Source organism: Apteryx mantelli, chromosome 6 (genome assembly GCF_036417845.1).
Source record: "Apteryx mantelli isolate bAptMan1 chromosome 6, bAptMan1.hap1, whole genome shotgun sequence".
In the NCBI taxonomy this organism is placed as follows: Eukaryota; Metazoa; Chordata; class Aves; order Apterygiformes; family Apterygidae; genus Apteryx; species Apteryx mantelli.
This window is the reverse complement of record NC_089983.1, coordinates 15,159,876-15,448,233: the sequence shown is the minus strand read 5'-3', so window position 1 is coordinate 15,448,233 and position 288,358 is coordinate 15,159,876. Positions and strand designations below refer to the sequence as shown.

Genomic DNA, 288,358 nt, shown 5'->3' with positions numbered 1-288,358 from the left:
GGTAGTTTTAATACCCTCATTTAATAAATACTCACTGTGGTGGGCAAGGAGGGGGCATGGATCATACATTTCATTTGGGAGGTGTGTAAAATAGTTCAGGATATGCTGGTTTAAGGAAAATATAACCTTAAAGTAATTATTTGAAGTGGTGTGCTCAAAAATGAGTAGTTTGGAACCCCCCAGCTTCATTTGTTTAAAAGTTTGGATAAGAAATTTCCAGTGATCAAGGCCTGATCCTGAAATGAATCTTTTCTTAGGGGAGAGAATATAAAATATGGGTGACCTGAAGCTACTGTGACGATTTTGAAACAGAGGCATTCTCTGAGAAAAGGAAGAATGAAAGCTCTTTCAAGAAAGCTTCAAACAAGGTTGAAAATGACAGAAAAGAGGCTGTTTTGATTGGGCTCTGGAGATTTAACGTATCTTTTGTAAAAATCCGATCTGCTATTACTGTCCTCTGAGCAAGAGAGTTTATTATACTTTCATAAGGACACAAATAGCTTATTTGAATATTGTGTGTTTCTATAATTGATTGCTGACAACATATTACTGAATTCTGTAGCTGCAAAGGATTGCTCTGCATTATTGTTTGTAAAAATGGTACAGTATGTGAAGCACTTCTAACAAAGACGGAATGACAACATTGCAGCCGCAAGGAGATCACATGTTGAAGGCCAAATCCCACAGATGTTCACTACTGTGAAGATATCCATCACCACAGTAAGGACAATGCCCAGTTACAAGCAGTCACAGGATTAAGTTATGCAGAGTCAGCAGAATGACTGAGAATGAAGTGCAATAAAAAGGAGTGAAGATGGTATGTCATTCATGAAGTCCCACTCAATGGATCTGTTTGGGATGCTCCACACATGCTGAGCAGTGAGGCAGCACTTGGACTTCCACTGGTCATAAAAAGTACTACATTTCTATAAGCACAAAAGTATTTAGTATCCTTTTCCTTAAAAAAAAAAAAAGAGCAACAACAAAATTCATTTATTACTCATTCTTGCAAAAATCTGTGCTGGTTCCTGAGTCAGGTGAGTAAAAGCTCTACTGATAAATCAACTCGCAACATCTTCAGAGCAGATTCAGCAAGTCAATAGGAGTTTTGCCTGAGTAAGGAGCACAAGAGCAAGTTCTTCTTTATCATTTCTATGTTAACATCCCACATATTCAGAGATCCAAACCAATATGTGGTTCTACCACAACAGATAAATCCCAGTTATAATCGGAAACTAAACAAAGCTGTACTCAAAGTAAGAGCTGCAATCACATGTTGACATAATGCACAGTGGGTCATTGTATCCCACAATGACAGAGAACAACCATTGTCAAAATTCCCACTTGCTGTATCTGACAAACAAATTAAATGATCTCAAAATATTGTCTGCACCAAGAAATCCATTCAGGCTTTATCACAACAGAGCTGAATTTAAGAAAGAGTTCAGTATCTCCTTGTTTATAAAGCTTTAATTTTAATACTCTTGGGTTACGCTGATGGAATAAACAAGAAATGTTGCTATTCTGTCCACCGTGGTTACGAATTAAAGCCCTCTTAAACACTGATGGGATTCACTGGGTTCCTATTACAGGCTCCACAAGACAAACAGACCAAAGATCTCAGTCAGGAAGCACCATCCAGTACTGTCAACCTCTTCAGCACATTTGGTTGGCAGTTTGCCTTTTAGTCACATAGTTAGGACTCAAGTTCTGCAGTAAATTCACACTCACCTTTACATACAGACAAGGCTTTAAAGACTTTCCTTGTTGAGGAAACTAATAGCTAGAATGCACTAAACTGAACATCCTAAGAAACAAGACACTTCTTGACAGATTCTTCAAGGGCCATGCTGTGTCTTTGTGCAGTGGGTGTGATATATGTTGTCTGTGCACTGCCCAGAAGATGCTACTGTTATATCATTTATTCTCCCTTTAGTTCAAACAGACTAAAGCTTCTGGCTCTATCAGTCCATATCTGAGTCCTCCATGGCTTTGGTCTGGGGCTGGGAGACTGGCTATGATGTAATGCATGACAGTTTTCTGCATTAAAGGTGAGGTTTTGAAAGGAATCCTCAGGTAGTCATATTTTCCAGTAAGGTTGGCAGGTCTTTCAATTAGCAGTAGGAAGTGTTGTGCTTCACTGTTCCATATCACAGTGTATCTATAACGCAAATCTGTTGGGGCCTCAAATGCTTCTTGGAGATTCCTGAGCTTCCAGAGTGAAAAGGTGTTTATTGACATCCGCCCCAGTTTAGAGTTCTCCTCTTGGTGAGTTAATGTCACACATGACTGATCATCTCTGCAAACATATCTTTGCTCAAACATTTATTTTAATCTTTTTTCTAATGAAATCTAGAACTTAATTTAAAACATGCATTGTACTGTTTCCATTGTAACGATAACACCCTTCAGGTCTACCCATCCATCCTCTAACCTATTGCCCTACTCTTGAAGAAACTTTTCTTGGCCTAAGTAATGGGCTTTTTAGGACATTTCTGAGCTGCACAGAGAAGGAAAAATACCGTAAGACCACAAGGAAACACCAGCTGTTTCAGAATAAGAAGTGAGCTAGGCAAGTAAACATTAACCCACCATTTGGTACATGTGTACGGGACGGGTAAAAATTGTATAATATCTTGCCAGGTCTTACAGAATCAAGGTAAGGTAAATAAGCCAAATGGCTATCACCAGAAGATATAATCAGAGCTTTTCATAGATTATCACTTGTAGAAATGTAATAGTTTAGGCCCAGTAGCACTGCAAGTGTCATGCTAGAAACTGAGAGATGTTTTTCACCCAAACAGTATCTATTTCATTTCTTTCATATAGCTTATCAGGAACATTTCCTGTTTTTCTGTATTTTTCTGTTAGAATGAATAGAACTTTTTCATATTCAGGCTCTGTTGACTCACTTGTTCTTTTTGATTAACAAAGACACCATCATGGCTGTGTGAGACTATTTCTACTTTTGGAGGGCATGTGGCGCTAATGGTGGCATGAAATTCAGGGCTTTGTGAAAATCCATCTACCTATGTAGCTACAGTTATTTTTCCATGAGGCTACCTACAGTGCTGAAATCTTGATGATTAGGCTAAGAAGCATTTTAGCATCATTTCTGGCCTGATTTGGGAAACAGTTATTTCAACAGATATTTCAAATATCTGCCTATGACCTTCTAAGTAAACAGACTGTATCTGCCTACTGAAGGCACTGTGTACTTTGTTGTGTATTGGATCTCTTCTTGCTTCTAGGAATCATCTAAAGATCATTCAATCTCATCTCATTATGCATTTTCTAAGAAGGTCTTTTGGTTTTACAATTTTCAGTTACTGAACTTTTCACTCCAGTTCACCACCCAATTTCAGATGAAGCATTCATTGCCTAAATCACAGTATTTCTGAGATTAATTCTAAAATATCTCATTTAAAAGTTAATAATTTCACCATAATGGTAGCCCGTGGCACCCTGACACCATTTTATAAAATATGATTATGACAAGATGACTCTTATATCTGCAATGAAGCACCACAGTTTTGGTAGGAGATCAAAAAAAGTAGCAGAATATCTTGAAGCCATACAGGCTTACAATATCACTCAGTTAATCACACTGACTACTCAAGATACTTCCTGCTGTATTTCTTGTGTTTGTCATCCTCCCTACTTTACTTATATGATGAAATTATTTACTGGGAAGTACCCAAAGCAATGGTTGCTGCATATCAATTTAAAAAAGAAAAACAGTTTGAGAAAAAAAAAGAAAGAGAAATGGACTTTGCACCTTGTCACAGCCTTAAAAATGCCAGGAACTAGTGGGCTAACCTGAGGCAGTAAACTCTGAATCAGGAAATACCTTGAGTAGCCTACCTCATCAAAAATTTCTGTTAACTACTTTTTGTTTACAGCAGGAAGCTCCAGCTCACATGTTTCAGGAGATTTCAGTTACAGCACACGAAAAGCCTCACACAGTGGGGTTATAGGTCCTTCCATTAAGAGTCGACTGCACAGTCTCTTACTGCTCGCTTTCAGGAGGGTGCTCCCAAAAGGGCAAAACAAAGGCTGATTTTTTAAATTTACTTCTAACTATACCCCTTTCTGATACTAATTTCTTTGCCTCCTTTCTGATTGCACCTTTAAAAGATTTGTAGACTTGTCTCCTCAACACACTTAATTGTTGCTTAGAAAGTTTATTACATAGTTGTTAACTTTCAATATGTTCCTAGTAGTCAGTTGGAATTTAATTATAGTAACTATCCAAATAAATTTAACTCTGTAGTTTAAGTAACAGCCTCTCTTAAGTAAATAACATTTGAATATTATCTCCTTTACTCTCTCATATACAGATATTATACTAACAACCTTGCGAAACATGCTATTTCCTAGATGTTTGGTCTTATTTTATATTGTTCTAGCAGACATTTAATTTGTTAGAATCCTAGGATCATTCAGGTTGGAAGGGACCTCAGGAGGTCTCCGGTCTAAGCTCCTGCTCAAAGCAGACCCAGCTATAAAATCAGACCCAGTTGGGAGAGATGTACAATCATTCCCATATTAAATCATCAGGCTCGGAGCCTTGGTACAGGACCGGAATCAGGTGATGAGCTGCTGACTGTAGAGAGCATTGTGCCTTTAAGCAGAGTGGGTGTTCTAACTCCGAGTACCACGGACTAAGGAAACTGGTGTTACAGAATGATCATTTGGGGTTAACGTATGATATTTGGAACATCTGAAACCTGTTATTTTTCCTAGCTGAGGTTTATCCTCAAGCTTCATAAACTTTCCATTTTAAATTATAGAGCTTCCTTTTTTAAATATAATAAACTTTTATCTTAAAATGGTGTGTGCCTTTTAATCATTCCAAAGTATTTGCTTTAATTAGGTTTTAAAAACCCTACAGAAGACAGCATTGTTCTTAATTTTGGCTGTGAGAGTTTGTTCTGCATTCAGCTAGCAGCAGCTCCTAATACCCCCGCTGAACTTCAGCCAAATAGAGCATTTGAGGCAAAGCAAGATGGCATGAATTCAAAAAAGACGACTTGTTTTCATGAAAACATTGGTCCAGTTTCATGGCATTATCTATAATCCTTTGCTTTAGTAGAAGAAAAGAGTTTTCATCTTCCTTTCTCTACAGACATGCAGCATGTGGCATTCTTGGATTGTCAATATTATCTTGGTTTTCCCAAGCAGCATTAAAGATTTGAAGTTGCAGAGTACTGAGCACCTCCAACTCAATTAAAACCCTTGGGAGCCGCAAACACCTACCAGGTTCAAAGGATATATCTCACAAGAAAAAAAAAGAAAAAAAGAAAAGTGTTCTTAACTTGGGTTGCTGGAACCCTCAGATTATAATAACCTGAGATTATAATAGCAGTAAAGACAAGACAATTACGACTAACTCAGCTAAAGTAACAGACTATTGGAGAACCTGGAGGCCAAGCCAAGCATTATCCCAGGTTAAAACCTAAGATGCCTTTTTTTCTCTGGCATTTAATTCAAGGTAGCTAACTTGGCTTGGCCAGTCTGAGTTAACACACTACAGAAGTTTTGTCAGAGCAGGAATAAGACTTTTCCATTTGAGTAATTCAAATAGTTCTGGCCCTTTTCTGGTGGGATCATGCAAACAAAAACTGAGATGGGAGAAAGACTCTGGGCTGAGCAATTTTCTGTATCACTCCTTTATTTACTGCACCTGTATGTCAGGACCACATAGCTATGCTCCAGCAAGATGGTTAGTCCATACTGGACTAACTGCTGGTCAGAGGCTGAGGTTTTGAGCTTGACATGGAGAAGTGTGGGACTAATAGTCCCTCTTATTTTTTCTGAAGAAGCATTCTAGCCAGGAAAGACTAATACTGCTTTTTTATATAGTACTCTTCTTGGTGGGGCATGGCCACTGGAAAGCATAACTCCCGCACAGCCATTTTGTAAGGGTTTCCTATTACTCCAGCTGTACATGCAGAAATAACTAGAGATGCTCCATCATGAAAAAAAAAGGAAAGCTATTTCCTCTAGTTCCTTCTGGGAATATTGTAGAAAAAGAAGAGGACATAGCGAGGCATGTTGGCCCTTACCCTTCTCCCACTCAATGCAGCTGAAACTTCATAGGTTTCAAAAACAGATTTCTCAAATTGGATCGAAGCATAGGGTTATCCATGCTCACATACACAGAGGAGTGAGTGGTTGCTTTGCCTGTGTTATAGTCTTTGGCCCTCAAAAAGAAAGAATGGGAACCAAAACATCTTCATTTAAGGATCAGCTTAACGTAAGGGTCAGAGTAATTGCATTTCCCTTGTAATGAGAGTGCTGGACCTTGAAAAATAAAGTTGCTTATAACACAGATTCTTGGTTTTAGATTGCCCTATATTCCAGAGTACATAGGTTTTCTGCATTAGCATTAGGTTCTTCTTCAGTTAGTCTTTGTTCCTGTTTGTGCTCTTAGATGTCAGTTCTGCACAGGAATAATGAGGCTAATAAACCTCACAGATGTATACTTGCCTAGTGACATTTAAGAATTCTGAAGAGTGAATTGTATTATTTATTAATCTGGCCTCTAGTTCAAATTTAGTTACAGAACGATAGCCTCTGGTGTCCTACCTAAAAAGAGCTAATGTAGCCCTTAGATGATCTGACTTAAAGTAGACTTATAACTGAAGAGTAAGAAACATCCAAGCAAAACATGCTTTCTGAAAGTGCCCACCTGACCTTTTTTTTCTTATTTTGGTGAGCTGGTGACATTGAGGCTGAATATGCTCCCACTTTCACTACTGCAAAGACTCAGTTTGCACTAGCATAAGCAACGTAAGGATATGCTGAATTTTAAACACACAACTCTCCTTAGTATGTCAGTGTGAAACTACTGACATACTTAACACTTGGTATATACTTAAGTATCTTGCCACTGTGAGACCTAAAATACAATTGTATCCCACTGAGATTGCTGTAGTGTTTAAAAGAGAAGAGATTCAAACTGGTAAATTGTAAAATCAAGCCATGGGATCAGATTACCTTTTATATTATGTGAATGTGTTTCTCTGGCAGTGGGCAGAGACCTGAAACTAAATGTCGCTGTGATACTACTATCTGTAATGATTCCCTTATAAATTGGTGCAGTATATCGCTTGTTGACAAGGAGAGTACAGATTAGAAAGATTTTTTTTTGCCAACAAGCAGTATTTTCTAACTACAGTAACTGATGTCAATCATGCAAAGGTTGAAACAAACTTCCCTTATTCACGTTTGAAGAATACTGCCTTCATGGTTTCTTTTGCAGCCTTTAAAAGCCTTTTTTTTTCCCCAAAAAAACCCTTAGGGCAGCCCTGAGTTACTCAGCAGAAGGAAAACAAAGAGGAAACACAGACAATATGATAGAAAATGTCTAAGGAGAGTACTTGGGTTTTCTTCTACATCTCCTGAGCCTACATTTCCAACAGAAGATTCTCAGCTGTAAAACTTTCTTTCTTTTTCCTATTTATTGTCTAAATAAGCTTGGAAAATACTCTCTCATGTCCTTCTTGTCTACTTTTCTACTTTTTCCTGAAGGAGGCAACTGAAACCAGAACTGGGTGCTTACTGCAAAAACAATTCACACATCTTTGCATAGAAAAAAAGTGATGTTTTACTGGCTTTGCAACCTCTTTCACTTTCTCCATGCAAACATTTATAAGAGTAAAACTGCGTTCATAAGAAAGTTTACAGAAAGGGGCAGGACTGAGAATACTCAAGCAGACTTTTTGGAAATGCCATGGTTTAGCAAGTACACAGTCAGTAAGGGGGAACCATGCCACATGACTTAAGTGATGAGGTACAGCATGAACATCAACTATTTTTAGCAGTATCATCACAAAGAATTCACAAGCAATTCACAGGCTGAAACAATTGCAAAAATTCAATTGTCAGAGAATTTTAAGCAATTAACTTAGTAAAACCTGTTCATGGAAACTTCATGGATGAAGCCACTGAATTCACTGACTGCGCAGCTCCAGCTGAAACTGGAAACTAAAGGGGTGAAATGTTATTTGCGGAGTCCTTTGGCTGGATCATTAACAACTGGAAATTATCATAGCCTCAGTGACTTTAGGGAACTCATAAATCCTTCCTGGCTTTCATCGAACTATGTCAATGCAGACCAGCTAATCACCTGGCCTTACGCAGCTGTTGATTCACTGCCAATTTTTGTTGTGCTTTTATGAATAATATATAAGCACCTTGAGTTGCAAGTAGGCACTATTTGTTACACTGAAATAAATAGAAATAATAAGAGCAATTTGGCACTTGTTCTTTTAGTACCATGTACTATATAATTATAAGTCATTGGGAAATTCTAAAAGAAGCAATTTGGAACAAATGTTACTTATACTAATGTTTAATATTTAGACTGCTGGGTCAACAGAAAGAGTTACAAGAGTCATTTACGGTGGCCTAATTGAAGCCTATGAAAAATATATTTATAGTCAGTGGTGCTCCTCTTTTTCATCTAATGGGCTTACTGATCTATAGAGTCGCTATTTGATCAGCGCATCTGGCCCCACAGGCTTCATGGTTTGCAAACCACAACCTACTAATAAGCACCCTGCTGCCTGTTTGTTAAACAGATCAGTGCTGGCAGGCACCCAAAAACTCTAGCCTTTGAAACTTGGAGCTTTCAAACTTGCCCAGCCTATTGTGTGGCAAGAAAGACAATAAACTATGAACCTCATAAATGCTGAGCAATTAAACCTAAGTTAGAAATATAGCTGCGGTAATACAGACTGCTTACCTCAACCCAGTAGATGTCTCATTTCTTCCTTGTGCCATCCCTGCTAAAAGCCAACCAACCAACCATAAGCAGTTTGTATACACACTAATAGTTGAGATTTCACTGCAAACAAGATGGTGACTGCCTACTAAGGGAAATCCATCATCCAAGTTCAGCAACACAAGCGTCCTCACAAGCCTACAGCTCCTACTTTTTAGCACATCAAGACAATTTCTGTTCTAGACTGAAGTTCACCTTTGAGATCTGAACGCCTCCCTTTACTCCAATAAAGAAAAGGTGATTTACTTTTGATAACACATGTTCAGAAGGAGAAGTTTTCCTTTAAAATGGAGGGGCATAAAATCAGCTTGGCTAAACACCATTCTGAGTTTGTATTTTGAAAAAAAAAAAGTGTTCTGCCTATGCCTGTAGCATGCCCCTAGGTGCTTTAAACTATGTTGCTGTGGTATATGTGGAATACATTAGGAGTCCATTAGGACTCTGGTAGTTTGGTCCCATTGCCTGGGGAAGAACTTGAAGAAGGCTATGCACCTGTGAGATTAAGGGGTCAGGAACAGCAGTAGGAGTTTGGGAAGGAAAAGATTATTCCTATAACCTTGGAGTGCATCTAGAAGTATTCCTCTGAGTGCCTCTAAAAGTGTGAATGATCAGAAGAAGATTGTTTCAAAGGAGGAGAAACTGATACAGAAAGGAAAGGATATGAGGGGCATGACATCTGTGCGTAACATTTTGGCACAACATTTTGCCCTTCATTTGTACAATGCTGTAAACCCATCCACCATGTAGGGCCCTTTCGGTAATGTTCACAGCATCTGGATTTACCTGTTACCTCTCAGAGGAACTGATCAGCCAAGAATCTGCTCTAAACTGAAAAAATAAATCTGGCTTCATGATTAAGCAGTATCCTAGCACATAGGAGTAAATTATTTAATTCTACATGAGTCAGCTCTGCCTTAGACGGGCTATAGCATAGCCTAGTTAAGTAATACAAAGAAAAGTCTCCACAGATGCTCCAGAGAGAACTGCAAAGCTGCTTAGGCAAAAGCACCAATGGAAAAAGTTAACCCATCCTTCATACTTCCCAGGACTCCCATCTCAGCAACCATCATTGCCCATAAAGTTAATTCAATTTATGTATTTTGGAGAAACTGCTATAGGAGAGAAAAAAGGTAGGAAAAGTTTCCTAAACTGGTGTCCTGCTAAACATACTTCATACCTGGTAAAAAGGGAAATGAAAGAATGGAATATACAGGACAGATGGGAGTCTCCCATATCTAACAGCTCCATTTCCAAGTGTTGAGGTGATTAGTTCTCAGCTGATTATGGTTTCACATGTTTTCCATGCATCTAAGACTTCTGTTTGGTGCTCAGGAAACATCCTTGGAGGGACTGGGGAGATACACTATGTGCTGCCCTTACTATTTTAAATAAAGCCATATTCATAACAAGTTGAACATTCTGCTTTTTTTCAGACAACACCAGTATGATAAACTCTTTGCAAAAAAGCAATTGTTCTGCACCCAGTACAAAGCCCCTTATTCATAGCCACAGGAACTACCAGGTTAATTTTTCTAACTGGATCATTAAATTATTTGCAGCATCTCTTTATAGAGTATGGCTACAGAAGAGACAGCTATCACAAGACACATTTATTTAATATATTTCTTCTCTCTGATAAAAGTTTGTAGGTTTTGGTACATGATACACATGCTTCTTACTGTACATTGTAAACCTGTCTGTCTAGGATGAGGGGCCAATTTATTTCAATGTCACTCTCTGGGGAAGTAAGGGGTACAAACATTAGGTCACTGGTATTTTCTGGTGATATAAACTGCAATTCCTATTAGCTGAGAAGATAAAATGAGTTAATCCTTTATATACATCCCCAAAATACACACAATTTTGAGAGCTCTTGGACTGGAATAGCAAAGATGATCATGTCTGTGTGCCTTGGCAGAACACTGGCTTATCACATAAGTTTACAGCTCCATAGAGATCATTTATTTCACCATTTTGTTTCAAATGCTAACCCAGAGGGGCCTCTGCAGGGATGGAGAGGGTGGTGCATGTCCAGGATCACTCCGTTCCCAGTGCCTCAGTTAATAAGGCCAACAGTGACATTCGTGGGGGAGGTTTTAGAGGTACGTGCATTATTCACTAAAAACTGGACAAAAGCTGTCTAACAGCAAGCAGCTACAACCAGTTCTAGTTATTACTAATCTTGGTTGAATCCAAACCTGCAGCTCAGAGGGGAAAGTCATACTATTCAGTACCGATCCCCAGGGACCTCCCACCAGTATCTAAGATTGGTTATTGCTGATCTAAGTTTTCTTTACAGTACTAGTGTCCTTGTTGGAGTCTTACTATTTTTATAAAAAAGAAAATTATCTGTATGGTTTTCATATCTCAGATGAAATGATCTATCCATAACGCTCATTGCTTGAATTTTACAATGCCAGCAGTCCAGACACAAGAGAAAAACAAGTAATCCATTTCCTTATTTGAAAGCCAGAAGCACATAATGTTTATTAATAAAGAGCATGGTTTACATATATTTTACTATTATTGACCATAAAATGGTGTATACTATAAGCAAGGGTGAAATTTCTAACAAATTAGCCTGTGAATATCGTGTTTAGTGGAATATATGAACTTTGGTTCTTTAAAAAGCTTTAGGGCCTTATTCATTAAACATGTACGTATGCAGCCTTTCTGCTGAAACAGGATTTTGACACATAACGCAAGGTTAAATAACCTTGAGATACACAAAATACAACAGCTTAAATGCTCCAGTTCTTTTAGCTTTTAAGAAAGGAATCAAATGAAATATGAGGCACCTTCCTCAACCAGAGAACTCTAAATACATCCAGGAAAAAAGTTGTAATTACCCAAACACTTCAAAAATATAGTCAGCAGGAGAACAATAGTGTTTGCAGCATACATTTTTATCTCCCTGTGTCCTGATTTAGAGCACAGTTAGTCAACTCTTAAGAGAAAAGCCTCTACACTTGCTTTGCCTGGACAGCCTATTGCCACTGTGCAGGCTGGCAGTCTTACTGTACTGATGACCTGAGGATTTGGACCTCACTTTACAGTCCAGCTCTCAGCAAAACACTTCAGCATGTTTGCAAGCCTCACTGACACCAATGGGACTTGTACACAATTGTAAGTGCTTCCAAGTAAAACCCTGTTACACTCATATGACTCCATTCACTGGGAACAGAATTTAACCCATTGCATGGAATACTACTAGTCATGGGAAGCTGGATGGGGAATGGCTCAGTCCAGTCCTTGTTCAGTCAAAATATTTAGCGAGTTCCCTTAAGCTTAAGCCCATCGTGTAATTATATGAGTGCCTACTTTAATCTAAATCTTGCATCTGACTCAACGCCTGATCCAAAGCCAAAATTAAGCCTTTGAGACTTTTCCTGTCAGCTGAGATCTTCAGGGTCAGTATAACTGTTGCTACTTGCATTGATACCTAGCTTGCATTAGCTATTTGGGACTAGTCAGAATAGTGGCTATGACTTCAGTAGCATTTCAGTCATGGAGTTTGCAGAATTTGGTCCTTTTTATTTTGTTTCAATTTTTAAGTTTCAAAAGACCTGAATTCTTCAATCTAGATGGCTACAGGTGTCATAACCATAGTTAAGGTGCTGCAACCACTACTCTGTAGAAAGTGTTACTGTTGTAAGATAACAAGGCAAATATTATAATGTCACACCAGACATGCACTACAATACTCCTGTAATTCTGGACTGTGGATTTGCTTTGTTTTAATGTCAGAATGCATTCTCGTTTTAACAAACCTAAGAGTAGGATTTGCGTTAAGGAAATTTGTGTTCAACAAATCTTTTGGAGTCTCTCCCATGTAGACTGAAAACCTTAAAATTGATTTTCCCGTTTGTTGTTTAGGTTGATGCTGCCCTCTTCTGAATACATTGGTTCATGACATCCACTTCCCAGGAATTTCAGAACACTCAGAAATCAGGCAATTAATTACAGAGCAGTCACAGAATAAGAAAAAAGAATCCTATCTTTTTAATCTCACTCAGCTCTTTTCAATTTGAACAGCTTCTTTCAGAGAGAACTTGGTAAGGTGTTATCTTTATTTCAAGGCCTTCAGGAACTAGTCTTACTCTACTTTTATCATCTCATGCTGTCATGATGCAGCTTTCTCTCCCCATTCTGCAAGTAATACCAGCCTTCAACACCCACTTGTTACGCTTGCAGAGCAGCCACCTCGCGCTTTGTCCCACCTGGCCTTCCACATATGAGAGGAGGTAACTGTAAAAAACTGTTTCACTGTGCTCTTCCACATCACCTCATATATTCCGCCATAATGCCTATGAGATATCTGTCATGGTGTTCCACACAGTCTCTACTGTGCTCTCCTGCCCACGCACTGCCATTTACACAGTGACTGTAAGTCCTCCGGGGCAGGGACTACCCTTTTTTCTGGTGATGGTCAGCACTTAGTACTGTGTAATCTTTGCTAGGGCTCTTTGCTGTTGCCACAATGTAAATATTACTTTTGGCTGTCACAGAAAGAAATTAAGACAGTCATTGGTTAATAATATTTTTCACAATCAAATTTCTATGGGTATATTAGTGAATCTTGTGCTGTGGATGATGAACTCACATGGGGGAGCCTGTTGATTGCTGATGTGACTAATTTATGTCCACCTCTACTGGAGTTTGAAATCTGGTCCTAAATATGTTTGAACATTTGATAAATGCAAATTACTAGTGAGTATGAGGGAAGGGAAGGGGGATTAGAACATTCCTTTCTTTAAAAAAATTAAGTGAGGCAGCTTGATGGAAAATGACTCATATTTTGCTAACTGATAGACATACATCAGAAGATTAAAACCAGTTTTCCCAACTGGAATTTTAATCTTTGGAACATCTAGAATTTGAGTTTCTAGTTCAGTCCTGACTAGGACTGAAATCCTAGAAATCAAGAAATCAAGCTGTAATGATCTAGCAAGAGTCTGAATCAAGATTTGAGTCTGTTACTCTCAAAAAAAGTGGAGACTCCCTCCCTGAGCCCAGGATTGACCTCTATTCCTTCTTTAGTTATGTCTGTTGACTACTCAAATCAAATTGTTAAATTTTTAGAAGTACAACATGTGTGTATCTTTCTTCACTAAGCCAGTACTATGAAGGTTTTGTATCTTGATGCATTTCAGACTAGAATAGTACAAAAGACAGTTTCAGTTCTCAAGGGGGTTGTACAAACTTTTCTTCTGGTTTCAGTGGGTTTGGTTCACATCTGTGTTCACACCCTCCAACGTTTGAGTTTCACATTCAAACAAACCGATAATCTGCCAAAACTACAAAGTTTGTTATGCCCTGGGCCATATTAGCATGGGAGCTATTCATAAAGCACACAAAGGTTTTCTTTTTGGTGGGCTCAGCCTCACCAATGCCACACGAGCCCAATGCTTTACTAATCTCCTTGGAGCAAAGAGTCCCTTCAGGGAGCACTTGAAGGAGCAGGCCTCTAGACTACCAGGCATTAGGATACTGTTATTTTAGAGCAGTAAAATACAGCTAACTGCAGTTCACATGACCAAATGCCTGCCCTAACCAGTCAGAGCTTGTACTTGCAGCAACAGCAGTTAGTCCGAAGGAAGTTACTGGTAACCAAAGTAAAAAGGCAATGTAAAGCTATGGCACATGTTGTTTAAATAAATTACTACTTATGATTGTCTGGAAATAGGCTACTGTGCTGACACAATACCTTTTACTACTCAGCCCAGAACATCTCTGAAGTTGGGCATCATCTGCAGTACTGAACTCAAAGTGGGTTAGATCAATACAGAGGCCCAAACTTCACCACAGTCCCCCAAAGGGCACTTCTGTGTGTGCATCTGAAGTTGCGCTTGAAGAGTTGGGCAAGCAAACACTCCAGATGGGGTTTCTTTGTAAAGGAGTGTAACAGCAAAGCAAGCAGGGCAGTTACAGAGGCACAGCCGGCCCTGGACATCCTGCCACCTTCTGGCACAGCCACTCAGAGCTGGAGTGGTGACAGGGAGTCAGTTAAAGTAGCACAGAGGAAAAGAGGAGATTAAAATTACCCCAGAACTTGCCCTACCCATTGAAGAAGAAATAGCTACAGTGGATAGCCACTAACACTCCAGGGATCACTAAAGGTGCTTCTGAATGTTAATATTCTTTTTTCATCTAAACAACTAAAGTCAACATTTTCAAGGGTTAGGTCAATTAGGTTACTAGGCACCTATTTAAGTACGCAAAGAAATCAGCCTGGATTTTGAGAGTTGCTGTAACACCAATTCACACCAAAGCCAGTTGAAGTCACCAGAAACTCAGCACTTCTGGCAACCAGGTTTCAAAGAGGTTTAAGATTTTTTTTTTTTACATTTTTGAGACCTGTAAATACCTTCCTGTTTTTAAAAAGTGTTGGGATTCTTTTAAGGCTAAGGGACATTTCAAAGGACTTTCTTACATGAAGTAAAAGGAATGAGCCTAGAGAGCAGGAAAACAAACCTACCTGAAACAAATGTGAGATGAGGGACAGGAGGGAAAAGTTATCCTAGTGCTAAGAAACAAGAACCTTGGGCCTGGGAGAGCAGAAACTCTGAGCATGGCACAAACTCCTGCTCCCCTCCCCTGGGCCAACACTTGGGCAAATCATCTAATCTCTCCGCCTCAGTTTTCTATCTACAAATGAGCTAATCTTACCAGGGTCTGGTGGGAATTAACAGTGCATGCAGAGCTCAAGAAAGATATAAAGCACCAGGGAGTACTGCACTGCCTACACCAAAAATTAAAAGATCATGAGCCATGCCACTCAAATCAAGAGATTTATAAAAAAATAAATTTGGGTTTCCTTTTATTGGTCCTGTTTTGAGCCTTCTGTGCACATTTTCATCATTAAGTCAGTTTACCTTGAGAACTTCTCTTTTAAAGAAGGCTGAGATTCTGATGTCAATCTATGGCTCCAAAGGAAAAAAAGGAAAATAGTCTCATTGAAAAAAAAAAAGTGTTCCTAATTTACTTGTAATAAACTAAGTATCATCATGTTAATGCTTTAATCTCTGGTTTGCCCCACACCACACAATTGGTTCTTGAGCAATGTAGTCAAACAGGCCAAGGCACACACTTCTGTTCTGCATTATTTTAAAAATGAAACATCACTTCTAATTTTGTTTTCTGTTTTTTCTAATTAAATATTACTTTAAGATGAGGCATTATCTGCTTCCTTCAGGATATAAATTCATCATGATATATACAGTGCTAATTGATGTAATACTTGAAATCTGTTCCAGTGCTAACAGGCACTAAAATCAAGCAGTGCAGAGTTGCTTGCAGGGGGTTTATTACACTGAGTAAAAAAATGAAAATAAAAAAGGAAGGAGCAGTGTCTCTTTGATGCTAACAACAGGCATCAAACATGCAAATAGTTAATCTCAGGCCAGAAATCTCTTTTAAGATCCCATCCACTGAAATAATGTAAGAGAACTGCTTAGCAAAAAGGATGGGATGGAGATCTGAAAGATAAGGTGCATGTTCAACTATAATATCAGAAATAAATGAAGGTGACTGATTTCTCTGCTGATATATCTATGGGGTTAAACATGGGACCACACAGATTACCATAAAAAAAGCCACCTGATACCTGTCCTAAGGCACTGATACTAATATATTAAAGCTCCTCACCCAGTCAGTAGTTCTGCTGCACTGACAGTACATCACTGGAAGTCACACAGGCTGATCCGTTAGGCAGAATATGTGGATGTGCCTGCAATTTTGCACGTGTTCTGGCATAGCCTGTCTTTACAAAGAAGGCAGACTCAGGTCAGAGCCGCCGTTTATTCCTTTCATACCTCCTATTAAAAGTCTCAGTACGACTGAAGAGACCATTGTTAGAAAAGGCTGTCATTTGCAAGCCACCTACAGTGTTTGGATGCCCAGTTTCTATTAATTTCAGTGGGATTTGAATTCCCAAATACTTTAAGTAGCACTAGAAATCTCAGCACAAACCTCTAGCCTCATTTTTGGCTCATTTGAAACTTCCATTGCCTCCAAAAGGAACTTGATTGGGTTTTATAATTAATCCTAGTATATGGGTAGAATTATATTGGCAATATCTCAGCCCTATAGCTGCTCCAGTCTGCCAAATCAACTCTTTAATCTGATAGTGAATTATTTAACCACCTCACCAGAGCCAGCATATCACAGGAACTTCAATAATTTCTATTTATGTTCTGAATATGCCCATGGCAGCTGTTAGAGCATGAATAATGATTTCCATAGAGATCATCTTTGCATTCCTGTACTAAGCAAAGACTGGAAGAACTCAAACAGACTGGGTGATTTACAGATCTCTCAACCTTAAGAGCTATCACAATCATCATCAGATTAATTTCTTCATTGGGGAAAGCCATGATCTTAAAAGTCCCACTGAGCAACTACACTGACCATCTGAAAACAAGTCAGGGCCAAGTAACTACTTTGGCACACAACAGTGAACAGAATTTTCCATTAAAAAGAGCAATGTGGGTCAGCATTTTCAAAATATATTTTTGTCCAAAAAATTTTCGGTATCAAAATTGCTTTACAAAAAAGTGTTATTTTTCATTTATTACATGAAATATGAATAAATTTTCTCCAAAAATACTCATCCACTGCTTAAAAGAACTCAAAAGAACTGATTTTTTTAAAATAAGCTTGAAATACACTTTAAAATCCTGTAATTAAGTAATATATAAAAGTAATAAACTTTGAAAAAATTTTGAAACACAACATGAAAAATGAAAAAATGAAAAATTTTAGCAAACATTTAGAAGGTGTTAAGTCTACTTTGAAGTACTTCAAAAAATATGTACATGTTGACAACTTTTTGTTTGGCAATATGCTCTAATGAATAGAGAGACTGAGGAAAAGAGTGGCTAATCTTGAGCTGCTTTAGCATTCACTCATTCCATTAGTGGTCCACTTTGAAGGTTGACAGAAGCTCCCCAGTGGAAACAATAATGTGTCTTCAACACTACGTAACATCTATTGATGGCAGAGGAGTTTGCAGCAACTGCTACCTAGCTCTGGGGAACTACACAAATCTTGTTCCATTTTGCAGCTGATGCAGGTAGAGAGCAAACAAGCTGACAAAAGGTACAAACACTGAGTTTGCAGGGACAAGGCGTGAAGCCTTAGACCTACAGGTATGAAAAGCCAGTTTCACAACTGGCTGCACTGGAGCCAAGATTTCCTGAAACTTGTGTATTAATTCCATGGTTGGCTTTGCTCTCAGGGCCATATAGACCTAGATCCAAAAATCAACAGTGGAAAATAATACGTCTCCTATTCTTCATTAAAAGGAAGGCTCATGCGGCCATAAAAGTTATTCCCGACTCCACCAGTGTCTCTCTGTTCTTCTCTACACCTCCTTGTTTTAAGAAAGCTCACTGGTAATGGGAATCAAGGGGAATTTACCATTTCTTTCACGGAAGCAAAGTTCTGTCTCCAGTCTCCTTATTGCCTGTCAGCTTTTGAAAGAAACATTGCTAGAGGCAGAAATACTTATTAAAAAAAAAAAGGCCAGCAGACTTCTAAACTCAGCTTTAAAAGTGTCCTTTGTTTAAGAGTTCTCCTGAAGTGTTTATGGTTTATATTGCTGAATTAGCAATTAGAATTTTATACTGCAGTATTTTCCTCAAAAGCAACCTTTGAGTAATTGCAAATTCTTAGAAACGTTTCATGTTTTAAAAGTCATATTCTACAGCTGCAATAATGTTCTCCAGGGCATGTATTAGAGACCATAATAGCACATTTTGGCAGTAAACAGCACATTAGCCATCAAAATCCATTATTAGACTACAGCACCCACCCTGTCATCAGGATGGGTGTCTCCAGTTCACTAGCTTTACCTAGTAGCAAGCCGATGTTATCACCTGTTCTCACAGAATGGATTTTAACAGAAATGGAGCCAAGCTGAATACAGCTGGGGTAGCTGAGCTCTGAGGGCTAGTGTGTCCATCATAAACGTGTGGGGGATTTATAAAATCTCAGTGTGCAGATACTGGGGTTTAGTAGTTTTGACAATAGACTTCAGCAAGCAATCTATTAGCGTGAATAGCCCAAAGCACACTTCATTTTCATAAACACTGGACAGTTAAACATGAAAGCCATAAAACTGGGGGTAGCTGAAGTTTTGAGTCTGTAGAAACAGCCAAATCTAGCATACATGACTTGGGATAAATGCTTCCAGTTGAGCTCAGTTCTGAAAGGATTCTGCTAATTTTCTATATGGTGTTTTTATTCAACTCCAAACAATTATAGTAAAAGCACTTAAATTCTCTGATGTCTTAATTAAAATAACAGACCCCCTACAGAGTTACTTACGTTACAATGGTGGGTAAATATAATAGTGGTAAAGTACTGCAGGAAGAGTTATATTCATCTGAAACTGAATATATAACTTTTTAGTATTAAAAAAACCCTTCCTCTTGCACCTTTATTTTCTTCTACTAATGTAAAGAAAAACTGCACCTAGGCTTAGAGCAGGTTAATGAAAAATTTGCTTTCATTGAAATGATTTAAATGCCTGGGACATCACTGTGAGTTTTAAGGGTTTGAGCCGATTCATTAACTGGTAAAATTCCTTTGCCTGCAGGAACATTTGTAAAAGAGCAACTTGAAACCACAATTCATATACAAGAAAAAAGATGAATGGTGCTAAATAACTCAATATTTTGCAGTTTGTCTTGGCCTTGTTCCTAAAGCAATGACAATCCAGCTCTGAAAAAAAAACTTCACTTGAGGGGGAAAAAAAAAAAACTCTCAGTGAGCACCCAGATGAGGAACACAAGCAGAGGTTGACAACTTCCAAAAAACAAGGTAATCTTCGACTTTGATAGCTTTTTTCTGTCAGACTGAAGGATACAGAATCTGCTATCACAGCAATTTCAGAGTATATCTGACATAAGCTCGGGAGAAGACCATCCTTTCACAGGCTGCCCCTCATTGAGGCAACCTTGAGTGCATTTGCACCTCGGAAGAAGAACACAGGACTAGCAAAGAATCTTTGGACATGCCGATGCCTCAAAATCTGCTAAGCCTTTGCGCTGGCTTCCACCTCTAAATGCCTCACAGCTCTTCTATCTCTAACCCTCCCACCATGTCCTCCTCAGAGCAGGACACCCCAAGCATGGTGGAGTAATACCAGAGATACTAATTTAGGGGCCGGGGAGAGATGGAAGGCAAGCTTCACTGATGTGCTGGCTCTCTTAAATGCCTAGGGGGCTACACTATCCTGCTTTTTAATCCCTCTCTTCATTAGGAGAGGTCATAATTTTAGGAGAACATTAGCAAGTAACTTGGCATTTATTTGTTCTGTTTCAAGATGAAATAACATACAAAGATAACATTAACTTCAAAGATTCTTCAAGAAGAATCGATTCCTACAACCCGAACCCTAGCGGGGAAGGTTCTGTGCATGACAATGAGAGCTTTCCAAACTCTGATATGGTACAGCTATCCCTTTCAGCCTACATCCAATTCCTGTTTATTACCTGTAAGTATTTATTACTGTAACCTGTGAGGAGATTGTCTATGTAGAGGTAACCAGGACTAGAAACCTAATAGGGTCACATTTCTCAGTACATTCTGCTCAATACATTTACAATCAAAAGAAAAATAAAGTCTAATTTCAGATTCCTGTACAGGAGAGAATCCAATGGGTATCTTTGTGCTAGCCCAGCATAAAGGTTGTAGCATCTCCATCCATGGAGATATTCAGACCTTGACCCTGAGCAGTCTGGCATAACTTTGAAGCTGAGTCTAACTTTGAAGTTGGCCCTACTTCAAGCAGGCTTCAGACCAGGACCTTCAGAGGTCCTTCCAACAAAAATTATTCTATGATTCAATGCCCCTTTACCCCTTTGCTTTAAATATCTAGAGATCACTTCTGCTTATGCCTATTGGTATCCATTTTGATAATCTGTGTGTTTTATATTTTCCAGATTATGCCTTATGGGTCCTGTCACTTGAAGGGTCTGGTATTTCCCCTCTTAGGATAATCTTAGCTTCATTAAAAATTTCCTTTCCAAACCAGGTCATAGAAGAATACAGAAATATGCTCAATTGTCAGAAGACTTTAGAAAGAAAGAGAGTCAGGATCAGAGAAAAGGTCAGGATCAGAGAAAGCCAGAGGTCAGGTATACCCTTTCCTCACTACTAAGCTTACATAAACGGACAGCCAACATTACAATCAGGGCTGCACGGTGGAACTGGAGCTCTCATTCAGTACAGCAGGCAAGCACATCCTGAACTATAAACCTAAGGGTTGTCACATTGACACAGCGGAACTATTCCCATAGTAAATTTAAGTATTTGGACTAAACAGAAGCCAAGAATAAGGAAACCTGAGGGTTTTCTGCTTGCTCTGCCCAGGCTTTGTGTAGTGGTCAAGTCATATTTATGCTATATCTCCACTTTTCGACTTACAATTCATAATACTTGAGCTCCCCAGGTGAAATCTGCTGTCAAAGCAAAAGGGAGTATTTTTCTAATTCAATAAACAAATGTTCAGCATTCAACTTGTTATAAGAGTTCTACTGAAATTAATAAAACCAGTTGTGTTATATAGAAAATATCCTGTACACAGTTTAAAACCATGGGCTTAATCAAAAGTACTGTGGAACACTAAAAATTTAAATGATGAAATATTAACAACCTTCCAAAGCAAAGCGAAAATGAGACAAACCATAAACATGAGGTAAGGATCTGTATTTTTCCAAAGTCTAGGATTCAGGGCAGCCCCCCATATACACTGTATGAAAAGCCAGGCCCCTGCAACCAAGAGCTGAACATACAGCCTGAGATGTCCAGAGTTGGATGTTAGGCCTGGCTCTCTAATACGGTCCACAGAAGTGTAATGGACTACACGCAGATAAATCAAAGTGGGATCAGGATCTTCTCCTGGATATGTCGTGAGCCTCTAGAAATGTCATCAAAGGAAAGAGGAAAAAAAAAGACTGGAGGAGGGAGAATTTATTTTGCTCTTTGATTACACAGAAAGTGAAACCCCATTTTATGAAGTGTAATGCAAGTGATCTTAAAGAAAACTTTGAATCACTCTCACCAGTGATGCACCAATCTGTCTGAATCAGGACTTTTTGAATGTTTATTGCCTGAGAGGCTAGTTAGGCATTTCAGAGCTGTTGAATATATATGTTCATGCATGCTAAGTATGCATAGCACCCCACTAAGGTGCTATGATGCTGCTCTCTGTAGCAGAGAAGAGTAATTCCTGCCAGACCACACCCTGTGATCTGGAAGACAGGAACAGATAACCAAGATAGTCCTCCTGCTCTTGAAACCACTCAAGTCCACTGCTAGGGCTGGCGAACAACAGGAGCAGAGCAGCATAATCAGCCCTGACATACACACATGCCAACATACCATGGTAATATCTGGCTTCATAGCTCATGTTAACCTGCATAGTTCCAGTGCAGTCAAAAAGCTGATATTGATTTTTGCCAGCTGAAAGTCTGTCCTGAGCCTTAAAGCAGCTGGAGGACATGTTTGAATATCAAATATTTTCAATTTAAGATAGCTACATTTATCCAGCTGAACTTCTTGTTAGAAAGCAGTATTTCTTTATACCTGAGCATTGCTTTATGTAGCCACTGTATACAGTGGGTGCCCAAAGCACAGGCTTTGTGCTTAGAAGGATCTAAATATATTAACTAATTTAATAAATATCAATGGTGAAAGAGCATGGATCTCTCCCTGAAGGTAAAGAACACCTTCTTAATGAAAAAAACTTGCAATAATCTTGGATCCATCTCCAATTTAGACCTTGTATTTTTCCCATCATCAGAGTTTCAATTACCTTAGCTATGAGCTCTTGGTTTCAATTTACAGAGCGTTAGCCCTAGGCTCCTCAACAGCATCTTCAGATCCACTGAGACGCACATTCTGAAACACTGAGAAGCTGGATGAGCATCAACAAAATCCCCAGTGACAAACAAAGACAACTGGTTGCCTAAATAAAAGGAGGAGATCCCCAATATTTAAGTGGATCCAAAACCATAGGGGCCAAAATAGTCCGAAAATGCTGACAGAGAGCTCCCCTAAGGAAGGATGTCTACTGTTTTGTTCACATAAGCATCCTACAAGCCAGAGAAGACTAAGTGGTACCAAAAACACAAAAGCATTCAGAGGCAGACATCAAAATCATAGATGTATATAGATGTATATAGATGTTATGTGTTTGTGTAGCTTTTATTACTACAACATACCACATTACAAAGGGCAGAGAATATGTAGACAACATGCATTACAGTAGAAAACCATATGAACCAACAAGTTAACAAGACTGAAGAGTCATGAGGGCCACTGCAAATGCAAACAAAGGTGATGACCTCAGCTGGCTTCTCTCTCCAAGTAATCTTCTTAAACAAACATCCGCACACATGCACACACGGCCCCTGACCTTCCCTGCTTGAAGTCTCTGTCCTTGCTAATCTCCCTTCCAGCGCTGCGTCCCTGTGCTGACGGCATACCAGCCCAAGCACTTGAAGGAGTGTTAGCAGTATGCTCCTTTTTGGCACTGACTGCATGTGGCAGCTGCCTAGCTTGTAGTCAGTGAATTTTGCAGCTGGTCTGGTAGCAGTTGGCAAAAACCTACTGTCCAGATGGACATTAAATTTGCATTGATGTTTATAATATACCAAAAGTGAATAATCCTATATCAAAGTGACTTATAAGGACATTTATTTAGGGTCTTGTTTCTGACAGTTCTGAAGCCACTTTCATCCAAGTAATACTTATATATTGGCATTCAAGTAGCATTCAATAGATAGTTATTTTGCCATGTCTCTATTAATGTCTCTTTTAATCCGCATAAGGGTGAGTTCTCATCAGGTATAACTCCACTAACACTAAATATCTGGATAGCAGTTTTGTCCCATAGATCCATAACCTCAACTACAGTGCAGCAAGGTAGCTCTGTAGAAGTACACGTAGCTGTGTCTGACTTCTACCGGCTGATTTACATCACTGCAAGGTATAAAAGTGCCAGAAGTATTGTGAACTCACACAGCACAGTTGCAATAGGATACAGTGGGATACTAAGGCCACATTCTTAAAGATGATGAATTTTCATGGCGTTCTGCAAAGAAAAGCTATGAAAAATGACACCTTTGCACTCAGCAAATCTGGTTCCCATGTGTTTCCAAAGTGCTGAATGCTTTATTCACCCACAGGAAAAAAGTTCCACTGCTCTTGATTTCTGTTAACCCTTATATAACCCATAAATGAGGAAAGAACTGGAAAGTCCACTCCTCCTTCTGGATTATTAATAAGACTGCTTATTAAACTTCACCAATATCCATGCCTGCATAAACCCATTTAGGATCATAGGGTTGTGTTTGTGTTTGAGAGTGTACATCGTGCAAGGATCTGGCCTGCTGATGTTTCACTGCTTGCAGTGATGTGAAAGAATGGAATAGACTCAGGTCACAGACTGAATTTGCATGTGAAAAAACAAACAAATAGTCAGGGGGGATGTAAGCGAAGAGGAAAGGCCAGTGCCTGTCTGACTGCATGGCCTGAGCAGTGGACCACACCAGACAACGTAAATGCGTTCGCTACAGTGTTCTTCCTCCCACCCCCAGCCAACTTTGAAAATTCCCCTTATCACATGAAGATAGTAAACCCTACATGTCGATCACTTTTCAGAATTCACAGAAAACAAAATCATTCTTTCTACTGAAAGTTCTTCAGGTTTGCAAAACTGACACAAAATGCTGTAATGGAGAATGATGTGTCTTTTCTGAATAACCACCTGAACTGAGAAATAATCTTTTCCTTTGAAAATTATGATCTTTAAGGAAGGTCACCTTCATTTATATCTTCATTTGTTAGCACTTAGAGATTATCAGTACACAATCCATTTTTTCTAACAAGGCTTTAAAAATCTTAAATAGAACCCTCTGAAGAGAAACACAGGGCCCTGGAAGATTATTTTTGCTCTTGCAGAACAAGAGAAATTGGGACATTTTTAGGCCCCAAGCAGTAAAACTTCTGACCACTTTCTCCTTTTTTGAAACCAGGGTCAGATCAGCTGTTTGATGCTGCTTCAGCCCCTTCTCAAAACCGACTTAAACTGTGACCAAGTGCATCACAACTGGTGTAATTTTCATTCTTTATTCATCCTGCTCGTGAGATTAAGTGGACTAATAAAATTTTTCAAGCCTGTGAACCGATCACATGGTGAACAATACTGCTAAAAGAAGCCCTAATATTTCTATAGGGTAAGCAAACTGTATAGCCCATTGTGTTTCAGCAATCCAACGTCACTTGACTTACACATTCATCACTCATTCCTAGATTCCTCATCATTAAACACCCGATTCCATTCACTGAAAGCAGCACAAGTTTCACTGGGAGAAAAGTTACTGAATCAGGCATGACGGCTTTGCTATAGATTTGCCAGTCCAGTATAAATAGAATGCCTGTCACATACAAGTCTAATCGGATACAGTTAAAGAATGTATCTTAAACAGTGTCTGTTAATCACAACTAAACAGCTATTTGATGGAGATGAAAGTTACAGTGTAACAAGCAGGCACTTCAGAGGCCCATGGTACTGAAGGCAGCACTGCCTGCACTGTGATCCCCACTGATCCTACGGCTGCCCCAGTGCTGGGAGCAGCCGTGGGGACATGCCCTGCAAGGCAGCACAGCATTCAGAGGTGGCATGAAAGGAGCAAACCAGCAACCAGGAGCAGGAACATAGGTCTCACGTTTTCATTTCTTTCTTTAGATATCCCAGGTAATGAGAGAAAACAATCATGAAGAATGGAATTTAAGTCATCATGGAACAGAGAAACAGATCAACTTCACTATTAAATCTCCACAGTATCCAGTTCAGCAAGATTACTGCCTGCATTCAGCAACGTCAGTTGCCATCAACATGTCATTTAGATTCATTTCTTAAAAGAAAATTATTCTGTCAAGACACCAATTATAAATGTTTAAAACTTGAGCTGAGTCTGGTGCAAAACTGCAGTCTACATGAAACATACATCTTACAAAAGGCAGAACTTCTGATCAATTAACTAGAGCAAATATCTGCAAGAGAGGGCATTCTCCAAAGCGGTTTAGCATCAGCTTGCCTTCTGCTGGTATATTTAGAGCATGTACTGGCCTGTGCTTGGCAAACAGCTGTGCCAGTAGAACAGTGCTCTGGTCCTCTCTACTTGTTCTTACTCTCTCTTATTTCCCTCTCCCCTCTACAAGAAGAGCTACTGTGAAAGTGTCTCTTATCTGTTACAAAGAAGGTCAGCTGGGTTAGCTTAGTTTGAAGAGCAAGTCTTTCTGAGCAAGTCTGTTTGGGGTGACATATTGGGAAGTGGTCTCTTCAGCAGCTTTGTGGGAGAGGTTTGCCACAACCAGTGGGATGGCAGGGCTAGTGGCAGTGACCTCTTTAGCCTGCATGTTGAGTTCTAGAAGAGGACATCAAACTAAACAGATGTAAGAGTAGTCACACTGAGGTTTGCAAAGAGCTAACTAAATTAATCACACCAATGACACAATCAATTAAACATCTATGTTTAAATGGCTTTGGGCTTATCTAGTCTACTACACAGACATGAAAACTTACTTATTAACTAATGCATCAAATGTCCAAAAGGATGGCCTCTAGCCTGCAAACAGAAGTGATATATTTGATCTTCTGCATCCAAGTAGCCCCACTGAAATGAAAGACTATTTGGTGCAAACACTGCGCGCTTAACATTAGGTCCTATTTTCAGCTAAATGCAGCATTAGAATGCTTGGGGGAGGGTGCTCCCAAAAAGTATGAAAGAAATGTCTCAAAGACAGAAAGCTTCTCTTCCAGCAAACATAATACTCAGGGTTATTTTTGTTGTAATTAATGATATCATATTATACATATAGATTTAAAAAACAGAGCTTTCTGTTGCTCAGTATTTCATTCCATTTAATTATTCTGATATTGAATAAAAACCCCAGAGCACATTTAGCTTGTAACAGTTATTTCAGTCGTCTTTGTTACTGAACTGTGTGGTAACACAAAAAAAGCCCTTAAAACACTTAATATTTGTGGTTATTGTGCATGGAAGAAGAATGCAACACTGTGGCTTGATGTTAAGTTTCCAGTCGGAAAGATTATGCTATAAATAGGAAATGTGTATCAAAAGCCCAGCCTAAATTAGTTACGGTAGCACAAAGGAAGGGGGAGATTTTAAAAGGTTAATATCAGATCTCCCAAACCATGAATTCACATCAGTTCTTAACCCTTTCAAGACACTAAAGGGCCTCTGCCAAAGCCTATTACAGACAACGGGAATGTTACCTCTCCAGCCTCAACGGGCTTTGGATCAGGCCTCAAATCTCAAAAAGTCTGAGTAGACTTGCTCTTAAAGCAAACCTTCCTTTAATGTAAAAATGTACATTACAGATTAACATGAGTCAAGATCCATCCCACAAAAAAGACCTTCTCTCTCATTCCACTATCGCACCATTACTGAGAAACTCCAACAAAAATACATTGCTGTGGGTGATGTGCAACAGTGCTGAAGTTAAAAGATAGAATTACTGCCCCTTACTTAAAAGGGCTGTAAAACTCTCATGTTTCTTCATGTAATTAAAATAGTTTTCAAACTTTAGTGTATGACACTATACTGAGCAAAGGCAATTGAGAAATTGGTCAGAAATTTTAACTGTGTGTATGGAGCTCTGAATAAAATATGGGATAGGTAAAGCACTAAAGGAGAAAAATAAAACTATAGTCAAGTGTAGTCTCAAAAAGCACTAGTTTCATGATCCTGAAAAAAGATGAAAAAGAGCTTTCTTCAAGTGGTAGCTGAAGGAGGCTTTAAGCTTTATGCAAAGAAACTGTTTTCTGTTTGCCGACTCCTTTGTTCTGGAAAGCAGGACTTGCACATACTTTGGAAAGGAACAATATTATATCAGTTTTTTTTTTTTCATTTTCCAGAGTGTTTTTGATCTCTGCCCCATCAGTGGGAGTTTTATGGAAGCGATTAAATGTTTATTGTCACTTCCAAGGCACTGACTATTCAAGTTCTCTATACAGCGGTGAGAAGGGGGAGAGAGAAGCATATTATATTCATCTCCTCCTATAAGCTCTCTAGAATTTGGATACAAATAAAAGAATGTAAGCTCTTAAGTAGTTTTGGATGCTTCTCAGTCATTTAAATGTTATTACCTCAAAACAGAAAAGTATTACATTTGAGACACATTTTTTGGAGCTTGAATGTATGCACAACAATTTTGTGAGCAAACAACCCAAACATCTGGCATAACATCGAGCAGTTCTGAGGTTATGAGACCAGATCCTCAGCCAGTACAAAATGCCTTAACATCACCAGCTTTGTACTATAGTATCAGCTGAACTTTCATGGTTCATATAAACGGAGGAGTACATGGCTTCTCATTTGGATTGTTTAACAAAAGGATACTGGTTGGCCACAGGTACATTGTCTTTTACTTGAAAATTAAACAGCAAGCAGCATTTATGCATAAGAATGCACTTACTGTAAATTCATTGATTGTCACTTTGTTAACACATTTTACATTTTGCACAGCAACAATACAAAAGCATTTACAAACTGGATTAGTGCCAGCAGACAACTCCTTCAAGTCAGTAGTCTCAGAACCCTACCCAGTTCCCTCTCCTTCCCAGAAAAAGCCTGGGAAAACAGATTGGGAAGATTCATAAATACACACACACACACACACTTTATATGTGTGTCTGTGTGTGTATGCGTATGTATATATACAGACTCACATGTAAGTGTATTTATTTGTATAGTCACATATATTGTATGCTCTGTATATACAGCACAAAGTGCTCAGATGCAAAATATTATCTAGGCTCTTCCCCTATTAAGAACCTCCCAAAAACAGGGCTTATACAGAAGAACCTTTTCTCTCTTCAGTGGAGATATTTCATTAAAATACAACACTATTTTGGGAATGGATGGAACTAAGACATCTGTAACTAGATATTTTGGTTTCTTGCAAAAGGGTGTTCCCTATTTGGAGACCAATTTCTCTGTTCCACACCTTGGCTGAAGGCCTGCCCCAGCAGGGTCTGCAATACCGGCTATGCCTAGATAGAGCTGGGGGCAGCTGTTCAGCCTCTCTTTGGAGGAGGGCTTTGGAACAGGCTTTCCAGAGAGGGATGGCAGCAGGGGAGGCTGTGTGCAGTGAGCACTGTTTTGGAGCTGGTGACTGCTGTTTCCCACATTTGGGATGAGAATTCCCTCTGACAGGCATTGTCATGGGGAGATTTCCTCATTCTGATAGGAGAGAGGAGCTTATTATTCTTCAAAAATTGTAGTACCTGAACTGTCCCTTGTTTGTGCTGATCTACTCATGCTAGAAAAGTAGGAATAAAGAAAAGTGGGTGGCTGTAGGTGGAAAAAGACTATCTAAGATGACATGACTTGAGATGGCCAGTCACATGTTCCCGATGGGAGCCCAATTCTCTTCTAAATGTCATCGATAAAGACAGGATCTGTTCTATACGTCTGATTGCTGCTAGAGGAATGTACACATGGTTCTTCTGAAATTCTTTCTCTACTAACTCTTTCATGTTGGGTTGATATTTACAACACTCCACATCTGTACTGTGAGCCTCTCGAAAAACACTGTACAAGTATTTGCACTACAGGTTACCTTTTACAGGCAAAAATCACATGTTAACTCCAGAAAAGCAACAATATACAAGTAAGCTTAGAAACAGCAGAATACTAAAGTCGTGCATTCAGGATCAGAAATATCCAATCTTACAAAGGCCCACCAGACCTCACAAACAACCCTTTGCCTCTACTTAGCCTCCAAGAGTCCCAGTTTGAACTGAAGGCTTTGCAATAAGGCCTTCCCAAAATAACAACCATATGCCTTTCCCCAGCTGTTTTCTCAGGCAGGGAAAGGCATATGATGCTGTCTCACTTTGGATTTGAGGTTTGTAGGAAGTACCCTTCCTCCTGAGGATATCATTCAGGAAACAGAACCACTAGCTAGGACCACAGCTTTTCCCAGAGAGGCTCTAGGGCATTGCCCTATTGACACAACTCATCAGCAGAGCCCATACTATAACTAAACACACCTGGAAGTGCTTGTGCCAGAAACCATACAATTTGAGCTCTTAAGATTCATGAAAAAAAAAAATACATTATTTCTGACTGGCTCACGAGCGCAGCACAAAATGCAGCCATTCCTCCACAGCCAACAAGAGGTCCACAGACATGCCAGAATCCACAGGGTGATATCATCCAGTAAGGAAACCAGAGGAAATGCCACCTGACCCATTCCAGCTAGAGACATGGAGCTTCAAGTACACTGCAAGGAAGTCACCTCATCAGACAGGTTCTCACTTCAATGGGAGGAAACAGCCCTGCATCAAAATTCAGATTATGTCAAATATTTTTATTTCACAGGAGACATCTGGTTAGGGCTAATATACATTAGCTTATTAGAAAACAAGATGAGATCTCTGCTGTCATCTAAAAGCTATCATCTTTCCACAGAAAATATATGGAATAAGAAATTGAGCAACCCATTCAGGTTTTGAGAACCGAGAACACAATACAAGGTAAACTACTGGGGAAAAAAAAGTTTTACTACCCCCATGAGATTGAGAAGGCTTTTTATTAAACAAACACTTTCTAGTAGAATTCACCGCTAATCACTTTACTCATATAAAAGGAAGCAGCCATTTACCTATCTCCAGTGGTTTGGAATTAGTCTTGCCAATACAGCAAGGACCCAGAGAAGGTTTCTTTTCAGCTCTCAGCTTTAACACAGATTTCTTAGATGGCCTTTGGGAAATATTCTAATTACTTCTGCAAATTATAGATGGAAATTTTCTGACTGAGCGGATTTTCAGTGGAAAATATTGATTCATAAAAACCAAAATGTTTCATGGAAATTGTATGTTCAACGAAGTTCAGCAGTAACACAGGCCACTCTCTCAGAGCTCACTTGGCAAGGTTGAGCTTTCCAGACTCATGAATTTGCTGTTCTGTAGTGGGGACCTGCTGATGCAGTGAGATTCCACAGGGTGTCTCCCAGGAGTTGAGAGCAGCTGTGCATGCTATTTCAGTAACAACAGAAAAATAAATGATACAGATATTTTCAGAGCTTTCAAGAATGTTAATTTTCTGGAATTCCCTTTCTGTGGGAAGTTTCAAAATTTCTAGGTTTTTCTCCCAACTGGAATAACTTTCTGAAGGTTTCAGAATTTTGTGAATTTTTCCATAGAACAAAGATTCTGAGTTCTGAGTTCCTACCAGCTCCCCCTTTAATCTCTTTGGGCCATATTCAGCTGGCATAGGTTGTGTCCCCCATTCGGATACCACAACGATTTTCTCCATGTAGACACAGGACTCCATGTCTCTGGGGGCTAGGGTGCAGTGGCCCTGGAGAGAAGGTAGTTTGAAATGTTCACTGCTTTCCTGAGGTTAAGCACCTGAGAAAGAGCCCATCTCCACCACAGTCACTACAGCAGAAGTCTCAAATATGATCCTTGGTGTTTTAGCTCCCCCTCTGTCACATGGCAGTAATCATTTTCTCTTCTCTGTCCCTGTGTGTTTGATTTGAAAACACTCCAGGAGAAGGGCTATCTTTTATTGTGTGCTAATTTGTGGCCTCTGGAAAGCACTACAATAATATAAGTAATAAGGAATCTCTGCTTAGACTCTAAGTTGTGCCTGAGTTCACAGCTGTAAGGACTAATAGCAAAACAGATGGAGAAAAGAGATTTGCCTGATTTTTCTCTTTTTTAAAGCAGAAATACAGCTTAGAAGTATTGTCAAATGGAGCCATGCAGAGGGACAATACTTACAAGACAAGAACAGATCCCCAGGTTGTCAGAGATCTTTTGAAATCATTAGCTGTGCCCTGTGTTGTCTGCAGTTTGCATGTGCAATCGAGGCAGACAGAAAGAATCCAAATTATGGGAAAATTAAAATAGCTGACATACTTTAGCAAAGTTAATACATGGAAAACACACATCAAAATTCAAAGATTTGGATCTGTTCTCTAAATAGAGAAATGTGGATAAAACGTGAAATATTGGGCTTGTGACTGAAAATCATACAACAGAATTAGGACCCAAGAAAGGAAATGCAGCACTGGAACCCTACAATTTAATTGCTATGGCAACTTGCAAAGCAATTTTACAGAGTGGTTCTCTAGCTCCCTCATGCACTATCAAAACAAATATGCTGAACACTAAAATTTAAAGAGAAATGGTTATTTAATGTGTTGTATTAACACATTTAAGAGAGTTATTGTATGAAATGCTAAGTTTATATTACATCCATACCATATTCTAGCACTTGAACCATTAACTTAGTGATATAGGACTGGGGACAGGACCTCCTAGGTTATAGAACCAATCTCCTGATGATTTAATTTATCCCACTCGAATGTATCAAGTTCTGAATTAAAACTAGTGGTGTTATCTTGCTCCCATTAATCTAATATAACATCATTCTGTAACCTCACTCTAATGATGGTTAAGAGCCTTCTAATTTTCTGTCAGAACTTATTTATAACCATATTTATACCTCTTTGCCAATATCGTCCTTTAGTTAAATAACTTTTCCTGACTTGATATTTATTCCATCTCTAGTTCTCCCATATAGAAAACCACCACCTCCCCTCTCAGTTTTCACTTTGCTAGGCTAAACAAGCCATAAATAATGTTTAAATATACATATATATATATATACATATATATATATATATAATTTTGAAGGAATGTGATTATGTCAGACCAAATTATGTAACTGTAAAGAAAAAGATGGAAACTGACAAACAAGAAAAGATAAGTATAGTTTCATATCCTATTTTCATTGCTTGTGTTGAGATAAATAAAGTTCAAGTAATTGTGTTGAAATAGAATATGGATACTCATTAAGATGAGAAATGCTTATATGTATATATTTAACATAGGATTAATTAAAACAAATTTGCAGTTAATATCTTGTAGTGGCTGAAATTCAAAGTATTCCAGGAAAAGGTGACTGCAATGGAAGTTTTTAAGACCTGCAAATTATGCTTATGCCCTGAAAACTGAGGGTCTTTCCTTTGTTTGTTTTTTTTTCCCTCCATTGAAATGGAACAGTAATTCTCATTATCCACCAAATAACCTCAAATTCTTCTGACACATGTTTTACAAGATCTTGTAGCAGAGTTCCATGGGTTAATTAAGAATTTGCTCTTATGTATTTTAAATGCCTCATTAGTTTAACTGGATTCCTTTTGATATAATGAGAATTGGGAAATGAGCTTCTATTCCACCTTTTTAACCCATACTAGCCATTGTTTCCATGTACTTTCTTATTCATCTGCCTTTGAAACTAAATAGTTCCAACATTTTCAACCTCTTCTCCCATGAAATATTTCTAAATATTTCATCACCACAACCACCTTTGTTTCTGCAATAGCTTGTCTTGAAAAATGGTAACCAGATCATAGCTTTGCAAGTAAAGGCTAGTCTTTGTTTTCCACAAGGGCATCTTAACATTCCCATACTATTTTCCATCTCTGTGCAACTTAACATCACCTTTTCCCTTGGGACACAACTGAACAACAAGCAAGCTTTCATCTGGGCTCACTATCGAAATTTGTCCCAGGAAGCAAATTGCACTGACCTGCAGGAAGTGCAACCTTTTTTTCACACCTTTTCAAAGATGGTTTGCAGCATTGCCACCATAAAAAAAAAAAAAAAAAAAATGTAGCTAGTGTCTGCAATTGGCATCAAAAAAGTCACAGTATTCTCCAGCCAGCCACAGTGAAAATTGAAACAGCAGAACTATTCCCTTAACAGATACTCATTTCAGTGTGTTCCACTGAACTAGCCAGTTTTGTCACTTGATCTTTGATATGTAAGGTATTACAACAGTTCCTTCCTTACTCAGAAGGATACTGGAAAAATAGCGCCAATGAAATTCCAACATGCAATGGCTGTAGTGTAGCATATACTTTATCTTCAGCCACAAACAGAGAGTAAATAAGACAAAAACCAGAAATCAGATTTTTGTATATTGGAGAGGTCAAAGAGAAATGAATTTTGCTAGGAAGGAGAAATTAGATGATTAAGGTGACAGAGCGTAATGCACGCCTTCCACAGGCACTAAACTTACCATAAGGATGGCATTAAGAAGTTGCAATTTAAACTGAATTGCCAGCTATAGTATGTACTTACTGATAACTCATTTTGCTGAGATGATTTACCTAATGAATCACTCCTTAAGAACAGCATTAGTACTGTTTTATCATCATACTGGTTTTTTTTAGGAGGTTGGTGATTACACAAATGAATGGCTCAAAAATTGGCCATATCATTGTCTTCACATCATGATGAAATCAACTCATCATTCATGTTACAAGCTCTCTCTTTCTAATTCATCTACCTTCTTTTATAGTGGGATTAGCCAGTTCACTGTTTTTCTTTGACAATAGCCCAGACTCTGAACTGATTTACCATGTGCAAAAACAGCAGAGCTGGAATAGAGCAAGAAAGAGTGAAACAGTTGGAATGACCACTGGAGGAGAGGAGAGTATGATTACTTCTTTATCAGCAGCATTGGCTCCTGTCAGCTTAGGCAGTTTGTGGAATAACAAGGTTAGTTTGTAAGCTGAAGATGCTTTAATGAAATTTATAAGTATTTTAAGAAGTGACTGTAGCCTTGCTTACACAAATCTGCCAGATTAACAGCCTGACACTGCTTTGGAGGAATGAATGCCCTTCTGGTAGTCATTGCTGGTAAACAGAAAAGTTTTTTTTTTTTTTTAATCAGATAACTGTTATCCAGGTATTTGATAGCTCTCTGACACAATAATTATCCAAAGCCAATGTTCAGGTTTCAGTGCACAACTGGGGATTCTGAGTCAAATACTCAGACTGATTAACTGGCATCAATCCCACCAATCCCACTGCCAAGGTTACCTCAGTGAACCCCCCCTTCATCATGAACACACTCCTTATGTGCGTTCCATTCAACGGCTTATCTTATACTACACTAGCATCTTTTAATACAGACAGCAAACATTAAAAATTGAAAAGCTCTCAGTTCTACAATTCAAATGGCCACCTTATTTAAACTGTCATGGGCTTTGAACCCTCACTGACTGCAAAATGTGCATGATCTGAAAAATAACACTAATGCAAACCTACTGTTGCCCTTGCACAGTTCCATGAGGAATTGAATGTGAAATAGTCCAGGAATAAAGAAAGAGCTACATTTTAATTTCATTAAAAATTAAGCATCATAATAGAATAAACAGCAAAAAAGCATTAACTGAAGGCAGCATTTCTGAGTATTAGGTGAAGTAATTATTTTCACTGGAGGATGTACAATTGAATATTTGTGTATATATAACCCCAGGCTTTATATTTATACATACACATAAAAATTCAACTTACATTGCACCACATATTTCAACATACCACATATTTCAAAAACTACAACCTTACTTATAAAAATATGGAAAATAGAGTAAATCTATGTCATGCTGTATTTTGTATTCCATCAGATGATCATATATTACCAGTAATCATTGAAATATATTTCAAGTGCCTCAGTAATGGCATCCTTAGGGAAGGGATAAGGCTTGTATTTGTTAAAAAGTAGTGTACCAAAAAACTATTTAAAAACTGAGGAAATAAATCTTATTTCCCTGGTTAAATAGCAGTTGAAAAATTATGTAAAATTAGGAACTTGTTATAAGGAAACTCAGAAAAAAAAGCAAAGAATGAAATATTTCAAATATTAAGTTCACATTAAGCCTAAACTTTTAAGAAATGTCACAGGGGTCCCTAGAATAGTTATTCTGGACTTAGAGAATTCCTGTTATCAACCATGCATTAACTTTTATTTATTAACTTCGAGGATACTGATTCAGTAGTGTATTCTAAAGAACCGAGTTGCGTTTTAGAAGTAATTTAGAAACAGTTATGAGGATATTAAAATAATTACAGTGGCTGCCATCAAAAAACAAGAACTTTGCAAACTCACTATGCACTACCAACGTATGAGAGCTGTTATCAGTTTAAATTTGGGGAAACCATGCAGTGTGTTTCAGATGCTACTGTGTGGTAATTGTTTAAAAAAATAAACAGAAAAGATTTTATGTGACCACTTTATAACATAGCACTGAAGTTGCTAAATAGAGGTAAACAATTTATGTTTACTTCTAATATGCACAACATTCACAAAAGCACAAGTCAACATGAGTTTTACTGTTTACTTCAGCAAAAGCAGGTAGGCTCAGCCCTCTGAGATACTTGATTTGGTGCTCTGTATTTTAAGCTCATATTGACAAACGGAGTTAAGAATGCCAGCTTTTTCTTTCAAGCTGAACACCTGACACCTTTGGGCTCCTCTGAAAATCCTTGCAGTATTTTAAAGTGATTAACTTGGAGACTTAGGCTAGATTTGTTGGGAAACAGACAGGTCTTGGTCCACTGTGCTCAGTTTGAAGGAGAGGCTTTCTCTAAAAGCAGGAAATCTTTGCTTTTCCAATGCTGCAGCCTTCCTCCTTCAGCCACTGGGTGGCAAGATGACAGCAAAAGGGATAATGCTAACTGAGAGATTCACACATTAGTAGCCAGTTGCTGCCCTCTAACGTAACAGTGAAAAATAAACAACTCTGCAAATGCTGAGACCCCAGGGTAATGTCACAACGTGCATCTTCCAGATTTGCAAAACGTTGAGAGACTGAAGATAAGCAGGGTTCCATATAGCTCTATAAGCCAATTTGTAAAATGATTGAGGAAGCAGGGAAGGGTTTTGTACTGCAGTCTGTGGTGCAATTGATATTATATACCATTTCATCTTCCTACACACTAATGAGTTCTCAGCACTACTTAGTTCTTGAAAAAAACACAAGGCATGAGCAAAAGGAAAAGGAGGAGACCCCAATTTTCATGTTAGTTCAGTCTGACATATTTAAAAATAACCAAAAGTCTGATCCAGTACACATTTGCACAGACAGAAATCAGGAGAAATTGAAGCCAATTCAATGACATGAATGAAACATAAGGACACATAAATGGAAACACTATTGACAAAAAAGGAGCCAAAGTTCAAGTTAAAAATCAGTGGGTCCTTAACGAGCTTCTCTAAAGCTAAGTGCTAATGTCTGAATGTGGAACTTGACCTGAACCCCACATCTATGCAAAGATAGGCTCCAGTTTTAAGTAAAACAGAGGAAAAGATTCATTGTAATTGCAGGGGAGAGGTTTGGGTTTGTTTGGGTTTTTTTTTCCTTTTTAAGAAAAAACAACTTTCGTCATTGGAAATATTTTAGATATTTTCCATTAAGAATAATTGGAAAAAATGATTTCAACAGAAAATAGTACTGTACAAAGCCTCTGGTCTAGATAGAGGGCTGTCTCCCCACCTATTCCTCTGCTACTCAGAACCATGAAACGTATTGTTCCAAAAGACTAACTTGGCAGAAACACCTGCTACTAGTATTTTCTGTAAGATAAGGCTAACTGAGGACAAAAAGCCAGAAAAGCCTTTACAAGTAAGCTGTATCTGATTTCTCTGATGCTTTTATCAAAAAATTTATCAAATCTGCAAACAGGATGGAAGAACAGAGGATGGTGGATGGAACCACCTCCCTCCAAATAGATGTTGGAGGACTAGTTGCAATAGTGTGTTCTTCACTGAAATGAAATACCATAATGAGGAAAAAAAACACTTGAAGTGACCTTGTTCTGATATCACTTTACAAACCTGTAAATCAGAAGTCAAGTTTCACTACTGTAACCACAACTGAATCAGGTCTACAATGACAATTTACATCACAGTGCATTCTGCATGTGTGGATGGGGTTCAAGAAACTACAAAAGAAAAGGGATTCAGCAGAAAAAAATCTGAAGAACCACTGAACTAGATGAATAAAAGTAGTGCCTAAATGCATGATCTGTTATAACCAAGTCCTCTCACTACAGTCCAGAGTTAAAATAAGATGTTTAAACTTGAGACACATTTTTCTGCTCCCACTGCTGCCTGTTTAGATAAATTTTTCTGTCTCTGCGGTTCAGGCCAGTCCTGATACCCTCTCACAGGGCATAAGATTAAGGTAACTACACAGAGAATATGAATGCAACTATTGTATCTTGCTCCTTCAAAACCACTCTTTCTTCCACTGCTGCTAAAGCATTGCTCAAAGTACAATGTGATAAAGCTACTGTGACAACAGCAAATAACGGTTTATGTTTAATTTAGACAGTCTTTACATTAGTTCCTTTGACTTCTTGCTGCTCCCTGTGAATCCGCTCCAGCTCCTTCTACCCAGTACCAAATATTCTAATGATTTCAGAAAGGATGGGGCTGTGCCCCGTGGTTTTCAGCTATTTCTTCCTCACTCCACAACAAATCCCAAATTAGCAATCATGGTAATAGGGTTGCAAAGCTGGGGGCATCTCATCCAGTGCTGACGGGATACAAATGAGAAACAAATACATCTTTGCTGAACAAAAAGGAGCGATACTGCACTGTGTGGAATAAACAGGCTCTTCCACCAGAAGTTTTTCTGTGTTAGGTTACCTTAGCCCAGGGAGTGCTACCACAAAGACAGAGGTTTCAGAATCAAAATATAGTAAAATTCCAAGCAAAATCAAGCACCATATCAAAATGTGAGTGTTTACTCTGGTACACTTATGGTAGGAAATAAAAATCTCCTGCACCTTGCCTTGTTCTCAAGCAACCTATCATGCAATGGAGCCACACTCCTGAAATTGCTTCTCATGCCCAGATTTCATTGCAAAGGTCAACATGAGATGAGGCCCTTCCCTCCTCTCTTGCCCAGATGTAAGAGTGTCCACCTCAGAGCAGTGTTTGTTTTCTGAGATGCAAAAAATACCCATCTCTGCTTGAATAAAATTAAAGCTACATTTAATCTAACTTGGTTTTCTAAACATGCACAAAATTAAGTGCAAAGCATTTCTTTCTGTAAGACAGCTATAAATTAAGGCTTGCTGTTATGGCTCCCCAGAATACCATAAATATGTATTTTGGCACTTGTTCCTATTTAGAACATTATTATTTATTGCACTGACCTAGAATGTAAAGCTGTATACAAGTCAAGATTTTTTTTTTTTTTTTTTTTAAGACAATACATCATCATACACCTTATAGAAATCTTCTAGAGTTCAAAGCCCATAAAACTCAGGGAAATAATGAAGGCTATCAACCAGCCACAGAATCAATAGTATCTGCATGGCACTTTTCATCCTGCAGTGCTCTACAAAAGCACATGAATGCTCTTAGCTCCTGCTGTAATGAAGAGGAAGTGGAGAAATTGGTTGCCTTTCACATCTGAGCTTGGTTTTTGCAAAGAACTTTGCAGTGACAGATGTGAGGAAAGCTGACAACAGGCCCATAACAGGTTGAGTAACAGCAACATTTGAACAACATGCTACAATAGTGACATTTTAGTCTCAAGTCAATATTTAGCTCAGAGATTCTGACTAAATTGTTCCAATCTACAAGTGTTCTATGGACAAGAAAAAGAAATGGTTTAGGACAGAAAGACAGACTGCTTGCATAAAAGCGTGTTGCAGGACCAGAACACTCTCCAAAGGGAGAAAAAAATCCTACTTTCCTTTCAAAATATTTAAACTAAACAGAACAATTATCCTTCTCTAAATAGAAATGGTCAATTATTTCATTATAAAGAGAAATGATATTCTAAAATTGCACAAATAAGATGTCCTGCTCCAGTCTCACTCCTATGCTGTTTCAAATTCTGATGGAGACAGAACTGAAAAACTGTTCCATTTTTCGCCCACAAACATCCATTTGAATTTTTGTCTCAATTTCTTAGGTCAAGCCCATTGCTTACAGATACTCTAGCATTCCAGCTGATCAGCAGTAATGATGAAAATAGGGAATTTTATGAGTACAAATAATTATTTGCAGATAATTTAAGAATGGAATGTGTGTGGGAAATGTTAATCTAAAGAAACAAAGGTGATCAAGTCAGAGAAAGAAAATACATCATGTGACCTAAGCATCCAATCAAAAATATCAGCTTAAAATCTGAGTTGTTAAATACATGCACTCAGTTGCTTATGTCTAAACTACAGACCAGGAACAAATGCCCACAGCTATTTGATGAATAATTCTGAATAATGAATAAGCTGGAGAAAATCATAGACTGCTCACAATGTGGGAACAGAAGGAAAAGCTAAATTGCTTGCTCTAAATTGTGTCTTTGCCATCTGTGTATCTTGCATACTGTTCTTTTTACTTTTCATTCAGCAGAATGAGAAGTCCTAATGGCTCACTACGAATTTATTTAAGAGACAGTCCTTTTCAGAGAAAATTAAAGATGCTGTTATACATGCTTTAAAGTTTGATCCATACCATGCTGCAACAGACAGGGAACAGTTTCTCCCATGGTTTTGTGTTTGGCACATTTATGCAGGGAGAGGTCTCACAGCAGCTCAGTTTCATCTGAACTTTAGCTGCTGCTGCCCCCCACATTTCTCCATCCTTACTGACATATTCACACTCATCTCCAGTTATGACATCGGTGTGTTTATGATCCTGTGGAAAAGTAGTTTAGAGAAAATTAGCCAGCAGAGGAGTGACTAGTCATAAAGCTGAATCAGCTCAGGCCCTGATCACACAAAGGCCAGAAACACTGTCAGGAAAGGGTAAAACCATGGAAATAGGAACACAGGACTATGCCAACTTTCACTGTAGTATATTGCTATGGAACCACATCCTGCAGTATAAACTGCAAAAGCAGAACCAATTTTGGGGGGCCATGAACTCTGACAAAGCAGCCTGAGAGAAAACCACACAGACAAGAGTACTGGGAAAAGTACTGGAGTGGTCAACAGCATACACTCGAGGAGGGTAGAACAGTTTACTTTGTATTTTTCTTTGTGTATTGGGGTAAACTAGGGAACAAGCGAGTGAAAGCTAGGCTCTGCTTCTCATATCGACAAGGTAGAAAAGCTTGACTATTCAGGAGGTCACAGGAATGAATTATGCTTTTGACCAAGGTAACTTATTTAGAAGAATATGTTAATAGTAAAGACAGATATCCATGCTGCAAGTATTAAACTGAAAGACTACTGAAACTAACAAGAGCTGTAAATGAGACGATTTTTATCCATGAAACAAAGCTTCCGAAAATTCAGCACTGTCAGAAAGGACTGAAATCCAGGACCGTCAGAAAACTTTCTTAACAAACAAATTGTATTAGATCACAAATTTAAGAGCCATATATCAGAAGTGTAATACACAGAAAGAAAAAGCTCACCCACTTGTTTTTTTATTTCATGCCTTCTGAGAAGAACTCAACTATTGTCTATATATTACTTCTATAAGGTCTGACACAAAATGCATCCAGCCCTTGAATTTAGGCTGATGAAACTATTGAGATCGGCTGAATGGTAACAGCTATGACAACACTGAAAGTCTCCCCATAAGCTGTTCTTACGAATTATGTTGCTTTTCATTCACTTCAGCCAAAGCTGTCAAACACGTATCAGCCTTTGTTCATCCATGTTAGTTTGTCTGGCAGTTGACTATTAAACGCATGGAGATGAAAACCAATAAGCACATGAGGTGGAATAACACTGTTAAAGGTAATGCTTTGATAACAAGCATGATTTAACTATAGAGGTTTATGAGATTATTTGTTCTCAGAAAAGTGTATTTGCCTCAATGAATTTTGGATTCTGCAGTTTTGCTAAAATGATTTATGTCCTTCTTTACAGCCCTATCTTTCAGAAGTTATCAATGCTTTTTGATGGCTTAATTTTAGAGTAATCATATCATGCTATATGAAAAGTACCTGAGCTACCAGACACTTGAGCAATGTTAGGAAATCAAACTTTTTAATTAATGCTAGTTGAGCACTTAAAATCACTCTTGAGCTTTAAGATTCTTGGTCTATATATTTGTCATGAAGACCTTCTTCTGTGGCTTGTTCCACAGTGGCTGTCCAAGTTTCCTCTGGAAAATACCAGAGTAATGCCTAAGCTTAAACACAGTGTAAACCTTCAGGAAAAGTCCTTGTATCAGATCTGACAAAGCAGCAGGGAATTCTAAGCTAAAAATAGGTTAGAAAACATCTTTTTTTATTTTGGCCTATTTTAAACAGTCAGACAACTTTGCAGAAAAAAAGGAGCAGAAATAATATCAGTAGTAAAGCAGGTAAGATCAGTCTTTGTGAAATAGTAAGGAATTAGTGAGAGCGCACTGGATGAGGTATCATCACATTGGATCAACATGTGTAGGATCAATAAATTTTGATGTTCTGTTGTGGGGTGCACTAACCATTCTGGGTACTGAGATACATTGGGAGGTTTTGTTACGTGGCTGTGACAAGGACTGGCTCCATTTGGTGTTCATTTGGTCTGCTGAACATTTGCTAAGAAAGTAGTTTGAAAAATGTTCCAAGAAAATCCACTTCAAGGTAAGAACTTCCTCCAGTCAAGGCAATAATTGTTTAATGTAATATGAGACAACTTTTTTAGTGTTGCTCTCTTTTGAAATAAGTAAAATAATTTTTTTTTCAATTTTTCTAATGCTCTTCTCCCTGCTTGTGCACTTAAAATTACATTTACATTACATTTTTGGCCTGAACATGACCGAAAATATCCAAGAGCTCTCTTCCTAAAATATGAACTTAGGAGTAGGAGAACAGTTTTCACAAAGCAACTGCTCTCTTGCCTTGTAACCCTATCGTACTGAAGACCTGCAAATTATCCCCAAAAGGTAAGCCTGGAAACCAAAATTCATAACTCTATGGGATACTAAAGATCATAGGCTCAGCAGAAACACTGGTTTATCATCTATTTATACCTCTCCTTCACAGATGTTAACTATAATTTTCCTATCTTTTCCATCATTTCTCACCCCACTAGTATTTCTTTCTATTTCAGAGATATTACTTTTTTATTTTTCTAATATTATCTCATTGGTTAACCTAATAAAGTTAAGAGCCATCACTAATGACCTAGTTTTACTTTGGCATTCCTTTTTTCTTTACATCAGGCCTGAGAATGGAACCGTGTGCCTGAAAATTTATCTATTTCCAATTGTATCATTTGGTTAAAAAAAAAAACACTATTTCTTTACACTACCATCGCTAAACACCACTACTACTGTACAAATATGACACTATTCTTCAATTACATATATCTACTTTTCTAGAAAACTTTAGTGGTTTCATTATTGTAAAATTACACAGGACTCTTACTATTAGGATCTTATCCTTGAAATCACCTAACTGATATCAATTCTTAAACCCTCTACCTGTATGAAAGACAGGCTACCTTGTTCTTATAATGAGTTCTATCGTCTGTGAAATTACATAACCTATATTTCAAATAAAAGTACAGTAAAGATTTTACTAGGCACTAGTAACAGTAATTGGGGGTAACTAGGTAAAAGTTCTTTAAAGCATTCATGTTCCTACTGTAAAGCAATTTCCACTTGTAATTACAGAACAGGTTGACTGACCACTGTACTTCAGTAGGATAACTCATATACTTAGAATTGACTGCAAAATAATTGCTAGATCTAGGACAGAGCCTTTCATACCCTTCAGAGGCAAAATCTCATTAGCACAAGCTAATAGCATGGATCATCAAAAATTCATCAAAAAGAATTGTATTCACTGAGATTTTAAACTGTACTAATTTTGTCACTGATAAATGAGGAAGAACTTCTTTGTCTTTAAGTACATGCTCACCCTATACCATACAGACATTGCATCATTCTGTATTCTATAAAACTTCCCACATCTTACCTGTCTACTTTTACAGCCATACCTTTCCAGACCCTTCAAATTCTGTAACTCAATCCTATACACCCACCTAAAATTTAGTCAGGGCATCAAATCAGGCTTTAAACACTTCCACAGCTAAGTTTTTAAACATAAAAACAGATGTATCAAGTAAAACAATAAATAAACAATACACACGCAAAAAAGGACCAAAACTATCTACAGCACTAATACTAAAAAGCATAAGAGCATTAGGTATTCAAAGGGAAAAGTCAGTAGAAATTCTTAGCAGTGAATATTGTAGCCAAAATTCTGGTTCTGCTGAAATCAGTGGCAAAATCCCTGCAAATTTAATGAGTCTAAGAGCTTACCCTACAGATCTAAACAGGGCAACCTTTAGTGGTATTACAAAAGAAAACACAATTTGGGTCAATGTATCCCTTGCTAACACTGCATCCCAGCCTGCCTGATTTATTGTAATCTCTCTTTAGTTCAGAGGACTACTAAACAGATTTATAATGAAATTTTTGTTCATCAGTATCTTTCATAACATCACCTACAACAGCTAAATGACAACAACACAGCCTAAATTCTCCAAAACAAAAACATATTCTTGCAAGTAATTCTGTGCAAATAAAGTTGTTGAAAGAACTTCAGGTCAGGGCCTACTTCACTACAGGATCTTAAACTTATTTTTTAGACAGCAGCTTGGCTTTGCTGTGCATGCTTAGAAGTCAAAAATGTTACATAAATTGTAAATAAAGAATAGCCAAAAATGTCTCTGAAAAGCATGGACTTAGTGCACTGACTGCCAGTGTACTATAAAAATCTTATACCCCACAAAGTAAATAGTCAAATGAGCATATTTGTACTAAACATAACATATAAACTGTTGTTTTAGACAGCCAGAGGGAATGATACATTCTTTACAGATCTTTGCTATATGGATTTGTGCTGGCCACTGACCCTACTTCCAAGGCAGTGAAACCAATTAGTTGGTTAAGGCTTTCTTATTTATGGCAGGAATAACATAAATCTCTTTAATATACATACATTTTCATTTTATTAACTCAACTGCTGCTGATGTCCATTTCCTTCTGAAGCATAAGTATCACCAAGAGACTTTTTTTAAGTTTCCTTTCAGGTTTAATTTGCCTCCCCATTTCTTTCCTTCACTTCCTTCCTCTCCTCTCAAAAAAACCCCAAAACAAACAAAACAAACTAAATGGGTATATTACTTACAAGAAGAAAGATCATTGTAGGAAAAATATATCCACAATATTTCAGCTGTGTTTGCTATCTCAGTCATTGGTAAGTGAGATCACCATTCTGGAGACTGATCTGGAAAAATGAGGTAAAAGAGATGAGAGACTGGGACTTAGGAAACTTAAATGCTATTATTATCTTGACTACTGACTTGCTGGGACATCTTGGGCAGGTCAGTTAGCTGTATTATGCTCATTTCTAAAAGAACATCTTAATTTTATCCACCTTTGAATAATGTTTTCATCTCATGGCCTCAAAGGACATTCCAAAGAGGACTGTGCTTTTATTTGTCACTAAAACTAGAAGAACATCAGGTAGGGGCAGATAAATCCTGATTTTCTATGACAACACTTGACACCATTCCCTAATCAGATCATCAAAACAATCCACAGACAGTCATTAACATGGAATGACTGCAGATTCACACTGTTCATTTGTGTTTCCCCAGACATAACAAGTTGGGATTGTTTCTTAAATTCATACACTCTATAATTCAAGACAGCAAAGTTTTTCAATGTTGAGATTTAAAATACATATATTTAAGACATATGTATATATATAATATGTGTGCGTGTGCGCACAAAAATCATATGAAATTACCTCCCCTCTTCCAAAATGCTCTAGTGCCTTTTGTTAATGCTTATGATGTACAATGCTTACATTCCTCTGGGGTGATTCCAACTAGTGCCATTCCAGAAGTTTTTATTCCATGGTCACTGGCCAGTTTTTTAAAGTGAGCCTTCACTGACTGAGGAAAGACATACAAAAGAATCTTCCCAACAAGACAGTATGAAATATATGCAGAGTCTTCAGGCAAAGTCAGTGCATCATCTTGATCTTCAAAGCTTTCCACGTTACAAGCTAGTTCAGTTTTCACATTGCAGAGGAAAGCAAACATCTGCAGGTCTTTCAAACCACTTGTACTGCTACCTTGGACAACCCTTGCTATTTCTCTTTGTGTAGCAGTCTTGAGTGTCCGTGGTCACACTGCAGCTCATTACATATGGGCTGGCTCCAATATCTACAATCATTATAAAAACAGATTTGTCAGAAAAAAAAATTCCCTACTTTTGAGGCACTGTAAATTTGCTTCTACATCTTCTTTCCTATTTATAAAAAGTTAAGATCATGTTCTAGCCTTTCCAAATCTATCTTGCTGGGACCCCAGCTGACTTAAATAAGAGCTCCTGGACATATGATGCCTCCACTTGTTCCCTTAGTATTTATTTTAAGTTCAGTTTGTTTTCCTTTGTTCATTGTCTCCAAACCACTTTCTCATAATTAGAAATATCCAACATGTAAACACTCATCATCATTGCCTTTTATTCTCTTTGACTAATATTTCTTTTGTTCCTTTATTTTGATGCCCTAAAAATAAAGGCCCTTTGCGTGTAGAGAGAAATGGGTTTATTGAAACCAGACACGGTGCATTTAATTCTTCCCCTTTTATCCACTCATATGAGCTTTATTGCCATACTATAAAGTAACATCTAAATAATAATTAAATTTCCAAAGATAGGCCTCTTGGTCTTGCTGTTGGGTGTCCTGCATGAGTTAAAGAGCTGATTTCATAAATACTAAATTTCTTTCCACTACTCAAAAGTGCAACATAACAAATATCTACCTAAATTTATTTCAGAGTTGAGTCAGTTCAAATAATAACTGGGATATACTTTTCTTTCCTCCATTCAAGATCAACAATAAATTGATTGTTGTTACAGAGAAAATGACAAATATGGACTCAGTTTCAGTCAGTCTCTAAATCTTGAAAATGCAATTTATTAACAAGCTTTTATCTCTCCAAGTCACCAATCAATGTTGTTATTCTAGAAAGATCTTAAAGTTGAGTGTGCCAGACTCAACTTCTCACTGGAGAAACAAGCAGCTATTTCTATGGCTTCAGCACAAGAGCACATTTGACAACTTCCCTAGCTGCAAGGAACATGAAAACATCTTACTTGTAATGCTCTTTGCAGCCAACATTTTAACAAAAATCTCTAGATGATAACCAAACCTCTAACAAACTAAAAGAATAAATGCTAACTCCCATTTATATGAAAAAGGAGACAAATCAACCAAATCTACATCTTTATAAACTGCCCTCCCATTTAAACTCTTTGTACTTCCATAAATCCAAAAATTAAGGAAGCAAGAGTTCACTGCCAGCTAGATCAGATTCCTATTGTTGGTTGAATTTATTCCAAACACTTAAACACCATTTCAGCTGTTTGCAATACCAATCTAAAGCAAAATGCTGGTATGCTAGAAGACTGGATTTTGACATCAGAAACAAGTGAATTAATACAAACCTAAAAAAAATAGTATGCTAAAGATTTACTTTGTTCAGTGCTGCAATTGGCAAATATTTAGAATCTCCAGTAATAATATTCCTGGTTTACTTGGTACAATTCTACTGATAAGGGCCTGCGGCTCTGCATGGAACACACAACACTTCTTATATTTCTATTGTTCCAAAAGGTGATTTGATCATACAGAGTCCTTTTGGATGTTCTCTGAGCACTCCTGGCACTTAGCTCATAACAGACCCAATTTCTAGTCTTGTTTCCACAAACAAGATCTAACCAAGCGCCAGAACAAATAACAGAATTCTCTTTGTGACCTTTCTCATCTTCCTCAACATATAAAGAATTTTTGTTTACAGTTCTTTGCAAAGAGTAAATATATTTATGTGAATATTTACTCATGCTAAGTTCAGTGCCTCCTGTATATGTATCTAACAGACTGAAAGAAGGAATAATTGCAGTGTGATTCTAGTGATCCATCAGAGAATGATGAATCACAGTAATGGCTTTCAACAACTGATCAGCAATCCAAAGCCTGAATGACCTATACAAGTTTTTCAAGTTTTAAAGCTTATCATCATTAGAGGAGTGCCGAGAAACACCAAGAGGACTGTCCTATTGTGGCAGACACAAACTGAAACTCAATCTATACCCCGAAGAGCTGACAATCCACTCGCATCATTTGTCTATTCAGAAACATGAACACAAGCTGCTGAAGGTTACAGTACAGGTCACAGTAATGAAGTCAGGACTCCATAATTTTGATTGCTGCTCTAGTGCTCAACCTGCTGCATTGTACTGAATCCCATAAAAAGATGCCTGTTTGCAAACAGTCTGCAGATAAATAGACTAATTTTAGATGTTCCTACTATTCTCCTTACAGATCAAGGAGGCATACAAAGCTTCATGTCTCCCTGACAATTCTGCCATTTAAAAACACTCAAAAATGAACAAAAACCCCAACAATGCAAAACGTACAGCTGGTGATCCTGATAGTCAAAGACCTCTACAGTTAGAGCTGATAGTGATGCAAACTCCTTATGCCAGATTGTTTAAGCACAGAAGAAAACACAAATGCACATAATTAAGATCTGATGTTTGCTTTTTTCCTGCAAACATGAATGCAGTATTTGTGTTTGAGCACTGGCAGTAACAACTGTGAACTATGCTATTAACGTCTGGTTTAAAAATGCTTGTGGCAGGATCGTGTCTGGAGGAACAAAAATAACAATGTATTCAGACAAAACAATGGTGAAAAGCCCATTAAGAAAATTAAAAGCAGTGATTATAGTAGAAAAACATGTATTCTTCTCTCAGAATATTATTTACATATAACTTTTCTTAAACTGGATCCAAACACTGCCACTCTCAATAAAATCAAAGTTGCTGAGAGGATATATTTTTAAAGTATACAAGAGCTTATTTTATTTCAAGGGAGAAAGATAGCTCAGTACCACTTTTGCTTGTTTTCCCCAGACATTTTTAAATTAAATAGATTAGTACTAAATAGGCTAAAGAGTTAAGCTGTTTTAATGGCTTCATATACTAACCTGGGTTTAAGAAATGTATATATATTTTTAAATAGATCATCATACAGTTGGAGATTTTTCCATTTCAGTGACAGATGCAATGCAAGTGACTGGCAGTACAGAGCAGTCACATTTAACTGACACCAAGCACCCACTTGCTAGAGTCTCCTAAATTGGTCTCTGGCTCTAAATCAACATCTGGAGGTGCACCCTTTCAATGACTATCCAGGGAATTTAGCTGACTATTATTAGTGGCTAAAGGAGAACAATATGAATTCCTTTCCTTGCCCATTCCAGCTGAGACATTCTGGAGTGTTTGCTAATGCTGTGTAAAGCCAGTCCTAACAATTAGTCTTCTTTTATGCGAAGTATGCACATAGAAACAGAAACATTTGAGTGATTATGGCTCTGAATTTTTAAGGACATACCAGACAAAACACAGCCAAAACAGAACATTATGTTGAATACTGTTATCCTGGAATCCCATCACTGACTTCCTGGTAAGACAGCGACTGGCTGCAAGAATAAATTTAGACTGAGGGAGGGCAGGGGAGAGAAGGGGTGATAGCTAGTGAAAAATTCTAGTCTGTAACTGGTCTTATACTACAAACTAAAAAAAGCAATATCTTACAGCCCACTTCCCGTCCCTTGTACTGATCTAGGAATAACTGCTCGGGGCTTTGGGAAACCCATGATCCAGCTAAGTATAAAATATCCATCCTGTCATCATCTTGCTATGTGGGGGTTTCTAGCAGTCCCTTCTGGCTAAGTATCCTGCCAAAAGAGGATGGGGCCAGACTCTTCAGTGGGGCCCAGCGATAGGATGAGAGGCAACGGGCACAAATTGAAGCACAAGAAGTTCTGTCTGAACATAAGGAAAAGCTTTTTTACTGTGAGGGTGACAGAGCACTGGAACAGGTTGCCCAGAGAGGTTGTGGAGTCTCCATCCTTGGAGATATTCAAAAGCCATCTGGACAAGGTCCTGGGCAACGTGCTCTAGGTTACCTTGCTTGAGCAGGGGGGTTGGACTAGACGATCTTCAGAGGTCCCTCAACTGTTCAACTGTTCTGTAATAAATTTCCTCATGATTTTATTAGTTATTCAATTTCATGAGAACTTACCTATTTCTGTCTGTTATGGAATGAAAGAAACTTATCTTCCCCAGGTTCCTTTGTAAACACTAGACCTGATGTGTTAAAACACATCAGTTTAATGGGCATTCCTTGAAGATTTCAGACCTCGGAAGAGGAACACTCTTGATTTTGTTTGCCTTCTGTCTAAAGTTCTAATCACAGTTAATTAAAGTTGATATGGACAAATGTTGGCTTATGGTTAATTTTAATATGAAAAAAGAACCTTCTGTACAATTTCTAAATGGTCTTCCTTGTAGCACAGTCTTTTACTCTTTGAGGGACAACATATCTGTCTTTTCTACAAAGTATTAAATAAAAAATGTTCAATTAGCAAACTACCACAGAAATTTAAATAAAAACAAAAATGACACTGATGGTTTAGCCAAAATTCTCTGCATATTTGAAAATGATCATGGGGAAAATAAATTTAAATGGTTAGAGAACCTTCTCTCTGTATGTTTTCTTCTCCAGATTTGCTGGCTGAGAAAATAATGATAAATGCCAGTCTTGAGCATGAATTTTCAATTCTGAGCAGATGCACTTGTAAAGCAAGGAGTGATGCCTGCCTGCTCTCATGTGCAACATAAGGAAGATTCTGTTCCTTTTCCATAACAGCTCAACAGATATTCAATAAGTTATTTCTCATGATTCAGACCATGTACTCACCTGGCCTGAGGTGAGTACACCTCAGACTGAGGTTTTTATAACACTGAGAAGATTTCTTTTCTGTATTTTTTAAATGACTGTTAGCACAGTCTGCTTAAATTTTGCTACAAGGTCAAACCCTAAGTAGTTTTATTTAATTATGAAGGCCAGTGGAACTCATCTCTTCCCCTCACTCTCTGAAAAACAAACTTACGAAAGGAATTACAAGTCTTCTAGCATGCATGCTGAAAAAGCCCAATGAACTCAGCTGGAGTCACTTTGTAGACTAATTGACTTTAGTTTGACAGTGAGCATTTCTGACTACACTAAAACTGTACATTTTTATCATGGAATAAAAGGTTGCACTTCCTACTGTCACCAAAATCGCCCACAACCCCCCCCCCCCCCTTGAGACTTTCTTGTCTGGGGCCTTTGGTAACACTACCTCTTGGACCTTATTATTGGGAAGGTAGAATTCCCAGATGAAGTTAAAGGGCCGGTAAACTGAAATCCTTCCAAAGGACTGAAGCCTTCTTTGAATACAGCTTCATTTCCCAGCCTGCCCAAAAAGAAACACACTAGCACTAGTTCCTAAGACACAAAGTCAGATGCTCATCTACATAAGAAAAAAGCGAAAAAGGGGAAGGGGAAAAAAGAGAGGAAAATGGGGGTAAGAAGGGGAAAGGAGAGGTGAAGGAGAAGGAAAAAAGACCTAGTTCAATTGCTTTATCTTACAGAAAACAACTTTTAGATTTGATATAACTGTATGAGCCAATTAAGCAAAATATAACAGACCAGTAAAAAGGTCAGAACCTCAATGCCAAAATGGCACATCATTCCACTGGTGCTTCAGCACTGCAGCAAGGGACCCAGGCTTAGTATTCCATTCTATTCACAGCCAAAAGCAGAGTATCTGATCTCAGAGAGTTTTCTTGACTCAAGATTAAAGATTCCCAGCAGACAATGGGACTACAAATAATATTTGATTTTTGCTAAGGTGACTTTAACTCACTTAAAACTAGTACTTTGGAAAATGGTTCTCTTTTAGCTTTGGATATTTGGGTAATGACTTCAGTGACTTTTTGTTTGAAGCATAACCTAAACCAAAATGAAAAGCACGTCTATAGTAGTTTAAACAATGTTTATATTGTTATCACAAAAGTTCTCCTATAAGGGTGCAACAGACATCACAGTCATTACCATGGGAAGTTTCACTAGGATTTTAGAGTAATAAAAGCAGCATATAAATCTGCAGTTTGGAATCTCTTAATTGATTTTATTGCTTGACTTACATTAATGCATATCTTGTGTCTGCAAAGTCATTTGACTTTCCTTTCAATTGCTTGTTTCAGTTTGGGTATTTAAGGCAGCTACTAAGAAGGTACTTTAAACATTTAATTCTAAAGGCCTCTATCACATTTTACTTTTGCTGATAGTCAAAAATGAGTGCCACTCAGTATCTAGTCCAGCCATTATTTTGCCATACGAACTAGGAGTTCTAATTCCAACACAAGATGTAGATAATGCAGAGGCTGTGAAATACTCAGAAAGGGGAAAGAAGCAGTGTCAACACAATGGCTTCCAAATGACAAACAACATGTGCTAAAAGCTAGACATAATGCTCAGGATATTTTGGCATGTTACTGCAATCAGGGCAGTATCTATGTGATGAGTGGGAAGGGACAAAGCTGTACAGTTGCACAAACAAATACATATCACAGGACCAGAGCTGTTCTCAAACTGGTTGCTGCTAGTGGGGGTCTACAGCTTCTTAGCCTTCCACTGAATCCAGACCTGCATAAAACCTTGAAAAATAAAGGAAATATCCCCCAGAAAAGTTTTTAAAAATGCTGTGAAAACATAACATTATCAAAACTGTGCCACTGGCACCCAAGCTGAAGTTGCACAGCTGTTAGCTCAATATAACCAAATTCTCTTAGATCCAGCTCCAATTTAGGAAAGTGCTTAGTCACATGCTTACATCCCTTTCTAGGATGAAGCTTCGTGCCCTTTGTCTGGAGGAGAATTTAATGCTGTAGTAGGTTGAGTAACCAATACATATTTCTGAAGCCTAATATATTGCCTTTTAATTATTTCTGAACTAGATGCATACCAGCCAGGGACAGAAATAAAATGTCTAATTTTCTGAACCCTACTCTAAACAATGCTGGAGACGGATTTAGGGAAAAACATCATCCACACAATTTATCAATGTTTTTAATTAAATAGTGATTCAAGATCTCTATTTACCTACTTCAAGTCACTCTTCCACATTCCTCCAGGCTTATAGCCAAGAGCAGAAAAACAGGAATTAAATCTATTGCAATAGCACAAGGAGGGATTCCTTCCTGTGTAGTCACATCAGTGGATTTGAAAGTCTCAATACAGGCAGAAGTGTCACAGTCACCTTACATACAAATGGACAATTTTGGTTTAAGAGAATTTAAACAAATAACTAAGACTTAGCAGAAATATTATTTTGTCTTCAAAAGCCACATAAACAGTAAGTCAATTTGAAACAAGTCATTTTAAAATAAACTACCTATAAAGGTTACAAAACGAATTCAGAAGGAGGTTTTTGCTACAGAACTTAAGTACTGTAGTTAATCTCTGTGTAATTCACTCTAAATACATTCATAGCTTGATTTTTTTCCTCCAAGCCTATCTCAGGTAAGAGGCTTTAAAGAAATTCAAAAGATCTTGTAACTCTTCGAAATGTACTTTAAGAAAGCTCCATAATATACTAAGAAATGTACTCAAAAACATTTGGAGTGAAATAAAATCTTATCAGAACACAATTAACATTTTATGCTGCTGGTTTTGGTATTAAATGAAAATCAGTGAGAATTTATTTTATTGGGGCACTGAATGTTAGGATGTTAATATCTGATGGTTCTTGACATTCTTATATTGCTTTATTAGCAATACCCCATGGCAGTACACAGTGCCTTGTAAAGGAAAATAAATGGGAAGTCTTGTTTTACTACTTCATCAATCAAAAAGATGCAAGAAGCAAGTTAGAGTTGCTATGTGACAAAAAAGCACTTATGTGAGCTGCAAAATTCAAGTACTTCAACAAGAAGACATGAACAATGAAGGCATAAGTTTTATACAGCCTCCATAATAAAAACATTCTCCACAAGTTAGAGAAATGTATATCTTATCACCGTAATTCAACTTAATGACTTTGTACTGTTTTGATATTTGACCTTATTAATAAAAGAACTGTATGTATCTGAGATCAGAATTATGCTACTGTCTTACATATGCCTAATTATTTTGATATAAGTAAAAAAAAAAGTCTGGTTCTTGTTGAATAGATGTTTGCATGTTGATAATGTAAAGACTGTGGTAAAATACCAGTCTTTATTGAATGTTTAAATAAATAATGGCTATATAACATTAAACAAATCAATAGAAAATTGATTTTTTTTAATTTCTAGCTTTATGAAAGTATCAGTCTCAGTCAATCCTACAAAGATGCAAGCATTCTTACACTTTCAGTTATTTCAATTATTTAAGTAAAAGTTACGTGCCTTTTTACAGTGCCTTTTTAGTGAGATGACTGTCTTGACGACACCTTACTGGTGCTATTCAAATTCTACGTATGAATTAAATACCTACTTCCTGCTGGTAGATGTGCAAATCTCACCATTAATGCAAACATTTCTCATTAACTTTCATGATATCGTTAAGTAGCATTCCATTCAATTAAAAACTGTGTTTAACACTTATTACTTAAAAAATTATCATAGCAGGAACTCCTAACTCCTGATTTATTCAGGAAAACTAGTCAGGTCTGCAGATCTATGGACACTCTCAAAGGTGCCCAAGAAAGATAAGAAAGAAAATCAAGCCTATCATCAGTAGGCTTGAACTTGCTATAGAAAGGCTGGTGCTTCCAGTAGCAAAGCTCCGTAAATGGAAGAAGGTTGAAAACCACTAGTAGATATAGCAGACAAGAAGTGGGAAATAAGCCTTATCTTTCCTCCAGTCAAGCAGAAGATTCTCTTTTGGGACAAAGGTTAAAAGGGTTTTAGGAATACAAAAACAAAATAAGAGATCTTCTTAGCTAACATATCAACAGGAGCTGCTTTCATTAAAATAGACTGTCATAGTCATAATCTGGAAATATATTTAGCACTGTTGCTTGACTGCACTTCTGCCCTAGGGGAAGATAAAAATGTAAGATTTCAAATATTCAGCAAACGGCAAAAACCCCAATTCATCAAATCACATGAGAGTGTGTACAACTTTCTGCCTGCACTTACATAAAGATAAGTGCTTTGATAAATATAGCTGAACAGAAAGATGAGCTTTAATAGAATCTAAGTTATTACTGGTGTCTATTTACAGTATCTGTAGTACATATGCCAAAATCTTCTGAGTCTGTTTGCAAGTCAAAAGGATATTCCTCATCCAAATTGTGCACTGACTTCAACAGGATTAGTTGCATTAATAGGAACGAAGAATTGCCTTTAGAGCTCTAAAACGTCGCGAGTTCACAAATGTTGCCTGTTACATACTTTCCCTTGCTATTAACTATCGTAGAATATCACTGGAAACTGAAGAATCAGCATCCACTGAAAGTCACACAGCTGAATCTTGCTCTCAGTTTATCTAACTGCATTCCACCTTAATATAATACCATTTTAGATCAGCATCTCATGAACAAATGGACTAGCACAGAGTCTCGAGCTTTTGCAGTGCTCCACCTAAGCAAATACTGTCCTTTGACAGATAACTAATTTCAAGATCAGGACCTGTTTCCTTCTTATTTGTACAATGTGTCATGCAAACAGTGTCCCAAACCACTTTTGGAAAGGCAAGCTAGAGCAGAGGATGTGGTATAAATTCCAGAAACCCATGGTGCAAAGATACTTTCTGAGGCCAAACTCTGACCGAATTTTTGTGCATGCAGCAATCATCAAAGTTAATAAATGGGAAGGCAGAATTTGGTTCCAAGGTGAATACATAGCAGCACACATCCAGAAAGCCGGAATATTAAGGAAAAGAATGAAAGAGAAGGGAAATTGAGATGCAAGCACATGTCAGAGCCAAAAATTCGTAATGTCACTGCCAAACCGCAGAAATGGTTAAATGGTTAGGGGCTGAGCTTTAGTCACCACTATTTTTTTTTTTTTTTTTTTAAACAAAGCATGAAAAGCACCTTCCATTCCACTTCCTGGGCTACAGTGTCTTCTTTAAAAATATCAACCGGATTTTGCAAATTATATTAGCTTATATCAAACAACTTAAAACTTCCTTAAGCCAAAAATTTTTTCTTGTACAATTAGATAAACTACAGAGCACAGAAACTCTTTGCTTGTCATTTAACTAGTTATTCCATGAATAGCAGAACTAACAAAAAATTTTTTTATGGATTCATATCCTTCACTCTTTACTACCCCATTACAGTAATTCCAGACCTTCCTACCCACTATGTCCTCTATGAACCAGACCAGGCAAGAGACAGCACAAATTATGGCTGGTCTAGAGCCAACACATATTGAGTTTCCAGCCAATTGCTTCCAAACATGATGTACAAAGGCTGAATTCTTCCTGATTTTCCTTCTGTGAGGGCATTAGCTTGGGTCATTCACAGCTATTCATTCATCAGTTTTCACAAGACTCATAGGTCATTCTCTCAACAACTCCTACTCCTCATTTAAAATCTAAAATGGCCAATGGGAAAGAAGTGACAGATAGTTGGGCTGAACAGTTAAATAAAACCCATTTCCATAGAGAAATACATTAAGTGAAAGACATGTATTAAACAGAAACAGCAGTTCGTAATTTTTTTATTACTCCCTATTTTTTTCAGCAGTGAAAAAAAACAGAAATGAGATCACATATCTGCTATTTTAGTAGCTTCTCCACACAGCTCTGACAGAAAAAGAACACGGATTCATTTTTAAAGCTGAAAAGCTTTTATTCCCACTCTCATGCAATTCAACTCAGTAAATTGCTAAAAGAATAATTTATTCTCCCCTATGTTCTCCTGAATATCCACACACACACAAAAAATGGCTGCTGGCAGACAGAGCTGTCAGTAGGAATTTCAGCATAAGCAAATTGTTTAGTACCTGTAATGGAGTATAATAGCTATAATTTCATTTGAACTGTTGCCACTAATAAGCTAATAAAATTGTGAGTCAAGACCTAGCCATTCATCACTACATGTAGCCACTGGGAACTCTTCTGTGCACACTTCACCACAGAACAGGTAACTCAGTCCTTTAAGTGTTACTGTATCTGAAAAAATGATGAGCCAGGCCTGGCACATTCTCTCTTTTAATGGTGAAAGGCACAGCTGCATATAAACTACAAAGGAGTTTCCCATCAGTATTTAACAGGTGTTTTCACAGCTACTCCCAATCCTCTGCCAGAATGCAAACTAGCAATTTAAATGCATATGCAGCTGAAAAATGTTTGAAAGGAAATTTAAATACAAAATGTAATACATACATTGAGATACACATAAGTATATATGCCCATTGCACATTAACTGGGCAGGAAGCATGTTTTTCTGAAGATCTCTGCAAAGGACCATAAAATATTACAGTTGCAACATACAAACTAATAGAAATTCATATATATCAGTTATTTGGCTAAAGATACTATGTAATGTCACCAGACAATTTTTATTCACCAAGAATTATGGTGAAGCAACTATAAAACTTCTTTAATTTAAATGGTATGATTAAAGCAAAAAATACAAGATATGTATTTTCTCAGATCAAGAAAATAAAACAATTATCATATTCTGTGGTGTTTGCACATGCTCTGAATGAAAGCACAGGATTAGTAAATGAGCTATAAGACAATAAAACATAACTGATTCCAGAGAAAAAGCACTTTGACTGTAATAAAGCTTACATTTGCAACAGTACCCATTCTACCTAGAAACCGCAGATATAGTTGCCTCTGGTGGGTGAAACTAACTCACCATTCTGCAGGCAGTCACAAAGATCTATATGAGAGCTCAGGGGGGCTGAAATGGTGAGTAAGCTGTGTTGGTTCTCTCCAGATGAATTAATTTTATCTGATGTGCATGTCTCATCAATGCTAATCAACCAAGATACAGATCCTTTCTGCCAAACCCCCCTGAGATAAAGGAGCAGACTTCTGCAGGGTCATGAAGAAACCCTATGCTCTTCACCTCCCCATGTCAACTTCTTATCATAATAGGCAGCACAACTGCACAGTGCAGACAAGCAGGACTGGCTAGGAACTCAGCAGCTGGCTCATGAGTGTCTCTGATTCAGCATGTGAAGATAATGAGGGCCATTGTAGGGAAAGAAGAGCAGGTGTGGAGCTAGAAGAGGATGTAAAAAGGAAAGACCTTTCCTTTTGCAAGGGAGGATATAAAGGGTAGCAAACAAAAATTTGAAAAGATAAGGAACAAAAAATAGAAGAACGTGGAACAAAAAATAGAAGAACGTGGAACAAAAAATAGAAGAACGTGGAACAAAAAATAGAAGAACGTGGAACAAAAAATAGAAGAACGTGGAACAAAAAATAGAAGAACGTGGAACAAAAAATAGAAGAACGTGGAACAAAAAATAGAAGAACGTGGAACAAAAAATAGAAGAACGTGGAACAAAAAATAGAAGAACGTGGAACAAAAAATAGAAGAACGTGGAACAAAAAATAGAAGAACGTGGAACAAAAAATAGAAGAACGTGGAACAAGACATCACAGAGAACAAGACAAATATGAAGGCAGACAAAGCTCCCTCACAGGGTGGTATTTCCTGCCTACATCAGGTGGTGTTTGTAGGAATTGGCTCACTCAGGTTAGTGTACCACTTTGAGACCTAATATGACAACTGTTACAAACCACTGGAGCTTATGTGCCAACAGGCCATAAAAACATACTTCATGCCATCACATCTTGAACGTGATGCATTTCCTCATGTTGTGACTACCACCTTCACTTTTTACTGATTATCCTTCATTTCAGTTGTAGATAAAATTAAGAACATAGTAAAGACTTAAAGACTGTACTTAGTTCTCTTGCAGAAATACAGTGTACTGGAAGGGACTGGAAAGAAAGGGAGAGAGAAAGAGGCAAAGCAGACAAAATCAGAATATCTACAAAAAATATATAAATGATTATGCTAACTTATCTATAAAACATAAGAGCCTATACTCTAGTAAACACCTTACTGATGTGCTTTCACTCATATTTAACAGTTTAGCATTCTTACTGTTAGCATATTTTCTCAACATCTTTTTTCTGGCTTCTGAAATACTTAGTAAACACACAGCCAAAAGTCCACTCTTGAGGAAGATGTTTGCACATTCTAAAACAAACAGAACACAGTTTCATCCTCTAGCCTCACATTTGTTCCCATTTTCACTTTTTAACCCATATACATTTAACAAATTATTTAGTAACTAAGCAACCAATGCTATATAAATTACAACTCCATGCTTTGGACAGACCCAAGGAATGAAATCCTGAGATTTATTGTGAAGCTGTTTACATATTGCCATAGCCACATCAATGTTAGAAGCAAACTCAGAGCAATCCCTTTAGCGTTAAAATTTATAGTATGCCACGAAAGGGAAATTTTTGTCTCCTTTTAAAGGTAGGAATGGGTTGATGCTTTCCATTTTAGGTGTGAACTGTTATGTATACCATCACTTTCCATAGAGAGCACATTTCACTGTTGTGATTTTATGTATCTGTAAATTCTGTTTCAGATACGGACTAGTTTTCATGCTCTTCCATAAGGCTCATGGCACTAAGACGAAAAACTGTATACCATCTTATACATTAGCTTTAATTATTATTGCCAACAGTTGCATCATGAACATATGTCTGCATATGGATTTCTGGGCAGAAGTACCACCATCACCTTTGGTTAGCATAAGTAACTGTCACTAGAATGTTAATAATTATGTTTGTAAACACTTTTAGACAAGCTAATCACTCATCTGGAGAAATATCAGTGTGTAGGAGGAAATACAGGCAACAGGAGGACAAGATCACAGATTTTTCACACTACTGATAGTATTTTTTCACTTACTAAAAAAATATTTATTAAAATGGAAATTTTCATTCTCCTAACCAATTCACTTAGGTGGATCCTTACAGCTTCATAGAATTTCATTAATCATAACAGAGCTCTGCCTGTGTATGCAAACCTTAGAGATCAAGGTACCAGTAACTAGATTTTTAAAGCACAGGCATAATAATATGGCTTCTATACTTTTGTGGGCAATTTTATTAAAAGGTCTACTTCCTATGAAAAAAGCAGACAACTTGTGCTTTTTCTTGTGCTTATACATTTAGCAGCTCTTACCCAGTATTTTCTTAACGCTTTTCAATAGGGAACAGGAGCAACAATGTTTCATTAGCCCTTTCTATTAAAAGTTTTAATATCTGCATTAACCAGAATTTCTCAAAATTGGTATAAGAAAACCTATCTGCAAGCAAGAACTGAAACAAGCAGTTGTATGGAGGGAGCTGGAGATTCGTTCCTTAATACCTCTGCTAATGAAGCAAAACGATCATCAAAGTTTCCACTTTCTTTTTAAGATTCTAGCTCAAGGGTATGCTCACAAAGAAAACCTAGAAAATGTGCTACAACTATACACCAAAAAACTCAGAAACCAGAAGGAAAATTAGTATTTGCCTGAGGAAATTTCAGAGTGACCACCCGAATATTTCTTATTGTGCCAGGGTCCCACACTTGCAAGCACTTACTTAATGACTATTATCTAACTTTACTACTGCTGCTCAAGAGAGTCTAGTTAAGCATCTTTCTGAGTATTTGACAGATTGGGACCTTCATAGTTTGATTCCTAATGCACATGGGTGGCATATTAAATAACTCCCAATTAAATCATTTCTAAAAACTAAACTACTGTCTTGTAAGTCTAACTTTAGAAGCTAATTTAGGCACCTCCTTTTACCTTTTTTAAACGTAGGCTGGAATACTGTCAAAAAATGTTGCAAATTCTCATACCTGATTTACTCTGTGGCTCTTCTAAAATGGTATTTGGAGTCTATTATCCTGATGGCTGTGTGAACAGATTAAACACAGACTTCCTAGATGATGTACGCTATGGGAAAGTGATAAATAACCAACATGTATATTTATGTGATAAATGTGCAATATAAGTTATAAATATGAAACACGCAGTGTGCCCTTGTGGCAAAGGAGGCCAGCAGCACCCTGGGCTGTGTTAGGCAGAGTGTTGCCAGCAGGGCGAGGGAGGTTATCCTTCTGCTCTGCTCAGCACTGGTGAGACACACCTGGAATTCTGTGTCCAGCTCTGGGCTCCCCAGCACAAGAGCGACATAGATGTACTGCAGTGAGACCAGCAAAGGGCCACAAAGATGGTTAAGGGATAGGTGCATTTCTCTCATGAGGAGAACCTGAGAGAGGACTCTTCAGCCTGGAGAGGAAAAGACTGGGGGGGATTTTATCCATGTTTATAAATACCTGATGGGGAAAAACAAAGACGACAGAGCCAGACTCTTCTCAGGGGTGCCCAGTGACAGGACAAAAGGCAATGGGCACAAATTGAAGCATAGGAAATTCTGTCTAAACATAAGAAAAAACTGTTTTTACTGGAGGAGTGATGGAACATTGGAACAGGTCACCCAGAGATGTTGTGAAGTCTCTATCCTTGGAGGTATTCAAAACCTGACGACACAGGCCAGAGCAACCTGCTCAAGATGACCCTGCTTTGAGTAGGGGGGTTGGACTAGACAGTCTCCAGAGGTCCTGTCCAACCTCTGCCATTGTGTATTTCTGAACTGCTCAGAGCTTTAAACTCTTGGGAGCACAGACAGGAATTTTGTTACATGAATTGCCAAAGGAACTTCAGTACCAAAGGTAGACTTCTTGACCATCATATATTTGTTCCTCTCTCTTGGCTTTAAATGCCAACCAACCAGCCAGCCCTCAATAAGATACCAGTGTCATTGAAACTTCTACTGTGAACAATGAAACTTCCTCAGTAATCTAGTTGGTAACATTTTAATACCATATATCTAGGTAAAAGGATATGGCAATTAAAATGCCACGTGCCTTGGTACTTTGTCTATACAAGCACTATCAGTACTGCTAAAAGCTGTACCTGTGCTTGAAGAATAATGTGAGCTTTTCGGACACTCCAGTGTAGACATGTTCAAAGAAAAAGTGAGAAACCTCTGTTGGGTAGATTTGACACTGGGGTCTGCCAAAGTTTTATTAAGTGCAGGATTTTGAGGGGAAAGAAAATATGTCAATGTCACCTTTTTGGGGATAAGGTAGGGCTGCCAAGTTGCCTAAAGCCTGCTCTAATTTGCGTCTATCAACCCAGGACATAAAAGATGAGTTTTATCTTCTTTTTCTACCTGCTATTGACCTACATTAGGACCTGTGTATTTAGCCTGCTAATGACCATTAGCCCTATTGTAAAGCCGTTAGAAGTAATACCTAAATTAATCAGCTGCTAAACAAAAGAAAACATATTGCTGAAATACACCATTATCAGCCTCCCAAGATGTGAAAGGGATTCTAATCAGATGGCTGTTCAGCAAAGAGTGATTCAAACCACACTGCATAGCACCACCTTCTGGTAAGCAAAAAGGTCAAATTTTTTCATTGAAGCTTTGAGTAAAAGCTTTAATGATATCAAAGAAAATTTTCATATAAGAAATAATAACGTTATTAAGTTTTAAGAATAACCAATTTAAAATATGCAACATCTATAAATCAAAGGAGAAAAAAACACCAAAAATTTTTTATAAGCCCATTATTTCTAGAAGTGCAGATCAAAATGAAAAAAGTGTATTTCCCATTCTTTGCTGCTTATTTACTTAGTTCACTTAAATCATTATAACCCTTGTCAACGTTTTCTTTCTTTCTGATCATATTTCTCGCTCAGAGTGAGTGAAATACATATGGCTCTGCTTTTTGTACTGAATAGAGCTGTACATTTTCAATAACATCTGAAATGCGCATGACTGCCCATGGGAGTTAACCAGTGAAGCTGTTAAAAGCAGCAGCTTGAAGCCCAAAAGTCCTAGATTCCGTTCCAGATTTTGCCCCTGGTTTGCTAGGTGGCCTTCAGAAGGTCACTTTGCCTCTTCAGCTTATGTTAAAGGCAGATATTGACAATGACCTTTGACTAGTGGTCTGAAACTTCCCATGGATATTTTCATTGAAGTGAGAAACTTGCATTCACTTGCAAACAATGAGAAACTGTTCAAAAACATTTTTTTTTGCTTTCTAGGTGGCAGGAGAATTACCTGAACTCTGGAATCTTGTCTCATGTAGTTTATCTGCACAGAGGAAGTGGTATTCCTAGGTAGTACTTAACCTGAGAATTTTATAGCAGTGGCTATTGTTTCCTCTGTAACGCATTATCTTTCCTGCCCTGTGAGTAGTTTGTAGCAAATGTATTTTTAAAGCCTTTCTCCAAGCTTAAGTGCAGCAATTAAGTTATCTTTAATGTTCCTATCAAGTATCTGGGGAATGCATATAGGTAAAGCAGTATGTAAAGTACATAGGTAAATTACACCTGTCAATCAGTACAGGTTTTTCAATAAGAATAATTATACAGATACAAATTATGTGACACAGGATTTGCAGCAGAACGTCATACTCACCTAAATAGGAAAGGCAAAATATGGCACATTAGGGATCAGATTGCTTTGCACTGCTAGCATGGCAACGCTTTCGCAGGCTGTCTGTGCCTAGCACACCTTTCTTAAGTGACTAAAACTTTTCTTTTTTTTTTTAATCTAAAGCTGATCCATCTCTTATTTGCTTCATGCAGTAGCATCTATTTCAGAAGTGCACACTCCCATCATTAAATATGCATACTTTACCACATTTACAAATAGATGCACATTACATTCACATATACACAAACACATCTATACCAGAATGAGTTATTTTTTAAAAAATAAAAACAGTAGAGATGCTTTGCAAAAGTCAATCAGGACATTACTCAATGGTTAGGTTCCCTTTAACTATCAAGGTGGGAAAGACATTATGTCATTTTATAAATAATCTTTCAGTATTCTTGAGACTCTTGAAAGGCATGGCAAGTAATGGAATTCTTTATATCTGAAAACATATAGGAGATCTTATTTTATAAGCAATACATAACAGACTATGGAATACACCGACCTCCCTATTTCATATCATCTTCTAGAAAGGAGGGGTTCACACAGCCCTGACACATTCCATATAAAAAACATGCATATACTGCGAAACAGGATTTTTGCTAAATTTAGAAATGTTTTTCATAGGAAAGGATTGTAGTGAACAACACTGAACAACAAAAATAAAAAAAATAAAGCTCAGTTCCTCATTCACCATACACCAGCCAATCTCACAATAAATGAGGCTGAAGACAAATAGAATAAAACTGCTAAGTAAAGATCATATTAGCATATACAAGCACAGGTAATCAATGCAAAGCTGGCAAGGCATTCTTAATTTGGCATTTCTTGACCTTTGAGTACTCCACTTAATTTTTAAACTCCACTCTGTATCATGATTTTAAGGAAGCTGTTTAAGTACCACTTCTTAAAATGTTCAAAATTCTCTCTCTGTCTCTCTTCTCCATTCTAAGCACAGGTATTTTGTAAAGTTTCCCACAAAAGGCAGCCTGACCATCAAAATCTGTCAAAGTCAGTCCTAGTGCCTTGGGTTTATTTTTAATGTTATTTACTGTGATCAATTATTTTCTTTGGTTTCTACCTGCAAGGCAAAGACTTTGTTGAGTGGCCTCAGCACCATGTAAGTTACTTTTGTTCCCACAGGCAAACATTTTGCAGGTACCCTTGACAAGCTCTCTTTTTCTGCAACATACCCAAGCAGCCTACTTCCTATTACTAATGCCCTCACAATTAACTATTTTCATCCCAATTTTTGCTACAAATTTCATAAGCATTAGGAACTGACTTTGAAAAACGACTGTCATGTGAACATTGCCACAAGTTTCAACCAGACTTAGATCTATCCAGAGGTGACTGCTTGCAGGACTGGAACCAAATTCACTTCCTCTCTGAAAAACTGCAGTCCATTTATTATTTCACAATTCTTCCTTTACGAATTTTCAGCAGGTCAAAATAAGAACTAGGCTACCATACATTCAAGAAATAAATTTCTATCAATCTCTTATCCAAGCAGTCACTCTCAGAGTCATCAAACAAAAATATTTAGGAAGAAAAGGCTTCTTTTCCTGTTGATTTGTTTGCCAAGTAAAACACTCACTTTTTCATCATGTGGTACACAAGAAATCTTTTTTTCTGATACATTTTTTCTTTTATAATAGCAGTAATACAACAGAAGTAAGTACACCTAAGTTGCCTTAATAAACATAACCAGCCTCTTTAGAAAAGAACTGAATCCACATACCTCTCTCTGATTTGAAATGAACTGTTCTGTGTAGGGAGAAGGACACCCCATAGTACTTTATCTGCGCTACCGCAACATGCTCTGGGGTTTCGCCGCACAGCCGGAGGCTTCCTTAGGCCAGAGTACGAAGCTCTGTGGCATTTACTGGCCTGTATTTCCTCAGGATTGTAACCCATCAGCACCGTTTTCAAGCAAAGGCTGTGCAGACATTAACTGGGCACTGCTACCGCAACTACCCCTAGCAAGGGCTGGGGGAGGCCGAGGGGCCGGTGGCTGCGCAGCTTCACTCCAGCACCACCACAGGGCCAAAGGCGGGAAGAGCACAGCAAGCTGCCTGAGGGGATGCTGGCGCCCAGAGCCACAGTGAGGGAAAGCAAAGGGAGGCTTTAGAAGGCGCAGCCTCGCCTACAACGCGGCCCTGGCAGAACCGCGGGGGAAGAAGTGCGTCGAGCCCCAAGCCCCACGCACGAGCCTAACAGCTCACTGCTTCCCGCCGCGCTCCTTTTAAAGGCGTTCGGTGACGTCACGGCTGAAGCGGGCAGCCGTTAGGCGCGCGCTGCCCCGCCCCCGGGCGGTTGGCGGCCGCGCGGCGAGCACGCGCCCCGCCCCCTGACACCCCCCCTCGCGGGGGCCGGGGCGAGGGCGCCGATAGGCGGAGGCGGCGCGGGGGCTGCGGGGGCGGCTGGCGCGCAGGCGCGGCGGGGCGCGGCGCGGGCCCGGCTGGGGCGCGGCGCGGCGCGGCGCGGAGCGGCGCGGCGTGGGGCCGGCGGCTCCCATGAGCAGGCACTGCCCGCCGGGCGCCGCCTGGCTGCTGCGGGGGCTCACCGGCCCCGCCGCCCGCTGCCTGGGCAGGAGCAGCGGCAGCAGGAGCAGCAGCATGAGCCTCTGCGGGGCCCCGGCCGCCTGCGCCGCGGGGCCTGCGGGCGGCGGCAGCGGCGGCGCGGGCTTCTCCTCGGCGCGGCGGAGCCCGCCGTGGCTGCGGCTGCCCGAGGTGCCGGGCGCCGAGGCGCACCGGGCCAACGAGCTGCTGCTGCTGCTGCCGCCGGCGCGGCGCGGCCCGGAGCCGCCGCAGCACCACGTCGTCTACTTCCCGGGGGACGTGCAGGTACGCGGCGGCCCGGGGCCGCGCCCAGAGCAGCTCGGCGGCGGGGGAGGCATCTCTTGCGCCCGCTGTGGCCGCCGTGACGGGGGGGCCCGGGGGCTCGGCCGCTCCTGGCGGCTGAAACGGGCGGCGTGCGCTTGCGGCGGAGCCGTGCTTTGGAGCAGTAGCGCGCATCGTCGCTCCCGGTGGGGGCGGCAGAACTTAGAGCGTGTCGAAGACAGTCCAGGGCGAGAAGGTGATAAAATGGCAAGGCTTCCGCGGAGGGCTTGGCGCTGGCTGCCGCGCGGGGGAGCGGATGGGCGCAGCCCCGCGGCCGCTGCGCTCCCGAGGCTCTGAGCGCGGCTCGGGGCGCTGCGCGGGACGGGCGCTGCGCTGCGCCGCGCTGCGCCGCCCCCCCCCCCCCCCCCCCCGGCACCGCGCCAGCCGCTAGCCTTACTGCTCTGAGCAGGCAGGCAGGGTCAAAGCCGGCGCCCCTCAGAAGCAGGGGCAGTGTGCTTTTTGTTCGAAGGAAAAGGCTTCCCTTTTCGGTAACCTAAAAATGCAGAACTTGGTGGATTTTTGTTTTAAGGATTATGATGGTCTAAAAAAACCTTTTAATTACTATTCCTGGGTATGGTTATCAAGAGCCTACATTGTCCTTAGTAAAAGACATTAACTAATATTCTGTGCCTTAATGAATTCAGAGGTGAGGATCATTAATGATTCGGAGATTAATTTTTTTCTGCCTATGTCCAATATGGATGTGAGCAAGAGGAGTACAGACTCCTTACAGCTGAATGAGAGGGAAATATTTTTCTGTACATAAAAGAAAACTAATTACTGAAGTCTTAAGTCTGTTGTTTGTAATAAAACAATCGGTATTTCTGCAGATGGAGAAAATGCAGTAAAATGATGTATTTATGTTGTATTAAGCTGAATAATACTTTCCTCTTCCCTTGGAGTGAAGTCAACAAGAAATGACAAGCACCTCCATGTGCTTATTTTTATTGTGGTGCTTTTATGTGATAAAATTATTAAGGCAGAATAAGTAGTCTAAATATGCCAGTAAATTAAAGAAATTGTTTCCTGTTCTGGGAGCCTAGCAAGCAAGCACCTCTGTAATGTGGAATGTTTCTCTGTTAGTCAGCCACAGCCCGCCCTTATGAATATACATGTGTATGGTGTGTGTATGTATCTACACATATATATATACACACACACACACGCTAGACAGAGTTTAAGTATTTTCACAATGTTCTAATGCATCTTTTCTATTTTTTAATTTTTCAGAACTATCATGACATCATGTCATGCCACCCAGAAAACTTTCAGTGGGAGCAATGGAGTTTTGAAAATGTTGCTACCATACTTGCTCACCGATTTCCTAATAGCTTTATTTGGGTTGTAAAGTGTTCTCGAATGCACCTGCACAAATTCAGTTGTTATGACAACTTTGTGGCAAGCAACATGTTTGGAGCACCAGAGCACAGCACCGACTTTGGAGCTTTCAAGCATCTTCATGCGTTGCTAGTTAATGCATTCAGACTCACTCAGAACATGCTGTTGTCTCAGAAGAGCACGTATGGTTTCAACAAGGATGCAAAGATAGCTGCTTGTAAATCACAGCCGCAGTCTGGTCCTACAACAAACGGCTGTTCATCCACTGAAGGAGAGAGAGACTGTGAATATTCTAATAACTCTGCTATGAACTTCATTATACCGTCTGCTGTAGGTGCAGTGTCATTTACTTTGATTGGCTTCAGTAAAGGTTGTGTGGTTTTGAACCAGCTGCTCTATGAGCTGAAGGAAGCTAAAAAAGACAAGAATACAGATGCCTTCTTAAAAAACATAAAAGCAATTTACTGGTTGGATGGTGGTCACTCTGGAGGAAGCAATACTTGGGTTACTTACCCTGAAGTGCTGAAAGAACTTGCACAGACAGGGATTGAAGTTCATGCTCATGTTACACCGTACCAAGTGTTTGATACAATGAGATCATGGATTGGGAGAGAGCATGAGAAATTTGTACAGATACTTGAAGAACTGGGTGTAGAAATAGATGATCAACTACATTTTGCAGATGAAGTTCCCTCCTTAGATAACCATTTCAGAGTTCATGAAGTATTTTGAGACTGTATATATCTCTGTATTCATTGCAAAAGCACTTTTGACACTGTAAATCTTGATTTACAACTTTGAGCAGACACTCTCTGAAGAGTAATATTAAATCAGTCGTGTGTTCCTAGTAGATACTGTATATAAATTTCAGTGGCTTAAAAAGGGGGTGGGGGAAATCCCATATCTAGAGCAGATTATGTCATTTGATTCCTGGCAAATTTGTTATGAAGAACTGTGTGAACATTTAATCTCAAACTGTTGGCAAAATTTTTAGCCCTGGATGTCCAAAGTAATATACTGCCTTTAATGGGAGTTTAAAAGTACTGAAGATCTTCAAGTGTCTGGATACTTCTATTTACAAGTTTCCAGGGCTCAAAAATTTGGTCTTTGACAGTAACAGTTACAACATTATTTTTTTGGCTTAGAGAAAATGATGATTTTTGGAGCAATCTTAGTTATACGTTGTTGAAAAGTGCTTTAATTAGATAACTTAATCTTCCAGTTTTGTAACATTTCTTCTGTTGAAAGAAAGTCACAAATACTTTTGGAATAATAGTGCCAATTTGTTTTTCTTCCCTATGAAAACTTTGCTTTTTCTGTGGCTATAAAATTTCATCAACTCATTGCTTAGTATCTGATAGTGACTAGCCTTTTTATCTGGGACTTGAAAATTTTGACATAGCTATGTGAAGTGACCAAGAATATTCATAAGGGTGTAGTTTATTGCTGTTTCAACGTACCCTGCTCTTGCTTTGACTAACTTCTATAAGGACTGGAAGTAATACATGTATTTGCAATTTGAGGTGTGTTTATCCCTTCTGTTCTGAAACTGGTGAGGGTTTTTTTCGTAAACTGCAGCATTGGTGTTCATCTAAATCAAGCCATAAGTACATGACATATTACAAGCTACATAAAATGTTTTAGAATATGTTGACTGTAGCTGTTTCAAAATGCTTCAGTTTGTAGAACTCTGATCGCCTTTAAATGTATTGTAGTAGTTGCTTCTAGAGCCACCCAAAAATCTGTTTTCAGAGCATAATATTTTATACAGAAAAAAAAAAACTCTAATGAAGTACAAAGCCAGACAAATCAGATACAGATGATGTCATCTAGTTCAGGCCCAAATCCTGAATGTACTTCAAAAATAAAATTACTGCAAGGTGAACACAAAAGGGAAATACTGGAACTTTTCTACTGTTGTTTTTCCTTTTATCTACAAACAAATCTTAGAGAATCACTCTTAAAGACAACTGCAGCTATTAATGATAAACCAGTAGCTTAATGGTTTTGGATTTCCTGAAAGAATAGAAAAACAGAGGTTAGCAAAGCAGTGTGACAAATATAGCTCTAGTCTGGAAAAAAAAGCATTTTATTCAGCTTTGTTCCGATGTTTGATTGCTTAGCAACACCTTTTCCCTGCTTCTAGCTTCCTGTTACTTTTATACTGTGAAAGGATGGATCTGGGTCATCTTTCCTCTGTTGGCATCATTAAAACTTCCAAGGTTCACTGGAGACAGTATTTTCACAACTCTTGCAGAGGATGTGCGCATGTTAGTGATCACTGAAGAATGAGAAAAGCCCACTGAACTCTTAAAATCCTTTTTTTTATGCTCAACATAAAAGTATGAAGGGTGATAGAAAGAAATGAGCATGCAAAAAATAGCTTTTACAATGTGAAAGTGAATTTTGTAGCTAATAATAATTAGATTAATGTAACTATCTGTTCAAAAGTAGAGATTATTTTAAATGATGGAGAAAAGTGCAACATGCAAACTAACTGCAATTTTATGAAAGAATCTGAAATATAGTTCTAGCTGCTTTTACTAAACTCTTGGAGACTGTTCAACCCTATTTATTGATTGCCTTCTTAATGGACTTAAAACAGCTTATGTGTTTCAAGGAGGGGTATTTCCCTTCTTTGGTCCTTTTGATAACACATGCAATGGATGCCAAGACTCCTTTCTGTAAAGGAAATGTGGGTCACCTAACACAGTGTTTTTAATAGAGAGTCTATAAATTGCTTGAAATATCTTTAATTATCCACTGTTAAACTTAAAAAAAAACAAACAAACAAACAAAAAAAAAACCTCTGATCTTGCTCCCTGTCAGTTCAGTTTCAGTATTCTCAAAATTAACCAGAGCAACACTAAAATTTGCCCTATCCAATAATAATGCACCTCATAGACCAATATCAAAACAACTCAGTGCCAGCCAAAACAGTAGGAGTAGGTTGTTGCAAGCTTTTGAAAATAGCTATTAAAATATTGACATTGTCTTCAAAGGTTTCTGGATGGCTCTTCTATGAAAACATTAATAACCTATTTGATGAAGGTGGTTTACAATAGATGTTAAATAAAATCAGCTCAAGTTTTGCTGCATTACTTTGAAGAATAAGCACTTTCTTGTAAAACTAATCTTGTTGTAAGACTTGATGTTTCAGAGGGAAAACTGGTTGGTTTTTTATTCTCTAAACAGTTGTAGTACTGTGTTGGAATGTGCCTCTGTCATTCACTACAATGCATGCTAAAAATAAAATATGCAGACAATGTAGAAAATACTATTTCAAATGGGTGAAAACACTCCAACATGAATGTAAAATTGTTAAACTAGGAATGTGCAGTTAAGGTTTGTGAATTATGCTTTAGTGGGTGTTTGTGGAGACCTAGGTTTAAAAAAAAAATCAAACACCTATTTCATAGCAGCTTTTTTTCAAGGCAGGCTTTGTATTTATGTACCATCATAAAACAGCTTACTGGGATCTTGCCTGTGAGGGAAAGCTGGCATGAAGTAAGCAAAGGTGTGAACATTTCTGTAAGGGTGAAAGGGATCATAGTTTGTAGATGCCTGTTTCTTTCCCTTATCTATAAAGGCAGTTTTATAATAAACTTAGATGTTAGTGCCTACAGTTAGGTGAGGTGAATTCCTGTTCTCATGCCATTACAGCAGTTTAGTGCAAGACACTATTCTGTTTTGGAACGGAGTAAGCAACATTACACTTTGTGTCCTTAGTACAAGCTGGTATGTATTAGCTGGTATACTTTATTTTTTACTTACATGCTTGTTTCTTGTATGTTAGACGAGTCATTCTTCATACAAAAAATGTCAACTTCTCTGTCTTGATAAATGCTAAAATGTTTTAAGCTGCATCTATTAAAAATCCCTTTAAAACAAGGCTTTCTGTGAAATTGTCCAGTCCATATAACTTAAATGATACTACTTTGTGTTTATCTTAAATACTAGTAACTTAGTTAACCTTCTTCCTGTCTATGTCTAACATAATCACATCTTTGTAACTGCTGCTGCATAAATCAGTATCAGACACTAATTTTGAAAGGTGATTACGGATACAAGCCTTAACATGTTGCTGAAAAGAACAATCTTTTTTGTCCTCACCCTGATAATGTCCTGTTGCCTCCATTACATTAGCGCTAGCACTTTATGGTGAGCTGTTCTAGATTGCTCAATTAGCATTATTGCTGATAAAGATAAGAGTGCTGTGTATTTAAATGTTCATAGATCTTATTTTAAATACGACTGCTCAGTCAGTCAGGAGTTAGGATGTTACAATTGTGGATATTCACAGATAAAAGCAATACATGATCATGTTCTTAAGTTTTCCCAACAGATCCTTTTTGAGTTGCAGAAAGAAAATGTCACCTTTTTTCTTCCCTCGTCCAGTGCTTCTCATAGTGTTGTCTTTTCTAATCTAACAGTTACTTTGACATCTCTGCAGATAAATATTTGTTCTCCTATACAGGTGGGAAGTTGAAGTACTGAGATCAAAGTAAAACCATTCATTTACTCTGCTTATTTTAAATTATACAAGGCCTTATTCCATATGCTCAGTGCACAGATGGAACAGTGTATATTCACTATTTCTTGAGATCTGGTTCTAGGGTCTCAAAGTGGGCACCCATGAAATAAGCAAAATAACTGAAAGCTCTCTGTTAAAAAGATGATTGGACATATCTGACATCATGTAGGAACACAGCACGAAAGACCTGGGTAAAGTTAAATTCTCCAACTTGGTGAGAAGATAATTACTTTTCTCCTTCTCATCTGTGTTAGTGTCTATGTCTCTCATCCCTATCAAGTAGCCTTGACTTCTTTTATTTCATACTTTTGATGGTAATCCTCTTCTATATGGTCACTTTGAAAAGACTTCATAAAGTTATAAAACTAATTTGGACTTACATAGCATTTTATATCCAGGTAATTTAAACTGCTTTGCAAATGTAATTCTGCAATAACAGTGATGAAAAACACTGGAAAGGTAAGAGGCACATGTTTCATGGTATTGGAAAAGTCATGAGACAAGTCAACAGGGTTTGTATTTTTTTAATCAGTTTACATATTGTGCTGGCATAACTAATATATCATTCTGTAGTACTGACTATGGTTTTTGTGACACTGTGTCTTGATAATACTGAAATAAGTTATAGTGCTATATTTGTTCTAATACAGTATAACATTACTCACTGTGTAGCACATTGACTTAATGCTAAGTTAGAAACCAACATAGTTGCATCAGCATAAAACCTGTGTAGACCAGTTCTTTGATTCCCCTTACTATAGCAGCCAAGAGCCTTACAATCCTTAACATTAACATACCCACTTGTGCCAGTCTCTAGGTAATGTAAGAAATACTATCCTTATTTTCTGATGAGCTGAGACAGAGAAGTTAAAGGATAGTACAAAAGAATTTTGGCATTTGTATGTGCTGTTGTGTACCAGCCTTTTAGCTACATCGCTGCCTCACAGAACCCACAGCAGACACCTGAATTGTCTGGTGCCCCTGTACAGTACAAAAGCAGAGGTGGGTGCCTCAGACTGCAATCCACAAGAGAGCTTCTTCAAATCACCTTTGGAGTTGACTTCTTCAGAATCCTTTTAATTTTACAATGATATTTCATTTTTATAAGGATGGCAGATTGAAAGAAAAAGTTACTTCCGATGGCTTTGTTTGTCTTACTGATCTCTTAACTTTGTTAATTGATTTAAGATGCGAGGTGAGTGTCTTTAACTTGAGTAAAATAATACAAAGTCATTAAGCAAAATGTCAAAGATCATCTAATACCTATGTGGCAGAGCCAGGCACTGTGCTTCTCCCAGTGCTAGACATACAGCTAGAATTCATCTGGTCAGAAACAGTATTAGAATAGCATAATTCACTCTTCCCGCTGATAAAAACTTACTCAGTATTAGCAATATAATAGCTATGTTACCTATACATAATACTTACCCAGTAGTGGCTATTCCACATCACTAAGAGTCACGATGAGAAACTAATTGAGGCAGTCATTATGCACATAGCCAAGCCTGGGTTATAAAGCAGTGATGACTTTGTAGTCATTTCCTGTTATTAGGGCTTAATTAAGTTTGTTTCTAAGAAAACCCAGGAAGTGTCAAATTCTATTTAAGCAAGTGACCTGAAAAGCATCCATTAAAACAAAAGGGAAAAATATATTCTCATCTGCTTTTTCTTCATGTGAATAGACATCTCATGTATTTGAAAAGCCAAATGCATCACTTCAAGGTTTAGAATAGATTTTGCTTCTTTCAGCAGGCCTTTTGCTGACACTCCATCAAGACTGTTAGCTTCCCTTCCCTTCCCTCCTTTCCTTGGCACTTCAGAGCTGAGTTGTTTCTAATGAAAGTGTTACTGCAAGATACAGAAAACAGTCAAGAGACATACCAATGTTGGAGAAGAGCAAAACAAGGTTCTTCACATCCCTCGCACCAGTTTACCCTCCGAGGAATTCAATGCATGGGCGTCAGATCAAACTATTGCATCCCTTACAGACTACCTGCATAGTTCTTTTTTCCCATTTGTCATCATGAGAAATGCACTGAGTTTGTATGATGGAAGTTTTAAGCAATTCATATATTGCTTGACATTTGAAGTAAAAATGCTTTCACAGCAAAAAATGTCCATTACTATGATCTGCCTTAGTACTGCAAGCAATAGCCTCTGAACATTTTTGTCCAAACACGCAGAGCAGCACATTTTATATGGTTGAGCAGTTCTTTTAATGTTTTTAATCTGCTCTTAGAAATGTTGACTAGGACCATATCCGAATGATTAAAAAGGAAGTAAGCTGGTCTCATTGCTCTCAGGAATCACCACATATGGAGATCAGAATCTATCCCCAGTCCTAGAGTCTGACCCAAACAAAATAGGAAAACTTAACATGCAACTTGTACTGCAAACTTACACAAGTGTTTAAAAGAATTAAGATTTCATCTCTTCTTTTACTAATACTGGAATTTTGGTTCCTAAGTCTGATAGTAGTTTCCACAGATTGTCTTGTAAAAGTTGCTATCTCTGAACATACATCTTTCAACACTTGCGTTTTCTGCATGGAAACATCTAAAAATCTCAGATTTGGGTAAACACATTTTGGCCAGAGGAAAAAAGAATCAAGTCTACATAGGTTTCAGAAACTGTAAAGTATATTGGGATCATGCCATATGTAATATAACCTCTACTCTCAGTAAAATCATCCTTGTCTTAGTAGAATTAGTAGTCTCATTGTGGGACTATCAGCATGAACAAACCAAGTATTTTCATCCTGCATATTTAAAAGGTATTGCAGATATATTCTGATGCTTCATGACCAACTCAAATCCCTTCGCATTAGTCATTTAACTTGATGCCTATATTAAGAATTTAAGCTAAGGAGTTCCTGGAGAGAAACACATCAGGGTGCATCAATCTTCAGCACTCACATTAATGTGTATTCAACAATGTGAATATTCTCTGAATGTTGAACTGCACTTGTGTTTCTTGGCATTCTCTCTCTATTTGGTCAACAAGCCATTAAAATACACTAAAAAGAGATACACATATGGGATTAATATTTTTATATCTTTTAGATACTCAATTGCCAGAGATATTTACTTCATTTTTTTCATACCATTTGGCCAGCTCAGTACTCTTTGATGGACAGATTTTTGATGGCCTGTTTAAGAGTTTGACAGGAGAATATTTTGACATCAGTGTTTTCCTTTGATTTCTTTCCACAGCAACCATGCTAAGAAAAATATAAAACATACATCTTCTGAAATCAGCTTGTCCTTTGTATTTCACTCGACCAAGAATAAATGCTGAATTCTTTCCAGATGTTGGTTTGCAATGAACTTGATTACATTTTAAAAGCATCAGTCACCAGTAATAAAAAGCTGGGGGCTAGCCAAGTTTAAACTACTGATTTCAGATACTGTCGATATTTAATGATATCTTAACTCAGCTTTCTGTCCTGGACAGTCTACATCACCTAACTGCTCTATTGAATATACTGTTTGAAGCAAGACTGTCAGCATTTATTTTTTTTATACCTGTTCCCACAACTTCATCTGTTTTCTCCTGTTGTGATCGCGTTTTGCTTTACATCTCTAAAGGACAAACTCCCACAGAACATCAGTGTCTCTAACCTTGTGTTATTCTAGTAATGGATTAAATGTGGCTACTATTCTCTCACTGTGTTAGCTCAAAGTCAATCTTTTAATGATTTCACCATTCATTCATTACTGTGCTACTCCAGTTCCACACCATGTTGCACAGCGGTATGAAAGGGCCAATTAATTTTTTACATAGTAACTTCAAGATTTTTATAGCTAATAACGTTATGCTCAAGTTAAGAAAATACAGTTTAAAACTTGTTTGTTTGCTTGCTTGCTTCTTTAATAGCATTTCAGAACGTGTTTTATAAAAGTTATTAAATGAAAAATTGAAGAGACTGGTTCAAAGTGAAACCAGAGTGGCACTGACAAAAAAAACCAAAAAAACTATGCTGTTCTTCTCACTGACCTTCATGGAATACTTTTTATTGCTCTTTCTAAAAGATGCATTTACATCACCTCTAGTAGGCTTGCTGACAGTCTTCTCAGAGAATTTGAAAACCAAAAGGGCCATGGAGAGGGAACAAGTATTATTGCAGAGTTTTCCCATAGGACACTAGAAGGGGAGCATGAAAAGGGTTGGGTTATCACCAACTACAGTGAGATGCCCTAATTTGCTGTCATATAAAAATGAAATAAAGGCCTTATTTTAAAGCTGGTGATGTGAAAAGCAAATAGGTGCATTCCTACAACACTTGGCTTACAGATTAATTCATTCAGTGTGACCTTCTTCCTCCCACCCAGATACACTTTCCAACCCAAACTTCACACTAGTCTTTCCTACTGGCAGCTTTCCTACTGGGCTACCTCAACACTTGAAGCCCTTGCATTGCTCAGTTGCAGTTATTTGGTCTAAGGTGTTTAATACTCTCTCTTTCAAAAAAGGAGATTGAAAAATATTCAGAACAACATTCTGAATACTTGTGGGTTGGCAGGTGCAACCTGGGATCTTATTTATGCTTTTTATATACATGCTATGGAACAAGTAATATTGAAAAATCTTAATGTCACCAACAGGTCGCACAGCACCGAAATGCATTTGTTCCACAGGATTTTCCTTCTTCTACTTTCTCCTGTCCCCAAGTATCCCAAATGGCTTCCACTTTCCTCTCCCTCTGGAGCACAGCAGGCACTTCTCACAAGCAGAGACACAGGCAGATCACTCATACACTGATTGCTGCTCCATAAAGCTTTTCCTTATTTATAGCTAAGTGTTGGGGGAGGGTGGTGGTGACGGTGGGGGAATGACACTTGAGAACACTAAGCTAGTGCCTCCTCCTTTGGGAATGAAGGATCAAGAAATGGCAGAATGAGGGATCAGCACAGTACTTCCTCTGTGCTAGCATAATGAGAAGCTGCCAGTGGTCAGAGTTAACAGAGAAAGCCACGCAGGCACAATGCTCGAATGCAGTTCTGTGCAGCCCTGCAGGCTCCCTGAGCCTCCCCATTTACTCTTAGCACCGAAAGAACATGCTCTGTACACCTCTGCAAAACAATTCATAGGAGGCCCTCTACATTACCTATCTGACAAAGCCAGGATGCTTCCCCAGCCTAACACTCAGGCTCACAGATCCTGTCTCTGCAGTACGCACAAGCAATCCTTTAACCACAGAAGAAATTTCGAGAGACCTATTTGTGTTCCCAGATTTAAATTCTGCCCTCGGAACGTACAATGATGCCCATCAGGATCGCTTGGCTGGTTACATTCATGCCTATTCATTAAGGTGGCGTGATGCCCACTCACATGGCAGCAGACTATTTTCACTGTGTTAAACTGCCAAGAATAGGTTTAGAAGAATAATTTGCACAGTGTTGCAAGCCCCTGCTCCTCTGGAGAACGACATTTTTCAGCGCTTTATTAACACAACATAGCTATTCAGTCTAACAGCTTTCGACAAGTTACAGTTCTCCAAAAACACTGCTGGAAGCAGCAGACTGACCTAAATGACAGGTAAATACTGCTGAGATTGTGTGTTCTCCAAGCAGCACAAATCATAACAACACAGAGATTTCAAATGGACTATGACAACCTTATTTGTGAGATGCCCATCTTTACTCTTACAAGACTTCTGTAAGCACCACAATCTGTCAAAAAGCAACCATCGGCAATGGGCTCCACCTTGAAAGACCCCCTTTCATATGGCAACATAATGCATCTCAAATACTGCTCCCAACAGATTCTACATCTACTCCAACATTACGAAGAACTTCCATTCAGATTCTACAACTGTAGCCTGTTGGATTTGTGGGTACATCAGTTGCAAATACTGCACAGCTGCAGTAATAGCAATGCTCCCTGACCGTATTGGGGCAGCCGCAGTGGTTGTGACAAGCAAGGTTTCCTGCTCAACACCTTAACCAACGAGGAAAATGGTAGATCATTTACCTTGTGACCAAGCGGCTGCACAACTCTAAACTTAATCTTGAATGATTAACCTTTGCTTTTCTTCATGTCTGCCTCTGCTCTGCAGTTTCACCACAAGAGGGAGCTTACCCCCCCCTTCTTTACCACCAGGCTATTACTCAGAAAACAAAGAATGACCGTTAGTACCATCACCAACCCTCCCTTGGACCTCCACAGAGACCACTATGGCTTTGTTAAGCTTTAGTAAACTAGGTGGCATTCAGGAAGATGTGCAGTTACTTCTAAGCATACATTCTGTCAGACCAGCCCACATGTCAAAATTCTCATTCAGAAATAATTAAGCAAAACACTCCAAGAAAAGTTAAGAGTTAAGAGTGCAGATACTGCAAACATAGGACTGCAAACATACACTGTAAGAAAGAGATCTCTGGATCAAGCAGATTACACATTGCATGTGGAAAAAAAACAAGAAGAAACATGTACAAGATAAACTTTGTTGTAGGTGAATGTTTATCAACAATGTTTCTATTAGTCTTATAGAAAGTGTACTTATGTACATGTGGGTAGTATCCATATAACATATGCTTCTCTAATTTCAGCAGATTTTGGTGACTTGCAAAGTGTTATTTTACTTATAATCAGTCCTATAGGCTTTTTCTTGGATGCGTAACACCATTCTCCGAGCATAAAAATCCCTGTATTCCTCAGGCAGTTCTTCAAGTGTTTTCAAGGCCCTGTCCAAGATTTGCATAGCTCTAGAGGCGGCTGTGGGATCTTTATTTCCATAAGTGTCACTTTTATCATAGCACTCAGAGGGAAGGTGCTTCCAAAAGACATTCAGTCCCACTCCAAATTCCTCAGAAATTACATTATGGAACCACAAGGCTGTAGAAAGAAAAATGTCTAAAGTGAAAATTTATATATAAAACTTCCATGTGATTCATAACAAGCATCAGAATCAGCCAAACTATATCTAGTTGAAGAAAAGCCTCAACCACCTTCTTTTTTGTTAATTTATAGAAAATCATTTCCCCTAAAAGATCACATTGTACCAAACTTAAAAAGTTCTTGAAGATGTTTACATCCATCCATAACTTTATGCAAAAATAACAATCACTGAAGTCTAAAGTGATACTCAAACATAAGCAAACTGATAAGTGTGTGTAAGATCAAAGTGAGACATGTTCCTTGTTCACCTCATTCATCTCCTACTCTAAATCCATGTATGTATTTTTATAGAATTAGTCCCTTACCTTGCACAGATTGTCCAAACCTTAATGAAAACCACCAGTATCAGTCAGGTCACCCATGCAAAGTTGCTAACCATTTGATGGTAAAGTCATGAAGCTTTCATCTGAATCATTGCCATTGTGGTAAGAATGCAAAGACATCTTTGCCTCACCTAGTACATTTTCATAATAAATTTATTACGAAAATATTTACCCTATTTCAATTTTAAGCTGAAAGACAGAACACTGCTTGTGGCAGCTTAGTTACTTGTATATACTGATGACATCAGGCCTATTCTGAAAAATGAACAAGCAGTTTCTTTCAGATAGGAAGAGGATCTGCTTCTACCTTCTCAATAATAATCACATTCAATTCTCAAAGAACATCTCCTTTTCCAGTGATAAATATCCTAGAACACTGTCAAAGCTAACACCATTCTCTGGACTAATATCTCTATACCACTCAGTAGTTCTTAGTGTATTAAGTGTTTCAAACTTTGGACCAGCACACCTACGGACAAAGTCAAATGAGTATCTGTAGTACATAAAAGAAAATTATGTATGCTGACATTAACGTTACGTACACAAACTTTAACAAAAAGTTTCTTGAAAACCAATGACAAGCTCAAAATTAAGCAACAAGTTTGAGCCTAAGAATCTATTTATTTTAAATCATCCTAAAAAGCTACTGCCTTCTTGTTTACTGGCCTGTTTATAATGCCCAAATAATACGCAAATGAACAGAGTAAGTACCTGTCATGAGCTCATGTTGAATGAAAAAAAAAAAAAGAACTAGTAATGACAAGTAGGAGTAATTTAAACACCTTTCCCTGATCACACAAATTGTTATCTTAACACAGGAAGCAGCTTAATATTGCTGCTTGTGCAGAAAGATGATTAGGACCTGTCTTTCCATTCCCCAGAGGTGATTACAAACTTCTAAAAGGTCCGGTTACTCTTCCATCCATAATTCTCATCAAGTCATTTGCCTCACAGTTCTGTAACACTAAGTGCCAGAGCTACAGAAGAACAGAAATGCTACTTCACTCAAATTCTGTCATTAATTCTGTGACCTGACTTTTCTAATTTCAGATTTCACAAGTTGATTTTTATATTCCTAGTCTCTTAAGATAAAAATTTAGAAGCATACAGTGTAATTCTGAGAAAGGTAACATCTACAGGTAGATGTAATAGTACCTTTTATTAGGCCAGTTAGTACAGCTTGAAAAAGCAGACAAATTTTGCCAGCATTCTTAGATCCTCCTCCTTAAAACGCAAAAATGCTTTAGTGATCTATTATTGTCCCTAGAAATGAGAAATTGCAAATCAAACTCTTCAAAAACTGAAACACGGGTGAGAGCTATTGGTTACTTACCTGGAATAAATAATACATCTCCCGCTTCCAGGTAACATTCATAGCGCTTGGCTTTTACAAAAAGGGGATATTTCTCAAAGTCTGGATTATCCACATCCAGCACCTCTGATTTAGTACCTTAGGAAAGTTTTCAAAAACAATTAATAAACATTCTTACTCTCCCAAACAGTAATAAAGCATTAACAAATTATTAGAAATGACAGTTCTTGAATCACATATAATACTGGTTTAATGCTCTATAACTCTTCTAAAAACCAGGCAAATCTGATGGCACTCCTCAGTTACTGAGGAGACATATTCTTTTGTTGTCTACTTTTCTGCTGTAGCTGCAATCCTATTAACACTAAAGAAAACTTCCTCTGACATTTAAAATGCCATTTTAAATCCAGGCAGAGCACTGTACTCCTCCACAGCTAGGTGGTGGAACCACAACCAGACAGAGAACGTGGGCTGCAGTGCTCCGTTGCAAATTTCCTAACCTGCCCCACTACAATTCCTTAGCTTTGACTGACAGCAAACAGCACCAGAGTAAAGACAGCAAGTGACTTCTTTTACACCAAACTGTCAGTCAGTGATTTTTTTCCTACAGTGCAGCACTAGTCAGCTGGAAAGGCAACTATGGTCACCAAATTCAGAACTAGATGTATGTAATATACATACCTGATAAATATAAATACGGTGCATCTTTAGGACTATACAAAACAACTCGTTTTTTCCCTGTTATCTGGATTAAGAAATTATCCATTACCTGGAATGAGCATAGTTAGAGAGATGTCAGCCAAGAGTTAAGAATGAATATATAGTCTGCAAATAATCTAAAATATCATCAGCACAAAAAATGAAGTATTAAAACCTTCATGTGTTAAAAATTAACTGAAAGAGCGTCCACATATAGAATTAACCCATCCAAAAAATTAAGAATTTCTGCCTTTATGGAAAAAAATTGCTTTCAAAAAATCTTGTTTTCTTTAAAGAGGAATCACATTCTCGATCTTAAAACACAAAGACACACCATGCTTTAAACACATAAAACAGAAAAACATAATGCAGAATACATTTGGAATTCCTTTTCTTTTTCAGTTTTAATCCTACTCCATTTTGCTGACTTTTTACCAATAAAGATTTATTTTTCCCCAACTATAATACAAAAAGTACTTTTCTTACAACCAAATTTATTCAAAAGTACATTGTGTGATCTTAGAAAGCAATCTTATCTGGAATCTATTGCGCTGCAGCAACAGACTGTCCAAATCACTGTAAAATTATCAACAGTTTCATCTTCAGAATGAAAAATGAAGGTAATCTTGAAGACAAAAATGTTAAAAGTTACTTTATTTTGGATTTTTAACTGAAATTCAAAATAAAAGAGTAAAGAATTAATCAAACAACTTTTAATCTTGTAAGTGTGGAATTTCAGGATTAGACATAACATCAGTAAGATATTATGCCCACAAAATACCTCTATTTAAAATCCACTACATGGAAGTTATGCAATTTAAGTGTTTCAAAATATGCAAAGTGTCTCATAACAGATCTTTGTCAACAGAGATTTGCTACTTAGTACTTCAATCTTGCAATGTTATCTGCAACATTTAACGATAAACACATGCGTTACCTACATCATAGTGTGTCCATAGCTGCAATCCTGCTGAACTGATGCGGAAGACACTAGAGAAAAACTGTTCCTTTTCAAAATACTCTGGAATCTGAATATCTTCTGCCAAAATAGGAAACTGCTTTCTGATATCTGCAATATCCTGAATCAAAAAGGATATAACCATTAGAGGACCATATACACAAACTAAAATAAGGAAGCAGCTGATAATCATTTCTCATCATAGGGAACGCAGGGCAGGAACTTCAGGCACAGCCACAGAACATTCAGCACCATCAAACAGCTGGAAATAGTAATGCTTTTAGATGGTCATCCTCCTTTCAGCGTTGACTCAGTCACCAGCAATAAGAACAGCCAGAAAGCTGCTTTGAACTATGACTACCACAAAATGCACTGAAGCAGCAACAGATCATCAGAAAACTCTTTATATTACCTTACAACAATGGCTAGAGAATGGCAGGTGAAGGCTTCAGTAACTGGCTAAGTTCTTGTATAACAACACCTTGTTTTAGACACTTAGGTTTAAATATTCTGACCTAAATCTGGTCACATTCATAGGCCAACTGACCATAAACAAGTTGTATGCCTGTACTACGCAGTCAGCAGATGATAACAGGCTTCTTAAAATATTCCTAAACTGCTACTTTACAATATTAGAACGGCAATCTGAGGTAACTCACCTTTCTAGGATCTTCACCCAGGGATCGCAAATAGTACTTTTCGTCCTGAACATAATACAAAAAGAAATACAAAATATAAGTTACAAGCACACTTAAAGAAAGAGCCTGTGATTTCTCATTAATCTAATGTAGGGCTTTGTTAAAATATGGTGCAAATAAGTGGCACTCACAACTTCAGCTACTTTGCTATCCTGCCTTTCCACTATTGCTCATTGCTTGAGATAAGCAGCAGAGAAAAAAAAAAAAAGTTGATTAACTGAGAGTGAAGAAGAGTGAAGTGGGAGAGACTTAAAATCACAACCTGACAGCTGCTTCCATATTGCTCTTTCCTGGATGGATTCAAAGCAAGCATGGTTTTTAACTTAAGCTCTTCAGAGCACTGAGGCAGGAAGCCATTTCAATTGGCTTCAAAATTTACTGCTTGCTATGTACATAAAGCATGAAATGCATGTTTGCATTCGGAACTGTTCACTTCCTTAGTCACGGTTATCTGAAAAATCAGTATTTTGAACATTGTTTTGTAAAGGTAGCCCCACATATGCTCCTCAACAATTATGTTAAAATATTTCTGTATTTGTATTTTGATAGCAGATACAGTCAAACTCTAAAATATCTTCATGACACTTTCTTGCAAAACACCTAAATTATACACTTATTTTAAAGCAAGGTTTGATTTCTGAATTTGGTGCTGGAACTTTTGCTCACATAAACTATCTTTGGTAACAGAAACAGGACCACTGAAGTTAACCACACTGTATACACATAAAACAATTTCCAAGGAAAGATTATTTTTCTCTGACTCCAAGCCACACAAAACAGTTAAATTTAAGGGCTTTATTGGAGTGAGACCTTAAATTACAAGTCATCTTTTTCCCTCCAAATACTGGCAGAATAACTGATGGAAGAAACTGTGGCACTAAAGAAATTACCTCAGAGAGAAAGTACTCTGTGTGTTTGACTTCAGCTGCTCTCTGTACAAATATATCAAAAGGCAGAGTTCTGAAATAGAAACATCAAAATTCATATAATAATCAATGTAACAAGACATGATCTAAATACAGAGTTTAAAATCATAAGCTCTCTTACTATAACTAGTATAGCAAAAAAGGCAACTTGCCTTTTTTTTTTTTTTTTTTTTTTAAACACGGTGACTAACAAGTGTTCACAGTGAATGTTTGAAGAGTTCTACAAGATAAAAATCCTACACTTACAAACCTCTCTAGTTTATAGTCCCACTATAGATCCAAACAGAGTCACAGAATCGTGTAACTGTTGAGGTTGAAAGGGACCTCTGGAGATCATCTAGCCCAACCCACCTGCTCAAAGCAGAGTCAACTAGAGCAGATCACCCAGTCAGGTTTTGAATATCTCCAAGGATGGAGACTCCACAACCTCTCTGGGCAACCTGTTCCAGTGTTCAACAACCCTTGCAGTAAAAAGGGTTTTTTGTAATGCTTAATTTCCTGTATTTCAATTTGTGCCCATTGCCTCTTGTCCTGTCACTACGCACCCCTGAGAAGAGTCTGGCTCCATTTTCTTTGTACCACCCCATCAGGTATTTATATACATCGATAAGATCCCCCTGAGCTTACAGGGTCTCAATGGTCTAAGTCATAGAGTAAGAAAGATCTTTAGAGTAAATTAAACTCAAACTCTGACCTACACCTGACAGTACTTGACTAGACAGATTGTTTTTCTAAAAGGATGTGATTTTTAGGCTTGTTTTTTGCCTATTTCTGTAAAATTGCAGGAAAGCTCAGCACCAGGAAAACTGTTGCTGGGTTAAAGGGAAGCCACGGGATCCAAAATGCTTTTAGGTATATAAATGGAAGTTGAACCTTAAGAGGAAAAAGACAAAAGAAAAACTAAATCACTATAAATAGAGTATGACAATAATTATGGGTTGAACTGTTATATCCTGCCCATTTATACTTCCTGCTGAAGGCAACAGAAATTGTTTGTTCCTTACACCTCTCCAAATCACATCATCAGCTGAGAGTATACTTCCACTACAGCTTAAACTTATGCAAGCTGGTACTGCCAGTCTGCCCTTGCTGTCCTCCCTAGTCATCTCATCTCCCTTGCACTAGCACTGGCGCTCATCTGACCATATGTTCAACCTGCTCACGAAGCTAAATCAGCAGAAAAAAACCACTCAGATTTCTGCACCAGCTCACAGAGTGGTTGGATGAGTGCAAAAACCAACACAAAGAAGGGAATAGAATCATGCAACTTACAATGGGACTGCCGTGGTACTCACATCAGTCTAAAATCATGGAGCTGCACGTTAAGTCTTCAGTGTCCCTACTCTTCTAGATCTACTTACTCTCCCTTCAGATTAGAACAGGAGACTTGCTATGGAAAGTCTCTAAACTTTCTAAATTTTTGTTAAGTAGATGAAAGTGTTCAATTCTTAACACCTGCCAGAATCAAGCTCCACCACAGCACCTCTATATACCTAACACACCTGATCAACTGTATGTCTGTGAATGTCACAGTAAGAGATTTTATAATAAGAAAAAAAATGGGTGAGGGAATGAAATATGGAGGTAAGACAAAATCATTCAAGTATGATCTGATTTCAAAGGTTCAAAGGTTCAGTGTTCATGCGAGCAGAATATAAAATGAGCATGATTATATGGTGTTTTTTTCCCCCCCACTTGCAAAGAGTTGTAGTTTGTTTACGCTTACAGCACATGCTTCTGCTTTCTTAAAGTTTTAACAGACTGAACACATCTTGTTCCCACTTAGGGAAAACAAATGACAATTAAAATAAAGGCATTTACCCTTGAAGAACAATAACACAATGACTGAGATGAGAGGAACTCTAAAGAAATGTTTTGGCAAGCTACACGAGAGGAACTTCGAAGGAGACCAAGAGTCTGTAAGACTCATATCAAGATTAAAGGGTTGGTGAAACGTGTGGTGTCCAGTAGTTTGAACATATTGAGGACTGCACATGCTAACTTTGAAAAGAGTTTGTTTTTTAATTAGTAACATCCCTCTAGAGTAAACACACTGGAATAGCACGCCTGCCACATGCCAGCATTCAAAGACATTCAGGCACATTATTTGTCAGAAACTAGCACCATTCAATAACATTGAAAAGACACTACATAATTAGAGCAAAATAGCATACTATCTAGTATCAAGTTTCTTATTTATACCAGCAAATGCCAGGCTCAACTTTCCTCCAAGATTGCTCTGTCAAAATCTCTTTATATCATTTCTCCATGACATCATTTTTAAGGCCCTTTTTGGCCTCTCCTTTCACCCTGTAGCATTTATTTATGGTATTAAGATATTTGTGAAATGAAGGGAAGAGGAGGAAATCAAGGACAGCAATCTGATACTTAGTTTCAATTTTTCACAATCAAGTATCTTCACCCTCCTGCCCTCAAACAGATTTACTATATTTTTAAAGGCACATGCCTTTAAATACAAGAGGCCTTGGAATGAAGTACCTATACACAAAGTTCTTACTGAGGAAATCCATCTGCGGCACTGTAGAAACATGAATCTTTACTTCTTTAGATCCTTCTGCTTGGCTCAGGTAATCTACTGTCCATTTGGTTGTGCAAGTACCCAGTTCCATTCCTTTCAGCACTACTGGCTTTCGCTAAGGAAGCAAACAAACGAAAAATTGTGAAATGATTTTAGCATCCAGTGAAAAAATCCAGAATTATTTTTTCAGACTAAGTACACACAAACAACTCAACTGAATAACAGGACCTGCAGCACAAAGTTACAACTAAACAACTGCATGAATCAGAATGCAGAATGTTGAAACAAAATGCAGGAAATCACGAGACTGTTTCTTTATTTACTGCATGCTCTTCCATAGTGGGAAAGGCAATGATACGGAAAGGTAAAGACAGCTTTAATACTCAGTATATTCTGGAGCCACTGAAGCACCCAGCTAGGCTAAGGAATAGTTTAGTCCTTCTAGCCAGAGCCTAGCAGAAAACAGAAAAAAGACCATACATTTAAGTGTAGACTGTAGGCTGCAGTGGTGCTGTATCTTCTCAAGAAAGAAGCTCTTTCCAATCATTTTTAAGGCTCAGTAATGCTGACAACCATGAATAGGTTTGATTCAGTGTACACAAAAAAAATGTAGAAAGACTCTTTTAATTTGAATCAGGACCTTGGAGAAAAAGGAAGCAGTAATAACAAAAAGAAATGGCAGTCACACATGTTTTTGAACAAGCGTTAAAGAAAATTAAGTTACAGACAGATCAACTGCTTGAGTTATTCAGCAGATCAGAAGGTGTTAGCCACCAGAAGTTCCTTCCTCCTAAACCAACAGTTATTTTAATGAATCATGGTGCCCCCTATAAAAGATATCAAAACCAAAACTGACTATCTTTAGTACCAGGCTGCTAACCCAAATTATTTCCTTTCATTTGTTGAATCCTTCTCTGATTAACTGCTTTATTTTCTGTAAGTAACCTTGACTACTCATTGTCAGAAAAACATATTTTCATAAAAGATAGTAGATTTATCTCAGGTTTTAAGTAAGATATCTAAAAATACATTTTTTTTGCTAGCAACTCCCTGTGGGGAATAAAATAAAAAAATAGATGGGTATATAAAAAAAAAATCCTTGGAAGGGGCAGAACCCTAATTTCATTGTCCTTCTCCATGAGAGTAGCAGAGGTCTCTGCAGAGATCTCTGGGGTTTGCCTGCACTAGATTTTACTGCTGGATAAGGACCTTTGACTCCCCATGTCTGCAGGAAGAGTCTCTCTGCTCTTCTTTTCTCCGCCAACACATGTTGTTCTAGTTCCTCAAGGGCTGAATGACTCTCACACCTTTCCACAGCTGCACTAGTGCACAGCAATATTAACTGTTGTGCTTGCCCCTGTGCCCCGCTACAGCCCCCACCCTAGTGCACAGAGTGCCCGCTACCGCCCCGCGCGCCCACAGCGGCCGTTACACCCTTCCCGCCGCTGGCGCGCGCCCGCAGCGGCCGTTACCGCCTCCCCGCCGCGGGCGCCCAGAGCGGTCGCGGGCAGGGGGAGCGACTTCAAGTCGCTCAGGTATCTCCCCGGGCCCGAGACCAGAGAAGCTCTGCGCTTCGCCCGGCAGCACCCCGCAGGTCCGGAGTCGCTACCGGCGGGGTAGGAAGGGGCGGACAGAGCCGTACCCGAGGGTAGATGTCTCGCAAGAACCGCTCCCGCGTGACCCCGGCCAGGCTCGCCACCAGCTCCACCGACTGCGCCCGCTGCTCCATGGCCGCTTCCGCGTCGGTGAAGTGTGTCCGTCTGCCGCCACCCCCCGGAAAGAGGGACCGGCGCACAATCGTTCCCCTCCTCCCGTTCAGTAAGGGCTAGGGAGATGGTGAATTCAACCTTTCTGCGGGAGGGAGTCCTGCGGAAGGCGTCGCGAGGGAGGAGACGCGGGCAGCTGTGCGAGACTGTGCGCTCCGCTGAGCGAGCATGATCAGGTCCCGCCGGTTACCCCGCACCCCCCTCCCGGACGACGCGCCGCAAAGGGGGAACTAGCGGACGCGGCTCTGTTTCCTCCCGAGCGCGCTAGGCAGGGCCCGGCCGGGACGGCTAGCGGTGCGGACGGCTGCGGCCATGGCGCTGTGCGCGGCCTCCTGGCGCGGCCGTTGGCTCGTGCGCGCGCTCGCCGCGCCGCTGGCGCCGGGGTGGCCCCAGGCCCCGCAGCCGCTGCCCGCCGCGGCCCTGCTGCCGGCGGGGGGGCGCCGCCTGCCGCCGCCCGCCGTGCGGTTCGCCAGCAGCGAGGGTCGCGGGCCGGGGGCCGACGGGCCGCAGCGGAAGGTCGTGGTCGTGAGGATCACCAGCCCCGTCATGTGGCTCCGCACCCGCTTCTATTATCTCCTCATCCGCCTCTACTTCGACCAGGACTTCAGCATCGAGGAGTTCACGCGGGGGGCCAAGCAGGTGAGGCCGAGGCCCACCCTCCCCTCGCCCCTCCTTCCCTGCTGCCCCTCGGCGGGCCCGGGCCGGCGACAGAGCCGGCCGGGGCTGCCTGTGCGAGGGCTCAGCTCGTGTGTGGGACCGGGGCACCCTCGTGTGCGGGGGCGCAGCCCCGGGTGTCATTTGGCAGCCAGGAAGGCTGGCGGGCAGCTGAGGCTGGCGGTGCCCCATCACCCTGCGGGAAGGCTCTGCTCATCTGCTGGACTTCTCGCCTGGGAGACTTCATCCAGGTTTCCAACACGATTCTGAAAACGTGCTGCTAAAATGGAACAACCTCCTGGCAACAAAAGATACTGGTTTATGCCGGGTGTCTGACAGGATAGAGATACATGGCACTGTTGGATGCTCTCTTAAACTTTGTACTGCTGGTCAGCAGAGACAGGTGTGTGTGCCTCCTTTTTCAGCTTCTGGAGTCATAGCACAAGAGAATCTCTTCTCTTCTATTTTATATACAGTGAGATGTTTTGAGACCATATTATTATGACAGAGCTGTAAATGTGTTTGTAGTGAGCTTCCTGAAGTAGTCCTACAGTGACATGACAAGTGTCTGCCTTTGCTTGAGGAAAAATTTATACTGAATTCTGTTCTCTGGGCTCCACCTCATAGACAGCACCCCAGCCTTGGCTTGGTTGGTCTTTGGTGCTAACATTTTCTGAAGTCTGTTATATTCACTGTAGATACCAGCTTTAATTTTATGTTAAAATGTCTGGGTGCCTGCATTCTGTAGGTACTCTGAAACTTGAGTGTAAAATAGTGAGATCAAGTTCTCAGCTTCTGGCTTGAAGTACCTCGCTTTTGGGAGAATTGAGAATAATCAGAGGCATGCTTTTTTGTTTTTGAGGTTGAGTTTGGGATTTTGTTTGTACTATTTTCCCAGATCCCCAAACTAAAATGAACTGTTTTAGCCATCCCCATTATAGTATGAAGAAAGGCATTTCCAGATGCTTTAAAGGAAAATATATCTTTTTAACTGGTTTTCCTGAAATGACAAAGCTTAGACAGTCATATAATCGGCACACATGCTTGTTCCTTCAAGTTTATGAACCCTATGAGCATTCTCCACAAAGTATGTTAGAGAGCTAGAGGTTTCAAAGCTAATTTTGTAAAAATTAGTGAGTTAACTGCTGTGAAACTTCAGTTGCTGAATTTATTTTTTTAGAAAAAGGTGATGGGAACAGAATATTAAAATGCTTGAGAGCTTCAGATCCCTAATTGAGAGAGACAAAGAAAACCGCACTGAAGTAGCTGCAGTGCATGCAGAACTGCATGTTCTTCCTTGCCCCATTCTTTTTTCTTTTTTTTGTAAAGCTAAACATGCTGTCAATATTTCACAAGTACATTAACTGAATATATAGGGGCATCATCATATGTAGCTGTATCTACGAAATGGGGGGGAAAAGGGGGATTGAGTTTCCTGAGGTTTAGAAACTAACCCAGACTCATAAAGAAATTTGTTATTAGCCTGAACTTCTGTTTTGACTGAAATTGGGAGATGGGCTGGGAAAAAGGGAAGGGGAACAGACTATTTACAGGGAAAGATGTAGATTGTTTGAATTAATCAAGAGAGAGTAAAAACAAGTTGTATGTACTGTAATGCTTTTTTAGTAAGTTGTGCATTTACTTCCCCCTTTTCAAAAGGTTTGATTCTTTGAATGAGACTAAATTTATTAAACCTTTCAACTTACTTTCTTTAATAGAAAAGAAACCATATATTTTGATCAGTTTTTTTTTTTAATGCTGGGGGTGGCATTTCAGTGATGATAAACATTGAAATCTTCAGTCATGGAATATTTGGGTTACTTGTCTCATAATGATGGATTTTGCTGAAGAATAAGCCAACCTAGAATTATCTGTTCACGTGTTCTTTGCAGGCCTTCTCTCTTGTTTCAAAGCTGCTGTCTCAGCGTAAACTTGATCTGTTGGAAGAACTTGTATCAGAGGAGGTAAATACTTCCCATCTCTTACTCTGCCAATAGATTTTCAGTCATGAAATAACACACATTCCTGCCTGTTGATATCTACAAACACTGCTGTTTTGGTATCATTTGAGAAAAAAGATTCTAACACTGAACAGGGCAATTGTCTGTTTGTTTTTTTATGTTTAATTTCAAGGCATGAAAGTTAATTTAAAGTTATTATGTAGGAAAAAAAAAATAATGGCTCTTGACATTGAACGTAGGGACCAAATGCCAAAAAGATAGGTGTACCGGAAGGGGTTGAAAGTTGGTGGGTTCTGAAGGGAGGGCAGAGTTGCATACCTCTGTTGGTAGAAGCAGATAGTGTAGCTGAATATCTCAGTGGGTGCACCAGAATTTAGATGGTGGTTTTTTGTTCATCCCTGCTGTCCTAATAGGTATCCAGCCCTAAGCAGATCATGCAGGCAATTATCGGTCTCATCTGGGAGGCCTCAGTCTTGTGTCATGATCTCAGGGATGCAACTGACCTGGCTGGTTAAACATCAGTGCTGTGTGTTCTGTCTTTTTATGAGTTTTTAATTGTTGAAGTTGTCTTGGCCTTCCCAGGGGACGGAGGTAGCAGATGCAGCAGAGCCAAGTGGAGGAACTACTTCAGCTCTGTGTCTGCCCTGTTACTGGATGTCAGCTTGACCTGCCCTGTTGCCACCCATGCCTTTGCAGCAAAAATTTTGGTGCTATTCTAGTGCATCCCCCCTGGACAATCTTGTCTCCTCTCTCTGAGCAGAGATAGCAATAAAATGTGAGTGTTTCCTATAGTTATTTTGAGAGAGCACCTCCTCTTTCTCTGCTCATCTTAAATTACTCTGGGTGATCAAGGCTAATATACACCCAGAGACCCCCTGTAACCAGAACATGTGCTGACTGAGGTTGTGATACCAGGCCATGTTTTTGCAAATTTTATACCTCTTTCTTGTAGATACAATGGCTTCTAGTGAAGATTGCCTCTTTTGCTTCCGTATGACCTCTGGCTTTGTTTTTTATTAAAAAATGGCAACTTAAGTTAGGCTAAAAGCTAAATCTGAGTTAAAAATAAACTTGAACAGCTTCATCATTCCTTCCTTGTGACCTTTCTTTGTCACGTGGTGTTTGAGGTGATGCTTATGTTCAATTCATACACTGTACCCATTTTACTTAACAGTTGCATAGGTCCTTAGGCAATCATATGCTATGGCTATGAATGTCATAGGAAACTTCACTCTAAAAGTAATGATTTTTCAGTCTTTTCTGGCTTGCAAGTTTCTAAACATTTTCTAATGGGGATGTGGCTCCCTGAATGACAAATATAAACGTAGGGGTAATAGAATTGCTTTTCAAAGAAATTTATGAAAGATAACTAAGGAATAATTGAATCAAAAGCTAAAGAATATATGTATGGAGAGAAGGCAGCAGTGAGAAGGCAGAGTGTAAGTATGATTGTAGAAGCAAGCTTAACTGGTATTTTTTAGGCTTACGTGCCTTGCTTTGCAGTTTACATTTTGACAGTAACTTTTTTTAAAGATTTTTTAAATATTTGGGTTTCACTGGGTTTCATTCTGTTCATTAAATAGGTCTTGTTTAATAGGGCTGAATTTGGGATTGGGAGTGCCCAAGTGCTTTTTCACATCCTCTATGTTGTATATTTAAATGTTATGGTGATATAGCTCTTTTTATTAACTGCAGTAGAAAAGATTGTTACTTCAATTTCCTAATGAAAAACTGAGCTACATTTTTTCTAAATTTAGGCACTTAAGGTTTTGAAGGAAAAGATTTCATTGCTTCCTGACAACCACAGGGTTGCTTTAGCAGCTGACGTAGATGCAATCATGTACACAACAGAAGGAGATGTTCGCATTTACTATGATGATGATGGTATGTTTAGACTTTTAAAACGTTTCATTGGTGGGCAATCTGTTTTCCTGGTTTTGCTCCTAGCAGGCATTCTCCTTACAGATGTCTTTTTGAATTCTGTTTCTCATTCCTTGTTCTTCTGTTTATAGTTCCCTCTGTGTGTAGTTCCCTGATTTCCTTTTAAACCAGAGCCTGAGACATTACTGTTAATGAGTCATGATACTATTTTGACTTCTGTTTAAGTTTTGCTCATTCCTATTCTTTTCTAATTTCATATTTTTACATTATTTGTCTTTATTCATCTCAAACCACTCAAAAAATTATACTTTGTTTATTATTTTAATGTACTTATATTTAATTTTAAAAATTATGTTAATTTTACAAAAACAATTATGCTCTATACAAAAAACTGTTTACTTGAACCATGAAAATACATCTTGCAAGAAGAATAATGAAGACTGGATAATGAAATGAATTCTGTTGTTTTCACTTCTACTCTGCTTTCGTGGAAAATATTCTGTTCTAGGACATCTTGATTTTTAAACTAACGATGAGCTCAAAAAAGTTTTTCTTTTGTTTAAATGCCAACATTATGTACTTGTTTCTCTATCAGACACAGTTGAGGTGGTTCATAGTCTAAGCATGGGTCTCCCAGTGAGCATTTCAGGTTCTCAAACCCAGTGAGTTTTTTTTTTCCTGTTTTGGGGTTAGGGGGTTGGGATTTTTTTTCTCTCTGTATGTTAGTCCCTGAGTTTCACCTCCTCTGCTCTATGTACTTTTGTAGTATCAACAGTTGTCTTTGCAACCTGTAGCAACCTGCTTTTCATGCAGTTTGACTTTATACCATGTCAGGCAAAACTCATAATGAATTACATACCTTTCTGCTGAATGTAATTTTATTGTTGCTAAACAGCATGAATATGGTTTTAAATAGCTTTATTGTTTATTATTCTATCATGCATTTTTTTTGGCTAAAGTCAATTGCTCTTTCTGGATCTCAGTAGAACATATGCTAGACTGCAAATAGGAATATTTGACCGACGACAAACATGTATGTTCAAGAGATCTAACTTATGCTTTGGTTTTATTTCCAACAGGAAGAAAATTTGTTAGTATACTGATGCGTTTTTGGTATCTGAATGGTGCTAACTTACCTGATGATGTACCAGGTGAAACCAAAGTATTCCAGATTATGTTTGGAGATGAAAGTACAAAAGAAAAAAAACATCTTTTAACAGCAAACTATGAGTAAGTTTCCTTGTCCTCTTCATCACTATAAACATATATAGGCATATAGATGGGCTAGCTGTGTGGAAACTAGTTTGGGAAGTGGAAGCATTCTCAGCAGGGCAGTGCAGAATGTGGTATGTTTTGATTTACCTTGCTTCCAATCTAAGTGAGCGCTCATCCAGCTTTCCAGTTTTTATTTTAGGGGCAAATTTTTTAAATATCCATTAAAGTCATCATGCTGTTACCTTGTTTCTGAGTTTGAGATTAATGAGAACTCTTTCTCCATCAGGAAGGGCAATACTTGGAGCATTGAATAGAGTTTCTGATTCTTTCCTATGCTGCTCCTGCAGCTTTTGGGAAAGAGGCCAGTATCAGTCCTTGGTTCCTGTTTCTTGCAGTACAGCTAACAGCAATACAGTCAAGCCAGGCCATCAAGTGTGGTGCTGTTGACTTGTCACTTCCTGCACAAAAGTCAGTACTGCAATTAGCTCAAGAAAGTAGCCCATAAAAGAGGAAAATATGTAGCCGAATGCTTTCAGCAGAAAGATAGAAAAAGACAAATGTCATTTGATGTTCAGATAATTCATGCCACTATGATCTAAGCCCTTGAAGCACACGCTAGTCAGGTAGATGGATTTTCATTGGAATGTTTATAAATAATGTCTGTGTTAGTTTACTACGTCAGAGCAATGCAAAAATACCTGCACAGTTGGCAAAATGTATTGAAAATAACGTTCTCAGAAGTTGGAAAAAGTGAGGGGTTTTGTCTGAGAAACACAGTATAATTAGTGACTTCTAAACCCATATTTGAACTGGAGAAACTGTGGAGTCTGTATGACATGGAGCCCCAGAATAAAAGAGGCAGTCTGAGGACACAAATGTTTTTCTCACGGATGGATCTTTCTGGATCCATCTCTTAACCATATTCAGCATCTTCCTTAGAGTTGGAGGCTTCTCACGCCCCATTAGCCTCAAGAGCCTCCACTTAAGGCATTAAGTATGAATTTCTAATTCCTAGCAGAGAGTTATCTTTGCAAGTAAGTGTTCCTTCTGCTATTTACAGTACTGACATAAACTCAATGGGCAAGGATACTAGAGACTTGGAAAGCTGAATGTTACTGTAGTATTTGGATGTCTGGAGAAGGCAGTTTCCAGAAGCGGTCTGGTGTGTAATAGCAAAACAGTGAGGTTACGCTGCTCTTGTCCACAATGTATAGGTGGCTTGGGAACATGGATATTGAGCTTGAATTCAGACTTGCCCTTAAGTGACAACCAGCCAGAACTGACAAGGTCAGGGAGGAAGGTATTGATGACTACAAAAGGAAGGGGGAAGACTCTTTGAAAATAGACAGTTCATGTTTTCACTTTCCTATCAGCAACTGTGGAATTTACATTTAGAGAGATTTAGTACTACTTGTACTACTTTACTATTAGCTTGATTTTTGTTATATTTCTGAAAATGCATTACTTCTAAGTATTTAAAATATAGTTCAGTGAAAATGCAGTTTTTCAGTTGGAGTTCCTAGCATGTAGCATGTTTGTTTTGCAACGCAGTTACACAGTTACCATCTCATTAGAATGAAACCCTTTATTTAGGATGAAGATTTGCCACAAAGCTATATTCATGGTTATTGCTATGAAAAGTTGGTACTCTGTTGATATCAGGATCTTTACTCTTGCTGCTTGATCCCTTCTGTGGGATCTGAGCCAAAACACTTTGAAGTCAGTGGAAAGACTCCTGATAAATTCAGTGAGCTTTGTTTCTTGCAGTAGGAGTAATTTTGATTTTTCCATTTTGGCCAAAGCATCAGAGCTTAATGAGCTGTTACAGGAATAATGACAAAGTAAAATGTTTCTTCATGTTTTCTTGTTGGTGTTAGTAGTTCTTTAAGGATCAAGTGGATTTTAATAACTCTTCACTTATTGTGCTGCCTTTTCCAGGTTTCAAAGAGAATTTACAGAAGGAGCAAAACCAGACTGGACTATTACACGGATTGAACATCCAAGGCTATTAGAATAAATGTCTTCTGCAATGTCTTTATGTACCATTATAAATGTTCTGACATAACACATCAGGCATTTTTTGGTCTCTTTCCTCTTCCTTCTATCTCACCCAAAAGAGGGATGGATTTTGTATATTTGTTTCCCAAAATTGTTTCTGAAATTTACACTATGCTGAAGCATTACAATAAAGCCTTTTCCCTGGAACAGGCTAATACAAATTTAATTGGTACTAGCACTCATCCAAGGCGTTTGCACGGCACAGTTCTGCACAGGCCAGTATTATGAGTACACCAACTTCTTGCATTGTCAGAAGAAATGATGCTACTTGGAGATAAACAGCATTTTCATGGCTGGTGGCCCTCCTGAGTTATTTTCATGTTTCTTTTTTCCCTAGGGACTGTACAATATTTAACTGAATAATATTTGAGATGAAATAGAGGTAGATGGACTTCTTAGATTGTCTGGCATCAACTGTACATTTTGAGGTAATCTTGCTTTTGAATGTATTTGAGATCAAGAAAGTTAGAGCCATTATCAGTGTTTTTTCTCATTCCAATCTCTCCTGTACCAAACTTCTAGCATTGCACTGGGAAAATGTATCCAAGGTTTTTTTTGACACTCTTGATAAGTAATATGAGCAACATTCCTTTTAATTCAGTAATATGCAGGCAATTCCAAATTTAGAGGCTTAAGGAGAAAAATTTAGATAAAGCATGGATTAAAAAGGGGGCCTGACCATCTTACAGTAAAGCTAAATGAAGTCCTCTCTGTTTGTTGGAGAAGTAAGCAAATCATTAAAATCGGATGCTGCAGTCTCTGGAGCAGCTAAGTCCGTGGTCTAAGTAGCTTGAAATTATTATGTGCAGTTCAACAGGAGTTCATGATAACAGTTTTGTGTCCCCATCTCTGTTTTAAAGATAAAGCAAAACTTCTTACCCCGGCATGTTGAAAGGATTTGTATAGTGTTTTGAAAATGTAAAATAAGTATAATTAATGTGATTTACAGGAGCTGTGATTGGAGAGTATAAATTAAATTTCCTATAGTTCAGCTCCTTTGATGATGAAATAATTTAATGACAAGACTACTTAAACCTCATCAACAAGGTTTTTCTGTCAAATGTTGGCGAAATAGTGAAGGTGTTTTGCTTGCAAGGTTATGCTTGCTCTTAAGGTTAGCAGCAGCATGACTTTATAATAGAGAATTTGTGATTTAGCCTCTGGACAAAGTTCATTGATGACAAAGAATCTTGTCCTGAGGGGAGAAAACACAAAAATCTGTATTTAAAATTACATATTGTCACTTTTTATGTGATCAGTCTGGAAAAGTTTGAGGCAAACTAAAAAACATTTGTCGTTCTGTGGGCCGTTTGCTAGTGCATTTCTAAATGACAGCATGTCCAGCTTGCCACTGAATGAGGTGCTCCAACAAGCTGCTATCATCAGCCTTATTTAGTGTAGTCACAGGAGGAATAAGCAGAATGCTAGTGACGTATGCAGATGAACTTCTGAAAGGAGTCATTTTTATACAGGAAAAGAAGACTAAACTATTTTGAATGTGTGTTATCAAAAAGAGCCATCTTTATTTTCAAGAGTGTCTGCTTTCACATTAAATCAACAGTTACCGATCTAGAAATGCTGGTATATCTTAAAATTTTTAGTTCAGTAGTTTAGTTACTTTACTTGTATTTGACTGGATATGTCAAAAAGGACAGTCATGCCATAATATAAGAGTTTGCCCTGCTAGTAATGAGTGCTCCATTTTTCAAAGTGAAGGTGGGGCAGACACTTCGGTAAACAGTGAAAAGCTAACAGTGAAGGGCTAACAGTGGTTGTAATTGATATTATTGATATCAATATCAGTTGATAATAAATAAATAATTTGATTATTAATCAAGTTATTGATTAGTAAATTGATAATAATAAATTGATATTATTTTTAATAACAGCCTGGTTTTGTTCACTATAAAATGGTGACTTGATATGAACATGCTCTAAGTTGATAATAACACAGTTTTGTTGAAGAATAAGATATCATTCAGAAATTTAAATGTTCTATCCTATGTACTTATATACATAAATATTTATATATACTATCTTATCTCTCAAAGTTGAGTTTTGTTTTGTTTTGTTTTTCCTCTAAGCTTCCTTTAAAAAAAATCTATCCTGGAGATTACAAATCTCCATCAGGTGCAAAACTACCCATAGTCTTAATGTATCATAAATATATCTGAAAGGCAGCTGGATTACTAAGCATACTGTACTGGAAAGAACGGTTTGTTTCTACAGTGAATAAAGCTGGTGTAATTAAAATAGATTTACATTCTAATGTTGGTTTCCAAAAAAGATCTTCTGGAGGAATGGACAAATATACTTAGAGAAGAGAGTATTTAAATTTACAGGAAATTTTGTTGGTTTCTTTTTCACCTGCCATCCATAAATTCTCAGTCTTATAGCAGATGATCTTAGGAATTACTAAGACTGAAGTGAATGTCAGTGAAGAGCATTTGGCATCTTGCAGGATCAGAGCCTTATTTGCAATTAAAGAGATAGTTGTCTTCATTTACCTTTTTTTTCTAATATTTTTTCCTTAAGAGTTAGTGTTTTCAGCCACCATGCCACACTCATCATTTTATATATGGCTCTGTAAACTGATTTTAAGAAAAAGTGTATATAAACACCTTTTCTTCTTCTTCAGTGGATAGGGTTAACTCATGGAAACAGACTTTTTTCTTCCATGTCATTTGTTCATGTAGAACAGAAACTGTTTTCTACATAGCCAGCCTAAAATAGCTACCCCAACTTACATTATCTATAATAAATGATTTGGTGTCTTCAACCTAGCTCATAGTGAATGAATTTCTGTAGGTTGTAAAGACTGTTCCAAATTCTCATGGCAAAAAGGAGAAGGACAAAACAGTTAAGTTGGTTTAATCTTGATTTTAGCAGACTTCCTAAGACTCACAGACTAAGATGGAGGAGAGTGTTGTGCTGTAATTAGGAGAAGCAATTTCCAGTGCCATCATTTTAACACCTTTCATTAAAAATCATAATATTAAGTGTTACAGTATTTTAAAAAAGAGCTAAAGGAAGTGTTTTATTAGATACCTCTTCCATGATTTAGGAATAAGCAGTAGGTACTCTGAGAAGTATGCAAACCATACTATGTGGGATTTTGCTGTGCTTCCTGCCAGAGTAAGGCCAGCAAAACTCTAATCCAGGGTTATATATTAAGAGTTTTACATAATATTAAAGAATGGATTTACTGCCCCTGAAGATGCTGAACAGGGAACACTAGAATGACGTGAGGGTCTCTGTGTCACTGCACATTAGCGCTCTTGCTGATTTGTCTCAGGCCTCATCTTAGAAATCACAGTGTGTAAGGATTTGGGGTTGCTTTATTTCCCTTCCGTCTCCTTGTCTGGCTTCCATTTCTGTTGCTGTAAATCAGGGAGGACAAGTAAGATCTAGTTATGCTTTACAGCCTGTAAATGTCTGCACATACCAATCTAAAATATTTGCTGCTTTAGCCTGCAAACTTCATCGTTCAAGCCCCAATAGCTCTTGAAAACAGGGTTGCTAGGTTTGGTAGTGATTTTTAAGATAAAATCCTTATCTTTAATAGCAAGGCTGACACCACTGATTCATTTTACACAGAGCAATCAGGTGTCAAGATGAATAGGCCTGAACTGGGGATGCAGGGATTAAAGATACCATATTCTTCTCTGGATGAAATCACATTTCTTTAGGTTCTTGTGGAATTCAGAAATGCTTTAGTTATTTACTTGTTCATCCCAAACTGTGATCGTGCTTACTAACTAGACATTGCTTAAGAGTAAACAGCTGCTTGGCACAGTTTCGCTGCATGTGTCTATAAATCCTGACAAGCACTAGCTAAATCTGGCCAACCAAAACCCTGTTGATTTGCACATCCCATTCACCAGTAGATGGCCTTGGTCACAAAGCTATTGTGGATGTGAAGTGACTAGCATTAATGAGAAGTGGAAGAGGAATTTGATAAAATGGTAGGGGCATTGATTCCCATTTAAGCACTATTTAAATCATTTAGATTTGTCGTATTAAGAAGTCTTTGTATTCTTACTGGCTTGGATCCTGAGTCAGCTGTGGTGTCTGTGTTCTCTCTGTGCGGTGCATACTCGTTTTAAAGTGACAGGGTAACAGCATTCCTAATATGAAAGCTCAGTTGTATGTGTGAATTTACCCAGGCACCTTAGTGTCTGACAGATAGTAGCAAATCTTAGTTTTGTATTCACTTTTCAAAGTATGTTTATCATGTTGATTGTGATTCCTTTCCCTTCTGTCCCAATATTGTTCTGATTAATTTGAGGGCCCCATTCAGCTTTCTACATCCAGTCTTTAAGGCATATTCTAGCTTAACCTTACCCTTGCTTCAGGTTATATTTAGTTAATTATTTTCTGGTCTCCTCTTATAGCTGGAAAGCTGCTTGGTACTAGAAGTCACATTGTTTGTCACAATAGTAATGATATTCCTTCAAATCTTAGCAAGTCTTGTGTTTCTCCTTAGTTGTGTAGCTTGGTTAAACTTGGTTTCTATCCCATGTGCTTCAGCCTCATCAGCTGCAGGTGAAGGTCTTTAAGATTCTTTATAGGCTGTACTGACATGATGGCTCCCATGTTTATGTGCTGGGATACAAGCTTGAGCAGGAGGAAGTGCTTCTAGCTTCATCCCCTCCTCTCACATGGATGTGACAGCTTGATCTCTAAGCTCTGGACCACGCATATGCACAGGAAGAGGTACATGGCTGTCAGGAAAGCAAGCAGCACCTACACAGCTGTTCTTTCATTCCTCCAAGGGAAAAGCAGCTGCGCCAAGTGGAGTTGTACAGTGAGTGATGACCCAGTTTGCAATAAGTCATAGGTATTTACCTCCTTGTCTTTCACCTTTCTTTTCCACTGTTGGTCTGCTGTCTTTTCATTTTTCTTACAACCCTGCCAAATAGGGTAGAGGTTGAGTAAGTTGCTATGTACATCTACAGCTCTGTTTAGAACACCCACTTTGCTACAACTCTGTCTCATAAGTACATTATCTGAATCCAATGACGTATATTTTTCCTAATATATGGCCTTACTCCTACTGAAGTCGATGGGAAAGCTCTCACTGGCTTTAATGGGAGTAGATTGAGTCTGTAGTTTTTCTGCTGCCTTTGAAGTCGTTCCACTAGAAATAGAGGAGAGCTAAAATTAGACACACTGTATTTTCTCTTGTGTGCCATTTCCTCCCTCCTCCGCAGTCACAGGACAGGGCTCTTGATAGTGAGCTTGGTACTGTAATGTGCAGAAAATGAGAGGGAAAGAGACAGGACAAGCATAGCAAAGTGTATGTGTAAACAAGGTCAGATCACAGTGATGTCAGGCTGTCAGGACAAGATTGTCCACATGGACAAATCTGCCCTTTTGGCAACAGAAGCCTTCCATCCTTGATTTGCTGCTGTTGCAGGGTCACCTGGTAGAGGAGGTGGCATTTCAACAAGGATGCAGCTCTCTGCCTACAGGACATGAGAGATTCAGCATGCGTAAGGAGTCAAGTGGTGACTTTAATGAAGTTTTTCCATTAGATTATATTTTGCACTTGACAGTAGCCTTTTAAATAGCAAGTTGTACTTGTACTCTAATTTGTGTATGAGGGAAGAATCTTGAGTTTCCAAGATCAGAACGGTAGTCAAAAATTCTTAAGCTTGCAGAGATTTCACAATCTGACTGGTGAAACATAGGGGAGGCTGCCCAGGTAAAGCTGTGGTAAATCAGATCAGCTGCAGGCTGCCTCTGCCTTACACTAATTACCAGCTGACACATGCTTAGAAAATGCTGTGACAGACCCTCTTTTCTGAATTTTCTTGAACCACATGACAAGTGCAGCATCTGTAACTGTTAAGTACTAGCTGTCAGGTCTGGAGACTGAAGCCTCTGTGGTGCAATGTATGTGGATAGCCTTGTTAAAGCCCATGGGTCTGTCAGAATAGAAATTTCTGCATTCAGTGATGTTGTTATTACTGATTCAGGACCTTCAAGCTTCTTATATGCAGTACAGCCAAATAAGATCATTACTGGAGATGTTAGTTTTTATAATGTGTGGATGGTTTTATAAACTGAGAACTGATGAATATGAGTAGTGAGTTGTTTTGTTTTTTGCTGTTGTTGTTTTACTTTTGAAGGAAACAGGGCATGAGGGACTGCAATATAAAGCAAAGAACAAGCTGATGAGAAAATGGGTTTGTGTAGTTCTATAATTCATGTCATGCAAGGCATTGACCGTTAAACAGGTGATCGTCTAATTGCTGCTGAATTGAGCTGGGTGGAAATTAAATCATGAAGAGGTCTGCCTTGGATTGCCAGTGACCTGAAATCTCTCATTTCTTGTGTGGTCAAAGTACACATATTATTATAATCTGTAATGAGCTCTGTTAGGCACTTTGTGCTTTTTAATTACCAGTGGAGTGACTGTCTTTTAGCTCTGTCTCAAGCCCACGCTCCCCCATAGCAGGACCTCCTTAGCTGTTAGCCTGTTCCCTTCTTTTTTGCTCATTATTGCTCATTGACAGTCCTTTTCTCTGAGGTAGCAGGTACTTTTCCATAAATGCCATATTTTTTTAAACCCCTTTTCTTTTGTTCCCGGGACTGCTTTAACTAAAAATCCAAAGGATTAGCACTTTCCCAGGTATTTACAGCCACCACAGCTTCTACCCCTAAGAGTCACAGGAAATCACTGATCCTCTGGGTGCAATGTGCACTGCTCATTGGTATAAGTTAGGATTTCCATTATCAGTGCACAGAATTCTGTATGGCCTTCTGCTGAGAAGCTCTTTCAGAAGGCACCATTCCTGCTGCTGAAGTTTAATCTCTGCCCCTGAGAGCATGGTGCAGCCTGGTGGTGAGAGAATTAAGCTACATGATTACACTCTTGCTGTAAGGTTGCAGTCCTCTGTCTGAGAGGATAGTGAAACATTTGTATAACTGCTTGGAAGAATGGTAGGCTTACCATGGCTTGAATTCTAAAATATTAGATTAGGTATCTATTTAAAATTTATTCTGCAATGCAGTTTCAGAAGCAAATGGACAAGTCACATTTTGAGTCTGAATTTAGAGCTCCATTCTAATCATCCCCTTTTCTCATCAGCCTTTAGCTTTCTCCTACCGTATAGGGCTCTGCATTGAAACAGTAATTATAATAAAATCTTAGGTTTTATGATTCTGCTGTGAGTCAGGGAGGGTTTTTCTGTTGTCATTCATATTGTGGTGTGGGTTTCTTGTTGTTTTGGGTTTTCTTTCCCCCTCTCCTAAATACCATCAATTAGCCAGGGCTGGAAAAGGTATTCCATTGCTCAGAGTTGGTAAAGATATTTAAGGGGGGAAAAAAAGATTATCTGATAAGTCATTCTCACATATTTAGGATTGTACTTTCAGATTCTGGATTGGAAAGGAGTTTTTCTGAATGTTGGATTGGCAAGGTTCGCTATCTTTCTTTGCAGTGAAGGCTCTTGATTCCTGATAGAATTACCTGTGTGTAGCTCACCAATAAGTTTCCTGCCAGTATGGCATCCTTGGGTACGGCTGGTACCTCAGGGTCTCTTGCAGTGCACAATTCAACCTCTTGCTTTCATTTCATGAAAGTGTATGGGTTGCAGGCAGGTGTAGCTGGGTAAAATTTGTGCTTGCATTATACTGGCAATGTGCTTAAGTGATCTAATGTTTTCTTCTAGCAAGAACTATGAAATTGTAATAGATAACAGAAGAAGGAGACGGAGGAAGGGGATCAAAGGTGGATGGTAACATGAGAGTCATATAGTGAGGAAGCTCTACCTATTTTGACACTAAGAGTCTGAAAGAGACTGAAAGCAGAGGCTTTGACAGCTCTGAAATGGAAGTAAGTTTAGAAGAACTGAGCACAATAAAAGCTTTGGGAGAGGGATTGTGTTCTGACTGGATGTTGTTCTCTAGCTGCTGATCTCTGCTTAAGGCATTTGAATGAAATTTTAGAGAAAAATTTATACCATTTTAATTCCTTTTGTCTGGACACCACCTCAGAATCCTGTGAGAAGTTTTCTTTCCACTAGTAAGGTTTGCAATCTAAATAGACAGTAGAATCAGTTTTATTGTATAATATAAGGTAGTTTAATCATTGTGTTATGAGGAAGAAACTAGGCCTGGAGGATTTACAGTGACTTTTCCATGCTGTGAGGGATGTCTTTAGAAAACTTAAAAATGTGAAACTTTTTAGCCCACTACCTTCATTTGCAAAACCCTGATTCTTTCTCTTAAGCAGTAGTCAGTACCTTCTCATGAAGCTGATGCATTCAATACACAATAAAATGAACTTCTTGCTTTTCTACTTATGTGCTTTCACACAACCCTCTTTACTCAACTTGCAGATCCAGCATTTGTACAGTAGCTAATCTGAAACATTAGCTGGTGATACTTGTTCACGCTTGCATTAATCTCATTGGAATCTCAGAATCATTTGGTTGTCTTGGCTCAAACATCTCAGAATCTCTAATAGCCTAACCAGAGCTGAGTTCACTGCTTCAGATGAGTCTGCAGTATTTATTTGGTGTTAGAATACTTTCCTCTAATTTACATGTTACTTGTATTTGTGTATTCCCAAGCTTGGTTTGCAGGATCTCATTTCTTCTTGCATCTTAGCAAAGAACATTTGAGAATTCTCCTTAGCATTATTTCTGACCCTGTGTGTGAGCATTAATGATTTCTTTCTTTCTTTTTTTTTTGTTTTTTTGTGCAGTGCCACATTAACACTGTAATCTCTCTCCGCTTTGTTTTTAAGCCTCTGTGTCCCTAGTCTCTCCAGTATATTCAGCATGCTCTTCCCTTCTTAACTGTTCCTTTTGCTTTCTTTACAGCACATTAAGAAATTAGATAATTCTGGGCATAGGATGAATTAAGTTTTGACAGATTATGCCCAAAGCTACTTAAAATATTGCAGATTCAGGCATTCAAAAAATGCCAGAGAAATGCCAGCATTAAGTTTCCTGTTTTCAGATTTTCACAAGCTCTTATCTTGCTACTTGTCTATATGTCTTTGCTAGGACAGGCCTAGCTATCACTGGAAGCTGAGCTCTGTCTGGATGCAAGCTGTTCTGAAAATTCATCGGAGTACCATGTCAAAGTGCATGCCCCCTGTTGCACATGTCTCTAGTCATGCTCTTCCTCTGTAAATGGATGTTCTTCTAGCTTTCATTAGTTTAATTGATATGTAAAATTTCTGTATTCACTCAAGCATTAATCTAGCCAATTGTGTAAGCACAAAAGACCTAATTGTTTTCATGTTAACTTCTGTGCTGCTTTACTAAGACAGTGCCTCTCTAAGTTACATTCCTGTTGCATGATCTTCCCTTACTGCTAAAATTTTTCTTGAGCTTTCACTAGACCTCTATTTAATAAAGAACCCTCCCTATACCATTTGGGTACAGCATGAGCTATAGAGCAAAGAGGATTTAATTAGCTCTGTAGTGTTGCTTGGTTTCTCCTTAGCTGATATGCTGGACTTTGTGGTTTGCAAGAGCTTTTGTGGGGGAGTTTGGAATCCCTTTCTCATCTCCTTTAAATTCTTGTTTGCATTCACAATAGGCTGCCTGTTTTAATAGGCTTCTATATTTCTCCCTAGTGCACTATATTTCCTGTTTTCTTTGTGAGCAGCACCATATGTAATTGTTTTACCATTCTTGCCTTCTTCGTGAATGATTTGGGGGACTATTTTGGAGCTTTTATTCAGATATGCTTCCCTCTCCCAAGCACAGTAGCTCTCTGTGTTCCCCAGTTAGAGTCCTGAACGGGGCTGGTTTGAAATCTGCATATGCGCTTTCACATTTGTTGCCAGTCTTCTTGCCCACATTTCTGTTGTGTTTCTTTGTGAAGTGTTGACAGTGCTATTGCAGTGTGCCTTGATTGAGTCCGTGGTAATTTGGAGCATAAAGTAATCCAAGGGAACTGGCTTGCTGCTGTCACTTCAGCTGTTTTTAAACTGCTAGTCCTGATTTTTAAGACCACATCTAGATATTTACTTTTTTCCAAGTGCTGGGTCCAACACAGTGTTTCACAAAGCAAAGCACTGACCAGATTTGTAATTTCTGTCATCGGGGCCCCAAGTGCCCAAGGTGCTTCCTGCTTAATATTCACGGGGCTGAAGTCACACACAGTTAATATCCTGTCATTTTAACATGAATTATTGAGTCATATTTTATTCATGTGCCTCTTCTCGTTTGGGGTTCTCTGGTGTGCTTCAAACACTTGCATGATAGTGCTACAGTCTACTGTAGTAGCTTGACATTAATTTTTTATGCTTCTTAGTTGTGAAACATCTATGCTTCTGTGTTTTAGCTACTATATTTTCCACATTTCCCCTCTTCTGTTTTTTATTCCCCCTAGAAATTGTCCAGAAGTATTGTATTTTTAGTGGGCATTTGAAAGTCTGGTCCTTAATGCAGGTCAATGATCTTAAATGGGAAACCCTCTTTTTAGGGGATTTAAATGTAGTAGGGTTATTGTCATTTGTTTAAATAGTTTTTTGTAATTTCCATCCCATTGTTCTTAATGCCTAATTCCATTCCAGTATTCTTAGTGATAATTTCCACCAATACGAGCAAGAGTGACACCAAGTAAATGTGGACAAAAAGTCACTTTGGAAAAACAGCAATGCTGTCCCTGGGTGTGCACCAAGTGTGTTGAGTTTGGCTCTCAAACCAGTATTATTTTCTATGAAAAAAATGGAAGCAGTGAAGAGAAAACTGTTTATCATTGTGAATAACATTGAAAATTAATTCTTGCTAATGTTTTTGCAGAGTGCAAGTTCTGTTATGTATTGGAACAAAACAGCTAAATAGTTCTTCATAGCTGTAGCAGGTAACAGACATTGCTGTTGCAGGATGGGAATAAATTAAAATGTGATATTTTTCTGGAGAGCATTCTGCTATGTGCTGCAGGCAGAGGAAGTATAATCCTGCTGAATCATGTCTTTTCATGACTTTTCACTTGTCTATTGTAAGATTTTCTGTGTATAACAAGACAAAAAATGGCCTAATAATTTAAAAAAAAAAACTTTAGTCTGTAGGACATACGTTAAAGTTTTCAAAATAGGCACTGTAATATAGGAACTCAAACCCCAGTTTCCGAAAGAAAGTATATAGGAATCAGACTCTTAAAAACAAGGGACTTAGAATTTCTCAGTTGCTTATATGCTTTTCAAAAATGTTACATTTGGACTTTTTAGGGAAAGAAGAAAAAGCCACCTGATTTTCCCAAAGGCCTGAGTACCTAGAGTTTTTCACTGACTTAGTGAATGGTATTAAGCACTTGCACTGCTGAAGTCAGCTCACATAGGGCATGACTCAAAACCCTTTCAGAATCTTATAAATGACTCCCTTTGATTTCAGCCTGCTTTAGAGTACGCTGCAGTTCACTGAGGAGCCTGGGCACTCAACAGTGTAAGGTGCTGCTGAGCATGCTGTCCCCAGTCCTACAGAGTACTTCAGTAGAAGTGCCATGGACTCGCATAGCCTTACTCTTGCTCTTTAAGTTTCGCATGTGTCTAGGAATTCTGTTGATTTTTTTTCAGTTATAACCAGAGTGCCTGCCAGACTACAAGTATTGTAATTCCAGTTTTAGATTCCTTTAAAAAAATCTGAGTCTTAATTCCCAGTTTGACAAGATTTCTTAAGAACAGTTTGGAACATGTTCTTGAGTCTTACCCTGCATGTTACTGTCACATAATGGGAGCAATGACTTTCTTCTCTTCCTCCTAGTGCAGTTCAAAGCCCAGCTTTGCCTGACACCAGACCTGTTCTACCCTAGCATGCCCTTAGAGCTGCAGAATAGCCTGTATTGCATTACATGGGGTACAGCCTGGCTACCCGGAGCAGCTCTATCCTGGTTTCCTCCGAGCAGCAGAGCTCTCCAACTCCCCTCAAGAATCAAACTGCCCAGTGTTTGTGCTTCACATACTTCTCTGACCTATATACTAGACTAAAGCTTCCTGTTCTAATATTGATTTAAGACTTAAGTATTGGTGGCTTATTTTTCTACATTGTAATGCTCTTTCCTATTTAACAGTCTTCGGGGATATGCAGACAGCCAAATTCAGACTTTCTGGCAGTCAAGATAAGGGGGAAAAAAAGGCATGTGTGGAACACTGATGTAAAGGGGCAGAGCTTGAACTGCAGTCCAACACATAGAGTATTTTGCTTCAGCAATCTAATTACATGGTATACTGCACGACTAGCCAAAATAGAAGAAATGCAGCACTCATTTGCTTGCAAGCTCTCTCCTTTCGTTAGCTTACCCCAAAGCTTCATCTTTTTTATAAGCTCTGACCCAAACTTCTCATTAATTGTTCCTGAAACATTACAAAGACAAAGCAGAAGGATCATATAGCTGTCTGATCAACAGTTGTGCCCCTTTTAGGGAAAAGAGAAAATAGCCCATGGTGACAAAAACTCACCATGCAGTAAGCAGCCCTCTGCTGTGGAGCCTGGTCTCTGTGCTTGAACCAGTGCTTGGGCAGCCTGGTGTCTACAGATGAATTTTGTTGTGTCAGATCATCATCTTAATAATTGTTTGTGTCCTGGCATTACAGCCTGAGGTCCCAATATTACTGCCCACAAGCAATCAAAAATCTTGGAAGTGGCTTTGTAAAACTTCGTAAATTTGTAAAACTTAATTGAAAAACAAACCAAACCCTGACACCTGACTGCTTTTGGTTTGTTTTATTCAGGCTTTCTGAGCTTGTACACTCATTAAAAGCACTTTTTTTTTTTTTTTTTTTTTTTGAAGCTTTTCTCTGCAATATTGAAGGCTGGAAATGTATATCTTCCAGTGCCACTGGGGCTGTCTCCCGTGCACATACTTCTGAGAAATGGGGTTTTAGGATCTGTGTGAAGCACGATAATAATCATAGGAGTTGAGAACAGAGCTGACTCATGTTTGCAGTTGGAGAGTTTATACAAGCATGAGCTAGTTGACCAGCCCTACCTGTGGAAATGAAAGGGACTTCAGATCTTTTCATCTGTGTGTTGGTATTTGAGATTCTCTTTTCGCTCTCATGAGTGCTGTGTACCTTACTTTAATGAGGTGGTGGCAGCCTTGTCCGAACTGTAGCTGCAATCTTGTTAGCACTTTGTCAGCCAAAGCTATTTAAATGCAGTTCTGCCTTCTGCTGTCTCCTGAGGCTCCAACTTTTCCACCTTTTCTGGTTAAGGGGGATTTTAAAATACTTTGTGTACTTCCTCCAGTCCTATTTAGGAAGGGAAAAGATCTCTAATCCTGACCCAGGAGGATTTGAATACCCTGGGAGCAGAGACAGTCTCTCAGTATTCCCCTTTAGTATACTTTAAAAAAATAATTGATGATTAACAAAACTGACCACTAGTTATTAAAAACACATCTCCCAAAGGGCCAGAGTACATAATACCCTCTTGGGTATAAGCAAGATTGACACCTGACTTTTTTGGGGGGTAGGAAGCTCAGAGTGCAGAAAGATGCTTTGTTCCTGTATGGCAAACTTCCTCAAAATGTTTGATGCACAAATAAAAAAAAACCCATGACTTTGTATTTAAATTACCCAGTTTGTATTCCTCTGTCTACAGTATTCCAAACAATTTTTGTAATCGTTACATAACTTCTCACTAGACAAAAAGAACAGGCTGCACTATGGAACTGGATCACTTTTTTAATAAACAGAAAATTGTCTTGACCAGTTTAATTCCTGGCCTAGACTAAAATCTGTATGGTTCATGTATACTCATGTGTATATGTACATTTACACACAGATGTGGAAGGTTGGAGGAGTTAAGAAGGATTCTTAAGTAATTTAGGGAACTTTTAAAGAATAAATTCCTAACCCTAAGCCCTCCTGTTATGTGGAATTTGCATTACCACTTGTAGACATTTGACTGAAAGAGGCAAGTCCCAAATTGAAAAGGTCTTTTTTTGGAGAATAGCTTAAGGTAACTGGGATCAAGTTGTTAAGCATGTTATTATTGGTTAATGTGACTGTTAGAGGATCTGGAAGAAGATTTTCTTTATGACCCTAAGGCTGTGCTCCTGGCTGCCTGAGTAACTAAACATCTCTTTGTGTGGAGGTCTATGCATAGTCATTTTAGTTTCAATTGAATTTTAGGTTGGTAAATCTGTCCGATAACTCTTAAAAAGCCATTTTACTGGCTTATCTTTATTCTTTTTTAAAAAAGAATCCCCCCTTTTTACCAGTTTTTGCTGGACATTAGTTTTAGCATCATCCATTTGAGATGCTTATGTGAAGGGTGTTGCAGAGAAACGGTGGATGTCAGTGTTGTGTTGAAGCTATCAGTCAGTTAGGATCGCAGGTTTTGAGGTGCAATGTTTTAAGCTATGCAAGGCCCTAATTCTCTTCTGACCTGTACCAGCTGGCTTATCTAGTTTGTAATGGGGGGGGGTCAGAAGAAACATGGTATCTAACTCCTTCCTGAAGTGCTTGTGTTTCACATAGTGGGACAGCAGAGGCAAGGAATGAGCAACAGTATTTCAGACTAACTGGCTTTACAGATTAGGGAACTTTGCCTGGGAAAGAAATGAAGCATAGGATGTAATTAGGTTAGTTGAAAAGGAAGCTGCTCTAAAATGCTGCAAGGACGGTGCAGCTCCATTGAGGCAGACACGTTTGCATGCTTCTCCCAGATGACTTCCTATGATTAGAATGCATTGACTCAGGCTGAAAAAGAAAGGGATTCTCGAAAGACATTTTTGGAAAGTTTTTATTGGTTCTGTATGGAAAGCATATGTTTGTCCTTAGCATCACAGTTACATTCTGTTTGTCTGCATTCACTTACTTGAATTGACTGTTTATGAAGAATATGAAATGCTCCCTGGTGGTAGCATTTATCCATTCCCAGTTTCTTCCAGGGACATAAATTGCCTTCCTTGTAAACATAATTCCTGGAGCTGGAAGTATCAGGGAGAAGGGGGTTGTGGGTGGGCTCTTCAATATTCCCAGAATCTGCAGAATACCTTTGTCTGACAATTCTACCTGAATTCTTGCTCACAAGGGAAAAGGGAAGATTTACAGAGCAGCAAGGAAGAGCTCTAACACGTGCGAGGAAAATATCACAATGTAAAATATCTCTAACCTGACAAGTCCTGGCAGCTAGACACTGAGGTGTGTGTCCTTCATAATGTCATGATTAATTGCACAGGATTGCGATGTAAAACTCAAGTCTATCCTTCTAAAGGGTTCTTGCATAAACTAAAGTTTTTGATGTTCCCAGTACGAACTATTGCCATGAATGCAGTACAGTCACCCATCACTTGAAAGACTGAGGAGCATGATTTTCTCTAGTGATAGATGTGAACAATACTAATATCATGGACTGTCCAGTGCTAAATTTTTGGATTTTGTTTGCTTGCTTGCTTGTTTACATTATGGGCTCAGTGAAGTTAACTTCCTGAAGAAAACATTTCTTTGAACTGGGCAGAAGGAACTAATACTGTTTTTGACCTGAAAGTTCAAGTGTATTGAACTCTGGAAGGATGGATGTGCACAACTGTCAATGGTTAAAGAGTGTTCAAAATTACTTTTTCATTATTTTGTATTAAAATTCATGTGGTTTGAATTTAGACCAAAATAATCTTTGCTGTAACTTAGAGATAACTTTGGCTTTGTATTTATGGAATTGGCCTGTTGTTCATTCATGTAGATGCTAGGAAAGAGTATTCAAGCACTGAAGTAGTTTAACTGAAAATTGGTAATTTAAATATTTTGCTGTTTTGATAATCACCATCTTTTTCCATCAGTGAAAAATTATCTTATGAACTTCTAATGTTTGATGGTCAGGGTGTCAAAAGCCTTCTTGGGTAAGTAAAGCAGATGACTTGTAAGTGAGCAAATACTGGGCAAAAAGAATCAGCACACATTTCTATAGAGGGAAAATGTAACTCAGATAATATTTTAAAAATTACTTCTCTGTACACTTTTCTCTGTAGATCAGTATTGTGAAAATTATGAGCCTGGTTTATGGCTAAAGGAAGGTAGGTTGGGGCATTGTTTCCTCCCCTGCAGCCACTTTGAACTCCTTTATGTCACTCCTGTTATCCAAAGTTGTAGATACCTGGAAAACAGAAAGACTGTCATCTGGTTTATAGGGTGACCAGTCACACATGACAGATAATTATTAGTGATCTTTTTACTGTGAACAATTGCTTTTGTACATGAACAGTGTTGATAATACATTTATAAAAAACATGCTTAATTCAGGGGTAATTCAAAACACAAAATTCATCTTATGGATGATTTTTTGTTTTCTTGTTCTAAGTAATTTGTCTTAGCTGTAGATGCTTACGAAAGTGTTGATAAAGGACTACAAAATGATGTTTATTTTCATACAAAATTTGATAAGGATAATCTTACTGTGATCTTGGAAATTTTTGTAATTACTAGTGTTAATAAGGATTATTTCAACCTTCTGTGGGACAAATATAAGAAGTAGTTTCACAAGGCAATGCAGCTGTTTAGAAAAGGAAATTAAATAGAAATGCTGTGTAATCTAAGAAGCTGTAGGCAAAATTTAAGTTCACAGGCAGCCCTCGTGCAGGATGAAGTGTTGCAAGGTCACTGTGTCCTCCATGCCTCTTATTTGCTTAAAGAATTTTAGGAATCCTAGATTATGGCAGAAATAAGGACTTCTTATCTGAATCACAGCATGTATCAGCAGGATGCCCTTAACATTATGTTTTGGGATTAGATCTTGAAAAGTGAGAAGGACCTAAGACTCATCTTAATAAGAAGATTTCATGCTTTTTCTTTTCCCTGATATTTGATCAAATCCTTTTCAAAATGTTTCTTTAACTAAAACTCCTATTTCCTTGTAATAATGTATTATAAATAAATTTTTAAAACTCAAATATTGGGAAGGAGATTAGGTTTGAATGAGGAAAAAGTGTCTTTCCCCTTTACTGTGTTTGTGTGGAATAAATATCTCTATTGCCCTGGATCCATGTACCTGACAACAGTGTATAAATGTTTTCTCGGAATCTTCTTCAAAATAGCATGTTGCATGCCAGTGCTGCCATACCCCCAAAACCTCACAACCATAGGAGATAAAATGTACCCTCCACCGCTCTCTCAATGTTATTAAAGATTAGGTGGACCTGTATGTTTCCATAGTGAGCCTGGGAGCAAGTTCCAGAGGCAGACTCTGAGAAGAGGCTCAATATATGTTGCCAGCAAGTTTGGAACACTTGGCGCCTCTTTAAAATCCCTTCTCAGAGAAGAACAGCACTTAAAATAGACTCCTTTTCTGTAATGCCATATGTAAGTTATTATCAATCAAAACTTCTTTCCAAACTTTTTGTTCAGCATTCTATAAAGGGAACCTTCTCAACCAGCAAGGAACCCCTACTTCATAAAATACAAAGGAAATGTGCTCAAACCAAGGAAGGAATCCTTTTACAACTCAGACAAGGATTTAGATGTACAAGCAAAGAAGTTTCTTATGATTATATTTATGTATTTTATATTTCAATCAGTGTACCTCTTTATGTTTAATCTAAACAAAAAATTGTGCAATGGTATTCTGAGGAAAAGAGCTCTCTTGTTCTGCTTATATTTTTCAACATCTATGTTTAATAAGAAGTTACTGTGACTTATTATTGAAGGCATAGCTAACCCCAATAACTTAATAACAGCAACATCTTTCTGTTTCTTTAAGCCCAAAGCAAGCTCTTCCTTTGCCTGTTCAATATGAAAGCATACTGTTTATGAAGCTCTAATCGCCATGTCTTATATTGCTTGTCTGCATAGTGTAAGCAGTGCAGAAAAGCTAGGCAGTCTGTTGGCACCACCTCACGGCCACTACCATTCACAGGGTAATTCAGAAGAGTAATCGTGGCCTAATAAGCAGTTCTGGGCATGGGGCAGAGCAGGTAATGGCAGCTGTGCTGCCAGCTGCAGGATTAAGTATGTTGTTTGGGACCTTTAAAGGGATCTTCAGGCCTATATAACTACTGATGGTGCTTTATTTCTTCATGACTATGGTAAGATTGTTTGCTTCTACTTTGGAGATGTGCTGCAGAGGAAGTAATTTTAAAGGTATCGCATAGGTTACAACAGCCTTTCATACTGATTGCATAACTATCACTTACTTCTTGGTGAAACTTGCTGTGCAAGCATAATATTGTCCTCTTCAGTAGCTGAGTATGTGGTGAGGCCCTCAGACTCCACAGCGCTGAATCCACATGGGAGAATGCTGTGTGGCTCTTTGCCACTCTCTTGGGGCAGGAACATGTATAAATACCCAAGTTGGCTTTCACCTACGAGACCTGAAGTTGGACCTTACACTTGGACACTGAATGAAGCTGATAGCTGCTTAGCAAAATTTTCAGTTGTGCTCAGGCAGGGTAGGTGTCTAAAATCCATTTGTTTTCACAATTTTAAGTGCCAGACTTGGATAGGTGGTCTTGAAAATCTCAGATATCTAAATAACTTTGTCTAAACCCCTGGTCTTTGGGTAGAGGCAGTAGGGACTTGTGCTTTTGTATTCAGGGATCCTTGGCTTGGTCTTTAAATGTTGTCACCTGGGACCTCATTGTGCAGCTCCAGTTAAGTGGCTAGTGGCCTGAGACCTTTTTTCTTGAAAAGTTGATGGATTGATATTGCCAGTTTCAGCACTTTGGTACCGTGTTTGACTGATACACTGAATGAAGGTATTAGTTCAGTTTTGTAGATACGGCATTAGCTTTAAAATGTCACATGTGTAGCTTTTCAGGTTATATTTTCTATGGCTGCTTAGCAAGCAATGTCTTTGAGCCTGGTCTGATTTATGAAGTGATCTATGTTTATCAATAAGCTTAATGTTTTCATTTCTTGATAGATGGTTATTCACATTGGTTATATGTGCCTAGTGATCATCCAGGAAATGTGTTTAGTCCAGGAAGATGGACAGAGAGGCTGAGAGACTCTGTCTGAAATAGCATACCAGAAAGCTTCTGGATGAATTATCCTGTATTTCCAACGCAACATTCTGTAGTGCAGGGCTGAATCTAATGCAGCCTAGAATAGCATTTTTTAAATAAAATTCTGAGGTTTTGGTGTTCACATCAATGACTGATTCATTTAATCATTACTATGGAATAGTGAACTGAGAACTAAACAGAATTTCTTACTGTGCTTACAGAATTTGATCAGTTGCAAACAAAAAAGTAAATTCACTGTTGCAAAGAAGCATGGTTTAAACCTTCCAACTCCCTCCCCCCCCCCCCCGAATGAATAACATTTCACTAATTTTGGAAATGGTGAATGACCAAAATAACAAATTTGATCAGTGGAGAGAGTCTGCTTCCAGAAATCTGAAATGGAGAAATAACTTAAATCAAGGAAGTTCTCTAATATGTGACTTTGGACAGCAGCCCACCTAAAAATTGGATCAAATTCACAAGTTGGAGTGTTAATTTTTCCACAGAGCTGAATCTCTGCAAACAAGAGTGGTAATGGCTTGCGAGTACCTGTTTTCTCTCAGATTCTGCTAGTCTTTTGAAAACTCCAGGGAATGCTTTATTTTATTGCAGATTTTATGGAGTCTCCACAGGGTCTCTCTAAATTAGTATGCCTCTCTCAGAGATTTTTTTCCTTTCTGATCTTTGTTATAAACAGTTAAACAAAACAGAGTTTAGTAAAGGGAATGTAAGACTGATGGTGGAGAACATTATGGACGTGGGCTGGAAAGGGGAAAGTACACACATGTGCTGGACAAAGTTCTGACTCTCCTGTTTGTAGTGCATACGCGCTATAACATCAGAGCACATTAGCCATTCTGGCAGGCCTGGCTGTGGCAGCTGCTGGAAGCCCAGCTAGCTCTGGTCGTGCTATAGAGCACTGGACAGTGCTGCGTGGGCAAGTCCCAGTGTCAGGTCTGAAACTTTTCTACAGAGAGCAGCTGTGGCACTCCCTGTGCTACACGATTTGGGGGTTGTGCTCCCAAAGCCAATGTTCTTGGTCCCAGAGACATTCAGGACACTGAGGGAATGATCAGAATATGGAGCTAGAACTAGAAGTTGTCATACGAATAATCACACTTAGTCCCTGGCACTGCTTAATGGTACATCTCCTAAGCTTACAGGACTGAGTTATTAAATTGGTTGTGTGTTTTTTGTTTTTTGTTTTTTTTTATTAATACTATCAGGTTAGAGTGGGCACGTTATCAGGTGCCTACTTCCAGCCCACATGTTGCGTGGCTGACGTTTCCCTGACATCACCTTCTCTATACTGCTTGCTGTGCTTAGACAACAGTACAAGCATGAGCCTGTCTTCTTCAGATATATTTGTGTACATTAGCCCTTCATTGGAAGCACAGGTGTTTGTGGGTTGTGGTATGAATAGTTTGGGTATAGTTGGGACACTGAATCTTTCTAGAAGCTTCTTGAATGTTTATTATTAAGCTATATATTTTGGAGCCCACAAATATGCTTTTAAAAGCAGGAAATAACTTCCTTGTTAAGCGTTTTTTCAACTAAAGCCTGTATTTTCCTGCATTACTTTCTACACCAGGCACAGCTGATAATGGCAATTGATTTTTGACATTTCAATCTTTATGCCTTATTCTCAGCCAAAGCATTTAGGATTCCTACCAAACCTGCAATTGCAGAGAAGAGGAATAAACAGAATAAGAAGTATTTCTAGAGAGGAATCATGAATTTGACAGACATGAACAAAGTCCTGACTCTGCAGAAATGTCCCAGTAACTTCTATATGGTCACAGTTTCATCCTGTATGTGGTCTTTTGAAGGACACTGCACCTGAACTTGAAAACTTTTTACACATTCAGATTGCAAAGAGAAAGCAAATAAGAGGAAAAAAAGAGGCATTTTGTCTTCTATAAAGGTGGCTTCCTTAGAAGATGGCTGCAGTTTCATTATTTCATAGTAAGAAAGTTTTCCAAAACAAAGTCTAGCAAGTTAATATTATCTTCCACTTTCTTCAGGTGACCTTCTGTCTTTCAGGGTTGCAACATGGCTGCAAATATCTTTGCTGTCTTTAATTATCCCCTCAGCTTGCAGCGTTTTTGACACTGCTGGCTCTTAAGAATTTCGTACTGTTTTTGCTCTTTCTGTACAGTTAACTTTCCATCAACTTGAGATCAGGAATCAAAATTACAGTCCTCAAGAGCATACCTCAGCTTGTCAAACTGGATTTTATCAGAAGTCCTCCAAAGATATAAAAATCATAGATGATTTTTAGATGTATTTATCAGTGTTGACTAACTTATAAACCCATTGGTTGTTTAGTTCATTGAGCAACTCTAGGTTTATGATCAAGTGACTCATCCCTGTATTCAGTCACTTGGCCACATGCCCAGAAGTTTGTCATTTGGCAGAATGAGTGGTTTGACAGTACTGTTCCAGCACTGTGTGTGTGCTTGTCTGCACGCGTGCCTACAAGTATGTACAAAACTATCTGTTTGCAAACCTTATTGTGTCACACATCATATTTTAAGAATGACAGTGTCCTATTCACGTGCCGCTTCCACTCATGACTACCTCTCTTCCCAGGCTGATCACAGCTCATCCTAGTGGTGAGCTCAACCAGTATTTATGTGGAAGAATGATTATAAGTGTTTCGTGTGGCTTTAGCTGTCATTAGTACAATAAGCAATTTATCCTGCTTGAAGAAATTCCACACTTCTCTTTTTTACTCTTCCTCTCTCAGGAGTGTTACCAGGCACTTTGCACCTCTTTCTACTCCTGCTTATACCTGTACAAATCATAAGTAGCACCGCTGGAAGCAGTGAAGTCATACTAGAATAAGCTTGGAAGAGTGAGAGGAAGGTCTCTGCTGTGATGTGTCCTCCTCCTACCAAAGCAACCTGTTTGTGCATTGATTTCTCTCACCACCTTTCTCTCACTCTGATCCTATGAAGTGCTTTTACTTCACTTGATAGTAAGTAAAATTTTTTGGATGTGAACTTAGATTGTGCAAGGCCCCTGCACGTCAGAAACATAAACTGAGTTTGTGTGTGCCTAGTCCATCACAAACACAAAGTAAAATGGCTTAGGTTAATCCACCATGAAGGCATTTAAGCAGGTGATAGTACCCAGTTTTGAGGCTGTAGCTCTTTTACTGACGTGGAAGCATCCTCTTAGTTTGTACCGAGCCCGCAGATACTCCAGTCTTAGAAATATAAACCATGGGACTGTCATAGCTGGAGCTGCGTAGCTAATGTTTGCTGTTTGTTATTGATCAGCTTTCTAATATGCATGACAATGAGGAAGACATTAACTTGAATCTGCACAGATGAGTAAGGATATGTGATCCAATCTTCTTTATTGCTGTTCACATTGCTCTTCTTTTTCTTCCAGGCGTTATTTTTCCTAGCAGCGTTTTGGCAAACTGTGCCCAGATAAGCATTCAGTTTATAGTAAAACATGGCCATTAATGAGATAAGAGAGCAGATAGGACAAAAATGATGTCTTTGTTTTTTTCCAGCTTCCTCATAAAAGCATGAAGGCAGTACCTCTCATCTCTCATGGTTGTCCTGGGACTTACAAGTCAAGCCTCCAGGCTGTGATTGCTTCAGATTTTGCTGCAAGAAGTCACAGCTATTTTTGTTCCCATTATCTTCAACTCAGTTGGGTTTTAAGCAGCTTTTCCTTATCCCTTCTTCCTCTCCTGCAAATTAGAGCAGGTCTGAAGTTGCTTTCAAGTTACATTTGCTGCCCACCTATGGGCTGCCTGTCTTGCTGTGGCTTACTAGAAGGTTTCTGCTCTGGACCTGACTGGAAATGTTTTGGACTGGAGAATGTAGGCTGTGTAAATCCAGATTTGAAAATACGTTGATAACGTTTGACTAAGTAAAAACTGTATAGAGATCGCCTGACTCTTCTCACAAAAGATGTCACCAACAAGGAGTCAAGTTATGGTCTCTGTTGTTGTGAAAGTTAGGAATACCAGTAACTTGTAGCCTGCCAGATTTTAATTCCAAGTATACACATTTTTCTCTGTTTCAAGGGGGGCTGTTACTGGCCTTTTGTATGCACTGAATGTTTAGAGCAATTTTTCTGCTCATAAAAATAATATCAAGAGGCTGACAGCAATAGCCAAGATGTGCATAATACAGACAGCTCCTCCAAGCACATTCCTCCTGACTTACACCACATCCTTCTAGTCCGTTCCTAGAGCTTGTGTGAACAGATAAAGCAGGTTAAAGGTTACAGGCGCCCTAAGCTTTCTCCAAAGACCTTAAACTGCAATTCAACTGCCAGGACTATTCATTAGAATTGGCCATAGTGAGAAAGTGAATGTAGACCCAATTTTGGACATTTTCCTTGCTCCTTGGAGGAGATCTAAAGTAAGAGTAAGAGATTCCTGACTTCAAAGCAAAACAAGCAGACAAAAAGCACTCCCTTAGGGTAAGTCTGAATATCACCTACTCTGTAGTGATTTGATTTGGGGTTGTCAGTAAGGCTAATTCTTGGGATTAAAATTAACATCTGAGAGGAGGAGTGCTATCCAATGTATGAGCAGGAATAAGCCTTTTATTTAGGCTTGAGTCAGAAGTTTGGTCATGAGCAGACAAGATCTGTGCTGGGACTAATTTCTGCCCATGTTGAACTTTCTCTTGGGGAGTTATGGTGAAGGCAGGGGTGGCAGCTGTGATCAGCAAACTTGTTTCGATTTCCCATCTGTTTGAAGGCATTTCCATAGGCAAGCAGCTATGCCTGTACAATACAAATGAAATGTATCACCAGTGAGCACACTGCAGGAGTAATTTTATTTAAGTTGAGGGGAGCAAAAAATATGTTTCACTCAAGTCCTTGGAAATACGTTTTAGGCATCTTCCTCTTCTCTCCTTTCCCACCCCTCCCCAGTTTCAGTCTAAACAATTCCATGATGATTTCCTTCGTGAATAGTCCTACTTGTTTGTGGATGCTTTCTCTTCATTCATTTTCAGACATAACCCTCAGATTGTCACAGAGCCATATGTATTTATCCTTGTGGCATTTGAAAGTATGTAAATGATTTGCAGATGTTCTACCGTACTGTAACCAAACTTGGCTCTGTCAGTTTAACACATGCATGACAAAACCACATTGGCTCTGAACAGGACTCAGCACAATAAGCTCGCTAGGTTCTCCTTCTATGTAAACACTTTTATGTCCTTATTAATTAGAAACAGGAGCCTGGGGTTTTTTGGGGTTTTTTTTGGTTTTTCCAAAGTTCATATGATAGGAATCAGTTCAAATAATGAGGCACACGCAACATCTTAGTGGTCTTATGATAATACTGCCAGGGATCTGAAATTTATTTTTGGAAAATACGTGTGTGAGCGTGCGCGTGTATACATATGTGTATATATCTATGTGTATATATATGTTTATATAAAAATTAAAGAAGCATAACTAGTAAAGCTTCCTAGAATATTTTATGTGGTGCATTTACAGTTAATGCATTTCTGTATATGTTTCACATGTCATATCATTGACCTTAAACTTAAGTGAATATTTTCTTGCCCTTACAACTTGAATATCTTTCAGCATGAATAGATCTTGAAGCTGCTTTATGAATTGGCAACAGCACTGTGTTTTACTGAAATAAAAATATGAGAACAATATGTTATTAATTATATAAATCACCAGACAAAAAATCCTTCAGGTTGGCCATAAATTAAGTATGTATCAGTAACTTTTATCTTATAGCACTACTTCATAATATGGCACTATTTGAACTGGGCAGGTAGGGAATAATTTCATTATTGATAACTTACTGACAGATAAACTGGCACAAGTAAGTGAGAACATGGTTTGGCTACATCAGTTCAATTACTCAAGAGTTTCTTGATGGAAATTGCTCCTCTACTGTGCAGATCAACAAACAAATAATTGGCAAAATGTCCTTTGACAATAAATCACCACAATCTGTGGTTCCACCACATTTCTGTGCATGGACATCACACAGGTTTTGGACTGGCAGTTGGTACAGAGGCCAGGAAAGAGGATGAAGAGAAGGCAGAAGGTAATGAATAAAGCCCTCTCTTGCACAGAAGGAGGTGTTTACAAGTTGCAGTGATGATGGAGTAAAGAACAAGCAGAGATTTCATCTCCTTAGCAGACCCATCTCTCAGGGTTGTGATGTTACTGGAGAGTAGTGGGAAATTCAGAGAAATGTCAACAAAAATTCCCTAAGCTGATTGAAGAAGTCAGGAATGTTGCTGAATTGAGCACTAGTTGGTGTGGACTGCTTCATGGAGATAAGGATATGGTCTGACTTGGTACATATAGTTGAAGCTAGTTCCCCTTAATAACTCATCAGCATCTCTTTCAGAGTCCTGATCACATTCCATCTCCAATTTATACCACTTAAAACTGCCCCAAAAGACTAGACTCCTGTTTTTTGTTTAAGTTTCCTTGCCAACCAAAATCTCAGTCCAGTGGAAACAAATCCTGCTGCATTTGTCCTGCCCCATGTGAATGATGTGGTAACATTTATCCCAGATGAACTTTTCCATTTAATTCTTTTGAGTATGACTTTGTGTCTGAAAGGATTTTGCAGTTATTCTCAGAACCCCCTTACAATTCAAGCTTTTTTGTTTTTTCAAGAATATTCTGTGGTTCCTTGTACTTTGTAATTCACCTTTCTTGCATCTTCAGAAAGATGTAAAAATAGCTATTTCAAGTAGATGCTTCAATACACCCATGGGAACTTGATTTACTGCACTGAGTCCTCTACTGATGTGAAGGAGGATGTTTCTGTTGGTTATCTGCCTTCCTCTTGACTATAATTGTATAAATGTAAAAGCTAAGTATAAAGACAGCAGATTCTTACCATGTTGCTATTCTTATTTGCAGGGTCTCAGTCTTCTATCTCCCCTGACCTTTCAATTCTCTTTAGAGAGAAAATATTTCAAACATATTCTGAAAACTGGGACCTTCTTTTTCTCTCACCTTTTCATTGTGTAATTAGGATACACTAGCTGTGTTATCGCAACTCAATTTAAAGTTTCCGTAATCTGGATTGTGAGGTGTATGTAATATAAAGGCTTGAACGTTGTGAGCTGGTACTGAGGTTTCAATGCTAGATCTGAAAGTTCTCAGTTCAGTTTCTGTTTCTTCCCCTGAAATTTTATTTGACGTCCGTCAAAATTGTTTCATCTTTATGTCCCTCCTCCATCTGAACAGTAAGGACTGACAATTCTGCTTTTCCTTCTATGCTTTGTGTGTGTGTGTGTGTGTTTGTGTGTGTGTGTGTGTGTTTGTGTGCAATTGCTTAGCTCCAAGCAGCAAAGCACTTAAGCATAAACATAGCTTTACTGGTACTGAAGTGCTGAGATTATATAACTGTATGTTTGCACAACACCTAGAAGATGAAAACCAGAGCATCATTTGGAACATCTAAACAGTATGATGATACGAATAATGATAGTACCATTTACCATAACAGAAAGAGCATGTGTGTTCTGGCTGCGGTCTCTTGTTTTAGATAATTATCTGCACGGCAGATTGGGAAGAATTTTAATTAGCTCCAACATACAAATCAAAAAGCATGACACTTTGACAAGGAAACATTAATTTTCGAACTGGAGAATTAGGAGCTGAAACTGTAGGATGGATGTTGACTGTAATTTCTGGAGGAAGCAAAAAGGTCAATAGTTCTACTAGACTTTGTGCAGCATTAGGATGATTAGGTTGAGGTATCTTTTTTAAAAAGTCTTTTAATTGCAAGATAATGTTAGCTCTTCAGAACAGAATCTTGGGCTGAGGCTAAAACATGATAGTTAGTGATGTCAGTTCAAAAACTCATGCTGATTAGAAATTATTTGACAGGAAACAGATATTATACTGGTGTTGAGACACTTAAGTACAGCTGTTGTGGAATTTGTAACTTTTTTCATCTTGAAAAACATCATCCTTGTTTCCTAATCAGCTTCTGTCACTCCACTGTTGTTAAAATAAACATCCATTCTATGCAAACTACAAGAAGAACAAGCATTTCTTGGAACTTTCTGGTTAAATGGATGCATTTTTTTCTTGGGATGATTCTGCTTGCCATTTATCCCTGGCACTAATGGAGAACGGGGAGAGAGAAGCTCCTGTGTCTAATTCCAGTCAGCACAGTAAAGTCTGTTTGTCGTGAGGGATTTCTTTATTCCACCTTCCAAGAAAGGGCCAAAGAAATTGTATTGTGCAAATAGAACCTAGAATAGCATGTGTCCTTTTCTATTTATACTATTTTTTCTAAATTCAAATATTCATGGTTTTTCTAAGTGTCTGTCATTTGAGCAATGGAAAATGTACCTAGATTTTCTGAACTTAAATGAAGTGTTGTTTACCACCTCCTTGGCATTTACAGTGGGAGTAATATCATCATTGCCTCAGGGGACGAAGTTGGAATACAGTTAAAGCTCAGACACAACTGAGTTGCTCTGTACCAGCTTAGACACAGCAAATGAAATTGGCCATAGAAACAGGTAAAAAGCATGGGTCCGAGAATCAGTAAAAGCAGTTTTAATGTGTTTTTTTTTTTTTTTTTTTTTCTTGTTGACCTGCTCTAATACATTCAAGGCACCTACTGCCCTTCAGTGTGTACCCAATCATATCAGATATGGCAGTAACAGGGTTGCGCTTAGCTACCTCCTTAACATGGCTGTTTTCTGTGCTGGACCATCATTGTCCAGGCAGGTATTTCTCTAACTCTGATAGGAGTATGTTGGAATAAAAAATCTACTACAAAGTACCCTAATGCACTGCTGATAAATTGCTTGCTCTTGAGCTAGCATTGAGCTTTGCTAGTGTTAGATGTTCGTGATATGTTGCCCCTTGTTAGAACACTTTCTCACTGAAGAGAAAGCTCCTGCGTGTCGGTTTCAGTCTGGGCTTGATTGCTACTTGCTGTGAGGCTTTCCAGGAGTCTGTTCACCTTTCCCTCCTTAGTTCTTACTTTCTGTCTAGTCAGACTGAAAGTCCCACTTGGGTAGATGCTGCCTCTCATTTGTACAGGTAATACTTGGGACAGCAATGCAAATACATGGTACCATGATGACATTGATGTTTCAGGACTGATCGGTTTATCCGGAAGTATGAGCATCTATGGATAGACTCACCAAAAGGTACTCATGACACCCACCTAACCTTGTGAACTGTTTTCCCTAGATGACCACAGTTTGAATTCTGTGGAGAAGGTTTCTGCTCTGACTTCGTTCCTGAAAATGCTTCTCTTCCTTGATGCCAGACACCAGTCAGCTAAGGTAATGTAAATGCTCTTCAGTGCAGATTAATCTTTCATGTTATTTGGCCTTAATTTTGGTATCTGCTGCAAAAATCCCCGTAGCCTAACATCACCTTTCCATTCTGTATGTCCTTTCCTCCCAGTGAACAAGTGCTTTGATTGTGTTTTTGTTGGTACAAAACAATGTTTTGCCTGAAAGCCAACATCTATTACATCCCGTGATAAGGTACTAGTAACTGAAAGAGTTTTCAGAAGCATGGATGTCTGGATTTATATGTGAGGTTTTCCATTCAAGTTTGATCAGACCTGATTCTGCTTATATTGTTCTATTTGTAAGACAGAATGGTCTAACTGTAGGTGGAATAGCTGAAAAGATTACCACACCATCATTTATTTTTATAAGGATGGGTAATTTCAAAGAAAACCAGAACCAATTCCCCATGCTTCCCTCTACAGATTGTAAAAATATTCTTAAATAATAATTAGATACCCTAGCTCAGCTTTCATATGAGCAATAAAAATAACATAAAGTCATTCTGCATGTGTGTGTGTGTGTGTGTGTTTTGCTTTCTACATAACAGTGCAGATAGGCAAAAAGAATTAGCATTTTGATAAACAACAAAGATCATTAAATATTTTTAAAAGTCTCAGCTGAACCAGAAGTTGACAAGTGCATGAGCAGCTACCTACCTGTGTTCAGTCCTCTCTCTATCTTCATCAAAGCTCAGTCTGTGTTTTTTCCACAAAGCATCTGATTCATGAAACAGCCTTACAGGAATTTAATTAGCAAAGGATTGTGCAATGTGTGAGCATTTTGGGTTTCGTCAGGTGTTTGGAAGAGGAAAACTAACAGATGTTTGATTCAGAAGTGTCCAGTAGAAACACATCACAGCTCACATCATTTTTCAGGCTGGGATAAATCTTGGTATCACTCCCCCCCCTTTTTTTTTTTCTTTAGTGACCTTCATAACTGTGTGTCCAATTTAAACTCATTTGAGTAGAGAGAAAACAATGTTACATCTGGACCTCTGCACTCACTCAGGACCCACCATGGCAGACTTTTCTCACAGGAAATTCTCCAGGGTGTCTTTGCAGGCCTGGGGTTGTGCTCAACATCCTCTGTCTTACAAAGGAGACTAGAGATGTGCGAGCACCAGGGGAAGGCATTTTCACTCTTCAGCATAATCTATAGGCTTCCCCCCGTCACTATAAGAAAGACATTAAGGTGTGCGTCAAATCCAGAAACTCTAGTTTAAGATCTGAAAGCCTTTCCCCAATATCTTCTTATCACCACTGAAAACCTCAAATAAAACATGAATATTACATAAATAAGACTGTAGAATGAAAACCTCCCCCTTGTGCTTCAAGGGTCAGATTACATGTGCTACCACAACACCCTGAACCCCTCAGGCACTCAGTAGGCCTGCAGGGCTCTGACATGCTTTCAGCCAAGCCTGAAATATGGGGTGAAACCAGTGTTGTTAACTCCAATCTGAAGGGTACAAGGCACTTTGGCATTGAAAATGCAAAATAAATCCCCAGTGTTCTGTTGAAGTAACTACTTCTAGAGCCCAGCAGTTGTTTCAGGAGAGACTTCTGCTCTAAATTGTGGTCATCAGAAATAGTCATGTCTGTTTGGGGGAGAATATGTGCTCTCTGTGAAATGGAGGGAACCTTTGGACTCAGATGAACTCCCTGCCTGTGAGAGGGACCAAGCAAAAGCAGCTACTTGTGTGCTCACCATCACATGGTAGATATTAAGGATGGAAAAACCTGTTAGATCACTTAATCAATGTTTCTGTCTTTTGTCGGAGTGAAAGGTCTCTGTTCTGTGCCTAAGGGCTTTTTAGCTAGCCTAAGTCTTGGATAAATTTATGGAGAGAATTCTAGCCCCAGTGGGAAGATTCATATATAATCTGAATTGTGTCTGGAGTTGTCGTTTATTTAAACACTTTTCCTGGATGTCATTTTTCCCATTTCAGATGCAAAAAGTATCAGGTGAAAATTAGCAACATAACCTTTACCCAGACCTTCATGAAATGTTCTTGTTTTCCTCTTGCTTGCAGAACATTAATATTTCTCAAAAACACACAGCTCTCCTTTATTAGCTCTCCTATAATTAGATGCCTTTACATGATCCCAAGGTGACACATTTATGGATCATAATTCTGCTTATACCAACAATGATATCAACTGTTGGACTGGCAGCAAGCTTTTCTTAGTGACACACATCCCAAGGCAAGCAAAAGCTAAAATATTTCATTAACACAAAAAGCAAAGAAAACACTTTTTCCTTATCTTTATTAAGTCAATGAACTTCCATAAAGATGAAGGGCAAAGCTAAAGTTAAAACTGTGTTAAAGCAAACATTCAAGGAGAAAGAGATTTGGTACCTAGAGTGTTTAAATGACCGTTGTCCCACCCAGTATTTGTAACAAAGGTTCCCGTTAGCTCCTTAAGCAAAAGGCCCTTTATGCTGCTTATTGTTCAATCATCTTGTTAGGGAAGCATTAGTCCCACGTTTCACAAGTGCTGTGGTACGGTAATAACATTTGTATAATAGGAATAGTATCCCATCAAAAAAAGCTTTGAACTTCTCCATTCCTTCAGGACAAAATGAAGTAACAAATCTTGTTTCTATAGATTTGTGCCTCATGAGTTAGGCAAACTTCGACTTTTTTGCAGTTGCAAAATTTGTAAGAGGAGCCTTCCAAATATGTTCTCTTATGTCTAACAAAAGCCCTTCCCTCAGCCAGACCCTGGAGATGGTCTGTGTCCTCTACCTAGCAATCTGTTTTCACTTAACTATTTCTGAAATGTCCATTCTTCTATCAACTTTGGTTGAAGTCTGCTAACAGATTTAAAAGTTGCAAGGAACATGAACCTACATGCACAAAAAATTACCTCCTACATTGTGACTGTTACAGTCTCATTTCCTTAGGGAACCAGCTGATTAAACCAAAACAGAGAAAGCTCTTTGAGTTGTCAGGAGATACTGTGTAGCCCAGAAGACTAAACTTAGTAGCACTGCTTGGCGAATGAATGCTATCTCATACCAATTTAGTGGCTGGGTCAGGTCAATCTTTTTGTTTTGCTGAAGCATAGGCTGGGTTGTGAGATATGCTTGGTTGTGTATGGGTAAGAGTTGTATGATTATTGCGGGAATACGACCGTCTCCTGTAACACAGAGTCATGGTAAAACGAGGTTCAAAGAGACCTTTGGAATCAGGCAGGCCATCTCTCCCACCTCAAGGTGGGCTGATATATGCTTATATCATTGTTTGTAACTGTTTGCCTTTCTTATTCTCAAATGACTCCATTATCTGCCTAAGCAAGCTATTTACAGAACTACCCTACTGTTACCTGAAGGTTTTGCTAATAATTCACAGAGTTTTGAAAGTCACAAGCTTTACCATCATTTATATACAAATGAGAGTCCATCAGTTTCTGTATAATGCAGGAAGATATAAAGTATTAATCTAGCAACTGTGTTTAGTCCACTAATACACACCTTCCTGGTAAGGGACATAAAGATTCCTTTTCTATAGTGAGGCCTGTGAAATACCCAATTTCTGTTCTATCAGAAGTGGGTAAAGAACAACATCCTTTCAGTTGTGGAAGAATCTAAAATCTCTGCCTGAAGTTTGAATCTTAGTTTGCAAAGTTGAAAAGATGGTGTTCTAGTGGGAGTACCTGGAAGCTGAATACTAACTGCAGGAACAGGAATGTTATATTCACAAATATTTGCTTCTATTCCTAACTACATAGAAAGATTTGTTTTCCATCCAGTCTGACTGATTTTTTTATAACTAGAAAACTAAAATGTTGTTAATGCTTTGCAATTGATTTGCATTTCAGCATCCAGCTGAGATTCAGGATATTTTGTATGTATTATCTTAGACTTGTGGCAGTCCTATGCAATGGTAAAAGGTGTTATCCACATCTTGCAGACAGAGGTACTGAATCCAAGAGGCTGTTGTCCAAAGCCAGCTACAGAACCTAGATGTCACGATTCTCTTCTTCATTTTTATTAACCACATAAATAGCCCCCTTTCTTTTTCCATGCCTTACCATACGAATATGCCCAAGATCAGCATTGTGCAGCTTGAGACTTATTCTGGTTCAGTTCTCTGGCGTTTTTGCTGAGGATGGAAATAGCAAAAATATACTTGTGAACAACAATCATGGTTCATCATCAGACAATTAAGGTCCATAAAGATTTGAGGAAGGAGAGGTGTTCTATTTGGTCTAAAGGGTTCTTCACATAGTTTTTTTTTGTGTTATCTTATGTTCCTGGAAGACAAGCCAAGAAAGAGCCAAACTTTGAAGCAATGTCATTCTTACTTACCTAAAGTAGCATCCAGGAATGTTTAATTTCTTGCAGGAAGACTGTTGTAGCAGGTCTGCAGAGCGATGAACTGTGAAGTGGTATAGCACTTCAGTTGCCTCAGGCCAAGCAGGCAGTTGCAGAATCCAGTTAGATTTTGGCTCTTTGATTTGAAACGTCTGTGTAGGCAAAGCTGGGCTTTAGGAACTGTGTCTAAAACATGGCACTAGTTCTGGAGACTTAGTGAGGGTTGAACTTCCTAAATGGCCAGCTGTATTACCACCAAAATGCAGCCTCTCTCATTCAGCGCTATTGTGATTGGCATGTAGGGATTCATCTATTTCTAGGGCCATCCTTCTCAATCATCCTCAGTATGAAATTATTCTTAGTAGAGAAATAAATTACAGGTGAACATTTGCATGCCTACGAAGCTAAAAGAACTTAATTAGCATTTCAGATTTAAGCACCCAGGCTAGGAATTGTTATAGTTTTGAGGTAGAGTTTATTTTATGTACCTTCCTTTATTTATTCATCCCGTCCATGTGTTCTGAGGATCTCTAATTGTGCTATCATGTATTCCTTTTTTGTATTTTTCATCACCAAGTGCACAGCATGGACCACACTTTGCAAATGTTTTAATGCATTTCCTTTCCTCAGGGAATGATTTTACAGGGGGGCTATGAACTTTGATTAATGGTTAGATCCCATTTTAGCTGCCACTACTGGATCAAAAATAACCATGCCATAAAGCCCTGAATTGCTACAAATTCACTTGCCAGCTCAAATTCCTGCAAAACTTTCAAGGGGGAAAATCAGTCCCATAGATCTTTTTTATGTCGCATCACATATTATCTGTCCTTTCCATCCTACATCTGTGCCAAAAAGCTTCCTAAACACTACAGTGTGTGCTCTGGCTAGTTCAGTGGGCATGGGCTTGTGTAGTCACACCTCATCCCGGTTAAATCTGCGTTGGTAGGTGGTGTGGTATTGCACTGATCTAGCATTCAGGATCACAATACCACAGCTTGAGGTCCAAAGGCTTTAGGGTAATGCTTACTAATTTGGAGTTCCAGTTTGAAACGGCTAAGGTACAGATCAGTTTGTTTCTTTGCAGAAGACTTATTCCTCCAGAGCACCTGCATGTTTAAACACAGGCTCCACTTATCTGCAGCTCACCTTGTACATGATTCTGAAGACAGAATTTACAGTGAACACCTGAGAAAAATCAGGTTTAAATGACTTAGCATTGTGCAGGAATTCTCTGTCAGGGGCAGGGACAGGATCCATTTTTTCAGGGCCCTGTTCATTAGCCTTGTGACAATCTTTTGTTTTCCTTCAGTTCACCGCCTCCTTTGAAATATATCATCTACCTCCTGCCATAATTGTTGCAAAGGATCTGGAGATCAGTCTTTTTTCCTGCATAGCCTTGATTCATTCTAGAGCAGATCTGTTCTTTGCACTGAAAAAGGCAGGGATCTTGTGGGAAAAATAATATTCTATCATGGAAAGGCTGTGTGAAAATGTGTGGGCCTAAAAGTGCAAATGAGTCACCCTAAAATCTCTCTGATTTGAGTGCTTGGCTATGCAATCTTAATACGCTCTTAAACTCTTTTTATGTGTAATTATGATTAATATGCCTACTAAGCTTTGCAGTGGGACCTAAGAGGATAATTCAGCTGGGTGCTTCTGGAAATGGGGCATAAGTCATCTGGGAACGGATCCATGCACCTCGGCATAACCTGGGGATGCTAAATGAACAGTCCTACCAGAGCTTACGGTAGGGAAGGGCTATGTGTGTGTGCATTTGCACACCCTGTTGTTCATACTTAATTTGCCAGGTGTAAAAAAAAACAAAACGCATATTGAAAAGTGAACAATCCATTCCATGGTGTCATAGTTACTCATGGGTTGTCAGCAGAAGGGAACCTTTAGGTTCACCACACGGAGAACCTGACCTGACAGTTAAAGTAACTGACAGCACTTGTAGGTTGTTATTATTTAGTTGGTCCTGCAGGAGAGGGGGACAGACATTTTGCCCCTGTGTTTCATAGGATGGGAGAGAAATTCTGAGACTCTGCACTCCTGATTCCAGTCCAGGCTCTTGTGGGGGAATAGACTCTGGTGGACCCAGGCTTTTCTGCCCATTTCTACTCTGAGGTGAATCTTCTATTCCCTCTTTTGTGTCCTACTGTGCATTCATCCCCTTCTGTTTCTCCTGGCAGTATCAACACTTCCATTCAGCTATCCGCTCTGTTGCTCTAACAAAACAAGTGGGCTAGTCATTGAGGTGTATCTACAAACTGCTTTAAAGATACCCACAGTAAGCAGAGACAATCATTTGTTGAAAATCTGGATCTACTCATTTTTTTAAATGGCACAATAAAGATCTCAATGGTTTGTTTCATAGATGAGATTGTTTTGCTTGCTCTGCAAAAACTCTCCTCAGCTATGACCTCAGACAAGAAAGCTGAAAGAGCAGCAAAATCTGTTATAAACATCTAGTACAAACTCTGCACAAATGTCTAAACCTTCTGGGCTACTCCCCATGCTGGAGATGCAAGTTCATAATGGCTCCAGCTCTCTGAATTTCCAGACCTGTTTCATATGACAGTAACCTGATTTACAAGGACAGAAGCATATCAGAAAAATTTCCTGCTAATCCTGACAGGAATATCCATTCTTGTTTTCAGTATCAGTGATTGCCTCTCCTCAGGGTTGGCAACTTGTAATCTTCCCTAAAGCTCACCCTGTGGAGCCAAAGAGTGTTTACTGCCTGCTGATGCATCTGTGAGTGCCCAGTAACTAGCCTATGTGCAGAAACTCATGCAATTGAAGACCTTTCCAAGTTGCCTGCCTACATCATGCCCTGGGAGCCTAACTGCTTGTTATTCAATAATCTTTTCCATATCTTTTCATGTATGGGGATCATCAAAGTTCTTACACTCAGGACTTACAGCTGCTCCTCTGGTGGATCTGCTGTGTTCCTGCACCACTTGGCTGACCATTCCTTACACAGATATGGAGCCTCCTTTGTTAAGAGGCGGCTGGCTAAGAAAGGGACTCTGGCATAACAAACCATTGCTAATGTTTCCTGCCTTGCATTATTAATCATAGTAACTTAGTTCTTGCTATCTAATGTATGGCTTAAACATACCTGGGAAAGCCCTTCTAAAACTTTGGACAGATGCCTCTGGAAAATCTCCACATCCCTTCCTGTCTGTAGTGTAAAACTTCCTGTTCCAGAGGAAAGCATAAGATCATATGCTAGAAGAGGAACTGAAAGCCAAAATACCTCAGTTCTGTTGCAAACTCTGCCATGGACTTATCATGGAGAGATCACTTTGCTTCCCTGATGCTCAGTTTCCCTTTTTCTTTTGTCTGTTTGGATCACCATCTCTTTGATAGGTGTAGTCCCTTATTATACATGTTACCTAGCTTGTGCCTCTGCCACAGTGCAATTAAATAATGCTTTTTTAGCATCTTTGCAAATGAGCCTAAGCCCTTAAGTGCTTCATGGCACTCTGTTAGTGATAAATGTATACTGGTTGCAGAAAAACAAAGCTTATTTCATCAGTTCAGAGGCTAGCCAGAAGTATCGCTGCCTTCCTATTCGTCCATCATTCTTACATACATAGCTGCAAATGATGCAAAGCATTCCTGCCACTGCTGTATCCCTCTGCAGTAATAAACACGTGCCTTGGAAGAATACTTCTGGTCACTGTTTGCAATTGGAGGCCAGCTCACTGTAAGGTCATTTAATTAAAGAGAGGGGTTCTGATACTGGTTTCCTACCTTGGTGCCTCATAAAATGGGACAAGTGAGTATGGTAGCTTCTAGGCCAAATCTAGGGCTGCTGGAAATGAGTGCAATTCTGTTTAGATGAAAGGAGTCATAGTTATTGTTACCATTTCTGAAATATCATCTGAATGCTTAATTAAATAAGCAAAGTTCATTATTACAGTGCAGAAGGAAGAAATCTGGAAGTGCAATAGGCTCATAGTTATTAACCTGTTAATGGCCTTTAAAAATAAAATTACCATGTTATTAATTACATATGTTACCTCAAGGGTACTGTGTGTTTTGATGCAGGTGCACTTCAGAGCAAGAGTTGTGCCCTGTGCAATAACCTTAATAATAACGTCACTTAGCACTGGAAAATAACAAGGCGGTGGCATTTGCTAGAGTACAAGAGTGTAGAAAACTGGTACAAAGTGTGAAAATGTAAATCAGGTGTCTGCCAAGCCAGGACATGTGTGAAACAAATGTTACTGCAATGGTGCTGACAGGTGTTAGTAGCAGTATCAGCCAGCATTTGAATTTTCTGCTAATGTTTTTTAGATATATCTTTCCATTAAGTGAATCACAGCTTTTATATTTTTCCATGTGGAAAGCTTCTGACCTTTCATTTTGTTGTATAATAACAGATCAGGTACTGTAAAGTTGTGACTGGTTCTGACCCAGTCCAGACCCTGCAGACCCTGGAAAGGGGGTCCTGCCTTCCTTCCTGCCTCCAGCTCCCCATGCAAACTTTGCAGCATGGGCAGCAGTGGATCATTCCCTCCACTGCAGTGGGACCTAGCCAACTGAGAGTGACTGCATGTTTAGACAGATATGTAGGGAGTCCACCTGCCCTCACTAGGACAGACCAAAAGGGGAGATCATTGTGAAGGTGATTGAACACTGAAATGAAGTACAAGTCCTATTAGATCTACATCTCTTGTGTTGACTCTCTTGACATGCAGAGCTTCTACATGGAGAAGCAAAAAGCCATGTGGTGAGGCAGATGGAAATGTAGAAACCTCTGAAATTTTGGGGAAGGGATGGGAAAAGAAAAGGCATAGAGACATTTACAGTCTCAGTTGTGGCACAGCCCATTTGTTTAGAGCAATGCAGAAGGAGTTCTGGAAGCTAGGGTGGGAGTAGGACTTGAGGACAAGCTGATGGAGGGTTTTGAAGGTGACCTGGTGGTTTCCTTGGAGGTGAAGCACTGGCTCCCTGCTTCTTGCATGTGAGCAGGAATGTGTCCTCAAAGGACACCTGTATGCGCAAACACAAGACTTAATGTCTCTGAGCATTCTGCCGTGTCATCCGACTCAGTGTGAAAGAATGAAAAAAGCATCTACATTCTGGGATTCAACCTTCACCATGTTAAGTGTGACCAGTGCTCTCTGTCCTAGACAGCTGTCCTTACATTTGTACGTGTGTTAAAACACACACTGGCCAGACAAGTTGATTTGTTGAGGCTTACTGCATTTCCTCACAAACCTTGTCACTGTGTGTGATTAAAAACTTGTAAAGAAGAGAGCAGATACTCATCTACACATGGAGATTGCTGAAGTGTGGACAGAATGGTAAATGAGTGGCATTTTAAGCAACAGTAAATCCATATTGCTAGCCTACTGTCAAACAGACACCTATCTGAAAACTTGCATCCATTCTGGTATAAATATCCCTGGAGAGGACCCATGCTGAAGAGTGCAGCAGTGTTTCCAAGAATGGGTGAGCATCTGGAGCAAATCCTTTCTTGTCTCCTATGCAGTCTGACTATGAGTTACCCGTGTGGAAGTGAGAGCAGGGTTTAGGCTGTACAGTCCCTAGGAATGATGCATCTGCAAATGGATCTCCTAATTCACCTTTCTCTCTGTGACTCTCACTTTCTGTTCAGCAACTTGGTAGCCAGTGGTAGTAGACTGTAGGTGTGATGGGAGTCTTGCAGGAGGTACCAGATATCTGTAGTGCAAATGTTGGAGCAGCTGCCTGAAATATGTACATTTACCGTAAAAGCTGAGCTGAAAATCTGTCCCACTGGTTAAGCAAATAAGGAGATGATTAGCATTCAGTCACTGACAAGTATCTTCATAGTGACTGCAGCAGGTTAGATTGGATAATTTTAGCAGAAAGGTAACAAATCCTGCTCTTTTGCTTTGTTCCATTATGTTGGCAACTGGAGCAGGATTTTGCAACCAGTTCAATTGTATCTACACAAAACAAAGGCGTGCTATACCTGCACTACAAAATCTAGAGATTTTTCTTCCTTAATGAGCAGCTGTATGTTTCACTCCCAATGGCCTGACAAAACAGTGCTAGTTGTGGTTTGTGGTGTTCTGAATATTGGACTAGAGATTTTAGTTATAATATATTGGCACTGCAATGCAGGACTTGGAAGTCACTCCTTTGTCTCCGAACATATCTGTTGTAGTCAAGGGTGACAACACAAATTTTTGGAAAAATGCTTCTCTAGGCTTTTTTCTTTTCATGTGAAACTCTTTTTTTGCATTTGGCAGTGATCAGAATGATACTGGACAGGTGTTAACCTGTCCTGTAGGGTTTACTTGGTGAGGAAAAGATTGTACAGTAAAATGCAGGGTCAGTATGCAGTCAAAACTCCAAGACAAACAGGTTTGTACAGTGGCACTGGAAAGGACTGAGCGGCCATCTAACTGAGCAACTGCACATGCATGCACAGTGTGATTCTGCAGATCAGTAGAGTGATTGTTGTATGTGTAAGCAAGGGAACATCATAATAGTTATAAACCTCATTAGCAAAACGATTCCATGAATGATTTGTGGGGGTCTTTGGTGTCCATGCGTTCAGAAGGCTGTAGGACAATGGGAATATATTTAGAAAGAAAGTGATTTGAGAGCCAGGAAGATCTTTCTGATAATAGATTTAAGACTTATTCATTCAGTCTTGGTTAACAGATGACTTGTTCTCTACTTAAAAATATGTAATTGGGGAAAATATTTCTAGTAGCTCTCAGTTTAGCAGAAGGTGACATGTAGGTTGAAAGCTAAAGCTAGACAAATTCAAATGAGGACTGTATCACAGGATTTTAGATATGAAAGTTAGTTAGAGCAATTTCCCTTGCATATGATAGCCTTCAGGGATCTGGAATTCCAAACTAGATATCCCAAATACCTGTTCTAACTTGTGTGCAGTTAGATATTTAGATGGAGAAATGACTGGAGACTATTACTGCAGGATGCCAGACTTGATGATTGTAATAATCCTTTCTGGTCTTAAATCCAAGGGATATGTAATCTGTTTCTTTGATTTTTCCTGTGTTCTTGGGGCCTTATCCTGCACATATTGTCTTTCATTGAGGATTGTTTGTCTAGGGCATCAGATCAACTTCTTTCTGAAGCCTTTGTACAGAGGAGAACAGAAAATCATGACTTTTTTTTCTTTAAAAAAGATGTTCAACACATCTGTCTATAGTGTTTCAAGAACAGTTTGTCAGATATGGCAGCCTTCTTTTTAGTTAGTTTGTACACAGTTAAAGTTAATATTTTTCATAATTAAAGTTAATAATATTCTTCAAAGACCAATATTTATTTCAAGAAGACGCATCCTTTAGGCTGGATGTTTTCTTCGCACTGAGTATTGAGCTCTCAGCAACACTGGTAAGGATTGTGGAAAAGAAGAAAAGCTGCAGAAGACAGTTTGTTAATGTGACAATTGATAATTTGATATATGTGGGTGGGAGTTATTTTATTAGAGCAAATATTTTTTAATAATCTGCTGTCAGCTGTCCAAAGCTTTTCCTGAAGGCTGTATTAGCTATAGGAGCTCAGGGCTTGTAATATTGCTTATAATGCTGAGAAATGATCACTTCAGTTCATAACGAACAAAAAACTTTCTCCTCAGATAACCATGTAATTTAATGCCAAATCCCCTCCATATTTGCATGAAATCAATACAGTGTCATTTGCTGCATCGCATGTTGTTTGATGGAGGGGTTTTTTGGGACTTTTTTTTCCAACAAAATCCTTAAAAGGGGGTTCTGTTTGCTGAATACAGTTTTCTTATTTTCAAAAATCACTTTTATTTTATATCCTTATCCTGACAGCCCACTAATAACTAATGAAACCAGTGAAAGATATAAACTCAGTACTTCCCCAATGAAGGCAATGACAGAGCTATAAATTTCTTTCCTGGAAACCAGTTAAGTGGTTTTAGTTAAATCTCTGAAACTGTTGATAGAGCCAGTGAGAAAAATAGCATGTTTTTATGCAGTTCAGTGCCTAAAGAAAGAAAAGAAAAGAAAGAAGAAGAAAGAAAGCTGCTAAAGTCCAGGCTTCACAGGCCCTTTGTCCCCAGAAACTCAGGAACGTGCTGGACTTTAAAAAAAAAAAGAAAAAAAAAAAAGAAAAAAAAAGGCACACTCCATGGAAAATGTCCTGCTTCCATCTTTTGGTTCCAATTCAAGCATATGTATGTATTTATGTGTGTGTATATATACATAATTTCAGAAATTCAAAACTTGCTGTGGGACAGAATTCTAGTATCCCAATGTTCCCATTTCCCCAGCAAATTCTGCCTGAACTGCCAAGTCAAATTGAAACCAAAACCAATATCTAAGAAGAGAGAAAACTGTAATAAAGCGTTTCAGGTTCGTATTTATCCCTAATGAAACTTCACTAACATATATGTTCTAGAATGAAATGTGGTTTGTTGAAGAATAGAAAACACCTCAGGCATCCTTTGGTGGCACTGCTTCTTGTTTTCAGGAGATGGACTGTGCTGAATGTTCACCATCTCTGTCCAACTTACTTCTGTGTCGCTGCTTTAGTTCTGACATCTCAAGAGAAAATAAGGAGAGTATATAATATCAGGAAAGGGTGGCTGCCAAGAGTTATTTAGGCTTAAAGAATAAAAGATACTTGAAACAATTTCCAGGTGGTTCAGCCAAATATCCTCCTTACAAAGCTAGAACAGTGGCCTGCCCCCTACATACACACTCCCCATGTAGGTGATGCATTATTTTAGCCAGGTGGTATCATAAAATGCTCATGCATAGGTAATAAATTGACATCTGTGGAAGCACCAAGTGAAGCACACATGAGGGTGGGAATTTTAGTTTTGCAAATGTTCCTTTTTCTTTTCTTTCTAAAAAAAATGTAGCTGCTTTCCTAACTAGAAAAGAGGCCCTATGTGCTGACAAACATCCAGGAATCTGAGGAAAAGCTGCTTGCAGGTCAGATTATGGGTCCTGTCTAAAGTCAGGCTGAAGTGATTGGTAAAGGATTCTTCCTTAGGAGCTCTTCTATTACTTCTTCCCACCCGCCACAGTGTCAACTTGGGGCCAGTCAGAGCTTGGTGTGACCTTTGAAATGTAATTGACCTATTATTAAAAGCTCTTAAAACTGGAGATTCGATACTAAACTGGATCTTTTGTGCCACAAATGGTGACACTGAATATCAAAATAGAGTCTGGGAAACTTGTTTAGCCTTGCCAAGAACTTGTAATTCACTGAGAGGTGAACTAGCTCTGAAAATTTTCTGCTGTGATGATTAAATATAATGCTACCTAGTGCCACAAGCCAGTGGCTATTGCTAGCTGGTGTAAATGCAGAGACCTTAGACTAATCAGTATTTCTGAAAAGGAAAGGAAATTTAAAATCAAGAAGACGATATGCAGGTTTGTGGAACTAGTGCTGGTATAAAATTGGATCTATTACAGTTGCCAAATGTCTAAAACCAAGTAAATAAGCTAGAGCCAGAGGGAACAGTACTGAGGCAGAAGCTCCTGGAGTTTGTCTCAGGGTAACTACTGGCCTTCCTCTCTCATAGAAATGCTTTTCTGAAAAAGGTGTTAGCTACATGTGCCAAGTTGTCATGTTACCTGATTTCCTTAACCAAATATTGGTAGCTCATAGAAACTGGAGATCATTGGTTCTAAACTGACGCAGAACAAGATGCGTTCGTCCTCAGTACCCTCCCAGACTAAGCAGACTGTGGCTGTTGTTTGCCCAAAGCAGAGATGAGTGTATAAGGTTCATTTCCTAACACTTCCTGAATGAGCTTAGACAACTGAATCCATTAGTGCCTTTTTCATGATCTGAACACTGGAATACTTTCTGTCTTCTGTTCTTACAAAATCTCCTCTGTTTTAGGAGGGCTGGTTTCTGGAGAGGATTCCAGGCAGCTCCTAGCACACTGGATACTGAAATTGTGTGGGGTCTACAGAAGCTGATAGAGGTCAGAGAATATTAACTTTATTAACTACTATGTTCTCCACTTCTTCTCAGAGAGCCCTTTAAAGACCCATCAGGATTACACAGAATCATAGAAGAGCAGATCTGAAAGGGACCTCAGGAGACCATTTGTCCATTGGCCTTCCCTGAGGAGGGATCAGCTTTTTCTTTGGAGAACCAGACAGATATTTGTTTAACCTGTTCTGACAGCCCTCTAAGGATGGACGTTTCCAGATGATCCCTCGAAGTGTTTCCCTATCATGTAAAAGATATCTAAAGGCCTGGACCTTTCTTGGTGAGACTTAATCTTATTCCTATTTGTGCTGTGGATGTGGGGAATAGTTCACCCCCTTCCTCTTTTCAGCAGCCTTTTAGGTATTTGGAAACTGCTCTCACAACACCCTTTAAAGGTTTGATTTTAAGATACACAAATCTCTGTTTGTCAGCCCTTCCCTGTAGTGCTTTTTGCTCTCTCCAGCCATACTTGTCACCTTCCTCTGGTCTCTCCCTAGCTGGCCCGCATTTTCCTTGATGCATAGCACCCAAAACCAAGTAGGAGATTCCAGATGAGGCCCTGTCGGCATGACAGGGACAGAGGATTTATTCCACGCATCCTATACATTGTTCTCATCTGTGTGCATCCTCGTAGGGTACATCTCCTTGTCTTACCCATGCAAGTCTGAGGTACATAGCCCATCCTCTAACTGATGAGATCAAGTCCTTTATGATTCTCCTCTGGAGCAGTTGCTGACAATTAACCTCCCTTTCCTTTTAGAGTGGGACCTTTCAGTAGGGTCAGTGTCATTTTCATCTCTGGGATCTTGCTCTGTGGAAGGCAGGTTGTGCAGCTGTGTAACTCACAGCTGTTAGCTGAGCTACTGTCTTTTGGGTGTTGGGTTATTACTTACTGAGGTTGTTACCTGTCTTCCTGCTTGTTACAGCTCCCCTATTCAACTGAGCAAAAACACTCCCTCATCCCAGTAGGTGGGTATAGCTGTAATAGACAGGTCACATATTCATAACCCCAAAACTGCTACTTTACTCTATTTCATTATTTACTGCAGGAGGCTGCAGCCTCGCCATGTTCCCCTAAATCACCAAAAACATAAGTCAAAGCTGACTGACACTTCCGGTATCCTTGCAGCTCATGTTAAATGGCAGTTACATTACCTCAAATGAGAGTCCACAGAATAAAGGGAGGCTTCATGAGCTGTAGTCAGAGGAGCTGCCCCAATTTTTGCCAAGTGAGAATATAGTCCATTGTATGGGAATCTGTTGTTGATGTACATTAAGGTCTGGGTCTTGCAAACACGTACACGTGCATAATTTTATTTGCTGGTTGGTGCTATGGCTTAGTGGTTGTCTCTCCCCTTATTCTGACTGAATTCCTCCCTGTCACCACTTTGCAGAGAATGAGATGTGCTTGAGTGCAGTATGTTAAGAATTTGGATCTAGTGCTGAGGTGATGAAAGGGCCAAAAAGAGAGATAGCTCCAAACGTAATTTGAGCTGCTCTTTATTATTTTTTATTTGTATATCCTGTAGGGATTTTTTAAATCTGTTTGTTTATTATAATAAATGCAGAGCCATTCCTTCAATCTGTTTTTTAAATCCTCAATGTCTCAGGTATTCTGTTCAGCTAAATTCATCACCTTTTTACTTAATTCCAAGAAGCAGAAAAATTGTAAAAAGTATTGCTGAATAAAGAGCTGTAAAAGTCTGTTTTGGAAGGGGCATCCAAGCTCTATTTCCCCCCAAATTTTAGAACATAGCCAAGTCACCTAGAAATTCCCATGCCTGTTTTTAAGTCTCTTGATGGAGACACACACACACACAGACCTATGCGCATTTTCAGTTGTCACAACTTTTGTGCATGGGCACCAAATATTAGCATCTCGAGAGGCAGTTTGCATTGGGAGTAAGTAAAAAAAGGTTACTCATAGTGTTGAAATAGGTCTGATTATGGTGTAGCATGAACCAGATTTTTCTTCTCATGGCAAGATCTTCAAGCTTCAGATCTGAAAAGCGTTAGGGGCCTGATCCAGCCTTTCCAGTCCTTCTGAAAGCTGGAGTAGGCCTTCAGTGCACACATGTTGGCCTGCTACTTGCTAAGTCCTTGCTTCCTTGGCTCCTCCATTTTCTGGCACCTCCTGCAATAGATAGATACAAAAAAATGCCTTGGCTTCTAGTTGCAATTTCACATATGGTAAAGTGAGCTCAGCACTTAGTTATGTTTTTTTTTCCTCAGTCCTCCCTCCTGGTGACAATTCCAAGAGCACATTTGGAAAACGGAGGTAGAAAATAGGAAAAATTGCAGCAAACACTAGAGACCTGAAAGTTTGGAGGTCTTGATGCAAGCATAATATGCCAGATAGAAAAACCTCTTCAAACCATCTCTACAAACTCACAGAAGAAAATATAATGCGTGGGTTTCATGTGTAAAAGATGAAGAATCTGGAATGTTAATGCTCTAACGATTAGAGCTTTTGCTATTTTCATGTAACAGATCCAAAATGTTTGGGGAACCTTTCTAACAAGGTTAGTCCTGTCATTAAAAGTTATCATGCTTTTAGAATACATTACATAGCACTTTACTGATACTAGACTTCATTTGAACTCAGGCTCTGCCAAAACCAGCAATGATTTAGCTTTGAGAGGTTTTAGATTTCCTTTCCTTACTGCAAGCCAAAGTCTAGACCAGATCCCAATCTCCCAGAATAAATGCAAATCAAGGTCCATGCTAGGGTCAGTTTATGTCCAAAACTTTTCTCTCCAAGTCCTGTCTATCACAGCAAGAAATACTGTGCTAGAGGCTGCCACTCTAGTTTTCCACTGCAGCAGGTGAGGGTGGCGTTGCCTGAATGCCTGAGGAGGCCTGAGGCTTAGAGCAGGGCTCAGGGAAACCTGTGGAGTCTCCAGTGAAATTGTTCTTTTCCTTTTAGAGAAAAAATGTGAGCTGGGTGTTGCTCACCAGCAAATTGTTTCTAGGGTCTTGAATTTTGCTTTCTTCTTTTAGACAGGTCCCAATTCTGAAAGCAAAATTAAGGGATTTTAATTTGAAGCCCACAGAATAATGATTTTTTAGTTCTTCTAGATACCTCAGAGTTAAGTGCATGACTGCACGACTACCTACTGATGGATGGTAGGCTGTGTGAGGAAATCTGTAAGTTTAACTCCTTTTCTGTTTTAAGCAGCTATTAATAGTTTCAAAGGTGGCTTTACTTTTTTTAGGTTTTGAAAAGATTCTTCAATATGTCAATGAAAAATACCCTGAATCTAGGATCAAAGTATCTGAACATGCAAAGAGGGGATGATTTCCAAGATGGATTTATAAGTCTTTCAGGGAAGCATATCTAGTAATTCAAACTATTGAATTCTGTTGTATATATTCCTCATGATTCAATGACTGATATGTAGTGCAGCAAAAAACTTTATGCAGCAAGCTCATGCAATCAAGAGGAATGTTGTATGCTCTTAGCTTTAAGATTAGTAGAGTCCTGGGGGACCATACAGTACTATTTGTGCTGGCCTGATACAGAGACAGTAGCACTAATAAGAAGGATTAAAATCTATTAGTTAGCCAACACTTGTTGGAAACACAGAAATTGAGTGAAGGAGTAATAGAGCCAATAGGACAGGTGACATCTGTCATACTGGCACAGTCAGTGCTGTACCTGAAAAGGACATTGCCATGCAAAAGTAGGCATTGCTGAGGCAGGTTGAAGAATTTTAAGTTGAATTATACAGTGCTAACATTTTTGAGAGGGTATTCCAACTTTTTGCATCAATGGCAACTTTATGTATCACTTTAAGCTCATTTTTAATGAACTGGAACTTTTCATTTGATCCTGAATATTTGGTGTCATTTTTTTTTCTCCTCTTGATAGAGCACTGCTAAATGTCTTCACCATACAGACACACACACACACACACACACACACACACACACACATGAATTTTCAGTTCAGCCACTAAATTTAAAAAAAAAATCGTTCGTCTGTAGTCATGACCTTTATGCCTAAATGTTTATCTCTTTACAAGCACTCTTCCTAAAGTCAATAAGACTGTGTCTTTTTAAGTAACAGAAAAAATAGAACTGCTTCTGAGAGTTAGGCACTGAATTTATAAGGACACGTCAGTCTACAGTAACTGCTGTGAGCCCGAGTCCACCATCAATTCCGCTCTGAGGGCTACTAACAGAAAGGAACTTGCTTGTTATGACCGTGTGCAGGTAGGATCACCAGCTCACTTTGCAGAGGCTTAGCATAAGGTGCCTTCACTGAGTGATTATTTCAGCTTCGTATAGAAGTACCACCAACCCATAGCATCTGTCAGGACATATCTTTGACAAAGCTCTTAGCAGCCATCTCTCTGCCTTTAAAGATCTATTTCTTTTTGTGCTTGTCATATGAAACTGTTGCATGGTGGTGCAGTGCACAGAAAAGCAGGGTGTTGAAAGGATAGAAACTATTTAAAATTTTGCTGGTGAAGCTCTGTCAAAATATGTTGTTCTTGTTTGGTGGTTTTATTCCTTTCACAGCATGAGCCATATCATACCCAAAGGCTCAGTTTGCTGGGCAACGGGTATTTTTGGCTGCTATGGTCGTTGATGTTCAGCCTTTCTGAAAAACAGGTTTATATATGTGACTGTTTCTCTGAAAATTGATAAGAATTTGAGAGAATTTTCTCCTTGTAATGACAATATCAGTAGAGTAGATTATTTATGTGTTAGCCAGTACCTTTCCTTAAAGAGGGGATCAGTTACCTGTTCAGTCCCAGCCTAAAATATCTTATCATTCTAGTGGAACAGCTTTGGGGACTGTTCATCACCTCTTTCCCACAGCTTAAACCAGCTTCCACATTTACCAAAAGAACTTCTGTCTTATTCTCTAGCCCTGCTCCCCACCTTGGAAGGCTTATGCTAGTTCTTTAGTGCGGTTCCAGCCTTAAAATCTGGCATTGGTGGAACAGAAGAGACTTCGGAGAAACTGATGTATTCTTTTTTCTTTATGGTGCAAAAAAATGGCTTTTTAAGAGTGTTATAATATTGTTAGGAAAGATAGATCTGAATGGCAAAAGCCTTACCAGGTGGAAAGGATTTATTCCAGAATTGGTATATCACCTTTTTCAGATGTACTTGTTGACTACCAGGCATTTAATACTCTAATTGAAAAACTTCTTTGGGCTCACTGTTGCTTTCCTTACATAAGCACTGTTGTTGCTTTATATCACAAGATCATATTACTGCAACTGAATGTAACAAAATTAGCATCAAGATACAATTTAGAGGAATAAAAGAACTTTTCAGATGACAAACATCAAAGAGCCGACAAATACTCCCTAACAAATGTCTCTGCTGTGAAGCTTTGTTTACATGTTTCATTTAATGGGCAAATGATTAACCATGGCTCTGTATCAGAAACGTCTTTTAGTTTGGCCTGCTCCTACTGGTTTTCTAGTAATTTAGGAAAGCGCTCCCAGCCATTCTGCAAGGCTGACAGAAGAGTAGACCCACGAGATTTCAGAGATAGAAGCAAGTTCCTGTTAGCAGTAAATAAGAAATGCATTCTAATGTCTTCACATTAGGTTCTGTTTAGAGTGCAAGATATATCCCGCTGTGGGCTGCATGGGGGATGTACTCCTGCTGTGCATCTCCCCAGGGACACCAAGCTCTTCCAAGGTCAGGCAGTGCTTTCGGTCTTGTTCTATAGAGTGTTTTCCTCGCTGATGTGCAGCATCGGCTCGCTGTTCAGAGCTGGGCTTTGCATGCGCCCAAGGGAAATGCTCTGCTTCTGCCATATGGAGTGAATGGGCTCTAGCAGGATGCTGCTTTGTCACACCCTGGGTTATTAGCATACTCTAGACTCAGCTGTGAGACCATTATTGGTGGTGCCCTACTCATGAACACAAGGATCCAACAGCCATGAATACCGCCTGGACAATTAACTGGAAGAAGTGGGTGCCCAGCTCCCGGTGAGATGTGAGACAGATGATTGTTATGTGCACACACAGACACTCTCATTGGGGAGGAAAGGGACTGGACGTCTGTGTAGCCGTGACAGGCCCCTACTGCAGCACGTGCACCATAGCAGCTAGGCCTAGTGGTGGCAGGGGTCTACCTCCATCCAGCAGACTGCTTCCCCAGTAAAGCTACATTGGTTGATGCAGCTGTGGTGTGGATGGGGGCACAAAAGAGGTGTGCTGTGACACTGTAATGTATCCACCAAATGTCCTACGATATGTGCCCCACGTGAAAGGTGCTGAGAGAGAATGACAGACTTCTCAAATCTTCTCTAGTAGGTCTGCCCCTGAGATGGAACTGTAGCCAGATATCACATGAGCATATGGCATTGCTCAGTGGCAGCACTGGTTGAAGAGAACTGTATGAAATATAAGTCATAAGCAGGACAAAGCTAGAAGAACCAGAGCTTTTTGTGACATGTTTGTCAAACTACCAAACTGCACCCATCCCCTAGCTGCAGTGGATTTTTGCGTGGGATGAAATTAACCTCTAGCCTCTAACCCTAAGCTTTTTGATCCATAAAATCATTTATTCTGAAACCAATACCTACATTTCCTGGAGCCCTTTCACAGTGACAACTGGGGATTTCTTGAAACTGAATCTCATCAACCTTAGCATTTGCTTTTGCTGGAATAGTATTGCATAGATTGCATTCTGGGACCATGACATCTTCCTTGCTAATGCAAATTTTAAATCAGTTTGATTCTTTTTGAACCAATAGTTTTAGCTGCGTGTATAAATCCCAGTTCTCAGTACAACATTGGCATAAGCAGTATGGTTTGTATTAACTTTCATGAGAAGGATGGGCTAAAGTCCAATGATAATGGGACTTTAACATGACTTTTGCATGCAATTGTTTTAAAATACTGGAACTGCTGTTCTTGAAGCTTAAGATACCTGGAACTGCCTGTGATTCCTTTAATGCTAAGTTTGTCATTTACTTCTGCAGCAGCACAATGAACGCTGTTTGTTGTCTCTCCTATCTAACAAATGTTGGTTGTTTTAAACAGGCAGCATTAACATGTGAGAATTGTTAAAGTATTAGCAATTATTGTTGATTCAGTTGGAAAAACAAAATTTTGCCCTTGCAAATTGTTCTTTGAAATTAATGATATAATGGTAAATTGCTGGGATTTAATGGAGTAGGTAAAAGAAATGCTGGTACTGAAATAGCTAGTGTTGAATGCATTTTATTGTGGCCAAAGTGATTTGGTATCAAGCACTATATATTTTCCTGGTAGGAGAGCTGTTGGTATGTTCGGTGACTCAGAAACCCCTACTGAAACCAACAGGAAGTTGTTAAGGTGCAAGACATGCTGAACAGGTCACCCAATAAGTTGCTGTTCCTAACAGGAACTTGATGATGGAAGTTAATGGTTTTTTGAGTGGGCTTACACAACATATCTGAATTTCTGTAGTGTGCCATGGTAGAACTTTGAAATGAGTGCTGAGAATCTACATAATTAAACTGCTTAGAGCTGTGAAACCCCTATCTGAAAGTAGGGCATGTACTTATTGTAAAGGAGGATTTGTAAAGTGCCTGAAATAGAATCTAGCTACAAATTGTCAGTAGATTTTTTCACTCTTATGTGAAGTGGTTTTATATTTTGGAAATTTTCAAAGTTTTGGGTTGATAGTAGTTTCATTTTAAAGATTATGAGTCTGTCCTCCTTTTGATGCAGCCTCATTATTCACATTTATGCAGTGGAAGTTAAAAATACGCTTCAGCAAATAGATCTGCATTTGCTCCTCGTGCTTCTAGTATGCAGTAAATTTTTGGTACAACTACACAATAAAGTGTTAGTTAAAAATGGGATATATAAAAAAGTATATAGAGCTTGGCCATGAATAAGCTTAGCAAATAGAGGAGAGAAGGAGGATTCCCCCTCCAATACCCCCATTCATACAGAATTTATTCAGGTTTTTATACAGGGAGAGGAAAGTGAATCATCAGTACCCATACAGTTATGTTTTAATGCCTTAGGAACCTGATTTCACCGCCTTTACTTGCCACCAAATAGAGTAATACAATCTAGGCTTTCAGTAAGTCAACTCATAGACTAGGACACAATCTGAGACATTCACGCGTTATTCTGAATCTGGCCCTTAAATGTTTAATATAGGGTTTAAATAAAAGGTAACATATACGTACTGAGGCTGTTTTGTTTTTCTTGAGTCGCAAAATTGGAATAACAGGACTTTTTGTCATCATCCACTGAGCTGCTCATTTGCATTTGCGCTGTTCATATGGAATTCATTTGCATGCCATTGACATTTGGGGGAGAGTGCTGGAAAGTGTCTGGGAGTATCTGCACTCAATGCAGAACAGATCTCTGGCTGCAATCGGATGGGAACAAAATTAGCTTGGCCTGTGGGAAAAAGTGACAAATTAAACTTGGCTTGATGAAAATGTCTCTCAGTTGTAAATTTTTGTTTGGAAAGATGCAGCAGTACCTTGTAGGTAAGGCATATACGTTTGGTATTGGAAGAAAGGAGAATTTCATTGCAAATCACCTTCTGGGCTGAGTAGCTACTTGCTATCTTTGAGAAGTTCTTGGGGATTCACTTTTTCCATCATCAAGATATTTTCCTGGTTTACTGAAAGGCTCTGGAGAGGCCGGAGTTCTGTTCCCTGCTGTACTGACCTGGTTTGTGATCTTATGAGAAAGAGACCTTTTCATAGGTAGCCTGGGAAAGCTTTCTGGAGTTCTGAAACACCCCAGCTGCATACTTGTCAGCAAAATGTACCTTTTGGTTTAGTAACTACAGAAGCCAAAAAGCTTGTCCAGTGTTTACCAGGACCAAACAGTCTGGTTGAATGAGTATTCAATGTAGTGAACTGTGAGTGAAGCAAATGTGTGTGGACACTCTCAAAGCTGTTCTATTGCTTGGGGTGAATGTTAATGACACTTCTGTCATTTCTGTATTTCATGATGAATTCGTTCAGACACTAGGTCACTGGAAAAAGTACTCTCTGAAAAATATCCACATGTTGCTGCCGACTCAAAATCTGGTAATAGCAGCCTGCTTACAAAAAAAAAAAGTTCTTAGGAACTTTGTGATCTTAAAAATCAAATGTTGCCAGAAAATGCCCAGGGTTCTGACTGTAAGCATGTGGTCATTTCAGCCTTTCCGGGACACCTGGCTTCCCTATGGCTCAGTTAAAGACTGGGAGATGGGGTGTCCATGGGTAAAAGAGGAGGCCTCTGTTGCCATATAGTTTGTGCGGCTGTGATATGAGCATTCTGTGCAAGGAGTAGACTATTCTGGATTTGATGAACCCTTCTGTGTGTTTTTGGACATCTTTTACTTGCTTGCTCTGTGCCTCAGGTACGTCTGAACAGCAGGCTAATCATTTTCCTAGTGCTGTTGTTTTCATTGTTCTATCAGGATCATAAATTCTTTCAGGTAAAGCTGCCTCCTTCCTACTCAGTATAGGTATAGCAACTGGCACAGTAGGTCCCCACAGGGGCTACTGTAATGCAGCTCACACCTATTAATGTAGAATTCCCATTCAAGTGAGCAGGAATTGAGCCTAAGTAAAAACAGAGGAGAAGTAGCTTGACTGGGTGAGGTGGAGTGTATCCTGCCTCCTGCTAGTGTCGCTGAGCAGTGTGTCTGCAGCGTGAGGCATGGCTGCACATTGTGTAAGCCTTCAGGGTTTTTTCATTGTGAATAGGTTTGAGATTCAGGATGAGCTCCAAATTCCACATTTATTTCAGGTACTTGGAATGTTTTATTTATGTTGCATGTACTAGCTGTACAATGAGGCGTAAAGTAAGTTCAGTTTGGGGATGGGGGAAGAGAAAGAAATACACACACTGAAAAATTCCTCCCTGTTTCTACAAAGATGCTGGCCATACGACCAGTTGCTGGCATCTCCTATGCAGGGAATATTTGCCTGTCTGTTTATATAGGAGCAAAAGCCCCTACTGAGATGCTTTCTGATGAGAAATACTTAACAATATGCTTAAGCAAGGAACTGTTAAATCCATCACAAAGCAGTGGCTTGTCACTTTCTCCTTGCAATCTGTTTTTATGATATATATGCATGTGTTTTGTATGCAGGAGTACGTAAGTCTACCCTCTGTTTTAAGCCTGTGAGCAGTTCACACTAGCTTACAATTCAATTCAAACCCAAATGCTTAGGTAGCACCAAGCTGAGGGTTAATTTGCAGCACATGCTGCAAATAGCTGAAAATAGCATTAGTTTCCACTTTCTCCTTCAGTAGGCACTAAGAGGAACATGGATCCCTCCCATCTGACATTGTATAAAATTTTATTAGGATCCGGATACCAAATTTTTTACCTTTTGTATTTCATTCTTTTAGATTTAAGTATGTAAAGCCAGACCCTGAAAAAGTCTGATTAGTGCTGATTTACACCAGCTAAGGATCTGGCCCAGGGGACACACCAGCATCCTGACATGTACAGCTCTCACTCTGCAAAGCAGTTCTCATCTGTTCCTGATTCCTGTAGTTATTAACTACCATTTTCAAAATGCACTGTAGCTGAAATGTAGTCCCAGTTATCCCAAAGTCAGTTCCGAAAATTGTGTTCACAAGTGAGGTTACTTAAGTTTCACTTAAAAGTGGTAGGTAAATCCCTCACTGAATTTGAAAATCCCATTTGGTGCTTATTTCCTAGTACTTCCCTGGGAATTGGGCATGGTTTTGCTTTTGAAAAATTCCATGGATACTTACATGCATCTTTATGCACTTAAAGTTCTAGCTGCGGGCAGTTTTGAAAGTGTCATCTCACGGCTAGCAAACTGGAGAGTTTATTTGTTTTCCTATGTGGTTTCAATGATTTCCAGCATGCTCCTATTCATGGGATTGAACTTTCGCTTCTGTTTACCATGAAGACTACCTTCTGGCGAATGCCAAGTGATTGATTCATTATTAGTTTTGCATTTCTTCCTGTGTGCTTTAAGGTGTGTCAGCTGCATGGGATAGAAAGGATTTTTGTACTTGGACATTAAAGGCATATATTGGCAAACAGGGTTTACATATGCAGTTCCCATTGCACTGAGCAAATTTTCACAACAGCAAAATCTGACCTTTAGAGCTGACAGCACTGTATTTAATGTGCTTGTAATTTATTTGAAGGCTTCACTGATTTTTATTTTAGCTTTTAAAGTCTGTTGCATTCCTATTACTAGGGCATTTTGCCAAAGGCAATCCAAAACACAGTTGAAAAGGAAAAGATGCAGTGGGTCAAACACCTCACCCTCTAGGAATTCAGTGCTCATAGAAAATCTGTATGAATGGAGATATCAGAAATATCCCTAGGCTGAGAGATTTGTGATTCTTATAAAGAATATCAGCCAGCTTGCACATGTCAAAGTGGTATTCAGACCCCTCTTTTCTAAAGGTCAAGTAAATAACTAGAAAAACAGAGCGAATTTTGCCTTATGAAGTATTGGGAGTGAAGAAACCCACAGGTCATGAAAGTCATCCAGCAGACCTGAGCTGGATTATTTGCGTTAGTCACCCCTGATCGCAGAAGCTAGATTCCGTGATAATTTTAGGAGTGTATATGTATGTATGATAATTCCTGGTGTTTTCCTCAGCCTTGTAAACCGTTGTGCCCTTTTCTTTTTTTCTATCTGGGACATAATGAATTATAGTCACAATTGCATAAAGCTGTCTACTAATTTTTTTTCCAATGGTGACTTTTTTTTTCCAAAAGGTTGCAGACTCCACTGCTGCTGAGTGTTTATTTAAAGTCAAAGAATGTAGTCACATATGTTCACAAATATAAACCTTAACTGGTCTGATATTGTACTGTGTACAACACTTTTTAAAATAACTGAAATCAGGCTAGCACGCATAGCTTCACAAGTTGAATCTAGAAAGAAAAAGGAGGAAAAAAACTGAGATTTTTTTAAAGAAAGAAAATAAGTGGATAACTTGTCTGAGGATTCTGCCCAGTCAGAACATGGGTAACTGATAAAATTGAAACAGTGTTGTAAACATTTCAAGAGAGAATCATACTGACATAGGATCCCCTAAAACAGTGTAACTGAAACATATCTAGAGCCTGTGTTTCTGAACAGGGCAGGAATGGCTTTGTAAAATCCCACTTGGTTGGTGATTTTTGAAGAAAATGAGTCAGAGAGTCTTGATGGACTTCTTGTTAAGTAGCCTTTACTGCTGTGTGATAACTTCAGTACTCAGCTGAGTGCGCTTTGTATTTTCCTGCTGGAGAAGCATGGCTTTCAAATTAGAGTGAATCATAGCAGTAAGTGATTTCTGAGGTCCGGTTACGACAGCTCCATTCCTAAGCCCTAGGAAAATGTGACAGTTCAGCTATGCAGCCATCTCACTGGGATTGTCGAGTAATCGGGCTGGTGTGGCTCCAGGGGCCTTGCAGAAGCTCCTGTTCTGTAAATATTTGCTATTGTGATTGCTGCTGCTTTTAGTTTAAATTATAGGTGCTGAGAGGAACTGTGCAGAAAGACACTGAGCAGAGAAGATGTGGAGGAAAATAAGGCACAACACATTTTAAGCAGTATGAAACATGGGAAGAAAATAGCCCATAATGATCTTCGCCTACTTTCAAAAAAGAAATTTGGCGTTCATTTATCAGAGCCTAACCTGGAGCCTAACAGTGGTTTACTCCATGTGCTGTGTAGCACTCAGTGGACATAAACCATGCAAACCCAGGATCTATGTCGTTCTTGTGAAAGCTTCTGAAATGTCTGGTTTCCCTTATGGTAATGCACAAGTGATCTGTGCATGCAGAACTTGCTTTACTTCAGAATATTTTTCTGTGAACTCTTCTTGTTTTACTATCAGAAGTGCATGATTTCATCTGTAAGTGTAAGAAGTGAGGGCTACAGGAGAAAATAGGAGACTTAGTACAGGTCAGTAATTAATTTTCTATTTCTGGTTTTCCAAGGCTTATAAAAGATGTGTGTTCAGATATGCATGTAAGGACGTGAGTGTTGTTGCTTGTGTGTATATATAGCGTATCAATGAGCTTAGAATTATGCAGATAATTATCCATACACAACTGAGAATGCACTTCACTGGAACCATTCCCCCAGCAGTAATTTTGATGTACATTTCCTGCTAAGAATTTGTCTTATCATATCTGTATTTACTGAGATGGTTTAGTATGTGCTCTGAAGCTATGGGGCTGCATTTGCATTTTTTTTCCCTGACCAAGTATTATGTTGATAGACTTGTCTGACTGGCAGACTAACTCATTAATAAAAGGCTCTAAAGAGAAGTTAACACATCATGTCCTCTGGGTATTCATTTTCCTCTAATTGAAGGGTTGTGCTGTTGATAGTGAAATGACACATAAGCAAAGAGGATAATCAGTTAAAATTAGCTTGGAGAAGCTGGTAAGACTTAGGAATGCTGTGCTTGATTGATAATGTTATTTAATAATAAGCAGAGAGGACTCTGTTGTTGGACTGGAAGCTACGCAAAGATTGCTGGATGATGTGCACTGTCTTTCTTCTGTGAACTGTCTTTGAACAGACTAAACTAAGACCATTTCTTCTTCTACTGAAGACCTGAGAACAGGGTGTGTAACTAGGATAGAACTGTTAAAATACCAGAGAAGAATGTGGTCCTTCAGATGACCCTCAATACATACTGAAGGACTAAGGGTCTTTTAACATATTGAGGCCCAAAGTATTGAGTTCCAAGGAGAATAGCCTCTACCATAGCTGCTGCCGCAGATCTGTGCTGTAGGACTCTGTAAGATTCTTGTTTATTTTGTCCTTCTCCTTCTGATTTATATACTGTACTTTCCTCTTATGTGTTTATTTTAAGTTGTCTATCACACAGAATTCCTTGTGATTAAGTAAAATAGATTAAGGCTCCTTCAGAACCCTTGGCTGTCTCTCTGGCTGTTACAGAATTCATTGAAAAATTAGGCCCATCAAGCCTCACTCTTTCTTTTTCAAGCCCCTAGACTTTTCCTCTCCCTGGATGCTGTACTTTGGAGAAGTATTCTTTTGCTGTTTTTAAGGGATTTAAAGGAGGTTAAAAAAAACCAAACATATATAAAAAGCACTTTCCTCACTCTACTGTGAATGTTATCAGTCACTGAGAGTAGCAAGAAAAATACTTGTCCATTTAGGGAAGTGAAAAAAGGAAGGCATTTAGCAGGAATCCATTTGAGCTTATAAGAAAATAGAAGGAATTTCTGCTTTGAAACAGGAGTAATTGTGCTGACAGAGGGAGGCTGACTTATTATACCCAACTAGTTATCATGTGATTGCACTACTCCATAAAATCTCCTTCACAACTGTATGCAATATGATGCTTCAAAAGCAGTCCTTTAGTTTCTGCTTGCAATGTACTTAGTGCCACTGAAAAATACAAAAGATTTCATGTGAAATAGAGAGTAGCTATAAGTCAGCAGAAGACTAAACAAAGCTCACAGTGTGATCCAAAGTCCATTGAATTCAATAGAATGCTTTGTATTAGACCCCAAAGTAAGTAACTTAAATTTATAGATGATTAATATATTAATTTCCATACTGACTTTCCAATGAAGTAGCAGATTTTTCCAAAAAAGCTGAAAATTGACTTCATTGTTTTTCCCAGAAGGGGGAAAAAGAACCTCAGGTTACATATTGTTTTCTATATCCATAATGCTACATAGTCATTTGAAATTATTAAATGTTTTCCATAGGAAAATTGCCAGTCACATGTTTAGAAAGTAAGGCACTTACTTAAAGATAATTTAACTGCTGTCAAACTTCAAGAAGAAATCCACAAATGTTCTTTGTGAAACAGAATAAATAGTGGATGAAGAACACTTTAGAAGTGTAACATTCCTATTCCACATCATGAGCTATAGTTGGAAAAGACTGCTAAAACAAATCTATACAGATTTCTGTAAATGTAAACCAGCCGTCTCAGGACACATTTTTCAATTGCAGTTTGAAATCTAATCTTAGGCCCAGTTAAAAGCCTGATTTAGTAGTAGTGTTACCAAGGTTACACCATATGTGTGTACATAGTCACTAGATTCATAGTAATCTGTGCTATATAATATACCATGGATTACTGTGAATTTAGCAACTACAAGGAATCTAGCTTAAAATGGAAGTGCAGGCATTGTTTGATACTGTATTGGATATGTATATCTGTAAGCTTTGCAACAGTTCTTGCTGGAGGACACAGTCAATTGTTCAGTTGCTGTAAATCTAACAAGTTTCAAAAAAATCAGTGTATCTACATTTTTTTGCACAATCTGACCCTTTCTCCTACATGATACTGTATTTTCTTATCCTAATACCAATAGGAAAAGCATGTGAATAGATATATGAAGGGGAGTAGACTCATGACAAACTGCTGGATCACTTTCTGCAAAATTAACTTCAGTTTCATTGGAAAAAGTTAGATCATTGTTTGCCAGAATCGGTACCTAGCAATAGATTCTGAAATTCATATTTGGGCACCCCTACAAAGGAAGGTCTTGAGAACTGAATTCTCCTACTCAGTGGGATTTCTGCATACTGGGCATACGAAGAAATAAGACTGCTTGAAAAGTTCTCCCTTGATCTGATTTACAAGTTTTTGCCAGGCCCACGAAAAAAATGAGTGCTTAGCTTTCAAGAAAACAAGAATTGGACCCTCTTAAGACTGTAACTCCATCAGTTCAGTTTAGTTCCTCCTAGGTCACATTAGAGGAGAACTGCTTAAGATTTCCACTTGCTCACACTCAAGGCTTGTAGATAAGAGGTGACTGAAATAAAGAATTTGCATAGGATTCAGTCCTTGGAAGCAGAGGTGGATTGTCCAGAAGACACATGCCCACTAAGAGTGATACCATTTATCAGCGGTCCTTGCCTGCACTGGTAGCCATTTGTAATTAGGAGCCATTTGTAAATTATAGGTAATTCGACAAGAAATACCAAGTGTCTTAAACTGATAGGAGTTGCAGCTTGTGAAGCTGAGTCTGATATCTGAAACAAGAGTGAGGAGGAAATTTGAGAAACACTGAGCAATGGATAGTTCTGCAATCAAAGAAAAAAGGTACTCCTGAGCCTCTCATCAAAGGGAGCTTTGTCCGTATAAGCAGCTCTGAATCCTTTAGAATAGGATTCTGCGCCCTTCCCTGTAGGGGAGGGATAGCAATATGGGGCCTTCCTTGAGTTAGATCTGTGTGACATGCAGGATGTGCATACTGTAAAGTTACCCACTCGTGAGTAGTTCTGCCAAAATTTTTGCAAATATTATAATGTTCTCCCAGGTAGATAGTAAACCCATCACTAGAAGCTGGAGCATAGGGGAGAAGGGAGGGATCCTTTGTGACTGAAAGTTGCTATACCAGGAAATAGAAAAATATGCTGGTTGTGAAATAATGCAAGTTGTTTGGTTATGAGAAGAGATTTGCATAATCATTCTTGTAGTGTCATCTATTTCATCTATAATAAATTGCAATTAAGAAATATTCTCATTTTGAATTATATATATATTTTATATAAAATTCATTGGCTTCATGTCATAAGTACCTCTCCAGGCTTATCTGCATATCCCATTATAATTCATCGTTTTTTACTAAGATAGCCCCAAACTAATCAGTGCTTTACAAGCTAATCAGCTCATACTGTCACAAGTGGCATAATGCAAATAATTATCCTTTAATTCAACTTCTAAACAGGGAGGAGAAAAGATCAGATTGAATAAAAACAGGCTTAGCCTAAACTCATGAATTGATAATCATGAATAATGGAGGATCTCTGGGAGAAGATGCAGTTAATTCTCTTGCCTGTGACCCTTTCATCTGGCACAGGGGAAAAATGAGCACACTTATACTTCACAAACAAGAAGTGTCTAGACTATCTCTTGCCTGAATGTAAATCTTAAAAGAAGATGTATATGTTAAAATCTGAAATTCCTAAAAGCTCTACTGGACAGTGAAAAGACATCTAGAAGATGAGTGGGATAAATAAAGAGCCAAGAATAACAAGAGAAAAATCAGAGGAACGGGAAATAAATATTCACCCTTGAAGTGAAGAGTGGTGTTCAAAGCCAATGAGGCTATGAGGAACAAAAGTGCTTTGCAACACCCTAGAGGAACAATGGTTTGTTATCTCCACATTGAAGGTAAGTGAGGAGGCCTTTGCTTAAACTTGCTGAATGACTCTTATGCGTTTGAGGGCTGAACAGCCAGCCTGGTTAAGAGGTTTGGGATTTCATCTGCAGAGGTTTTGCTTTTGAATCACCTGTATACCAAACAACCTGAGTGTTGACTTGAGAGTCATACTGAAAAGCCTGTGGTCTAAGCAAATGGCAGTTCAGCTCCGGCAAGCCCTGTGTGCACAAGGTGCCCATTCATAGCAAGGGAGTTCTACATGCAGAAACTCAGGAGGACGGGATCCCTGAAAGCCATGGAGCTCAGATTTTCAAAATGGTGAGCCCAGAATAGAAGTCTAATTTTTATTTGCAAGCCTAAACATGTAGTCTTCTTAAAAGAAGATAAAAAGAAAAAAAAAACAGTCAACAACTAGTTATTCCTATTAGGAAGTGTGGTTCTAAGCTACTATTCCCACTCCCAGTTTCACTTGTATTTATCTTCCACTGTTTAGATGTATCTTCTCTTTATGCACCATGCTCTTAAATGTTCTCCTAGTCAAGTCTGTTCTCACTTCCTTTATTCAAAAAATTGTTTTCGGTCTTAGATCTTCTCACCATTAAATATCTATATCCTGTTTTTCTATGCATCTCATATACATTCAAATGAAAGGACAGGCAGTGTTTCTCTAGGAATGCATAATTATAGCAGTGGGCTAGGATTCACAGGTTCTGTTCTTCAGTGTGCTTACAATAAACAGAGACTATACTTCCTCTCTCTAGGATGCAGGTAATGTCTAATACTTATGCAAAGATCTGCAAGGAAAAGTGTGATATAGGCACAAAATAGTTTTGCTAGAGAAGCTAGTTTTTAATAGGTTTTTATTTTAGAAAAATGTTTCTGTAATTTGGCAGACAATTCAAAAAGACTGAAGGAGAAAATCTCTAAATACTTGCCAGTCAAGGCAGGTGAGAGAGAAACCATGGAAAGTAAAGTGAAATTGTAAATGCTCCACCACTGTGTCGTAAATGGACAATATAGTGGCTACTGTATGTCAGGAATCACAAACCAAATAAGCCTCGTTTCCCTGGCAAGTACATCAGTATCAAGGCAGAAGCTCCATTTTATTTAGCACAGGCATGAACTGCATCCATTAGGCTACTTAGAAGTCAGTCACTAATTCAGTTAGAACCTCTGCTGCATTAAAATTTGTGTTTGACAAATCCATGGTTTAAGAATTCACTTGCATATTTGCCTTTGCCATTCCTCAAAAATAATGAATGGCTCAGAAAGGGTAAATCGGGATAAGACACACACAGTCTGCTCAGCTCTGTAGTTTGACTGCCTTGGAAACTTAAAAATCCAATATCATGGAGAACTCCATGGCACTGGAAAAAATCCTGAGTATTACACAGGGCTCTGTCCACAGCAATAGGAAGGTGTTTTCATTTGCAGTCCAGCCCTGCTCCAGTCTGGCACATTGGATCTCAATTCTAAGTCTTATTGTTTTTAGACACGTACCTATTATTTAAATTAAAAAGCAGAGCTATAGATAGCTGATGAAGCTGCAATACAGACATTTTAAACCACTAGAAGGAAGTATGATTTTGTATAATATATAGTGTCTTGTGGCAGTAAGTTCCATCAATTTAAGTCCCAGAGATTAGCAGGATTTAAAAATCATTAAAATGTAGATGGCTAAATCAACTGTTACATAGGCTTTTCAAGATTAGGTTATATACTCCTGAACGCAGCAACTGGAGGATATCAGAAGAAATCTCACTTTTATCAGGTCTCCGGTGAAAGCAATTGCTTGGCTAAACAGACTAGAAAGGGGAGAACTTGATTTGTTCTTCAGGCGTTGGCAATGTGCAATGCAAATGTGAAACGTGCTCTCCAGCGCACTGCAGAATTGAACACCAGCCTCCATTTTCCGCATCCAGCAGGCAGCTGGAGGCCAGCACGGGGTGCCGGATGTCTGTGACCTACATTAGCAGCTTAAAGGCATTTGGTGAAATGAAATCTAAGATGTCGAATCTTTTCTCTTGTATTTCTTTGAGAGCATTATATACAGGATAATAGTGAAACAGATGGATTACTTCTCAGCCTCCTAACATTTAAAGGGTTTGTTAGTTTGGGATACCTTTTTTCCCTCTTTTTCTTGAAAACTTACACTATAGCTTGCTCTGTCCCCCTTTTTGTTGCCAAATAGTTATCTGTTAAAACTATGAAATACTGTATTTCTTCCCTCTCAGCAGTAAATAAAATATCCCTGATGGCTCAGGACCATGTCATTTTAAAATGGTATTCCTTCAACTGGGTCATTGTGACAAATTGTACTGCTTGCATTTCAGGGACCTGTGCTTAGCTGCTGAGGTATCTTATAGTTTTTCTGTATTTGTGGATTCTTTTAATTTCCTTCTGCATGGGTGATATGTTCATTGCTTTTACAGAGAATGTGTAGAACTAAATACATCATTGGAGAATAGATTTGTTTTGTTCATTTATATCTTATGGTTTTGTAATAGGTGAAGTGCTCCTAAAACTGCTCAGTTTTGGATGTTGAAGGCTGCTTGAACAAGGTGAACAAAAACCAGGCAGGTTCTGTTCTGCCTGTAGTAGCGGTTGCAAATCTGGGTAGTTGCAGTAAATGCAAACACTACAATTTGATTGTTTATTGCTAGGTAAGCTCTGTTGAAGCAAAATACTAAATATAGTGTTTGGTCTTCTAAGTCACCAAGCTCTTTGGCACTGTTCTTACATATGACTCACTGAAAGTTAGGCAAAGCATGTTTTAATCCTTTTATGTGGGCAACTGTCTGGGGTTACCATCTTCTGAGACCATGGGGCATCAACATGTAATTCTGTTGCTGTTTATGAACAGAGATTTCTACCATAGACACACACCATTCTGTGCTCAGGAAGTGGTAGGGACTCTCAATATCCCAAATCACACTGCCTTTTTTTAGTTTATCTTAGCTTATCTTAGTTTACAGCTTCTGATTTCCCATTTCCTCTGGTATCAATGTCTTGAGGCACAGGCATTGAATTCCTCAGGTCATAAGTATTTCTCATTGTTGCTGTGACTATTTGGCCCTATTCACTTGTCATGTTATTATTTCTATACTGTTTTCCATTAGCACATTGAGGCCTGTTTTCTTCTTATGTTGCCAGCAAAATCTCTTTTTCTCAACCTGTCTTTCTTTATGTGGTATATGTGGAAAATCTTCACAGGTTCTTCAAAACAATTAATTTAAGGGCCCATAGAAAAAGTTTCTAGTCCTCTTAGTTTTATTCAGTCTCCAGATGACTTTTAAGTCTCTTATATTTTGATTGCCTGTCCTACCAATATCTCCAAACAAGATCTCCTCTGAGACACAGATCCGCCCCTGTCTTGACACAAAATGGACTTACAGGGATAGAGAACATGCTGACTCTATGCCAGTTGTATATATTACATATATATATGTATATTATATACATTATTATGATATTCTCTGGCAATGCTATGTCCCCATTTCAGTTTATGATCAGACAAGGTGTGTTTGTTTTTTAGTCAAACTGACATGTGTAAGGTCTAGCTTGGGACTTTGTTTCATTGCATATTTTCATATCCTTTACATATTTCTTGGGGCATCTGTAAGCAACTTACTTTTGCCTTAACTGTCATATTTCCCCATGACTGGAATCCATTTAATTCCTTCAGTTTCTAAAAATCTTTATCAAAATTGACAGCCCACATTCATGGTCATCTTTGCACAGCAGTTCTTCCAGGTTACTGGTCTGAGCAGCGAGATGAGGTACTAATTTCACTCTCTAGCTCCCCATACCAAGGAGTCTTTGTAACCCTTATTTGCCTGTGGGAACAGGCCCCACCTTACACTGACCTACCCGTACTTATTGGTCTGCCAAATTCCCCTTGCCCAGCTTCAGATGTTTCTCATGGCCCTCAAATTAGGTGGCTGATTCTTAGTTCTCAGGTCAACCACAAACTCCTCTATACCTTTTCTGTCTTTCTTTTCATATCCTTAGTTTATGACCATTTATTATGTTCCATTTTTACATGGCATGGAATTAGAGTAATAAAATTTGCACCTTTCACCTGCATTAACTGAAAGATATTACAAATGCTCAGTGGATTTGTGAAAAGGCTATCTTTTGATCTGTTTTCCTTGGCATTCGTGGCTCAGGACTTCTGAGCTACTCCCCAGACTTCTCTCTGAGGAGAAAATGTTTAAGTTTGTTCCAAATCTCATCACCTTTGTGAGAAAATGAAACATTCCAGTAACTTCAAAATGTCTAAAATTCAAAACTGCTATTGATATTATGCATGATTTTTGTATAGTGACGTAAATGCAGAAGGCGCATTATAGAATAGACTTCAATAAAATTCCTACCCCAAATCTAATTTGAAAAAATACTGCAGGACAAGACAAACATTGCTGTGGAGGGAGCATAAATCTTTTGGCAGTGATGAGACTGTTGACTGGCAAGTTAATATAAATATATTAAACTGTAACATATTCTTTTTGAATTGATTTTATTTTGTGATACCATTTGTACACGTACTTTTTGGAGTATTCATAAATAAAGCTGGTCACAGGTTTTTGAGAGAATCCTATAAAGAACCTGAATGATGAAGCCTGTGGAAGCTGGGATAATAACAAAAGCTAAGAAAATACAGCTTTTGAGATAAAGTGAAGGAAAGGAGCCTTTTAGTCTAGAAAAGAAAAAGCTAAGTGGAGAAAAAAGTAAAAATACAAAAAATGTTCTAAGGAGAACGGTGATCGATTGTTCTTGCCCACTGGACATGGGGAAATTAGTGTTATTTACAGCAAGGAAAAAGTGAAGTTTGATATTAGGACAGATTTTCTAACTATACAGGCTTTGAAACGCTGGAGTGTCCAAAGAGGCTGGGGAACCTCCCTCACCTATGTTGGACAAACATCTGCCGGGATGGATTAGATGGGTTCTGGGAGTCCAGTCTGCCTCCCATCTCTCTGTTATCATTCTCCTCTCATATTAATGTGACTTTTAATGCTACATTATAGGCAAGATTATTCCAATTAGTTTTTGCTCTCACTGAACGCTGATTTTTGATATTACTGCTGTTAGAATAGTAACAAGAATTTAAAACTTTTGTTTTTCTAATTTTTCTTTTTTAAAATTTTTGTTTGCTTAGCTTAGGAGTGCTCATTATTTTGTTTTAGTTCAGTTAAGTTTTTCCTGAAATGAATGTTACTGTTCAGTCTCACAATTTGATTTTGACTTTTGCAATATATTATGTTTTTCTTCATGTTCCAGCTCCTTGGCAGATCAGGTGAAGGCGTTGCCTCTGATTTTTTTAAAGTAATATTTTAATCCATCATGATGGTGCTGTGGATCACAGTGGAGACTCAAAAAGCAAAATTAAAGGAAAAAAATTATTTTTAAAAGATACTATTGTTTGAAGGCAATCTCATGGTTTCGGTTAGGTGTACCTCATGATTTTTGAGGTAGACAGTGCTGAATCAGTGGATCTGCAATAAACCGTACTAAATTATTTTGATATATTTTCCCAGTGTTTCAGACAGGAGAGCTGAGTGACACTTGCATGATTTCTTATTGCAGTTCTTACGCAGCAAACAGGAAATGTCTTTAGTTTGTGCAAATGGCTAATCTGGCAGCTTTTGTTACAGCAAAATAAAAGATTATCAGGACAAGGATTTTGTAAATGGAAAGAACTTTATACTGATGTGGGTTGCTTTTGTTGAAAACTCTGGGTAATAGTGAGCTTGCTGGAAGCATCTCTATGTTTGATTTACATCATTTGGTTTTTAAAGTTGTGTTGTTTGTTTCTGGCATACTGCCTCTTTAAGGAGCTTTTTCCACAGATAAATAGCAGAACTGGATTAGAACCATCTCTGCCACATCAAGGCTGTATTTTAGGGTCAGGAGAGAAATGGTAAAATAATACATTGTATATGTGTATTGCAAACTGTTATGAAATACTTTCTGCTCTGCATATGAGGAAAAAACAAACCTACTATATTAGGTTCTTTCCTCGAATTTGGATACATAACAATCAATTAATTCTGTGTGTGTACAGATTTTAGGTTAACATAGAAAAGTGGCTTTTTCCCCATCATGAATCTCACACTCTGGACAATATTTTTCTGATTCATTTTACTGATGGTTTTAAAAAAATGTGTTTCCTTGCTTGCCATGGGAAGCTCTGAACCTCAAACTTGTTTGCATCCATTAAACCTGCATTCCGGGAAACAAAGCAGGGGATACTTATTCAACCTCTTGTCAATTTAGGATATTCAGGATTTGGAGATAAAATTCTCCCTTATTAAAGTTGCCTTCAAAGGGGTTAGATTCTGTCTAAGGAGCTGGGTTATTTCCTTTTCTAGGATTGGGCAGAGAGTAAGTTTTCTTTATATGTTTTATTTACCTTAGGCTGAAATATTACAGTCCCTGCATAAAACCCTGTTAAAGTTCATCTGACCTTTGCACAAGTAGAATGAATAAAATCTCCAGAGTTTGGCACAGCATTTCTCCAGAATACACCCTTGAGCAAAGATGGCTTTTGTAAACCCTGAGAACCTAAGACAGTTCGAGCTTGCTGTCTTTCAAACTCCAGTGACCCACTGTCCCAAAAGGCTCTCTCAAGCTTTAATGCTTCAGTCCTGCAAGATTCTTAGGAGTCTGGCTTTGACCCAGGCAACTATTTGTACTTTGCGAGTTGTCACCTGTATAAAGTGACACACGCAAGTGCTGTTTAGCACATCCCATGTTCAAACCCTGAAACCATGCCAAAAAAAAAGGTGCCCAAGCTGCAAATTTCTGGAAACTGGGAAGGTGTAGTGGATAAGTAGCACTGTGTGCTTGCTCTCTTGTCACACTCTTTCTTAAGCATCAGTTACTGACCATGACTCTCAGGGATCTACAGAAGTAGATGGACTTTCAGTCTGACCCTGTACAGCTGTTGTTAAGAAGTTTGGGTGCTCTTTTCTTTCTGAAATGGTCACTGCCTCAGCTGACTGGAGGTGAATCTCTTCATCTTTAAATTCTAGAAGTCAGTATGTAGCATGCTTTGCTTTACCAACCAAATAACTTCTGATAACCAGGAGGCTGACGAACATGCCTTCAGTCCTGGTGTGGCAAGCTGCTAGGTTACCAGGGCACAGGGGGTGAATCCTGATGGCACTAATGCCAGTGGTCCCGTGAATTTACCTATATAATTTTCACAGGACCAAGTAGTTTAGACAGGTTTCAAAATTTTATTGCCGTGCTTATTTCTTAACTCATTTATTCCAAATAACAATTTAGAAAACAAATACTTTAATAAAAACAAACTGTATATAAGATGTGAAATATTATTACTCTTATTAGCACAAAATCTCTCACTGCTCTGAAGCAACTTGCTTGTATATTTAACGGCAGTACCATACGTCTGATGTGATGTGAAAAGATCTCAATGATGTCTTAAATAAAAATCTTGCTGTCTTACACACAGTTAACATCCTTAGGTTATGTGTTCTTCCAGAGCTCCTTTCTGCAGTGATCATTCTAGTTATTGTTAAATCCGAACAGTCAAGAACTAGCAATAAATACAATTATAATGAAAGCTCTTTTTAAGAACCCTCATAGAAACTTCTTAGTTCATTCAACTATCAGATGAGCAGGCTGGCTGGCAATAAATCACACTTTTTAAGTTAAAGTTGAGTATCTTTTATTTGGAATGATATTTAATCAGGTAAGACTAGAAGATGTCAGAGAACATTAAATTTAATTGATACTTCAAAGGATTAATAATGGGTGATATCTGGAGGTCCTTACAGGGTTTTTAATTTGGTGCTTTACTCTAATGGAAGTTTGCCTGAATAAACATTAAATAACAACAAATTCTGAACCTCAAAATGTGACCCAGTAATACTTAGCACTTATGTTGTGCTTTAAACTTTCAGAACTCTTCTGTGGGTCAAATCTTGAGCACAAAAGGGTTATTCAAGTGAGCACAGTTTGGTCAATTAACCTGTTAAACCTTTGCATATAAGGCAGTCAGAGGCCCACTGTGGTTTTGGAGAGAGAGTGCTCAGATCTAGCAATTTACAGTATGTTGAGAATCCCATAAAGGTTGTATCTAAGTATGGGACTTGTCAGATCCCTGCTCCTGATGGAGTAATAAATCACATGGTACTTTTTCAATTGGAAAATATATTAACATGTCTCCTGCTCCAGCTGGAGAGAATAAAATCATAATGGTTTATGATAAATTGCCTAGGTTTCTTGTACCCTTACCATTTGTAAGATATTTTCCCCCTCAAGTTGAAACCGCAGTGACACATAGGAGGGTTCTTTACAATGCACCATCTCTGCAGAGGAGAATGGAGGAATATTAAAGGACTAATTAAAAGCACAAGTCACCAAAGTTGATTAGAATGCAAACTAAGCCTAATTTCATGCAGGAACCGTTAAAGGCAGTCAAGGTTGTAGTAGTAAGACAAAAAGGTTGAAGAGCTGCTATATTTAGATGAAAACAAATGCACTGAAGCCAAGAATCCCACTGAGTGGAGGTAAAGGATAGAAGTGACAAAGGGAATAGGGGGTAGAGAAGCAATGGAGAATTGCTCACATTACTTGGTGTGGACCTGGATTAATGTTGACTGAGAAAAGAACTGAGTCCTTCTGCTTATACCAGGTGAAGAGACATGTAGAGCCCTACGCACCTGTTGTTCAAATTGTGAGCAGCAGGCCTAAATATTTCTCCTTCAAAAACCAGTTTGACATTTTGGATTTGTTTTTAATATCACTTTTGATATCATTCCTGTGTTATTGTTATTAGAACTACCATGCTTTTCCCTTAGTCCAAAGCTTTCTACACACTGACAGCAGCTTTGCAGATTCATTTCCTAGCTCGTCCCTGCAGCCAGCTGTGTCATCACAATTTCTCAGCCGTTGCACTCACTGTGATTATTGGTTTGATAGATTGCAATCAGGGTTTTGATCTCAGAGCAGCTTTGCAATAGCGATGCTGAGCATGACAAATGATATCTGCCTAAACCCACACTCTGGCAAATTGTCAGCATTGCATCTTACTTGACCAGTGTGCAGCTTTCTATCTTCAATAAGGCGATTGTAGCCAATTGTTGGTATCCCTGGAACAAATACAAGGACTGCATTTTACTGTAACTTGAATTTCCACCCTAGATTTTGATTTTAGTCTAAATCTGGTGTTTTCTCCCTTTATAGAGCTGCTTTTGAAGAAATATATACAGCACTGTGTTTTCTTCAACATCTTTTCTTGTTTTGGGTCTTGCTCTTGAAAATGCAGCTGATTCCTTTACATAAGTTAGTTAAAATTAACAACTGCTTGCTAGCTGTTTCATGTCAGTTCAATATTTCTGGGACTTAAGGCTTGATACTGTACATCGTCAAGGTTGCAATCCATAATTTAGAGCCACTGCTTGCAGAAACACAAATACACAGCAGGCTTTGGTGAGGTGTCCTCTTCATCATTCATTGATGGACAGTACATACAAAGCATGCAGCACCCCTGCTGGCCTTTTATTTCTCATGGGGAGGATAAAACATTGGGAATTCTGGCACAGATTTAAGTGCTATCAAATATACAAAAAGTCCTGGAGATCTCATGCTCCCTAAGGGTGAACCTTTTAAATAATGAAGCAAGATCTGTACAGTAGAAAATAACAATAAAGTCCTCCTGAAGTTCTCTGTGGACATTACCCGTCATTTTGAGAGCTCCATTAGACATTCCTCCTCTCCTTTTTTTTTTTTTTTTTTTAATAACAGAATAATTGTCTGGATTTGATTGGCAAAGCTGCAGTCTAGGGCCAGACTTCCTCAGGTGTCCCAGGTAAAGAATTCATTCAAATTTACTCTCTGGTTAGAAAGTTATTTGCACTTCTGCTTGATGTTTATAGCCTAATTTCATGAAGTGTATGAGACAGAAGAGGGGAGAGTGCTTTGAAACCCAGCTTGGCAGCTATGGCATTGTATTCCTTTGTTTACAGTGGTATATTCCTTTCTGTGGCTCTTGAAGATCTTGTTGACAAGGAGAGTTCACAAAGATGGTACTTTTTTTTTTCCTGGAGTTAATTCAGATTCTTCAGTTGTGGAGCTGTACTGTTGGGACCATGGTTTGGAAGGATCAAGGTAAAATTACTGACCTGTGCCTGCAAAACAATGTCAGCTGTTACTGTAATGCTTACTACTACTGCAGTTATTAAGTGCTGGATATAGCATGATACCTGTGGGAATGGTGGAGGTCTGCACATAAATCTTCCTCTGTTTTTTTCAACACTGAGTATCCAGTTTAGAGTTCAAGTGGAGTCATTTTTGCAACCATAAACAATGATACGTACTGAAAAGTAGCATATTTTAGCTTAAGAAAGCTGTACCACTTCAAAGGTTATTGTTAAAGCTGGGAATAAAATTATATAAGTTTTGCAGCCGGTAGCTTCCCTCTATCTCCTTCTTGCTCTCTCTCTCTCTCTTTCTGCCTCTGTTGGGGAATTAACTCTTACTTTGCTATAGACAAAACATGGCTTATTTAGCATTTATGACATAGTGTTGAGAACTGCTAAATACTTTGTTATTAAGTGTGGTCAACTCATCAGGCTAAACTCAGATGACATGACAAGTTTTACAAGAGGGATCAGGTCATTTAGGTAGCTGTATTCTCCAAGACCTGCATGAGCAAACTCTGCTTATCCACTGCTGAGTGGATAAGACTATCTAGATCTTTCATGATGCTCTCTCTCTCTCTCTCTCGCGCGCGCTCTCTCTCTCTCTCTCTCTCTCTCACACACGCACACGCACACGCACACGCATCACGGTACCACCAAGCATAGTGATACCATTAAAATTTTGGGGGCAGAAAGCAGTTTGTAAGGAGGATTATGGTTGGAGACAGGAGTTCCTTTTCCTTCCCCTCCCAATAACTCCCTTTTCCCCACATGCTTTGATTTTTTCTGTGGGGCAGAGACTTGCTCTAGAGACTCCATCTAATGGGTGAGGTGGCACTGGGAGAGTCCTCGGGCAGGGGTGCGAGATCTCTGTGCCTCAGGGAGAAGCCTTCCTTCACCGTGTGCTTTCCTGCACTCACAGACTCCTTCTGGCCCCAAGTGAAATGTCTCTGTTTTGTTCTAGCAGACAAAAGAGCACCACCAGCAGAGAGGTGGGACAGAGAGAAAAAGAAGGGCTTGTTTCCAGCCTTCCCATTCTCCATACTTGATAAAACAGGCAGTGCAGGTTGGCCATGTGCTAGGAGGGGAAGCAGTGGAGGCATGGAGGGAGAGGAGATGGAGGCAGATGTACAGTGAGGCCAGGCCATCCAGAACAGGCCCAGTCTGGCTGTCATTATAATTCTGGCCTGTTGAGGTAACTGTGCAGGTTAGCCAGCTTCCTACAAAAGATATATTTTAAAATGTATACTGAGTTTATTTTTTCCCTAAATTCTGAACTTACCTTGGAAGGATTCTCCCATCCTATGAACTGAACCAAGCAGGTCTTCACTCAGCTGTGACCTGAGAGTTGTATCAAGTTCCCAGGTCTAGACTGTACCTTCCATTAGACTTACAGCCACGTGGTGCCCCTTGTTGGGGGCTATGACAGCATGTAAAGCTGGTGGTCAGAGCAGGCATCGTGTTTGTGGGACCTCCCCTCCCCACTAGTGCTGCTGACTGCTTCAGCCAATGCTAGTTCAGTTCCTCAGGCCATATCAGGAGCAACTGGGATCATATTATACCAAGTCCTCCGCACTGCATGACCAATGGTTTGGCACTTCCTAGAGCTGAGAACCTGCTGTCCAGGACAGTAAGAATGGATGTCGTCTTGTTCCCCTGCTTTGTCCCCTTCCTCTGTCTTCCCTTCTTTCCCTCCCAGTTGTTTTCCAGCCTGTTTGTGCCAGAATCCCATTTCACTGAGTCTTGCATTCCTTCTCTGCCTCCTCATAATTATATCTGCTCAGGACTAGCCAGAGAACTTATAGCAGTAGTTTTACTCATACAGCTTCAGATTCTGAACTTGAAACCCAACCAGCAGTTCTGTTGATGGAGTAACAAGGCAGAACAAAATGGTCTTTTTCCTCGCTGTTGTGGTAATGCCATTGAGGCGCTGATAAGTAACAACATGCATCTGTGTGACTTAACTCCTCACATATCCTTCAGGGAGAAGGGCTCTAGAGTGTAATAATGGTATCTTTCTCCTAAAACTTTGAAGCTAGCCTAAGGATTTTATTGATGAGGAATTATATTCTTAAATAATAACGTGTCACAAATAGGACATGTTCATTATGTTCTGGAAGATTTGGGGGGCACAACTATAGAACTATTGTCTGAATTCTGTTATGTGCAGTAGGACACTAGTATGAAGGATGATCTAAAGGTTATATTATTCTTTGTATAATATATATGTATCTATCTTATATATAGGAAATATATATATATTTTATATATATATACATGTATATAGATAGATAGATGGAGGGATGCCCCTTTTTCAGTTTGTCTTCAGTTCCTTTAATGTCTACTCTGTCTTCTCTTAGTACATTAGCTGTCTTTTCTGGTCTTTGAAAGTAGCCAGCTGTGTTTGTGCATTAAATCTAGTAACTGCACATAGACAAATGTTGTTCTTGTTTTAGACAGAGTGCTTTTTTAAGCTGATTTATCTTTAGGGTAACTTTCAACAGCTTCTATGAGGGGTGGAGGTAGGGCCTTGCTGGCTACACTCAGTCCTTGGTTCTCGCATAACCTTTCTGTGCAACCTTGGGTGAGGCACTTCCTGAGCTGGGGCTCCCTCCCTGTGAAATAGGGATGCTGCTTTCCTAGTGTACAGAGGCTTGGGAACGCTTTCCTTTTGCTTTTGAGGAATTTGGATTCCACTATGCTAAGCTTTCAGAGGCAGAAACCAAATCTGTGCTCAACATCATTCTGGATTAAACCTTAAGTGAACTCAGTCATTTCTGAATCACATCACTGGTCTCTTTTCTGTAAGAATCACTGTACTCCTAAAGCACATTATTTGTCAACAATACCTCTTTACCCCTTGACTTTTTGATTTTTTTAGTTTCTTCTGGCATTATTTGTATTATCTAATTTTTACCACTTTAATTCTCTGCCTGTCATGTAACAATATTGAAACTGTAATCCTTGCATTTGTCATTTTTTCTAACTTGATTATAAGTTTCTGCCTGTTGGCCAACCCTTTTTTGAAATACCATATCAGACATATCACTGTATCAACAACTGTAACCTCAAGTGCCAAACTCCTGACTCCAATAGTCAGATCATTATTCGAATGTGCCACTTACAAATGCCCTGATAAGTTTCGTCTTGAATTCCCGATTTTCAAATGAAACTCCAAAACACTGAATACCTTTGCTCTTCTCTTTTTCCTTCTGGTCAGGATTATCTTGCACTGGTGACTTTTTTTTCATGTGAAGGAGACTAGATTAGAGTCTTTATGCAAAACAAGCAGTTGAATACAGTCCCTACTTTGAATCTTTCCCTTGTATATACATTCATCTCCTACTAATGTCAGTGTCAGTTAAACTCTCATACATGTCCAAGATGGTAATGGGACACTTCACTATCAGATTCAGTGTTTAAGGAAAATTGTGATGATTTGGGTGATTAGTAAATGATATGGTACTTTTTACTTCAAGACTTTAGTTTGAATTTAATCTGGCTTACTAGTAGCAGAAAGTAAATTTTCATCTATAAACTGCTTGCCCAGCCCCTGTGGAAAAAACTTCAAATTCCTGTAAATGACATGTTTGATAGCAGAAAAGAGGACAGGGCAAAAGCTGAAGTACCATTTTGTACACCTCCTAGAACAGAACCCTTATGCAGAAATTGGAATTGCCACACACATTGTGGTGTGTGGGGTGGGGAAGAGGACTGTGAATAGTTTCTGCTATAGATCAGCGTGCATCACAAAGTTTGGAACCAGATCTGTATCTTCTAGATTTCATGTTTTTTCACTTGTGTCTGACCTTAGCTCCCACAAGAGATTAATCAGGCACCAGCACTGAATCCACTTTATTCAAGTAAAATGGGACAACATTTAATAAGTAAGTAAATTAATTAATTAAAAAGTCATGGTGCACAAATTAAAGATTCTCCCAAAGCTGCAGCATTTATGTATCAAATCATCAAAGCTGGGATAGTTTGCTCACTGGACTATGACACAGTACTGAGTTTGCATATTTTGAAGCTGTAATGATGGGAAAGAGAAGGGCTTTTTCATTGAATTTTGTTCAGTCAATGTGTTTGCTGGACCATCAACACTCAGAGTTGACTGCACATCTTGTAAAGCCAAAAGGAGAAAAGTGACATCTGTGTCAAAACAGCCAAGTCTCACAGCACCTCGCAAATTCGTGCCTGGAAAGACTGGGCTGTTATAAAACAGAGACTGCTATGTTCAAAAGCTCTCATCTAGCTTATGAACACTCAGGTCTTCTGCTCCCAGTATTGAGTCCAGACAGATTAGCAATCAGCTAGGGCTACCAGCTGATGGGCATGCCCTGTCTTTTGTTGCTGGAGTTTGAGGATAGAATGGAGCCCTGTCAGAACCCGCAGCAGTACGCTTCTGGAGTACAGCCCGGGGAAGAATGCCTCTGGGTGGCTGGGGTTGGTTTTCCCTACGGTCAAATGCTGCAGGCAAGTAACACAAGTAACACTGTGACTGTTAAGGCCTCCCTGCGTGTGGGGGTTATTCAGTCTAGCTTCAGGCACCTAACTCTGATGCTAACAGGGTCCAAGGCTCCTGTAAAGTCAGTGGGACCCCAAAGCTTCCCTGACAACCTGGGGAACCGACGTTGCTAACATACACATCTGAACTGGATGCCTAGAATTAAAGGATGAGATTATTCTCTTTAGCCCAGGGCCCAGTCCAAGCATGGGTCAAAAACCTACCACTGCTACCAACTGAAGGATGTACTCCTTCAGCTGTTCTTTAGTGCTGACCACATATTAGCACCCTAAATGGATGGTGGAAGTCACCAAAAAACAAGCATTTAAATTAACACAGAGCCAATATCCTGGGACTGCAAGTCATTGTCAGAAACTCATCCAGCCAGCCACAGCTTTTTGGGGTGTTGGCTAGTGTTACTGATAGCTGTCTTTGTATTTTTCCACTCCTGTTTGAATGCCCCTCCAAGAGCAGGAAGACTGTGGTGTCAAACAATCCCATGTATAGCTATGGAACGTTTTTTCTTCCCATGTCCTTCCAGCTATTGATGAATTAAGAGCTTGTGCCAAAAAAGAAGAAAAAAAAAAAACCACCCAGCAAGGGAGGACCAAAGATATGAAGCCTAGTCTGTTTACACACTATACTACAGCCCAGAATCTACTGCTGTACGGAATGCCCATCTCTGGTGTCCTGGGAACCGCAGTGAGGAACAGGATAAGGTTGCTTGCCCCGTACATTGCTCAAGCAAGAATAGGTGCCAAAGTCAGAGTCAGAATCCCAGGACCTGATATATCATGGTGTATTGTTAGTTGTGTTTGTTTTGGGGGGGGGGGGGGTTGGTAATTTTTCTTCTAGGTTTTTGTCTCTCTATTTAATTATCCTTTTCATGTCTGATTTCCCGACTTAATCTGAATGTGCATAAATCTCTAACATAGATTTATCATCTCTATAGAAAGTGCTTTCAGAGGGGTTGTGCAGCTTCCCAGAAAAGGGACACTGGTGGAAAATGAGGCTTTCAGATTCAACAATAAGCCTACTATTATGCTGATTTTTGTCAAGCCTTCCCTCACTTCTTTCCCATTTGCTGCAGGAGTGAGCTCAAGGCTTTTGTTTGTTTGTTTTTGAACTTCAGTTGTTCTAAGTGTTTACCTCCCTGCTCAAGTCCACTCATTCTGAAATGTTAGACACCACCAGATCCTGCTGCATTACTTCTGGAATGAGAAAATGCTGGTGTTAGGCTCTTTTTTTCAACTGCATATTTCCAGGAAGATTTTAACTGGACTGTTTCCCAATCTTTTTAAATATTTTTCTTTCTTATAAATTGTACTTTGACTGTCACAGTCATTTGAGGACATTGTATTTTCAACCAAATGTGAGATATCGGAGCAGCACTTGAAATTATGTGTGATATAAATAATCTCATTGCAAAACAGATTTTTTGTTTATATAGTATATTGTCTGCATGCTCATAACCATTTAATCAAATTCAGGCCTTGTCTGAGCTAACATAATGGCCATTAACTTATGTATGTGTTGTGAATTATCCTTTCTGAATTTGACCCATAGATTTGATAGCCAAAAAAGCTGACTTCCTTGATCTTTTGCTTGGGATCTCACATGCAAATGCATAGGCTTTTCTGTTTATGAAAATGACCTGAAAGTTGAATACAAGTTTCAGCTGATAACATGTGGAAAAACAGCCTCTCTAGGTTTTTGGTCCGTTGTGACTGACTGTTAGAACTTTTTTATAGTTATCATGAATCTCCTTTTTCTTCTTTGCAAGTTGTTATTCCATATAGTGCTCTTTATGACGCCACATTAAGTCCCTCGAAAGGACCGTCTCTCTCTTCTTTGCTTGGCAGCTTTCTCCTAAGCTGAGCATGTAAACATCTCTCTCCTGAAGACACGTCCCTGTTAATCACTTCTGGAGCCTCTCTTTGAACTTCTTTCCGTTAATGTTGCAGACACATATTTTAACTGCAGTTAACAAAAGCCAGGATAAAATGTTATTATCATCCTTCCTCCTAACTTAAAAGAGACACTTTACATTCATATCCCAGATTAACAACTGCCTTACAACATGAGCCATGTAATTTGCTCTTTTCCATATCTTCACCCTCAGATCCCTTGCCAGACCACTGTGAGTGAACCAGTTTATTCCCAAATTTCTGTGTTGAATCAGTTCCCCCCTCAGATGTTAACACATTGATTTTCATTCTGTTGATCTATGCCCCATTTTTAAGCCCTGTAAGTTCTTACCTAGGTGTAGGCATAAGCCTTCCCTTTATCATAGCATCTAGCCACTTCACTGAAGGGTTTTGCTGACCACTCCAGATAGGTTTTCATTGACCTTGATTTTTACTACTTTACATGATAAGCAAGAGTTTGAATTAACATCTTCAGAGATGATTCATTGGCAGGTCGGCACAGTAACCAGGATAAATACCATTTTGCTTTGTGTTAGATGCAGGGCAATCTTTAGTGGTTGAAGTGAACTAATTTGGAGCCTATTTCATGTGTAAGTTTTGTCTCTGTCCTTTCAAATGCCCCCTGTTGTTAGCCACCACCCAAGGAGCAGTTCTTTAAATGATTGGCTGTCTACAGCTATACAATGTTAATGGTAGTGTCAAACCCCAGATTTGTTTTTGTTAGTGATTGCCGGGCTCTTACTTTAGATGCTTTATGGGAAACAATTGTGTTCTCAACAGCTCCAATTTCCATTCCTTCCTTGAAAAAGAGAATGTGTTTATTTTTCCCCTATGTAGGCTATTTTAGGAAAAATGTGTAGAGGGAGCAGCTTTTGGCCAGATTTCTAGCAGCTGCATTCAGTGATTACCATGCTGAAAAATATTATCTGAATAACAGTTTTTTTCCAGAGGAAGATTATGCAATTTACATGGTTTTACAGTCAAATACATACCCCATGGGTGTGTAGGTGTTTGTGTGCGTGTGGCAAGCTGTGGGACAAATCATGAGAAGCCCCAAACCCACACAGTACCCATGGTCAATAGTGGGAGAATCAGATGAGGCTTAGTGGCTACTGCATCGGGCGGGACTCCGAAGTCCTGTGTCTTGTTTCTGTAGCTGAGAAGTTCTCTGCACCATTTCTTTCTGTGCTGCTGTCTCTTATCTGTAAGCCAGCAAAAATGATAGTGACCTGCTTTGTGTAGTACTATGAGGCTGATTGTTGAGGAGCACTCTAAGAGGAGACATGGTGTAACTGATGTAGCAAACTTTGGCTTCTCCAAGTCTTGCAGGAGCAACACTTGTCTGAAGAAGCAAGGAGGGAGAACAAATAGACAGGAATAGATTTTGTCACCTCTCCTTGCATTCAGTTGACTCCTATTCCATCCCCAGCCCTTACAAAAGCAGTAATACTCTTCGTTGCACAAGATATGAATCCATATCAGGGTGGTGTGTTCCTCCCCCTCAGAAACAATGAATTTACAAAGGTTGTGTTGTGACATCCCTCTGGATTACTGCAGCTTGATATCTGATATTAGCATATCACACTTGTCACTTTTCAAGGTCCTTTTCATGACAGGTCACCAGCTGTTGGAGACCAGATCCCTCGTGGACACAGATTGACAGTGCTGCACTGGAGAGTGGAAATACTATGCTTTGCACAGTCCTGCAGTTTTTTCTCAATATTTACTGTTTCTTTTTTAAAGATGTATTTTGTCTCCAGGTTTCTTTTTCTGTTTCTAGTGCTTCATTTGTAGGAAGAAGTGGGTTCATGACAAAGTGCTTTGTTTTTTCTGGTTCTTTAATCCTTATGATGTACAGCCTTGTATTGCACTTGATGGAGAGTGGGGTTGCCACTTCTTGGGGCTCCAAGGAAGTGCAGTGTCTGGAAGCTCCCTGGTAAAAATAGGAACAGCACGCTTCGTTGCACTGACCCTTCTCCAGTGCTCCACTGAGACTCTGCTGGCCAGTGAGGCAAAGTCGCACTGTGCTCATGCTGCTCCCCAGAGAAGCTACTGCGGGCTGAGGCAGAGCTTGTAGTTTAAGGGCTGCTACCACAATTGGGGCTCTGCATAGCCTCTATAACTGGAAGTGGTATCCATCTCCTCTGCATTCCAACCCCAGGAGTAAGGCACAATCCTATCCTAAAAAATTAACTTCCTATTTTTATTTAATTTTGTTTTAGTTTTTTTAGAACATCTGTCTTTTACGACAAGAGTTGCAAGATCATTTGGACTATCCATTTGAAGACTTCATAAGTTCAGAGATACTCTTTTACTATGCCACCGTTACTATAGGCTTAGTTGGTGTGGTTACATGATGTGTTTGTGGCAGACTCCTGCAACCCTTCCTGTCACCTCTCCCTCCCTCCTTGTTCTCATCTCTGCACACTTTGCTATACCTTCAATCTTAGTGTTTGTAAGCCTCAGTGTCAACTGGATCTCAGTTAAAACAACCTCTAAAAAAAAGGTGGATTTTTAGCCCAGATCATTTCAGGAGTCTGGTCTGCAAGGAAGTATCACACCTAAGTAGAGTAACAGATTACAGTGCCAAGATAGGAACAGGGAGTTTGCAAGAGAACAGGAAGTCATGAAGGTACCTATACTGCCAAAATCACTCTATTGTATAGTTACATCTGGAGTATCTCATACTCTTTGTCATATACACTGATATTTGAAAATTCCATTCCTATTTTGCAGATGGGAAACTGAGGCACAGGATATTAAATGAGTTGTCTATGGTCACATCAGGAATATGATGGTGAACTGGACTGAGGTAGACTGAACTGGTGAACTGAGGATTTAATGCAAAATCCTAAGTCAGTGCTCTGATCAGGAGGCCATCTCACTTCTAATAGAGCCCAGGTTCCAGCTGAGTTGTTTAATTGTTACTGATTATTACTTTACCTTTATCTGTGACTAAACTCTACGGAGGATCCAAACACCCCAAAACATGTGTTGACCATAAGTTTCATATTGCTATTTGGCATAAACAGAAGATGAGAACTAAACTCTGGGCAGCTGACATCCTCTTTTTGAAAATGTAGGTTCAGCATACAGCCAAATATACAGCAAGTCAATACAGATTTTCACATTTGCTGCAGAAATTAAAAAGCTGATGGAGTAGTGCTAAAACTCATAAAAACTCCTTCAATGTTGATATAGAGTCTGTGGCACCTAGTCTGGAGATCAGCCTGTAGATGTTGTCTTTTTCTTTTATTCTCTGAAAAAAAATGTTGGCAGATGTTGCATCAGTCTCTGTATGAAGGGCCCCTGTTTCCTGAAGATTCGTTTGAGGCACTCATTCACAATCTTCACTGCAGAATATTCATGATTCCTTCTATATTCCCACTCTGTCTTCTGCTTTCATTTGCTGTGGATGGCAATTTCCTTGTGCCACCCTTTGTATGCACCTGCAGGCTTCCCAATGCTTTTTTTCCCCTCTGCTCTTTTTAAAACTGAGCCTAGTATTTAATGTTTGCCTCACTTGTGTTTAGTACTCACTCTCAAAAGTGTACAAGTATACCATTTCTCACCAACATGACTGGATTACAAAAAAAAAAAAAAGAAAAAAGAAATAATTTCAATGTGCTCAGGCTACAAAACTCTCATTTTTAAACTCATATACTTCCAGGTAAGCTGTAAAACATTTTTCTTAGGGAAAATACATCAACAGTAGACCACTTAATTTTATGTACATTTTCTAAATAAATTTACAGTTCATCTTAAATAATTAACTTGAAGTCACTCCTTTTTAAAAAGTTGAAAGAAAGGATACGGAATGAAGTTGCAGCTCAGATTTTACATCCCACTACACTGTCGCAGAAAGACCTAAACTGTTTCTGGCTGTTTTTATTTTTAGGCTGTTCTTCATATACCGTCATTGAAATTAATGAGAAAATAAAAGGAGTGACCTTTGGCTGAGCACATACAGTTTATGCATGAGCTAAACAGCAGGATCCTTTTTCATTCTTCTTTTTTCCCACATTCTCTTTCTCCTCGCTCTCCCACATCCAAATATAATTTGTAAAGCCTTTAGAGCCTTTCATTCTGTGTGTTTCCACTGCGTTCCTTTAGATGAGTCTCAGGTTCATGATTCTCGTCTATTCTCTTTTGCTGAAAGGTCAACAGCATCCTTGTTTTATGAATATAGTGCACTGTTCACTTGAACTTCAGAATTATTTCCAAAATTCCCAGACAAAATTGATACAGCTCAGGATGCAGATAAATGCCAGCAATACTAAAAAGAGTACTCTTGGAACACAAATACAAGCTTGGACATTCAAAGTTATGTTTGTTAAAATAAACCAACATTTGCTGAAGATCAGAATAGCTTTGAAGACATGATTCCAAAAGAAATGTTAATTCTGAACCTGGGGCCTCACCATAATGTTGAATATTTAATTCATGCCCAGCTTTCTGAAGTAGGTGGACTAATCCATTCAACAGATACTCATTCCACAAAGTGACTGCAACTGAATAGAGTAGAAACTGCCAGATGAGGTTTACTGGGGCACCGCTAGAGACCCAGAGAGAATCGTGTGCTAACCCAGGGAGGTGGTATCTGTCAGGCCACCTACCTGCCGTGAGGGAACATGCTGCCAGCTCTGCCTGCTTGGGGAGGAGATAGGTCAGATATATATTTATTATAAATCTCACCTTGAATTATTTTCCTTGGTTGGAATCCTTGGTTGAAAATAATGACTGAGCGCTGCCTCCAAACTGTATTTGAAGCAGTTTTCTTGCTGAGGGTTAGAAAGTAAAGCAGAGGTGTGTTATGATCAAGAGAATCTTTTCTGTATCATTAGGAAAAGAGATGTATGTAAAGACTTGCAGAGGAAGGACTGGTGTTCCTTCAAGATGGTGTTTCTTATGTTCTGCATGATCTAGCATCAAAATCATGCAACCTAAAATGGAAATTAATCCACAAGCTTCACCATGTATGCCTTTAGTGCTATGATTTTCCACATTGCTCACATTGCTCTTAAAAACGGGAACTGATACGTGTTTGGGTTAAGGGAACTGCTGCTGATGGTGTAAGACACCAATACTGATAGTAAATCCAGATTAGAGTTATTTATGGAAACTTTGCTCTGATTTTCTTTACTTCTGAGCATGCAGTTGTATCTGCACATTCTAGTGTTTAAATTTAAATGGACATTTATTGCTCCTTTACAGGACAAAGGTCTTAACAACAGCTCAGACTATTAATTTTCTTTGGAGGTTTTAGATATTTTAAAACACTGATTACTGGAAAACTTGCAGTAAATTTTTATATTCTAGGAGTCTGCTGAGAGTATTCAGATAGGAAGATTCATATGCCATCAGTGATTTATGTTGCTTGTTTCATTTTGCTTAGTGAAAAGTTCTTGAACAGATCTTTACACTATGACTGCAGTGTTGTTACTGCACATTCCAGGAATTTATTTGTAGATGGCAAGAAAGGCATACATAAATTACGAAACCATTGTAAAATTAAACCACCTAAACCCACGGGGTTGCTTTCTCTCTAACATAATTCCTTCTCCTCGCCGAGGGCACCTAAGAAAAGCCCGACGCGTGCTGGGCTGTTAACGCCGGTACTGCTGCACCGGGGTGGGCTTGCGGGAGCCCGCCAGCTCCGCTCCCCAGTTTCCCGGCAGAGCCGTCCAGCTCCCGGGGGCGCAGAAATCCCTCGCTCTTAACTCGCGGCCGTTAACGGCCCGCTGACAGGCGGCCCCGCCGGCGACAGGCTTCCTCCTCCTCCGCTCGAAGGCGGCCGGGCGGCCGGGCGCGCGGCGGACGCTACGCGACCGTTGCTGGGGGGGGGGGGGGGGGGCGCGCGGCGGACCCTGCGCGACCATTGCTCGGGAGCGGCCGTGCGCGGCCCTTGGTGGGCGGGCCCGGCTGGCGCGCGGGGGGAGGGGCGCGGGGCGTGTCCTCGCGCGCGGGCGGCCGTGACAGCACCGCCGCCGCGCCCCTCGAGTCCGCAGCCGCTCCTCCGCACTCCGCCGCAGCGGCAGCGCCTCGCCTCGCCGCGACCCGGCGGCTCCGAGGTAAGGCGCTGGCCGCCGCCCTGCTCTCGCCTCGCCTCGGGCGGCACCTGCGCGGGCTGTGGCGCGGGGCAGCGGGCCCCTTGCCGGGGTGGGAGGGCGCGGGGGGACGGTTACCTCGGGGTGCGCCCGGCCCCTGCCCCCTCCTCCAACGGTTCGCGTCCCAGCGCCGAGACCCCAGTTCGGGCGGAGGCGGGCGGGCCGCTCCCGGCGGCCGGGCCCCGGCCTCCCAGCCCCCTCAGGGACTGGCTCTGCGAGCGGCTCACCGGTTGCCCCGGCCCCGCCAGCCCCTAAGTGCCGCTGGAGCTGAATTGGGCAGCGCCGGCCAAGGCTATTCAGTAACAGCCTTGATCATAAATGATTAATTGCACACCCGGAGAGTACAGAGCTGGGTCTTTCCGAGCGCAGCCTTTTATCCCTGGTTATCTTCGCAGCCAAACGCGCTGAGCCAGCGTTGCGTTTGATCATGAAATGTTGCCTTACGCTTGCGCCTGGGCTGTGAAATGCTGCTGTGTGTGCTGACATACCACAAGGTAGGGACGAAGGTTGCTGTGCCCTAGCTACTGTTTCTGCACAAACCCACCTATTTGTGGATTTATTTTATCAGCACCAAGATAAAAGACCAGTAAGGTAATAGGGCTTTTTTTTTTTTTTTTTTTACACTCGCTGCCTTTCTTACTATGCTTGAAAAATCTAATCATTAGGTGTCCAATTCTTTGATATGCAGTAGCAGCTGGCAATATTTTCTTCTTATTCTTTATCATAATGCAATGCTTCCTTTGTTGAGCTGTAAATGAGTAGTGTAAGCTTCTTCGCTAGCCTCAGCTTCATCATCCTGAGATGTGAGTCACTTGTGCTACTAGATATGTTTTCTTTAGGAGAGCTAAGAGGCATCACAGAAAATCCAGCTTTTTCATTTCAGGTCACATTCCCCTGGATGGATTTGGTTGATTCCAGCCTGAAAATGTGCGTATGCTTTATACGCTTCAAGGCAACTAATGATCTTCCCTGGGAATTCCTTTCTGTTAACTTTTTAATTTGACTTGCTAGTTATAAGTTATAAAGCACCTTTTCTCCTGTTTCTTTGAGCTCCTGCTTTAAAATATCTGATGCAGCTATAAAATATCTTCTAAGTGTGATTATTCAAGGAAGGTAAACTAAATGGAAAAGAGTGAAGCATGCAAAATGTCAAGGTTAGCCAGAAACTTATTTGCACCGGCCTTGAAAGAAATCCTTCTGGGTGGTAGCCTGTTGAATGCCACTAGCTACAGTTTTTAAGCTGCTGTGAGCAGGACACTGCGCCCTTGCCACAATTGTTTCCATGAATAGAGTCAACCCTTATAAATACAGAATGGTTCCCAGATTAGAACAAGTTGATGAATTCTGTAAGGCTGCATCACAACCTGCTGGAGCTGAATGCTGTTGCTAGGTTGTGAGTGTTCTCCCACTAATTGTGTTATAGGAGTTGAAGGAATTTGTCCCTATGCAAGAACAGCAGAATCTGTTAAATGTAACGAGACACCAATCTAGATAAGGGTTGTACTGTGTCAGGTGCTGTATAAATATATAAGGAGATAAGGTCACAACTCTGGGAAGCCTACTGTGTAAAAAAATGTTACAGGAAAGATGAAGGAAATTAAATACCCTTCAGAATGTTTTGAGTATTATCCTTAACTGAAGGGTCTGTTTCCACAGTCTTTACTCAGGCAGGTGCTTCTGGACTTAGTGGACCCTGAGCGGAAACATGTTCTGGAGGACTATTGTTTTATCTGGCATTTAGTAGTGAGTCTAAAAACTGAATACTGTATCTCCAAATACTTTTTGTTTTAGGGGAGGCTTGGTTCTGGATCTAGATCCAATTTTTCTTTTACCCAGTCTTTCTCACTCAGAGATGGAAACAAGGCTATGTCAGGATACCATCCTGCCATTTCCCAGATTTTAAGGAAATTTGTATCTGAAACTGAAACGTGGTTTAGGCCTATTTTTAAGGGAAAGCACAAGATCCCAATGGCCTGAAATGTGTTTTACATTTTCTTTGGGTTAATTCTCTTCTAGCAATGGTGGAAATGCTAAAGCTCTGCCTGTCAGTAGTTATAGCCAATTTGTTTGGTATTAATTCCCCCCAGACTCCCCCCATCACAGTTATATTTCTGTTCTGTTTCATCCACGCTTGTTGCCTCTCTTGTCATTCTAGGGGCTGTATTTCCCACTATGCTTTCAGAGTCCCAGTCTTAGTGGTCTGTGGACACTGTCGGTAATGTTATTTATGCAGAACTCAAAAAACTCAGGCATTTTCTCAAATCAGCCTGAAGTGGTGCCTTCCTCATCCAAAGGAAAGGTTGAACTCGATTCTTTACTGTGGGCTGGAGGATAAAGGCAAAGCTCCATGACTGCCTCCATAATTAAGGATTTTATTGTCTGTGTTACTATGTGGGGGAATATGCCTCTGTACCTGTTGCTGTTGTCTCCTCCATCCTCCCTGTTTTTCTGCACTGTCTCTATCCTTGTGTTTCTCCATCTTTCCCTCTGCATTTTCTTTCCTCCTCAGTTGCTTCACCAGCTTCCTCTTGCAACTTTCTCTTTCATGTGCAAAAATGATCAGTAGTGAAATAGTTAACTTTGATAACAAAGTGTCTTTATTTTAGTCTGGACTTTCGGTGTCCCAGTTTACCTCCTTCCTCTGCTAATACATCATTTGAAAGCAGCATTCTGTAGCATTATTATATCAAAGAATTTGGCCCTGAACTTCACTGAGATTGGGGGTGGGGAGGGGGCGGAGGCGACTGTGGAATTTACACCTCATTGAGCTGTTTGCTTCTGAACACCTTGAGATTCAAGAAGACAGTGCAGCATTGTTTTGCCTCTACTTTGCATATGGAAGGTTTTCTTTACAGTCCTGAGGACTATAACTCCATGTTTTACAGGGTGAATGCTCTGTGTGCAAGATGATGGGCCATGGGCTTTGGGGATATATTTGGCATGCCAAGACTTCTACTTCCAGTATGTATTTGAAAGGGACATGGTGTGTGATTCTCACAGCAAAGAATTTGGTCCTGGTATTGCCTTCTTGTAGCACGCCAAAGACCAGCTCCTTGCCTGATGTAATTTGGTAGGGCAGTCAGAAGAGCTAAATCTATTTACACCTGGAATCTTGACCCAGTGGTGTGTGCAGAATATATTGTTTGACTTCAAGAAGGGTTGTGGAGCACAAGGAATATAAACTCTGGGATGCTGCAGAGCAGCAAGAAGCTGGAGAATGAAAATTGACATTTTTTTGACCGCTTAGTTTCACAGTGCGTGGGTGGAACAGACGGGTGAAGAGGGCAAGTCTGACAGCTGTGACTTTTGTTTCTGAATGTAAGTGCGGTAATTCCCATAGTTCTGGATATGGATTAGAAGAAATCTGTTGTTGCTTACTAGTCTTCACTGTCTTTCCTGCTGAAAGTTTGTCTGTGGTAAGCTTGTTTAGAAACTCTGTAATGAAATCATATGTGCAAATCTCATTATGAGTGTGTGTGCATTTGCGTGTAAAACCTGAGAACCAAAAGTATGACTGAGGGGGGAGAAAGACAGAACATTTTCCGATTTATGAGGAAAAAGTCAGCAGGCATATTGACCCTTCTTTTTGAGAGACTTTGGAAACAAACTTCAAGATTTGTTCAGAATCAAATGCTGGTTTCTCAATGTGAAAATTGTCTTTTTGATGAAGAAGCCCCCGTACACTTTATTGGTGATGGGAAATTCTCTGAATTATGAAGAAGCAGTCACAATGCTTTCATTTATTATCCCAGTGTAATTATACTTTTGCTAGATCTTGTACTGGGAAAAAAAAAAAGCTTCTGATGATTTGCTTTTTAGACAAGGCAAATAGCGCTGCAGCCCCTAACTATAGTTCTGGAATAAAGTCAAAACTCCTGACGTGTTAAACTTCTTTTGTAAAACAACAATATAGAATGCCTTTCCATCCTTTTTTTAAATACAGAAGAGACTAATCTAAAAATATGCTCTCTGCATACATGTGTTAGGAAAGAGTTGTGGCATAACATTGACAAAACATGTTTTTTTCCTGGTTTGCTCTTAAATGAAGCTATACAGTTTCTTCAAAAAACATGAGTTACAAATGAATCTGCAATACTTTCGTGACTCCTTGTCCTTTTCCTTCAGACAAAAGGCCCTTTCAATCCATTGTGGAACGGTCACTGATTTTCATGTGGTCACTCAAGAAAAGGATAGTGATTGGCCTTTATAATAGGCCTTTCAGTACTCTCTCTAGTGGTTTGCTGACTGAAAAAAAAAAAAGCCTATGGCTGTGTACTGTATCCAATGTTTAAATTACTGATGAATCTAATCTTCCAAGTGTTGAAAAGATGAGAGTTCAAGTGGCAAAGAAGCCTTACCTGTTTACAAATACCACTGTGCTGCTGCACAAAGCTGGGGACAAATTCTTGGCCTGTGTAAACTGGTATATTTTTATTTAGGTTGATGTTTATTGGCTAAAGGTCTTACTGAACTTTTAAAAAGGAAAAGTTGTAAGTAATTTAAACCTGATGTTGCTTAAGTAACCATGAACTATTCTTCATCTTCTAAGATGGCTGATACTGTATTATAGTCTGAGTGGTGTTGAACAATGTTACCTGCTTGTGTTGTGCATGGCCAAGTGGACTGTGAGTATGATTTCTTAGGACATGTCTATTCTAGAAAGTTGTGGGCATGTTTTGGCTTAGCATCAAACAAGCTACTACCACTGTTGTTTGAGCAGTGCAGTCTCACTGAGTTGTTATCCTGCAGTTAAGGAACTGCTGTACTGGTGAGGCCAACCTGCTTGGCAGTGCTTCAAAAGTAAATGTCCCATGTTCTGGTCAGGTGGGCTGGTGTTTGTTGTCCTAGCCTTGTACAACATCCACTCAGGGAATTGTGGTGTTTGGGAGACGCACCAAAGGATAGTGTTTGTGCCATGGAAGTTTGTCAAAGGCAGGCTCTTCAGGCTCCTAGGTGATTTTATCAGAAACCTGTGCAGAGCTTGCTCTGAAGTTTCAGCACCCATGTGTCCGTGTGAGTGCTCTCCATGGCACAGAGAAGCACGTGGCTATTGCTGCTGAAGGCCCCTGCATACTGACAGCTAATGGGGTGGCAGATCAGGCTTTGAGCCTTTTGTGTTGGCTTAGTTACCACTGCCAAGAAGGAGAACTTGGGCTTCATATGAAGCACGTACTCAAATGGTCATTTCAGGCTAAATTATTTCTTTTCTTAGTAATATAAATTATAAATTTAAGTATAAATTAAATACAAAAACCTTTTCAGTATGCACTGGGCACTTCCAATTTGTGGCTTCCACTCTCGCACTACACTTAAGTTGTCTACTTTTGGTACTTGGATTACAGTGTCATGTATGAGTCTCTGTGTGTAATTAAATGCACTAAATGCCTGACACATGCAGTCTCAGTATGGTGCTCCTCAGACTGAGGGAATGTGTTCAGAGACTGTGGTTTATACTAGCCATGGAAAATCCTACAAGTCCCAAAATGTCATCTCTGTTGTGACTCCTCCTTACAGTGTTGATGTGGGGGGAATAACTATGTTATGCAGTAATACTATTCTGTGCAGCATTTAATTTAGTGACCTTTGGGACTTGGTCTGAATAAAATGTTGCCTTTTTTGTAATTCTGTTTTCCAATAATAACTTGGTGCTGGCTATAAATTGTTTTGAGCAGCCTGGTTTGTTGAGCTGTTGGCTAGAAGTGTTGTGCTTCAGTGGCAGAATCAGAGCTTGTATTCTTTGCTCTGGAGTTGAGGAGAGGATACTCTGAAGGCAGAGTGTTTGCTCAGCACTTAATTGGAGAGAAGCTTCCCCATCTTGGCCTGTGACTCCTGAGGCTTCCTGTGTGCTGCAGCCACTTCACTACTAGAGCGGAAGAGTGAAACACATTTCTGATGAGAGTCTCCCAAAAACTTGAGGGTTTCTTCCGCAACAGCTGAACTACATGTACAAACATGGTGGAGGCCACAAAAGATGAGGTGATTCATCTGGCCAACAGAGAGGCAGCCAGGTCTGAAACTTAAGGGAAGGGGAAGGGAACAGCAGAAAGGAAGAGGTGGAAGGTCAGGAGTAGTGTCAGATACACAGAGCTGTAACAAGCATAGGGCAAGAGATGCACCTGTCAAGGGTCCCCAAAAGGTCTGCCAAGTGAGGTAAATACAGATGAACCACAGCTGCTGCTGCAGCTGTGTAAGAGGAGGGTCTGGAGGCCTGAGGTAGTGCAGAGAGCAGAAGATGGTGGTTGGAAAGAGCCCTAGGGAGAGCAGGAGCTCAAGGAAGTACCCAGGTGCTAAAAGGAGCACTGGCAGTCAGCACCAAATTTTTAGCCGTAGCTATGTAGGTTCCCAAGTGGGGATGGGAGCTTATGTGGTGAGGGTGAAAGGGGGGAATTGCAGGGAAGATCTCTTCTGTGTAACACTGAAACAAGATCAAGGTTTCCATGGACCTGATGGAAGCAACAGATAAGAATTTTTCTCAGATTTGGGCATTGGATTAAGGATCTAATGGAAATGACGAGCTCTTACCAGTTCACATGTTACTGATTTAGAGCCAGATTCTCCTGGAGCTTATACTGACTGAAGTCCCAAAGGCAAGCACAGAATTTGGCCCATTATCATTGCTTCCTTGTCACTCAACAAAAACAGTTCCCTCCTTGTTGCCTGTTGCTGAGACCACACACCTGTTTCTAGTATCTGTTCTCTTGTGCCTTTTGAATCATTGACCTACACATGCTGATTCTTCATCAAATTGATGGTGGATCAGAGGTTTTTGCAGTAGTAAGGCCAGAAAACGTGGTTGGCATAGCTGCACTAACTGATTGCAATTGCTGCACTGACTGTTTTTAATGTGATAATGATTACTTTATCCTAAAAGAAGTAAAATAGCTGGCCAAACAGTGTGTTGGGGAAACCTTGAGTTGACCAGGCAGTCAGTTTTACAGCAGAAGAGTTCTTGCTCTCTAGGGTTTATCTTTCGGTATAAAAGAGTACTATGGAAAGCATTATAATTCTTCCTGGCACACACTGAAGACAGGAAATCCTCAACATCAGTGGGGTTGCACTATTGTGATACTGATGTAAAATCAGTATCTTGCCCTATGATCTATTTAATATTTGTTAACTTCTGCTTTTTTATTTGTAGCTACTTTTTACATTGTTTACTGGCTTCTTGATACAAGAGAGTTCTAAGCATTAAAAGTCTTAATGATCTAGTATTGGGCTTGCATCGCAGTATGATATGTAATCTTTCAATTTATTCCTGTTGTGAGAGACCCAAAGTCTTGCCCTGGTGCCCTGGTGACGAAGGATACAGAGAAGGCAGAGTTACTGAATGCCTTCTTTGCTTCAGTCTTTACTGCTCAGGCCAGCCCTCAGGAACCCCAGACCCTGGAGGCAAGAGAGAAAGTCTGGAGAAAGGAAGACTTTCCCTTGGTGGAGGAGGAGTGGGTTAGAGATCATTTAAGCAAACTTGACACCCACAAATCCATGGGCCCTGATGGGATGCACCCACGAGTGCTGAGGGAACTGGCGGACATTATTGCTAAGCCACTCTCCATCATCTTTGAAAGGTCATGGAGGACAGGAGAGGTGCCTGAAGACTGGAAGAAAGCCAATGTCACCCCAGTCTTCAAAAAGGGCAAGAAGGAGGACCCAGGGAACTACAGGTCAGTCAGCCTCACCTGCATCCCTGGAAAGGTGATGGAGCAGCTCATGCTGGAGGCCATCTCCAAGCACGTGGAGGACAAGAACGTGATCAGGAGTAGTCAGCATGGCTTCACCAAGGGGAAATCATGCCTAACCAATCTGATAGCCTTCTATGATGGAATGACTGGCTGGGTAGATGAGGGGAGAGCAGTGGATGTTGTCTACCTTGACTTCAGCAAGGTTTTTGACACTGTCTCCCATAACATCCTCACAGACAAGCTCAGGAAGTGTGGGCTAGATGAGTGGACAGTGAGGTGGATTGAGAACTGGCTGAATGGCAGAGCTCAGAGAGTTGTGATCAGTGGCACAGAGTCTAGTTGGAGGCCTGTAGCTAGCGGTGTCCCCCAGGGGTCAGTACTGGGTCCAGTCTTGTTCAACTTCTTCATCAATGACCTGGATGAAGGGACAGAGTGCACCCTCAGCAAGTTTGCCGACGATACAAAACTGGGAGGAGTGGCTGATACGCCAGAGGGCTGTGCTGCCATTCAAAGAGACTTGGACAGGTTGGAGAGGTGGGCAGAGAGGAACCTCATGAAGTTCAACAAAGGCAAGTGCAGGGTCCTGCACCTGGGGAGGAATAACCCCCTGCACCAGTGCAGGTTGGGGGTTGACCTGCTGGAAAGCAGCTCTGCAGAGAAGGACCTGGGAGTGCTGGTGGACACCAAGTTAAGCATGAGGCAGCAATGTGCCCTTGTGGCCAAGATGGCCAATGGTATCGTGGGGTGCATCAGGAAGAGTGTTGCCAGCAGGTCGAGGGAGGTGATTCTCCCCCTCTACTCAGTCCTGCTGAGGCCCCATCTGGAGTACTGTGTCCAGTTCTGGGCTCCCCAGTACAAGAGGGATGTGGCACTGCTGGAGCCAGTCCAGCGAAGGGCTGCAAAGATGATTAGGGGACTGGAGCATCTCTCTTATGAGGAAAGGCTGAGAGAGCTTGGCCTGTTTAGCCTGGAGAAGAGAAGGCTGAGAGGAGATCTTATCAACGTGTACAAGTATCTGAAGGGAGGGTGTCAAGAGGATGGGGCCGGAGTCTTTTCAGTGGTGCCCAGCGACAGGACGCAAGGCAACGGGCACAAACTGAAACTCAGACACTTCCATCTGAACATGAGGAAAAACTTCTTCACAGTGAGGGTGACAGAGCACTGGAAGAGGTTGCCCAGAGAGGTTGTGGAGTCTCCTTCTCTGGAGATATTCAAAACGCGCCTGGATGCAATCCTGTGCAATGTGCTCTAGGTGACCCTGCTTGAGCAGGGGGGTTGGACTAGATGATCTCCAGAGGTCCCTTCCAACCTCAGCGATTCTGTGATTCATGTATCTGGAATACGTGAAATCCAGGTCCTCTGCAGCTTAATTTCTGGGGAAGGGATTTTTCAAACTAAGATCCTGTCAATGCTTCATATATAATATATATTTTGCAGCGCTTTTTATTTGAGTAGGAGTTTGGCTCTATGACCTTAGCCAGGAATACCATATGAGAGAGACAGCTGCGGAGCAGGCTGGGTGTAGTGTGCTGCCTTTCACTGAATTAGTCCTGTGTTTATATGGTGCTCAGTCCTGAAACTTGTGGCAGTTCTGTGAGAGGGTTCACAGTCCATAGAGTGTTTTGAAGTGAAAGGTGTTCTAGAACATGAAGCATTGTATTTTGTAATAAAGAGAACAGGCCAACAAAAAAAGCAAATTCTGAACAAGGGCAGTTTGGCATTCTGGAAAGTCACTCTGCTGCTGCCTGTTCTGACAACAGATGGTCTTGTATGTAAATTCATCCACTGCACTGCCACCAATTGACGAAGAATGATGGGTTTCCTTTCTCTACACTAATGGGATGAGTTGAGGTTCCCATGTTAACATTAACATGATTCACTTCTCTTAAGTTACACTGTATCTGACCCTGAGTGCTATTTTGATTCTCTTGGCTCACTATCCTATAGGTGAGGAAAGGCAGGAAGCTTCTAATTGCCTTCTCAGTGTTGGAAGTTTTAATTGGAAGTGTGTGCAGTCAGATCCTCTGAAAATCAGGCTGTAGGTGAATGGTGGTACCTTCCAAGGCATTTTAATGAGTTGCTAAAGAGCAAAAGCGGATTTATTAAGCTGTGACAAGGGGCTTGTTAAATGGAAAAGGGATTGCCTTGGAGTTGCAAGGTCTATTAAACTGCAAAAAGGTTAGTTATTTTCAGCATTGCATCATATTAAAGAGATAAAGCAATGATTTTGCAATTATTAATTAAACTGAATAGCACACTTCTAAAATATCACTCACTGGTTTAATTGTGCTCTTTTAAAATTATCTTCATTCTTTTAGAGAGAGTTCAGCCTAATATTAAAGATTACTTCTCTGTAAATTTTCTTAAAACCAACCAAACGAAAAAACCAACTCCCCTCCACCCAAACCAACCTTCAAGATTAATTATTATTACTTAGGACAAAATATGGCCATCTTGTGTCTTGGTACAGTGCTCGTTCCAGGCTGAACTCTATGCCTACCAGCTTCTGCATCCTTACTGAGCTGCCTGGGAAGTCAGGGCCAGCCCTTCAGAAGTGATTTAATAGAAATGGTCAAACAGCATGGCAGGGAGTGCCACTTTCTGCATTGCCAAAAGACCTGGGCAAAGACAACTTATTTTGAAGCCTTGGCCTGCAAGGTAGGAACGCAGTGAAGGCTCTTCACCACACACACATGGGAATGAGTGAGGATTTTGCAGGGCTGCTTTACTCCTGCAGGCCTTATGGCAGGAATGGTGAACCACTGGAACTGATGCCAGTAGGCACCATGCTTGCGATAATGAGTGACATTGCCTATGCTGTTTTTTTTTTTTTAATTATTGTTATTAATAAATTTGTTACCAGACTCCAAAAAAGGCTTTCTTTTGCTAGTTTAGGAGCTTCAGTGATGGACTTCAGAGGGACTTGCGCGCCACATTTTCAGGCGTTTTCAGGTTGCAGTACTGGCCACAGGAAAGTGCTTTGGGAAAGAACCTGCTGTTAATTGAAATGGAAAGCATAGGGATACACAGGCTCTTGAACTGCAGATGGATGACTTTAGAGACAGACCATAAATTATTAAGCCTCCATATTAATGCAGATGTAGAAGGGTGCTTGCTCATGGCCAAAAGTTTAAAAAAAAAATAATAAAAAAAAAAAGACCAAGTATACAAACAAATTATGCTGATGAAAAGAAACAGCCAAAGCACTTGGACGACAGGGACAGTATAGAAATATATCAGCCATATGAGCACTGTCTGGACTCTCCTAGGTGAGATTTTCAGCATGTGTGGTATGAGGAAGTCTAAAAAGTGTGTGCATCGTCTGTGTTGTCATATACTGATACAGAGATAAAGATACTATGATTTACGCTGGTCTGACTCTGTATGCTCTTTTACATCACAGTTTTAAATTCTCATATAGTTTCTTCTTTGAAAGACTGTACCAAATTTACCATCCCACAGCTTGATCTTGTATCAGAATCAGTATAGGAATAAAAATGGGGCCTGATCCTTGCCAGTTTCTAGCCATCTCCCCAGATTGCTTGGAATGCTGTCTCCATATTCAGGGCAGTGCCTGAAACTTAGAGCCATCCAGGAGTCTATTTGCTTTTTATTAGAATTTAGAAATTTTTTTGTTTTGTTTCTAGAACAAAATCTGAAAAATTTAATCTTTTGCCTCAAAGTGGCTAATGAATCCAGGCTGATAATTTGTATACAAGATTTGGCCTTGGATGGCATGAAGTGAATGAATTCTCATAATTCCTTGAAAGGAGAAGCCTGCAAGAGAACTGCTGGTAGATCCTAACCATTACATGTTAGCAGCTGTGTGTTAATATTCCTGTGATTACTGACAGATGTGAACATTCCTTTGCAAGAAACATAAAGAGCTTCAGTGTATTGAACCTCTAAAGGTCTTTTCACCAAAAATGACAGGCTGTCAAGAAAAGAACTACTCATGCATACAGCACATCTTTCAGAGCTGTTACAAAAATGGCTATGCAATTCCATTTCCATTTATGCAAAATATGTGTAAACGATAAGGCCAAAGCAACACCTGTATCTCTGGAAACTTGTCTGTGTTGCTGGTAAGTGTGGTTTCTTAATGACAATTCCTCTTGTGGCATTAAATCTGTGGAATTCCAATTCTTGTTGTGCAGGAATTGATTTGCCAGTTGGTACGTGTCAATCTCATGTGTAAAACCTTAGAAGGTACTTGACTGAGCAGCTCTCTGTTCTATTGGTTTGAATAATGTTTGTTAAGCAGCTTAGATCACAGGTTCTGGCCAACCCTGGCTACATCACCTCCATTACGTAGGCACCTGATCTGGGGCTTTACTTTGCTTTCCAGTTTCTGAATTATTATTTGATTCTTTGTTTTTTAACAGCTCTATCCCTTGCCTTTCCATGATATCATAGCAGCCAGATTTAGGTCAAATAAGTATCCTAAGGGAGAGGCTGTTTTCAGAAGTCTTCTCTCACTTAAGTGCCAGGCATGTGAGATGGACAAGCTAGTGGTATCTCTGGTAATCCATTGGACTTTTCATTGGGGTAGAATGCTATGTTTTGTCTTGCGACTTTTAAAATGGCCAGTTATACCTAAAGTTTGAAGGTTTTCCTCAAGTTTCTCTGTTCCTTTTACTTAACCATAAGGCATCAGAGCTGAAGGAAGCCCTGTCAGGGGTTTCACCTTTGTTGCTGATATGGCTAATATTACATATTACACAGACTGAGTTAATTTCCTCCTCAGACAGCTATCACAGTTCACGTTTCTCTTACGCATTTGCAGCAGGTTTAGTTTTTGGGGTAGGGATGGGCAGGTCTGTTGTGACAGAGGACTGCAGTCTGAGCTTTTCCTTCATTCCTTCCCTTGTCTTGGAAGTTCTCACAGTGATCGTAGGGAAATAATTAAAAAGTAGGCCTCTGATACAATGAAGAAGGGATATTTTATTTTTATCTGCTACCCATTTCTATATATGTGAGATTAAAATAATTCTCCCTCTTGGTTTTTTTTCCTCTCATAAAGTGTCTTGTCCATATAAAATACATTTGTATAGCCTTAAATTTTTTTTTTAAAAAAAAGCCTTTCCTCTCTCTTCTCCCTTTACTTTTTCTTTAGAGAAGATATAATGAAAAGAGTAATTAAAGCATATAATGTTTGAAAGTTCTTTACTCTAAATAGGAATTGAAATTTGAAAATGTGTTGTATCTTTTTTTCTTTCTCCCAAACTAGTTCCTGGAAACTACATTCCCAGCAGAATCTCTGTAGTCCTATGAAACTTCCCTGCTTTTGTAGTTAAAGGGGGATGTAGCCCTCTCTTCTGCAATAATAATGGCAACCACAAAATGGAAAAGGCTGCTCATTTCGGACATATTTAATATTCAGCACATGCACAAATCAAATGGAAACCTTACACTGTAAACACACAAATTGCTGAAATTCCAGTGCAGACCGTGAGCTGGGGGGTAGAATTTGGGGTTTGGGTTTTTCTGATGCATGAGCAAAGCTTATCACTCTGCTTGTTGTGTTAAAGTATGGGTGGGAATGGGATAGAGAAATGTTCATAAAATGCTTTGCAAAACTGAAAAAAAAAATATAAGTGGGATGGTGTCAATGGTGACCTAAATTATACCATTTGGGCATTTCAGCCCATTCTGTACAGTTCTGTACCAAAGCCAGTATTACGGATCTCTTAACCCACACCCAACATACTCTAATGACACAGGACTCCATCTATGTTCTTGTCCCATCTCTGCTCTTGATATGCTGCGTGACCTCCTTGTGTGCCTATTTCTATTCTCCCCTCTTCCCCGCTTGACTACTTAGATTGCTGCTCCCTTGGTGTTTGCAGTGCCTGGCATAACAGAACCCCCTTTGTCCCAGCCTCTCAGTGCTAGGGTGATACAGCCAACAGCACTATGTAATTCAGGATTAACAGAAGCTTTTATAGTAGAAGAAGCTGTATAAAGTTTGATCTGTAAGCTGCCCCCAGCCAATTTGCTGCATCCTGTGCCCTGAAGCAGTCCATGCAGTTCAGTATGTTTACTGTACCGTGTGTATATGTTTGTTCCATTAAGGATCTGATATGCAACTTTGGTTCTCATAATAGCTGTCCAACTAGCTCCTTGCCAGAATTCAGGTTGATTCTCAGTGTCAACTGGTCTTCACGGATGACCAGGAGTGAGCTTCTGTTTTAGAGCAGTGCATTTTATCCAGCTCTCTGCCTCCTCAGACAGGAGGATAAAACCTGACTTCTATTCCCTCCAGGCCAACCTGCATTTCCTTTGTTGTTTTTTAAAAATTGCCTATCAAATATCCAAAATGCACCCAATGCAATTCATTGTAAATCTTCCCATGGATGCAGAGTTTATCTGCCCTACCCTCCTAGAGATGAATTTCTGAAATGATTTATTAGTTTTTAGAAACTAAAAAACTTTAGTACCGTGTACCATGATGCTGCATCATTCATTTTGAAGGCCTGCATCTATGGAGAATGAAGCACCCTTGCCTGCTCTGTGAACTTCTGATCAGTCCCTCAGTTTGAGCAGGCTGTCATTATGCGCTTATGGGGATTTTTGTTGTTGCCTTCTCCCTTTCCCCCTCTGCACTTTGCACATGAATTTATACCATAAAGAGCCCTTGATGAGGTATTTATTACTGGGTTCTAGAATATCAGCCCTTTGCAGATCAGGTAGAGATTATTTCACTCCTTTCATATGCTTACCTTGACAAAAAGCAGACCTCTATCTTGAGGTGTAGGTTTATTGCTGAATATATCCCAGTGACAACAGTTGTATATTTCAACTAATCCAGAATATGTGTATTGTTGTATTTTAACTCAAAAGATGTTTTTAACAGAAATTTTCAACAAATTCAGAATTTTCTGAGAAGTATTATGAGTTAGTCCTACTGTCATCATTTGCTAGAAACACTTCTTTTGCTGTAACAACTACTGAAAAGAAAGAAAAAGCTCTTTTAAAAACACATCAACCATAAATGGCTTCTGACCCTGAAGTCAAACTTCCAGGAGCAATATGAATCAGAGTCTTGTAAATAGTAAATACAAGAACTGGGATTTGTACTGATCCTTTCTGTTTTGGACATCTCATGGATGTTTTTTCCCCCTCTTAATAGCCTGTTTTGATAAAGGTTGAGAGCATCTCACATTGTTTCCTATATGCCGATAGGTCAGTGTAGCTGGTCTTCCTGGCCCTATGAGCCATGATGAAGAGCCAGGAGACTCCTCTGCATTGTGGAGAGGTTATGAAAAGGGAAATGTTGGAGCAATTCACAAGCTGGGTGCGACAGTGACTTTCTGTAAGTCTTACAGCCTTACTGTGAGATGGTTTAGAGCTGGACGTGCAGCAGCTTCCCCTGGCTATCAAGTGTTGTTGACTCAGCAGCTCCTGATGGTTACCTCTCCCTGGAACCAGAAGTTGGGACTGTGCAGCAGCCCACATGCCTGCGCTGTCCTGTTGCTGGTCGCCTGCTAGTGCCTTGGCAGAGGGACAGCACTTCAGCTGCAGCCCAAAGCCATTGAGTCACTGTTGTTAGTATGTCACACCTCCAGTCAATTCTGTATGTGTAGTAGCAGGCACTTAACACCCCATCACTGATCTGGAGGGCGTCTCAGTCCCTCAGGTAAGTCAGCTCCCTAATCATCTGCTACTGGCAGGAAATAGCCATGAAGTGTGACAGCAATACAGCCTTAGGATTTTCAGCCATGCTTCAGGGACAGCTTGAATACTGATAGTTTGCTGTTAGCATGTTGTGTGTTAAATGAGGCATTTTGTTTATATGGGAAAGATGTAGTCATTTCACTGTTACTTTGTAGCTTAGTGATTCTGCTTTTAATAGCCAGTTTTTAGAATGTGCTGTAGTCCTGAACAGATACCAGGAGTTGCTCCTATAGCTTCTCAAATTCACTGGCTCTGGTAATTCACTATGAGGAGAGATGTACTTATGAACTGAAGATTAAAATGCTAAGGTGGCTGAGGCAAATTTCAATTTTTAACATACCAGCTGATCAAGGTGAATATGAGGTGGTCAGGGAGTGTTTGTGAAATGTGCAGGTATGGATGTTAAGCTATTTGCTGACATGTGAAAGATTCAGTTTTTCCTACTGAGGACCGTATTCCATATGAGGAATTACTGACTTGATTTCATCATTAACATGAGCAGAGCATATGCCATGTAGCATATACCCTGTGAAAGCCTGGAGACCCTAAAAACAAGCCAGATAGATTGTAGCCATATTTATTTATTTTTATATTGCACCCACTTCTCCCTTTTTCTTAAAACAAGCAAAATTCTTAAGAAATAAAATGGAAAAATAAATAACATAAATGTACTGTTGAGTCTGCAAATCTGAAACCAGTGGAAGTCAGTCCCCAAAGCAAAGGTTAGAGATGGTAGCTCAAACACTGTGTACACAGGTAGTGTTTTCCATGCAACTTTTTCTCATGGAAATGTAATGTTATTTTTTAGTATACCATAAAACATGCAGACTATGTCTTGTGGATGAGTTGATGTTGCTGGAGCAAACTTTACTCTTGATATATCAAAGGCACTTGGAACAGAGGTGCCAAGTAATTTGCTGGGGCTGAGGTGTCAGTTGCTGGAACACAACATCAGTAAATATGTATTTGTTCCTAGGAAAGTAAATACAGACTGGAATTCTGAATAAATGATCCATACTGAGGTTACTATGCCATTAGACTGGGCCAAACTGTGATTTCCTGTAGCCTACATATATTTGAGTTCACTGGAGGCATTCGGTATTTTCACCAGCGCTCACTCACTTTTATCCAAACCCACCAGCAGGGGAAAAAAAAAAAAAAGTGGTATTTTTGCTTAATTTTAGCCAAATTTCTCCATGAGTAAAAGACTGTAACAAGCTTTTCTACTGAAGTCCAGGCTAAAATATTTTAAGTCATCAAAGAAACAGTAAATTCTAACATGAAAGATTTGCTCCAAACTTTGGGACTTTATTTGTATGTCATTCCCATGAAATGACTGCTTTGAGGTACAAATTAGTGTTTCACGGAGCCTTCTATCTCAGGGCTGTGAGAGCTCTGCATGCTTTCCTTTGTGGTGTGAAATTCCACATGGGAATGAGTTCTCATTACAGTCATGACTGGGTCTGACCAAGATCCTCTGAGTAATTTTGCTCTTCCTTTCTGTTAACTTCAGAAGAGTCTAGAGCTGTATTTACATTTGTAGATTGATTTCAGGATTCATTTATGTTCATTATAATCCCATTCTTAGAATTTATATGGAACAGGAAAAGAGGATGTTTCCCCGTCCTAAAAGGATGGTAGTAAGGATCAGACTTTTATATCAGAAGGAATATTTCTAATCCCAAAATCTCTATGCTGTAAAATCCAGAGCACGTGCTTCCTGGAAACAATTGCATTGAGTTAGGTTATGTTCAGCTCTTTCAGGAGTGTCTGGAAGGAAAGAGGAGTGTGAAACAGCTCATACAATAGCTGGGTGCGAGCTCTCAGTCCTCCTTTATTCCAGAGATTAGGTCATCTAGGAAGGAGTGAGGGGGAACCAGATTTGAGTATCTCATTGCTGCTGTGTTCCTGGCCCCACGGCTGGGTCGCTGGGTCGGCGCTCCCTCAGGGGAAGATGCTACTTGCTGTTCTGTTGAGTGGTGCACAATGAACATCCCTCTGCCAGGCTTTGAAGGATTCCCAGGAGATGCCATCCCCTTCAGGGGGCTTCATGCCTAGTTACATTGTTATAAAAGCAGACTTAATGTTGTAGGTATCCTGGCATGATATACTGTTGATGGAAGGTTCTGACTTCCACGTTCCTGGTCTGCTGTTTTTTTCATAAGCACAGCAAGGGCAAGAGGAGGCCAAATCCCCTCAGGCCCCCTAATCTCCATATTCCAGTTTAACCTGGAGGAAGCATTTCTAGGTGCAGTATATGGTTGGGACTTTCTGGTGTTCTTATTCCAGTCTTTGATATTTGGAGCACACAGCAAAATCCAGTATCACCTGTGCTGATACTTCAACATTATGTGTATTTACCTGTTGCAGTCTGGACTGAGAGGATGAAATGGTTTTCTGTCTCTAGCAATTAGGATTAACCTGTAATAATGTCTAGGAAAGGAAAAGTTGTAAACCTGTTCCTCAAGATTGAGCCTTTCAGTGTCCACTGTAAGTTTCATAATAACTGTTTATTCCATGTGTTAAGCACATGTCTGCTATAGCTATATAATGTTGCTTTTAGTACTGATCTCACTGCCTTACCTGTGGCACTTATTTGCTGTAATGCTGTCTACTAAATTGCATCATAAACTCAGTATCCACAATATTGATGCATTATCCACTATGCATTATGTTTAGCAGATACCCTTCTTTGTCTCCTGAAATTATCCCTCTTTCAATTAAAAGCATATCTGTTCAGATTATTTTTTCTCTGCCTACTGTTTGTTTAGATAAGCAAATCACTTAAACTTTTTTAAAAGTACCATTTATATACTCATATCCTGACCAAAAATATACCTTGAAATGTATATAACTAGGCCAGTGTATGTATTTTGGTATTAAGAAAATGTCTATATGATTTTGTGGCAGTTGAACAAATTGCTTTATAAAGTGCTGAAAAAAACCCACTATTTCACAGAGCAAGGGCAAAACTGTTTTCACTTAACTGTGTAAAACATGAAGCACTACTCACTGAAATTTCTCAGAAATTACTCAGAAATTTCTGTCCTTCTGTTGGGAAGCCAAAGACAGATTACGTTGAGGATGTGCCAGTTTGAAAACAGTGGTGATTGCATTTTAATTGAGAATGAGGTATTCCAGCTGTCATTAATTGTAGAAGCTGCAAAATACTTAATTGTTATGGTTTACTAGAGATGAATGGAAGGATAGTTTTTGCCTAGAAAATGACATTGTGGGTATTTTTTGGAACTTACTTACACTTTTTATGATCTTATTTTAGAAATAATCATAAGATTATGTTCTGTGTAAACTAACATGCTTAAATTTATAAGTCCACATTCTGAACTTTCTAATAAATCTGTGGAGATTATTTTTAACTTGTCAGCGCCTACCCTGTCTGAGATGCATTATTTTAGAGTTCCTTGACCTCAATAAAAGCCAACTTTCCTGGCAGATTGGCCTTTCAGTGTACAAAAATGGCAGATAAAACTCACAATAGACTCAAAGGGGTAGCAGAATTCAGTTAGGAGGGAGGCAGTTTTCACAGAGGCATGGGAAATCTGTAGGAGTCCACAGATTGTACAGAATCTTTTTCTTGCTGCTCTTAGCATCTTCACTGGCCCCTGAAGTCTATGAAAATGGAGACCCCATAGCTCCTCTAGGACTAAATGTATCTGGGCTCATGAGGGTACCAGTGATTGTTTTAAGCAGGGCTCTCCAGCTCTGTGATGTTGCTTAGTTACCATCATTCCCACAGCTCTCAAATAAAGCAAAGCAAATGTAAAAACTGGTTTCTATTTATGGGCTGGGCTACTGTACAGATCCAAACAAAACAAAACTGTAAATCCTCCACAGCTTCTTTAATGATCTTTTTTTTTTCCCCTCAAGTATTCCACTTGGCTAGTCACAAAAGCTTTCTATTTAAAATGTTTTTTTCAGTATATTAGACTACTTCTAGAATTCTGCACAAACTCATGGACTTTTTTGCTGGTAACCCTCTAAGTTCAGAAGCTAGAATCCTTACTAAAAATGCAGGATAACAAATAATGGCTCGTGCCACTGCTAACTCCAACTGGGATATAAAAGGAACAGAGCATCTTTCTGTGACACTGCCTTTTAGAGGAAAAGCAGGGATGAGATTTACCTTGTTGCTTTAATTGCCAGAAAAACCTCAGGAAGCAGTAAACCTAGTGGATATACTTTGTGTGTCTTCCCTTGTGGGTAGGGGAAGGGGCAAAGCTTAGCTTAGAATATGTTAAGGCATATCTTGTTTAGTAATAAGAATAATAACAAACTATTGTGGAAAACCATCTGGCTGAGGATCTCATACGATTTTATGAATATTACTAAACTTAGCTTCACAAATCTTCTCCTTTGGCCCTTAGAAGAATAATTTTGATGTGTGACTCGTGTTTTGGGGAAAATTCTCCTCTTGAATCCAATTAGCTGATCTTGGCAAAGTACACAGACACTCTTTGAGACTGAACGTAGTGTAGGTAGCTGAGCAGCTATTCTGTTGTTGTCACTGCTCCACAGACGAATCTCCACAAAATGAAAAGTATTATTTTTGTCATCTTCAGGCTCAAAAAGGTATCAATAGACTTGCTGTCTCATTACTTGTTATGTTATGCATAGGTATAAATATATTTAATAAAGCTAATTCTCAAAATAAAGCTTCTCTGGAAGCCCTACGTGTGGATGAGTTTCTTGGTGAGTAGTAAGCAGAGAGCTTTCCATAACTCCACTAGCATCACTAACAGTGTACCTGAAGTGGGTTCCAGAATCCCTCTTAGTTTCGAAGAGAGGAGGAAACTAAAATAATTAGAAGTATTTGACAGTCAGCCAGAGATTGGGGAAAAACAACCATATCCAAGTAAAACATATGCCCAGCTATGAAAGAATCTATCCCTGTCTATCAAAAGTACAGGAAGTGTAGGAAGCAAACAGAACTTAAGCGTTGCCTTATGCTGATTGTCTGAGTGCTAGTGCTTTAGCAGGGCTCACAACTCATTCTTCTAACTATTTTGGGGTTTCCACTGAGTCCAGTGCTTCTGACAGTGGAGTTGTAAGACTGATTTCCTGTCCAGCGAGACACTAGCTGTTTAACCATGCAGTGTTGAATTTCTGGTGTCGTATGGCTTATGTGTGTATGTTATAGGTCCATTCCAGCTCTCTGGGAAGTCAGCAAGAATTGGATTAGGCACTTAATGCTCTCAGAAGAAAGCATTGAGTGGCATTAAGTTAGCAGGAATAATGGACTAAAATAATGACAGATCACTGTTTGGGGAATAAAGGTGTTTACAGGTTCCTTATATGTGGGCTTGTTTTTTAAAAATGTATTTATAAAAAGTCTGAGGCTTATTCTGAAGCTCTGGCTCTCACCAAAGTTCCCGCAGGACCAGGAGGAGTTTCATATAGGATAACAGGATTAGATTCTTGATATTCAAGCCCTTTAAGGCTTATAAATAATAGTAAGCACCAGAACATATTTCTTCTTCAAACCCTGCTATTTCATGCTGGCTGGAACAGAAGCAGTGCCAGTTTTATGTCTGATTGCACTGCTTGCTCTCTGCTATGAGAGCCTTGAAGAACAATTTTTCTTTTGACAAGACTGTGCAGCATTTAAAAGTTTTCGTCCTCATTACAGCTGTTCTTTGTTTACTGTAATTCCCTCACGGACCAATATTGAACATGGATCCTCTCCTTTGCCCTGCTATGGTATTATTGTCCCACTTGTGTCACTGGGCAGAAGTATGGCACAGGATGAGAGCTGGTGTAGTCCTGCAGCTTTTGCTTAGTTGTTTCCCAATCATAAAGTCAGTGTGAAATTTGCTTTTGCTACAGAATCTGTGGCAAATACTAGATAGAGAATGGTTTCAGTCAGGGAGCTTAAGCTGTTTTATAGTCATATGTATCTTGTGTTGTAATGAGAAGTGCACATTGTAAATTTTCATATGAATTGCACTCTGAAAACAGGATCCTGCTGAGTATCCTCAACACTGCATTCCCTGGCGGGAGTTAAAGAGACTGCAGTGCACAAGATGGAAAATTATGGTTTAGTAGTAAAGGCAGACTGAGTTCAACTTTGGAGGCTATTGTTATTAAATGACTAAATGCTGAGAAGCAAAAAAGGAATCTCACCACTGTTGAAGTATAGCAGTGACAGGCAAGGAGTGCATTGGGCATAAGGTTGAGACTGAAAGTCTAAGGTTTGACTAAGTATCAAAGACATCCAGGCTTGTTTCCATGAGGTAAATAGCTGTGCATAGGCAGTGAAAATAGGAAAGTGTGATCAACTCACTAGCTAGGCCTTATCTTCTACCAGTGCCAAAATCCTCAGCAAAATCTCCCTCACTTTGTGTAACAGCAGACTGCAAATGTCCTCCACACTCAGTCATGTCAGCATGTGGTTGAAGACTCTCTAATTCTGCAGACTTGCTTCTGGTACTAGGTGCTCCATCAGTGACCTCACCAGAGAAATACCTGTAATGAAAACTAACCATAGTCTGTTGTGTCCTGTGTTACTAGCACTCATTCCAGCTTGCTGATTCTAGCAATAAACCTAGCATTTGCAGTTAAAGCAAACCCTATCCTTAACATTAAATATAGCAGTGACACGTAGTGACACTAGAATTAAATGTGAGCATTGGACCCTGCAGGCTAGCAGAACTCAACCCTTTCCCTCTTCCTCATACTAGTGTTAGATTGGGTTTAACAATATGGAGTGTTGGGTTCAGTTTAATGTTCAGTCCCGCAATATCTATGTTCTCTGCATTTGGGCTACTGCAGGCAGGATCTCATGGCTTCTGCTTAAATCAGGAGTTGTGTTGGATGATACTTGCAACGATGTTTTGGGTTGTTTTGGGTTTAGGACTGGCGAATTTGTTTTACGGCTAGCTTTTGCAAAAGATGAGAGCTGATACAGGCACAGTCAAATAACCTTCAGTTAATTTTAGTGCTAGTCTTCATCACTGGTGTATATTTAAAACTGTGTTTTGGACTGTGCTTAGGATATGTTCTCAGGAATGGAGGGTTTGAAGGTTATGTTTACTGCTGACATCTAGAAGGCTCGTAGGGCTGCAGTGGAATTGGGAGGGTTCAGTGTTTAGTTTATCAGCTTATCTGTGTGACAGGTGTGTCATGAAACCTCAGGTTCAAGTTGGGGTTAGGGCTGGGCATCAGAAGAGGTGCAGCCAAACAACTTGTTTTAGTCTTACTTGGTCTCAAGAAGACTCTTGTGTGATAAGGACTACTGTCCAGAGTGTCATATAGCTCATGGTATGTTTTGGTTCTGCTCTCTAGTTTCATTAAAGCCCACATCTCTCTCTATAGAGAGCTGCTGTGGTCTAGATGCATCTTAGTAGCTGGTTCAGGTGCTCATATTTGTCATGGGTCACATACTAGGATTAGGGACCTGCTAAGATCAGAGTTTGAGATGGGAGGAATTGAAGTGCTTGGTTTACACGTGTTTTCTCCATGGCTGTAGAGCTGTGTTGAGCACTTACTCCTGCTGCTTTTAAGGGCTTACGTTTAGTTTTGGTGCTGTTGTTTGTCACTGAGCTCTGCTTGATGTGAGGTTTGGGGATGCGATTCCTGAATCTCTGCTTCTTTTCTCTTCAAGTCCTGCAGTAGGGGACAGTGGGTTGAAGATTTTGAGACGGTATTTCATGGCATCTCCTGCCAGTGACTGGGACTTTCAGACTTTGGGAACATATGCCCTTTATCTTCCATCAGCCATAGATCTGCCACTGATGGATATGGGCTGCTGTTTTTAAAATCCCTATTCTTATTGCATGTGTCACAGCATACTTTTCTACTTCAGAGTCTTTTTTGTTTGAAAATATGAAGTCACTTTAAAAATTGACCTTTCATTATGATGGGAAATTACCTTAAACATTTGCAGACTTTAAGCTACAGTATTTTCTTTGATAATGAAAGTGATATAAGTTTCCTCTTAAGTGCTGCACCTTTACTCTTAATTTTCTTTCTCCTCACTTGAGTCATTATTTCCTGCATAATATTTTCTTTGATAATATGCCATGGAACATTAAATGAGGGCAAAATGGTGAGTCAGGAAGTTAATCAGATTATGGAGAGATGTCCCATAGGAATCCATTTATATTTTAAGGTATTACATCTCATTTGATCAGACTAGATCACAGAATCACAGATAGCTGTGGTATTGTTTGGAAAGAAAGAACTTTTACCACATCCAGTAAAACATCTTTTTTGCCAGGTTTATATATGGTACATAGCTGTTCTCATTAGTTGCTTTCTCTCTTTTTAACAGACAGCAATGCACAAAACAAAAAGACTTTTGAGTTCCATTTTGGGGTTATATTCCTTTGTCCTTTAAAATAGTCTGTAACAGTCAAAGCCCTCAAAGTACAAGAATTACAATTCCAACTTGAATAATTTCATATTGGTGCTTCTTGAGACTAGATTGTCTAAGATTACCTGCCACTTGGGTATTCAATATTTCATGAAATTCAAGAGGACAGAGGTCATCAAAAGAACTCATTGAGAAGAAACAAAACATTTATTTTTTTGAAGTTGCAGACCTCTCCCCATTTGATTTTCAAATTTTAATTTCTACTGAAGTTGAAGAGGAATCTGTCCCACAATTTGGGTTGAGGAAGATCAAAATTGGGATTTAGAAGGTAGTGTGTCTTGCAGGAAGAATAACAGAATCACTAAGGTACCTCAGTACAGTAATGTGCATGGTCTAATTTGTTCTGTTTAAATCCTAAAAATACTCAGTGCAGACTATGAACATTTCTGGAAGGAGATAGAGGTCCGTATTTTGGAAATAGAAAGGCATTAACCATTAAGAGTCTTATTTTCTTGCAGTCTCAATCCAGATGCTCACTAGATGAAAGGGATAAAGTCTTCCTTGTTCTCAGCCCTTCCCTGTGGTTCTTTGAAGGGAATGAAGAGTCCTGGTCAGAGTGTGCTACCCAAAGGGCATGGAAGTGCCTCTCCAGGTTTCCAGCCCCTCTATTCAGCTCATGAATCTGCACCTCTTGTGTGGATTCCAGTGCCCAGAAGTGCTCTCTAACACTGTGACATGCTTACTTGTATTTCTTCATCAGAGCATCAGATTTTAAATTGCTTCATTTATCCCTTTGATTTTGAACATAACTGTGATTCAGCAAGCCATCCAGAAATATGTGTTTAGATTGCAAGGGACTTTGGGATATAAGCTGTGAGAGCCTGTGTTGCGAGAGCCTTTGGTAGATGAAGTGCTTCGAGGAACACCAGGCTGTTTCAGATGCAGAAGTAATTAAGAACTTTCCACCCCGTTTTAAAATAAAAGCTGCAACTCTGATAAGACTTGTGTTGTCCAAAAGTTCACTGTGGTCTTTGGCAGAAGATGTAATTTCCATATGGATAAACCAAGTGAAGTAGGACAGCAGTCACCCATTTCTTGTCTGTACTGGAGGGTGAGTATTTTGTAATACAGAAGAAGAAATAAGTTGCAAAGACAAACCGGCTATACTGGTTTAACAGAGGCTGGTTTCAGCAGACAGGATGTTCAGAAATGTCACGTTACACTTTTAGGGCTCGTTGAGGAACTGTTAAGCAGATCTTGTTCCTGAGCAAACCAGGACCAGTGTGTGACTCACTCAAGTGGTAACTAGGAAGGAATAATCCCTATCTGGCATGTATGGTTACATCCCAGTCCAGTCCATGACTTCCCTCTTCTTGCAACTGCAGGAGGGAGGACAAAACTACCTATTACAGTTTTTTTTCTGCCAGTGAATCAGGAAACTGGTTTCCGTTCATTTGTGTATGGGCATAGACATAAATGGGCACACGGCTGTCTATGTGGTTGTATGTGTTTAACTTTGGGGAGAATTCCTCTGAACATCTGTTTGCAAATTGGCAAAGGCCTTGGACTCTAGGCAAACTGCTGGTGTGACTCTTTGGACTTGCCTTTGCTCCCACTGAGTTAGTGTTCTTGAGATAATGTTGCTTAGAGGAGAATGACAGCACAGTAAAACTGCACTGGTGCTGCTCAGAGGGACTGGATTAGTAACTAGTGAGTTAATTGTGACTGTTGCACCTACAGCCCTCTAGCATTAATGGGTAAAGCAGTTAGCATCGCTTAAGGTTTATTCTTCTGATCATCCCAATGTGCTGGCTAGTTTGAGTTTAAACTCTGAGTTCATTTTAAAATTAAGTTCATTTTAGCTGGGAGTATTTATATGTGATCAGGAATGGGGCTAACAGCAATGCTCAGGCAATTGCTTGAGCTCACATGACAGTGAAGACAAGCCCTGTAAAAATTGATAAAGGCAACTGTCAGCACCCCTGCATGTTGGCCATAGCAGTAAGGGGTTGAGCACCCCCCCCCCCCCCAAAAAAAGTCTCCTATAGGGAGAAAGCAGAAAAGTAAAGTGACTAATAACATTCCTTCTCATTTCCAGTTGTCTTTGCAGGAGATACAGCCTCTTGGAGAGGATAGAAAAATAAGAACAGAAACTGGAGTCATTCACAGTGGTGAGATAACTTTTACATTTCTCTTCACTAATCATTATGTGACTAGCATGTGACAAAGCAAGCTCGGAAACTCGTAAGTCACACTTTCAACCTATCCTTTACAACCAAGTTCGTTGCTGAGCTGTCTTGCTAAAGCTGATCACAATGTCACATGCTACAGTGACTACAGGAAAAAATGACAAATGCAACAATTGAAAAAGTAGTGCTTTCTAAATTCCTTACTCTGCAGCTTTGACCTCTTACAAAGACACAAGATATCAGTGGATAATTGTACTTCCTTTCACATTGTGCATGTGTGCAATGGATCATAAATGGGAAGGTACTTTTGCTTTCTTCATATGTTCCATCAGTGCAACAAGCCAAATTTTGGAGGCTCCTTTCACCGTAGCAGCGCAGCCTATTTGAACATCTTGAAAGTGGCATTGATTCATATTTTGCCTGGACCATATCTTTCACTACTCTGGATAAATTCCCTTTCTTTAGTTTCTGCCTCTGTCATTAAGTTGATCAGTTCTTACTATACTGTCCTACTGTGTCCCCCCCCCCCCATCCTTTTTTGATTGTGTGAACTGCTGTGAAGGCATATCATGGGTTGCAACTGAAAATTCTTCTGACTTGGTGTTCTGAGTTCGTCTTCTACAAGTAGAGCCCAAGATGATGTTCAGAGGACTATGGGAAATGACAGCTCTATAGAGTGATAGAAAAATGAATTAGATAAGGCTATGGAATAAAATGCTGAGAAAGTGGGTCTCTGTAATCACCACAGTCCAGAGATGGCCTGAATGCAGTGATTTTTGTCACTTCTTTTGGTTTGAAGAAAACATTTGTTTAAACATACCAAGAGTTCCTTTTGCTATTGTGTCTGAAAGTAGCCAGTCTCTCTGTCCAGCATATTAGAAAACATGAGCTGCAGTCTGTTCCAATCCCGAGTCTGACAAGTAGAGGGCTAATGACCTCATTCTTCTGTGTAATTCTAATGGAGATAACCATTTTTCAAATGTCTTTAAGGTTCTTTATTTTACTTGCAACTTCGGACATCTGGATTCTGTTCCTTATCATTAGCTTCATGAGAAATCTTTGATGAATCACTTAATGCCTTAATTTTGCATCAATAAAATGAGATAACAGTACTCCTCTCCTGCACTTGAGCATGGATGTTGGGATGATAAATAGATTATGCAGTCTTTTGTGAAATACTCGGACATTGTTATAGGAGGCAGAAGAAGGACTCACTTGCCCATGTCCTTGATTGCACGCACCATATTTATTCAGTGTAGAGCAGTAACAGTGTTTCTTAGGGACTTTTTTTTTTCTTGAAACTTTTTTTTTAAACAGTTTCTACATGGCAAAACTCCAAAGCTATTTATGGTGGAGTGTTTATAGAAAGCGGCCTTATAGAAACAATCTCTTGTTAGTTTATAGTTTAACACTTTAAACTCAGTAGCTATGAACTGTGTAACTTCCTCAAAGGAAAGAAGAAACAAAGATATGGATGCCCAAAGTAGTTCTTACACATCTGCAGATAGTGAGTGTGGCCAAGTATGTGGTGAAATATTACTTGTCTGGCTATGACCTCTATTTACTACAACTATATGAATCCTCCAGTCAGTTTCTGACCAGACCTTGAGCTGTCAGAAACAGATGGCCTGCCTAGAGAGCAGGATCCTTGGAAGCATCTCTGCACTCATCAGACATGTTATATAGCACAGGAATCTCTCAGAAGAGCAGTGCCGGCTTTCAACAATCTCAGTGAAACAATGGTAATTTTTCAGTTGTATTTGGTCTTCCGTACTGGAATAATAGCTTGTGTCTCTGAAAATAGGAAAGATGTTGCTGGCTAGTTAGTGAAGGGCTAAATTTGTGAACCAGATCACATACCTGGAGTGGTAGTAGTAGGTAGATCAGTAGAGCCCATAGATTGGTAAAAGACAAGAAACCTTGTGGACAAGATTCTGAGCTGATGGTGTCACTGGGGTTGAAACTTGGGGGAAGGATGTGTAAAAGAGCATGTAGCAACAGGGTTTACATGACTCTTTGAGTAGAGACTTGGCACTTTGCAGTGTGGCTGCCTCATGATAATGCAATCCCCCACCATGTGCGCACACAGGTTGTGCAGCTAACTGGTATGTAGGGGGAGGCTGAGCCATTATCCCTGTCTTACTCCCAAGCAGCATCAGAGGAACAGCAAGTCCTGTTCTCTCCTACGACAGGACTCAGTGTTTGGTGAGGACTGTGCTGAGGTAAGGGAATGAATTTCTGGAGCATTTTGTTCCCATCTGAGACATATGCATGTACTAGAGGCTTCTTCTGACTTCTGTATCTTACCAGTCTTCTTTTGTAACTGCAGGACTTGGGCTTCTACATGCTAAAAGCTGGGCTGGGTTTTTAATTGGTGTCAGGCTGCAAGTAGTACTCTGTTCTCAGATCTGTAGTGGGACACTTAGATGTACTGCTCCCAGTTCAACCTCCAGGCATTTCCTCATTCTTCTCAATAACATTTCTTTTCCAGTTTCCCAAATCCTTCCAAAATACCTACTGCCTTCATGGCACCCACAGCAAGGTCTCAGACAATCTTAAAACAGAAAGAACTGCTACTCCACATTTCTTACAGTTACACGTTGTCCTTAAGGCAGGACAGGCTTTATTTTTGTATACTCTATGTCTGAGCCTGAATCTTGCAGGTACATCCAGATGTCTCAGAGAGCCAGAGAAGAGGAGTGTTCAGGACACATTTCTCTGTGTTGTCTCTCAGCAGTCTTGGATGAGACTCAGTGTTGCAGATACCTTTCATTCTCAGATGCTATAAGTCAGCATGGCTTAATTTAGTCCAGTGAACCCAGTCTTTTCAGGACTTCAAGAAAAGTTTTTCAGGGTAATATTTTAAAAATTGTGCTAGGGGTTTTGTTCCCCAGTTCTTGGTTTTCCAGCTCTGAGGATCCTTCAGGCCATTACTAAAAGATAGCCAGTGTGTGTATATGTTTTTCCTGTGTGAAAAGCATCACAAAAGCTTAGGCAAATGTATAGCTGCATGAGAGGTTTCAGTGTAAGAGTCTGAGGTGGCCATCTTAAAGTCTGTTACCAGGTTTGTCAGTTGGGATGTTATCCATTCCCAGGAGAAATGTGACATTACAGGGTTTGGATGGTCACACAGTAAGCACCCGACACACAGCAAAACTTGAATGTCTTCATTAAAGGTGCTATTGAAAAGCCATGAGCAATTACGTACTGAAACACCAGTTTGAATGAAAGTTTCCTTGAACAATTGGGAAGAGTGAACATACTAATAAAGAAGCAGCATACATTGGAGGCAGGGCAGAGTTGCACATCTTCAATATGTTCTGAGAAGGTTCATGCTGCAGAAGGTACAGTTTTTCCTGGGCAGTGGTAGCTTTCACTTTTGCTCCCTCTTTGGAGGAGGTTGGAAGAATTGTAGGTATCCTTATCCTCTGTGGCCGAGGAGCAAACACCTTCTCTGAAGGCAGTAGGATGGAGTGTGTGTTCTGCTAGAATGGAGCACTAAGGCCGTGATTTGTGTCCTGCCCAAAAGCAGGGTGTATGTGGGGATAAGGTGGTGAAAGACTCCTTGTATCTTTCCCCTAACTGCACAGTTCAGGCAGTTTAAGAAGAGGGAAAAGAGCCAAAACATTGCCCGTTTGCTATGCTCTGATTGCGAGCAAAGTGGCTAGACTGTCCAGTCTAAACGAGTGAGCAGAATCCCTGGAAAATGCATGATGGATAAAATTCAGCTCTCCCTGTGTCAATACTGTTGGGAACTCTGCCTGTTTAAGGAAGATAGCTAATGGGGCAGAATTTCATCCTGAGTAACTTGCTTCTCATACGTGGGTCTTATTTTTTCATTGTTGGAGAGGAAAGTTCAAATATTGAGCAACTACAAAGCCAGCTTCTCTTCAGCCAAAATCCTTGGATCTATAGATGCCAGCAGTAGAGCTCTATGTTAACTGCAGAATGTAATCGCAGCTCACATCTGCTGTCTGCAGGGCCAACGCTGCATGTTTTGGTATGTAGCTAAATTAGGAACGTGAATTTGTGGCAGTTCTGTGTGGTTTTGCTACAGAGAGAAGTCTTTCAGAATGACTGCTGTGGTTGCTCTTTGTGAATGAAGGTGCTAATTTTATGCAGGGTTTCATGAAAATCTTGTTAGATGTTCAAAGATCAGCTGCTTAAGAATCACCTTTGCCTTTACTTGAGGTGCCTCTAGATAAATGAGGGAAAGGTGTGACTGATATAGGGCCTTACCTGACAATCAGCACAGTGGTCAGTTGTTCCCTGACTACACTAACCACTATAACTGTCTTTTTTGATAAGCTGAACTTAACTCATCCCACATTTTGTCGTGATTTGGGCTCTGTGGGGAAGGATAACTGGCTCTTAGAGAGTTCAGCCTGTTTTTTGGAGAAGCTTTGTTCAGCAGATGTTTCTGAGAAATGTTTAAGTTGTGACGAAATAACCTCTTCTTTTTCCCAACAAAAATCCTGTTTGATTGGAAAATTCCCAGCCAGTTCAATTTATTGTCTGTCAGCTCTTACTGCTTTCAGGATGGTTAGATCAAGTTGAGATGCTGAAAATTTAGCTTGCTTAGCATGCTAACTCTGTGAACTGGTACAGTTTCTTGACTATGCTTATATGCAATACATAGGAGCTTATAAGTGCTGTTGTAACATTCCTAATAAACAGAGATGGGAATGGAGATTTAGCAGGTAGGGCAGTTGTGAAGTCCCTGTATAAAACCTGCTTTTTTGTGCATTTCTTGTCTGGAAAGTGCTGATATCCATGTTTGGTGCTCAAGAAATGTGGTTATGGCATACTTTAGTACACTGACCTTTTTGATATGTAGGGCATTGCTAGAGCTTAATTTGATGCTTTTGAATGGTGAGGCCCTCATTCTAGATTCTGTGGAACAAATAATGTGTTACCTTATCCTACAAAGAGCTGTTCAAATATTCCTTCTTACTGGGTGCAAAGTAAAGGTCCTGTAATGTGCCACAGTTTTTATGAATTCATGGATTGTGGCATGCCAAAGATCGCCTCCATTGAATGGACAAAAATAGACAAGCTGAGAAATGCTTTAGCATATGTATCCCAGCGTTGTGCAGTGTAACTGGTCTTACCTGTCTGGGAGAAAAATACCTTCAGAATAAAATATGCCACTATTTTCTTTGAAGTGTTTCTCAAAGGAGGAACAAAACACCTTCTTTTTACCTGTTGATAAAATTAGTCCATCTGCTGTCCTCATGTCACGTTCATTTCCATGGCTAGTCAAACGGCTTGCTTCCTCAGGATTGTCATTGCCCAGGTAAGAAGTCTGTCATTTAAAACAAAACAAAAAAAAAAAAAACAGGCTAAATCCAGCTTGTGCTTGCCAGGCAGCACTTTACATGCGTTTGACCACCAGAAGCAAAGAAGTTTTCTGGAATTGTCTCTTGACTACTGGGGGGAGGGGAAAAGACTGGCTGTGGTGCCTTTGCCTCTTTTTGGCAGTGCACAGTCCGCATTGATTGGTTGTACTTTTACAATTAATTTTGACATCCCTGTGAACAGCAAAACCTGGATAGTGTCAGTTGCTGCTGGAAAGGATAATTGGTTTCTTGTTTTCTTTCTATAAAGAAGTGCAGTTTGAAGTCAGTAAATACTGTAATAATCACTTATTTTAATGTGTAAGAGCAAGTAGGTTGAAGGACTGAATGAACAATAAGTAATTATAGGTTAGCTTGTTTAATGCTTTGTTGTTTTTGTTTCCAGGAATACCTTTTGTTAACACAGGAAATCAGTTCAAGGTTTTCCTTGAGGATAGGAGGGTGGGGGAGGAGAGGAAGGCCAGCATTTGTTTTAAATCTAGGGATTTGGTGTATTTTGTGACTCTGTGGATATTGTTAACTTTGGAAGACTTCTGGGCCTGCGTCTGTTTTTCATGAGTATTCAGCAGGTCATTTTAATAGAGGAATGTCTAGGAAATGTTTAGTGTTTTTCTTAATATATGTATCTATTTCACTTAAAATACTGTTCAAGGAAAAACTTACATCTGTTTGAAAGGGCCTATATGGGGTGCTTCAGAAAATGAAAGGCTGCTTTTAACTTCAGTGCTCAGTTTTGCAAGGTTCAAACTACTCTGGCACATTTAAATCAAGTAAGTACTTACCTTTAAGCATATGCATAATCTCACCGACTCATTAAGTATGTTTACATATTCTTTGAACACAGTCACCTGAGGCCTAGCTGCGTAAGACTTCTTTAGGGCTTTCTTGCCTCTAGTTGAGTATCTGTCTTTATCAGTATTCATCAAACCTGTTTTACTCCAGGGAGTACTTTCAGAATTCTTTTAAAGTCCTTCCTGTCCCAAAATTTAGCCATAAACTTGCCACTTCTTGTTACAAGTGCAGGGCTTCCTTGCAGGCTCAGCTGGGGTGGCTCCAGCAGCTGCTTTCAAAATGCTGCTACCTGGAGGTTCCTTTGCATTTCTTACGGCTATGGGGGCGAGCTGTGCTGGGTAGCTCTGCTGCGCTGACCTCTGGGCCCAGCGGCCAGCAGGTGTAAATCCACATAGCTCCTTGAATTCAAAGGAATTGCTTCAGCTTGTGTTTGCTGAGAATCTGCCCTGCCCATCTAACTGGTAAATTGTGTCTTCAAAGAGATGTGAACTGGAGAGAGAAGGAAAGACAGTGCAGACCCACAACACTTAATACAAAGAAGGCTGAAAATGTGAATAGCTCTAGGACTTTCTTTGAATTTAAGATTTATTCTGAGGTTATAGGAATTTACTCTAATGATCCGGTAGCAGTTAGCTGGTTGAAACTTGATACCTTGTGATAATTATATTTCTGAATGTTTAAAGTGTAAATTTGAAACCTTCCTGACATTCATTTTTGTCCCTCTACTCTTACTTTTTAGAGAAACCACTGTGACTGAGGCAAAGTATCCTACTACATTAGATACTTTGGCATTATCGTTCCCATGCCATGCTCTTCTAGCAGTCCACATTTGGGCAACCGCAGAAACAAATTCATATACACTGTCTCTTGGCTTGCCATGCTAAGCTAAAATCAGAGCCGATGTAAATGATTTTTAATGACTTGAGCACCTGCCAAGAATGACTTAAAAGAAAATGCACAGTTTGTAAAAATTGAAAATTAATTTTGGGGGGTTTTGCAGGGAGTTCATGAAAATATGTAATTTTGGTAGACTGTATTTTAATATTTCGCTGCTTTTTATCAGTATGTTTGGCAAGATTCTTTCAGACACTTGAGGAAGAGCAAGACTAATGTTTATTTTGGCAAGGACTGCTGTGGAGAGTTTTCTCAGTCTGGTTCTTACTGAAATACTGAAGGAAATACTCTTTCCAAATCCCCTATCCCTTCTTCCTGTGTAGCAGAGAGGACCATTTTATTGTCCATGTAGCTGAATCTGGCTATTCCGAACTGTACTTGGCCCTGCTAGTGAGATGCATGTAGTAATCCCAGGAACCTCAGGCTTCAGTTTATGCTGAATCACAAGAGTTATGCTCTTCAGATGCTCCTCTAGGATGCCAGCCAGCAGGAGGCAGGCTGTCAGCCCTCAGCAATGTCAGGAGCACAGCAGTGTGATCCACTTGCGACTCTCTGTGGAGTAGGCACGGTATAGAGCCATGGGGCACAGTCCCTGAAGTGGACGGCACCAGGAGCCATATGAGTTGCTGCTTTATCCTGAGCAGTCATTGGCAGCTGCGGTATTGATGGAGTGGTGCTGAGAATCTTGGCTTTGAATCCCCAGAGTGGGGAAATGCCTTTACTGGCTCTTGACTGGTTCTAGGAAGCTATTAGGTGTGTTTTGAGGGCAAGATGAAAAAATAATTAGAAAACACCCCCTTCTCCTTCCTACTTCCGAGAATGGCCCAGGTGTTAAAGCCCACTTCTAGGGGGCAGGAAGCTGATTGGAACAGACACTTGATCTTCAGTGTCTGTGTGCTGGAGATACCCCAGGAGTCCAGTGACAGAGGAATGAGTTTTCTTGGTCTCTTCCATTTGAGCTGCTTCACTTCTATTAAATAAACATTTGTAGGATGGACTTACAGAAAGGGACTCCTCATTCTTTGAAAAAGTTCTGATTTTAATGGATCGATACTTTCCTACTCTGAAACAAAAAATTGTTAGCAGACTTCCCAGCTTATTTCAATTCAGCTTTTTGGGGTTTTTTTTGTGGTTTATGATAGCTTCCGAATGTGGCGTGGTGTTTCAGCTCCATTGGTGGTTGTTTCCTCCTTCAGCAAAAGGTGATGTGGATTGTATAAGTTGAAAAGAAGAGCATGGGAAAGCACTATTGCCTCAGTTTTGAACAAAATTTATATTTCACCCCCCGCATTCTTTCAGTGGTATACTTGATAGCTGTTGAGGGCAAGCAAAAATCCAAGACTATGTATCTCAGCAGGGACATAAAACCAAGTAAATAAGGAGCTCAAATATGTTATGTAATGCAAATTGCAAAGAGCTGAGGGGGGAGCTGACTGCTTCAGATTCCTGTCACTCTGCTGCAAACAGCATACAGCCATGCAGCTTTAGAGAGGGGCTGGCCTGAAAAGAAATGACTTTTCTTGACTGTCTGCTAAGGACTGTCTAGTAATCAGTATGGTAAAGAGGATGGGAGGAATTTTCAAAGGTTGCTCCTAAGTCACCTGGCTGTTCATTAGGGCAGAGCTCTTATATCGTGTAAATACCCTTATTTAGAAAGGCCCAGCACTATGTAACAAAGACTCCATTCCAGAAATCTCAGTGTTTTTAGGATCTGAATTCCCAGTTTTTGTTCAAGAAACATTATAGTGTTACATGTGCTTTGAGGGTTGGATTGTTTTTCAGTGTTTAAAATGCTATTTATTTTTAAAGTAATTGTTTATTATTTTATTTTAAAATATGATTAATTCATGAAGTGTGGTGACTATATACATTTTTTTTTTCTACCCACTGAACTGTGACTGAACTGATTAGAATGTGTTCTTAAAACTTTCAGGGTTAGCTATTCTTTTGGTGTCCATTATTTAGCAAATGCTTGACTCAGTTTTCTATAATAGGATATTTTATGAGTTTATGAAATTTGAACATTCCACCATCCTTATCATCTTTCCTGAACAAAGACAGGGAATGGGAGACTGATCTACCTTGTAGCTTTATCTCTGTTTTTGCTGATAGTATGACATAATATTTTTTTAATCCATAATATCATTAGAACCACCGTGATTGAATTTAAACACAATCAGTGCAATTGAAGCATTAGAGAGGAGAAAGTGAGCAGGATTGAGAACCTCATAGGTCTAAGGGCTTGCTCTAGCTTTGTCGCAGCATGTTGCACTTGTTATAGCCTAACTTGCAGAGGTTGGGGGTCGCTCACCCTAAGCTTGTTGCCACCACAAAGTAGCCATCCTCTGGACTTAGTCGAGAGACAGTAATAAGCCACAGAAAATTAGCCTGTTTGGATATTAGTATCATGTATATTTTTAAAGCACAGATGTAGAATATAAGGTCATGAATCAAAGATCTCCTTTTTATGTTTGGAAGCCAAATATAGCCATCAAAGGAAGGAGAAGAGCTTTATACCTCATTGAAGCAAGTTATAGTTTACTTACTATGTAAGTACAGAAGATGACAGCTGGTGTAATAATGTATGTATGTAGATATGGAATATATGTATATACCATTAGAAGGAAAACAAACTTTATTCCAGTAAGAAGGTAGCCAGACGGGGGAAACTGAAATGTCCTCCAGTGAGTGTTAATGATGTTGTGATGGCTCTCTGGCAGGCAGTAAAATACTGGATACCCATATAAATTTGTGGATCACGGAGTGAAAGTGTCACAGAACAATTTAATGGAAGCAGCATTCCTGAGTATGTATATGTGCCTGTGTATATCTATCTCAGCAGTTACAGAATACCTACTTTGTACTAGTACTCATCTGTTCCATAATGTGAGTACCTGGTTCTGTATTGGACTTGCACATGTGCACTTCTGTTGCCTGATTCTTAATTCTGATAATTTGCTGTAATTAACGCAGAGCTGGCCTTTTGTCAGTGTTGTGATTCAGGTATTTCATATGACAGAGTTCTTGTTTGTTTTTTTTACAGATATGGTAAGAGCAGAGGTCAAGATTTTGCAGTGAAAAAATACAAGGAGATGACAGAGTTTGCTTTAGAATTTAGCCTGAAGCATCAGTAAAACAAAAAGTAATTTCTAATGCTTGGTATTTCAGTAAACATATGTTGCCAAATTTCTTCTTGCACCAATTGCTTAGAAGTACAAGAAAGATCAACAAAATGTTACCACTTTTTACCTTTTGTTGTTGTTGTTGCAAATACAAGCACATATTTTGCAGCCTTCTGGGTTCAGCTGTTCTCATGAATTTTCTGCATTTGTGAGCTGAAGCCCCAGAATCACTGATTGATTTTACTGCAGTGTAGCACCACTTACATTGTACTTAAACTTGAACAGTATTTGCTGTGTAAAGGCTGATTCTGAAAGTGCCAAAATTTATATTTTTGTTTGGATCTTTTTGAAATTTGATTTTCTGTTGCTCAGGTGGAGGTTGGTGTTAATGATCTAAATATGAGCAACTGTTTTGGATTGTTCTCAGCCCAAAGTATTCTTATGAAGTATTCTAATATTCTGCAGAGTCAGCGCATTCTTGCATTTACATGTCTCTGGGATGATAACCCTAGTAGTAATAGTAGCTGTCACGTGGTCTCAGCAGCATGAGGGACTTGAGGATCCATCACATGTATCATGTACTCCTCAGCATGAAACCACAGACCCCTGTGGAGCCCACATATGTAGAAGCCTGGCTTTGCTCAGGTGCTGAGAAGAAAGTGAGCTAGCCGGTGGGGAGAAGAGGGAAAGCACAGGTGCTCCCTGCATGGTATCAGTAGCACCATCCCTGCTCAGAAAGAGAAGAGTACAGCAAGGTCAGACAGCATGTGGTAGACCTGAACAAGGCACAAGACTTACTGACATCTAACAGTTTTGTTGTCATGCAGGTTGGACATTGTGATTTTACTGTGGTATCTGCTTAGAACCATTCCTGCCCTTGGCAGAAATCCGAGAAGGATGGGAGATGAGTTTCTTAGGAAACCTACTCAGGTGCTAGGGACTGTCCTTCCTCTCATATCCCACTCTCCCCCCTCTGTTGCTTTGCTCATTCCAGCAGATAGGTTTATGGTCTCTCAGGTATGGATTTTGTGATGTTAAAAAACATAACTGAGTTCCTGATGTAGTCTTGCATACTTTCCAACTTCTATGTCTGGCTATTCATTTTCAAGCAGTCTGTAAGGCTGTAGTATCTCTGAGACATCTGCTTCTCTCTCAGGTGTAATATGGGTTGTTTCAGAAATTGTCAAGGTGGAGGTGACACACAATGGGGGAGCATAAACCTCTTTTCTATAGGAGTCCAGACTTAATGTATCACTGATTCTACATGTATTTCCTGAATCCTATTTCCAGCTCTGCAGCCAATGGCTTTCAGGAAGATTACTGTTTTCTGTGTGATGACCATCAGGGAATCAGGCTGCACTAGCCGAGCAGAAAGGAGAATGCAGACGCAACTGCTCTGTTCTGTGCTTGAGATAAGCTTGACCAGGAGACAGCAGTAGGCCTGGGCTCTGCAAAGGGAGAATACTCTGAATGTATGTGTGTGTCTGTACTTATATATATATACCCACACATTTAAAGGAAAGGATATTAAAGACCATTAAACTTATTCAGTGGCACCTATCAGGCTGAAGTGGCTAATCTCAGATTTATGAAAACCAGGAAATACAAAATGGTGGTGTATACCATTTCTGAATATGACTCTTTAGAAAGGTGCAAGACAATACTGGAAAAACAGTAGCTCTGTATTAATTACACTTTACGCTGTTGTACTGAATGCGTTCCTTTAAAATGACACAAAACTTAAAGGGTAGCTGGGAGGACGCTTATTAACGTGTCCTAGATGCTCTTGACACTGGTTATGTTTATGCATTTATTTTTTAATTACTATATTTATCTTTAAACACTACATTACAGCAAATAGAAAATAATAATCTTGAGATAGTGAAGACAAGTATCTGAGTCTCATGCTACCTGAAATCATTTCACAACCATGATGACAGAGCTTTGGGCACAACTGAATTAGATTTGGGAACAAAAGCTTTTGAATTTTAAATAAATGGAGATAGGTCTCTGATTTGTTCTGTCAAGCAGTTTATTACAGGGCACCAAGGATTTATAACTGTCAGTCACATACACACTAATGTTTGGCCTTTAACCTGAGAGGGAAAATTTTCCACCGCTTTTTAAATAACATCTCAGTGAAGACTGGAATAATTCCTGTCTGAAATACTTGAATTTTCTCATTTGAACTCTCTTGCAGTTTTTTCAGCCCTTATGACACAAAAATATTACGTTTTCTGATGCATTTTTAAGTTATGTTGATCCCAGCATTCATCTGCAATTCTCCGGTAGCATCTCTAAGATTGCATCGGTGAAAGCCAATTGTGGAATGAAGGACGTGTGTCTCTGATTCTGCTGTTTTTGTCTTCACCTTGGGCATGTGGAAGACTGCAGACAGGATGGTGTAATATAATACATGGGGGATAGATAAGTAATCCCATTTAAAAATGAGATCTAATTCGGTGGAGGAAGTAGGTATGCAGAAGATAAGAACATAGTGCAGGCTGCTACAATTTCATTATATACTTAGTATCCAAATCTTAGATTTGAATTTGGCTCTGAAGCTGTGATTGCTTTGAAGTTGGTTCTGAGGTTGTGATTGCTTTGTTCCCCCTGTACCTTATGTGTCAGTCTTTTGTATCAGGGAGATTTTGACTGAACTATTTGGAAATGAGTAAATGATCCTTAGTTTAAAAAATATATATATATTCCACAGTCCACCATTGCTCCACTTTATGAACGTATTTGAGTGACAAAATTGTAAATTCCATTTGCTGTGTTACCAGTGAAAGTTTCCTCAGTGACTGCGCTCTGAATGTGTACAGTCCCACTCAGCAGGGCTGATAAGTTTATCAGTAGTAGGGTCGTGTATCCATTTATCTGCTGCCTAGTGTCGCTGTTCTGTGGCTCAAAGCCCGCAATCATAGGTAGGATCACCTGGTTTGTAAAAGGGAAGAGATCAGTGCAATAAAAATGTGGCAGAGGCTTTTTCTGGTTGCTGTGTGGGACTTGGAAAAGTTAGTCACAGTACATTTGGAAGAAATTAGCCCAGGGAAAGGAAGTACTGGGTTACCACAGGGTGCAGCAGATGATTGCAGAAGCAGGTAAGGTCTTGAGAGGCGTTGGCAAGGGTCAGAGCGATTAGACCTGGGATTCCTATTGTTTAGAGGGGAGCATTCAAAAAGTTGCATTGGGCAGCTGAGGAAGCATGTCATTTTAGGGGTGTGAGAGATGTTTTAGCCATAAGCCTACGGATGAGAAACCCCTCCAGCACTGGATTATCCTGTGCTGTTCCTTGTGGAATACTATCTGTTCCCCATTGCCAAAGATAAGTTGCATCTGCAGACAATGAAGACAGTGAAACGGCTGTCACAGTCTGCTTTGCTCCGATAGAGCTTACTGCTGGTGTGCTTTCACCAATCACATCTGCCTGGCAACGCTTACTCTTATAAGCTCTGTTTTTTTCCCCTCTGTATCTGCAGAGGAAACTTTTTTGTTCTGTTTGATAGGGGGGAATGTTTCTTCTCTTTCTGATACAATTCCTAAGGCTAAAGTTTAAATGCTACCAGGTGGTAATTGCCAGGTTTTGCAGCAGGGCAAGGCACAGTCTTGGTCTCATGAGTCGCTGATGCTTGAGATGCAAGCAATCCCACCCATGCAAAATGCTGCACAAAATGAAGAGTTTGGTAGCTTTGCTCCGAGGCCTGACTAGCTGGAAATGTTTCGTGAGCCGAACACCCCAGAAAGTACAAGTTGAAAGGTGGCAGGTGTTCTTCGGAGGCTGAACACAGCGGCACTGGGATTTCAGAGCTGCTTGAAGACAGAGAAAGAAAATTGCTGTAAAGGCTGGGCAAGCAGCCACATATTTAAGGCTGTGTGACAGGTGAGCTCTGGCATATTTTGCTGCAGTGATTTAAGGTTATAGCTAGCTGTCTGCCCTGCTGGCCATTGCTGCTTGCAGTAGAGGCAGCAGGACAGGAAAAGTGCCAGCACCTTGGCTACCCTAGACCAGTCTGATGTTAGCTTAAACCTGCTTGGAGTTATTTGAATTGCTTGATTTGATAGGGGAAGAGAAGGAGTAAAGCTCTGCCAGACTTAACCTAGTCTGCTCTCCAGCGTTCCCTTGGAGCATCTCCTGTATTTTCTCTTTTCATCTTACTGAAACACTCTGTTTTAAAAGGCAATGTATACCATCCCATTTGGAAGTATGTAATAGGTATCAAAGTAATGCCCTGTTCTCCATATTTAAGGGCAGGATATAGCAAGCAACTGAGAGTGATTTCCTGTTCCAGGAAATGTGTTTGGAAATCAGTATCAGAAATTAATGACCTCTTTAAATAAGAGATTCTATGGTATTTTTTATTTCTTTCATTCTTTTTTAATGTCCTGTTGGTATGACATGCAATGACGTTTCAGAAGCACAAATATGGGCAAGAGATGTGGACAGAGAGGCAAAGCATTTAAGCTGACATTCAAGCTGAGAACCTTTCATTACAATGTTTTGTGCGTCACAAATTGTGTGCTTGCGTTAACTTAAACAAAAATCTTAGCCACTGAAGAAAACTCTTTGCAAAAGATCTTTCTCCAAATGTTTTGTGTGCATGTGTGTGTGGTTATTGACATGTAAGGAATGCTCTCTACTAGCTTTAGGGCTCAGTTTAGGGTCATACTCTACTGTTCCTGCTCTACATGCAGAGTCCCTGAAATTGGTGAGACAGCTCAGGTAGGAAGAAGCTTCTCTTAAAGACTTAGGATTCAGAATGTAGCTGTTAAAATTCTGATCCAAGTCTGCAGCAAAAGCTTCTAAACTTCACTGGGACTATTCCCATGCATCAAATTATTCATCTGCTATAGTCTTTCTTCACAGGATTAGAAATGCAGCAATTTTTCAATTCAGGGGTTTAAAAAAATCATTGCAGGAGAAATATCAGTTAATTCAATAGATCAGTCTGTGCTACAAAGAGAAAACTAAAATGATTAGCTTTAAAGTATAGCAGTAAAGAATATTTTTAAAAAATAGTGCTACATTGACATTTTGCTTTTAATGTATCATTTGTATTTTACTTATGTAACAAGCAGTGCTGGACTGAATACTGTAAATGAGCGAGCGTTTTATGCAAGTTATTTCAGTTATGTGCCCTTGGAGAAGGTGAACAAAAAATACCTCCAGCTCATTTTTAGCATCTTCATTTTGACAGTTGACAGCTGTAATATGAATATTAATGAAGAGTCTGAAATGGAGAAGAATGAGTCCATTTGCAAAAGCCAATGCCCTCTTAGTATGATCTTTTTTTAAAAAAAAAAAAGGGGGGGGGAGGGGGAGAGAAACTCAGTGAGTTTCTCAGTGAGAAGTGAGGTTATGTTAGTTTTGTGTGGCTTGCCAAGTCTTCTTGAAACAGCGTGAGGTTTCAGGCAAGCTGAATCAGCACCACATTCAGTGGTGGAAGACTATAATCATAGTAATGCCTGGCACACACAGCAAAGGAGACAAATCAAATCTGGCAAGGTGCTGTGTGAAGTTTTTGTCTGGTTTTAAACTAAATCAGAGCATTGCTACAAAGAGCAAATTTGGGTAAGTGCTCTAGTATGGTTTAATTAGAAAATTTAATTTAAATTAGAAGCATTATTTAGCTAATATCCTTGAAATAGCATAAATTGAGAGGTTCAGGCATTTTTTTTTAAGAGAGGGTAAATAAAATTAATGTGATTAATTTGCTTCATACAAGATGCAATTTTAAATTTTATAGTTTTGGTAAAAAAAAAAAAAAGTAAAATAGTAAAATATATGCTAAAAAGGCAGAACCTGAAGGTTTGAGATGGCAAAGATTTTTTTTTTTCTTTGTGTTTTCTTTCTTTTTTGTAGATTAATAGATTTTTAGGACCAGAAGAGACTATTAGTTATAATCCTTATGGTACTTGGTTTCTTTGGTGTGTGCTGGTTCATATCCTCAAAAACTTTTTTTTTCCTGAAAATTTTTAAATTATTTTTTATAAGATGTGGATCAGCTTAAATATTGAATGTGTTTAAGTCAGTATACAAGGTGGCAGGCTTCCATTCAGTAGTCTTTAACATTACTAAAACTCCTAGATAGTAGATGAAACAGTGATCTGGTCAAATAACCATTCCTTAACATATGGCTGTCTATTAAAAACAGAAATATTTCAGTCCAGCATGGTTTTGATGTTGCTAGGGAGAAGGCATGCTTTCCTGAAAAGCAGTAAGGGAATAATTTTGGAGCTAGGTTCTGCAGTCTGCATGGGAAATTTGATGGCCTATCTGTGATCTCATGTTCTGTGCCCATGTGATATGAGAAATAGCTTACAGCAAAAGACAAGAAGTCCAAAAAAAAATGGCGAGCTGGGACTACAGCCTGCAGTCGTTTCTCAACACTTGGCTTTAGCTGATGGAACACATTAAATGTTGGAAATGGGGTTGCCCCAACCTCATATTCCATGTGATCTTCTTGCCTGTTCTCTCCAGACATTTTGTAATTCTGCTGTTAGCCATTGGGTGGGTTTGACAAAGAAGCTAATTTGAGTCCTTTCATCCTTGATTTAAAAAAAATATATATATATATATATATATAGTCTGAGGTACTTTCTTCAGCAGACAGTAAGGCATTCAGAGTGGCCCAGTTGCTAGAGAGTCCTATCAGACACAGCAAGACTGCAGCCCTGTGTCTTGGCAAAGTGGTTGAAAAACTCAAAAGTGCATTCCTTTCTCTTCTTCCTACCTTCCTTTTTCCACTTACCATACACAAAGTTTTGTTGTATTTGAAAATGTGTTCTAATTAAAAAGATGAGATTCCAGGAAAAACAGATGCATACAAAAATGAGTAACAAGATTAAATACTATCGGTGGATACTCTAATAGAAGCATTTAATTTCTGGAACTTGAATTCCACTGAAGTGCTTTGTTTCAAAGCAGGAGTTGAGGGAGGATTGTTTAGGTGTATTAAGAGAGATTTAGAAGAATTATGGGAACTCTCATATATCAGAAAATATTGCAAAGACCTCAAACAAGAGAAAGTGTTTCAAGTTAAAAAGTTGGAAAGAACAAAGATTTCATTCTTGTTTCTTTACAACTGTACCTTCAGTGTACAGTAGAGTTAAGAAATTTGGTAAGCAAGCCAAGCTTTTTTTCCATTTGATTAAGTCTTTGCTATATTTTTGTGTGTGTGATTAAAAATGTGAAGCTTTGAGCCCGTTCCTTACTGAAGTCTAAGGCTTTGATGGAAGCATGATCAGGCAACTGGATTCCCTACTCTGTGTTAACTCCTTGTCATGTGGTACAGTGTCTCTCTATTTCCAGTTATGTGACTGTAAACAAAAGCATATAGCAAAGTTTCTTAATCTCATGCAAATTCCGTTCATGTGCCCAAGTTTTCAGAGCAGACTTGGATATGTAACTGTACAGACCCTGTCAGCTTCAATACGAGCTCTGTGGCTAAATCCTCTCATTTAGCTTTGGAAATACCAGCCAAGCAGCGCTTGTCCTCCTAACCCTCTGGCACTTTTAACTGCTTTTTAAGACTGGATCTTCAGAAAAATTTTCTGGCCAAAATTAAGATTGCTGCTAAATGAGAAGACAGGAGCTGTTGAGTTCAGCTAAGGTATTCCTCATTTTTAAAGCCTGAAAGATACCACCAGGTAATAATGAGCAGGGTCTAAAAGATGTGCCTGGGAGAAACATGATACCCTTTTTATCCAGGTTCATACCAATGAGGCATTTGTAAAAGTATGTTTTTAGAACTAATCTGAGGAGAGCATGAGATTTGGGCTCTTCTTGCTTTTTGACAAGATTGAGCACTGCTGTGCAGGAAACTGTAAGACCTGTTCTTTTTCTGTGCTTTTCATGTTTCTTTAATGCTTACTTGTAGGCACATGCGTTAGTCTACAGGTGTAGCACTTTGACAGGTTGGAATTAAAATCTCCAAATTGATCCTTTTTATTTTTTTTCCTCCTTTCACAGACAATATTCTTACCAAAAGAAAGATGGCAGAAACCAGTTCTCCTGCAAATATCAAGGAAAAGGTAGGCTCAAGTAACAATACAGTGCAAACCCAAATGATGTTTACACACACATTTCATCCCTGTTCCTTCAAACACTGCTCACATAATTAAATTAAATATAAATTGACTCTGTAGGTAAAGTTAAGCACACAGGCAGGTATTTATACTATTAGGGTATTAATCTCAGCTGATGAAAAACATATTTTGCTTTCCTGCAAGGAGACAATGTTTTGTCAGTTAGACTTCTCTTATGCTCTTGTGGTTCCTATGCATACTGATGCTATGGAGTATGGTGCTTTGTGATGGTTGCTGCCATGCGAAATACAGCCTTAGAAAAAATACATCCCTTTGAAAATCATTTTTTCAGACAGAAAATGTTGTACCTGTGATACTTAAGAGGTAAATTCTAAAATTACAAGGCCTGAAAAAAGTTGAAAAAGTATTTTTTCCTTTCTAAGTAGCTCTGCTTTAACTGCATTCTATGTGTATGAGTAGGTTCGCTTCATATCTTGGCTAGTGCTAGAGCCTCACCAGCCTTTCAGCAGGAGCACTAAAGGGCCTAAAGCACAGAAGACTCTCCCTTCTGCAGGCCGCTTCTATGTGAGGTGCTGCACTACTGGGGATGTAGACTTACACATATACCCCACCATTACTGCAGCAACCACAGGTGTGCAGCGTGACACAGTCTAGCAAGAGCCTTGGGCTGGGCTTCTAGAATTGCTTTACTACCATGCTGGTTAGTGTACAAACCAGCAGGCAGATTGTGAAGAGACAATCTAACCCATAGTTATTCCTCACCAACATAAATAGGAAACTAGGAAATTTGTCAAAGCATTGGAAAAATAAGAGAAAAGTGGGAAGACTAAGCCATGCTAGAGTTACTTTTTAAAAGGAGCTGGGTTTTAAGAATTCACCTGAGCATCATCTTTATATAATTAGATTTATTGTATTTAATGTTTGGTTAGAGAGGTGGTGCTTTATATTTAGGAAGTTCAGAAAAGGCTAATATATCCCTTGATTTATGGGCTTTATGAAGCCAATATGTCTCTCAGTGAGACAAATTTTAAGGCAGAGTGATTCAAGGCCAGAATCCATTTCTGTCAGTGAGCCAGGTTTTTTCAGGTATCGATGCAAAGTCGATTAAGCCCATTCACTTCATGAAAGTTGCACAAGGAAAAAAGATCAAGTTTGTTTCATAAAATATGTTTGTTCTAGGAAACGCAGAATAGTGAAGGCAATGTGAAACTGAGAAATGTCATCTTCCACCATATCGTAAGACCTGCCTGTGACGCATTACACATCCTGCAGGGCATGGGCGTGTGGAATATTCTGTTCTCTCTAGGACTGTCAATGGAAAGAACAAGGAAAATAATTTTTATATAGCTTCTTGGATGAACTTTTTTTTTCTTACTGACAGAAATAAGTTATTCAGCACAAAAAAAATTTGCCCAACTTCAGTTTTGCAATTCAGTGCTTTTCTGGACCAATGACAGGGAAAATCATTTGGCATGAGGAATGTGTGCAAGATACTGTAAATATGACTTTCCAATCTAGAGAAGTCCCATGAAATGAGAGAGAGTTTAGATGTAGTATAACACACCACAGTGTGACAGAGGAAAGAAATAGGAGTCTTGAACTGGAGGCCAGTGATCAGACTTTTAGTTAACTAGCTGATTAATTTCTGAGTTCACAAATAAAGTAATGAATATTTCAGTCATGTAATATATTTCTCATAATTGATCATGACTAGTAGTTAATGGCTTAGACATTGCATCTGGTTTATGAAGACCTGATGAACCAGAACAACTACTGATCTCCAAACTAGGTTTTCTGAAGTTTCAGACTGTTAATGATGTTTCCTGAAAGAACAGTTGCAAACTGTCACCTACCTCCCAACACATGAATAACTCTGCTGAGGAAACAGCATAGCAAGCCATGATTTAAACTAAGTAGTTCAGATGGGAATGAGTTCCTGTCCAGCAAGTTGGGTCCAGCTTTCTTTATTTATTCACTTTCTTTGTTTTCAGAAGAATATATAACCTTTTTGCTTTATAACCCCTAATGGAAAGCAATTAATTTCCAGGAGCCTGCTTTTTGAGTCATGTTTTTCCTTATATTCATTGTTAACTCCTGGATCACTCATCATGCTTGAGGATGGAATATTTACAGTATGCTGGCAAGGGAGTCCAAATCAGATCCCTTTCTCGCTTAGAGAAGTTAAATGTACAGAGCAAGAAGCGCTCATGAACACTTGCTATGCAGCATAATAGTAATGAGTTTAGTTAGTGTTTATTTTTATTAACCTTTTTTGGGGGGGAGCATTTCTGGGAAGCAAAAATTAGATTTATAAATTTAATTCCCTTTCCTGAGTTCCACACAGCTGTTGCCATCAATACACATATAAGTAGGCCTTGTTTAAAAAAAAAAAAAGAAGAAAAGGGGGGGGGGGAGAAAAAAAAGAAAAGCACCTTGGAAGTAATACAGTTCCTTCCCAAGTCTCCCTCTCTCCTCACCCTTCCACCCTACCTCAGTGCTTGCAGATCATAGTATATTTAAGACTTTGATCCTGCAAAGACTTGAATGAAGCCAAAGCTGCTGAACATCTGCACACAAATATTTATTCTTGTAAGTTTTTGCAAAAGTGGAACTGGAGTTTCTCCTTAACGTTGTTTCTCTGTAACAAAAATGTAGTACAGAGCCCATGAAATTTTGGCTTTTTTTTTTTTTATGGTGGTCTCTCCCCATGTTCTCTCCATGATCAGCCTCTACATATGCAAGAAAACAAGACCCCTGCCACTGTTTTAAAGATGATGCAAGGCTGAGGCAGACATTACAGGCATTATTGACTAAAGTTAGGATGTTGACACACATGAGGTCTGTAAGACCCTATCCTTAGTTTAAGTCATAAGAGAATGCTGCTGTAGTACTCTGATATCTGTGTAATTCATTCTTAGCATTTCAGCTAAAATAGCTTATAAAGTCAGTAGGCTGTACATTCTATTTTACATCATTTTTTTTCCTGAGAGATTTGTATAAATGTTGGCCTACGATGTCAAGAAACCTAATGGACGTTTCCATAGCTGGCAGAGGCCCCTGCAGCTGTGATACTCATCTGGGGAGCCAGGAATGTTCAGATTACCATATTTTCGTGCAGATAACCCACAGATTTTCTGGAAAACCATAAGCCTTGCTTTTCAGCAGCAGCAAGGGTTGCATGCCCCTATAGGTAGTACAGGAAGAAGTTTACCATGGGGGATCTCTCTCTCTCTCTCATAATAACCTCCTCTGCCCTGACCGTTGCTGTAGTCTTTCTTTGCTATCCCACTGTTTCTGGTTATCCTCACTTCTGTGCCTGTCTCTGATTATCTGAGAATACAGCGTATCTGAGGACTTGTTTTCTAGCACCAGTACCTTTAAAGACTGAGAGTTGTACATAATTCAGATTGTACACATACAAATGTATGAATTCACTGAATTGGATGAATTCCAAAACAATTTCATCATAATAATGGAGCTATTTTAGCATTAACCACATACATCACTAGAAGAGGTGCTGAGATTCTGAATGATGTGACCTCCTTGGAGACCATCAGGCAGGATTTCAGAGCTCTGGGGATGGTGGTCAAGGGTCTGGGAGCCCAGGTCATCTTCTCCTCAATCCTGCCAGTGAGGGGGATGGATGAGAGGAGGAGGAGACGGACTTTCCAGGTTAACGACTGGCTGCGCCGCTGGTGTTGGCAACAGGGTTTTGGTTTCTATGACCATGGGACCCTGTTTGAAGATGGACAACTGCTGGGGAGAGGTGGGATCCACCTCACTAAGCGGGGCACGTGTGTCTTTGCCAACAGGTTGGCCAACCTGGTAAGGAGGGCTTTAAACTAGGAAAGATGGGCGAAGGGGAGAGTTATAGTGCCAGGGTAGTTGGCAAAAGACTGCTCAAGTCAGGATGCCTCCAGCAGGTGAATGCAACTGGGGAAGTGCGCATGGGATGTGGCTATGGAGGACCCTCTTTTACCCCTCCTGGGAAACCTGCATGCTCAATTCCCCTCTCTGAAATGCCTGTACACCAATGCACGCAGCATGGGGAGCAAACAGGAAGAACTAGAGATGTGTGTGCGGTCGCAGGGCCATGATCTCATTGCTATTACAGAGACATGGTGGGATAGCTCGCATGACTGGAGTGCTGTCATGGATGGCTACGTGCTTTTTAGGAAAGACAGGCCAGGAAAGCAAGGTGGTGGAGTTGCTCTTTATGTGAGAGAGCAACTGGAATGTCTCGAGCTGTGCCTAGGGGTGGATGAAGAGCGAGTCGAGAGCTTATGGGTAAGGATTAAAGGGCAGGCTAGCATGGGTGACACTGTTGTGGGTGTTTACTACAGGCCACCTGATCAGGATGAGGAAGGCGATGAGGCCTTCTACAGACAGCTGGAAGTAGCCTCACGATCCCAGGCCCTGGTTCTCATGGGGGACTTCAACCACCCCGATATCTGCTGGAAAGACAACACAGCTAGGCACAAACAGTCCTGGAGGTTCCTGCAGAGCATTGGTGACAACTTCTTGAAACAGGTGGTGGAGGAGCCAACAAGGAGAGGTGTGCTGCTGGACCTCGTACTAACAAACAAAGAAGGACTGGTGGAAGATGTGAAGGTTGGGGGCTGCCTTGGCTGCAGTGACCACGAGATGGTGGAGTTCAGGATCCTGCGAGGAGGAGGCAGGGCAAGAAGTAGGATCGCAACCCTGGACTTCAGGAGAGCAAACTTTGGCCTCTTCAGGGACCTACTTGGAGGAATCCCATGGGTGAGGGCCCTAGAAGGAAGGAGTGTTCAAGAGAGCTGGTTAATATTCAAACATCACCTCCTCCAGGCTCAAGAGCGGTGCATCCCTATGAGTAGGAAGTCAAGCAAAGGAGGCAGGAGACCTGCATGGATGAGCAAGGAGCTCCTGGCAAAACTCAACCAGAAGAAGGAAGTCTACAGAAAGTGGAAAGGGGGACAGGCCACTTGGGAGGAATATAGGAACGTTGTCAGAGTATGCAGGGATGTGACGAGGAAGGCTAAGGCCCGTTTGGAATTAAATCTGGCAAGAGATGTCAAGGACAACAAGAAGGGCTTCTTCAAATACCTCAGTAGCAAGGGAAAGACTAGGGAAAATGTGGGCCCTTTGCTGAATGGAGTGGGTGCCCTGGTGACAAAGGATGCAGAGAAGGCAGTTACTGAATGCCGCCTTTGCTTCAGTCTTTACTGGTCAGGCCAGCCCTCAGGAATCCCAGACCCTGGAGACAAGAGAGAAAGTCTGGAGGACGGAAGACTTTCCCTTGGTGGAGGAGGGTCAGGTTAGAGATCATTTAAGCAAACTTGACACCCACAAATCCATGGGCCCTGATGGGATGCACCCACGAGTGCTGAGGGAACAGGCGGACATTATTGCTAAGCCAGTCTCCATCATCTTTGAAAGGTCATGGAGAACAGGAGAGGTGCCTGAGGACTGGAAGAAAGCCAGTGTCACCCCAGTCTTCAAAAAGGGCAAGAAGGAGGACCCAGGGAACTACAGGCCAGTCAGCCTCACCTCCATCCCTGGAAAGGTGATGGAGCAGCTCATGCTGGAGGCCATCTCCAAGCATGTGGAGGACAAGAACGTGATCAGGAGTAGTCAGCATGGCTTCACCAAGGGGAAATCATGCTTAACCAATCTGATAGCCTTCTATGATGGAATGACTGGCTGGGTAGATGAGGGGAGAGCAGTGGATGTTGTCTACCTTGACTTCAGCAAGGTTTTTGACACTGTCTCCCATAACATCCTCACAGACAAGCTCAGGAAGTGTGGGCTAGATGAGTGGACAGTGAGGTGGATTGAGAACTGGCTGAATGGCAGAGCTCAGAGAGTTGTGATCAGTGGCACAGAGTCTAGTTGGAGGCCTGTAGCTAGCGGTGTCCCCCAGGGGTCAGTACTGGGTCCAGTCTTGTTCAACTTCTTCATCAATGACCTGGATGAAGGGACAGAGTGCACCCTCAGCAAGTTTGCCGACGATACAAAACTGGGAGGAGTGGCTGATACGCCAGAGGGCTGTGCTGCCATTCAAAGAGACTTGGACAGGTTGGAGAGGTGGGCAGAGAGGAACCTCATGAAGTTCAACAAAGGCAAGTGCAGGGTCCTGCACCTGGGGAGGAATAACCCCCTGCACCAGTGCAGGTTGGGGGTTGACCTGCTGGAAAGCAGCTCTGCAGAGAAGGACCTGGGAGTGCTGGTGGACACCAAGTTAAGCATGAGGCAGCAATGTGCCCTTGTGGCCAAGATGGCCAATGGTATCGTGGGGTGCATCAGGAAGAGTGTTGCCAGCAGGTCGAGGGAGGTGATTCTCCCCCTCTACTCAGTCCTGCTGAGGCCCCATCTGGAGTACTGTGTCCAGTTCTGGGCTCCCCAGTACAAGAGGGATGTGGCACTGCTGGAGCCAGTCCAGCGAAGGGCTGCAAAGATGATTAGGGGACTGGAGCATCTCTCTTATGAGGAAAGGCTGAGAGAGCTTGGCCTGTTTAGCCTGGAGAAGAGAAGGCTGAGAGGAGATCTTATTAATGTGTACAAGTATCTGAAGGGAGGGTGTCAAGAGGATGGGGCCGGAGTCTTTTCAGTGGTGCCCAGCGACAGGACGTGAGGCAACGGACACAAACTGAAACACAGTTCCATCTGAACGTGAGGAAAAACTTCTTCACAGTGAGGGTGACAGAGCACTGGAAGAGGTTGCCCAGAGAGGTTGTGGAGTCTCCTTCCCTGGAGATATTCAAAACATGCCTGGACGCGATCCTGTGCAACGTGCTCTAGGTGACCCTGCTTGAGCAGGGGGGTTGGACTAGATGATCTCCAGAGGTCCCTTCCAACCTCAACCATTCTGTGATTCTAAATAAGAAGCAATTAGAGTGAAGGCTGCAAACCACGTCTTCTCCTGCAACAGTTAAACCTTTTGGTTTAGCAAGAAGGGAGTGAATATCAGACACTCCCCAGAACAGCCATTCAGCTCTGGCAAACCGTTTGGGTTTTGATCCTAAGGAATTGGATCTGGATATCAGGAATCATTCAACATTCAGGACTTAACTGTTGGGCCCATCTTTGTTTTTATTGTGTATCTAGACATGCTTGAACAAGAATGATCTTGTGTCAGCTGGAATTCACAAAATATTCAGATGAAAATCGTCTTCTTGGGATTCTGTTGCGGTGAAGTTTTACTAAAGCTCTGCTGAAGAGTTTGCTTTTTCATTTCATTATCGTTTCAAATGCCACCTGAATCACCTGTAGGAGCAGATGAGTAGGTTTGTTCTATAAACTGCAAGAACAACGCTTACTCAGATGCGTGTTTTGGGACTTCACAGTTTTCTTTACATTACACCATAATTGTGCTTTTCACAAGCGATGGCAAGATGCAAGGAAAGAGTGGGATTCATGGTGGAAGTAATGGAAGTAGTATATAGATTTTAAAACATCCTTTACAAAAGCGGGTAGTTTCCAGGCTATGTGGGTTGTCTTAAGATTGATCTTTGCTGCTGTTCCATGCCCACATGTTCATCTAGGTGAACTGACTCCAAAGACCAGCAAAGTCGTTCAAGATGCACTTATGTCATTTGATGAGCCATCTGACTTGCATTAAGGATATTATAGAATCAGGTCTCTAAATAGTGCTGCCATTATACAAGCGAAACAGTTTTTACTGAGCTGAACCCTTTTTTTTATTATTATTATGTCCTTTCAGGATTCCTGAAATGTCTGTTTTCCATTTCACTAGTTCAGAAACTTGGGGGGTGGGAGTACTGTAATTTCAAGATGTTTGCCCAAGGTGGATTACAGTAGCAGGTAGAATTTGTTCTGTGCTTCTAAGAAATAAATGATCCGATGGCATCAGTGTGATAAACAGGGCATATAGTAGAAAAAAAGAGGTGCAGACCTTGTCAAAACTATTATTTTGCTCGAAGGAGACGTTAACAATACTTATTCAGTGTGTCATGATGAACTCGGTAAAGTTTCTGAAAAAATTTCTCCAGCCTAGGAAATATGCCTTTAATGCAGAAAAGTTAAATTGTTTTAATGCAATATACTTGTGCAGAAATTTCTTAAAACCTTAAAAATTTCTGCCATGAAGCGTTTTGAAAATGCATTTTCCTTTTGAACGTAGCCAGGGCATTTGCTAATACTAAATTTGTAAATTCTGGACACCAGTGGAGTTCTGCAGACACCCCCCCTTAACTGGTCCTCTTGCAGGATTTGGGCCAACCCTAATTAGAGATACAATCTAGTTGAATATGGCTTACACTGCTGCCTGTCCTCGACTGCAGTATACATATACAATATATATATGTCCATGAAGATTTGTTATTGGCATACAGTAAAAATAAGCAGGGTAGGTAGACGTCTGTGTATTCACTGATAACCATACTTTTAAAGTGAATTTAGTTCCTAACTTAGAGAAAATCTGTTGAGCGTAGTGTTTAATACAAAGTGGCATTGGATTTGGAAGTAGTCAAGATAGTGTTCATATCAGTACTGGCTTTGGTAAGATCTGAAACAAAGCAGTCATCAGCTAGTTGTTAGTGTTCCTAACCAAGCATAAGTATGATAAGTATTTTTAAATAAATAAGTGACCATAATAATAACCTATTTCAAGGGAATTAGACCAGCTGTGTTCAGGGTTTTCAGAACAGCTGTGAACTTTCAGCAAAGAAGTTTAATTTGTCACTATGTCAGGAATATTTAAACAAATTCTCTGAACCCCGGATATGTTACTTATTCACCAGAAACATCCTCTTTGAGGATGATGCCAAGGGGAAGCAGATGGAGTAGAGCAGCAAAGAGGCAGCAGTTGATTCCATGTTGTTACAGTTGCCTGGAAACCATTTGAAACCATACAGAGAACCTAAAGGACCGAATGAATACACTGATATGTCAGCTTGGTTTTGGGTGCAGAGCAGGTAATCTGCTGTCACAAGTTTATTTTCACAGTTTACGCAGGCTATATTCTTTTCAAGCTTTGTTTGTCAGGGAAATCCTTTGAGAGAGGTGTTCATAAGGACTTTAAGTGGATGGAGATCATAAGTAGTTAGAATTTCAGTGTCCTCCACTCCTGTGTGCAACACTCCTCAGAGGTAACCTATTACTGAATACTTTTTTGGAGTGAACTAAAAATTTGTCCTAAGTGAGTTTGCATGAAAGTTGAACAGTAATCCTCAGAAAAATAGTCAAGTACACTTAATCAGACTTTAGGGATTTTATTTTGGTATAGGAGCTGCTTATCTGAGGAGACTTGGAACCTATTTGAATTTTGATACAACTTCTGGGAGGTCCTCAATGATGTCTGAGTTAAGGATGCAATTTTGTAAGAGACTAAACTGAAATGACAGTAGAATTTTTGGTCCTGATGAGATTCAACCTGGAAGCATGGCTCAAGTTGCACTGACTTCAGCATGGCTTGAGCAAGCATTTAAAGCTAACCTGCAGCTCAGAAAAGCAGTTAAAAATCTCCTAAACTTTAAACATGAATTAATTTTATCCCTATCCAGGAGAGCAGTTAGGTCCACAGGAATTACATGTACACTGACGGAGTACTTCTCTGAATCATGATTTTAGTGGAGGTGGGCATGGAATCTGTGTTCCATCTTCTTGGCTGAGTACAGTTGCTTTCAAGATCAGGGCTTTATGTTCTAGATCTGTTACTGCTTTCAAGTAGCTTTTACAAGGTGAAATTCTGAGTGAGTGTGGTTAGTAGCAGACTAACAAGGAAATACCTTCTCTTGTCAGGCTATGTGAGGGAAAGCCCAGCAAATTAGCTACTGTCGGTGACAGCCTCTCAGCTCATGCTGACAACGCAGTTATCTGTGGTTCAGAAGGTATGTTAGTGAATTCTCTTCAAGTCCTAGAATGTTTGTCTAGCATCCAAATGATGGCACAAGATCACTGGGAATCTACACTGGATAAAGACAGGATGATTCACAAAGTCATTAAAATAGTTGACTTCCCTGTAGTCTGTCTGGTAATGTTCTTTCTATGATCAGGTTTCAATGAGTAGGAAAAAGCTCTGTGTTCTCCCAGATAAGCCAGGAAATACAATTAATTAAGTAGATTACTGGTGTTTGTTTTTGCAGACTGTCAGGAATTAATGCAGTATCGTTGCATGTTAGGAAATCTTTAGCTCTTTTTGTACTTTTTTTAAGCTTTAAGATGACAAATATTTTTAAAAAGGAATTTGTGTATTGATGAGAGGTCATAAAATGCTAGATTATTCCAGTTCCAAGGTCTATGTTGCTTATGTGCTGTTAAAAAGATAGGATGTTCTTGGTAAGTTTGAGGACTTCAAGTTTAGAGAGAGATAATTAGGATTTATTCTCTACCCTGGGATACTGATCTATGATAATTTTAATAAAAGCAAGCTCTAGACAATTTTCAGGATTGGGAAATGACTGCTTTCTCTTGAGCAGCTGGAGACTTGTAAGCAGTTGAGCTGTATAGCTGTGCTGGCAAAAGAGCTGGTGTATCATTTGAACCCCTTGGTGAGCCAGCAGGAGCCAACATGCCTTGGTTGCCTAGGTCAGGCTGTACCCTCCTTCACATCCAGCCCTACCCAGTGTCTCCCATTTGTCACCTCGTACTTACCAGGTGTTCCTGGAGCGCCACCACCCCTCCAATCACCACAGACTGTGATACGCCTCTTGTGACTTTCAGCCATGTAATTGTGCCAGTGTTAGGCTATACTGTCAGGAAGGTTCTCTGCCTCTGCCTTTGACTGTTTCTTTTATATCATCATGTCCCTTTCCAGAAATGTGTTTTGTTTTTTTTTTTTTAATGTGGAAACAAATCTCAACTTCAGACACAGAAGCCTAACTGTAGTTTGAAACAGGAGGTGAAAAGACAAAGAAGTGGACTATTAAGGACTTTGAAATGTGCATTTCTGGGTTAAGGCTGCCATTTGGCCCAGTCTCCCTCCACTCTTTCCAGATACATGTCAGGTCAGAATATGAAACTTGTAGCCATTTGTCAAGCATTTCTGGATGTCCAAAAGCACTGACTTTTTCATTGCATTTCTACAATAATTCCAGTATATTCTGGATGAAAAGATCAATCAGCGCATATGTTGGCAATCCAATGTGTCTGATGCACACATCTGTCTTTGAGATTCCAGGAAATGATATAACACCCTTATTCCAGTTTGTTCTTAAATTTTTTAAAACAAAATATTTTGATTTATTTCAAAACAAAATGTTTTCGAATTTCTCCTCTGCTGGAATTCTGATTTTTAGGTCTGCTTTTGTTGTTTCTGACCAGAACAATATATATATATATATTTTTTTTTCCTGAATATTGGCATTTCCTGCAGGTTGGAAATTTTGGTTTTCATCTATCTTGTCCCAAGTATGTCACTGCAGAAATCTGGTAGACAGAAACAGTAATGATTGAGTAGGTATCCTGGGTATCAAAAATTAAATACTTACACAGTATTAATCTGCTTCCTTGTGTAACTTCTAATTTGGAATTTCCTAAGCCCTGAATGCTTTACTTTGCGATCTAATCTTCTTTTGCTGATGAGTTTTTCATGAAACTTCTTAGCTTTTTTACTGTTTAAAGGGAAAGATAAGCAAATGCATATTTTGTATAACTGTCAAAAAGAATGCTGTGGCTTCTTTGGCAGTTGCATGGTTGATTTATTCAGTACATAAATGTTCCCTATATTGAATTTTATGTAGTCTAACTGAAACAGGACTGTATCCACTGTGTTGGTCATATGGATTTTTTTTTCCTCTTTGTATTGGCAAATATTCTTCCTTAAGAACATCATGTTGTTTTTTTGGATTAGATCTACCTCTAGAACGTTTCCATACCCTTTTTGTATTTAGTTGGAATATTAATGAGATAAAGCACTGTTTTGCTCTTAATTCTGATTTTTATATTAATCAAAAATTTCTTAACAGTCAAAGACCATACAATGCCAATAGAAAGTCTTCAGTAGATTCTGTAGCCTAAAATACAAAGTGCCTGGTGTGAGTTCTTGTGTTGCAGTGTTTTCCACCCTGCAGATGTTCCTAAGAACTCCTCTTAATGTTTGCAGTCTGTGGTAAGCTGCCTGGTCCATCCTATGGTCTTGGCCTCACTTTGTTGTTTCCAGATACTTCTTGAGACCTCCAGACTTTTTATAGCAAACAAAGGCCTAGAAGCCACGTGAAACTCCCATGCTTACGTTTAAAGATGGTTAGAATATACTAAATGTTTCCTTTTACTATTTTTCCTGTAAGCAGTTACTGCAGTTGCCATAAGGAGGTTATGCAATTCTGAGCAGGCAGAGAGATGATCCACATGATTGTGAAAGAAGAGGGGAGGGTTTTGTGAGAATATGAAGATGTAATCCATATGGTGGAAGTATTCAGCAGCTACCAACTTGAACATAAAATGGGCTGCAGCTTGTGGCCTGCTCTAGCCCTGCTATCTTTGCCAACTTTTATTGTTATGGAGCCAGTTCAATTCATACTTGACACAGCCTTATCAGTAAATAGCATGCCTGTCCCTGCAATCAGGGAACAAATAAAACTCCTTTTTCTAAGATTTTCTCTGCACATCCTGTTCTTTTGGGGTGGTTTTCACTTAGAATGTCTGTAGTGCCCAAAGAGGTATACTCATTACTTTTTCCCCCATACACACGGATCAGCTGAAGAGAGAAGCTTGAGCAGTCAGATGTTTTCTGGATAGATCCTGGCAACACCAGCCTTCAGGTCAAGCAGTTCAATTGACTTCCTAGCCTGTCTAAACTTCCAATGTGTGAAGTTCACTGTGTGTACTAGAGACTCCAAGATGGCTAGCAGTTGGGTTGAAGCCCTAGCTTGTGGGCAAGCCTTGTGCAGCCATAAGGTGGGTACACAGACATGGGATTAGATAGGCCTTTGGAATAGGCCCTGGGGAAGCTGAAAAGCACTTTGACTCTCATACCCCACCCTCGCTGCTAATTTTCAGACCCTCTAAATTATGGTTGGGGCCTGAATTGTCCAAGACTGGCCCCGCTACCTGAAATGTGCTGAGGGCATATGTGACGATGCAAGGAGAAGAATGATTGGGTAGTGGACTGGAGTAGAGTAAATGACACTATCCAAGCAGAGGTACTAAAGTTTTGTGCCGAAGTCAGAAAGTGTCCTTCCTTACACAGTGAGAGAGGCTTCTCCAGAGAGCATCTCAGAGTAAGAGCTTAACTTCGACTCATGATCCTTCTTGGATTTAGCTGAAGCAGGTGTCAGTCTTTTGCTGTGCTGCAGCTAAATCCAGCAAGCATCATGAATCAGAGTCCTCAGTCACTGTGTTTTAACAGAACCTGAAATTGGTGGTTTATGTTAATATGAAGGACTGAGAAATACAGTGGCTGAGGAGTGGGGTGGACACATTACAGCAAAACAGTATTTTGGTCATAAATTTGAGCACTTAAATGTTCTGAATCACCTTCTGTTGTCTCCGCTGATAGAGACTCCATAAAGGGAGTCTAGGAAGATTGTTCTTACGTCAGCATCTAAACTAGACAGCTAAAAGAAGGTAGTGTGACGCTCTCATCGTATAAGTCAGCCCAGTTCCATTACTTGCAACAGGACTATCTTCATGTTATTAATTGTTCACAATACAGTGAAAAGACTGCTAGTGCTTCGCAGATGGAAATTAGCATTACCTGCATTGTGATGCAGTAAATAAAGTATACTGTAATCAAGGATGTATTCCCACAGAAAGCAGGCAAAGAAGGGTGCCAAATGAATATTTGCAATGCAGTAACAAGTTTCTAATAATTAATACATGCTGGATAGCTTGACAGAAAAGGTCAGAAAGCTGCTTTGGAGCTGCTCGACTGGTTTTGGCACTGATCATCTTGTATTTTCTAAGTACTGCCAGAGTCTTTTGTTAGTTTGTTTTTCTAACCAAATTTAACTGAGTAATATACTGGCTATTTAGTAATAACCAGTAAAGCTTGTGTAGCATTAAAATGGTATAAGCATGGAGTTTTGTTTAATTTTATTTACTTTGTTATATTACATGGGCATGATAAAGTAAACCATCAACGTGATTCCAGCAGGAAAACTGTGCTTAAAATACAGTGGGTTGAATGACTATTTGATATAAACGGATACTGAAGACAAAACAGCAATAGCAAATAACATGCTGTGAAAGTTAAGCCTAGAATGCCAGAATCTTATTGATGTAATACCTCATCCATCAGGATAGTTTCCACAAGGAAATGTGTGACTTACTATGTCCTTTTTTAAGGACTTTGGTACACAAGGTTTTGCTTCCTGGTCACACATATTTGGAACAGCAAACTCAAATTATGCAGGCCAGCTACTTGGGCTTTTAAAAATTATGCTGTTTTCTCTTAGCCTGTGACGCTTTTCCAGATGTCAGAAGACCACCAGTCATGTTAAAACCTTGATGTAGCAGGATCTTGCAACAGCCTTGTTAAAGTAGTTGTACAGCCTGTAAGTTTTTACTAGTGATGTGGCTTGCTGAGTCACACAGCAGCAGAGATGCTTAGAAACATTTAGGAAAGAAGTGCAGGGACAAATTCCATCGGTTTAGTTAAACCAGTTCTCCAGATGTGACTGAGGGTAGGATTTGGCTCCAAGCTTACTGGTTACCAGTTCTCTGATTTGGTGTCTAGAAGAAATTGTTTGTTACTTGCATGGGTCAGCTAAGGAGAGGCATGATATTACTTTATACAGATACCCCATTGTGTACTTGTAAACATGTCATATATGTTTATATAAACATGCATTTGTACAGAAGTACCATTTTATCTAAAGGAATGTGATAAACCCATATATTATTGTCTGTCTTTTTCTCCTTCCAGATCAATGCAATACGATCAATTGTTCCAAACAAAAGCAATAATGAGATAGTTTTGGTATTGCAGCAGTTTGATAACAATGTAGACAAAGCTGTTCAAGCTTTTATGGATGGTGAGTACAGTGTACCTTTTTCACTAAAACTTGAGATATTCCACTATGTACGAATGTATTCGTTGCCTTTAGTGTCTTGAAATGTATTCTCCTGTTCTGTTGAAATTCAGGTGATTGTGACACTTTGCCTGTTCATTTTTTATAACTAATCGTGCTGTCTGCATCTTTGCTTCTTCACAGTATAAGCTTGACCTGGCTGTTTATCTGCTCTCTGTGACTTAGCCATTTTTGTTGCCATTATTGACACGGAGAATACCTTCCTTAATCTATTCTGCATGAAAGCTAATACTCCAGATTTGTCAGAGTAAGATTCATTATTGAAGATATAGTAATTAATAAAATTTGGGGATCGTTCTGAAGCAGATAACCAGGCCACTAAACCCCTGAACTTGGTGTGTGCATTGACATTCAAACCTCCATCTGAATTTTGCAGATAGTCTTGACATTCATAATGGCAGAACCAAGACTCCATTGAAGTTTGAATCTTTCTAAATCTGTATCTGGCTTTGCATTTTGCATCACAAGACCATCTGTAAGAAAAGGTCACTTGTATTTAAACAACGCTTTTCTGATGAACGTATAATGACGACAGTTTTGAACTTTCACCAAAGTCTGTAAGAAACTCTTCACAGGAATAACAGCATACCAGGAGGAAATCCTATCAAAATCTTCATAGCTTGGAGCTGCTTAAAATGCACTAGATATTCATTGGTCTCAGAAGCCCTGGATATACTGAAAAGCAAATCATCACTTTCAGGCTGTCTGTACAGCCTGATGGTACTGAAACTTACAGAATCAATAACTGGCTTATTTCATATCTATTTTATTCCAAAATAATTTTGTTTTTGTTTTGGATTAACTCACTGAAATGTATCAGACAAGAAGCATCATCATGTACTATGAATTACACAGCAATATGCAAAAGCAGATGTAAGCAAACTGAACTATATTCACAAATGCATCAGAATTCTTCAGTCAAATCAATATGGTGCTTCTTTATTCAGACATCAGCGTATACAGGCAGATTCTGATAGATTTATTGAAATTAGAATTTATGTATGCCCATACAGCGAGGAGAACATGATGCATGGATTGCAACTAATTACAATAATTTTGTTTTCCTGTAATATATGTCCTAGAGAGCAGAGGGTTGCTGCATGGTTATTTGGTGTGTTCGTTTCATTCAATTTATTTTTGTCTTAAGTCACCCTCACTCATTTTGTGGACAATGAGTTGTTTCCAATGTGATGCCTCCCATAATTGTGTGAGAAGTCCCATTATTCCTGCTATTCTCCTGCCCTCCTCAAATGCCACAGGCACCTCCTGCATTGTTAAAGAGAAACCTTAAGGTGTTACAGAATCTCAGAGCTGCTCATGGTTCCACAAAACCCTTGTTCTAACGTTTCAGAGCACTTCCCAAGCTGCTTAAAGTTCCCACCAGAGGAAGACTGGCTGAGCAGGTGCCAGCAGTGAAGATAATAGGTTGAGGTGGAGCAGCCACTTCTTGTTTCCTATATCTCAGTTCTTCTCTAGCTTGGGGTAGTTGTCACTACCTTGTGTTTTATCCAAAGCATAAAGTCCAGAAGTGCCTGGGTTTCAGGTATTCTTCCAACCTAGGCTGGTATGTTGATGATATAGTGGTAGGCATAGCATTTCTCCTTTACCAAGTTGCATGGTCCATCTGATGCTGCTTAGTACAGTAGTGCTGTTGGTTGTGACGCTAGTCCTACCTGTTCCCTTCTCCTCAACCACTGTTCTTGTTCATCTTGCGCTTGAGTGTGGATTTGTGATTGAAGACAATCACAAAATCGCATTGATGTCTCAGTCCAAACAAAATCACAAAGTGAAAAAATTTCTCCTGCATTCAGCAATGATGAATAACTCAGGACTGTTGGGGGTGTGGGGGAGAAGGGCTTTCATAGCCATGTGTCATCTCCAGCTATGAGGAAGAAACAAAGGTCCAAAGCAAGCCTTACAAGTGCATAACAAAGACTTGAAGAAAAGCAAGCTGGTGTAACCTGAGTTCAAATGGGCTTCATTTGAACTGGGCCAGTTTATGATCATTGTGCCTTTTATTAAGTAGTCTTTAGAAGTGAGGATTTGAAACCAGCCATATTTGTCACCGTCTTGAAATAGAGTACCCTAATTTTAAAGACAAAAGCCAGAGTTATTCAAACACTACTTGAGTGAACTGACAACAGGAAAGAAGTGTGTCTATTCAGCTGCCATTGTGAATGGAGTGAATGTAGCACTTCAAGTATCTTTTCATGAGAGGCACGAAATTGCTAAGGTGGAAATATCACACAGTTGCAGAGAACCTGCTGCCTACAATGAAAAGCATGGGAATAGCCATGCTGTGTGAAAAGGGCAAGCACCTCGGTTTAATACCTCTCTCAGACAGAATTACAGCATGCTGAATTCAAGAAATGGCTGAGGATGTCCAAATTTAGTTTTCTGAGATCAGCTCCTATCTTGCTTTGCATCTAGAGTGGTCTTTAAGTGCTGTCTCTATTATGGATTTGCTGCTATATGTAAAATTTGAGTTAAAAATAGCTGTTAAAATGTGTTTAATTTGCTGTGTTAGCATTTACCTATTTGAACATATACAGAAGGTCTGTTCAGGCTGCTTTGTGGATGTGTTCAATAAAATATTCTGATGCGCTGGGTTATGGGCATTGGGACTTGCACAGATAGTTCACTTCCAACAGAAGGAAACTTTGAGTTGGATATGAGAATTCCTAAAATAACCCTCACTGTGCGTAGTACTCGCACAGAATTTGGGGAAAGCAAAGCTAAGACAACACCAGCCAATGCAAGAGTGTTGGATACTACTGTGAAAATGGTTAATAAAGCTGTCAAGTGAAATCACGTATTTTCAGAAGCATGGAGTGAAATGGGCAGCAAATGTGTAGATTTATTTCTGCATTCTGAAACATGGTGTCCATCAAAAGATAATGTATCCTTTGGGGGGGGGGGATGTTGTATACATACGTATGTATGTGTGTATCTAAATATAGCTATATAGATACACCTATACACATGACAAATTCTTTTAACCCTCCCTCTGAAATATCATGTTATCTGGGAAGTAACATATGGCTTTGCTGGTTTTCATACACACATTTTTTCACAGTTTAATAAACTAGTCTTAGCACTGTCAGGAAGGGACATAATCACTTTCCATGTGCATGGTAGACTCACCAAGTAACATCAGATCTGGGTTATTGGGATAGAAAAACAATTTTGGCACATTTGAAACCCGTACAGGTTTTTGGCTGAAAACCAGTTGACTGCTGATGGTGGTCTGAAAGCAGCAATGTTTCTTGGCACTAGTATCACCACGAGTTCCCTGAAATGAGGGAGGAGAAAGGTTGAATATGAAACCCATTTGCTGCAGAAGATAATCAATGAGCATTTACTAGAATTATGCAGTGATGGTGACCTGATTCTCAGATTCAAGCAGAAACCTTTAGCCTAGTTGTGGTTAAAAGGATTATTGTGGTGGATACAGCCATAATAGTTTGGATGCCAATTCTGACTGCATGCTTACAGTAAGATTTATTTTCAGCAGTAGGATCAAGGAAAACAAAGATGTTAACTGGATGTAGAAGAGTGTTTTTCTAAGATGGCAGCTGGCACTGATCTGACCAAGCCTCTGCTTGCTTTGTTCTGTAAATTTATCTAACCATCTCATTAGGGCTGGTAGACAAAACTTCAAGTATACAAAGTTGTCATCATTTTCAATATGACTTTTAGACTTACTTTTTTTTTTTTTTTTTTTTTTTTTTACTATCATGCCTAAATTTGCTGTATGTTGACCTATGGATGCAGAATTTCTGCAGGGGTCCACAAAACTTTTTTTTATGCTAATATGATTTTCATATCATATTCTTATGCTTTCTGAATATGACAGATAACATACATAAAGTGCTTGAGCAAAACGCAGAAAGGTTTTAAAACTTTTGAAGAGAGGCAGGGTGGACTACCTAGTGTACTTAGTGTACTTAGACACATCCCTTTTCAAGCAAGAGACTTGAGCATTAATGTTTATGAAGCTTATGCTAGTGCTTAAAGTTAGGCAGCCACTTTACTTTGTAGAATGAAGGCCATAAAACGGGTTAGTGACAAGTAGCCCATCCCATTTGATTGCTGTACTTACTGTAATCAGATAAATAAAAGTGAAAATTAAAAAGGAGACAGCCAGCAGTCATCATTTTGTTCTCCCAGTATGAGAGAACTCGCAACAACAAATGGAAAAGCTTCCCAGCCAGGAGACTGGAAATGGTTTCTGAATACATTTGTTCTTTTTCATAGCTGAACATTTGTTGAAATGTTTTATCTTTCCTTAGGTAGTGCAATTCAGGTTCTGAAAGAATGGAATATGTCAGGGAAAAAGAAGGTAAGCACTTGCTGTTGAGAATCAAAGCATTAAGACCATTTTTCAGCTGTCTCTGGGAGAGTCTAGTATTATTATTTTCCAGTACTTTTTCTGCCTTTGCTGCATAAGTAACTTGATCCACACCTGTATTCAGAAGACCCAAAAGCAAACGTGTGTGTTATTTTTAATCCTGTTCTTCTGTTGCTGTCTATCTAGCCCAGTGTATGAGAGAATTTCTAGGACAGAGTTGCGGGGGGGGGCTAGACTCTGGGCAAATATAGAATGAATCCCAAAACAGTGCATGCACACTGCAGAAACACTTGATATGCAATTGTATCCTGGCTAGTCCCAGCCACTTACAGTGGTAAGAGCTTTTGCTGCCAGGCATAGGACTAATCTATGCATAGGAATCATCTGTTAGGGGCACTGTCAAGTCAGGCACTTTCAGCAGATGTCTGGGATATGATCATTGTGCTGTTTATCTCCCAGCTGGAGCTGTATCAGGAGGCTGCCCTGTGGGTCATTGTCAAGGAGGCTCCTCCTAATAGTTGGCAGAGCTGGGGTAGCAGTGGTCAGCCTCGATCTGGGGTCTGTGGTTGCTTTCTACCTGTTAGAGGGATGCCTTAAAGGATTGTCCATGTTACTCTGTGGATGCCTCTTTCATGATTAGGAACTACTTGTCCAAGATGGTTGCAAATATTTTGAAGAGCATCTTAGCACAAGCTCTGTTACCATTCTGAAATGTAAATATTCTGTGTGGAAGGAAGGGAAAGACCAGTTTGGGCCTTCAGCTTTGATTTGAAACCATTTGGATATATTCAGCTGAACAGATACAACGTATTACATAGTATAGCATGGCCTGTAAATTGCATTATAAGGAATGTTGCTTGTATGGCATTTTTCAAAACTAAAGAGTATGGACAATTTACTGATTGTATTTTAAATTGATATGAACTGCACTGAGTAATATCTCTGTTCTTGTGATATATCTCTATTCAGAACAACAGGAGAAAAAGAAGCAAATCTAAACAGCACCAAGGCAATAAGGATCCTAAAGATAAGAATGATGGACCTGAGAAGGCATCTCAGGAGCCCCAGGGAATATATGACTGCTATCTGAATGGATGCTATAAGGACAACTCCTGCAGTGATTCTGCCAATGAGAAATTGGAAGCCACTTGTCTTGAGAATAAAGACTCAGGATTTGTAGAGTCAGCACCAGTCTGTCCGGAAATCACAGGTCAGTGTATCTGGTACAAGCGGCAGTTTTTCACTGGCAACAGGCAAGCTCACATACATAAAGATTGTGACATTTTTATTACCATGAAGTAGAATTAAAAAAAAAAAAGAGTAAGATGTTTGCGCAATGTACATAGCTATTTGAAAAAGCCATACAAGTAGATCTATGCCTGGGCCCAATTCTTCTTCCAAGATGAAGATGTAAATGTCATTATTTCTAGAGGGAAAAAAAGGATCAAACTATAACTAGAGAGGCCCAGATGATGTGGAATATTACAGATACAAATACAGAAGAGTGCAGAGGTAGAACATAGTTTGGGTGTAATACAGTCACAAAAGTGATAAAATCCCTCAACTGGGCAAAGTGATCTGAGCAGTATGGGCTTGTGGCATGTTACAGAATTTCTTTATTGCTTAGTCTTGACTTCTCCCATTTTTTTTGTCTTGTAATCCCTGAATAAGCTACTGGCAACAGCTCTCTGCTGGTTTCCCTAATAGGGAAGGAGAGGCCTTTATGTTGGGGGAGAGGCAGTCTGATAGCCTCTCGGTACACATGCGTTTCTGTTAGAGCCCAAGTACTGCTTCTGAAGCTCTGAGGGATAATAACAACTCTTCCTCATGGGGGTTCTAGTAGATGCAGAGCTATGATTATAGTAACATCAGGGAAAATAAACCTCCTCTGGGGGAGAAGCTCTGACAAAGCTTTTGCCTTCACGTATCCTTCCATGAAATTCATATTTATTTTTAATTGCTGTTGGTACTGGTAATGATTTTTCAGCTCTTCACATTTCAAGCTTCTGACAGGCCTAGATTATTGCTGGTATGTTTGTATTTTCTTTCTGTGTCTTAAGCAGTACATAAGACTGCGTTAAAAAAACTTTCCTTGCAATCCCCTCCTCTGTTGCTTCCAGAGGACTTTGATAGTAGTGCCAACCTCTGGCCAATTAAATACAAACTTTGCAAAACAGAGCAGCCAAATAGCAGAACGACTTATCAAGAAATTTTGTCCTAAGAATCAGGTGCCTGGCAGAGGAGCAGTGATGTTCTTCCCACCCTTGCACAGAGGGTACAAAGATTCCCAGTTATTATGTATAGAAATATGCCATAAGCCAAAAAAATCTGCATTTCCATAATGTTAAAAGCATTCTTATCACTTATTCTGCAAGATTTAAATATTCATGTATTCTTTTCTTCCATTTTATGTAGTACATATATATGTCAAGCTGTTGTGTTAGATTTCTTAGAGGTGCCTTTTTTTGTTTCTCCAAACTGGATACATGCATGAATAAAGGCCAAATTTTTCATGCAAAGTGTTTTCTAAGGGGTAATAGAGTTGTATGCCAGACAGCTTTAAGCTTCAGGAAGAGTACCCATGCTGTTCTTGTGATCTTTTTCTGCGGCATTGGAATTGAGTCCTGTTTTCTCTCTTTGACATGATGCAGTCAAAAGTTGTTGTAAGTGATAAGGGCAAAAAGTATCTCAGAATATTTTTTTTTTGTTTTTGCAATAAGTGATTTTACAATTTTTATAAGGTATTAGACATATCCCAAAACTAGTAATTGCCTCTCTTAAAAGCAGGAAAAGATAAAAAGAAAGAAAGAAGGAAAGGAAGGGGAGGGCAGGGAAATGAAAAACTGAAATTTTTCATAGCAGGAAAAATGTTTCTTAACTTTACCCTGACATAGCAAAACAAGTTCCTGGTAATTTAAAACAGAGAAGGAAAGACTTTCTGCTTCACTTCAAGCTGAAGTACAAAGAACAGAATCAGAGTCTTGCAGCCAGATTAATAGCTACTTTCTTAAGGTCAAAAGCCGTCTATAAAGGTATAGCTAATTGTGTGCTGAAGTGCACAGAACTATATAGAAGAGCAGGGTGAGCAGGATCCCTCAAATGCCAGCAGCTGAACCTCATGGTTTCTGGGCAAGTCAAATAGAATGTGCTAAAGCAGTTAGAAATGCTAAAATGAGTCCAAAGCATACCCGTTTCATGTGTTGTAATCACCTTTGTTTTGTCCTTGTCTGTCCTGTTTGTTTTGGTTCCTTCCCTATCAAATTAACGTTGCTGTGGTCAGTTAAGAATTCTCCTCTGAACAGCATATGTTGTTCACCCTCTTGGACAGTGATAGATTGTGGCCATTTTTCTGATGTGAGACATAATAAATGTGTTACAAGCTGTTAAGGGCCTGAAAGCATCTCTGAACAAATGAGCTTTTGCAGTTAGAGCTCTGTGGAGCATCCAGGAAAGCCACAGACTGTTACATCTTTATGCTTGTATCTGCAGTGGGAGTAGGAACCTGTTCCTGTTCAAGGTTTTCCTCTGAAGTACCCTGTTGGGACCTCGGCCAGGACTGGTGAGAGATAAGTCCTCTACCCCATCACCCTCAGGCAATTCACAGCGTAGAAAGTTCATCGTCAGGTGTCTACTCACAGCCTCGTATGCTTTGCTCCTTATGAGGAACACAAGGCTGAAGCCTTGCTATTCCATCTTGCAGTCTCTGAACATTAAGTGCTTCAGAGCCATGAAACGCTGGCTGCCTGGAGGGACCTCAGGATCCAGAAGGGAAGATGCAATGAAGCTGTGAGAGGTATCCTGTGCTAGAAAATGGTGGGGGAGAACATGTCAGTTGCTACTTTTAGCTTAGGTCTGCTTATCTCTTGCCATTATTCTGTCTTTCTGAGAAGCCTTTAGCTGTTGGTTTTTTTGTATGATGATTTTCCACAGGGAGTCATGGGATAACTGTGTTAAAGCCAAAAAAAAAAAAAAAAAAAAAAAAGTTTAGAATGAAGTCTGTGTTTACCATACTGGGAATGCTGTAGTCTGTGTGAATCTGGCTGTGAATACACAACTGCGTAATTAATGAATGTTCTTACACAGAGCCCAAATGCCATAACTTATTGCAGCTTAGCAGTATTGTTAGCAGTATTGATTGGTGAATAGATGTTGTCATCTGCTAGAGAAAATGAAGCGCAGAATGCAAGACCCTGGAAAGCCAAATCACCTTATCATGGAGGACCGTAAAGAGTGTTTTCATTTAACTGTGACCCAGTTAAGGGCTCTACCTCTGAATATCTTGAAGGGGAAAAGGCCCACAAGAAACCAGGGTTGTTCAAGTTGGTGACCATTACGGACCCTCTACCTCTCTTAGGGCTCTCAGCAATACAGGATCTTAATTGTGAAGGACCTACAACTACCCTTTCTGCACATGCCCTTGTAAAGAAGGGGCATAAACACATTGAAAAGATATTTAACACTACTGTGCCGCACTATTGCAATTGCAGGGACTCAGGTAAAACCAGATACAAACCAGATACTGTTTTTCTTCCTACTTTTTCTAAATGTTTTTCATGTAGGATGATTTTAGCAGATCCCTCAAACTTCCTGTTTATATCTCAAGACAGTTTTTCCTTTTTCAGCAAAAGAATCCATTGAGGTTCACTTTATTTAAAAGGTTTTGAATGTCAAGGTGTTCTAAAAAGATAAAACACGCATTTCATAGTTATTAGCTCAGCTGGAGAGTCAAAGCAAGTTTCTCTGGGCTGTTTCCGTTCCTGGCAGGTCTGATAAACACTTAACCATTAATACAGGGGAGATCAAACCTTGGTCTAAAGTGCTGAAGTTCCACCAAGTACCAAAACCTGCTAGATTACTCTTAGCTACTATTACCCTAACTATTGATTTTTTTTTTTTTTCATTGAAGTATTTGTGAGAGACTGTCCCCCTAGACTTTGTTACACATGTTTCTTGGCTGGCCCAGGTCTTCAGAGATTTGATACAGGCTTTCCCAATCTATTTTTAATTGTGTTGATTGTTCTAAATCACACTTGAAAGTTCAGTTGCAACATATTAAGAGATCATTTGCTAGGCTGTGTTGATTGTCTTGCTGCTGGGCTTCAGAGTAGCTTGTGTAAGATTTAGAAAAAACAATGTCAAAGTATATTGCAGACAAAAGATGATAAAAGAACTTTTAGGAGTATCACTGTTGTTCCAGATGGTTTTCTTTAAGCAAAAAGATGCTCGGTTTATCATTTGTCTTGACAGGTATCCCAAAGCAGCTAATTAAATGCAGTAAATAACAATTTTGCACTTTAACAAAATGTGTCGAAGGATTTGATCTGGGGGACAGAACCTAGGTGTCCTGGCCTCTCTCTATAGCTTAGTAGCTAGACTGTGTGTTTCTAACTATCTGTGAAGAATGAGTCAGTGAGGCCAGCCTGAAGTGACAGCCGAAAGAAGATTCTTTGCAAGTCAAAGCTATGTCACACAGGAGTTGGTGAGACACAGAGAGGGTAAGTGGCTAGCACAAGGTGAACCGCAGTTCTGTCAGGAGGGAGTTCCTGGCTACATCCGTGTGCGACTTGTATCTGAACCGAACCTTTGATGTGCTCAGAGTGCTGCGTACCTAGTACTTCTTGTTTTCACAGATATGCAGGTTTCTTTAACTTGGTAGTGTTTGGTGTAAGATACTTTTTCTATCTGCAGACACACCTTTTAACTCCCCATGAACAAACAAAATGTTTGCAGCATTCTGCATACTGCATATTCCTATTTGTCCTTTATGTGCTGCTGCTCTAGAAATGTGGGCGCTAATGTTCCTCTTTGTTCCTCTGGCCTTATGCAGTTGCCATGGAAACAGCAAAATATACTTTACACCTGTCCTAGAGCCCAGCCAGGGCACTCGCAAGTCACTACTTGATTTCCTGGAACAGTCCAGGCAGAATCCCTTGGTCCCAGCAGTGTTAATCCCAATCTGTGAGTTACTATCCAGTTGTTAATCTGACAGGCCCCTTTCCTCCAGGCACCATGTAACATCAGTGATGCACAAACAGCATCTTCAGAACAACTTATCATTCATTTGCCAAAGGGAATACAAGGATTAGGAAAACATAAACACAGCAAAGCCTTTTCCAAGCATGCTTCCTTACCAATAGCTGTTTCCTTACCAATAGCTGGCCTTACAGATCAGCTTTTGTAGCCATTCTTTGGCTATTTGTGTCTGGTGATGCTGGCAGCTCCTTGAATCCCTTTGGAGTCTTGGAAAGTGTAAACCAGGTCATCTTGTGGCAATCAAACAGGGTCAATGATGATTATCTCAACCCCGTTGAAGTTGTTGAACCCCGGAGCTTAATTTTTTTACATCATTTTATTACCTGTTGTTTCCAGCTTCTTTTGATTTAATTCTATGTAGTCAAACAGGATAAATTTTTTCTGGTAGGAATGTTTAATAAACATTTTTTAATATTGATTAAATGTTCAATGTTTTTTGTGTATGTCTTATTTTTTTAACAAACATTAAAGTCTCTTACTTTCCATAGAGGTCTTCCTCCCTAGTTCTGTCCTCTGATATATGAGCAAAGATTTTGAATGATGGGTATGTTGTCTGTGCAATGAGATATTTTTACCATACCAGCATGGAAGAGTCTATTTTCTTTTCAGTTTTCTTTTTAGACTGTTGAAATATAGATGTGTTCAAATTGGTGTTTAATCACCAAAGTATTTTATTTCTGTTCTATCACTGCTTTCAAAGTTTCTGCAGAATGTGTGCCAGCAAGAGAAAAACTATTATTCCCATGTACAAACATAAAGTCATTCAGATTCAACAACAAGGCATCAAATCTTTTTTAAGCTTGTAACTCCCTGTTCTCCACCTTGATGTTTTCTTGCAGACAAAGAACAAGAATATCGGAGAATATCGATGGAATTAAGCCCAAAGTCTATAAATGGAGTAGAACAGTATGAGTCTCCTCAGTCATCAGTTCAACTTCAGTGTAACCCAGGCAGGCCAAAGTCAAAATCTTCCTCAGTTAAATCATCCAACTCTACAACCCACCTTGAAACAAAGCCAGATGATTCACTGAAAAAAAGAGGTAAAGTGGATCTCTTCATTCAATCTCTGTGTAGAGAGGCGATCAGACAGCTGATGCCTCTAGAAAAGTACATACATAAGGAGGAAGAGATGTGTTGGAAAGTGAGAGTAGAATCATGTTCAGCATAACGAAAATGAGCAGGGTAATCTATGGTCAGTTTAAAATGATTTAAAATGAATCATGTGAATTCTTAGGGCTTTTACCAGTTTTTTGATTTGGGGAATGAATTTGAACATGCATGTTTAGGAAATGAACAGCACCACAGAAAAACTATGAAAAATTCAGTCTTGTGGGTTTTGAGAAGATAGCCACTTCAGCCTGATCTGGGCAAGTAGCATGTTTTAAATATTCCACCTCCCTCATTCAGAATAGCCAAAATCAGCTTTCTGGCTTTTGTGCTATTTTTGTTTTCCATTTTAGGGCCAAACATTGAAAAATCATTGAAAGATTTGCAGCGCTGCACTGTTTCTCTAACTAGATACCGCATGATGATCAAAGAGGAAGCAGATAATTCAGTGAAGAAGATCAAAGCTGCATTTGCAGAATTGCACAGCTGGTAGGTAAATCAGCTTGGGAGATTCAGCAACACAGCCTGAGAAATGAGGGGTGAATGCAGGCCACTGGCAGCAGGAGGGAAAGTTCATTTACACCCTGTTTGTTTGCAGCATTTGTTTTCATCAAAAAAGATGTGGTGCCAGTAAGTAACTCCTTACCAGCTAGAAGGTAATAAATATGTATCTGTATGGATGCATACATACATAACTACAATGCTGCAGTTTTTAGGAAGAAAATAAAATAGAATGGGGTTTTCCCAAAGTGATCCATCTTGATCTAATTCTATTGTATTAAGTTCAGTGGCAGAATAGCTGGGCTAATGAAAGCTTTTCCAAAATCCTGCCTCTGGGGTTTTCTGAAGTTTCTCTTCTCTTCCTTCAGTCTCTTCCTTCTCTACACCTTCTTCCATCATTCTTTCTTTGGTAGCCATTTCTGTACTGTCTCTTGAGGTTTTTTTTTTCTTTTTTTCCCCCTCCCCCATCATCTTCTCTTCCTATTCCACCATTCTTTTCTCTTTTCCTCATATCTTCTTCTAACTTCCTCCTCTCTCACTTCACTTCCAATTCTCATCTCTTAATTCACTCTTTTTCCTCATCCTTTCATCTCTTCCTTTTTCTAAATTTTTTTTTCAGTTATAATTTCGGTCATTTCTGATCTTCAGTGTATATATCTAGGCTGTAGCAACTGCTGTAGTAGCAAATTCTATGTTTTATATATATGTGGCATGGAAAAATATTTTCTGTTTTGAATTTTATGACATTAGCCTTTGTTAAGCAGCAATGCCGTATAAAATCTGATTAATCAGTCCAATGTTGCAGTAAACAGGAAAAGCTATTAAAATGCATAAAATTCAGTTACAAATCACAGAAGAGCACAAAACCTTTCACCCTTAATTCATCCACAATATTTATCAGTATTTTTATGAGCATCTCTTAGAAAAATGCTATAGTATTGGCAAAAGATTATTAATTCCGGTTTTTAGTAGTGTGTTTGTCTTCAGTGATGTGTCTAAAGTGACTCTGGTGCCGCTGGGGCCTCATTTCTGTATAGCCAGAAAGTCCAAACACTGCTGAGCTGATTCTGTGGAAGATGCTGTCTCACTGAGCTGCTGGTGTATCTTACGGGCTAACAAAAAGAACTTACATTGTGTCTGTCTCTGAACACCACTGAGCGTGGACTGCAGTTGACAGTTGTACTAAACTGTTTACTGTTGTGAAGAGTGCTCTGGAGCCAATGTAATAATGTTTGCTTATGGTCTAAAATGCCATAATTGTATTCTTAGTATATAAAATTAAGTAAATTTCATTAACCCCTTGCACCTCTTTTGGTAGCTCTCAGAGGTGTTTTCATGAGATTTTAGAAATCTTATAAAATGTGTTTACAGTTTCTTCTAAGAAGGTTCTGATGTCCCTTTGTCTGAGTAAACTGATAGCTGAGTCTCATTTGCTGCTTAGCTTCCACTTGCCCTCACGTTTTTTTCTAACAGTGTTAAAAATACATTAATGTCATTTATATGTCTAACCTTGTTTGTAGACAGTAATAGTCAATTAGATCTTTAAATGATAGTCACTCTGGTTGCGAGTTAAGCTTAGAACTCTGTCCTGATATAAGAATGCCTATGGAACATTATTAACAGACTGACAACTGAAATTCTTTGTTTTTCTGTATATTCATGTTTTAGCTTGAGAAACGCTAAAACATGTTACTTAATGCTAAAATGTGTTAATAGGTGAGCTCAATAGGAAAGCAACAGGATGACTCAAAAAGAATGTGTAAATCTAAGTAGACTTAAAATGATGAAAAATCAGCTGAAAGAAACTTTTGAATAGGCTCCATTTAATTCTACCTCCTACCAGCTTTGGTGCCTAAATTGTTGGAGGCTGCCAAAAGCTCTAGAGTATATCAGATCTGTGCTCTGAATATTCAAACCTCAGAAAGCCATTGCATGCACATAGCACAGCATTGCCACAAGGACAATATAATGTCAGGACATGTTTGTGGAAACATGTGGGCTGCATAGCTCTTGGCAGCTCATAAGCCTAATATTTGGGGTTTTCTTTAAATTAATGGAGGTAAAATTTGATTTAAACAGCAAAATGTGTTATTTGACGCCTTCTCTGCTAAGATTAAAAACAGTTTAGGATATTTCGTGTGCCCTTGTGACGTAATTTGTGGATGAGATGGGAAAGCTGTCCCGAGAGCCTAATTTACAAAAACTTGCAGTCAACTGCTATAAATTCATTGGATTTGAGTAGATGTCACCAGAGCCAGTGATACTTGCAGCCTCAGACCTCATATAGTCAACATGTTGTATTCCTAGGCTGAAGGGTTTTGTTTGTTACTCGCATGGCAGTTTCCTTACTTTAAAGTCTAACAAAGCATCAGCAGTGGTAGCGGGAGGATAAGGTAATTGAGTGAACACTCAGTCTCTTGCATGTTTATCTTCCTCCTGGGCATGGCAATTTCACTATGGCACAGTCAACTTGTCTGTCAAAGAAAAATGAAGCAATTCACCTAAGGTTTTGCTCCCAATGTGCTATAGGGTAACCGAGAGCAGGTAAACAAGGGCATCCGGAGACAGGGAGGAACGCTAGCACGATGATATCTGGTCCCTTTCATGATAGTAATTCCAAAGCTCCTTGCCAGTTACTGGGGAGTCACTGCAATTCCCAGCCGCTGCTCAAGTGAGACTAGTTCAGATGTGCAACAGATCAACATACAACAGTAACAGACTGCTGCCCCTGCTCAAAACTGGGAGGAAGTACTTAGGTGGGCTTAATGCCATAACTTAGATGGGAATTTAAGTAGTGCCTGTTACATGCTGCTATCACCGCCTAAGGAGCTTTAGTGAAGCTGTGCAGTCGGAAGGTTTATTCTTATGTTGCAGCTGAAAGATGAAACACATTGCAGTTTCTTTTGTCTCTCTTGGGTTTTTCTTTTTCCTCTTCCTTTAGAAATAGGCTAAAAGCCCCTTTTTGTGCCCCCTTTTTTTGCATTTACTGATTTATGAAGGTCAGGATCAAAACTTAATTTCAGGAGTCAGAAATCGTTTGGACAAAATCTTCTTTTTAACCTTCTCATGGTTTTACCGATCACAGCAAGGTTGAAGAAGTGCAAAGATGACATCATATGTCTTCCTCCTACCTCCAGATAGCACGATACCATTATTACAGAGGGAAATGAATAGTACATATGCCTAAGATGCCTTGAAAATTTCATCAGAAAGACTCTAAGAAACTTTTCCTCTTCTTAGCAGCAGAAACTGTTGTGCCAGAGGTGATGGTTGTCAGTAGAAGTCCATGTCTCTGCCTAGCTCTGTAATTCACAGCTTGGCCTGACTGATGGAAGGAAGTTACTCCTGAGCACAGATAGTACTGTGCTGCTTTAAAAAGTCCCCTACCTGGCAAAACAGTGCATACCGCCCTCCCCCAATCTTAAAAAGGAGCAATATGGAGCAGATGGACTGTGAACCCCTGTAACTAACTGAAGAAATGTAGTGCTTACTTCATGATTTAACTTTTTAATGAAATGGGTCCAAAAAACAATCCCAGAAAGATGTATGTTTAAAAGTACTGCAGTAGGCTCATTTTCTTTTTCTTAACGAGCCGTACAAGAGTTTCTGCCAGCTGGAATGATTCTTTGCATGCCCAGAACAAGTGATAATGACTTGCTTTTATACAGTACTTTTCATGCCAGAAGACACCAGAGCATGTTACAGGCTATGGGCTGGACCAGGCAGAGCTCTTTGCCCCACTGTGCAAGAAGTTGCCCCTTGCCCTCTCCTGTGGATTGTGCCTGGCTGCTCTACCCCAGCACTCTTCTCACCCCTGCACTTGCAGGGCTTACCCTGCCACTGCTTTCCTCAAGGCTACCAGAGAGCTGGGCAGAGCAAGCTCAAGGGCACTGTTTTATGGACTCATATGTGCACCTGAAAGTAATGAGGAGGCTCCTTCCAACAGTGTTCCTCAAGCCAGTATTCCTCCTCATTGCAACCAGCTTTGGTGCGTGCCTGTCAGGCATATATCTGTGTGAGTGCCAGTGTAAGCTGCTTCAGTTGTTATGTGGATACAAAATGTATCAGAGTATAGCCATGTCACACAGTAGCATAAGGCAGGAAAAGAAGAATACCAAATGCTGTTTAAGCTGCAGGGGAAGGTCACTAGACTAAGGTGAAGCCCTGTCTCACTAGAGTGTGTTTGAGACATTTGTGGCCAAGATTGAAACCCGTACACTCTAACAGAGTGTTCTCACTTTTCTGCAAAGGACTGAATACCGATCTTGTGGATGAAGAGAGAGCCCCAAGAAATCTGACGGAAATGCATAAAGCACAAAAGGAACCACAGTTCCTTATAACACCTCTTGCCAGAAAATCATTTTCACATATTGGGCATCCATACAGTCATATGGAGGACTAAAAGGAAACATCTGCTACTTGCCCATATGGTCTGCTTCCTACCACAAATGGAAAACAGTCTGTATAAAATAGTAAGGGCCAGGTTTAATTACACTGCATGCAGAACTGACCAAAGACAAGCCTCGTCCTTTTTTTGCATCTCAAACATATTGATACATCCAATGCCTTATAGAGAGCATGAAAACCAGCACAGTCAAGATTTTTTTAAGGTGAACAAATAACACTTGAAAGCTTCACCATGTGCTGCATAAAAAAATGACTCTGAGGTAATGCTGGAAAAATGGAGTTGGGCACAACTACCAATTTAAACATATATTCAAATATATTCAGGGAACAAATAGGAAGCATGTACTATATGTTTGGGGAAGAGAAAGCAGCTTTTCTACTGTTTTCTAATTTAAAATCAAAGCAGAGTAGGGGTTGAATGAAGAAGGAGTCATTTAAAAGAACGTAGTTTTGTCTGTGCTCACTCAGTGCTGGGTAATGAGCAATACTGCGGGTGCTCGCAGTTTCAGAGCAGTGAGTTAACGTCATCATACCCTTGCTAGGCCCCTCACTTGGTGGACTGTAAAGATGATGGTTTTCTGTTGCCAGAACCCAGAATCAATGGCACCAGATGAAGAGCTGCCTGTCTGTTTTAGCGATGTGGTACCTGAGAGTGAGGGCAGACACCTGGAAAGACCAGCTGCGCTATTGCTTTAGAGCGAGCCAAGTTCCTGTGCTGCTCTTTCTGCATTTCCAGGCAGTCTTCGTTAGCTTTCTGTCCAGGTTTCTCTCTGCCAGCTGACCTTTTGTAGTCCTTATGCCTCTAAAGAACAGATTTTCAAATCCTCTCACGACTTGTTCTGATGCTTGTTTGCCCACCAGTCATATGGTGCAGCCTGTAACCTTTGTACTGTGGAGAGAAAAATGGCCTCCCAAACATTTAGGGCCCACCTGGGTTTTCAGGTACCTTCGAAGACTAGTGCTTTTACCTGGGCCCCCAGGCCATGCCCATACTGCTGTGGGGGGCTGGGAGGAGCTGATACAACAGCTTTATCATCAGGCTGACTACTTGCCTGCAGAGCTGCAGCGTCTGGAGAGGAATGTGTTTGTTCTTCGCCTCCAGGAGAGGGGCTTGTGCTTGCTCTCTTCTGGCTACTTCCAGGAGTTTGGGTTTCCCCTTGCTGTGTATTAATGTAGCGAACAAATGGATCTCACAAAATTGTTTTTATTAGCTTTCAGTGAGATATAGAGTCCCTGTTCTGGCCTCCCTCTAGTTGATACTCTGAGACAACCAACATCCCAAATAGGTGCTGGACATATTTCTGTTTATTTTTTTTCATGCCTGATGAGAGCTTGAAGTCTGTAATTTCTGCAGCATTTTCTCAGCTTTTTCTGTTGCAGATGGTTGCTTCATGCTTATATTTTCAGTGAGCTGGCAAAGCTTTTCAAAGGTGAATTCCACTGTCTCATAGCCTACGTTGTTCATACATTGTGGCCTTGTATCTTCCCTCTTCCTCCCAGTCATTTACAGGTGTGTTTGCCACACTCAGTAAAACACACACACATGTTTGGGGCTCTACAGGCAGATTGTTGCTTTCATGCATGTCAGAGTGGAAGAAAAGTGAATATACGCTACTGGTCACAGTGTTGTCAGACTGAGGAGGAGTCTGTTTTATTCAACATGTAGAGAGAGAAATTATCTCAAAAAATACAAGCGTCAAGAGCAAAGAGCCAGACTCTTCTCCCTTCTTTGTGGCCACTTTCCCGGGTGCTTTGGGGGAAATTACCTCTCCTTTGTGTCAGGAGCGTAATGACAGGAACCACAGTTTTCTGCCTCACCAAAGTGCATTTAGGCTAAATATATTAAAAAAAAAACAGGAAAATGCTCAGTAATGGGATCAGAAGTGAGACTCAGATAGGAAGTCTTTACAAGTGAATGAAAGAAACTTTAGGAAAATGCTAACGAGCCATGGTACAACTCGCACTCACAAAGTTGTTAAAACTTGGGTTAATCCTGAGGTGATGCCTTAATTTGTAAATAAATACAATTTGGAAGTGTTCTTTCAGGAAAAGGCTTTCAAAGTTAACTTTCAGCCTAAACAACTTTTTATAATTAGACAATAAATACTTAATTGTTTGTAAAGTGATCTGCAAATAAAATTGCAAGCAAACCTTTAATTATAATGGCTTTACCAAGCCCTCTGTAATAGCTGGCTGCTCAAGAGAACAATATTAGTAAAGATAGGTATAGAGTGACACAAAATAAACTTGAATAATGAAAAGCCTTTGGGCATTTTTACTATTACCAGATGGAGCACTGTGGAGGGGATGGATTTCAGTGAAATTGATTTATTCTGTCTCATGTTTATCTGCTTGCCATCAGACTGTATTTGTGGTCAGAATGAAAATTAATGTAATCTGGTTTGCTGTGTAAATATTGTGCATATGCTAATATAGTGATCAAATAAGAAACTTCAAGCACCATGAACATTTAAGTACTTTTGAGTTAATAATGGAAGAATATTGTTTACTGAGACATTGCAAACTATTTAATGTAACAGCTTTTCTTACAGGATCATTAATGCAAAGAAAACTTACAGAAGTATCATTTCACCAGTCATGAAACATGGCTATTCAGTAATCCTATGAAGCTTCTAATCACCTCTTACAGGTCCTGATTGTGCTTATATTTGCATTTCACATCACATCATTTTAGTTTCTTGTGCTGAAATTCAGTTTGACTTGTGCAGTTTTGGTTTCTGGATTGAGGTGGGGGATTCTTTTGTAAAATATGCAGTTAGGTTTGAGCCTTCTCTCTTGCAGTTGTCTTTCAGTTCCGCCTGTGGACCAAATATGTTGATGCTATAAAGGAAATACATATATGAAATGGGAAATAATGCTTAAAGATGAATCACAACCTAATCAGGACTCCTGGGCAGAGCTGAACATCCCATGAATCTGCATGTAACTTGAGCTCAGGTGTAGAGGAGACAGTTACAGTAACTTCTCCCATTCTCTTCTACAACTGGCTTGACGTTGCCAGCAGATTGTTAACCAGCTCAACTTTGAGGGGCTCCTGGGGCCTGTTCCAAAGCCCACTGACAGAGCAAAGTCACAGGAGAACTCTGCTGGACTTCTTTGAAACCTAAGTGGTCAAATCCAGTGTCCCACAACTAACTGCCTATCTGCTGCTCCAGGCCACATTCCCTTTCTTGTGAAGAAAAGACCCTAATTTTAACTCAGTTTTCCAGCTTCTTGCCTGCTGAACCAGACACCAGAGTGTCCCCATGGAAAAATAGCTCTTTTACCACTTCCAAATGAAAAGCCCTTCTGCAGTCGAGCAGAATGCCACCACCTCTTATTCTTACAATATTAATTCTCAGTCTGTGCGTGAAACTAGGCAAGCGCTGGATTCCTTGAAGCAAGTCATCATCATTGCAGTGAATCCTTTAAGGCCCATTTCACCAGAGTGGAGTTTGGCAACTGGGCATCAGTACATGGGCTGGCAGGAAGAAGCAAAGAAAAATGGCTTTGTGCTTCCTTGCAGCTTCTCATCTGTAGATGTTAAACTGTCCCTCAGCACAACTTAAATAGTTCCTGTGGTGTGAGTTTACATTCATTCTAATGTATCTTAGAGTTAACTTTGCAGACAAGGGTATTTTGGCCTCACAAACCAGAAGGGAATCTGGCCTGGAGTATTAGTTCCTGTCACACTGTCACCTGTTTTCCACAGAACTTTTCCATTCAAAATAGCTGCCCCATATGGGAAGATTTTCATACTCCTGCCTCTGTGTAGATATTGCATCTCCCTGCTATCTTCAGAGCTGTAATAAGAAATTAATGAACTAGTTATTTTGACTAGCAAACACTTAATTGACAGGAATTGACCTAATTGGAGAGAATTGATGATTTTGGGGGGGATTAGCAGGGGTCTGGAAAAAATCATTTGAATTGCACCTTTTACAGTAGCCTTTGTGCCATGCATTTCTGGCTTACCTTTGTGAGTTATGTCAGTGTATGTTCACCTCTGTCAGCTTTTGTCTTTTTATTTTCCATTCTCTTCAGGAGTAATAGGTTTATCATGATGACTAGATGATCTGTAGAGGTCCCTTCCAGCCTCAACCATTCTGTGATTCTGTGGCTAGAGGAGGCAACAGGAGAAAGAAGATTCTGGTCGTCTTGAACCCTTCTGAATCTCAGCAGTAAAACAGCTATAAATCAGCCAGCCTGGCAATCTGGGGTGGCTTTCCTGAAGAGGCACTAATAACTTCCATCATTTTAGTGGCATTTGAGGGCATTGCAGCCAACTATGAAAACTCATAGGGAAATATGTTTTCACTGTACGAGCACTGCATTTTGTGCTGTAAACTAGAGAAAGATTCATTTGTTTCTACTAATATCAGAACAAATTCAGAATTTGTTCTGAGTATGAAACTGTGAAATGAGGCAGCTGTCACTGTAATTTATCCCTATCGTTGCTATGCTGGCAGCTCATTACAGTTTGGCAGTTGCAGCTGTTTTGCTGTGATACACTAGTGTGACTTCTGACAGCCTGTATGAGCCCAAGGTACAATCACAGTCCATTTGACCAAGCATAGGACATGTATGCTCTTGCCTTTAGAATCTCTCAGGCAAAATGAACCTAAGAGAACTGCCCTCTCTCCAGCAGCATCATATATCTCTTTAGCACAAGCACAGCTCTTCCTCCCTCTCTGTCCCAGCCCCATTTGCATATCCTCTAAATTAAGTCTCTACCCTGCTCTGCTCCTTCAGCAAAGCCATCCCCACCTCAAAATTTCATCTCGGTATTAAAATCAAACAGTACTGAATCTAGTGCTTCAAACTGCAGATATTCACTTGTGATAAAAAATGCCAAGATGTTGACAACTTGCGTTTGGTACCCAGGTCCTGATCCCGAAAAAGTGAGGGGTAAGAGAAGAACAGAATCAGTGCTTTCAGAAGGGAGGTGTAGCAAAGGGAAGCAATAAAGAGGTAGTTGTGATACTCCATTTTGGCTCCAGTATTGAGTAGACTATCAGTCATGTGGCATGTGAGACCTACTAGGTTCAGATCTTTCCTTGAGCCTGGTCAGGGTAGAGGGAAGGGGATGTGAGTCCCAGTATTTGCTCCAGTGAATATGATAAATATATCAGACAAAACTGAATGCCTACAGCAGAACTGACAGAAAGAATCCTACAGCAGGGGATCATATGGACTGCTGATTAGGGCATGGATTCAGGTACCCTCAGAGAAGAAACTGGTGGTGCCAAGTTATGTTTGTCATGGCAGTCTCAAGTAGTATATGGGATGAATAACTCAAGTGTTGATGTTACAGGGAAGGAGAAGGGTTGACTGAGGCCTGCTAGGACGTTAGCACTGAGAGCAGTCAGAAAAATTTGACAAGGATATGACCTCTCCAGAATCACAGCTAAAGAATTATGCTTATTATTTTGACATGAATTCCTCTTACAGAAGACCAAAATGAAGGAGCATAACTGGAGAGGAAGGCAGGGTATTTTCCTGGAGGTGTCTTTGGATCTGAAATGCATTCTGCTCCTTGCTCTGCTAGAGCCCAGATCTAGTGATGTGCAAATGTGCGTAAAGCTGGTATAGCACCCAGCATCCAGTTCTCCACAGCACTATCAGCTGTACACTGTGCAGTGGAGTGTACCGGCTTAGTATACCATTTTGATAGGAGGTGGAGACAAAGAAATGTTGACAGAAAATGCATTCCCAGGAGGCACTGATGCGCCACACTTTGAGCAGTTCCCATTAATGATAGCACTTTGAGCTGATCCTGATCATCCTGCTCACGCTGAGTAGGGCCTTATGCAGAAGATGCATTAAAACCAGTGAAACTTCCATCAAATGAGAAACTGTTCAGCTTAAGTGAAGTTAGTCAACTGTGGTTCTCTGAGATCCATGTAAAACATTGTGGGGTCTAAACAGGAACAAGAGACAAGGTTTGTTTCATTGGTTTTCCCACAGAGTTCTTGTCCTTTCTCCCTTTAAATCTGTTCATTTTCTTTCTGTATTCATTTGCCATTCATCGGTTTTTACAGTTCAGTTTTCCAGCTCTCTCTCTGTCATTTTCATTTTTTCTTTGCCAAGTCCTCTTGATGGAGGAGAAGGTTGTGGGTTTTGCAGTGAAGTGCTCCCACGCTGCTAGAAGAGGAATCAAATTGATTTCTACTGTTTCCTTAATAATTGACCTTTATGCAAACTAGGAAGAAATGCACCATTTCCTAGTGCTGGTTGGCCTAAGACATTCCCAAAGAAAGATTAGTTTCCTCCATTATTCCATGACATATGGTAGTTCATGATTTCCAGACTGAGAGCACTGGCTTTATACTCTCCAGATGAGAATTAGTATGTTCCCTTTCTTTTGTAGAGAGACAGAGTGCATATCGTCAGCTGGTACAGGTTAGTACGGCTTCATTGCCTTCAGGGAAGGGCAGCCCAATGAAGATCTGTCCATTACAGTAACTTAGTTTATCATATTAATGATTCTGATATTGATTGTTCTGATATAAAGGCATCAAACACTTTTTCTTTTTTTTCTTCAAATTTTCAATAACAATTTATAGCTACAACAAAATATTGAGACTGTTGCTGTCCATGAAAGTCATCACAGTTCTGACCTCTACTACTGCTGCATCCAGACACTTTTCTGAAATGTTCATTAGAGCCCACACAAACACATTAGGAGTGGAAAACTTGTCTAGTAACAGATGAGGTCTGACTATAAAATGTGAGAAATATAGGACAGCTATGACCTCATTCTGGTAATAAAAGTGTTTTTATTTGGCATCAAAATAAAATGCAGGTGGCCAAGCAGTTTAGTGAGGATCTGTTCTTGGAGTGGGGAGAGGACAGTCATGAAATAAACTGGGCCAAAATGCAGTTCTGATGAGCTCTGCTGTTGTGAGCTTGTTGCTTGAATGTTTTTTCCAATCAAAAGTTTATGTAACCTGTGAAATACACTGGGGATGCACTTTTGTAACAGAGATAGCAAAAGCAAAAATATGCAGACTTTTGAAAGTTAGGGAAAGCACCAAAGACCATAAAAATCCCTTTTGGGGAGGGTAGAAACAGATGAGAACTTGTAAAAGTCACTTTTGTCACCTGGAGCATTCAGCCAAGGGAGTTTAGTATGCCATGTAGTTACAGATGATTGATTGAAAATAGATGGAATCTGAAAAGCTGTTGCTATTCAGATTAGCAAGCTGAAATCATCAACTGCCTCTTTGGAGTCCAAGGTTAATGCTTATGCCTGGAGAATAGTGAGGGCCAACTGGAACAAGCGTGTCCTTTCGTTATAAAAGTATGCCTCTTAACTGATTTGCTGCACTGTGAAAGTCCCTGCTGTTTTATTTCCCCTCATCTGTTGGTTATACCAAGTTGATCTGGCAGGTCAAAAAGGTATTTTTATTCTTGTTTACATGTGTGAAATAGAAAAATGTGTTATGCTGCAGTTTTTGTCATCTTGCTGCATCCTTTGCCACAAGCCAACCTGCTTCTGTCCCACCACTGGCATTCAGGAGCCAGTGTGAAGCTATCAGCCTCTCCTCCTCTAAAGGTGGCAGGACTGATCAGTAAAAACTGAGGGTAGAACTCTGCAGGACTTCTGTTGCAAACATCCTGTATGAGCTGGCTTAGTTAATGGGAAGAGTTGGGGAAGGCTGCGTGGCACTTGAACACATTCCTTCTGGTAACTTTCTGGCCAAGTTGGCTGTATAACTGCTTAGCACCCCCTGCCCTGCCTGCTGCCTAACCTTGCCCTGCCACACTTAACAACCCTTCAGTCCTAAGTCTTCTGTCTTTGACTAGTTCCTACTGAACCCACAGGGATCTTTCCTTTCTTGCAAAGGGTATTCTAGAAAAATGTTTTGTTCTTAAGTTTGCTGTAATGCAAAACATTCCTTCCTTCTGATGGAAGCTATTTCACATAAAAAGAAAAAAAAAAGAGGCAATTCTGCTTAGGAATTATTGATCTGAGCAGCTTCTGTTGTGGACCTTACTGTGCCAAATTGGAATGGCGTGCACAGGGGATGCTGAGAGCAGTTCATTGCTATTTTACTGTTAACATTCCAGCCCTGAAAAGACAACAAGGATCAGAGCCTTCTTGTAGTCATGTACAAGTATGTAAGGCCTGAGGAGATGCCAGTGGCTGTTCCAGCCTAAGTAGTTGCCACACGCCTTTTGTTTGCACATTCCTGTTCCCTTTCTGCTGCTGAGAAGGGGTGAGGAAGGGATGAAGTGTGCCAGGCAGTGACTCCAGGGGAGGTGATTTTGGGGCAGCACCATGAGAAGAACGACCCCTTCCTGGCCCATCTCTTCCCTGATCCCTTCTCTACTCTAGTTGGAAGCCTTGACACCTGCCTACCTCGGAAAATACAGGAAGGCAACTAGAGGCTGTCATCTCAAAGTTGAGATTTGCTGCTGAAAGGATCTGTGGAATAGCAAAATTGAATGTGACCTAAGCTGCTGAGAAATCTTGAGCTTGGCTCTGCTTGCCTCGCTCATGACAGATTTCAGTACAGTGTATTCTGGACCTACCAAGCAGATTTGTCTCAGAAGGCAAGCTAGGTTTCATGCAGCCATTTTTAGGCCTTGAAGTCACACTGTATCACTGGGTACAAAAGCTTACATTTAAGAATGATTTTACTGAAAGAGCTGAGCCCTCCACTCTTTGCTTGAAGGCATGCCTGAATTTACTTCTGGTGTTTGACTTACTTTTCTCAATTTCCCCTACTGCTTAAGTTTGCTCACTTCTACAAGCTGCAATACTAACATTGATAGTGTTTATTAAACATGAACATGACTAATCCAGTGAGGGGAAACTGGAGTGGCATACCAGAGCACTGTCCATTGGAGAGCATGCTGCAGTGTTCTTTCACAGAACAATGTTGCTGTGTTGAGGATGTGAATGATTTACCAGACCCACTGTATGCTCTCAGTAGACCCACCTGATCAGTTTGCACTTTGACAGCTTAAAAGGTCTGGCAGAGATTGCACAACAGAGATTTGTATAGGGAGGGGTGCACAAGAAATCTTCAGGAAGGCCAGGTAAAAGGGGAACCACACCTTCCCATGCCTTGAGAGAATGGTGGGTAAGGAAGCTGACCTCCCTTGTAGAGATATATTAACGGTTATTCATATCACAAACCAGTTTATTGATTACTCTAACATATTCTGCAAGAGCATCTCTCTCTTTTAAATAAAGATGAGAAGGAGCTCCTTCCACACAGCTTTTATTCTGTTCTGTAGCATGCTGCACTGAGAGGTAAGCCATATTGACCTGGGTAGCAGAAGCGGTGTATCTGGCTTAATTAGAAAAGAGACTGTTTAGTCATTTGAGGACTGCTGTGCCTACGCAGTGCTGAAGAGGTGAATCAGAGCAACCTCCACATCTGTGTGGATGGGCGGGCAGACTAATGAGATGTTTGTTTACATTACCATACACTGATTAGCACTTATTTTTGTAGTCAGTTTGCCTCTCAATTACTTCATCTTCTTCCATTTTTTTTTATCTTAATTCCAAAACTGTCCATAAGTAAGCTCTGAAGTCTTTGTGTAATTATAACTTTTGATTTTGATGGGCATTTCAGTGCTGGCATGAATTAACTTGTGTTTTCTTTTTTTTTTTCCTTTTTTAGCATCATAGACAGAGAAGTGTCATTAATGGCAGAACTTGATAAAGTTAAAGAAGAAGCCAGTAAGTAAAAAAACATGCCAGGGAGCTTTTGGAGAAGTTGGGGGAACATTTGTTTTGTTTGGCAGAAAAATTACATGGTACATCAATTCAGTTAGTAGCATTCTAGCATCTTTCATTGTATACATAGACTTTGATGTTCTGGGATAGTTTCTGAATAGTTTCTAGCTTTAAGGAATGTGCATCATGTGGTATTCATGGCCCAGTAGTCAAGGGAATGTGTTTCAGCAGAGAGAGCTAAGCAAGAAACTGAAGAATTATCCAAGTATTGTTAGAACTATATTTTGCCTGGCAGATCAAAATATCACTGCCATGTCTGTATATAATCCTTTCTTTGATTTGTGAATTTAAGGTCCTTCCAAGAAGGGTCACAAATATACGTGACATTCCTGAGTGCTTCATTTGTATTTCAAACTATCACTTAGTTCCAGTTAAATTTAACAAAATTAAAATCCTCTGTTGCCAGCTAGGTCACTTGCAGTTGTGTACATGTGGAGACTAAAAAGTCTGAGTTTTTCCAGCAAAGATTGGCATTAGCTTATGTTTGGAATTCCGTAAGGTAACTTTTCTAATAATGACATGAAATACTTGTGAATTTGGAGTTCTGGGTTGTTCTGGGAAGGAGTTGTGGACAGAAATATGTCAGCAGCTTTTTGGTTACCTGCAGAGACTCCTATGATCAGTTACAGGGCATACACTCACTCCCAGGGAAAACGGTGGTAAAATTCCCATTGATGTCAGCACACCTGGATCCTGCTATATTCACAGATGGTGTGTTCTTGTACCCTGCTTTAATGCTGACTGCACATGTGACATTAGATGGTGTTTGTACCTGTTTTTACAGTGTAGTTTCTACTGTCTCTCAGGGCTGTTGTAAGCCTGTAAAGTGCCTTTAGAAATTTAGGCAGAAAGTTTTTATAGGACTATAATATGCTAACCAAGATTTACATTATTATTTATTTTCACATCTTTTTGCTGCACTGGAGGACTATTTTACAGTGGGTAATCTTACTCTTACTGTCAATACTGGGACAATTTCCAAATATGATCACTTTAGTTTGTTGTACAAATTAGTATTTGGCTGGCATCTCATGCTGAGATAAATGCCAGTATGAAATGAGATCATATGGTTTGGGTAGTCACTTCAGAAAAGGTGGTGCTGGCCTTGGAGAGAAAATATTAGCATCACCTAGAATACACAGTAAAGCAGAACTACTGAACAAAGGAAAAATAGCTAGTGAATTGTTAATTTAATCTGATGAAGTTCCACAGACTTGCAAACAATATTCCTCAAAGATGACATGAGAAGATCGGCTGGAGAGCTAGATGAAAGCCTGTTCTGTGGCATAAATAACACGGCAGGTGCAGATTTAAGAACAGGGCTAAAGAAACTTGCCTTTCTCTGCCTCGTCCCTGTTAACCCTGCCCTGTGCAACACACACTCCTATATTGCGTGATGTGTTTGCTCCCAAAAAGCAGTACAGCTGCAGCTCTGTCTGCCATGTGCCTGCTGGATTATGCTGTGCTTCCAAAAGGACCAAAAAACTTTCTGTGAAATACCATTAATCTTCACCTAAAAAAAATGGCATGACAAAGTATGAACTGGTTAAGTGACTTGACAGGACTACTCGGGAAATTTGTGGCAAAAGAAGGCGAAGAAGCCAGAGTCTCAACTGCTGTAAAGGAATCTGTGGCCCTGTGATGGTTTACACCAACTGCCACCCACTTACCCTGACTGTAGGCCTGAACTCTAGAAAAAGGACTATGGTTGCTATTATTTTACATTTAGATATTATTTTTCCTCTCTGCCTTAAGTGGTGATCCCACCAGCCAACAAATCAGTTGTTGTCTTTGCATGGAGACATCGTGTAGGTAACAGCATGTGCATATATTTAATATTTGTAATGTCACATTATCCTGAGTATGAGTAGACTGTTGCTTTGTGGTTTACGGTTAATCTTTTCCTGTAAGCAGAATATAAATGTTCGCCATCTCCTTATACTAAATATATGAGATGTACAGTAGTGCGTAATTAATATTTATTTCAAAAAGACTGTTGGCCTTTGTAAGACTACTTTGCCCTAGAAATGGTAAACGTGTATGTTCTGTATTTGAAAGCAAAATCGTAATGCTGAGAATTTAAACATAAACTATATATGAACAGATTTTTTTCAGAGGAAGTAAAATATTCCTGTGTAAATAAAATACAGCCTGTCTTCAAAAACAGGGCTGCTGGCTTGAAGTACTGCTTCTTTCCATGTCTCAGTGGAAGGCTCCCTGATTTTGTGCTTAAAAATAAAGCACTGGAAAACTCAAAACAACATCCTCTGCCCCAGTTGTCTAAATGTTGAAGGATTGGTTCCAATCCTTCCAAAATGGGATTTGGCATCCCATTTCCAGATCTTTTTCAACACTAGGCAGTTCAGTTAAATTCACTGATTGACTTAGTCTGTGCAAGCAGCATCGTGTTCCATTCAGCTGAAGTGGGAGTGTGGGGTGTGTGTTTGCCTCACGTGTGATGTACAGTGTTAATGCCCAGAGAGTCATGAATTACAGAGCATTTACCTTCCTAGTATTAATTACTGACTATTGGTATTTGACAGTGGAAATCCTGACTGCTCGGCAGAAGAAAGCCGAGGAGCTGAAGAGACTGACGGACCTAGCGAGTCAGATGACTGAGGCACAACTGTCTGAACTCAGGGCCGAAATTAAGGTCAGACATTTGTTTCTGCTTGGCTATGTTAGCTGTTTGCACAGATGCTGAGAAAGGGCTGTCCCATTTACATGCCCCAGGCTGTTTGTTCCTACCATGGGCCAGAGTGCAACTAGCTTTCTGTGGAGAAGGTATACTTTCTTAAACCATTATAGCACCTCTGAGCAGTGTACAGACACTATCGTAGATGAGTGTAAGCCCCCTCATAAGTGGAGCAAAGAAGAGTTCTGCTGTTTGTGTATCATTCATCAGGCCCAGCTACCAAGTAAACCTGCTGGCTTCAGGTTCAGTGGTCAAACACATGCATGCCAATGGAATGACGCTCTTCCTGAGTGTGGGCTTGATTGGGCTGTGAGACATGTCATTTGGTAAAGATGGGAAAATACTTGGTTCTTCACAGAGGTCCTGCATACAGGGCATTGTTGCAGATTGCTGAGCCTTAAAGTGAACTTAATATACGTATTAATAGGTTGGTTTCTACACGATCCATATAATCTTTCGGGATAGCTCAGAATGCAAATCATTAATAATTTGTCTGTATTTTTGCAGCACTTTGTAAGTGAACGGAAATATGATGAAGAGCTGGGCAGGTCTGCCCGATTTTCCTGTGATACAGAGCAGCTGAAGACCCAGATTCAGCTGTGTGGAGAGAGTAAGTGCTGGTGATTTCTCACCCTGAAGTTATAGGAACATAGTGTTCCCACATACCTGTACAGGAAATCCCAAGCAAAAGTAAGGATGTGTATTGCCTGTGTATGTATGCACCAAGTCTGATGTGAATGATATGTCTGGATGCAACTGACTTGCTGCACATGAACAAGTTAACGTTACTGTATACAAAATATTAGACTCACTGCACATGTGCTGCACAGTCCATCTGCATGTGCACAGTGCCCCCTTTGTCTGCAATTTCAAGATATTACTCAGGTCAGTTGGAGTTTTCCATCTAGACAGGATTTCCAAGTGGAAAAAAGTCACCCCTGGGGAACTCTTCAATTTGGTAGTTATTTATGAGTAACTAGTAAATTGAAAGTTCTCTGTGTGAGCATGATGTCATGAGACCAATTCAGACCTCTCCTGCTAGGAAGCAAGTCCCTGGCTTTACAGCAATGTTCACTGGGTTTTGAAGGAGCTAACAGTAGTCCTAAATGTTCCTGTTTCCAAGCTGTCCGCCCTTCTGCCTGGAAATTCATGTTCTTTTTCTGCTCCAAGTATCATGTTCCTGATGCAAAATGTGAGCTCGCCTATTTCTCATCTCTGTCATGCTTCCTCCTGCCCCAAAAGTAAATGCTTTAATGTTTTGCCCTGAATGTTCCCCCTCCCCACGATATCCCATCAACACCACCACTCAAGAGAAAAACCGTTAACACAGTAGTGAACTAGTGTGTCTTGGTGGAAAGAAAACAATTTCAGGAGGAAAAAAAAAAAAATGTTTCCAAGGAGTTGTTATAAATAGCAAGAAAAAATATCACACAGTCTGCCAAAAACAATCTTGTGATTACATGGCTGAAGAACTGGCTCCTTTGAGGCATAACCGGTTTAATTCATTAAAACATAAGAATTGCTATTGGAGAATACTTTGAAGATCCATCTAATCTGGTATCCTGTCTGTCATTGCAGTCAACCCAGGATGTTTCAAAGGAAGGCATAAACTTCCCAGTAATGCATCCGATAATTCACAGTGACTTCATAGTCCCTGTCTGATACCCTGAAGCTTAAGAGATTGAAAATTCTGTTAAGGTTATCCTGAATAATATAACCACAGCTGCTATTGATACAAACATAGACTTTTTTTTTTAACTTACTGAACTACTTTCCTAAATAACTTCCAGCTGCAGTGAATTCTTTAGGTTAATTATTTATACCTATTTTCAGCAAAGCATTTAGGCATGTATGTAAGTGTAGACCTGTTGAAATCAGGTCAGTGAAGTCAAAAGAACAAGCTGGAAAGCAAAGCCATCTTCCAATTGCCTGGTGGTGCACTAGGAGTCCAGAGAACTTAGTTCTAATCTGAGCTCAGTGACCTTAGATGAGCAATTCATGCACAGCTGACATGTCTTTTGTGGGAGCTCTTCATGGCAAAAGGTGTTTTTGTTTGGAGCATCTCACAATGAGGCTTATACCCTGCTAGGAGTTCCAGTTGCCCCTCAGACGGAGAATATTATACCAGATCTGTAGCTAAGCACAGCCATTGCTGAGAGCTTTAACGAAAGCAATAACCAAAACCACAAAGCTTCTGCAAAGGAAGACATGGTCTAGCATGAGAGGATGGTAGGCAGCGTAGACTCTCAATGGAAGAGAGGGAGAAACAAAAGTAATTGGGCTGACATATATCCAGAATGCCCGATGATAGGTTGTATCTTATACATCTTTCCTGTCAAGAATATGTTTTTATGAGAAGCAGCTGGATGTTTTTATGGGCTTCCATGTGAGGTGGCCTGGTTTAGGGAAAAGAGAGCAATAGAATATAGTGACAGCCAAACTCACGTCATCCTCTCCACCTTAGAACAGAAAACTCAGTCCATTGTGCAGCTCTGTGCAATTCAGCATTAGGGATGGTTGCATTATTTTTGTTAAGAGGACACCTAGTGGGAGAAGTATCTGATGTTAGCGTAAGTGATTAAAAACCTCAGAAAAAAACAACAGATGATGCTCAGTTCCTATAATCTACATCTTTTTCTATCCTAAAAGTGGAAAAATGGAAGTTCCTCCTTGGGGAATATGTAATATTAGATAAAACAACAGGTGTCTCACTGAGAATGTTCTTCTTCTCGCTGAAGTAAGGTTCTGGTTTGTGTCATCTGTGCAAGAGGGGAACAGGGTAATTCCATGATCAGAAGAATCAAAACAGCAAATTAAGATCAAGAACTTTACTTCAACAGCCTCAGAGTCCACCATAGCTCAGGGGCCACCATAGAGAATCAGACAGCTTGAAGAGCTTGTGGAAATGCAGTGAGATAGGAATCAAGGATTTGTTTGGTGTACTTCACATCCAGACATGGAAGTGGTTAAGAAATCAGCTGGTCTAGAAATATTAAGAGGTAGGGAGCAGGACTAAGACTAAGACACTAAAATGAGCAGTCATGATTCATGATGGTGCTGGCTGTGCCATGGCCTATGTGAGGTGGACTGGCACATTGCAGTTAGTTCCAGTTTGATAGATATCCATGCTACAGAAGAACCTTTATTAGCCATCTCCTTGGAGAAGGATGAGCAACAGATACTATGCTTTTTTTTTCTTTTTTAAAAAATGTTTAGACATACTAAGGAAGCTTTTGTGGCTATTACCTCTGTTGTAGTCAGTGCGTATGTAGACTGCAAACTGCAGCCTCCTCAGTTTTCCATGATCAAAGAATGATTTGGGGTCGAATTCAGTCCATGCAGGCAAGTGCATGCACAACTTCCTTTGACCTCCAGCAGCAGAGGGAGTTACTGGGCATCCCACTCATCTTCCTTCCTGGGTTTCTTCCTTTGTTGCCTGGAGACTCCCATCCAAAGCATTATGACAGGACAGCAGTATGAGGGGCAGTCCTGACAGAACTTTGTTCAGCCCAACTGGTTAAAAGTCCACAGGCAAAAGCAATAGGTGCCAGGAATAAAAGGTCAGTATTTGAAAAGTTTTTTTGGATGACCAAAGACTTGGGCTGGCCGTCAGTGACGCTTTCATACTCTCCACTGACAACAAAGCTCTCTGAAGAGTACTGCTGCAAATCATACTTGAGCTGAAAATGCCCAGTGAGACAGGCACAGGTCCATTTTAACTGTTGACATCACAGGCTTTGAAATAATGCTGACCTTTGCACAACAGTGTATTTATTCTTAAACAGTACTAAAGTAACTTGCAGACTGTCTCCTAAGCCTTCATTGTCACAACCTGGACTACCTTCCAGCAAGATGCCTCCCTAAGCTGTTTTTCTACTTCTGGTCAACCTTCGGGCAGCTGCATTGAAGAAGACAGCTCTTCACATTTACAGGACAAATGGACAAAGCAGTGCACCATTTTACAAGCCCGGGTCTACACAAACTAGGGGTGTGCTAGCCTTCTGCAAGACCCATTCCAGTTTTAGTGCAGTTCCACCACATTGGTTCTTTAATCTCCAGAAATGCTTCATCGTGAGCAGTTTCACAAAAGTAAAACACTATGGCCTAATTCTGACTAGTTATCTAGTTTACTTCATTATCTAAAGTAAGGCTAGAGTAGTGCTACCCAAACTCACTGTAAACAGGATAAGAATAAGGCCTTATGTTTGGATACTGATCATTTAACCAATAATACCAAACACTTTTTTTTGCAGTTTCTCGCCCAAAGAACAATTATTCCTCAAGAACACCATGTAGTTCAGTGCTGTCTTCAATGACTTCACAAGCAACAACTGGCAAGCAAAATACACACACCCGAAAATCTTCTAGTAATGCCAAGAACTCTGATAATAAAACAGCTAGCAGCACTAAAGTACAAAGTCATCTTTCTTCCAATCCTACAGAATCTTCTCAAGGAATCCCAACAAATAAGCAGGTAAGAAACCAATTACCAACTAAACTAAAAGATTTCAAAATTTTCAGAAAGTATGCAGTATTGAAAGTGATTAATACCAAATCAAATATTGGTTTGCAGTTCATATATTTAATTCATAATTTCCTAAATATGGAAAAATATTCAAATATATATTTTCTGTCTTAATTTTCATGATAGTGTGAACATATGAGATAGGAATATCAGAAATGCCGTATCAGGAAAGAGCACTGTCTGATCTCCAAAAGTGACCAGCATCAGTTAATAGATTGACAAAAAAAGCCTTCCATAATAATACCCAATTGTCCTACGTGCTGTGATGGAGAAACATTTATTCCTGATCCTTGACAAGTGATCAGCTGATGTTCTGAAGCATGATTATTAGATAGCCTTTGAAAGGGGAATCCTGCCAGGTTTAAAAATATATTCTTTCAGAAATTGTGTAATACAGCTTATAGTATTGTGCCATATTATCAGCTATTTCATTTGAAGAGTACCTTAGAATGTCCTTGTGCTGTAGTGCTTACTCAGGCAAAGCTGCCGCTGAAGGTGGTCTGAATTTTGTCCCAGTAGAGATTTTGGGCTCAAATAGGTTCCTAAAGGGACACATAGAAGTGTTACACAATGACAATGTGTGTATGGAATCAGCTGTCATGGCAAGTCATGCAAATAAAGTAATACAGTCATTTCCCACTACTGATCAAAGCTTTCTCTAAGCAAGATAGCACAATGTACATCTCTCCCTCCATATGGACTCTTAACTTGACTCTAATTTCCATGTGAATTTCTGTCCTACCCTCTTCCTACAATCTTACTCTAGTTTTTATATACTACATTAACAGACAAAGTATTTTCTTAATTTTGGGGAAAAGTCAGTCTGGATCAAGTTCTTCTCTGCATCTTAACTGCTGCTGTTGAGATGTCTGCTATTTCATCCCTTTTCCTCTTTTTTCTTGTACCATGGCAGATTTTAATTTGGCATCAGTGATGAACGTGCACATATATTTCTAAGCTACTCAGATGCAACAGTGTACTGATAGTTCAGTTATTCTAAGTGTTTTAAATAGAGAACTCCAGCACCAGTCAGAACTGTGTAGTCTGTTCCCTCTCTAGCTACACTGAGAATTTTCTTCTGCGATTTTTATTAATTCTGATTTGCTATATTTCTTATTCTGTTGGAAGGATTCAGATAGCCTAACAGTTATCCGATTTCTTTCTGGGTAGAATGGGCCTTCTAGCCAGAGACGAAGATTCAACCCGCAGCATCAAAACACCCGGCTCAATGGATCTTTTAAGTCACAAGGTGCCAGTAATGAGGCAGATCAAAGTAATATAAAGAGTGGTTCCAGGTCTGAACACAGAAGACAACAGCATAACAGCTTCAGACCTAAAAACAAAGGAGCTATGAAAAATCAAGAGCAGTCCACAACTACAAGGACCACAGAGAATCTGACACATTCAGAAAAAAAACGACGGAAGCATCATACACCAGACACTACAGATCACAGGCCCTTCCGAGGCAGTGTCGACAGGGTGTCGCAATGCAATTTATGCCCTGCAAGGATGGAGGTCTCTGCTGATGCCACTGTTCTTTCAGTGCCAGCTGTGACTTTGGTGGCTTAAAATGTGACAGTGAAGGCAGGCAGAAAAATTTAATCTCTTCATTTTAGTTTACTGCTCAAGATGCTTGTTGAAACAGTGAAGAAAATAAGTCAGAACACACAATCATTTTAAATCTGTCGCTGCTTAAAACTTGTTGGTATCTTTATTACTTACTAATTATCAGCATTAATTCATACTTTCAAGGCTTTGCCCAGTATGCTTACAGTTATTTTGTCATGACAGTACAGAATCTTACCAAAGCAGCATTTACTTCTTAGAAGAATGAAATCTAGATTGAAAAAATAAATTGAAGATTAAATTCACAATAGCAAAAGACCTATTGTAGATACGTGGTTATACCAGTCAACATTATTGCTTTTTAGAGCAGCCAGTGTTAGGAAAGATCCCAAGAAGTTTGTATGCTCTGATCTGCAATGAAATTGAATAATCTTGTAGAATTTTTCTGAAAAAATCTATACACCTTTCTTTCTGTGTTTGTATATGTGTGTGTATATATACACATGCATACATACACATACATGCACGCACACTGTATACACACAGAGTATTGTTATATACAAGAAAACTTGAAAAAGTAGTACATTTGATTTTTTGCTTATTATTCCATAATCTGAGATCTTTAAATTCAAGTATAAATTCTATTAAATATACTACATATTGGTATTTTTCATTGACAAACTATTTTTATGAGGCTGAGAAAAATGCTCATTTCTTAAGTTTGGAATGTATATAGTCATGGCTATTCAGATGCACAGCCCTATTCTCCATCCTTATCAGTCACTTTTCTATGACTGCTTGGATGATTTTTTTTTTTCCGCATATGAGAAGTTGCAAGTGTTCTAGACTTGAATCCAAATTATTTTTCTATATTTTTGCTGTAGGAACCATCTGTCCTATACAAGAGCTATGACTCTAATATAATTTGTTACAGCAACATTCAGCAGAACATGGAGGTACATACTTGAGCAGATACCACATCCTTCTGAGTTTTCTATTAAAATAAAAAACTTAGTTAGTGTTAATGTCTGATTCTATATTTCAGAAAACTTGTTTCTTCCAAAAAATTAAAATCTCCTTTCTAAAATATTATGGTGTTTGCTGCTTTGCAGTACCTAACCACTTGTGATCTTATTCAGTCTGTATTCACTTAATTCAGCGTGTATCAGTGGGTGGCTTTCAGCTGAGTTTGGACTGGACCAGGCTTTTGCTTTTAGCTAAATTCTACTACCACAAGTGCACAGAACAGCACCTTCCTACATGAAAGCCCCACTGACCCTGGACATACTTGTAATATAATTTATTACTTAGTATAGTAAGATGTCAGAATCCAGACCTAGCATCATGTGAACTAGAGGCCTGAGGGTTAGAATCCAATGGTCTTTAAGCGTCTGTTTCCCACTGAGGTCAGTAAGAGCAGAACACTAGAAGTTTGTTCCTAGGTATTTGTTTGCTATTGCTCTTTGCCATTTTCCTCTGCCTGATTTCTATTAGCTGACTGCACACTTCCTTGGTACTGACTGTTCTACTTTTCCTGTGTGGCACTCAAAAAATCAACTCGAAGTGTAAAGTGAGGCCCATTCCTTATGGACAGTTTTGCTTACTTTTTATTTGTCTCTTGATATCTATAAAGTTTTTCACATGTGGATATTGGTAACACATGGTTCTAGAAGGCAAATAGGTCATCTTCATCTGGAACTCTGGTGGAAGAAAAACAAAAGTGCATAGGTAAATACTGGGTTTCTTAGTATTACAGGCATTGCTTCTATACAGGCTAATTATCAAGCTTTTAGGCTGAATGTTTGAGTATATGGAACAGGAAATTCTGGAATCTGGGAGCTGAAGTGTGTTGTATGCACCCACCAGCTTTTTCAAAATTTGTCCAATGCCTCTCTGTTAGGGATGCAATTATAAATTCTATGCAGATATTACACAGGAAGCTTGTTATATTGTGCTTAAATAATTGTGAAGCTGCTTTTATCTCTTCTCACAAAGAGATTTTTTCTTCCCCAGCAAAAAAAATCTAAATTATCTACAGTGACTTTTACTCCTTCCTTGTAGTTCTTCCACATAACAGGATTACTGGAAGTTATTTTATTCCATAAGTCTACTTCCTCACAAACAGGCTTTTGCAAAATAAATAAAATCTGTAACATAAAACATAACTCAGCGCAACAGGACTACCGCTCCTAAGTACCAGCTATCCTTTGATGTGCTGCAGGCTCAGTATCTGACAGATGCAGGACTAACAGGTGAGAAGCAACATTTCTCTTCCAGGTGTGCTGCAAACACATTTTCTGTGTGAGTTTGGTCTGGCTGGACAGTGGGCTAGTTCTTGGAACACATCACTCTTAGCACTCCAGATGTGCTTTAGCAGTGGAATACACATTTTAACTACATTACGTGGCTGGGCTCTGAAACCTAGTTTTGTCTGAACAGTATCCTGTCATCTTTCTGTTCTTGTGTCTCTTTACCCTTGGAATTGTGTCTGCCAATTTCTAGGAGCTTTTTACTGCTCACAATACTTTAATTAATTGGATGCTCTTGTGTTTATCTTCAACAGAACTGGTTTTTATCTTCTAATAACAGAGCCAGCTACATGTGGTACTCCTCTTCATAGGAGGGATTTGCACAGGAGTCACCGAGGGAATTCTTATGGGCAGGACAGAGCTTGACTTTGAGCTTTTCAGGCCAGCAAGTATAAAAAGACCCCAATTTGTAAAGTAAACACAGCTGTTTGGAATTGCTCAGACACAAACATGGAACCACCCACTGCCTTTTGTACACTCTTTTGAAAGGGGAAATACACCTTAAAGAGCAGTATTTTAAAGCAGTTTGGATTCATTTATCTTTTGTGTAAAATTAAATTGAGGCTAAGGGCAGAACTCAGCAAAATAAAGGACCAGATAGGCAGTTAGAAAACTAAAAAGAGAAAGTAACTGTTAACATAGCCAAACTATTTGGAAACCTTAAATGATTTAGGCATGTCTGAAAAAAAAAAGGTTTAAAAAATCACTTATGTGTGTTTGAAAACATCACCCTAAAATTGTACCTAAGAATTGTGAAAGGAAAACATTGCTCCTCTAGCTCATAGCACTTCTCTGCACCCTGCTGTTGTAGGGGAACACCTGGTCTGAGTTTGTATGGCAGTTCCTGTTGGGAGTCTTTCCCCATGCAGTGACTGGGCTGCATTAAAAGTTTTTAAATCATCTATAGCCTTTAAGTTCATGGACTTGTGACTATAGCAGAGACAGCGTGGGCTCCAGAGGTCCCATGTTCCAGGAGCACTGCTAATTACTCACTTGAGGATATAATATTGCCAGAAATTTTAGGTAATACAGTATTGCATCAGCTGCAAGTTAGAACACTCTGGAAACTCCAGAGAACACTAATAGTGACAGCTATTTATTATGGCAATCAGCTAAAACTGTAGGAAGATGTTCATTGATGTTGTACCAGAAACTAGAATGGATTAAAAGACACAAATATGAAAGGGGCAAATCTGAAAATGGCCAAATCCTTGATGCAAACTACAGGCACACTATGCAGCTGATCAGGTGGCCTGGTGAATTTGAAAAGTAACTTTCAGCCAAGAGCAGTAAGTTGTGGTATAAACAGCCAGACTTTTTGGCAAGAAGAAAAATTTGTAAGGAGGAATACCCAAAAAGCTCAGAAAGCAAGGTCTGTAACATCAACCTTACCTGTTTTACTACTTACTCCTTTAAGATGTTGCCTCGAATCAATCTAGATTTTTGTGGAGCTTTGCCACCACAGAGTATTTACAGTGTTTTACTTCTTACCACGCTTTGGCTCTAACTGCATCTAAGCAACAGGCAGCTTCATTCTCAAGTTTTTGATGATGCAGGTGGCCTCCTGTTTTTTTCGGGTGAAAATTTGTCCTTCATAAATTGAGAACTAACAGATGAAACTTTCTTTCTAATGGGAAATGTTAGTATTTCTTCCTAGCCATAATAAAATTTGAACCACATTGTATTTATTGGCTAGGTAGTTTAACATAAATGGGTTTAAAAGAATACTTTTCTGCTGTGGAGAAGAGCTGATTGGGTAAATGACTGGAACAGTTTGAAAGAAAAAAAAAGAGCTTGATTTGGAACAAGACATAAACAGTCGGTGCTATTCTGAGAGAATCATGAGTAGTTTTACTTAGTAGTATTAAAGAATATGTATTTGAGCTGTATTTTGTAGAGAAATACCCCTGAGTTAACACAGAGTTCACAGAAGTTCATTTATTTGCATTGTATTCTATAGCTCTTCAGCTAAAAACAAGCCCAATGAAAAATCTCCCTGAGAATCAGTATGAACATGTGCCTATCAATCACATGAAATAATGTCTGTTTGCTTATATCAGCTACAAAGTTCTCCATACGCTGAATCACACAGAGAGAATTACATGTATTTGAATCATATCTTGATGATAATATGCCTGCTGCATCCCAGGCCCCTCCTCAGTCACATGGGAGTTGTTTTTTTAGAAATTAACTTGGAATGGTATTTCTCCTGTCTCCTTAACCCAAATGAACCCATATCATTGTTTGTTTGGAAAGAACAATAGTGTGAAAGTGAGGACTAAATGACTGGAAAATTTACAGTGTTTATGAGAAAAAAACTAATGCATCCAAGTAAACTGGTGATACATATTTCATCCCTTAGAATGCAGCTATTAGATAATAGTAATCATTAGATTACTAGATTGAAGTAATTTTCTGAACATAGTTTCTTCTATAATGAATGATAATTTTATGAAGATAAAAAGCAAGCCACTGTCAAGCACCATTTGACAATGTGTATAATGCTAAATACAGAACTGTAGCTCACATTCAGTAGCTTCCCCAGTCAAACCGGTATGTACAGATGCATTACCAGATGGTACATCTTCAGTTGAGTTAGACAAGTGTAACATTAGGAAAACTGCAAACTTTCAAGAAACATGGGAACATGCAGTTTTGAGGAAGTTTCAACCTGCAGGAAACTCTCAGACTTGCAGAATTTCTGCTCCTTTTTCCAGCCTCTGAAAAAACACAGTCTCTTAGCCACAATAAGGGATAACTAGTCCTTGGACTGGCAAGCTTCACTTTTCATTTGTTTTCAGTTATCAGCCTCACAGAAAGAACATGAAGTGCAATTTTACTTCTACATTTTAAAAGGTTTTGGATGGATACAGTTGAAGCTATTTTTATAGACAAAATCACCTTGAAGGTTAATTCTATTCAACTATCATGAAAGTGTTCAACATCAGTCCATCAGTTATGAGAAACTATTAGCCAGCTTCATGGGCATAAAAATATGACAAAAGTGCCTACTCATAGATTTAAAAGGCCATGTTTGTACTTCATTTAGTTCAAGGAAAAAAAAGAATCAAGTCTAAAAAATAATAGTAATCTTGCTCTGCCTTTCCACCACAGCCAATCTCCTGTTTCACCCTACTTACTGAGTCAAAATTATAGGGACTGTGCTTTCTGTTTTTTGGTTTTTGTGTTTTTTTTTTTTAAACGACAAGCCTATGTGTCTAGCACAATGAAAAAAAATTCATTAAAGCCACTGAAAACTGTGTGGGCCACTGTAATGCAAATGACATGAAAGTTGCTTGAAAAATACTGTACTACCAAGAAGATTAAATAAACACTGAGCTAGTGCCAACTCAGAGAGTCCTATAGGATTATTCTCAAAACTTTTTTCTTGTACACATGCAAAATAAGTCCATACTTTTTGAGAGTTTTAGTGTGGTATTTATAGAAGTCTTTTTAATTCATCACATGTTGAAGAGGAAGGAAATCAGCTTTAGGAAACATTGTAGAAAGATTTAAACGTATACGGTAAACTCTTCAGCTATTCAGTAAGTATTGAAGTAAAAGTCACCCAGAAAACAGATTATTAAAAGACTGGTTTTCAGTAAGACTATTCTGAAAAAACAAACTTCACATACTTACTGCCAGTCATGAATTGCATGCATAAAGAACAGCAGATTGCATTATGCTAGTATCTTTCCATAATCTTTGCCTTTTTCTTATTTCAGTGATTTTTTTTTTCCTGAGGGGATATGAAGCACTTTGGGGTTGTTGTTTTTTAGAGTTATAAAAAAAATAAATCACAGTTTAAAAATTCAAAGGGTAAGCTGGCCTTCAGTATACAAACGAATAACCAAAAATTACACCACTGCTCAGCCTTACAGTAAATATTGTTCATTGCAAAGTGTGTCTTTAAAAATATATTAGTACATGAAAATCTTTTTTTTTAATTGTGCAAATGAAATTTCAAGCCCTGGTGCTTATGAAGAAAAGCTTGAAAATGTGATCTCTTCTAAATGACCCAGAAAGTAAAACATTTAAAGAACCTTTCTGTATTTCTAATAGTCTCAGGAATTTTAAGCCCATTTCATTTTGGCAATGTGACAGGTCTTTTCAACATTTAGGGCCAGCTGTATTTACTGTGTTGAAAAAGCAAAAGCAGTAGCAACAAAAAAAACCCTCTAAGCAACAAGTAAGGGCACAAAAAGAAGCCTAGTCTGGAGAACTTAAAGCAAATGTTAAACAGCATTGGTTTAAACAACTAAAAAGACTTTTTAAAAACAATGAACCAAAGTCTGCTTTCCTCTGCTGACAGAAATATACAGCATTTCTTCACTTCAGTGTCATTACTCAAAATATACCCTGGTACAACTGAGGACAGGAGGAAATCCAGCATGTCCTCCCTCCTCCTCTGGGGGAAGGAGGGGTTATTTTATCTTTCTTTAAACCTGGACACTTCTGTTACACTGCTTTGCTACAGCGATGTGGGACTGTCCCCCCCTTATGTGAAAGGAACTACGGAAGGACACAGTAACACCCACCCTGACTCAGACCTGAAGCCTCCCTGCAGCTGCAGAAAACATGGCCTGCAGCAACGTGATCCCTGCAGAACGCGCAGCCGGACTGCTGCCAGCAGCAGGCCGCATCCTATTAGCAAAGTAGTACGCATATGTCTCAGGCCTATGAAAAAGCTGCTTTATTACTCGCTAGGCATGCTTCTCCCCCCTGTATTTCTTAATTTTCTTGCTGTGTGCAAGCAAAAGTGATCCCTTTAATTGCTGTTAAATAACAGAATGGTGACTTTTCCTCTCCAAAAGGTACCACCAAGTGTATATTCAACTTGTGAAATCTTTGCAGCACTCAGTATCTCGCACACTTGTGACAAACTTGTATCTGGTACTAATTTTATTATTATCATCATCATCATCTATTTTCCCCAATTTAAATATATAGATTAAGAAATATAACTCTAGATTCAGGGGTTTTTTTAATGCTAACTGTACTTAAAAGTTGACAAACAGGTCTTTTATGCCACGTGCATATTCCCTCTAAAAAAGTTAGTTGTACCAGTACAGCCTGACAGAAATACAAATATGAGATACCATCACATTAGACTGCACAGCGCTGTGTTTTTAGGATTTTTTAATCTGTTTCTTCCTCCTGTCCCAACTCCTAAAATATATTTAGAAATAAAGCAGAAAACAATTCAGTGCCCACTTAAAACCATTTCTCCCTACACTTTTCATTTTTTATCATAATTGTCTACCAAATCTTTAAATAAATGATAACATGAGCTCATTATCTCTTTGACCAGATGATGCCAAGCTGTCCAGTCTTTCAGTCTCAGTTAAAGATTATCCATCCACTGTATCATTCTTAAGCTTAATACTAGCTGCTGATACAGCTGATTGTTTCTTGTTTAGTACCATAGAAGTTGTAGGAATGTCAGTAGCAGCACTGTCCTGTTCACTTGTTACATTGGACACTGAAGAAGATGACTGAGATGGTGTCACAAGAGAAAGTGGAGTTCGCTTCAGCTTTACTACACGGTTGCTTGCAGGCTTCCTAGACGCTGAGATCTTGCAAGGCATCTGACACAGCTTCCCGCTGTCAGCCCTCTGCCTTCCACCGGATGCCTGGGAATTGGTGGGCACTGATGTGCCTGTTGTGGATACAGTTTTAGAAGCTACTTTGTGCAGTGCTAAACTTTCACTATTGGGTCGCTTCAGAGTTACCACAGAACCTGAAGCGTTGCAAGCAGCTACCTTTAATGAAGCTGAATTCTTGACTTTGATATGGGTACTTGTTGAAGGACCTGAGAATCTAATTGGCTTGGGACCAGCTTTACAGGGTAAACAGTCTTCCTCTTCTTCAGTAAAGTTGATTAATCGTCTGTAGAACAAAGTACTTCAATTAAAGAAACAAACTAGGTACTTTAATTATTCTTTTTATAATGTAATTACAAATTTTTTTTCTGTTCCAGTATCATTCATGGTTCTCAACTGTTCATGATTGCAATCAGGTTTGACTCTATATCAATAGTACCAGCATTGCCTTTTACTTATGTAAGCAGCATTACATCTTACAAAATGGTAGGAGATAATGTGCACAAACTGCTAACTGAAAATGAATGAGAAAGAAAGCTGGATGAGTTGTAAGACAGAAAATACTAAAATAAAAAGCTACAGATTCCATCAGATATGAAATATACTAATCATCTGATGCATTTTACAAGACCTGAGTGCAAAGGAACACAGGACTTGCAGTTCCACACTGTGTAATTTGGGAAAAGAAGAAAGATATCCCCTCTTGCTCCCTCCCCCATTTATTTAAAAAATAAATAATTACAGATAACTTTCAAGAAACCAGTTGAAAAAAAAAATACTGTGCAAGAAATCCTACAGGGTCTCAAAACTGGCAACTCTAATTGGCACAGGTAGCCAGCATTTTTAAAGTATTACACAAATGCTGTTTCTCATTCTTGGCAAAGGAAAATGAACAGATGCCAGGAAGATATTAATTCCTCAAGGAAATAATAAATGATACCATAGAAATCCAGGTCACATTAAAATAGCTGATCAGAACAACAGAAAACCCGAGACCTGACCAAACAAGATCTACACTGGATGCAGGTCAGAGGGATGATCAGTAAATATATATGAAAATTATTTTTGGACAGGTGGGGAAGGGAAATAAAGGTAGCTCATATCAAATGGGTAGCAGCACCTGCAATGGCTGCTTTTATGTAATTATTGAAAATGGAGGTGGAGTCAGAAGTATCATTGTAAAACTGAAAGGAAAACTAGCAGAAAAGGAATAAACATGAGACCAGTTAATATTTTAAATAGTTTTCAGTTAGATTTCTTTTTTATCAGTCCATTTAACTATGTAATACTGCTCTCTACATTTTGAAATGACTCTTTCCCGCTCTAAGTTATGTTTTCAAGCCTACAGAACTAGAATAGAATAAAGAAGATCTAAAGGATTACCTTTGTCTAAACAAAGGTAATCAGTTTCTATCAAGGTCAAATCTGCAATTATGCTCTCAGAGATTACAAAACATTTTATAAAAATGTAAATGGAAACAACACAGAAAACTCCACATTCATAATTATTCAGGGATCTAAAATTACACAAAAAAAGGATTGTGCTGATTTCTGTTTAACTGTAAGCCACCTCTGCCAATCAGCATACCTTTTATGAACTGGAGGCATATGATGCAAACTACCTTTCAAAGGGCGTTCTTCAAGAGTCCAACATTCAATCAGCTCCTGGGGCACTCTCCAGTAGCTGACACCTGCATTTCAGAGGGACATTGTATTGATGAGCTGAGAGAACACAGCCAACATCACATGTGCATATTCCATGACTAAATAAATGCATTTATTTTATTATGTAGAATTTCAGCTCTGAAACTACGCTGACATGTACCTGTGCTTATAAGCAACATGCTCCTCAGGGCTTCCACCATAGTGCCTGACGCTAGCAGGCTATCACCCTTGAATGAGATGGCTCTCACTACACCTATTTATTCATGTCAACTCATGTCACCTTACTGAAACATCGCTTTCAAATAATCACTACTATGGGATATTTTACATCATGTCACTTGCTGAATGAGAAAAAGGTATGCAGATTTTGTTACAGTCAACTGGCAAATAATTTTTCTTATTTTTCTGTAAAAAGTACTACTACTAAAACAGAAGAAAAAAATTAATACTCTACCTCTCCCTTCCCAGGCATCAAAAGCATCCATCATCTTTTTCAATTCAGCGACTGAGTAATAGCTCCAGATGTACTGGACGTTATTTCCAGCTTCTCTAGAAACATTGTTTTAAAGGTAAAAGTTATATGGTAAATCTAGTTAAGCCCTTAAAAATAACACTGAAGAAATGTACCATTCTTTTAACCAAATTCTAACTCTATGGACTTATTAGTAAATGTTTTGTAAAGTGGATATAAAAATGTTACCTAAACTTAATTTTCATTTGTATAAGAGGTTCTATATAGCTATCCTCCTCTGATCTGTGTGCCTGTAAAACACCTATTGCTAAAAATGTGCATTCGTGAAAAAATGGGTGTTCATGAAACAGTAATTCCAGAATTAATGGTGTAAAGTCTGTTCTCCTAAATCTCAATCATATATTCAAAGGGAAAGCACAGTAGGAGGTCAATTACAACCTGTTCAAACTGCTGAAACATTAAAACTTCTATCTTACTCATGTTTCAAAAAAGGTACAGAGTCAAGTACACATCTGAGACTATATTGTGGGACTAAGAGAAAGACAGATTGCTTCCAGACACTCGCAAGTATAGGCCCACTACTATCCTAAAAATGCATTAATGCTATGGTAGAGATGTACATGTCCTTTAAAGAATTACAAACATTTCCCTTCATCTTCACTTCTGTTCTGTGTCACATATTTCTTTCAGCTATCTTAGAAGACTGCAAAATACAATTCTATTAATTACTACCAACTTTGTAAATATTTTTTGAACTTCTTCTGGATGGGGATTCCTCTCCTGTATTTAATGTAAGTATCACCCTACATTAAAATGTAATTTCAAAATGTTGAGACATTTTAAAAATAGCAGTTAAAACATAATGAGAGCTTACAGCAACTGCATGCTAGCCACATTTTTGGACTCTAATTTTTGTACTCTGTGCTTAGATTTATCTTTTCTTTGTTAAATTTGAATATTGTATTAGCCGGGTGTTTTCCAAGTAGGAAAAAGTCTGATTACTGAGCATAGTATAGTATAATAATGCTACATTATACTAAGTACAATAATACTTAGGTATTATTAATACTCAATTAATGTTAATATATCGTTAATTATTATTAACATTAATACTTATTTTTAATACTTAGGTAGCATGCCTAAGTGTTCATAGTCTCACTTCATAGTGCTTTCAAGTGTCTGACAGTCATCTTACCTTTTGTAAATGCTTTTACTATTAATTTTCCTTCCTAGCTCCTTATTAATTGCATCAGTCCCATCAGCTCTTGTTGCATACACACCAATAATTTTACTTTCACAGCTTGCTCCGGAAGTATTGAGATAGTGTAGGACCCAAACTGTAGGCTTGGTGCAGACTAAATCATAAGAATCACAGAAATCTAACAGAGCCTGGCAAAAATATAAAACACAAAACATTAAATATCAATAAGCATAGATTATGTTTAGTTGAGTAACTTTCATATTTAAGTTTTCTTAACTGCATTGGTGAGTTCTTTTAAATAAATCAAAGACATAGCTTATCCAGAATATTATATACAGTATTTCTTATCTGATGTCAAGGCAAAACATTGAAAATCTAGAAGAAATCCAGGGAACGGCAACAGAAATGCTTAAGGACACAGTAATTCCCTAACCTGAAGAGAAACTTAAAAACCTATGGATGTTGTATGCCTTTCAAAAGGAGATGAATAAATGGGAACCTAAAATATATGAAACAATAAATTACTTAGAGAATACAGATGAGGTCAGGATTAACACAGCCATACCTGGTAACATGAGTTAATTTCCAAACAGTTAATTAGTGTTTAAGTAACAGTACTGTAGAATAGACTACCTTAAGCTTTTACATAATAGATTCACTTTCTTCTGTCCTTTCTTATTCTAAAAGAAATGGCAAAGTATGGTTTATTTTTCAAATTTCAGAGTAAGTTTGCAAAACTGACAGAAAGACGTCTTATGAAGGAATCAAAATCTGATCTCAAGTAAAATTTGAAGCACAAAGAGGAAACTATACACTATCATTCCTACCATGCAAGTTTTCACAGGAGACTACCATATAAAACTGACAGTTAAGTTTAAACTGCTGCTGTTGCAAATGTTGAAAATGAAGTTCCAAACACCTGACAAGAGAGAGACTAGAACAATGAAAAGAGCTGATGTCCTTAACTACTGTGACTGTATTATCAGCTCCAAGATTTTAAATCAGCAGTCAACTCAGAGTTTTAGAAGTGGCAATTAGAAAGTGCTAACTTGCATATACTGTAGTTTTAGTATCCAATGTTAATGAATGGTGTGGATTATGGAGTATGTCTTTAAAAAAATGTAAGAAATGTCAAGACCTTTTTAAGTTCTATGTTTGACCTTAAAGAATATGTCTCCAATTCATTGGCCAAATGGTCAGACAGATTGTATGGATAAGGGATGCCAAAATAATCTGCTTCCTCCTGCAATGCAATTCGAATTTGTTCATCTTCAGGAATCCGAACTTCTCCATGAAGATAATCTAAAAGATATTTAAATAGGCTTCCATCTCGATCAATTAGACAAGCCCCTGAAAATATAAATAAAACAATTTAAAATATTGCTTGCAACAAGTGAAGGCAGACTTGTCACATTCTGCCAGATCATCAGGTAAAGCCTTTATATAAAACTTCTTGACTAATTTTACCGAGGAGGAGTAAGTATACTTTCTCTATTCTCTTAAAACTACTACTTTGTTGCCCTGGAATACTTGGTAAATCTGAAGATAAAATTCTAGTGTAGTGAACAGCTCTTGCCATGTTTGGAATTTCAGTGAAACCACTGATCTGTATAGGATTGTGCCCAGGTATAACCTCACCTGTACTGTGCTCTGTTTAAGGGGCTAAAATCTAATTCTAGATGCATTTTCAATTCTAACTTTAGATACAACTTTTCTCACTCTTGCAGGAACTTTCTCAGGTTTAGGTGTCACTTGTTTAAAAGAGTTAAAAGTAGGATCAGCTCTAGTATGCATCTAGCCTAAATTTCCCTGGAAATTCTCCAGTTTTACAGTATTTTTTGTTTTTCCCTCCTTTGCTGCTGGGCTTAAAAAACACTACGGAAACTGACCACACAAAATAGCTACCGGAACTATACACAGCTGTATACAACATGCTGTTCACTGCAACTGAAAGATGGTAGCAAAGCCTGCCCATAAAAACGTTAAACATTTCAGATATTTTAAATTATCACAAGTGACCAACAGTGGATTGCTATTCTCCATCGACCATAGCTTTAAAACTGGACATACCAGTAGGGCTTCTGAATCACAAACAAATGTCAAATTTGACCCATGAATAGTTTAATTCAAGCTTTCATACCAAGCCACAGCTGTCAAAGATTCAATCTTTACTGGTAACAAGGCATTCTGAAACAAAGGTAAGAACCTAATCTCCTTATGTAATGAGCAACAGAGAGACCGAGATGCCCCTGGAGAGTAGGAGGTCATAAACACGACTCAGATGCCAAGATTTCTGCAAGCTTCATCTGTATCTGTCCATTTTACTATTCATAGTGCAGTGGTATATTCCAAGGCAACAGCCTGGACTGGGACAAGGCAGGGCTAAGCCACACACAAATGCGTTTGCACACAGGCGTAATCCCGCGGAATTCACACCACAACGCTGCCTGCGACTCAGGAAGACAGATGACACAAAACACATGTAAAACGTATGTAAAAGCGTGCTTTCGCCACAGAGCCCCCTGATCAGAATGCATAATTTACAGCTTAAACATATTTACCGGATTCATCCACTTTTAGGGGAAAGCGTCCACTAAACATCGAAGCTAGCATCGAATCCTTAAAGCGGCACAAAGACTCGCGCCTGGCTGTGTATATACATCCTCGCACATTAAGTCGAAGAATACCCTGCACCTCTTCAGCCTCGCCTTCTTCCATTGCATTTGCAAACGATGATGTTAACTCTGAGCTATTCAAACCTGAAACACATAGAAATACATCTAATGCCAATCAAGACTGAGCACGTTACACACAAGACCTAAATGTTAGCTCAGCTCTTAACATTTGTTATGTAATACTGTATATCAGCTTTGAAAACAGTCTTGAAAGTGTATTAATGCAAACTGCCAAAAATCCTACACCTCACTATAAAAAACTAAGGCATTTTCCTTTGTTAAAAAAACACAAAGGCTACTCTTTTGAGGCAAACGGGTAAGCAGAATTTTAGGTGGTCAGGATATAGTATGTACAGATAGCACTGGAAGCACAGTGAAAAAAAAATTAATGCATTCTGGGGAATCTTGTGAACGCAGTTCAACGTACTAATAACGCAACGGTTCTGTGCTAACAACAACGTGGCGTCTTTAAATCCGATCTTTAAGTTAGGGCTGCTGTAGCTAGTGGTTGAAGCTGTCACCCCACTAATGTCACATTTCCGATAAACACTCCTGCGTCTGTGCCGAGCTCCGTGCCGGATGGGGGCAGGTAGAAAAAAAAATCGGCATAAAAAAGTCAGAAGCAAATCTTCAAAGCGCGTGCTAAGAACAGGCGCCTTGAGGAGCAGCAGGCGGCTCCGGCCGCCGCTCGCAGCCCGCGCGAGGGGGGCGGGAAATAACTCACGGGGAAAGACGGCACCGGGCAACGACGGAGCCCCCCCGCCCCGGGGGCCGCCCCCGCCTCCGGCCCGGCCCAGCGGCGGGAGCCCCGCGTTACCTGCGCCGCCGCCGCCACCGCCGCCGCCTCCCGCGGCCGCGCCGCGCCGCAAAATGGCGGCCGGGCGGTGGCGGCGGCCGAGGGGGAGGCGGCTGGGCCGCGTCCCCGCTGATGTGTTTTCTGTGGCTACTAGCGCGCGTTTACTTGGGACGGGCTCGATTCAGCTGCCGCTTGTGCAGCTTAGCGGAAGGGCGCGGGGAAGGGCGCGGGGCTCCGCGGGGTTGCGCGGGGGGGGGGGAGGCGGCCCGGGGCGCGCTCTGCCCGCCGAGCTCTCTGTGCGTTTAATTTTGTAGGACTGTAGCGTCAAGCCCCAAAGCCACAGGATCAAGCGAGCTGGTATTCTTTGAGAATGGGGGGGGGGGGGGGGGGGGGATGTTTCAGGGTAAAATTGGAAAAAGGGCGCTTAACCCTTTGAAGAGGAACTACAGTTTTCCCAGCAGAGTGTAGGTTGTTTTCTGAAAATAGCTAGATTAATTCCACATTTGAGCTTGGTGTTCTCCTAAGAGGAGTGGATCTGTCTGTTTAGGCCCTGGAGCTATTATATATTATAGCTGAGGCTGTTTAAAAAACACAGTACTGCTTTTAAATTCCCCCTCCCCTCCCTTTGCCTCCTACTATGGAAGTATTCACTGTTGAGTTTTAGTTAACTTATGTGAATGCAGATATTACAGCTTTTAATTTGCTGACCTGTTGTGAAATACAACTCTTATTTTGCTGCTTCAGACTTGTGTGCCTTTTTAAGGCATTAATAGTTTGCTCCCAAAAAAGCACAGGTAAATGTAGGCAAGGTGTTTCACCCTCATACAGACATTTCACGCAGACATGCAGAAACAATGCCTTAATAAATTCCATATGTCTGTAATATAGTTGCTTGTTCATCAAAATGCATTTATAAACGATAGGTGAAAAAAATTAGAGCAAGATTCTTGTTATGCTTTTGTCTCAGACTCCTTATTAAAAATACCCATAAGCATGGAAAATGGTTTTAAGACACAACCTTACTTTCTAAAAAACGTTTAGCAAATCCTGCTCCCAAAGCAAAGCACTCTGCATTCTTATAACATTGTATCTATTTAAGTTCCCACTTAACTGTGTAAGCAAATAACACAAGATTCTGAGCTGTTTTAAAGGAGAATTTATTTTCTCCCATCCCATACAGTAAGACCATATACCTATAGATACAAATGTCACATAACTATAGTACTTGTACATAAAGGTTAACAGGCTTAAGCTCTGGGTTTCTGTGAAGTTTACTTGGAAGTATACAAGCCGACTGTATATCTAGAAAATACAATAAAAGTTAACCAAACTCCAAGTGTTAACAGTACACTTTAATTGCTATCTAAAGTCCAGTAAAATCCAGTTATTTAACTGTACAATACATATAACAAGAAATGTGCCCATGTTGTATTTAAACGTTTTATGCATATTTACCTAACAAATGGACTCAGTTATACATCTACGATTCCTATTGATTTTCATTTTGTATCACCATTATTTCTTCCACCAGGTAGCTTAGTAAGATATTTTTAATGCTCATTCTATATTTATTGCATAGATATTGAAAATACACAATTTGGGGGCCTATACTGTGTTGTGGATGTTCTGTTACATATTTCAGCTGT

The 288,358-nt window shown here is 39.5% G+C and overlaps 6 protein-coding genes and 1 long non-coding RNA gene across 17 annotated transcripts; 3 read left to right on the top strand and 4 right to left on the bottom strand.

The window, feature by feature from the left end:
* Positions 1-44,873: 44,873 nt before the first annotated feature.
* Positions 44,874-54,083, bottom strand: FTCDNL1 (formiminotransferase cyclodeaminase N-terminal like). Its single transcript, XM_067298618.1, has 4 exons — positions 54,053-54,083; positions 52,701-52,835; positions 45,479-45,679; positions 44,874-44,893 (listed from the first exon to the last, which is right to left on the bottom strand). Exons 1-4 carry the CDS (start codon positions 54,081-54,083, stop codon positions 44,874-44,876), a joined length of 387 nt encoding a protein of 128 aa, XP_067154719.1.
* Positions 54,084-65,580: 11,497 nt separating this feature from the next.
* On the top strand, positions 65,581-71,175 carry C6H2orf69 (chromosome 6 C2orf69 homolog). Its single transcript, XM_067298891.1, has 2 exons — positions 65,581-65,910; positions 67,177-71,175. The coding sequence occupies exons 1-2, from the start codon at positions 65,581-65,583 to the stop codon at positions 68,014-68,016; spliced, it is 1,170 nt and encodes a 389-aa protein (XP_067154992.1). The 3' UTR covers positions 68,017-71,175.
* A 7,086-nt stretch (positions 71,176-78,261) lies between these two features.
* On the bottom strand, positions 78,262-88,226 carry TYW5 (tRNA-yW synthesizing protein 5). Of its 2 annotated transcripts, none has more exons than XM_013952178.2 (8): positions 87,816-88,226; positions 86,134-86,288; positions 83,599-83,668; positions 82,670-82,714; positions 81,994-82,131; positions 81,035-81,122; positions 80,375-80,491; positions 78,262-78,655 (listed from the first exon to the last, which is right to left on the bottom strand). In XM_013952178.2, the coding sequence occupies exons 1-8, from the start codon at positions 87,900-87,902 to the stop codon at positions 78,399-78,401; spliced, it is 957 nt and encodes a 318-aa protein (XP_013807632.1). In that variant the 5' UTR covers positions 87,903-88,226; the 3' UTR covers positions 78,262-78,398. The 2 variants fall into 2 exon arrangements, with proteins under 2 accessions (XP_013807632.1, XP_013807633.1); XM_013952179.2 differs by lacking the exon at positions 87,816-88,226 and adding an exon at positions 86,654-87,197.
* Positions 88,227-88,251: 25 nt separating this feature from the next.
* MAIP1 (matrix AAA peptidase interacting protein 1) lies at positions 88,252-97,892 on the top strand. Its single transcript, XM_013952152.2, has 5 exons — positions 88,252-88,578; positions 90,486-90,557; positions 92,312-92,438; positions 93,515-93,665; positions 95,589-97,892. The coding sequence occupies exons 1-5, from the start codon at positions 88,252-88,254 to the stop codon at positions 95,665-95,667; spliced, it is 756 nt and encodes a 251-aa protein (XP_013807606.2). The 3' UTR covers positions 95,668-97,892.
* Positions 97,893-100,530: 2,638 nt separating this feature from the next.
* Positions 100,531-273,080, top strand: SPATS2L (spermatogenesis associated serine rich 2 like). 9 transcript variants are annotated; one of them, XM_067298882.1, is made up of 14 exons: positions 100,531-100,548; positions 123,804-123,898; positions 203,776-203,848; positions 222,004-222,065; positions 236,887-236,995; positions 241,345-241,394; positions 242,373-242,613; positions 248,276-248,476; positions 248,897-249,032; positions 263,090-263,148; positions 265,749-265,858; positions 266,408-266,510; positions 270,154-270,374; positions 271,596-273,080. In XM_067298882.1, exons 2-14 carry the CDS (start codon positions 123,860-123,862, stop codon positions 271,992-271,994), a joined length of 1,803 nt encoding a protein of 600 aa, XP_067154983.1. In that variant the 5' UTR covers positions 100,531-100,548; positions 123,804-123,859; the 3' UTR covers positions 271,995-273,080. The 9 variants fall into 9 exon arrangements, with proteins under 9 accessions (XP_067154983.1, XP_067154984.1, XP_067154990.1 ...); XM_067298883.1 differs by lacking the exon at positions 100,531-100,548 and adding an exon at positions 108,378-108,709; XM_067298885.1 differs by lacking the exons at positions 100,531-100,548; positions 123,804-123,898 and adding exons at positions 177,898-177,953; positions 178,873-178,916.
* LOC136992342 (uncharacterized) lies at positions 171,351-178,179 on the bottom strand. Its single transcript, XR_010884534.1, has 3 exons — positions 178,068-178,179; positions 176,578-176,663; positions 171,351-171,931 (listed from the first exon to the last, which is right to left on the bottom strand). It is a non-coding gene; the product is annotated as an uncharacterized lncRNA (long non-coding RNA).
* A 4,653-nt stretch (positions 273,081-277,733) lies between the features above and the next one.
* Positions 277,734-286,801, bottom strand: KCTD18 (potassium channel tetramerization domain containing 18). 2 transcript variants are annotated; one of them, XM_067298880.1, is made up of 7 exons: positions 286,734-286,801; positions 285,803-286,000; positions 284,380-284,591; positions 283,236-283,429; positions 282,023-282,117; positions 281,492-281,594; positions 277,734-280,189 (listed from the first exon to the last, which is right to left on the bottom strand). In XM_067298880.1, the coding sequence occupies exons 2-7, from the start codon at positions 285,957-285,959 to the stop codon at positions 279,652-279,654; spliced, it is 1,299 nt and encodes a 432-aa protein (XP_067154981.1). In that variant the 5' UTR covers positions 285,960-286,000; positions 286,734-286,801; the 3' UTR covers positions 277,734-279,651. The 2 variants fall into 2 exon arrangements, with proteins under 2 accessions (XP_067154981.1, XP_067154982.1); XM_067298881.1 differs by lacking the exon at positions 286,734-286,801 and adding an exon at positions 286,344-286,469.
* Between the last annotated feature and the right edge of the window lie 1,557 nt (positions 286,802-288,358).

Excerpts from the sequence above, each read along its gene's own strand:
- SPATS2L (XM_067298882.1), top strand. The coding sequence starts at position 123,860 with ATGCTTCTCTTCCTTGATGCCAGACACCAGTCAGCTAAG. Across the intron at positions 265,859-266,407 it reads AACTCAGGGCCGAAATTAAG|CACTTTGTAAGTGAACGGAA; the intron begins GTCAGACATTTG and ends GTATTTTTGCAG. Across the intron at positions 270,375-271,595 it reads GAATCCCAACAAATAAGCAG|AATGGGCCTTCTAGCCAGAG; the intron begins GTAAGAAACCAA and ends CTTTCTGGGTAG.
- MAIP1 (XM_013952152.2), top strand. The coding sequence starts at position 88,252 with ATGGCGCTGTGCGCGGCCTCCTGGCGCGGCCGTTGGCTCGTGCGCGCG. Across the intron at positions 88,579-90,485 it reads TCACGCGGGGGGCCAAGCAG|GCCTTCTCTCTTGTTTCAAA; the intron begins GTGAGGCCGAGG and ends TGTTCTTTGCAG. Across the intron at positions 93,666-95,588 it reads CTTTTAACAGCAAACTATGA|GTTTCAAAGAGAATTTACAG; the intron begins GTAAGTTTCCTT and ends TGCCTTTTCCAG.
- KCTD18 (XM_067298880.1), bottom strand. The coding sequence starts at position 285,959 with ATGGAAGAAGGCGAGGCTGAAGAGGTGCAGGGTATTCTTCGACTTAAT. Across the intron at positions 283,430-284,379 it reads CAAACATAGAACTTAAAAAG|GCTCTGTTAGATTTCTGTGA; the intron begins GTCTTGACATTT and ends TATTTTTGCCAG. Across the intron at positions 282,118-283,235 it reads AGTAAAAGCATTTACAAAAG|AGAAGCTGGAAATAACGTCC; the intron begins GTAAGATGACTG and ends CAATGTTTCTAG.
- C6H2orf69 (XM_067298891.1), top strand. The coding sequence starts at position 65,581 with ATGAGCAGGCACTGCCCGCCGGGCGCCGCCTGGCTGCTGCGGGGGCTC. Across the intron at positions 65,911-67,176 it reads ACTTCCCGGGGGACGTGCAG|AACTATCATGACATCATGTC; the intron begins GTACGCGGCGGC and ends TTAATTTTTCAG.
- TYW5 (XM_013952178.2), bottom strand. The coding sequence starts at position 87,902 with ATGGAGCAGCGGGCGCAGTCGGTGGAGCTGGTGGCGAGCCTGGCCGGG. Across the intron at positions 82,715-83,598 it reads CAGAGTACTTTCTCTCTGAG|GACGAAAAGTACTATTTGCG; the intron begins GTAATTTCTTTA and ends TATTATGTTCAG. Across the intron at positions 81,123-81,993 it reads AGCTATGGACACACTATGAT|GTAATGGATAATTTCTTAAT; the intron begins GTAGGTAACGCA and ends TGCTCATTCCAG.
- FTCDNL1 (XM_067298618.1), bottom strand. The coding sequence starts at position 54,083 with ATGGTGAGATTTGCACATCTACCAGCAGGAA. Across the intron at positions 45,680-52,700 it reads GGCTATAAGCCTGGAGGAAT|CTTGTAACGTGGAAAGCTTT; the intron begins GTGGAAGAGTGA and ends AAACTGAACTAG. Across the intron at positions 44,894-45,478 it reads TGGAATCACCCCAGAGGAAT|ATCAGTCTCCAGAATGGTGA; the intron begins GTAAGCATTGTA and ends TCATTTTTCCAG.